Source organism: Heterodontus francisci, chromosome 2, assembly GCF_036365525.1.
Source record: "Heterodontus francisci isolate sHetFra1 chromosome 2, sHetFra1.hap1, whole genome shotgun sequence".
Lineage (NCBI taxonomy): Eukaryota > Metazoa > Chordata > Chondrichthyes > Heterodontiformes > Heterodontidae > Heterodontus > Heterodontus francisci.
Genome location: NC_090372.1, coordinates 31,007,908 through 31,296,265, shown reverse-complemented (window position 1 = coordinate 31,296,265; position 288,358 = coordinate 31,007,908). Strand labels below are relative to the sequence as shown.

Below are 288,358 nucleotides of genomic sequence, written 5' to 3'. Positions count from 1 at the left end.
AAGGTAGACAAAGAAAAGCTGCTCCCATTAGCTGATTGAACAAGGACTAGGGGACATGAACTTAAGATTTTGGGCAAGAGATATAGGGGGATGTGAGGAAGAACTTTTTACGCAGTGAGTGGTAATGACATGGAACCCGCTGCCTATAGGGCTGATGGGAGCGGAGACAATCCATGATTTCAAAAGGAAATTGGATACACACTGGAGGGAAATAAAAGTGCAGGACTGCAAGGATAGAGTGGGGAAATGAGACTAACTGGATTGCTCTACAGAGAGCTAGTATGGACTTGATGGGCCGAATGACCTGTGCTGTTATGACTCTAAGAAAAGGTAATTAGAAAGCTGGAGAGGACAGCCTAGACTAAGGTGCAGTTTTCAGCTCATAGATTATAGTCATAGGAGATTTTGTTGTGCAAAATACATATACATGCATGTTATAAAGGCAATATCTACAGGATCATGAGCTATAGACCACCAGGTCAGCATCAGAAGGAAGACTAATACAAAGGCAAAATACTGCAGATGCTAGAAATCTGAAATAAAAACAAACAATGCTGGAAATACGCAACAGGTCAGGCAGCATCTGTGAAGAGAGAAACAGAGTTAATGTTTCAGATTGACCACCTTTCACCAGAACTGTATGATGTTAGCGATGAACAGCTTTTAAGTGCAGAACCAGGGAAAATGGGGCAGGAAAAGAACACAAGGGAAAAGTCTATGAAGAGCAGGAGTGATTAAATGACAAAAGTCAGGTAAAATGAGGTGATAATGAGACAATAAAGAAACAAAAGATGGGTTTAGAGGAAGTGTAAACGGTTACAGCAGAATAGCAAAGGAGGGAAGCATGAAAATGTGCCAAAGATAGCAAGACTTCTGTGGCGCAGAAATAAGGCAGGCTCACCCCAAGGGTGCAGACCACATCGCCGGCAGGGCACAAATAACAAACTTTCATCCCAAATACAACCCTCCACTTCCAGTAGCTCTGGTACAGCCATCCTTCATTACCTTCTGTCTGAGAAAAAATGTGAGCGATGGTTAAGGTCTATAGTTGTTAAACAGAGTGCTAAGTCCAGAAGGCTGTACAGTGCCGAGTAGAAAGATGTGGTGCTATTCCTTGAGCTTGTGTGATCCTGAGCTTCCAGTTGCTTGCTACTTTAATTCTCCATCCTACTCTCACTCTACCCTCTCCATCCTTGACCTCCTCCACTGTTCCAGTGAAGCTCAATGCAAGCTCAAGGTATAGAATCTCAGTGAAACGTGGGGCCCAATTTTAACTCTGCCAGTGGGTGGGTTTTGAATGGTTTAAAATCAGGCCCCTTAATTCTGTTTCTCTTTCCACAGTTGCTGAATGTTTCCAGCATTTTCTGGTTTAGAGTCATGATTGGTAAATGAAATGCATAACTGCTTCCTGCCCCAGTCCATCATGGTAGTCGTGAGAGGCAATGCTCATTTTGATGATGTATTCAAAAATGACTCAGAAAATATACACAAAATGGAAGTCATAGCAGCCCCTGGAGGACAACAACCTATCTCAAGCTCCAAAGGCCTTGTGGATGGAGCTGCTGTTCAGTGTAGCATAACCCCATACAGAGTAGGTACAAGTACTTGCCTGATAACATCATGATTACTTACCCATTTCCTACACTACCTGAGTGATTACACTTCAAAAATATTTTATTGGCTGTAAAGCACTTTGGATGTCCTGAGGTCATGAAAGTCGCTACAGAAATGCAAGTTTGTTCTTTCCTTTGAGTGGTAAACTAATGACTCTTATGGAAATAAATGTGCATGGTGGATGTCAGGTGAAAATAGGATCAAGCTTCATCCTCCATGATCCAACAGCCTGAAAACCTTTACTCTCTAGGCCAATATGCGATACCAGAGTGCAGCAGACCCTTTTGCTATGAACCAATAGAGTTGAACTAGGGCTATCCAAAGCCGCCATGGCAAAATATCACTAAAAATACCCTCCGCAGGAGGTTGTGATCCACTCAAACTCAAATATCACATATAAAAATAAAGCAAAATCATGATCTGCTTCCATTCATTGATGTCCTGCAATCTCACTGGTCATGGAACGCGTTGAGCATGCCGAGGTCACCCTCTCCAGAGACACCGGGTGGAATTTTATGGGCTGTGCAAGAGCAGATTTGGTGGCATGTGGGGTGATTTAATTAGGCGGAAGATATTTTTTCAGATTCCCAATGACAGGATATTTTAGCGGAATTAAGTCAGTGACATGTTTGCGGCATTCTGGGGATCCTCCCACATGGTGGCAGATTGCAGCTTTGTATTCATTTACATGCCATGAATACTAATTACCCTATGCTTAGTCACAATTCAATCCTACCTGCCAGATTAAGTGAACGGCGAGTGCTATTCCCATCCCACCCGGCTCACGATTGTTTAACTGTGGCGTGCAACAGCCGGATTTGTGCAGTTGAGTCTCAAGTCTGTGTTATTCTCTCTTTAACTCATTGGCAAAATGAATTACAGCATTGGAATGGATGTTTGGCTCCAGGCTCAGCAGCAGCAAGTGTGATTTTTCTCAGGGGATGGTGGAGAAGGCATGGGGAGGAGGGGTCTACATGGAGGAACAGTGGAGGGTACTCATGAAGGGAAGGGTGGGATGATCGAGTGCATGGAGGAGCAGGAGAGAGTGCAGCGAGCATCCAGGGTGTGGAATGGTTGCTATTGATGCTGAAACTGGATGTGGGTGGCTGCAGGGGTGGTGGGTTGATTAGAGCATTACAGTCAGAAGATAATCGGCAATAACCTAAAGGGAGGGATGAATACTGTCAATGTGAGGGAACTGCGGGGCAAATTGAGGGTAGTGGCTAGCAGAGGGAATGGTCACAGTCAATGGGAGCAAATGGATTCTGTAGGGGGGGAAGGTCACGACTTATGGTTGGGTATTCTACAACTTCATAGGGAAGGGAAAGGGACTTGTCAACGATGGGCAGGTCGATTTGAGGAGGATCAAGGGTCAGAATCAGCATGTCGATAGGAAGAGGAGTAGGAACGGCGGAAGGGATGGCATGGATAAATTGATTATTACACTGTGCACAGTAATGGGGCGGGATTCAATGGTCATGAAGGGAAGGGTAACAGTAACATTGGGTGGGTCAAGGGTGATGGGTTCAGACTGGAAGGTTGCAGGAGGAGGTTGGATGATGGGGAGACTTGCCCAGAATTCTACGCACACCATTTCCTCCAATGATAATGCAAACCACGTAGGCACTCAAGGATTGAAAAGAGAGTGGCAGGAGACAAACGATACTGGCTGCTATTTTAAGGCATATATAAGGGATCTGCTCATTGCCTCAATGTTTTAGCTTATTGGCAACAGAGGGCTGAATTGCCATGCTCTGCTTATTTATTTTTCAGGAAAAACCACAGCGACATGAGTCTCATACACCCAATTTGTCTAGTACCACAGGAAGAAGAGCAAAGGGAGTGACTAAGGATGGCGCTTTTCCCTCAACTCATGACGCCTGAGCACCAGCAACAGGCAGAACAGGAAGGTGAGGATGCTGCAAGTGATACCGTCCAGGAACGGCCTTATCGAGGACGGTCACTAGCACAACATCGCATCCTCAGGCAAGGACAAATTACCTTCAAATGTCAGAAAGGCAATGCCAGAGACACCTAAGGGTGTCACGTGAAATGGTCGCAGAAATTTGTAGGATCCTGCGGCATGACCTGCAACCGCTTGGGTTTGGTGGGAATCCCTCAAGGTGACTCTTGCCCTCAAGGTGACTGTCGCACTCAATTTTTTTGCTAGCGGGTCATTCCAGGGATCCACAGGCAACATATGTCACATATCACAGTCTGCAACCCTTAGGTGCATCAAAGAGGTGACCAATACCCTATTTTGATGTGACAGTGATTTCATGTACTTACCTGTAGACGAGGACAGCCAGGCAGCAAGGTCTGCAGTCTTTGAAGCCACGACTGGGTTCCCTAGAGTGAAAAGGGTGATCGACTGTACTCATGTTGCCATTAGAGCTCCGTGGAACCAGTCTGCTGTATTTGTGAATCGCAAAGGCTTCCACTCTTTAGACGTATAACTGGTTTGTGACCACAGGAGAAGAATTATGCATGTTTGCGCACTTTTCCCAGGGAGCTGTCACGACTCATACATTCTGAGGAACTCACAGCTGCCAGCAGTTTTTGAGGAACGAACTGAAGTAGAAGGCTGGATCCTGGTTGACAAGGGTTATCCCTTTTGCACATGGTTGACGACACCAGTGCAGCATCCCCAAAGTGCTGCTGAAGAAAGGTACAATGCTGCTCACGCATCCACTGGTGCCATCATTGAACACACCATTGGCATGCTGAAAATGCGATTTTGTTGCCTTGACCGGTCTGGAGAGGTGCGTCAGTATGTGCCACAAAGGGTGGCATGAGTAGTCGTTGCCTGCTGTGCCTTGCATAACCTTGCAATTAGATGCCGCAACATTCTGCAGGCAGAGGAACAGGAGGAACAGCAGCCCTCCTCAGATGAGGAAGACTCTGAAGTGTGTGAGGAGGAGGACAACTATGTCAAAGATGCCGTTTTAGATATGAGGGCCATGGAGAGACAAGCAAGGGACATCAGGGAGAACTTCATATTTGCACGTTTCAGCCAACAATAAGCCACTTCATCAAGGAATGTTGGGAGGAGAAACATAAAAATTCTCCACATGCATTTCTCATACACTTGAGGTCATAATTATTGCTGCAATCTTAAAGCAGCTTTGGTGCACTTTTATGTGACTGGCAGATGAAATCTTTTATGGGCTATGATGGATGCAAATACACAGCACTGCAAGCAACATTAATTTGTGACCACAGAACCACAAATGTAAGGCATGTTTTAAAAGAGGTGGCTAATGAGGTAGTAGATGCGTTGGTGTTAATTTTTCAAAATTCGCTAGATTCTGGAAAGGTTCCATCAGACTGGAAAGTAGCAAATATAACCTCTCTATTCAAGAAGGGGGCGGGGGAAGCAGAAAACAGGTAACTATAGGCCAGTTAGCTTGCCGTCTGTCATGGGGAAGGTGTTAGAATCAATCATTAAGGAGGTTATAGCTGGGCACTTCGAAAAAACTCAAAGTATTCGGGAACAGTCGGCATGGTTTTGTGAAAGGGAAATCATGTTTAACCAATTATTGGAGTTCTTTGAAGGAGTAACATGCGCTGTGGATAAAGGGGAGCCTGTTTTTGACATACTATACTTGGATTTCCAGAAGGCATTTGACAAGGTGCCACATAAAAGGTTATTGTGCAAAGCAGGAGCTCATGGTGTAAAAAAAATGGCAAATGGTATGTTGGCCTTCATAGCGAGAGGATTTGAGTACAGGAGCAGGGATGTCTTGCTGCAATTATACAGGGCCTTGGTGAGGCCACACCTGGAATATTGTGTACAGTTTTGGTCTCCTTATCTGAGGAAGGATGTTCTTGCTATAGAGGGAGTGCAGCGAAGGTTTACCAGACTGATTCCTGGGAAGGCGGGACTGATGTGTGAGGAGAGATTGAGTTGGTTAGGATTATATTCGCTGGAGTTCAGAAGAGTGAGGGGGGTTCTCATAGAAACCTATAAAATTCTAACAGGACTTGACAGGGTAGATGCTGGAAGGATGTTCCCGATGGTGGGGGAGTCCAGAACCAGGGATCATAGTCTAAGGATACGGGGTAAACCTTTCAGGACTGAGATGAGGAGAAATTTCTTCACCCAAAGAGTGGTGAGCCTGTGGAATTCACTACCACAGAAAGCAGTTGAGGCCAAAACATTGTATGTTTTCAAGAAGGAGTTAGATGTGGCTCTTGGGTCTAAAGGGATCAAAGGGTATGGGGCGAAAGCAGGAACAGGTTACTGAGTTGGATGATCAGCCATGATCATAATGAATGGCAGAACAGGTTCGAAGGGCCGAATGGCCTACTCCTGCTCCTATTTACTATGTTTCTATGTAGGGGATAACATATTAGCATGGATAGAAGATTGGCTGGCTGGCAGAAAACAGAGAGTATGCATAAATGGATCCTTTTCTGAGTGACAGGATGTGATGAGTGGAGTCCCGCAGGGGTCTGTGCTAGGGCCTCAACTTTTTACAATTTATATCAATGACTTAGATGAGGAGAGCGATGGCATGGTAGCTAAATTTACAGATGACACAAACATCCGTAGGAAAGTATGTTGTGAAGAGGACATAAGGAGGTTGCTGACCAATATAGATAGGTTGAGTGAGTGGGCAAAAATCTGGCAGATGGAGTATAATGTGGGAAAATGTGAAGCTGTTCACTTTGGCAGGAAGAATAAAAAAGCAGAGTATTACTTAAATGGAGAACAACTGCAAAATTCCGGGGTGCAGAGGGATCTAGGTGTCACAAAATGTTAGTATGCAGGTACAGGAAGGAATAAGGAAGGCTAATGGAATGTTATCCTTTATTACAAGAGGAATTGATAATAAAAGTAAGGATGTTATGCTTCAGTTATACGGGGCAGTAGTGAGACCACATCTCGAATACTATGTGCAGTTTTGGTCTCCTTATTTAAAGAAGGATGTAAATGCATTGGAGGTGATTCAGAGGAGGTTTACTAGATTGATACCTGGAATGAGTGGGTTGTCTTATGAGGAAAGGTTAGGCAGACTGGGTTTGTTTGGAGTTTAGAAGAGTGAGGGGAGACTCCTTTATGACACGCGCAAAGCCACGCATGACTTCAGGCATCTCTGACATATTTTCCACATGGCTTTGCTGCATATCCAGCAGACTTCTCGTAGCTACAAACAAGATCATCATGAGTGTGGAGCTGAGCAGGGGCCTAGTCCTCAGCAGTCCTCCAATTGTCAAGGGACTCGGTTGGCACAAGCTCCCTCAGCTGCTGTGATGCCTGTATCGTGCACACCAGATTGTGACCCAGATTCTAATCTTAATCCCCCCGCCAACCATGTGGATGTATGCGCTGGCGGATGTGGAAGAAGAAGCAGGTGACGGTGCACCCTCTGGGGCATTATCTTCCTCTTCCTCCCCAGAGGAGGAGTCTTGGACCTAGCAGCTTCCAGACACTTGAGTGTGGGCACCTGCAGTGGAAACACAAACAGAGGCACATTAAGCATCAGCTGCGCATGAGTTCACACACTTTCATTGGATGTGCATGGAGGGCTGCAAGACTGAAGATGACACTTCATCCTTACGCCTTAAGGATCCTGCCTTGCCATCTGATATTGCCCTGCCTCCCTCATTTCTCGCTATTTGTGCAACTTCCTCTTCAACCAGTGTCAAGACTCTAATGTCAGCGACACCTCTTCCTGTCTTGTCTCACTCACGCTGGTTGTGAATGCGTTTGTCTGCAGGAGACAGTATAGAATGAATGAGATTTTTTTAGATGCATCACAGCCATTGTAAACATGCATTGACATCACTCATTCAAGACTGGGTTTCGCACAACACATCCAAGCGCATCAACAGTGCCAATCGTCAACTTTGCGCAAAATCAATTAATGTATGGCACCAAGGCTGCTCGTGCAATCCAGTGCATGTCTTCTTTGCCCTCTATCTTAAAGAAACAGAGCCAGGGTAAAAAACAATGGGGCAGCTTCGCAAAGACCACTTAACCTTGCCGATCTGAGCAAGTCATTGATGCGTTTGCGACACTGTGGCCAGGTTCTACGAGTGATCCCATGGTTCTAGACCTCCTCTGCTACCTCCATCCAGGCCGCCTTGATCAGGTGGGTGGGTCTTTGCACTCCATCTGCAGGGAAGAGGTCCTCCCGCCTTTCCCTGATGGCCTGGATGAGAACCTGCAGGGAAGCATCACTGAACTGTGGGTGGGACGCCACCTGCTGGCTGACATATTCTTTTGTGTTGCTGCAGAAATAAGGTAAATGATGTGAAGTTAGTGCTGGATTATAAAAATTAAGGGAGGCAAAAACATTTTTAATTGATTTCAAGCTTGATTTCAGCCTCCCATGCTGAGACTTACATGATAGGAAGGTTTCTGCTCCTTGAGGCTGCAAGCACGGGATGCTTTATAGCTATGACGTTCATGGTGCTTGGCCCAGTGACGGCAGGTTCCACCAATGAAAGATATCCCTGCTGCTGAATCCTGTGTGCACCCCCCCCCCGTGCCCGTTGCTGCATGGTTCATTTCAATATTAAATTGCATGGGAAACGGAAACTGGCAGAAGCAGAGGTTACACCAACTTTAGTCAAGTAGACCCACCAAGAAGTTACTAATATATATGGAATAGCCCAGGAGAGAAGGGAAAATGTCAGTCTCGCTGCCAGATACAACCAGATACACTCCTCTGGATTTCTATTCTTGGACCCATACCAAAATACAAGGTTAGGCACCAAATTAAAGCTGCCTTGCTCTGGGCTGTCAGGCAAGTACTGTTTAGAGCTTTGGATTAAAGCAAGGAAACAAATTCCCAGTCACGACAGAAAATGTATACGATTTGGCAATGCTAATGCTATATTAATTCTTGAAGGAAATAAATAATGCTTTCCTCTCCTTTCACTTTCTCCAGCCTTAGCACCTATTCTGAAATTGGTTCCTCTATCAGGATTGTCCAATATTTTCGCATGGGGAGCCACATTATAATTTTTGTCTTACATAGGGGACCGGTGAGACAATTTCAGAAAGATAAAGGCATTTAAATTTATCTTACTATTAATCAAAACAAAAACAAATGTGCATTTTTGTGAAGAAGCTTTAAATAAGAAAATTAATTTATTGATTTACTTTCTTGTCACTATGTTGGACACTGATTTAATGATATACCTGGCATTTTTTTGCTTGAAAAAGTAGTCAGTGTTTGCCCGCACACTTCTTGTAGTGATGCAGAGTATTCCGGATTGATGGTCATCTGTCAGCAGTGATCTTGATCACTCTCTCTCCCCCTCTCTCTCTCTCTCTGTCTCTCCATCTCCCTGTGTCCCTCCTCTCTGTGTTCCCCCCTCTCTGTGTCACCCTCTTTCTCTTTGTCTCCCCTCTTTCTCTCTCTATTCCCCTCTCTCTCTCTGCCCTCTCACTCTCTCCCCTACTCTCTCTCCACCCCTCTCTCCCCATCTCTCTCTCTTCCCCCCCCCCGCCCCTCTCTCTCTCTCTGTTTCCCCCCACTCCCTCTCTCTGCCCCCCCTCTCTCTCTCTCTCTGACAGTTGCAGGGAGCAGGAGTGCACAACACAGCAGCTTTGTGGTTGGTCTGTTTTTAAAAAAATGTCGCGCTGTCAGTTTCACAGCTGACAGGTGCTAGCATCGGGAACAGTGGTTTCCCAACTTTGGACAGACTCGGGGTTTTCTGGTGAGCTTTTAAAAAAAAAAACGGAACCCCCTGGAAAACCGCAAATCACACCAAAGTTCAGAAACTGCTGTTTGCAATGTCAGCACCTTTCAGCTGTGAAACTGACTTGCAATTTTTTTTTTAAAAAAGCCAGTCTGAAAGAGGAAAGACAATGGGAAATTTCTCCTCTCTGTAATACATCCGTGGGCCAGATGGAAACTTTTGACAGGCCGGATCCTGGCCCGCGGGCCATATGTGAGACAACCCTGCTCTATCTCAACACAAGAGAGTGCACATCCAAAATTGTTTTGCTGTGATGCAAAATTGTTTAGATTGCTTCCCATTGTTTCCGTTGGCGGAAGAGTGGAGAACTAGAGGTCACAGATTTTAGGTGATTGGAAAAAGAACCAAAAGCGACATGGGGAAAAACTTTTAATGTAGTGAGTTGTTAGGATCTGGAAGACTCTGCCTGGGGTGGTGGGGAGCAGGAGGTGGAGACTGATTCAATAGTTGCTTTCAAAACAGAATTGGATAAGAAAAGAAAAATATCTGCAGGGCTACGAGGAAAAGGTGGGGGAGTGGGACTAGCTAAATTGTCCTTGCAGAGAGCTGGCATAGCTTGATGGGATGAATAGCCTCCTTCAATGTTGTAACAATTCTATGATGAACTGTCAGTAACTGAGCACTTCCACTATGATGTGAAAGTGCATTAAGGCCATACCTGATGATTTACTTTCTCCATGAAAGTAGAATATTTCTCATCAATCAAGCCTGGAAATCTTGGAAGAAAATTTGCAGGAAGCATTTAAAGAAATTGCTTCAAAATGGCTTGCTCAGATAACAGCACACCACTAATATAGCAGAAAAAGGGGTTGAGATTTAAAAGAGCACACACAATGCACAGGAGGATAAAACTGAATGAGTCCTTAAACAGCAGCAGCTGTTAATTTTTTTCCCATAAATTAAGCTCCACAGATCCAGTTGAAGCAAGTAACTGTGACCCACTGCAACTCTGTGTCGCAGCATACGAACATACAAATTAGGAGCAGGAGTAGGCCCATCAGCCACTTGAGCCTGCTCCGCCATTCAATAAGAACATGGCTGATCTGATTGTAACTTCAACTCCACATCCCTGACTACCCCGATAACCTTTCAGTCCCCTTGCTTATCAAGAATCTATCGACCTCTGCCTTAAAAATATTCAAAGATTCTGCTTCCACTGCCTTTTGAGGAACAGAATTCCAAAGACTCATGACCCTCTGAGAGAAACAAATTCTCCTCATCTCTGTCTTAAATAGGCGATCCTTTGTTTTTAAAATGACCCCTAGCATCATTGTTTTGGTGGTCGAGTGCAGAAGTGAGGTCTGAAACCTAGCACTTAGAACATAGTGGACACGATTCTGACTGTACACTGAGTTAATTAGTTTTCAACTCTACTGAATCACATCTTCCTGAAAGAGGCTCCCAAATCCATCTGTTTTGGCTTTGCAAAACCCAACAAATAACTGACCTGATAATTAGGCAACGCAGAATTACAACATATTGGAAGTGGGATTAGCTGTAGCAGTATGATGGGAACGTCTCTTTCTGGAAGGGCACTTGTTTGAAGTAGTACGGTACTGCATATTCATATGGTTAGACTAAAACCAAGCAATTGTGGGTCTTATTTGACCATGAGGCTACTATGTATGTCCTACAGTTGAACTGAGAATAGCTTGATATTAAATTGCTTTTTATCCAGATGGTAGATATTCTAAACTTAAGCCAACAAAAGTTTCAGCTACTTGCACAGTAATCCTGGTACATGAATAAACTCAGAGCCAGTTTGACGTTATGTAGTGGAATCATTTTAAAGAGAAGGTGTACTATAGCCAGCTTACTCCCTGACCCTGGCTCAGTTCTGTTCCAAAATCTGCAGTAGTAGGGGTTGGATGACCTGTGCTTGTCAACTCTCATCAACTTACTGATTAAGAAAATCACAAGTTGTGGTAAAATAGAGGTGAGACCTAACAGGGGCCACCCACCGGGGAAGGACAGTTGAACCTCGAAAGTTGTTAAACTGGTGAGGTAGGACAATGACTGGGATTTTAGTGGCCCCCCAAGGCGGGATCTGAGGTGGGGTGGCATGGAGAGTCATGGTGGGTGGCGGGGAAGCAATGGGACGGAGAGCCCGTCACCTCCCTGTCAGCCAGCGATCTTGCCGGGGACGGGATAGGCCGATGATAGCCTTCCCACTCAAAGGCAAATTGAGGCCCTTTAAGTGGCCTATTAGGGGCCCATTAAGGGCCTCGTTCAGCCACTGCTGGGATATTAACAGCAGTAAATTGAAGTACCCTCTCTGTGGGCGTGGGGGTGGTCCCTTCTTTGTGGACAATTTGTGGTCCACGAAGGACGCCCACCGGGAACCAATTCACTCCCCAGGACCCTCTTCCCCCAGGACCGCACGATCACTCCTCACCCCGCCTCGCCAGGGCCTTCCAGACTGTCCCCGGCGACCCCACCTCACCTACCTTTTCTCTGGGGTTCCAGGGCTGGGCCTGGGTCCGAGACCTCTGCAGTACCAGCAGTGGCTACTGCCCACGGTGGCACTGCTGAAGCTCTTGGAGGTGGGATCGCCTGTCACTTTAAAGTCTTTAAAGGGACTGGGATCCTGCCTCCTAAAATTTTGTCAAAAAAAGACCGGAGGCTTGCTCCTTTTCGGCCTGGCGCCAGAAGCCCCGCCTCCAGCACAAAATCCAGCCCAATGGGTGATCTTTCTAGCAGTATGGCAATTGCAACTTCCTCAGAAAGAAGGGGTAGAAACCTCTCTCCCCCACTTGCCCCTCTCTCTGCCCCCTCTCTCTCTCCCCTCCCCTCTCTCTCCTCCCCTCTCCCACTCTCCCTCTCCCCCCACAACCTCTGCCCCACTATCTCCCTTCCCCCCCCCCCCCCCACCCCCATGCACCAGGAGCGGAAACACATTGCCGCTCTGCAATCTGTGAGAAAGCAGGGTGTTTGGAGAGCTGAGAAAGTGGACTGTGCCTATTAAAAGAAAAGCTTGCTCTGGCTCAAAGAAGTCTTGCCTTTCCAGTTCCAGCATTGCTTTCTTGTGCACTGTCCTATCTGTTCTACTCACAACAATACTCTCCAGGGCTGATTCCGCAGGTCAGACATGGACAGGGAGCAGCTGATTGACAGGTCCACCAGAACCTCTTCTTCTTCTTAGGCAGTCCCTCAGGAACGAGGATGACTCCAGGGTTGTGAGTCCTCAGGTGACTGAATAGTCCAATTCTGAATCCGCACAGTCTGCCACAGGTGGGGTAGGTGGTGTTTGGTGAGGCGCTTGGATGGGATGCTCGAATTTCCGAATGCTTCTTCCACTGTTTGCACTTGATCTCTGCCTGGGCATGAAAACGTTATTCAAACTGACTGGCACCTTTGCAGATGCTTCTTCTCCATTTTGGGCGGTCTCAAGCAAGAGATTCCCACAAATCAGTAGAGATGTTACATTTTTTCAGGGAGGCTTTAAGGACATCCTTGTAGTGTTTCCTCTGCCCTCCTGGTAACCTCTTGCTGTGACGGAGCTCAGAGTAGAAAGCTTGTTTTGGGAGTCTTGTGTCAGGCATGTGGACAATGTGGCCCACCCAGCGTACCTGACGAGCCATGACCAGTGTCTTGATACTGGGGATGTTGGCCTGAGAGAGGACACTGATATTGGAGTGCCTGTCCTGCCACTGAATTTGCAGGATCTTGAGGAGGCACTGCTGGTGATATCTCTCCAGGGCTTTGAGATGTCTGCTGTACAGTGTCCATGTTTCTGACGCATACAGGAGGGCAGGTAACACTGTGGCCCTGTAGACCATGAGCTTGGTGCCAGGTTTGAGGTCTTTGTCGCCAAACACTCTTTTTGCCGGACGCTGAAGGCTGTGCTGGCAACTGGAGGCGATGCTGAGTTTATCATCAATATCTGCCCTTGCTGAGAGGAGGCTCCCAAGGTATGTGATTCACATTGTCCAGTGGTTCGGCATGGATCTGATAGTTGGGGGGCAGTGTTGCTCTGCGGGAGCAGGCTGGTAGAGGATCTTTGTCTTCTGGATGTTTAGCTTAAGGCACATTCTTTATACGTCTCCATGACTGCATCAGCAAGGGTTTGAAGCTCGGCCTCTGAGTATGTGCATACACAAGCATCGTCAGCATACTGCAGCTCGATGACAGAGGTTGGAGTGGCCTTGGTTCTGGACTGGAGGCGGCGTAAGTTAAATAGTTTCCCACTCGTCCTGTAGAGTACATCTACTCCTGCAGGGAGCTTCATGGAGATGAGCTTGAGGTGAGGAAGATGGAAAAGAGCATTGGTGCGATGACAGAGCCTTGCTTGATCCCAGTTTGCACTCGGATTGGGTCAGTGGCAGATCCGTTGGCAAGGATTACAGCTTGCATGTCGTCATGCAGCAACAGAAGATGGTGACGAATTTCTCTGGGCAGCCAAATTTTTTTTTTTTTAAATTCATTCATGGGATGTGGGCGATGCTGGCCAGGCCAGCATTTATTGCCCATCCTTAATTGCCCTTGAGAAGGTGGTGGTGAGCTGCCTTCTTGAACCGCTGCAGTCCATTTGGGGTAGGTATACCCACAGTGCTGTTAGGAAGGGAGTTCCAGGATTTTGACCCAGCGATAGTGAAGGAACAGCGATTGTCGTTTCCGGTGCCTAAGTCGATGCCGGGTGGTCTGTCCGGTTTCATTTCTTTTTATTGACTTCGTAGCGGTTAGGTACAACTGAGTGGCTTGCTAGGCCATTTCAGAGGGCATGTAAGAGTTAACCACATTGCTGTGGGTCTGGAGTCACATGTAGGCCAGATCAGGTAAGGACAGCAGATCTCCTTCCCTAAAGGACATTAGTGAACCAGATGGGTTTTTACAACAATCGACAATGGTTTCATGGTCATCATTAGACTAGCTTTTTAATTCCAGATTTATTAATTAAATTCAAATTCCACCTTCTGCTGTGGTGGGATTCGAACTTAAGTCCCCAGAGAAATACCCTGGGTCTCTGGGTTACTAGTCCAGTGATAATACCACTACGCCACCGCCTACCCCAATTTGAGGAGGATGTACCATAATCCTTCCCCTTTGATAGAATCAAAGGCCTTTGTGAGGTCAAAGAAGGCCATGTATATAGGTTGCTGCTGCTCCCCACAATTTTTTTGGAACCAGAACTGCCCTTGCCCCACTCCCATTGGTCAATGCCCCGATTGACAGCTCCTGTCTTCCCAACGAGTCCTGCCTACCCTGCGCTCCAATTCGGCGGAGATCCACATGCAGGCAAACCATTCGCGCTTTTGATTGGCAGGCCGGATACAAAACTTTGATGGGCTGTAAGAACTTGCCCAATGCCCCGATCCTTTGTAATTACTTTTCCTCCTGATAATTATAAATGTCTTGCTCCAAGCCTTTAAACTTGTGTTTTAACATTTAAAATTACCATGGACCTCAAAATTTTTACCACAGTCAGTGGTGTCCATGTACAAACACATTGCCAACCTCTGTCCACCACCCTCATAGGCAGCGAGTTCCAGGTCATTACCACTTGCTGCATTAAAAAGTTCTTCCTGACATACCCCTGCATTTCTTGGCCAAAATCTTAAATCTGTGTCCGCTAGTCCTTGTATGATCAGCTAATAGAACAGTTTTCTTTTTGTCTATCTTATATAAACCTGTCATCATAATCCTGTACACCTCTATCAAATCTCCCTTCCATCTCCTCTGCACCAAGGAGAACAACCTCAGCTTCTCCAACCTAATCTTGTAGCTAAAATCCCTCATCCCTGGAGCTATCTGGTAAATCTCCTCTGCACCCTGTCAAGAACCCTCACATCCTTCCTAAAGTGTGGTGACCAGAACAGGATGTAATACTTTAGTTGTGGCCTAACCAGAGCTTTATACAGGTTCAGCATAACTTCCCTGCTTTTGTGCTCAATACTTTTATTTATGAAGCCCAAGATCCCATATGCTTTACTAACCACTCTCTCAATGTGTCCTGCTGCCTTCAAAGTTCTATGCACATGAACCGCCATGTCTCTCTGTCCCTGCACCCTCTTTAGAACTATGCCATTAAGTCTATATTGCCTCCCCTTAGCCCTTCTTCCAAAATGCATCACCTCACATTTCTCTGTATTTAATTCCATCTGCCACTTGTCTGCCCATTTGCTTGCCTATCTATGTCCTGTTGCAATCGATTGGTATCACCTCACTGCCTGCCACACCTCCAAGTTTGGTGTCATCAGCAAATTTTGAAAATATGCTCTTGTCCAAGATCTAAGTCGTTTATATATCAAAAAAGGAGTGGTCCCAGCACTGACCCTTTGGGAGCACCACTGTCTATCATCCTCCATTCTGAAAAACTAACATTTATCACGACTTGCTGTTTTCTGTGCAAGCTGACACTGACTCTCCTATTCCATGAGCCTTAATTATGCTAACCAGTCTTTTAGGTGGTACTTTCTCAAACGCTTTCTTAAAATCCATATAGATAGCATCCATTGCATTCCCTTCATCAACTTTCTCTGTTAATTCATCAAAAAATTCACTTAGATTTGTCAAGCATGGTCTGCCTTTTGCAAATCCGTGCTGGTTCTCCTTAATTAACTCAAACCTCTCCAAGCGCCTATTGATTTTTTTCCCCATTGATTATTGTTTCTAAACTCTTGCCCACCACTGATGTTAAACTGACTAGCTTGTAGTTACTAGGAATTCCCTTACACCCTTTCTTAAATATGGATTTCACATTTGGAACTCTCCAACTCTCTGTATCAAGTGAAGATTGGAAGATTATAGCAAGCCCTTCTGCGATCTCCACCCCCACTTCCTTTAGCAACCCGGGATGCAAGCCATCTGGACCAGGCGACTTATCCACTCGAAGCATCGCCAGCCTTTCCAGTACATCCTGCCTATCAATTTCCTCCCCATCCATTACCTCTACCATTTCCCCTTCTATCAATATTCTGTTAGCATCCTCTTCCTTCGTAAACACCAATACAAAGTACTCATTAAGTATTCTAGCCTTCCCCAGTGCCTCTAAGCATATATCACCCTCTTTGTTCCTAATAGGACCCACCCTGCCTCTTACTACTGTTATGACCAGGTGAGAAAGGGGTCTAGGGGTTCCCTCTCAGCCTTTGCCTGGTTTGACCGTAACAGGGTTTAAAAACACGGTGTTTTTAGCTCCCCCTTAGTGAATCCTTGTTCACTAAGAGACAGTGCTTGGAGACAATAGAACTGCTCCCTGATCCAATTAATCCAAGTGGATTTTGTTCCAATTGTAAGGCAAAGAAATCAACCAGACAGGTTTTCTTAGATTTAAACAAGAAAGGTGGAAGTTTATTAACCTTAAAACTCTAATTTGGATAAAATGACTACAAATACATGACACAACCACGCTAGCATGCATACATGATAAACACACATGTAGACAGAGACAGAAAAGTAGAAAGAATTAAGAAGAAAAGTTTGAGGCAATATCTGGGATTTATTCACAGTCCTTTGAGTTCGATATAGTGTATTTGATTGCTGGTAAGTCTTGCCGTTACATTGGACCCCAGTGCATGCTTTAACATTTGTTTTGATGTAGGAGTCTTTTCTCTCTTGAGGTTTAAGTGACTTCATTGGATCCAGAGATTCATGAGAGAGAGAGAGCTAACCAGGAGAGAGGCTCTCTTTATTTATTTATTTAGAGATACAGCACTGAAACAGGCCCTTTGGCCCACTGAGTCTGTGTCAACCATCAACCACCCATTTATACTAATCCTACATTAATCCCATATTCCTACCACATCCCCACCTACCTATACTAGGGGCAATGTATAATGGCCAATTTACCTATCAACCTACAAGTCTTTGGCTGTGGGAGGAAACTGGAGCACCCAGTGAAAACCCACATGGTCACAGGGAGAACTTGCAAACTCCACACAGGCAGTACCCAGAATTGAACCCAGGTTACTGGAGCTGTGAGGCCTTAGCTAACCACTGCACCAGTGTGCCACCCAAGTTCTGTTGCAATCTGACTCAAACTGTTCTGTGAGCAGTTCAAAACCAAACCTGGGCCAGCAGGTTAGTCATATGACTAGTTTTTTTTAAACAAACTCCTGCGTTTTTGTGGATTCTTTATCTTAGCAGACACTCTGGACTACTGGCTTTCTTACACATTCAATGTCTGGTGATCAAAATCCACTTGGATTAATTGGATCAGGGAGCAGTTCTATTGTCTCCAAGCACTGTCTCTTAGTATACAAATATTATCCAGTCACTGCTGATCTCTTTAAACAAGTCATCTCTTCATTCCAGCAACAGTTTAAAATTAATGTTCATATGACAAAATTAATATGCCTAATTCATGGCAGATGGGGTCTTCATGACACTACCTAATTACTATTTACATGCCAGTAGAAGATTTTTGGATTCCCTTTTATGTTAACTGCCATTCTATTCTCATATTCTCTCTTTGCCAGTCTTATTTTCCTCTACACTTTCCCTCTCAATTTATTGTATTTGGCCTAGTTCTTGCTTGAAGAATTCACCTGGCATGCATCATACACCTTATTTTTTTATTTCATCATATTCTCTATCTCCCTTGTCATCAAAGGAGCCCTGGCTTTGGTTCCTTATCTTTCACCCTCATTGGAATGTACCTAGCCTGTACCTGAAACATCTTCTTCTTAAAAATTACCCATTGTTCCGTTACTGTAACGATCACCTATTGTTCCGTTAGAATGACAATGAGTGACAAGAAATGAAAGCTGGACAGAACTAACTGTACCCATTATCAAACATTGTGAAAAACAGGAACACTGCCATCTAGCAGTGACTTGGAGAAATATTTTCATAAATGTGTGACTTTTCTGTGCAAAGCTATTTTTTGTAACTGAAGCAAAATGATGGTGGTAAACCAAGGCCCATTAGTCAAGTTAGACTGTGACCATGGTCCTGGAGAAAGGCAAAGGTCAACCCTTGAACCAAAACGTTTTGGTTGACTGAGGAAAGGACAGTGGGGGCTAAATTTGTTAGTGCACACAAACTGGTGGCACAATGCAATCATGTGCCGGAAGAGGTGGGCTGTGATCTGACCTGAATTGGTCCTTTGTCTTCACTACCTTCAGATCAATGAGCTGTGGGGTGTGAATTAGACACACTGATGCAGCTTGTCAGTCAAGGCCTGCTGAATTTCAGCTGACTTTGACATCAGCTGTGGTGCTCAGGTGAGTCTTAGGTTTGGGGGGTGGTGGTGAGGGAATGTTCGGCAATTGGTGTCCTCCTGACTCCACATTAGGAAACAATAATAGGGAATTCTGGAGAAGCTTCTTTATTCAAAGAGTGGTTAGAATGTGGAAAGTGCTATTACAAGGAGTGTTTGAGGCGAATAGTATAGATGCATTTAACAGGAACCTAGATAAGCACATGAGAGAGAAGAGAAAGGTTTGCTGATAGGGTTAGGTGAAGAGAGGTGGGAGGAGGCGCAAGTGGAAAATATGGGCTGAATGACCTGTTTCTGTGCTGTAAATTCTGTGCAGATATTAATCTGACAATTTCTTTAGCAGCCTTTTAAGAATTGCTGGTTAGGCCTCTGCTGATATGGAAAACCTCTTGATCACTTTGAGAATCATGGACAGTGCACGTTGTACAGAAGATTGAGCTTAGTAGGATGAATGGACTTTCTTATTTCATCTTTTCTGATGTTATGCTGCAGTATGTGCACTGATCCAAATGTTGGAAAATGTATTATTGGCCTGATCTGTCTCATGACGCTTTGCATTTTTCCAACATGACCGAGCTAGCCAAGTCCTAAAGGACATAGCTGCTAGACTGGGTCTTTGACAGGTGGTGAGGGAGCCAATAAGAGGGAAAAACCTATTTGACCTTGTCCTCACCAATCTACCTGTTGCAGATGCATCTGTCCATGACAGTTTTGGTAGGAGTGACCACCACACAGTCCTTGTGGAGACAAAGTTCCATCTTCGCATGGAAGATATCCTCCATCGTGTTGTGTGGCACTACCACTGTGCTAAATGGGATAGATTTCAAACAGATCTAGCAACTCAAAACTGGCCATCCATGAGGCGCAGTGGGCCATCAGCAGCAGCAGAATTGTATTCATCCACAATCTGTAACCTCATGGCCTGGCATACCCCCACTCTACCATTACCATCAAGCCGGGGGATCAACCCTGATTCAATGAAGAGTGCAGGAGCAGCCAGGAGCAGCACCAGGCATACCTAAAAAATGAGATGTCAGCCTGGTGAAGCTACAACACAGGACTACTTGCATACCAAACAGCGGAAGTAGCATGCGATAGACAGAGTTAAGCGATCCCACAACCAATGGATCAGATCTATGCTCTGCATTCCTGCCACTTCCAGTTGTGAATGGTGGTGGACAATTAAAAAACTAACAGGAGGAGGGGGCTCCACAAATATCTCCATTCTCAATGATGGGAGAACCCAGCACATCAGTGCAAAAGACAAGGCTGAAACTTTTGCAGCCATCTTCAGCCAGAAATGCTGAGTGCATGATCCATTTCGGTCTCCTCCTGAAGTCCCCTGCATCACAGATGCCAGTCTTCAGGCAATTCCATTCACTCCACTTGATATCAAGAAATTGCTGAAGGCACTGGATACTGCAAAGGATAGGGGCTCTGACAACATTTGTCAATAGTACTGAAGACCTGTGCTCCAGAACCTGCCGAGCCCCTAGCCAAGCAGTTCCAGTACAGCTACAACACTGGCATCTACCTGACAATGTGGAAAATTGCACAGGTATGTCCTGTGCACAAAATGTAGGACAAATCCAATCTGGTCAATTACTGCCCCATCAGTCTACTCTCGATCATCAGCAAAATGATGGAAGGTGTCGTCAACACTGCTATCAAGCAACACTTGCTTAGCAATAAGTTGCTCAGTGATGCCAGAATGGGTTCTATCAGGACTACCCAGCTCCTGACCTCATTACAGCCTTGGTCCAAACATGGACAAAAGAGTTAAACTCAATAGGTGAAGTGAGAGTGACTGCCCTTGACATCAAGGCAGCATTTGACTGAGTGTGGCATTAGGGAGCACTAGCAAAATTGAAGTGAATAGGAATCGGTGGAAAACTCTTCACTGGTTGGTGTCATACCTAGCACAAAGGAAGATGGTTGTGGTTATTGGAGATCAATCATCTCAGTCCCATGACATCACTGCAGGAGTTCCTCAGGGTAGTGTCCTGGGCCCAACCATCTTCAGCTGCTTTATCAATGACCTTCCTTCCATCATAAGGTTAGAAGTGGGGATATTCACTGATAATTGCACAATGTTCAGCACCATTCACGATTCTTCAGATACTGAAGCATCCGTGTCCATATGCAGAAAGACATGGACAACATTCAGGCTTGGGCTGATAAGTAGCAAGTTACATTCACACCACACAAGTGCCAGGCAATGACCATCTCCAACAAGAGAGAATCCAACCATCTCCCCTTGACATTCAATGGCATTACAATTGCTGAATCCCCCACTATCAACATCCTGGGAGTTACCATTGACCAGAAATTGAACTGGACCAACCATTTAAGTACTCTGGCAGCAAGAGCAGGTCAGAGGCTGGGAATTCTGTGGCAAATAACTCACCTCCTGACTCCCAAAGCCTGTCCACCATCTACAGGGCACAAGTCAGGAGTGTGATGGAATACTCTGTTCTTACCTGGATGAGTGCAGCTCCAACAATACTAAAGAAGCTCAACACCCGTCAAGGCTGAAGCAGCTCGCTTGACTGGCACCCCATCCACCACCTTCAACATTCCCTCCCTCCACCACCGATGCAGCAGTGTATATCATCTACAAGATGCACTGCAGCAACTCACCGAGGCTCCTTCGAGACCACCTTCCAAACCCGCAACCTGTACCACCTAGAAGGACAAGGGCAGCAGATGAATTGCAACACCACCACTTGCAAGTTCCCCTCCAAGCTACACACCATCCTGACTTGGAACTATATCGCCGTTCCTTCACTGTCGCTCGATCAAAATCCTGGAACTCCCTTCCTAATAGCACTGTGGGTGTACCTACACCACATGGATTGCAGCGGTTCAAGAAGGCAGCTCACTATCAGCTTCTGCAGGGCAACTAGGGATGGGCAATAAATGCTAGCCTAGCCAGTGACGCCCACATCCCATGAAAGAATAAAAATACAAATTCAACCATGTCTGGAAGCACCTGGTTTCAACACAAGCCATTAAGTCACCAAAAAAGTACTTCAGCACCAGCCAGACCACTCCCTGTAGACAATTGCAACCTTAGCCAGCAACCAGAAGAAATAATCTAGCATGTAGTTCATGATCCCTCTAAGTAGCGCGAGTGAGGGGCATGTCTTTCATGCCATTTAACTTTGTGTTTCGGTGTTCGAGGTTAAGGTAGGACATAGACTGGAGTGTGGAGCTCTAAAATGGTAGCACTTGCGTAAAATCAGCATTACTGATTGTCATTATAATCTGCCTGCTCTCCATGCTGCCAGCCAATCGTTAGGTACAAACACCTTTTCAAATATGGTATCTGGCCATTTTGGAAGTGTGTGTGCGCATTGTGGATGCCATTTCAAACTTTAGGAGGCCTTGTAGCACCCAAAAAACAGGAGCTACGCAGCCCAATTTCTTCCCCATAGAGTCTATAGTGAACAGAAACAGGCTATGTATACATTGTTGATTTAAAGTATCGATATTCCTACAAGTATTAAAATCATCAACAAAATTCATAGAAAAGCATAAAGGTGACATAAAAGCAATTGGGGCAATGGGTAATGAAACATTTCAAAGCTGTATTTTAGCAAAAATATAATATGGTAGTCCCTTTCAATCATTAACAAACCTGCTTTGGATCATCTCCTAATCCCATGTGATGTAGGAAGAAGCAAAGCCCCTATGTTTGGATCTTTTGTAGACTAAGTGATAAAGATTGATTGCTGTGATCAATCAACAACTCCATTATCATTGTATCATGCGACCATTAGGATGGTAGAAAGAAAACTAGATGAACCAATGTCTTTTTTCATTTAAGCAATTCCTATGTTTCTATCTCAAATGACACTGCACATGCAAGGTCTCCTGCTGTGCCTTCATTTTAATGCCTGAATGCCATTTAGAAAACTGGAGCTGTTTTCTCCATTTTAGAAAAACCTAAGGTTTCTACATAATTTAGTAGGAAATTTATTGGTAGTGTAGAAAATAATTAACATTTTTTAAAAATATCCACTGTGGAGGATTAAGCTTTAATAAATTATTTATGATGCAGGTGAAAATGATGAGTGGTTTCATCCTTTGTTGTTATGGCAACCTGCCATATGTAAACAGTATGACTATGACACTTTGAGATAAGGGATTCATGGACTAATACTTCGGATTAACTTCAGTGAAAGGGTATTGCTCTCATTTTAAAAAGTCACATACATTATGCAGTTTACACCTACAGAGCAGTAATCTGTGACCTTTGTCCATGAGCAAAAATAATTGTTTCTTGTGATACTGGAAATGAGATTTCATGCTGTTTGACATTTTGTTTCTGCTCTTTTAAGAAACAGTGCCATTGTTTCAAGTATTACAGGGAGGAGTAGCTGCAACTCAGTTAAGCTGGAGTTCCTTTGCCATCACTCACCTCCCAGTACGTCACCCAACTGGTTACACCATGTGTGAGCATAAGTATCATCCAATCCTGTCCTCACTTGACATCTGTGGCTCAGTACCACTTGCACCTCTGAGTCAAATAATTGTGGGGTCAAGCTCCACTCCGGGAATTTAAGCACAAATTCTAGGCTGACACTCCAGTACTGAGGAAGTGCTGCAGTGTGAGAGGTGCCATTATTTGTATGAGGTATTAAACCAAAGCCCTGAAGACCTCTCTGGTGGACATAAAATATCCATGGCACTATTTTGAAGAAGAACAGGAAGTTCTGCCCAATAATTATCCCTCAACCAACATCACTAAAACAGATTGGATACTACGAGTGCCACAGCATACACACACATGTGACGAGAAGTGTGCCAGACCCCATCACCTTGTTGCACATGTGACTATTGGCTGGAAGCATGTAGAGCAGGTAGATCATCACATCAATCAACATGCAACACCGATTGATGCCAGTGCTACCATTTTACAGCTCAATGGACCAGCTGATACCCTCTCTTAAGCTTGCACACATAAAGCAGCAGGAAGGACCACCCTCCAACCCGACCGTCACTATTTAAAGGGATCATCAACTTCTTACAGGTTAGTTGCTGTCAGTTGCTTCTGGCTGTTGCTGCAATTCTGTACATTTTTGGCCCTTTCCATTGTTGTTTCTCATTTCAAAAGGGAGTGGTGTGGCAGATGCTGAAATACTTTTTTCTGACTTCAAGGCTTCTGCACAAACTAGTTGCCCCCAACATGGGTGCACTAGTCGACCTTCCTCTTGGAATAAGGCAAGACTGGGAGAGGTCATGCAGAGCAGAACAAGCAGCTAGAAAAGGGAGGAGAAGGAGGGGGATAAGAACTCTCATCAGGAGGCCATATCCACCCAGGGTGTTCAAAGAGCAATTCTACTGTTTGAAACTCAGCGAGGAACAATGTGTGAGATGTTTGTGCTTCACTAAAGAGATCCTCTCTGAAATCCACCAACATTTGCAGCCACAAGTCCAATTTCAGAGCAAGGCAAGGACTGCATTGCCGGTGGCTGTGAAGGTGATGCTGACAATGAACTTTAATGCGTCTGGCTCTTTCCAGGCTGGTGATGGAGATATGAACAACTTCTTGCATTTTGCCATCTATTGTTGCATAAGGGAGATCACTGAATCTCTCTATTCAAAGCGAGTTAACATAATTTCTCCTTTGACTCCACTCGCTTCCTCCAAACAAAAGATGTTGCTATGGGAACCGATTTGGGTCCTAGCCATACTTGCCTTTTCATGGGATATGCAGAACATTACTTGTTCCAATCCTACTTAGGCCCCCTCCCTTACTTCTTTTTCTGGTATCTTGATGACTATATCGGTGATTTTGCTGCAAGCTGGAAACTTTCATCAACTTTGCTTCCAATTTCCACCTTTCCCTCAACTTCACACGATCCATCTTTAACTCTTCGTCGCTTCCTTGACTTCTGTGTCACCAATTTTAGGGATTGGCTATCGACCTCTATCCACTATAAGCCACCTTATTCCCACAGCTACCCTGACTACACAACCTCCCATCCTGCTTTCTGTTCTCTCAGTTTCTCCATCTCTTGTCACATCTGCTCTGACGATGCCACCTTTCATACCATTGCATCCAATATATTTTTCTCAACTGTGGATTCCCCTCTACCATGTTTGACAGGACCCTTGATCGTATCAATTCCATCTCGCACACTTTTCTCTCATCCCTCCCCTCCCTCTGAGAACCGTAATAGGGTTCCCCTTGTCTTCACCTTCCACCTCACCATCCTTCATATTCAACAGATCATCCTCTGCCACTTCTACCACCTCCAGAGTGATGCCACCACAACAGTTTGAAGGGTCATTCCCTCTGTGACATCCTGATCCACTCCTTAGTCACCTTCAATACCCATACCCCTCCTACGTCACCTTTCCATGCAAGCACAGGAGATGTAACACCTGCTTTTTTTACCTCCTCCCTTTCCACAACCCAGGGCCCCAAATACTCCTTCCAGGTGAAACAGCGATTTACATGTACTTTCAATTAAGTATATTGATTCGCTGTTCAGGATGCGGCCTCCTCTACATTGGGGAGACGGAATACAGATTGGCTGACCACTTTATGGAACACCTCCGTTCAGACCGCAAGCATGACTCTGAGCTTCTGGTTGCTTGTCATTTTAATTCTCCATTTCAATCCCATTCTGACCTCCTTCCTTGGCCTCCTACTTTGTTCCAATAAAGCTCGATGTTTCTATTTTTTGTTGTTTTTTTGAGGACTCATATTTAAACAGTGGAGATGGATTCATTGGCAGGTTGAAGATTTCATAAATGGTGTACTTTGTTTTGTTGTTGACAGTTCACTGAAAGGACTCTGAGATGTTGTTTGAAAACAACCTGTGCTGGAAATCATGTGCTTTAAGCTCAGTAAACAACAGAAACATTGGTGACCTGAGGAAGATGTTTACAGAGAAGTCACATGTCCAGGTTTATGGAGGTCAGGAGATTGACTTTCAGTTTTGGGGTTTGAATATTGTTTTCAAGTCATTTGGAGTGTGAAGTGTTTTGAAGACAGTTGGAGATCAACTTGCCAGGGAAAAAAACACCCAGCTCACCTCTTTTTCTACCCCTTTGAAAAAACCCTGCAAAGATCCAGTGTGAAAGAACTAAAGTCCCTGGTGCTGCGTCTCTCCTGAGAAGCTGGAAAAATCTGCCAGAGTCATTCTCAATACTGCCTGAAAAGAACTGCTTTAGAACAGATCCCAGTGACCGAACTCCATATATCCGGACGCCAGACCAAAAGGGACAACTGACTTCCTTCCATATCTTCTCTTTTTTCTTCAAGAATTAGCAAGTATTTGATCAAAGTATTCTTTTTTTGTCTTTTTTTGCAGCAGACCTCTGCAAAGAGAGTTTCTGTATTTTTTTCAGTGTGTATGTGAGTGTTTGTGGGGAATTTTAAAAGGGAACTTTCATATTTCAACCTGTGTGTTAATGCTTTGCTTCATTATTGGATAAGTCTTGTTTGATAATAAACTGATAATTTTGTTGTTTATTAAAGAAACCTTGTTGCTGTATTTTATTCTGGGAGAAAGAGTAGAATATATGATCGAACGCATCGGTAACTGGGTAAACATTTAAATATACGTTGTGACCTGTGGAGATGTAGAACTAGAAAAGACAGTGCACTCCTCCCACCTCGGTCGTAACATATAACTGGAGGCTCTGTGTGGGATAACCCAAAAGCCGACAATGGTAAGTGGGGGATTAATAACTGAAAAGAGGAAAAGTAAAAAAACAAGTTTCTAATGCAGTAGAGTAAAGCTTACACTGCCAGAATGGCTACTTTTGATGCAAGTGCATTTGTGCAGCAGCCTGGAATAGATTATGAGTCTTTAAAGGTATTATCTACTGATGAGCTGTCAAGTGTGGTCGAGTATTTGAAATTAGAGATTAAACTGAAAGTTTGGCAGGCTGAAATTCAGAGACTAGTGGCCAGACAGCTGGAGATTGAAATGAAAGAGCCAGAGGAATGAGTAGAATCGGAAGAAGAGAAGGTAACACTGGCACAGATTCAGTTGAGCATGAAGAAGTTAGAGCTAGAATTTCAGGCAAGGGAAAAGGAAAAAGAAAGGATATTCCGCAGGGAACAAGAAGAGCAGCAGGTGAGAGAAAAGGAAAAAGAGAGAGCATTTTAAAGGGAGCAAGCAGAGTGGCAAGAGAAAGAGAGGAAAAGGAGAGAGAAAGAGATGAGAAAGCTGGAACTAGAGGGGAAAAAAGGATGCTCCTGACCCCAATGAAAATTCAGGTGGGGGGAGACCTGTTTCCAGCCCAGGACCCAGTGGAGAGCTGTTTAAATTTGTGCAAGCCCCCCCCCCCCCCCCCCCCGCCCACAACGTTTGAGGAAAGGGATGTAGAGGCATTTTCCATTTTTTAAAGAAAAGATAGCCAGACAGATGAAGTGGCCAAATGAAATCTGAACACTGCTAATGCAAAGCAGGTTGATGGGCAGAGCTCATGAAGTTTATGCCATGCTTTCTGATGAGGCTTCTGCAGATTATGGGATGGCAAAAAAGGCTATTCTCGCTACTTATGAGTTGGTCCCTGAAGCATACAGGCAGAAATTTTGGAACCTCTGGAGACAGCCTAGACAGACCTATTTGAGAGGGTAAAGCAAATTAATTTTGATCATTGGATGCAGGCACTAAAGGTAGAGGCCGCGTATGAGAATCTTAGAGAAATAATTCTCCTGGAAGAATTTAAAAATTCACTCCCTCCGTTAGTAAGAACCCATGTAGAGAACCAGAAGGTTTCAAAAGCCAGTCAGGCAGTGGAAATTGATTACAAGCTTATTTACAAGCTGAAACCCTTTGTCCATCAACTCCACAAACCTGAGCAGGATAGAAAGTGGGAGGGTGAAAGGAAGGCAAGTAGCCGGGGACAAGAAGGGACAACTGGGAACGCTGCAGGATCCCCTCCTCAGGCCAGAAAGGAAGATGCTGAGGATGGAAGTGAAGTCTGCAAGCTTAAGTGCTAATATTGTCACAAGGAGGGACACGTTCATGCAAAATGCTGGAAGTTACGGGATAAACCTATGGTACTTATTGGGGTACACAAGGCCAGTGCAGAGAAACGGGCCCTGACTGAGTTAGCAAGTGACCGAGAGTACAACAGATCAGGCTGTAGCTCTGACTGCAGCTGTAAGGCCAAATACAAAAACGACTGTGAGTGCAAGTGTTGTGAATAAGATACCTGAGAATTATAGGGAATTCTTGTCAAAAGGAAAAGTAATTCCTTATCCCTCAAATGATGCAGGTAAACCTATAGTTATACTTAGGGATACAGGAGCCACCCAAGCTCTTTTGCTGGGGAAAGGCATTTCCACCAGAGAGTGCACTGAATGCCCAGGTTTTACTGAATGGTATCGGTGGGGAGTATATACCCCTATCTTTGTATTGGGTGCACCTAGAGTGTGACCTAATGGCTGGAACGCTAACTGTAGGAGTTGTCCATAGTTTGCCTGTAGATGGAGTTGACCTACTCTTGGGGAATGATTTGGGCGGAGCAAAGGTAGTAGCTTCTCCAGCAGTCACGGAACGACCAAGAAGTCAAAGACACAGAACAGTTGCAGGAAAAGATTCCAGGAATTTTCCCTTCATGTGCAGTGACCTGAGCAATGGCTAAACAAGTTCCATTGTCGGAGGTCAAATTGGCACCACAGACAGAAAGCTGAATATCTGAAACTTTCTTTGGGGATTTGGATAATCCGAAGGAAATGTAAGCTTTCTCTGATCAAAGCTCAGCAAGCCGATCCAGAGTTAATTAAAGTGGCACAATCGGCTCTAACTGAAACTGAGGCAATGGGAGTTCCAGAAGGTTACTATATTAAAAGTGCAAATCTGATGAGGAAGTGGAGACGTCCTTATAGATCTGCAGACGAAGAATAGATGGTTGTTCATCAGATAGTGGTACCGCCCAAGTATCACCGGGAAATAAGGATAGCCCATGAAATTCCTATAACAGGACATGTGGGGATCTGGAAGACTCTATCACATATAAGTCCACATTTTTACTGGCCAGGTCTTTCCAAGGAGGTGGTGCAATTTTGTAAAACGTGCCAGATTGTGGGGAAACTGAAACCTGCCATAAAACTGGCACCTCTAATTCCCATGCCCGTTTTTAGGAAACCATTTAGTAGGGTGTTGGTAGACTGTGAAGGACCTTTACCGAAAACAAAAACGGGACACCAATATATACTCACTATCATGGATATGGCTACTCGGTTCCCAGAGGCCATTCCTTTGAGAACAATTTCTGCTAAGGCAGTGGTAGAGAAGTTAACCCAGTTCTTCGTTAGATATGGATTACCAATTGAGATTCAGTCGGATCAAGATTCCAATTTTATGTCTAAAATTTTTCCGTAAGTTATGAATAATTTGGGCGTAACACTGTTAAAGTCTTCAGCACACCACCCACAGACACAAGGGGCTTTAGAAAGGTACCATCAGACCCTCAAAACGATGATCAGGGCATACTGTCATGAATATCCCCATGATTGGGATAAAGGGCTAGAATTCCTTTTGTTTGCCACTAGGGATTCACCTAATGAGTCTACCGGTTTTAGTCCTTTTGAATTAATTTATGGACATGAGATAAGAGGTCCTCTGAAACTAATCAAAGAAAAGTTTTTAGAACAGAGGGACAAATTTTCTGTATTAGATTATGTATCCATGTTCTGGGAGTGGCTCACGAGAGCCTGCAAAGTGGCTCAGGAACATATTAAAGCTTCCCAAACAACCATGAAGAAATTGGAAGACAAGCATGCCAAGACCCGAATTTTTCAACCAGGGGATGGGATATTATTATTGCTTTTACAGGGTGAACCACAGAAAGCACAGTTCAGTGGTCCATATAAAGTGGTCAAAAGAATTGGGAAAGTAAATTATTTGATTGACACTCCAGATCATTGGAAAAAGAATCAGCTATGTCATATCAATATGTTGAAGCAATATCATCACCCAGAGGAGGATAAGAAAGCACAGTTATGTCAGGTAGTAGGGACAGTGAAGAATGAAAGGTGTGATGGAAATTCCACATGCCAAATGGAAAATATTAATTTTGTCATATGGAACTTGCCTGAGACTTTTTACTGGACATTATTACAAATAACTTTTAAAAAGCAGAACGGAGCAGTAAAGATGGCCACGTATAATTTGCATATGAGAAGCCAAAGGCCAGCTGGGAGATAGAAGTGATTACCCAGTCTAGCCAGAACAATAGGGGTGCTCCCTGATTCAGTTACCTAAAATAGTTTTGTCAATGTTGGCCATCAAAAGCCATCAACACCCATTGACTTTGAAAGAGCCAAAGCCCGCACCCCCACCCCCACACCGCCCGGACCTACCAAATGCATTTGAACAGCTTGAGGAAAGCCTTGAACATCAAAGAGCATTCCGGAAGACTTTGATTCAAACATAAAGAGGTGGTCACATGACATGCCTGCCTGTGTAGCAGAGTTTGTGAACAGACAGTTTGTGAGCAGACAGTAACTGGACTACAAGGAAGAAAGCACCTCTCTCTTTCTCCTTCTCCAGTAAAGTCCCAGGGGAACCTCGGCTGCAGCTAAACCTCAAATCTACAGATTCTCACAGTCAGCAAAAGAGGACAAATAAAGCCTCTCTTCAGCCTTCTGGAACCAGAGAAGCAAGCCTGAATTGTGCATGTGACCCAGCGAGGACTTTAAGACTTCAATTTCAACTAAGGACACTGGGACTACACTTCTGTATTTAAATTCCATTTCTATTAAGGACTCTACTCCAACCTCCCAACTCTGTTTTTTCCCCTTTGTATTTATGTGTGTGTGTGTGTGTGCCTGTGTGTGCCTCTCGTATAAATGTGAGTGCGGATGCATTGCGTATTTTAGTAATTTTAACCAGTTTAGAGTGATAAGGTTAATAAATTTACATCTTTCTTGTTTAAACTCAAGAAAACTGTCTGATTGGTTCATTTGTAATTATATTTGAGGAGCAGTGAGCAAGTGCTCACTGAGATGGTAAGCTAAATCACTGTGTTAAAAGAATAAACCCTGTTGCAGTCAAACCAGAGAAGGGGCGAAAGTGGAGCCTGAGACCCCTGCCTCACTTTGTCGTAACAAAGGGATAGTGAGGATCAGGCAGAAGGAGACCTAGACAATTCTCAAATTGAACCTCCTGCTATCTGGTTATGGAGATTTTACACTATGCTTTCATATTTAGATGCAGAAGACCTAACAAGGCTACTCACAGCATTTTTTATTTCATTTAGAGATACAGCACTGAAACAGGCCCTTCAGCCCACCGAGTCTGTGCCAACCATCAACCACCCATTTATACTAATCCTACATTAATCCCATTACCTTCTCACATCCCCAGCTTCCCTCAATTCACCTACCACCTACCTATACTAGGGGCAATTTATAATGGCCAATTTACCTATCAACCTGCAAGTCTTTGGCTGTGGGAGGAAACCGGAGCACCCGGCGAAAACCCATGCAGTCACAGGGAGAACTTGCAAACTCTGCACAGGCAGTACCCAGAATTGAACCCGGGTCACTGGAGCTGTGAGGCTGCGGTGCTAACCATTGCGCCACTGTGCCACCTTAAAAGAATCTGTAGGGACAAGCCAGGATATACAACCTTAGCTACACATGATGTGGATGTAGAGGAATCCTTTCTATAGAACAGCATCCTTATCACTTAAGTCCAGAGAAACAGGCCCAGAAAAAAGCAGAAATCCAATACATGTTGGAAAACCACCTAATTGAACCGAGTCAAATCGGCTGTAGTTCCCTGGTGGTGTTAGTGCCTAAACCTGATGGTTCAACTAGATACTGCATAGACTACAGAAAGGTTAATGCAATAGCAAAGGCAGATTCCTACCCAATTCCTCACTTGGAAGATTGTATTGACAGAGTGGGCAGTGCCATGTTACTTACAAAAATAGATTTGTTAAAGGGATACCTGCAGGTTCTTTTAACACCCCAAGCTAAATAAATATTGACCTTTGTCACACCAGATCGTCTTTTCCAATGCCAAATGATGACATTTGGGTTAAAAATATTCCCCAGCCACTTTTCACCAATGAACCAAGTGGTAACCAGTGCTTCTAACTGTGTGGTTTACCTTGATGATGTGCTCGTATACAGTGACACTTGGAAGGACCACTTGGAACAACTAGAAACACTGTTTAGAAAATTACAGTTGGCTGACTCTGTGATAAACCTTGCCAAAAGTGAATTCGCAAAGGCAAGAGTAACCTACCTGGGGCATATAGTAGGGCAAGGACAAGTGTTGCCAATATCAGTGAAAGTACAGGCATTGGTGGAGTTCCCTACCCCTAAGACTAAGCGAGAAATAATGAGGTTCTTGGGATGTGTGGTTTCTACCAAAAGTTTATCCCAAATTTTAGTACTATAACTGCACCACTGACAGATTTGCTACAGAAAAAGAAAACCAAGGTAGTGTGGTCAGGGGAGTGCCAAGTATCTTTTGAGAGGCTGAAAGCCATTTTGATTAATGAACCAATGTTGGCTGCTCCAAAATTCACTAAGCCCTTCAAGGTAGCAACTGATGCTAGTGACCTGGGGGTAGGTGCAGTCCTATTACAAGACAATGAATCAGGCATAGAAAGGCCAGTGGGATACTTTTCTAAAAAGCTAAATCGACACCAAAAAAGATATTCAACAGTGGAAAAAGAAACCCTGGGCTTATTACTAGCTCTTAAGCATTTTTTAAGTGTATGTCCACCACGACTGCAGAAAGACACTGGTATGTACTGATCATAACCCTCCAGCCTTTGTGGAAAAATTTAAAAATTGGAATGCCAGACTACTCTGATGGAGTTTACTATTGCAACTTTATCACTTAAAGATTATCCACATTGCAGGAAAAAAATTATGTAATTGCAGATGTTTTGTCGAGAATATAACTTTGCTTTGAGATATCTAAGAACAAAGATAATACAAAGTCAAACTGTATTAGCTACTGGTAAAGAGTGAATGAGTATGTAAATGTGTTCTAATTTTTTTTCATTTTTTGTTGTTCTTTGTAATGAAACACATTTAAAAATGATGTTTCGTTCCTCCAAAGATGGAGGTGTTGTGAAGATGTTTCTATTTTTTGTTGAGTATTTTTTTTTTGAGGACTGTTATTTCAATTGTGGAGAGGGATTCGATGGAAGGCTGAAGACTTCATAAGTGCTGGACTTTTCTTTGTTGTTGACAGTTCACTGAAAGGACACATATTGTTAGTGCTAGAAATCATGTGCTTTAAGCTCAGTAAACAACAGAAACCTTGGTGACCTGGGGAAGATGTTTACAGAAAAAAATTTTCACCCAGAGGGGGTTGGAATCTGGAACGCACTGTCTGAAGGGGTGGTAGGGGCAGGAACCCTCACAACATTTAAGAAGTATTCTCAAGTGCTAGAAAATGCGATTAGAATAGTTAGGTGCTTGATGGCCAGCACAGACATGATGGGCTGAAGGCCCTGTTTCTGTGCTGTATAACTCTATGACTCTATGGCTGATGGAGGTCAGAAGGTTGACTTTCTGTTTTTGGGGTTTGAACATTGTTTTCATGTCAGTTGGGGTGTGAAGTGTTTTGAAGACAGTTGGAGATCAACTTTCCAAGGGAAAAAACACCCTGCTCACCTCTTTGCCTACCTCTTTGAAGAAACCCTGCAAAGATCCAGTGTAAGAGAGCTAAAATCCCTGGTGCTGCATCTCTCCTGGGAAGCTGGAAAAATCTGCCAGAGTAATTCTCAACACCGCCTGAAAAGAACTGCTTTAGAACGGATCCCAGTGACCTATCTCTTTATACCTGGATGCCAGACCAAAAGGGACAACCGACTTCCTTCTATGTCTTCTCTTTTTTTCTTCAAGAATTATCAAGTATTTGGCCAAAATATTCTCTTTTTGTCTTTTATTGTAACAGACCTCTGCAGAAAGAATTTCTGTATTTTTTTCAGTGTGTGTGTGTGAGTGTGTGTGGGGAATTTTAAAAGGGAACTTTCATATTTCAATCTGTGTGTTAATGCTTTGCTTCATTACTGGATAAGCCTTGTTTGGTAATAAACTGATAATTTTGTTGTTTATTAAAGAAACCTGGTTGGTCTATTTTATTTGTGATAAAGAGTAGAATATATGACTGGTATCGGGTAACTGGATAAACATTTAGATATATGTTGTGACCTGTGGAGAAGTGGAACTAGAAAAGACAGTGCACTCCTCTCACCTTGGTCGTAACAATGTAAGTTTAAGGAACAGCACCTCTTCCTTTGATTAGGCATTTTGCAACTGTCTTAACTCAACACTGAGTGAAACGATTTTAGATCATAACCTCTGCCCCCATTTTTTTGGATGGCAGCTGTTGGTGGTGTTTCAGCTTTCTCATTTATACCTCCTCTAGATGCATCTTTATTTTCATTAATTGTTCCCTTACTAACCCCATTTGCCTTGCACCATTATCCCCTATGTCAGTTAATCTCTCCTGCCTTCCGCTCTATCTCAGACTTTCTCTTCTGTTCTTTCCTGCCTCTGTAATTGCTTAAAACCCATTACGTCTCTAACTTTATCCATTTCCGATGACAGGTCATTGACCTAAAGTGTTCACCCTCTTTTTCTTTCCACAAATGCTGACCTGCTGAGTATTTCCAGCATTTTCTGTTTTTATTCCACCACAGAGAACTCCCTTGCTCTTCTTTGAATAGTGTTATGGGACCTTTTACGCCCACATGAAAGAATAGATGTGGTATCAGTTTACATACGAACATATGAATTAGGAGCAGGAGTAGGCCACTGTACCCCTCGAGCCTGCTCCGCCATTCAATAAGTTCATGGCTGAACTGTCTACTCCACATTTCCACCTACCACCAATAACCTTCCACCACCTTGCTTATCAAGAATCTATCTATCTCTGCCTTAAAAATATTCAAAGACTTTACTTACACTGCCTTTTGAGGAAGAGCATTACAAAGACTCACGACCCTCTGAGAGAAAAAATTTCTCCTCATCTTTGTCTTAAATGGGCGACCCCTTATTTTTAAACAATGACCCCTAGTTCTAGATTCTCCCACAAGGGAAACATCCTTTCCACATCCAATCTGTCAAGGCCTGTCAGGATCTGTTATGTTTCAATCAAGTCGCCGCTTACTCTTCTAAATTCCAGTGGATACAAGCCTAGCCTATCCAATCTTTCCTTGTAAGACAGCCCACCCATTCCAGGCATTAGTGTAGTAAACCTTCTCTGTACTGCCTCCAACGCATTTACCGTACTCCAGATGTGGTCTCACCAATGCCCTGTATAGCTGAAGCATAACCTCCCTACCTTTGTATTCAATTCCCCTCATGATAAACGATAACATTCTATTAGCTTTCCTAATTACGTGCTGTACCTGCATACCAACCTTTTGCGATTCATGCACTAGGACACCCAGATCCCTCTGCATCTCAGAGTTCTGCAATCTCTCACCATTTAGATATAATGCTTCTTTTTTATTCTTCCTGCCAAAGTGGACAATTTCACATATTCCCACATTATACTCCATTTACCAGGTCTTTGCCCACTCACTTAACCTATCTATATCTCTTTGTAGCCCCCTTATGTCCTCTTCACAAGTTACTTTCCTACCTATCTTTGTGTCATCAGCAAATTTAGCAACCATACCTTCAGTCCCTTCATCTAAGTCATTTATATCAATTGTAAAAAGTTGAGGCCCTAGCACAGATCCCTGTGGCACACCACTCGTTATATCTTGGCAACCAGAAAATGACCCATTTATGCCTACTCTCTGTTTCCTGTTAGCTAACCAGTCTTCTATCCATCCCCCTACACCATGAACTTTTATTTTCTACAATAAGCTTTGATGTGGCACCTTATCAAGTGCCTTCTGGAAATCTAAGTACAAAACATCCACCAGTTCCCCTTTATCCACAGCACATGTAACTCCCTCAAAGAACTCCAATAAATTGGTTAAACATGATTTCCCTTTCACAAAACCATGTTGACTCTGCCTGTTCACCTTGAATTTTTCTAAATGCCCCACTGTAACATCTTTAATAATAGCTTCTAACATTTTCCCTACGGCAGAAGTTAAGCTAACATTTCTGTCTCCCTCCCTTTTTGAATAAAAGACTTACATTTACTATTTTCCAACCTAAAGGAACCTTCCCCGAATCTAGGGAACTTTGGAAAATTAAAACGAATGCATCAACTATCTCACTAGCCACTTCTTTTAACATCCTAAGATGAAGTCCATCAGGACCCAGGGACTTGTCAGCCCGCAGCTCCAACAATTTGTTCAGTACCACTTCCCTGGTGATTATAATTTTCTTGAGTCCCTCCCTCCTTTTCATTTCCTGACTTACAGCTAATACTGGGATGTTACTTGTACCCTCAATAGTGAAGACCAATGCAAAATGTCTGTTCAATTAATCTGCCTTCTCCTTATTATCCTTTATTAATTCTCCAGACTCACTTTTTATAGAACCAACGCTCACTTTGCTAACTCTTTTTAAAATATCTATAGAAACTTTTACTATCTGTCTTTATATTTCTAGCTAGCTTTCTCTCATACTCTAATTTTACCTTCCTTATCAATCTTTTAGTCATTCTTTGCTGTTTATTATATTCTGTCCAATCTTCTGACCTGCCTCCCATCTTTGCGCAATTATAGGCTTTTTCTTTAAGTTTGATACTATCTTTAACGGTTTTAGTTAACCACAGATGGCGGGTCCCACCCTTGGAATTTCTTGTTCCCGTTAGAATGTATTTATTCTGTGTATTCTGAAATATTCCCATAAATGTCTGCCACTGCACCTCTATTGACCTATCCCTTAACCTGATTTGCCAGTTCACTTTAGCTAGCTCTGCTTTCATGCCCTCTTAATTGCCCTTATTTAAGTTTAAAATACTAGTCTTGGACCCACTCTTCTCTCCCTCAAACTGAATGCAAAATTCAATCATAGTATGATCGCTGCTACCTAGGGGTGCCATAACTATGAGGTCATTAATTATTCCTATCTTGTTGCACAATACCAGGTTTAGTATAGCCTGCTGTCTGGTTGGCTCAAGAACATATTGTTCCAAGAAATTATCCCAAAAACATTTTATGTATTCCTCATCTAGGCTACCTTTGCCCATCTGATTTTTCTGGTCTATATGTAGTTAAAATCCTCCATAATTATTGCTGTATCTTTCTGACAAGCTGCCATTATTTCTTCCTTTATACCCTGTCCCACAGTGTGGTTAATGTTAGGTGGCCTGTATACCACTCCCACAAATGACTTCTTGCCTTTATGATTTCTCATCTCCACCCAAACTGCTTCTACATCCTGGTCTCCTGAACTTAGGTCATCCCTCTCTATTGCGCTAATACCATCATTAATTAACAGAGCTACCCCTCCACCTTTTCCTAGCTTCCTGTCTTTCCTAAATGCCATGTATCCTTCAATATTCAGGTCCCAATCTATGTCGTCCTGCAGCCATGTCTCTGTAATGGCTATCAGATCATACTTATTTATTTCTATTTGTGCTCTCAATTCATCAGTTCTATTTTGAATGCTATGTGCATTCAGATACAGTACCTTTAGTTGTGTCCTTTTATTATTTTTGTAACCTCTAGCCTTATCTGTGGATTTATTCTTAGATTTATATGCTCTGTCCCTTCCTGTCACAGTCTGTTTATCATTTCCCACATTAATATCTTTCTCTGTTGCCTTGTCTCTACTCCTTGATTTACCATATCTTCCCAAATTTGATCCCTTGCCCCCACTACTCAGTTTTTCTTCTCATCCAAAACTGGGAACTTTGATGGTGCAGTAATCCCTCAGTACTTCACTGAAATGTCAGCCTAGATTATGTGCTTTGTCTGGAGTGGGATTTAACTCAAATCCAGGTAACGCAAGTGCCACTGAGCCATTGCAGATATGTTTTATACAGAACCATGCAAAGTAGCATTGCTATGAACACTCCAGTATATAATTGTTTGTTCCATTGCTTGTTACCACATTCTATTTATTCTTTATCCATGTGACTTTGTCAGTTAGTGGCTGAATTTAGGTCTTGGTTGGTGTCAATGGATTTTGTGCTAAACCAGCAGCAATTTACTGATCTCAAGATATTAATGCTCACAAAATATTTCCAGGGGTAGGGGAATTTGTATATTGAATATATACACTCCAGATGAGGGCTATTAGTGATGGGCAACACTGGAGGAGAAATTGGCTAACCCCCAAAAAAGGGCATGGGGGTTGTGGTACATGATTAACCCGCAGTTGTTCATTGCATTGCAGGCAGCACATTGAATTGGTGCAGTCTGCTTTCCTAAATGATTGCTGCATACAGTCAGCACTCACACACACTGTTCATAGGCTGATTGCTGCATACAGTCAGCACTCACCCACACTGTTCGTAGGCTGCACGCGTCAGCAGGGAACCCAGTATCACCAGTGGCTAACACTACTTAAAGACAACATGATTTTCTTAAATGGGAGGTGCATTGTGGCTGCCAGAAGGAGTGGAAGTTTTTCCAAAAGTCTATATGGGTTGTTTTCAGACAAGACACTGGAGGGCCTGGTGAAATAGATGGAAAGGAGAGGCCCTCTGGACACATGCTCAGGAGCCAGTGGGAACAAGTGACTGCGGTGGTCAATGCCAGGAGTGTTTCTCTGCAGAACATGGATGAAGTGCAGGAAGAACTTTAACAATCTGACGTGAGTTGTCAAGGTAAATGAGCTTATCTTCAAATGGCACATGCTACCAACTGCATCACTATTCTCAGTCACTGCTCAATTCACTACCCTTGTCACGCACATATGCACATCTCTATCAATCACTTATACCTTCAATTCCTATGCTTTACTTCACACCCACATACCTATCACTGTTGCACACCTCATATCCACAACTCACAGCTTGCACACACAGGCAGCTATTCAACCATGAAAGCCATATCACCCAAACATATTGCAGGACACTCACTGACGCACTTCTGTCTTTCTTGCTGGATAAGGTAGTGTATAACAAGAGGTAGCAAGAAGAATTGGAGGAGGACAAACAAGTCTTCTTGTTTTAACTTCCATGGAGGACACAATGCTGGCCATTATGAGAAGAGGTATCTCTGAGGCCATGGCCAATGGTGGGGCTGGAGGGATCAATGGAGAGGGTATCTGCATTCCTATCCCCCTCACCACAATTCAACCCTTGTTCCTTTTTCATTTAAGATATCCGGAACTGGAAATGTCCGTGTCAGTGGTAGAAGAGGATGAAGAAAATGAAGATGAAGGGACACCATCACTCAATCTTACACTTGCAGGCACCACTTGGAGATTGACATTGCGCATATATTACAGGCTAGAATAGAGGAGGGATCTACACATAGTGAGACACTGTGAGCAAATACATAGGAGCCAGCACGAGGAGAAAGGGAAGCCCAGATGCCTGTCTGCCAACACTAGTCACACACTAGTTCTGCTGCAGAACAGTCTGATGTGGACTTCGACGGGCCAGGCTACAGAAGAAGGCCAATGCATGTTCATAGCCAAATGCTTGGTGCACTGGAAAGCCTGGCAGGAAGTCTGCACTCAATGTCGAGCATGGAGGAGTCCAGCATCAACCTGACACATCCTTTCCAACATGCAGCAGGTGGTCACCTCCATCAGCATACCTGTAGAACCCACTGCGATTCAAGCATTTGATGGTGGATGCCACAACTTCCATTGCAGCACAAACAACTCCATCAAAGTTCTGAGTCATGCAGACTGATGCCATCCTGACTCTGGATATCATTGTTCAAAGGGGCTTCCAGGCTGTCACAGCAGTTTATCAATATGCTCTCCAATAGATAACTAGGATTGTTGAGGTGCCACACCGGGAGAGTGGTAGTGACTCCATGGAGTGTGAATCTGCTGTCCCCTCTCAGGGTGGCAACATTTTTGCTTCCACCACGACCACCCTGCTAGTGCCCTTGCTGTTGCCTGCCAGAGAGCCAGCCAAGACTGCTGTAACACTCAAGGTTGCCTTCCAAGACATTCTGTAGTCTCCTCAATTGAAAGTCAGCAACCCTCCACCACCCATACTGCAGCCACCAGGGAAACACCTCGCAGGAACACTAGGATAGGCAAAGTCACACGGAGGACAGGCACGAGCGGAATGAACAAGGGTGTTTTTACATGCATTAGGTCATGATTAAATTTATAAAATTTGATTAGAATGTACATTTTTTGGTCGTTTTTATTTTTGTATTGTGTGGGACTGTTGGTGAATTAGGAGATGTGGTTGAAGTTACTCTTATCATTCATGAATTATCTGATTGTGTAAAGTCCGGGCAGTAAGTGGCTGTCTACATTGTAACTTTCCTTCCTCTTCATGTTCTTTCACTTCCTATTGAAGTTCATCATCCTCCACTTCCTTCACTTCTTCTTCTCTGCCTCCTCTTCCTTGTGCTGCTGATCCTCAGCGTTTCGATTGAAAGGTGATCGCAAGGGCTGTTCTCTCCTAATGGCCAGGTTGTACAGCGTGCAGCAGAGGTCGGCAACATATCCGTACACTGACACCGGGCTCCATGGTAAAAAGTTTTGAGGTCCGTTACTGGTGATTTCAGAGATGAGAAACTTCCTGTCTGTTTTTGAAAAGAATTGCAACCATCAGTTTCACAGCTGACAGGTGCTTAAAGCAGAGACATTCTGCAGTCTGCTCCGTGGGTTTTCCAGCAGGTACCTATTTTCTTTAAACCCCCACGGAAACCATGAGCTTGTCCAAAATTTGGAAGTGCTGTCTCTGCTCTAAGCACCTGTCAGCTTTGAAACTGACGGCTGTGATTTTTTTAAAAAATGGATCAACCACTAAGTTGCTTTTCTGAGAGTTCCCTCTCTCTGCAACTGTCAGAGAGAGAGGGGTGCGACAGGGAGAGAGGGGGCATTAAGAGGGAGACAGGGGGAGAGGGAGAGAGGGGGCAGAGAGAGAGGGAGAGAGAAAGGCAGCAGAAAGAGAGAGGGGGCAGACAGAGAAAGGGAACAGAAAGAGAGAGGGGGCAGACAGAGAAAGGGAACAGAAAGAGAGAGGGGCAGAAAGAGAGAGGGAGAGAGGGGACAGGGAGAAAGAGAGAGGAGGCAGAAAGAGGGGTAAAGAGAGAGAGGGGGTAGAGTGAGGGAGGGAAAGAGAGGGACAGAGAGAGACGGGGCAGAGAGAGAGAGGGGGGGGCAGAGAGAGTGAGAGGGTAGAGAGAGGGTGGACAAAGAGAGAGGGGGCAGAAAGAGGGAGAAACACAGAGAGATAGATGACACAGAGAGGGGGATGACACAGATAGTGGGGACCACAGAGAGGGAGAACATAGAGAGGGGGACACAGAGAGGGAGGGGGAGAGAGAGACAGAGACAGAGAGAGATAGAGACAGGCAGACACAAAGAGAGAGAGATGGGGGAAGAGAATAATCAAGATCACTCCTGACAGATGGTCATTTATCCAGAATACTCTGCACCATTACAACAAGTGTTACAAATCTGTCCCTTCTTTCTGCCCCATCTCTCTCTGTCCCTCTCTTTCCTTCCATCACTCTGCCCCCTCTCTCTCTTTGCACCTCTTTCAGCCACCTCTCTCTTTCTCCCTGTCCCCTCTCTCCCTCTCCCCCTCTCTCTCTCTCCCCTCTCTCTTTCTGCTCCCTTTCTCTTTCTGCCCCCCTCTCTCTTTACTTGTGCAAGCAAAGAAATTCCAGGTAGCTCACTAAATCAGTGTCCAACATAATGATGAGAAAGTAAGTCAAAAAATTAGTCTTCTCATTTAAAGCTTCTTGACAAAAATGCACATTTGTTGTTGTTTTGATTCATAGTAAGATCAATTTTTAATGCCTTTATCTTTCCAAAATTATCTCACCGGCCCCCTATGTAAGACAAAAATTATAATGTGTCCCCTCCACACAAAAAGGTTGGACACCCCTGCTTCAAGTCTTTAACCTTGTGTTTTAAAATAACCTAGCAGCTAGGTTATTTTAAAACATAAGTTTAAAGACTTGCGTTATGTAAACTCATTTTAAAATGGCAAAAGTCACTTAGGGAATGTCTTGATTTCTAAGCTCTGGCACTCATTACTTTCACCTGGGACACAAGCCCAGTGGCATGTTGAAAGTTGCTGGACTTTTACATCTGTATAAATGTTGCAGTTCCTCTGCTATCCATTTGGAATCACATCATTCAAGAACTTGTATTCTCGGGAAAACAGTCAAGAAAATCCAAGGAATCTCCAGAAGTCATCACTGGAATTTCCTCATGAATACAAGAGTACAGTGTAATGCGGCTGAATGATATTGGGGAAAAGAGGATGCTGTTGACCTATATATAATAGTTAGTAAATACAATGTAATGGATAGCTTTAATAAACCTTAACTATGATGAGCTGACTATGATTCCTTAACAAAATCTATGCTGCATTTGTAGTTTTATAAACTGTTAGGGAAGACATAGTAAAATGTATTATGTTTCAATTACCATGTTTGAAACAGTCTTTAACTGATTTTTTGGGTGCAAATTGTATTAAAGGACAAGTTTTACAAGTATGTCAAAGATCAGTAATTGCAATGTGCATCATTTACTATCCAGTTTGAGGGCAGATATCCCGAGTGGCCAATGTCATTTGAAAGTTGTCTGTATCATATAATTACATTACATTAAAAGTGCACCTTTGCTAACAGGTAATAGATTTGGTTTGGACATAAACTGGTTAGTCTGGAGTACAATCTTACAGATAGTTACTAACATTTTGTAACGGAATAATACACATAGAACCAACTGCTGGACTTTTTGCCAAAAACCTTTTTGTTAATAATTATCTTGTCAGAGCTGAATCAGAATTGACAGTGATAGACTGAGATATAGACATAAGTGAACTTAAGAGAAGTGCTTTATTGGAGGAACTGAAAGGCGCTCTTTATTTGTAATTGTGTTTATCTAATTTGTCACTAGCTTTGGTGAGCAAATGACATTTTGTCCATAAGAAATTCTGTTGTTCCTGTATTTTAGAATCTAGGACCTGGTTTAACAGCCTGTCAAAATGAATAAAACTTCCTGTCCTACTCTGCTTTTCTGTTTTACTTGATTCTTCAGAAGTACTATTTGCTTCACCATATAAAATTCTCCTGATTTGGAGATCACTGCCCTTTTGTTGGCTGCCCTGTCTTCAAACACATGCTACAAGCAAATGGAGAAGTTGCACAAACAGAGACCATCCTGGGTTAAGTTATCTTGTGACAACAGCAGTGTGAGAAATGGTCTGCCTTCCTATTGCTGATTTTTCTACTGCCTCACCTCAATGCCCACAATAACAATCCTCTCCTTGAGTTTCATGGTTTATTGGATGAATTTGCACTCCTGACACAGTGTGAATCCACAGAGGTCATCCAATAAGGTCCATCTACACTCCATGACATGCTGTAGCTAGCTGTATTCTGTCAACAAAAGTAATTGGCATTGCATGCTATTTTGCTTACTAGCTAGCTAACACAGTTGTGCTGCTCACCATTGATGTTTGTATGCTTAGCTACTTTATTTATAGGGAGAAATGTGTTTTAAATTGGACTGTGTTTTGATGGCATTAGATTGGCTATACACTTATATACAAATTAATTGCCCCATGTCAGTGGCTGAGTCAATAAATTTATCAAATGTCCATGGTGCAACATGTCAGTGCTTATCCACAGATCTTGATAACTGCTGAGCTGAATACTGTAGGACTCCTCCAGAGTGGTCCAGGCAATGGAAGCGTTGCTTGAGAACCCCAATGGTCTGCTGTATAATGTTCCTTGTGGCAGCATAGCTCTCATTGTAGGTCTGCTGTGCATGGGTTCTGGACCAGAATCATAAGCCTTGAGTGGATAACCCTTGTTGCCCAATAGCCAGCCTTTCACTTTCTGTAGTGGGGCAAATACAGGTAGCATGGAAGATTGCCACAGAATGAAGGCATCATGACTACTGCCAGGATAATGGGCATTCATCTGCATGATGTGCTTTCTGAGGTCACACAGCAGCTGCACATTGAGTGAGTGGAATTCTTTTTGGTTGATGAAAATTGCCAAGTTGACAGGAGGTGCATGCAAGGTAATGTGTGTGCAGTCATTGGCACCCTACCCCATGGAAAAGCCTGTAATCCATGCAAAACCTTGTGCTTGCTCTGTCTGCAAGAGGGAATTGGATGAAGCTCTCCCCTGTCTATAGAGAGCTGGAGTGACCTCCCTTATGCAACGAAGTACTGCAAACTGCAAGATGTTGCTTATGTCTCCAACAGCAACCTGGAAGGAGCAGACGCATAAAGGTTGAGAACCCCAGTCACTTTGACAGCCACAGGCTATGCAGTTCTTGTCCTACTTTGAGGTTGCAGTTGTGGCTGCAGCCATTGGCATATTTCAGTCACAATCACTTTTGTGAAGCAAAAACATCTCAAGGATTTGTCATCTCTGAAACTGGGCTCCTTAAAGACCCTCCACCGATATGGTCTCCTGCTAAGAGCGTTTCTCCCTCTCCTTCCTCTTCTAGCAGCTGTTCTGCTCTGCATGGTGTGATGAAAACCCCACATGCCAAATGGAAATATTAATTTCATCATGTGGAACTTTGCCGGAGACTTTTACTGGACATTGTTACAAATAACTTTTAAAAACAGAGCAGCTAGCAGCCAAGGTAACCACACATAATTTGCATATGAAAAACCCAAAGGATTAGGCTGGAGACAGATGTAATTACTCAGTCTAGCCAGAACAATGGGGGTGCTCTCTGATTCACTTATCTGGGACAACTGTTCAATGTGATTGTCAAAAGCCATTGACACCCATTGACTTTGAAAGAGCCAAACCACCCCACCAAGTATGTCTGAACAGCTTGAGGGGAGAGCCTTTGAACTTCAGAGACCATTCCGGAAGACTCTGATTCAAAGAGGTGGTTGTGTCATGCGACGGCTTGTGCAACCCTGGGAGTTTGTGAATTGTGACTCAGAAGGCAGACAGTAACTGCGATCCAGCAAGGGAACATCTCTCTCTCCTCTCTCCCTCTCCCAACCAGAGATCCAGAAAAGCCTCAAGCTGCAGCTGGTGGAATCCAAGTCTACAGATCCTTATAGTCAGCAACCAGGGAACAAGGATAAACCCCCCTCTCCTACCTTCCAGAATCTGAGAAACAAGCCCGACCCATGCACGTGGGCCAGTGAGGACTTCAGGACTACAACTTCAACTAAGGACTCTGGGACTAAACTTCAGTATTTAAATTCCATTTTTATTACGGACTCTACTCCAACCTCCCAACTCTGTTTTTCCCTCTGTAATCTGTGTGTGTGTGAGGCTCTTGTGTGAATGTGAGCATGGATGCGTAACATATTTTAGTAATTTTAACTGGTTTAGAGTGATAAGGTTAATAAAATTACATCTTTCATGTTTAAACCCAAGAAAATCTGTCTGATTGGTTCATTTGCAATTACGTTAGAGGAATAGGAGCACGTGCTCACTGAGGTGGTGAGTTAAATCATTGTGTTAAAAGGATAAACCCTGTTGCAGTCAAACCAGAGAAAGGGCGAAAGGAGAGCCTGAGACCCCTTCCTCACCTGGTCAAAACAATGGCCTCTCTTCATTCTCCCAGTCATGCTCAATTCCCAGAGGAAGTCCTAACAGTCACCCAGGTCTAGAAGCAACTTATTTTAGCACAAGATTTTCAATAAAAAAGTACTTTTGCACCAGCCAGACAAATCCCTGTAGGCTATTCAAACTTCAGCCAAGTATAGGAAAGCTCCAAAAACACAAATAATTGCACCGGAACAAATAATCTAGCATTGAACCTGTAAGTAATTCATGATCTCTTTAAATAATGTTGGTGAGGGGTTGGGGAGGGTGGTCTTTCACTTCGTTTAACCTGTCTTCAGCTGTGTCATTAAGACAGAGTGTAGGCTGGAACAAGGAAATGGCAGTGCTGGTGCCAAATTAGTATTGCATAATGCCATAACCTGCCTGCTGTGTGTGCTGCCAGCAGTTGTTAGATGTGCGCATGCAAATCCCTTTACCAAGATGGGATCCAGTGATGTGTGCAAGCATTTTGGACACCATTTTTGAGAGTTAGGAAGCCATGTAGCACCTAAAAACAGATACTGCACAACTTAATTTCCCCCCACTTTTTCAAATCAAGCAATCAATGTCAGCATCAAGAGACAAGATAAACAGTTTAAGTGCAAAGTAAATCTTCCTTTTCTGTGCCCTAATAATGTGCCCGAACCCCAATCCCAGAAGAGCACTTCTACTACACCAGTGTATGTTTCTGAGACTATTTTCAAATTCTGTTATTGTGAATGATTTGCTGACTGTATATCAGAAGATAGCAATCCCTGATACATAGCACTGATCCAGGATGCATGCTTCATTGCTGATCAGCACTGCTTAATACTCACCAATGCTTTATACAGCTGCTCAACCTCTGCTCCTCAATCATTGCTCAGAATGTTAATGTTATAAAAGAAATGTTAGTGCTTTTATTTTGTTTCATCCATTACTCTTCACGGAAAGTCGCCATTCTGAATGGAGGCTGCTCAACAGTTTAAAGTTCTGATAAGTTTTGAGAAGCACTGTTCAATGGCACATGCAATCATTGGCATATGCTCAGGATTCTTTACAGTTAACCAGTTAAAGACAATTAAAAATACTATTGCCCATTCATATTGTTCTGTTCTCACCTGGCTGTTTTTTTCAACTGCTGGTTTCTGCTCCCAATTGATTTTCCTTTATTTTGCCCTCAGGACTGTGCCATTCTGTTTAACTGCACTGTGCTCATAGAGTCATAGAGTTATACAGCACAGAAACAGGCTCTTCGGCCCATCGTGTCTGTGCCAGCCATCAAGCACCTATCTACTCGAATCCCATTTTCCAGCACTTGGCCCGTAGCCTTGTATGCTATGGCGTTTCAAGTGCTCATCTAAATATTTCTTAAATGTTGTGAGAGTTCCTGCCTCTACCACCCTTTCAGGCAGTGTGTTCCAGATTCCAACCACCCTCTGGGTGAAATTTTTTTTCCTCAAATCCCCTCTAAACCTCCTGTCCCTTACCTTAAATTTAATCCCCCCTGGTTGTTGACACCCACGCTAAGGGAAAAGGTTTCTTCCTATCTACCCTATCTATGCTCATAATTTTGTAGACCTCAATCAGGTCCTCCCTCAGCCTTATAGTCATAGTCATAGAATCGTACAGCACAGAAACAGGCCCTTCGGCCCACCGCGTCCATGCCGACCATAATGCCTATCTATACTAATCCCACCTGCCTGCATTAATTCCTTATCCCTCTATGCCTTGCTCATTCAAGTACCTGTCCAGATGCCTCTTAAATGTCGCTACTGTTCCTGCCTCCACCACCTCCTCAGGCAGCTCATTCCAGATACCCACTATTCTTTGTGTGAAAAATTTACCCCTTTGATCCCCTTTAAACCTCCTCCCTCTCACCTTAAATCTATGCCCTCTAGTTTTCTCTGCTCTAAGGAAAACAACCCTAGCCTATCCAGTCTGTCTTCATAGCTGAAATGCTCCAGCCCAGGCAATATCCTGGTGAATCTTCTCTGCACCCTCTCCAGTGCAATCACATCCTTCCTATAGTGTGGCGACCAGAACTGTACACAATACTCCAGCTGTGGCCTAACTAGCATTTTATACAGCTCCATCATATCCTCCCTGCTCTTATATTCTATGCCTCGGCTAATAAAGGCAAGTATCCCATATGCCTTCCTAACCACCTTATCTACCCGTGCTGCTGCCTTCAGTGATCAATGGACAAGTACACCAAGGTTCCTCTGACCCTCTGTACTTCCTAGGCTTCTACCATCCATTGTATATTCCCTTGCCTTGTTAGTCCTCCCAAAATACATCACCTCACACTTCTGAGGATTAAATTCCATTTGCCACTGCTCTGCCCATCTTACCAGCCCATCTATATCTCCCTGTAATCTAAGGCTTTTCTCCTCACTATTTACGACACCACCAATTTCCATGTTATCTGCAAAGTTACTGATCATACCTCCTATATTCACGTCTAAATCATTAATTTACACTACAAACAGCAAGGTTCCCAGCACCAATCCCTGCAGTACACCACTGGTCACAGGCTTCCAATCGCAAAAACAACCCTCGACCATCACCCTCTGCCTCCTGCCACGAAGCCAATTTTGGATCCAATTTGTCAAATTGCCCTGGATCCCATGGGCTCTTACCTTCTTGACCAATCTGCCATGCGGGACCTTATCAAAAGCCTTACTGAAGTCCATGTAAACTCCATCAACTGCTTTACCCTCATCTACACACCTAGTCACCTCCTCGAACAAATCAATCAAATTTGTTAGACATGATCTCCCCCTGACAAAGCCATGCTGACTATCCTTGATTAATCCCTGCCTCTCCAAGTGGAGATTAATCCTGTCCTTCAGAAATTTTTCCTGTAGTTTCCTTACCACTGATGTTAGACTCACTGGCCTGTAATTACCTGGTTTATCCCTGCTATCCTTCTTGAATAATGGTACTACATTTGCTGTCCTCCAGTCCTCTGGCACTTCTCCTGTGGCCAGAGAGGATTTGAAAATTTGTGTCAGAGCCCCTGCAATCTCCTCCCTTGCCTCACATAGCAGCCTGGGATACATCTCATCTGGGTCTGGGGATTTATCCACTTTTGAGCCCGCTAAAACCGCTAATACCTCCTCCCTTTTAATGCTAATTTGTTCAAGTACATCACAATTCCCCTCCTTGATCTCTACACCTACATCGTCCTTCTCTAAAGTGAACAGAGATGAAAAATAATCATTTAAAACCTCACCTACGTCCTCCGACTCCACACACATCTTGCCACTTTGATCCCTAATTGGCCCTACTCTTTCCCTAATTATCCTCTTGCCCTTAATATACTTATAAAATGGCTGTTTGGCTATTGATTGTAATTCTTCAAGTTTCAGGCAATCTGCTCATCTCCATTTGCTACTGTTACCTCCTGGTCTCCTGGGCTAAATTTCATTGCTTGACTGTCTTCTCCATGTTACAGCTGTTGGGTCCTGGGCAGAAGTCCACTTTCTTCAGGGCAGAATTCTATTTCACCGCTGGCTTTTGGGCCTTACTGTGACCTCCACTTTGCTGCTGTCTTCTTTAGTTTAGAGATACAGCACTGAAACAGGCCCTTCGGCCCACCGAGTCTGTGCCGACCAACAACCACCCATTTATACTAATCCTACACTAATCCCATATTCCTACCACATCCCCACCTGTCCCTATATATTTCCCTACCACCTACCTATACTAGGGGCAATTTATAATGGGCAATTTACCTACCAACCTGCAAGTCTTTTGGCTGTGGGAGGAAACCGGAGCACCCGGAGAAAACCCACGCAGACACAGGGAGAACTTGCAAACTCCACACAGGCAGTACCCAGAATTGAACCCGGGTTACTGGAGCTGTGAGGCTGCGGTGCTAACCACTGCGCCACTGTGCCGCCCCTTCTGTTGAGACTGTGTTCTGTACTGATCCCTCCTTGAAACCCATCTCATTCCCCTCCTAATGTCTCCTTTGGTTTTGAATTTGTTTTTCCGCGTGCCTCTTGTGAAGTGCCTTGGAATAGTTTAGGAAGTGTTACATAAATAGAAGTTGCTCTCGATCAAGTAGGTTAATGTTACAAATAAGACAGTTATGTAAATTCTTATAACAATGGAGAACTGCCAATATAGTGACCACCATAACTTCACTGCACTGACCACTATGAATGAATGCAGTAGCGTGGGTGGAAACCAGGCAGGGGTGGGGAGTGGGGGTGGGAGTGTCAGTTAAAACAGAATGGAGAGACTTACCCACTCTTCCCACCTTGATCTGGCTGACTGCAATTTTAAATTGCAGGCAATACGGACTCCTGCCCCAAGCTGGTGGGTCCTTTTTAAATATGTATGTTGGACCTGTTCTTCCATTTTAACCTGAGGGCTGAGCAGGGGATCAGTGATGGCTTCCCTGCAAAGCCAAATCTACCACAACAGCAACCAAGGCCAAAAGAGGACCAGCAAGCTCAGGTTCTTTTTAAAAGTTTTACAGTTTTCTTCTGGGCCAGTTTCCTTCAGCCTGCGAAGCGGGTAATGTGATGTCCTCCCTTTGATGGGTATTCCCTTGTGCTTGGGACTGTTCCCGTGTGTCCCTGGCAGCAGCTTCCTGCCACCTAAATTCCTGCTCCCGCCTGCTGAACAGGCAGTGCCTTCTCCTAGATTTGGGCAGGAGTTTGATCATTCATCCGTAAATGAGTCTCGGGAATTAAATTCTCCCTGGGCCTCATCATGCAAGTATGTCTCGTAGGTTGTCCTACATGGAGGCCTCAGTTTCAGAGGGGTTGTGGTTTGTGAAGATTTTGATCATTTTGAGTGACAGATCACCACAGGCAGTGACGAGTATGACAGGATCCACTGCCAAATTATGGGTAGTTTTGCACTAAATTCCCACAGCTAGTGCTGAATTATTTCACATCAGACTCTTAAGGTGTTTTTGTGTGGAGGAGCTGGTCTGATGGCATAAGTGTCGTTCTCTGAATTAGACAAATAAACTTCCCAAATACAAGCACAAAATACTGCAGATGCTGGAAATCTGAAATATAAACAGAAAATTCTGGAAATACTCAACAGACCAGGAGGCATCTGTGGAGGGAGAAATCGTGTTAATGGCACTGATATTATCTCAGAGACAAGTGGGTGGGAGGAACAATTTTGCAGTTGGGAAACCCAGAAGAATGTGTTTCCCTCAGGGGTCCCGCTGAATTTAATAGCAGGGCCTGATTACTATTTTTTGTCTCCGCTCGGATTGAGAGGCTGGCTGGCTGTCGGGTGGGTAAGCCTTCGGCACCAGGCTGCAGACAGGGAGTGGAGAGCAGGAAGGGAGGGATTGGAAAGGGCAGAAAGAGAGGTAAGATTGGAGGCCAGAGGAGAAAGAGAAGAGATCAGGGGTTGGTGGGGTGGGGGCTGCTGTCTTATCATGGGAGGTAGGTGGTGGGTAAACTGGATGCAGCAGGTATGTGGAAAGGCACTTACCTCCTGGATCAAGCTGTCCTCACCTCCCTATTGCTACTGGGTTTCCTGAGGCCCGGGAAAGTCGGCTGGCCAGGGTTAAATTTAAGGCTGCGTTTGCTGACAACTCAACCACTAGGTGGCGGAGTACTAGCACATGTAGCCTCGTCCACTGAAACTGTCTGTTACATTCAGGCAGCTGCCAGGATTAAAGATGGCGCTACTCAATTTATCACAGAAAAATAAATTGAATCCAAAAATCCCCTCAATGGCTGCTGGAGAGCGGGGTTGTGGTGGCGGGGGAGGGAGGTGCGAGAAGATGGCTGCAGGAGGGACTGATAGAGAGAAATGCAATGGCAGGAGGGTACGGGGGACTGTCGGGGTGGCAGCGGGAAACAATAGACCGAGGGGAGTAGGGGGGAGCAGTGGGGAGGTCTGGAGTGAGCAGCTGGAGGTGGGGGAGGGGGGAGGCGGAGAAAGCGTCGACACCTGGAGCGAGTGGCCAAGGCGGGAGAGAGGCCAATGGGGCGGGGGTGAGTAGCTGAGTTGGGGGGGGGGAGCAAGTGGTGGGGATTGAGCTCCAGCCTCAAAGTCAAAGTCTGCGACGACGTTGGTGTTTTGCGATGATGTTTTCCCACGTATGCGCTAATTAGTCCTGGCAAGACGTAGGTTGTGCATGTGCAGCATCTCACTGAGAGCAAGAGACCATTTGTGCATGTGCGCAGCTTGGAGCGCTCTGATGATGTCGGTGGGCCGCTGCGAGATGATTAATTTTGAGGCATGCAGCCTCATTATAATATTTAAATGACCAACCTGTCTCCTGCAAGCAGGTTGGCTGTCTGCCCCCCCCCCGCCCCCCCCACCATCCTGCCTCCGTTAAAACTAGGTTGGAGGTGGGTTAGGGTGAGATTTCAGATTTTTAACATTTTTACATCCCACCTAACCCAATCCCATCCATTTTTAGGGGGTTAAGACTCCCCCACAGTGTTTCAGATTTATGATTTTTCGGCTGACAAAGAAATAAAGTTCCCAAGCTAACTAGATCTGGCAGTAAGCAGAAACCTACTGTTTTGCGGATCTGAGGAATGGCCACTGGATTTGCTAGCTCTGTTTCTGTTCAATGCCTGATGCAGAACAGTGCTGGGAAGAAATGTAATGGAGGGGAGGAAAGGAGTGGTGTCATGTCAGGGGGTATATTGGCACTCTCCCAAAACTGCTGCAGCAACATAAAAGGAACCATTACAGACAATAAGAGTGAGGAGACATTCATCCAATCAGTCTAGGCTGGATTCAAAGTCTAGTCCAAAAGGACACTGTACTATCCAGCTCCTCAGTTGCTGATTGAAGTAATTCCAATGCAAATTGAAGTCATGTAAATCAATCAGTTTAACAGTCTGCAAACCAAGGTGTGACCTTTGAAAATGAGTCTGGTGCTGGGCTAGAGGCAGGAAAATAACAGGGACAAGGACAGAGATTTTAAATGGTGTAATATTTTTTGGTGTGCAAACATGTGTTTTGTCATCAACAAAGCATTGTGCAGCCTGAATAGATGTTACACTTAAAATAAATAGAAAAGGGTGGGATGGGAGATCCCACAGGCGCTTAAATATTATCAAAGGGATACCTGAAAAGACACTGTCCCACAAGAAAGTGGAATTCTCTTCAAAATTGTCTTAAAATCATATGAATTATTTATAAATTTATCGGACAATATAATTGCATCCTCAGAGACTTTGTTGCAGGATAGTACTGATAGTTATTCACATTAACTGAATTTTGTTGTATGATTGCCTTTAAGAGTAATAACCCTTTAAGACCTTAATACGCTAATGAGCTAAGTACCAGGATTTAGTCATGTGACTGAAAGCCAGAGTAACTCTGCAACTGTAACACCCAGAGTACGGTTCTGTAAATAGTTTGTTCTGTACTATATATAATAGTTTGGCTGTAATAAACCTGTTTGAGATCTTCAGCATAACTGGACTCCACACAGCTCATTTATGTTGCATCAGACAACATAAAGACCTCATTACAAATTTAAAATGAGACATTAAACCAAGGCTCCATCCGCCCCCTTAGATGGATATAAAAGATTGCATGGCAATATTTTGAAGAAGAGCAGGGGATTTTCCCCCGATGTCCCAGACGATATTTATCCATCAACTAACATCACTAAAAGCAGTCAGAGCCTTAAAGAAGGCCTGTGTCCCTGGGTTAAGTATGGTACAAATCAGCCAGGATGACTAGAGCAAAATAAACAGAAGAAACAAGAAGTCTTACCCTCAACCTCAATGAGTTAAGGTGAAAGAAACACAGAAGGTGAGATTGATCTTTGGCAGTAGCACAAATTGCATTTGTAGCAAACCAACAATCCATTTTACAACCTGCCTGATTTCCTTATTAAAGATAATGTAAAAGAAAATCAAGTGGGGTGTAAACAGGCCACCGATTCGCTGTCACCTCTTTTGTGCTACCGCCATCCTCCGTAGACTGACATTGTGACAAATTATTAAAAAATATTCTTTAAGGTTCATGAATTGAGACAGTTTTGCACATTGAGCAGAAATGAATCCTACTCCTAAATCAATAATGCAAAAGGAAGACTATTGAATCATAATGCTCTGTTCAGCAGTGTATAGCTCCTCATGGCAGGAATGAATACTAACTATAGGCTGGATTTGGACGCCGTAGAGCCGTCACAATCTTGCGTGCGGTGGCTTATTTGCATCCCCAAGGCGGGCCGCCACGCCCCCCCCGCCCACATCACGTGGCAGCGGCGGGCTGTCCGTCTTCGGCAATGGCATCAGCTGTCTATGCGCAGGTGCTGACGCCATTTTTAAAGGGCGGTCAGCCCAACCAGCTAATTTAAATATTTAGAGGTAAATTGAATTAAAATAAATAAATACATCTCCTTTGCCCCTCTCCCACCCCCCCAATAACAATTAAATTAATGATTTGCCCTTCCCCCACCAAAACACTTACCTTTACCATCTGACCTTCCCCCCACAAACTGCACAAACATTCAACTACAATCCTTCCCACCAACCCCTACACCGATGACGTTAATTTGATCCTGTTTCCCCTCCCTCCCCCCACCCCGCACTGATAAACTTACCTCCCCCCTCTCCCCACCAGTGTTGCTCCTTGTTTGCCCGGATGGGGATCTGAAGGCACGGGAGTGCTGGCCGCTGTGCTGAAGATCGCAGCGGGACATCAGGCGGTGACATAAGCTTCATTAATTCATTCATTTAAATTTATTTAAATATTCAAATTGGGGCCCCTCGCTGAGCGGTGGGGGGTGGGGGGCAGCTGTCAGGTAATTATAGACCTGTGAGCCTGACGTCAGTGGTAGGGAAGCTGCTGGAGAAGATACTGAGGGATAGGATCTATTCCCATTTGGAAGAAAATGGGCTTATCAGTGATAGGCAACATGGTTTTGTGCAGGGAAGGTCATGTCTTACCAACTTAATAGAATTCTTTGAGGAAGTGACAAAGTTGATTGATGAGGGAAGGGCTGTAGATGTCACATACATGGACTTCAGTAAGGCGTTTGATAAGGTTCCCCATGGTAGGTTGATGGAGAAAGTGAAGTCGCATGGGGTCCAGGGTGTGCTAGCTAGATGGATAAAGAACTGGCTGGGCAACAGGAGACAGAGGGTAGCAGTGGAAGGGAGTTTCTCAAAATGGAGACGTGTGACCAGTGGTGTTCCACAGGGATCCGTGCTGGGACCACTGTTGTTTGTGATATACATAAATGATTTGGAGGAAAGTATAGGTGGTCTGATTAGCAAGTTTGCAGACAACACTAAGATTGGTTGAGTAGCAGATAGTGAAGGGGACTGTCAGAGAATACAGCAGAATATAGATAGATTGGAGAGTTGGGCAGAGAAATGGCAGATGGAGTTCAATCCGGGCAAATGCGAGGTGATGCATTTTGGAAGATCCAATTCAAGAGTGAACTATACAGTAAATGGAAAAGTCCTGGGGAAAATTGATGTACAGAGAGATTTGGGTGTTCAGGTCCATTGTTCCCTGAAGGTGGCAATGCAGGTCAATAGAGTGGTCAAGAAGGCATACGGCATGCTTTCCTTCATCAGACGGGGTATTGAGTACAAGAGTTGGCAGGTCATGTTACAGTTGTATAAGACTTTGGTTCGGCCACATTTGGAATACTGCGTGCAGTTCTGGTCGTCACATTACCAAAAGGATGTGGATGCTTTGGAGAGGGTGCAGAGGAGGTTCACCAGGATGTTGCCTGGTATGGAGGGCGCTAGCTATGAAGAGAGGTTGAGTAGATTAGGATTATTTTCATTAGAAAGACGGAGGTTGAGGGGGGACCTGATTGAGGTGTACAAAATCATGAGAGGTATAGACAGGGTGGATAGCAAGAAGCTTTTTCCCAGAGTGGGGGATTCAATTACTAGGGGTCACGAGTTCAAAGTGAGAGGGGAAAAGTTTAGGGGGGATGTGCGTGGAAAGTTCTTTATGCAGAGGGTGGTGGGTGCCTGGAACGCGTTGCCAGCAGAGGTGGTAGACGCGGGCACGATAGCGTCTTTTAAGATGTATCTAGACAGATACATGAATGGGCAGGAAGCAAAGAGATACAGACCCTTAGAAAATAGGCGACAGGTTTAGATAGAGGATCTGGATCGGCACAGGCTTGGAGGGCCGAAGGGCCTGTTCCTGTGCTGTAATTTTCTTTGTTCTTTGTTCTTTGAGGCATCGCCACCGCCGGTAGTATCGGCCCGGGCCCTCTGGGCTTCGGGGTGCATGGCGGCCCTCTCCCAGAGGGAGTTTCTGGCCTCCCCCGCCACGAAACCCGGTGTTGGGGGAGATGGTAAAATCCAGCCCTATGTCTATGACTCAGAATCAGGGGACCTGTAAAGCTGAAGAAACAGTTAACACAAGCAGAGGCCGGGAGAACTGTCTCAGAAGACTTCTAAAAACCAACACCGGGAAGGAAATTCTCTTCCATCCTGCCACCTTTAATACCCTGACTTCCTGAGGAGGGAAGGAATGCTCCGGATAATCTGGAGTTGGGAGCAGGGTTGCCAACCCTCCAGGTTTGTCTGCAATCTCCAGGAATTAAAGGTTGATCTTCTGGACACTGCAGCAAGCAATCCAGGAGGAAAATCATACGGGCATCATAAAAATGTTTTATTTTTCCATTTTCTTTAAACACTTTCACATATAAGTTATGAAGACATTGTAAACGGGGGGAAAATGGCAATTTGATTGGTTGGAGGTAAAAGTTCATGTGATGAAACTTTCAGGAATATGTCCAATCAGAGTTGGCAACCCTAGTTGGGAGAAATAAGGAATGTTTAAATGTTTTCCAAACAGGGCTGGTTGGTTACCTGACCAACCTCTATGCATGTACAAAAACCATCTATAAACAGTTGACTGGACAATCAACAGTTGATTGGCTTGCTGATTATCTTGCTGTTGCCTTTCATTTATTCCATTTTTCATCCATTTTGGATACTGCTAGATGGACCTGCCCTGATGTGTCAAATGTCTGAGCTGTAAGCATCTCATAACATTTTGAGTGCAAGTGTAGCTGATGGATTAAGGGGAGGGGGCATATGTTATTGAGATGGAGATACAAATACCTGATTTCTGCTAGGCTAGTGGGAAGGATTAGATAGCCTTGCTCAGACCTTGAAAATAGGCTGTCTGATGTTGGTGATGTGTCTTGTTGATCCTGTTTGAGCTGCAGTCTATAAGTTTTAAGGTAGCTGAATCTTGCCTCAGTCCATGCAAAACAATCCTATAAAGATTACAAAGTGGTTCCAGCTGCATGGAGTCCTCGACAATTTTCTCCTTTCTTCCTGTGAAGTTGCTGACCTTCATTTACATTCAGGTCCATGGGTTCCAGCAAATCTCAAGTATGTCCCATGTGACCAATTGTCACATGTGAGACTGGAGAGAGAGTCAACAGGTCACTGTATCCTGGAGCTGATCCTGTCGCCTGATCTTGTCTTCTAATCCTGTTTCATCTTCTTGTTGCTTTCTGGTTCCCAGATGTTGGAAATAATCACACTTTAAACATGGAAAGGCTTGAGCTTATTTATTTGTTTTCATTTATTTGTTCAGCGACCATGATGCCTGCTCCAAGACTGCCCAGACTGGTTTCTGTTACATATCACATGACTCTCCAGTTCAGCCGTGAATGCGGTCCCACTGGAACACTTACACATAACAACTATTTCCTAGCTAATTAGTTCCTAACACTTTACAGATAGGATAACAATATATAACATCCCTCTTTCTTTAAAACCTAATGCCCCTATATCAATATGACGAAAGAATATTATCAACCGACTTTTGGAAAATAATCTGAACCCCTTTTTAGAGTCTTTTACAGCATGTATTCTTTTTCTAAAAAATATTATTCACGATATTGCTTGGGTGGTAAGATGTTGTACCTCCTTCCTGTAGATTTGGCACTTGTTGCTCTTAGTGGTGAGTTGGCGATGTTGTGTCACTTGCTGGTGATGTTGTTAATGTTGTCTCTCTGGCTAGTGATGTTTCCAGTGGTGTTCCAGCTCAGGTGTAGGTCCAATATGGATTCTGTTCCTTTTCATTTGCTTACCAGTTTCAGTCTCAATGATGTATGCCTTTCAGGTCTCAGCTTCACCAACAACTTTTGGTGGGCTCCAGGTTTTCATGATTGGATCCTATACGTGTCCAGTTTGTCCTTTCAACAGCTCGGGTGGGGATTTAGCATATTTGTTGAAGTGTTGCTGTCCTCTTACCTGTGCTTTAGTGAGTTGTTGTCTCACTTCCTCCAAGTCACTTGAAGGATGTATTTTGCTTGGCAGAGTAGTCTTATATTTTCTTCCATTCAACAGCTCTGCAGGTGATTTAATGTCAGCCTTGAGAGGTGTCGATCAGAGTGACTATAAGGCCAGGTTTGGATCTTTCTTCATCTCTTGGCATTTCACAAGTGTTCTTTTGACTGTCTGGATGTGTCTTTCTATAAATCCGTGTCCCCATGGGTCGTGTGGTGATGAGGTGTTGGTGTTGAACCCATACTGGTCAGCGAATTCCTTAAATTCTCTGGATGTAAATTGGGTGCCATTGTCACATATTAACCTTTCAGGAATCCCTTGCTCAGCGAACAGGACTCGTATCGCTCTCAAGTCTTTCAACTTCTGGATAAAAGGGAACTTTGAGTAGTAGTCTGCGACTATGAGATACCATTTTTGATTATGTGTGAATAAATTGACTCCTACAGTATGCCATGGTCTGGGTGGTATTTCAGTAGCTATCATCTCCGGTTTTTGCTGTGTGCTTCTGTACTTCTGGTATACATTGCATGTGGACAGCATATTTTCGATATCTTTGTATATGCCTATCCAGTACACAGCTGATCTGGCTCTGAGCTGCATTTTTCAATATGTTACAAAATTGTCAATAGACTCACCTAGTTCCATCTGAGGCCTTGAAATTCCGATAATTTGATTTTGGCTGGAGATGGGTGCTGAATCTTTTAAAAATTTTGTCTGGGTTTCTGCTGTCCTCTTGACTTAGGTCCCAGTTGTTAAATAAATTTAATCCTTTATCTTCTGCCCACAGAAGGATATAGCTGACCCACTCCTCTTCACTAGTGCCTTTTAGGAAACCACTGAATGTCAATCTGCACTTTCGTTAAAACTTCTCAAATGCCTCTACAACATCATCAGCTTCCCAATTCATTATGGGCTGCAGCTGTGCATTCATTCCTGTCCCGGCTGACATTTCATTTTTCGTTTTTGCACAAGTCACTCAGTTTTTCTTTCTCTCTGGCACTAATTTGGGGCAATTTTCCAAATCTAATTCTTTTTAAATGTTCTAGGTTTACTCACAGACACTCGCTGTCACCGTATTACGTATTCTTTAATAAAAGCAAAATACTGCAGATGCTGGAAATCTGAAATAAAAACAAGAAATGCTGGAAATATTCAGCAGGTCTGGCAGCATTTGTGGAGAGAGAAGCAGAGTTAATGTTTCAGGTCAGTGACCCTTCATTACGTCTTCTTGTTGTTTTCTGGTTCCCAGATGTTGGAAATAATCACACTTTAAACTTGGAAAGGCTTGAGCTTTTCATTTATTTGTTCAGCCACCATGCTGCCTGCTCTAGGACTGCCCAGACTGGTTTTCTGTTACATATCACATGACTCTCCAGTGCAGCCATGAATGTGGCCCCACTGGAACATTTACAAAAAACAATTAGTTCCTAGCACTTTACAGATATTATAACAATATATAACAGTTCCTGACCTCCGATTCAGTCCTCCATTTATCCTCTGTTCTTGTCCTCCATTCCTGTCTCTGATACCCACAGGTAGACAATGTTCCAGTGGGGTGGGGACGGTGGGGGAGGGCGGTGTCAATGGGTAAAAATCAAGGCAGGGATTTTAACCTGGTGATGGGGGTCTCGACATCAAAGCAATGCCGAGAACCCTGCGTTACCTCTTCTGTGGAAGGCCAGCTGAATCTAGTGCCCCAGCAATGGAAGTCTCGCCCTCGGGAGCTGCCGGCCAATCAGAGGCTGTCAGCTATTTCACTGAGCAGCGCCACTGCCTCCATGGTGGCTGCTGCTGGTGGAGCACCTACCCGAGGCGCAGGAGCGGCTATAGACCCAGGCCACAAGTAGGTCAGGTTGGGAGGGGTCTTGCGGGGTGGGGGTTGGGGGAGGGGTTTGCAGGGGGGTCATTAGCAAGGGCAGGGGCTGGCTCTCAGCGAGCTCCCCACTTCCCGATGCCGGATCCCTCGTTTAGGCACTAAGTGCCTTTTAACGAGGGACCACCCTCCCCTCCCCCCCCGAGCTGGGAAGCAGCTGCATGGTTTATTGTGCTGTGCTGCCAGTGGGGTGACAGGGCCACCCGCTGCATGGCTAATTGTGGCAGCAGTGGGATGAGGTCCTTAATTGAGCATTAATTTCCCACTTAGGGGCCTCAATTGGCAGTGGGGCGGGAAAGTCATTCACAGGCCTTCGTGCCCCGGACTTAACTTTGGCAGAGGTTGGAAGGTGGTGGGGTCCATCCACCACCTCATCCCACCTGATTTTAAGCTCTCCCCGCCTCCAAACCCCCCGTGGGAGAGATAGCATAAAATTCCCCTCTAAGAGGGGTAGTGCTGGCTAATCTTTTCCCCTTCCTGAACTGAAGAATGCCAAGACCAATTGCAAGGTCAGAACTGCTGCCAATAGCGACAACAATTTGCATTTATACAGAGCCTTTAAGGTAAGCACTTCAAGGGAGTGTTATCAGACAAAAACCCTGTCTGATATCAGCTCACTCAACACAACCTGGAGATTGAATCTGGTACCTTTCATTTTGTGTGACTTACTACTGCATCTCACTGCCCAATAAAGCATTGAGGGAACTGAGCAATGGTTGTAGAACTCTTTCAATGACATTTGGACTTTTACCACATTTGACTTTCTTAGACTTAAGGTACTGGAACTATTTTCACTGGAACAGGGAAGGCTAACAGTAGATTTTATAGAGGTTTTTAAAATTATGAAGGGTTTTGACAGACGAATAAGGAACAATTATTTCTTTTGGTTTGGGAGTCCGTAATGAGGGATTATCAAATAAAATTGACAGTAAGAAAGTGAGGAGTGAGGGTAGGAGAAATTTACATAGGGAGTGTTAGAGCATGAATTGCTTTGCTGCAGAGATGGATTGAGATGTCTTTTAAGAGAAAAATGGATAAACATTTGAAGTGGAGGAAGCTCCAGGATAATGCAGAGAAAACAAGGTAATCAGATTAGTTTTGGATTGTTCCACCAAAGAACTAGCAAGTTTTGGATTGTTCCACCAAAGAACTAGCATATACATAATGGGTTGAATGGCCACTTACTGTGCTGTAAACTTTTATGGTTCTGTGATAACAGCAATAAGTTTCAGCTTGTGCCTTTGGAGAATCACAAATTGAAACTCGGAGTCCAAAGCAACCCAAAATAGTCAGCCAGTACTGCTTTGGAAAGTGTTTTAAATTGACATTTGAAAGTGCCCTTCATTCACAATTGATTTGGTACCAATGTGTGATCTACAGTAACAATAATAACAGCAACTTAAATTTATATAGTGTTATTCACATGGAATATTGCCTGAGGTGTTTCACTGATGGAAACTGGGATTGAACCTGACCAAAGGAGTGAGATTAGGAAATAGGATGGAAAGCTTGGCTGAATAATTAGATTCTGAAAATGTTTTAAAATATGGAGAAAGAGGTAGAGAGTTGAAGAGGTGTAAGGAGAGACTTACAATGAGGAGGACTGTTTTGGCTTAAGGCTCTACCAGCAATGGTGTGGTAAAACAAGGGGAAGATAAATAGGCAGCTAGAATTAGAGGAACAGAGTGTTCTGGTGGGCTTATAGAGCTGGAAGAGGTTAATGCAAGGCTTTGTGGTGGGATTTACAGACAAGAATAGTGATACATTGGAGGACAGCAGTGATGGATGACTGAGACAGTACAGGATACGACATATGTAGCAGAATTTTGGACGTTATGGAGGGAGGCAAATGGGAGGCTGGCAAGAAGGGCATTTTGTGGAAGTACCATTAACTATGTTCCCCTCCAAGTCTCAGACCACTTTGTTTTGTACATCTATTCTCATTCCTTTATTGACACTGAGTCAATATTCTAGAATTCCTACCAAACACCATTCAATCACAATCACTGCGAAAACAGAAGAGGTTCAAGGAGAAGGCCCACCACCATCTTTTAGGGCATTTGGGGATGAGCAATAAATGCAGCCTTTCTAACGTTGCCCACATACCGAAAAGAAATATAGAAAAAAAGGGACTGAGGTACAGATGGAAGCAAGCAGTGCTGCAGATGTGGAAGTAAGCAATTTTGGTGATGGGTATATGTTTCTTAAAGTTCAGGTCGATATCAGAAATTATACCAAGGTTATGACTGTCCAGGTTCAGTTGAGAGAATGGTTGAGGAGGGGGATGAAATCAGTGTCAAGGGAACAAAGTCTGTGGGAGAGGCCCAAAGACAATGGCTTTGGTTTCCCTGATGTTGAGCTGGAGGAAGTTGTGGCTCATCCAGGATTTGATATCAGAAATCTAGTCTTATAGAGGTGGTCGTGAGAAGTGATGTAGAGGTAGAGTTGGGCATTGTTGACATGCATGTGGAAGCTGACCGTGTGTTTGCAGATGATGGGCTGGATTTAGTGAAGCCGGCAGGGCTCCTGGGGCCAGACCAGAAATACAATGGGAACCCCACCTCGATACTCGGAGCCCCTTGGCTCTACTTAAAGGCGCACAGGCAATTAATTTCTTGGCGCCAGAATCTCCGATCCTTTAAAGAAGGGGATCCTGCCTTCAAGAGCTGCCAGCCAATCAGAAGGCCGACAGCTCAGTAGTATCGGCAGCACCATCGGGAGTAGTGGCTACTGCTGGTACAACAGGAAGCCTGGGAACTAGGCTCAGTGCTTGAGACACAAACCTCAGGTAAGTGAGGCAGGGTCGCTGGGGCCAGTCCAGCAGGCCCCGGTGATGGGGTGGGGGGAGGGTGGGCGATGAAAGCAGGTGGTTTTAGGGGGCCCTCTGTGGGCAATCTATGGTCCATGGAGGAGGACCCACCCCACCCCCCCCCCCAAGCCCACAGAGAGGTCACCTCATTTTACTGGGCAACCTCCCCACGTTGCTTTGGCTCCCCCCTGCTGCCGCAGGCTTAATTCCAGCGCAGGTGGGAAGCGACCCTTAAGTGAGTAATAATAGGCCTCTTAAGGGTTTCAATTGGACTCTGGACTGGAAGGCTGTCGTCGGCCTTTCCTACCCCTGACTTAATTGTGGTGTGATGGGAAGGCAATGGGCACTCCGCCCCCCGCCGCAATTCTATGGGTCCCCTTCCTCCTAGTCTGTCTCCGGGGGCCCAGTAAATCCAGCCTGAATGGTTGCCAAAGACCAGCTCGTAGATTAGGAAAAATATCTCAACTTTTGACACATTTGTTTGCAATTTCTGTCTTGCTGCGGTGTCTACATCTCTAAAGCATAACTGAATAACTCAATATGCATACTGAAGTGCCCAGAGGATTGGAAATATGATCCCATGTCCCAGAATTACACTGATGACCCAGGTGCTATGGTGCAATTAGCCTCTGGTTGAAAGACTGAAAGATGCTTTGAAACTACAACAGTGCAATATTATGCATCACCAATAGATGGCCTAGCTGTTTTTAGATAGCTACCAATGATGTTGCTGTGCAATATTTTCAAAGTCAGGCTGTTTGCTTCCATGGCAAGAAGGCAGTCATCTCACCAAGACTTTCAGATAACTTTTGCTTTCATAGATCATAATCATTTTGGTGTTGTTCTTTTTACTTGAGATTTCTAGTGAAACTGTTTAATGGAAAAACCAAGTCTGATGCATTATGCACAGATGTCAAAAAATGTAATAAGCACTGGTAGACAAGGGTAGTGTCTAAGTAGTTTTATTTTACCTGTGCCACTTTTATCAGGACATTTTACAAGTATATATAACTAACATCTAAATTATGATTTAAAATGATATCAACTGCTTATAATTATAAATAACTGAACTATATGCCGCTATATAACCAAACTACAACTATTATACAACTGAACTATAAAACTGTAAATAACTAAGCAATAATAAAGCAAGTAGCTGTAAATAACTATGTAAATAAATAACAGTAAACCATTATATAATTGTAAATGACTATAACTATAAATAATTGTAAACAGCTATATAACTAATGGTTGCAGAAATAACGAACCATAGTCAATTGTAAAACTAACTTTAAGTAACTATAACTCTGTAAATGACCAAACAATTCTAACTATAAATTGTTAAAAAACTGTAAATAACTAAACTACATAACTACACAACTATAGAATTATAAATAACTGTATTTCTGTAAACAATTACCTAACCAGTATGTTAGGCCTCGATGGGGGTGAGGTTGAAGATGGGTGGGCATGAAAACGAGTGCCATTGGCTGTCATGCCGGTTTCATGTTGCTATTCCTGTCGCTGGTGATTTTGCTCAGGATGGGGGAAGCCAGGTCCTGGCAACCCACTCGATTTAAATAAGTGGCTCATTAACCTTGTTATCGAGCCTGTTATCAGCTCATCAAGGGCCAGTTCGGAATTTTGGTGGGGGCGCATGCATTGCACACTGGATCAGGAACAATCCGGGTGCATAGAGGTGGCAACACTGCAGGAAACTAGTCAGGGCCACGCCATGAAATTTGTTGGCCCCATAAAAGGGAGAACGTTTGAGAGGGGCAACCAGCCATTGGCACACAGGTGCCATCAGATGTGCAGAGGTTGCGGAGTGAGTGGTCTGTACATGCCCGCAATGGAAAAGGTTGTGGCCTCCAGGGATTGTGCAGCCATAAGGAGGGGCACGATGGGGTCCAGATATTACTGAGTGCTGCTGAGCATGAGCATGGCAGCAGCTGGACATGGGATTAAAGCTCTTAGATATTAGCAGCAGATGCAGAGCCCTGGGCATGAGGAGGGCACAGGAGAGGAAAGAGTGGCAGGAAGTCTACGGAGGCTATATTCATGGCACCGCCAAAGACAAAGTACCTGGACATGTTGGAGAACCAGTGCCACAGGAGACTGCACCTATCTAGGCAGATGGTCACAAAGATTTGCGCCCTTGCTGCGGATGACCTCACACCACGCAGCATTGCTTGCCCTGCCCTGCCAGTAGCCATCAAAGTCACTGCGGCCTTGAATTTCTTTGCCTCTGGTTCCTTCGAAGGATGAGCAGTGGACCTTGGTGGCATCTCGCAAGTGGCAGCACACCATTGCATCTCGCAGGTCACTGGTGCCCTGTTTGCGAAAGCTGGGCAGTACATACAATTTCAGATAGACACAGAGGCCATTGGCAATCACCTCCATCGCTGTTTTCCCATAGGTGCAGGATTGCACCCATATAGCCATCAAGGCACCGAGTGAGCGGCCAATGAGATTCATCAACAGGAAGGGCTTCCATTCCCTCAACATTCCACCAGTCTGCGACCACAACAAGAGCTTCCTGCATGTGTGCGCTTGCTTTCCTGGCAGCTGCCATGACTCCTTCAAATTTTGGTAGTCCAGGGTGCTGCAGCTCTACATGTCACCACCCAAAATTCGTGGATGGATTCTCGGGCACAAGGGTTGTCTCTTTAAGAGATGGCTACTCACCCCATTACGTGACCCTGAGACAGAACCACAGAGGCATTACAACTGAAGCATCTGCTCACAAGCACCACCACTGAGCAGGCCATTGGGCTTCTGAAGATGCGGTTCTGGTGCCTGGACCAGTTGAGTGGCACACTGCAGTACACTCCTGCAAGGATCTCACACATTGCTGCACTCTCCATGACATGGCCCTACAGAGAGGATGAGGCCCTGGAACAATACAGCCCATTGGAAGAAGAAGAGGAGCAGAAGGTGAAAGAGGAGGAGAAAGAGGAAGATGCAGAGCAGAGAGGTGCCCCGGCTGAGCAGGAAGGTCACCAGGGCCGGCGTAGGACTCAAAGGTCTCATCGGGATGGCATCAACTCCAGGTAACATTTGACCTGGGCACATTTGACTTGGGCGCTTCTAAACCCGCAGGGCTATATGCTCCGGAACTAACATTAAGCTGCCTGTGAGAACACATCCATTGAAGAAGTAACCTTGAATAGATCCACTCTTACTGCCAATGAATGGTACAGATGTCTCACTGTCCCCCTTCAAAGCCCTTTGCTTCCCTTCACCACTTCATCCCTATTTTTGAGTTTTGCCATTAAAGAATGGAAGCTCACATGTCTTGAGTCACGTGTCAATGTTTATTGTACATTCCTGCAAGGGCCTCGTGCATTGTGGTGGTCTGCATCAGATGCATTCTGTGCATGTCTGTGCACTACTACTGTATCCGCTGCATATGGCTCTCCATGAGGTTCACCACTCTCTTAATGAAGAGCTCATGCATTCAAAGTCCTGAGCCATGGTGGTGCACTTGAATGGACTCCTCCATTCTCAGCCCATGACCTCTCAATTTCTCAGGGAACTCTGACATGTGGGTACACATCTCTCGCTGCTGTTCAAAGTAGATCCTCCTTTCCTGTGACTCCAAGGCCCTGCATCTGCGCCCAGCTGAGCATGGCTGTGTCTGTCCTCCATCCTTTGAGAGGGACTTCCCACAGCTGATTCTGCCTCTCTCACCTCTTCCTGCTCACCTATGCCATGCTCTTCATCCAGTGCTGCCCTTTCAAGCTATGCACGAGAACCCACTGATGCGACTGTATCTGTGCTGGTGGAGGGTATACTTGTAGGATGTGACTCTGCTGGGTCTGCTGTCTCATATTCTTGAAATGATTCTGGTGAAGCATGACTGACCATGTGGGAGATATAAGGAGATCATGAGAAACTACCTTTGATAGCAGAATCCTCTGCAGTGCTGAGGCTTCCCAATGCAGCTTAGTTTTTGGCATGCTGTTGGATGGGGAGGAGTGCTCTCCATCCCCTTCATCTACAGATCATAAAATCTTTTCACCCTCTCCTCCAAGTATGTCTATCTCTCCATCTACCACTTGGACCTGAGGGGCCACCCTGGCTATTTCCATTGCTGCCTCATCTATGACAGTCACGATAGAGAGTTGAGGCACTTCTTCTCCATTGTGAGCCCACTCTCTGGAATTATGTCCCCTCTTCTCCTGCAAGGACAAAAGAGGGAGACTTAAGGCACCGCTTGCCTGTCTGACCAATGCCAGTGGCTGATTTACATAAGAAGCTGCATGTATCAGTGCTGCCATGTCCTCAACAGCCCTAGGGCTTTGGGTCTTGTTGAGGGGTCAGTAAGTACCCTGGACACACATTACTCCCATGTTCAGGGGCACCATGCGCCCTCAGGCTCCTCAGCTAGTGTGTCTGATTGAGGTTGTATACCTGGAGGCCTGTCATCAGGGTGTTGTTGAAAAAGTCACTAAACCTCTTGTGGCACTGCACCGAGTTCCTCTGCGCTACACTTTTGCTGCTTACTCTTTCAGCCAACTCCAGCCATGCCTGTTTTGTTTGGCTGGGTGGCCTTCTCCTGCCCCTCTCTGGGAACAGCATCTCCCTCTTCTCCCTCACAGCCTCCAGTAACACCTGAAGATCTGCATCCATAAAGCATTGGGCAACCCTGCCTCAGGTGCCAGGCTTCTGCCTCTCCTTCTGTTGCTCTTGTGCTTGCATCCTGCTTCCAAACGGCTGCCTCAGTAATAGGTGCCGTAATGCCTTTAAATTGAGACTTTAGAAGTCCTGCCTCCATCCTGCTTCTGCCGCTGCTAATTGGCCACCCAATCTGTCCTCCAGCCAATCAGCAACTTTAGAAAGGGGACTGAATTATGGGGATAACATGCATGCTCCAATTATCCCCAACCTCTAAACTCAGTACACCAGAAGACAACACTAAAGATATACAGTACATCCTTATTTGTATAATACTCAACTTTTAACCACATCAGGAGGTCATTATCAGAAATGGTCCCTGATCATATTAAATGTTTGGGCTATGACTGAGCCATCTCATGTTATTCTGATATGCCACAAAGAAACAAAGGTTAACTTGATGAAGCAGCCAAGTCTGAAAGCAGACAGCACAGACACTGCCTGATAACAGGAGATGAAACTGGGAAGGTGCTAACCATGCTAAAAAAGAAAAAGACTTGCATTTATATAGTGCCTTTCATGACCTCAGGATATCCCAAAGCGCTTTACAGCTGCTGAAGTACTTTTGAATTATAGCCACTGTTGTAATGTAGGAAATAGATTTGATGGTTCGTGGGTTGCGTGACGAAAAGGGGTATAAGAACAGAGATGAAGTAGCTTTTAGTTGTGTAGGTTGAGATGTTGCACCAGAAGTGGGCAGCTAGGCTATGTGCTCTACCCAGATGAGGAATGGGGTAATACCATTTTACTTCTCTGTATATTACTGCTTAAGTACTGAAATGTATTAATACATGCTTGTGCTTGTCACTTCACAATCCATTACAGCTTGCAATTGTATATGCAACATATTTACTTCTTGCCTCACCATTTCAGTGAGTGTGTCTTCTGTTATTTACATTTATACAGATATTTCAAGGCTATATACATATGTATATAAATATAAATATACATATATATATATATCATTGTTTACTGATGTTGGGCAGCATTTTGGGTTTTGTGTCAGAACGCCGACATCAAATGGGAATCACAACCCCGCAATGAACAGTCACCCAGCAGTGATTTTCCCTGAATTGGCCAATTAGTGGCCAAAGGATGGGCTTGCCATCCAATTAAGGACAGTGGTGGGCTCTCGAAGCTGGAGGACCAATAGGAGGAATTTGAAAGTGCAGAGTCAAGATCATGGAAATAGAGAGGCCATGTGAAATGGCAAAGTCATGGAATTGGCCATGAACATGGGCCAGAATGTTTGTACAGAGGGAGAGGAAAAGGCAGGGCAGGAGAGCAGTGAATTCAGGGGAGAGAGGGTATGGGGAGCTGAGATAGAGATTGCAATCACCAAGGATGCAGAAGCTGAGAGAGAAAAGGAGTTTGGATATCTTAGCAAGAAGCTTGGGGTGTCCAGTAGAGAATGAGGATTTTAAAGGATAAGTGAAAGCAGTGGCACAAGGTGAGATGCTCAAAGGATTAGAAGTGCCAGAGGAGTAGAGGGAGAGACCATGTTGTGATTTGTTGATAAGGATCACTCTGCCACTGCAGCAGTTTGGGCGGTGCGGGTGGTGGAAAGTATAACTAGGCTAAAAGTTAAAGCCCTTTGTATTAGTGTAAAAGTTAAAGCCTTTGGACTTCCCATAATATACTGCTGTTGTAACTTTCCAGCACCTCTTATACGAACATACGAATTAGGAGCAGGAATAGGTCACGGCCCTTCGAGGCTATATACATATGTATATAAATATATATATATATCATTGTTTACTGACGTTAAACCATGACCCCCTGGCATCATGGGACAGATGTCTGTGTTGCACATTTGCAGGTGCATTCCATATTAAAATTTACCCCACCCCCAGGATCGTCTTGCAGCCAGCAGTCCCAACTCACCACACTTCCAGCGATGAAATGTGATTCCACCAATTTTGGATTCATAGGGCTGAATTTCTGTGCCCCGCTGGGGGCAGGAACGGAGACGGACGGGACCCAAAAATGCCAGCGCTGGCCGGCATGCTGGTTTCCCAACACTGTTCTCAGCATCAAACATGTTCACCAGGGCGGGAAGGGCAGGATCCCTGATTAAGGCCAATTAAGGTGCTTGAGGAGCTCATTGAGAGGCTGTTAATGGGGTGTATTGAGATTTTCACTGGGGTGTAGAGTCTACACATGTTGTCTGGGGCAGACCAGGTCAAGGAAGGTGGGTACAGAGTGGGGAGCCAGTCGTGGCCCTGCTAGGGAATTACCCAGGTCCCATAAAAGTTTTAACAGCACAGAGGGGGCTTCAGCCATTGACAAACAGGTGCCACTGGTGCTGCACAGGTGGTGGGGAGAGTGGGAAGTAAGTGTTAGGGCAGTGCAGAGGGTCGTCGCCCCCCCCCTGGCATCACGGGAGCAGAAGAGCAGGGGGCATGGCTGCTAAGGGCAAGTGGGCAACCAGCTAAGCACAAGGACAGCAGCAGCTGACAATGAGGGCATGACTCTGATTTTGGGCTCAGTGGTGATGAGGAGCCCTCCACAAGACGGGTGGAATCCCGACCATCAGGAAGGCAGAGGAGAGGAATGAGGGGCAAGAAGGACATGGAGGCCATACCCTCCCCATAGGATCTATCACTGCAGCAGGAGCTACCTGCAGATGACTGAGACCCAGTGCCGCAAGAGACTGCATCTCTCCGTGCAGATGGTCACAGACCTTGTTGCCAAAGACTTTGAACCTCGCAGCACTGCTCGCCATGCCCTGCCAGTAGCCGTCAAAGTCACTGTGGTCTTGAAATTCTTCACTTCTGGCTCCTTCCAAGGATCAGCTGCAGAACTTGGTGGCGCCTCACGAACTACAGCACACCACACCACTGTATCTCACAGGTCAGTGATGCCGTTTTTGCGCGAGCCGGACAATACATTCATTTCACAAAAGATGAGACCTCTCAGATACAGAGGGCAGTGGGTTTTGCCACCATCGCTGGATTCCCCCAGGTGCAGGGCTTCTTTGATTGCACCTAGGTGCCCATCAAGGCAGCCAATGACAGGTCAGTGAGGTTCATCAACAGGAAGGGTTTCCACTCCCCCAGTATTCAACTGGTCTGCAACCACAACAAGAGCTTCCTGCATATGTGCGCTTGCTTTCCTGGCACCTGCCCTAACCTTGTCATCCTCCGGCAGTCCAGGCTGCCGCAGATCCTCACTCCAATGGCCAAAGTCCGTGGATGGATCCTCTGTGACAAGGGCTATCCCTTGAAGAGATGGCTACTCACCTCTCTACGAGAGCTCCCGACAGAGGCACAGAGGTGATACAACTGAAGCCATCCACTCGCTAGTGAAATCATTGAGCAAGCCATCGGACTTCTGAAGATGCGACTCTGGTGCCTGGACTGATCAGGTGCTGCCCTGCAGTACACTCCTGCAAGGGTCTCCCTCATTATGATAGTCTGCTGCGCACTCCATGATATGGCCCTCCAGAGTAGTGTGGACCTTGTGGATGGTGATGCCCTGGAGAGAGACAGCTCATCGGAGGAAGAGAAGTAGCAGGAGGTGGGAGAGGAGGACGAAGTGGAAGTGGAGGATGAGGATGCAGAACATCGAGGCGCCCCAGCTGCATAAATAGGTGGCCAGGCACGGCAAGGGCTATGAAGGTCTGATCAAGATGCCATGAATGTCAGAGATCATTTGATTCAGGAACATTTCAACAGAGCCCCGAGGACCCAGGATGTCCGTGAACTGAGGGGCCCCTGCTCCAGGTGCCAGGCCTCCAGCTCTCCTGGAGACAGCAATCCAGGCCAAGGCTCAATGGCAATCTCCTCTGTGCTCCTTCACTGCTCACTCAGCAGCCATTACAAGGAGTTTAAATCAGGCCTGCACTTCATCTAGCCCACCTCCATTCCAGCTCCCGCAGCCGCTAATTAGCCACCAAACCCGCCACCACACCAATTAAGGGGTTGCCCCTGGGAAAATCGTGACTCAATTCTGCTTCCACCCCGGGGGTGGGTTCGGGCCCGGAAACAATCCCAACATCCATTTCCTGTCCCCAGTGCAAAAATTCAGCCCATAGTATTTCAGACTGAATGTTATGGGTTTAAGTCCCACTCCAGAGACCTGATCCCTAACTCTAGTCAGACACTTCAGATGTAAAAGATCCCACAGCACAGTTTGATAACGAGTAGTGGACGTCACTCTGGTATCCTGACCAATGTTTATTCCTCAACTATCATTACTCATAAACAGATGATTTGTAGTAATAAAATTGCTGTTCGTGGGACCTTACAGTATGCAAATTGGCTGCCACATTTCCTACATTACAACAGTGAATGCACTTTAAATGTACGTTAAACTATTGTTCCCATTTTATTTTCTCTGTGTTTTTCTTTCCTGACTGCACAATGATTGCATTTCAGATCGTGCTGTTCAGTCCAGAAAGACATTTCAAAGTGAATTACAGGGTAGAGGGAAAAAATTGTATGGTGGGCAGGAGGGAATAAGGAAAACACTAAAGTTAGCGATCGGGATTAAAAGCACTGTCAAATGGTAGACCTTTCTAGTAGGTTTGAAAAGCTAAGGGAGGTGACAAGACAGAGGACCTTGAGGAAGAAGGTTGCTTTGAGTAAAGGAAAGCACAGCCAACATCAATGCAGAGGGAGAGGGAATACGAAAAAATCTGGTGCCAGAGGAATGGAGGGTGTGGGCAGTGATGTACAGCTGGATGGAATTGCTGAAGGATGGTGCAACAAGGACCTAGAAGCATTTAAAAGTAAGGGTGAGGAACTTAAAATCAACTGTATTTTAGTTTTCTTTTCAGGATGTGGGCATTGCTGGCAAGGCCGACATTTATTGCCCATCTCTAGTTGTCCTGAGAAAGTGATGGTGGACCTTCTCAAACTGCTGCAGTCCGTGCGATGGTGATGTTCCAAAGATGAGTTAGGTAGGGAACTTGGAATATTTGTCCAACAACAGTGAAGGAATGGTGGTAACCTGGAGGGAATCTTCCTCCAAGACAGGGAGCTCTTGATGTGGGCAATTCCAGATGGAATTTAGGCACTCAGCATCTCTCCTCTCCACTGTGCTTGGAGAACAAATGTGTCTCATCAGTTAATTGGCAGAAGTTTTAAAAAAACTCATGTTTGCTAAAATGAGCTACCCATCTGCAAATGCATTTTAAAAAAATAGCAACTGCCTGCTCTTTTCAAGATCTCACCATCCATCCTTGTGGACTCTCTGACTAAGATTACCAACTGAAAGCCAATTATTGCTGAACTATCCCTCCTTTAATGAAGAACATCCATATCTCCTAGTGATTACACTAAGGTGACTAAAATTAATTTTGCATAAGATCTTTAACCAGCATTCCACTTTCAACAGACAGTGCTCCAAATGTCATTATGTATTTTGTTTGCACCATTCATTTCTCTTTCACAGCATCATTTCACACCTCTATCACATTCTGTGAAATCCAGTAAGCACATAATACTGAAGCAAGAAAAGTAGTTTGCAGAATAATGCAATAACTAGGAGGCCCCATGATAGATAAAAAGTAAAAAGTAAAAATTTCAATGCTTAGGGCTGATAAACTTTCTCTTGTGTTTGTCTCTTGAATTACATGTTACCTTCATCGATTTGTATTCACAGCAAGATGGGCTGACCCAGATGCCCCATGATTGGAAATCTCCATCTTTCTACATTGTGTAAATGGAGTATATTTTGCACTGAAGGTTCCACTGGCTACCCAAGGGGTACTCCTGTGCTCTAAAAGGTAGAAAACATTACATTGTCAGACTTTATCATTCAAGCTAAAACTAATAAAGCAGTTTATTTACAAAAATATAATTATACAGAGGCAAAAAAACAGCAGAGCTTGAGTGAGAATGGAACAGGTTCGTGTTGGATGCCCAATTTACACCCTACACAGTTTTATTCTCCATAATATAACATTTTTGGAGCAAGACTAAATTGTGTCTCCATCACACAAATGTAGTCCTCCAAGTCACATGATGCCTGGGCTATGCTGCATAACAGAAAGCAGAAACTTGTGGTGAGGGGTTGTTTTTCAGACTGGATGGAAGTCTACAGTGATATTCCTTAGGGGTTGGTATTATGTACTAGAAATAATTAGTACAGAATCACTAGAAATTACTAATACAGAATCACTGGAAATGACTAATACAAAATCACGAGAAATCAGTAGTACAGAATGACTGGAAATCACTAATAGAAAATCAGTAGTACAGAATGACTGGAAATCACTAATAGAAAATCACGAGAAATCAGTAGTACAAAATCACTGGAAATTACTAATACAAAATCACGAGAAATCAATTGTACAGAATCACTAGAAATCACTGATAGAAAATTACTAGAAATCACTAATACAAAATCATTACTACAGAATTGTTCGAAATTACCGGTACAGAATCAATGGAAATCACTAATACAAAATTACTAGCAATTACAGATACTGTAATGATCCCTGAGGACCACCAACAAAGCAAAAGAATCGAATCCATCAACTGACCCCAATTTAGGAAACCAAAAACCAAATGGACAAGATTTCACTTTTTTTAATTCACAAATTTTACTTTAACACTCAAACTAAAATCAACAGAAATTAAACATGAACTAACAGTTAAGTCACGATCGAGATATATATATCTTAAAGGTTACAAGTTAATTAGCAGATGCATCAAGGAAAGTCCTTACAGTCCACTGATCAATCTTCCCTTTAATAGTTTGGTCTTGCTGCCTCTTGAACCACCTCATCCTTGCCCACAACTATCCTGACGGCGTGGCTCAGCTGATAACTTTTCAGTCACTGAAGACAATGGTAGCAGCTTGTGTCTTCCAAAGGTCAACTACCAGAAAACAGCTTCCAGTTCAAAGAGCTTGCCCTTTTAACTAACAGCTTTCAGCCTTTTCCGGTTCAGCAGCCCTGAGAGACTCTTTTAAAACAACACCCAGCTTTGGAGCTTTTCAGTCTCTTTAAATAACCAACCTCCCAGCTTTTTCAGCTGGCTTCTTGTGCAAACTACACAGCCTTTTTCCCAGCTTAACACACTCTGATGTTTTCTTGACAAACTCACACAGCTTCTTCCTTTGTTGTGTCATGGGAGTGTTTTTTTTCTGTTAAAAACTAAGAGGGGCTGTATGCCTTTAAGACTGAGAGGAGATTTTTTTCTCTCTCTCTCTGGCAACAGTGAGTACGAACTACAAGCCTTTTCCTAGGTAGCTGCAAGAGAGATGAGGTCACATGCTGCATTGTATCAGTTTGACTGTTTGTAAAACTGGCTGGAACCAGTTTGTTCCGGTAGTCCAGAAGAGCTTCTCTCCCTGAAGGAAGGTTTGTCCCTCTCATCAGAAAATCTACATTGGCCTACAGGTTGTGTTTCACCGAAAGAGGAAAAAGACCCCTGGAAAGGAATCTTTGCATTGTTGGAGGTAGCAAATTCCTTTTTACTTCCAGTCTCTGAGAAGTCTCTGCCTCAGGAGTGACTTTCTGTTGCCTTTTGTGTTTCTCAGAGTTCGTGCCCACCTCCCTTATACAGGTAACATTTTCCTATGTTACAATTACACATCATATTTACAAAAATTACAAAATTATAAGGCTTAACAAATAATAACATTAAGATCAAGAAGATTCAAAACTTTCATTGAAGCTTATCCCCTCCCTTAAACTCTGGACAGAGCATCAGCAGTTACATTGCTTTTCCCTGCAACATGTACAATTTTCAGTTAAATGGCTGTAACATTAAACTCCAGTGAAACAACCTGAGGTTCTTTGTTCTGAACCTTTCCAGAAACACAAGTGGATTATGAGGGGCATAAACCAATATCTCTCTCTGGCAACTGGATGCATATACCTTAAATTGTTGTAAAGCCAGTACAAGGCTTAAACCTTCTTTTTCGATGGTTGAGTACTCTGTCTGATGTTTATTAATCTTCCTAGAGAAGTAACTAACAGGCTGTTCCATTCCAGCATCATCACCTTGGTGCAGTACCACTCCTACCCCTACATCACTGGCGTCAATAGCCACATTGAACCTTTTATGAAAATTTGGTGCTTCAAGAACGGGTTCTTTTATTAAAATGGCCTTTAACTTCTTAAATGCTGTTTGGCATGACTCTGATCATTCACACTTCACATTCTTCTTCAACAGGTTTGTCAATGGTGTGACTATTGTGCTGAAATTGGGAAAAATTTCCTGTGGAATCCACACATCAAAACACTTCTTTCTTTGTCTTGGATACAAGAAAATCTATTATCGCCTTAACTTTGGCCTCTTGCTGCAATACTTGACCCTGGCCCATGATATGTCCCAAATAAATGACCTTGGCTCTGATGAACTTGCTTTTTGCCAGGTTTATGACAAGGTTATAAGAGCAAAATACTGCAGAAGGTCATGGACCATTCTCTCTCCACAGATGCTGCCAGAACTGTTGTGTATTTCTGGCACTTTCTGTTCTCATTTATGATAAGGTTAGCTTTGGCCAGTCTGTCAAACAGAGGTCTTAAATGTCAGACATGATCACTCCATGTGTCGCAGTATACCAAACAGTTATCAATGTACACACCATAATTACTCAATTCGGCAATCACTTAATTGGTCAGTTTTTGAAATGTCGCATGACTTTACATTGGAATTGACCATCTGGTGCCACAAAAGCAGATATTTCTTTAGCTTGCTCATATCAGGGGTCTTGCCAGTATCCTTTAAGTAAATCAATCTTGCTAACAAAGGCCGAGTTCTCCACACTATCAATACAATCCCCAAGCCTTGGGATTTGACAGGAGTTCATCTTAGTTACTGCATTAACTTTTCAGTAATCGATTCAGCACCTTTGAGAATCATCTGGTTTTGGTATTAAAACAACAGGAGAACTTCAAGTACTGTAACAATTCTTTGATTCTGTAAACTGTTATCTGAAAAGGAATAATGTGCAGGGTTACTGGAAGAAGGAGGAGGAATGACATTAGGTGAATTGCTCATTCGGAGAGCCAGTGCAGACAAGATGGGCTGAATGGTCTCCTTCTGCGCTGTAACAATTCTGTGATTCTGTGATTCTACTTTGACAAGGTTCAATTATATCATTACTTAACATATACTGAAACTCCTCTCTGACTTCGGCCAATTTACTGGGATTGAGTTTGTAGGGTTTTTGTTTGGTTGGTTTCGCTTCTCCTACATCAACCTCACGAATCACCAGAGAAGTACAACCTGGTTTTTGTACACATACAGGCTTAATAGCTCAGCTATGCCTTTCCTCTGGTGCTAAGGTGGATGTTGTAGCACCTTATCCAGACCGTCTAGCAATTGTATGTTCACCAGCTTCACTGCGGGAGGCCTAATCTGGGAACACTCCGGACTAGATTTTGTGGAGGAGGTGGGTCTCCCAGCGCTGGGCTGAAAAGACGGGAGGAGCACCACCCTTTTATCCACCCTGTTCCCCCCCTCCCACACCACCACCACCCCAGAGCGATCCTCCAGTCTTTTTACATCATAGTTTCATGAACTGCCTCCATGAGCTGCCAGCCAATCAGAGGGCCGGCAGTTCAGCTGTATCAGAAGTGCCACAAGGAGCAGTGGCCACTGCTGGTACTGCACAGGCCTTGGACCCAGGCCCAGTGCTAGAACCCCGGACCAGAGGTAGGTGAGGCAGGATCGCCAGGCTCAGTCTAGAAGGCCCTGGCGAGGGAGGAGGGTGCGAGGGGATGATGGTGCAGTCCAGGGGGAGGGGGGTCCCTGGGGTGAAGTGGTTCCCGGCGGAGTCCTTCGTGGGACACAGATTGCTAACAGTGGAGGGACCCCTCCCACCAAGCTCGAAGGGAGGGCACCACGTTTTACAAGGCACCCTCCCCACATGGCAGAGGTGATCACTACTGCTGTGGAGAACCCAGTGCTGCCAGGAAGAGGCCCTTCATTGGTCGTAAATAGGCCAGTTAATGGACTCAATTGGCTTCTGGCCGAAGGTCATTGTCGGCCTATCCTGCCGCTGGTAAGATTGCTTAGTTATGGGCCCTCTGCCCTCCGCCCCCTGCCACCCATTGCAATTCTCTGTGCCGCCTCCCGCCTCCGGCCCCACCTCTGGGGGCCCACAAAAGCCAGCACTCAGTCTCAGATTCATCCTCTGGGTTATCACGTGCACCAGTATCACCATCTACATTTTCCACCACCTGTGCTACACCTACACAATCCACAAGAATCCTGCTAAACGGTGCATCAAATACATATATCGGTAGACATAGGTATCGGTATTAATGGGACTGGCTTAATCGAAGACTGTGGCTTCATAATCATCTGACATGTGTGACATGTCTTACAGAAGTCAACCACATCCCTGTGCAGCTTCAGCCTGTAAAAATGCATCAATACCCTAGCCTGTGTCTTCCAAATATCCAAATGACCTGCAACTGGAATCCTGTGGGCATTTCTCAAAATTTCACTGTGGTAACAAGGAAGGACAACAATTTGATGGACTACAGCCCAATCCACATCAGTGGGGCTTCTGGGGAGGTCTCCACTTTCTCATCAAAATGTCATTCTTGACATAATAACATTCAGGGACCGTTTCAGCTTCTGCCTCAGAACACACCATTTGGGGCAAGCTTCTTAAGCCAGGGTCTGCCTGTTGTGCCTCAATCAAAGACGACATGCTAAACAATTCACCATTGCTAGCCTTGGAGCCTTTATCACCAACATCCCCATCCAAGTCCTTGAAAAAGGTTTCAGCAACCAAACACCCGAATTGTCCTCCTGTTTTGTTCTCATCTTGTTTAATTCTATGAGCCTGGGATCTTGTTACTACACAATCTGGGAATATTCCGGGAAATTCCTCCTGCAAAACTTCAGTTTCAGCAACCTCAACTGGCTTTTCCAAAACTACTGGAGATACCAATACCTTATCCCCAGCTAAGTCATTTCCTCGCAGAAGATCTACCCACTTAATGGGCAAACTAGGAACGACCTCAATGGTAATAGGACCAGTGACGAGGTCACATTTTAAATCAACCCTATATAAAGGAACTGATAAACGAGTTCTATCTATCCCTTGTAGTAACGTGTTCGCATTCAGCAAACTGCTGGGGAAAAAGGTCATGGCACCTGCCAACATTAGTGACTTGCTGCCCCTGTATCTCTCAAGATAATAACTAGCTTGCCTGCTTCACTAGATGACTGTGAGGATACTTTACCCTCCAACAGAAAACTTCTATAGCCTTCTGCAATTTGATTCACTCTATCAGTGAACGTGGAAGTAACTACCTGCTTGACATGAGCATCATCCGCAAGGACAGTATCGCCTATGGAAACATTCGATTCTACACAAGCAACAGGCTTGTTTTTCCACTTCCAACATTCAGCCTTGTGTGTCTTTGGTTGATGTGGTGCGTCAAGTGTGTTAGCACAGTGGGTGGTGCATAGCAGTTAGTCTGCTTGACACCTCTTGCTTTCAGCTCTCACCGCTGGCTAGCAGTACAAGTATTGTGAAAAAGAGAGACAAGTGTGTAAGCCTCTCCCTGCTAGTACATAGCCTCTCCATCAGCGAGCCCTATATTGTACCTCCGCATGGCGACATACATAAACTGGGTATCCCATGGTCTCAGACTGAACTACAGGAGACTCGAAGGAGGCCTGGCCTCCAGACGCGTGGCATGCAGGCTCACTGGCATGTGGTTCTGCCCTGGTGCCCAGAAGCCAGACTCCCAGCTATGGGCAAATAGCTTCACTGCCTTTCGGATGTCTCGGGAGAAAAGAAGACTAAGGGAGGAAACCCCGACAGAAATTCCAGAGTGGAGTCCCACAGGTAGTTATCTCATTTATCAGCAGGGATAGCACCGACATGTTGCACCCCGGACATTTGACAAAATTAATGACTCAGCCACGGACATGGAGGCAATTAAGCTGTATATAAAGTCTACAGCCAATCTAATGCCATCAAAACACAGTCTGAGTTAAAACACATTTCTCCCTATAAATGAAGTAGCTAAGCATACAAACATCAATGGAGAGCGGCACAACTGTATTAGCTAGCTAGCAAGCAAAATAGCATGCAATGACAATGCAAATTACTTTTGTTGACAGAATACAGCTAGCTACGCCATGTCACGGGGTGGTAGATGGACCTTATTGGATGACCTCTGTGGATTCACACTGTCAGGATTGCAAATTCATCCAATAAACATGAAATTCAAGGAGAGGATTGTTATTGTTGTCATTGAAATGAGGCAGCAGAAAAATGTCCCTCTCTCTCTCTCTCTCTCCCTGTCCCCTCTCTCTCTCTCTCTCTCTCTCCCTGTCCCCCTCTCTCTCTCTCTCCCTATTCCTCTCTTTCTTTCCCCCCTCTCTCTCCCTGTCCCCCTCTCGCTCCCTGTCCCCCTCTCTCTCTCTCCCTCTCTCTCTGTCGTCCCTCTCTTTCTCTCCCCCCTCTCTCTTTCCCTGCTCCCCTCTTTCTTTCCCTGCCCCCCCTCCTTCTCCCTGTCTCCCCCCCACCTCTCCCTGTCCCCCTCTCCCTATGTCTCTCGCTCTTCCTATCCCTCTCTCTTGTCTCTCTCTCTCTCCACCTTTCTCTCCCTCTCCCTGTCTCCCTCTCTCTCTCTATCCCTTTTTGTCTCTCTGTCTCTTTCTCTCTCCCTCTCTCTCTCTCTGACAGTTGCAGAGAGCAGGAACTCTCAGCTTTGTGGTTGGTCCGTTTTTTAAAACTGCGCAGCCATCAGTTTCACAGCTCACAGGTGTTTCAAGCTGGAACAGAGCTTTCAATTTGGACACGTTTGGACTTTTTGGCGGGCTTTTAAAAAAATTGGAACTGACTGAAAAGGCCTGAACTTGTCTGAATTGGAAGCGCTGTTTCTGCTCGATGAACCTGTCAGCTGTGATGGCTGTGATTTTTTAAAAACAGACTGGTCTGGAAGTAGAAGCCTATAGGAAATGTTTCATCCCTGAAATTACCCCCCAAGACAGACATCAAAATCTTTTACCACGGACTCTGGTGTCCATGTACGGACACGTTGCTGATCCTTGTTTATCAGGTAGCTTTTTGGCAATTCCTGCAGTAGAGTTGGTACCAAACAATACTGTTTTTTTCCTTTCCTTGGGACAATACCAGCAATGCTGTGGGGGGTGGGAGTGGGGGTGGGGGGTCCTGATGCTTGGGCATTCCAGGGTCTTCATACTATTTGTCCAGGCCTGTGCTCTGGAGAGGATACTCCAGCTTCATGGTTTACATTGGCACAACAGAGGAAGCAATAGTTACCAGTTATAAGCTCTCATTTAATTGGTATGGAGCATGAGTGCCAGGGGTTACTTCCAACAGTGAGAGAGATCATCACATCTCATTGGATAGCTACTGCCCACCCCAAACTGGGGAACCCCCCTTCAGTTGGGTGTTGTCCCACCACGGCCAGCTCGCTCCAATGGGTGCTTGGAGCTTGGAGGTAGGTTGATAATCTATGCACCAGGCATGACAAACTCAATAAAGAAGCCACCTGTATTTCACATTGCAAGCTGGAATGTAAGGACCATGTGTCCTGGGCTTATTGATGACCTTCTGCAGGTTGATGATGCATGCAAGGCAGCTGTGATCGACAAAGCACTTATACGGCTGAATGTGGACATTGCTGCGCTGCAAGGAACTAGACTCGCTCAAAGTGGATCCCTTAAAGAGAAACATTACACATTCTTCTAGCAGGGGAAAGACCAAGAGGTAACACATGAGCATGGAATGGGTTTTGCAGTAAAAACGTGCTACTTGCAATGATTGAACCCCCCCCACTGAAGGCTCAGAGAGACTTCTTACTCTTCGCTTATCAACAAGCACGGTCCCAATTAACCTCATGCGCATCTATGCCCCGACACTCACCTCCATCCTAGATGTCAAAGATCTAGATACTTGACGCTGCCATCAGCAGAATTCCCAGTACCAAGGGACTGTACCTTCTTGGGGACATCAACACAAGGGTGGGTACCGACTACACAGCTTGGCCAACGTGCATAGGGCACCAGGGAATTTGCAAGATAATGTAAATGGACAGAGGTTGCTGGAGCTATGCTGTTACCATGGACTCTGTGTGATGAACAGCTAATTCCAAATAAAGCTATGCCACAAGGTTTCCTAGAGGCTTCCGAGATCACGCCACTGGCATCAGCTAGACCTCTTCATCAGCAGACGTACCACCCTCAACAGTGTCGTTATCGCTCAGAACTATCACAGCGCTGACTGACATTGACTACTCCCTGGTGTGTAGCAAGGTCAGGCTTCAGGTAAAGAAGCTATAACACTCCAAGAATGGATGGATTGTATCCCAGGTTGTTAAAGGAAGCCAAGGAGGAAATAACGGATGCTCTGATGACCTTCTTCAAATCCTCACAAGATACAGGTGAAGTATCAGAGGATTGGAGGTCTGTGTACATTGTACCATTGTTTAAAAAGGGTGCGAGGGATAGGCCAAATAAGTGTAGGCCAATCAGTTTGACCTCAGTGGTGGGTAAATTATTAAAATCCTAAAATTCTACTGGGTTTATGTCTTTTCACACATATGGACATATGTGTTTATCAGTACTTTTTACAGGGTTTATATCTTTCATGTGTATGGACCTAAGTGTGTATCAGTACTTTTCCACTGGGTTTATATCTTTCCAAGTGTATGGACATAAGTGTGTATCAGTACTTTTCCACTGGGTTTATATCTTTCCAAGTGTATGGACATAAGTGTGTATCAGTACTTTCCCACTGGGTTTATATATTTTCATGTGTATGGACACAAATGTGTATCAGTATTTTTCCACAGGGTTTGTATGTTTTCTTGTGTATGGACACAAGTGTGTGCGAGTACTTTTCCACTGGGTTTGTAGCTTCTCATGTGTATGGACACAAGTCTCTATCAAAACTGTTCCACTGGGTTTATATCTTTTCATGTATATGGACACAAGTTGGTATGCGTGCTTTTCCACTGGGTTTATATCCTTTCATGTGTATGGACACATGTGTGTATATCAGTACTTTTCCACTGGGTTCATATCTTTTCATGTGTATGGACACATGTGTCTATCAGTACTTTTGCATTGGTTTTATATCTTTTCATGTGTGTGGATACAAGTGTGTATCAGTACCTTTCCCCTGGGTTCATCTCAATTTATGAACATGGAGACATGTGTGTATCAGTACTTTTCCACTGGATTTATATCTTTCATGTGCATGGATATATGTGTGTATCTGTATTTTTTCACTGGGTTTATATCTTTCCAGGTGTATAGACACATGTGTATATCAGAACTTTTACACTGGGTTTATAACTTTTCATGTGCATGGACATATGTGTGTAGCAGTACTTTCCCACTGGTTTTATATGTTTTCCTGTGTATAGTCACAAGTGTATATCAGTATTTTTCCACTGGGTTTATATCTTCTCATGTGTGTGGATACAAGTGTGTATCAGTACCTTTCCCTTGGGTTCATCTCAATTTATGAACATGGAGACATGTTTGTATCAGTACTTTTCCACTGGGTTTATATCTTTCATGTGTATGGACATAAGTGTGTATCAGTACTTATCCACTGGGTTTATATCTTTCATGTGTATGGACATAAGTGTGTATGAGTGCTTTTCCACTGGGTTTATGGCTTCTCATATGCATGGACACATGTGTTTATCAGTACTTTTACACTGGGTTTATCTCCTTTCCTGTGTATTGTCACAAGTGTATATCAGTATTTTTCTACTGGGTTTATATCTTCTCATGTGTGTGGATACAAGTTTGTATCAGTACCTTTCCCCTGGGTTCATCTCTTTTTATGACTATGGACACATGTGTCTATCAGTACTTTTCACTGGGTTCATATCCTTTCATGTGTATGGACACACGTGTGTTTCAGTACTTTTCCACTGGGTTTAGATCTTCTCATGAGTATGGACACATGTGTGTATCAGTACTTTTCCACTGGATTTATATCTTTTTATGTGTATGGACCTTAGTCTGTACCAGTACTTTTCACTGGGTTTATACCTTTCATGTGCATGGATACATGTGTGTATCTGTATTTTTTCACTGGGTTTATATCTTTCATGTGTATGGATGTGTGTCTATCAGTACTTTTACACTGGGTTTATAACTTTTCATGTGCATGGACATATGTGTGTAGCAGTACTTTTCTACAGGGTGTATATCTTTCATGTGCATGGATACATGTGTGTATCTGCATTTTTTCACTGGGTTCATATCTTTCCATGTGTGGACGCGTGTCTATCAGATCTATGACACTGGGCTTATAACTTTTCATGTGCATGTACATGTGTGTGTAACAGTATTTTTCCACCGGGTTTATATCTTTTCCTGTGTATAGTCACAAGTGTGTATCAGCACCTTTCCACTGGGTTCATCTCTTTTTATGACTATGGAAACATGTGTGTATCAGTACTTTTCCACTGGATTTATATCTTTTCGTGTGTATGGATACAAGTGTGTATCAGTAGGTTTCCACTTCTTTTTTATCTTTTCCTGTTTTTGGACACATGTGTGTATCAGTACTTTTCCAATGGGTTTATATCTTCTCATGTGTATGGACACAAGTGTGTATCAATACTTTTCCACTGGGTTCATATCTTTTCTGTGTATGGACACATGAGTGTATCAGTACTTTTCCACTGGGTTCATATCTTTTCATGTGTGTGGACACGTGTGTATCAGTACTTTTCCACTGGGTTCATATCTTTTCATGTGTGTGGACAAGTGTGTATCAGTACTTTTCCACTGGGTTCATATCTTTTCATGTGTGTGGACAAGTGTGTATCAGTACTTTTCCACTGGGTTCATATCTTTTCATGTGTGTGGACAAGTGTGTATCAGTACCTTTCCACTGGATTTATATCTTTTCATGTGTATGGACACTTGTGTGTAACAGAACTTTTCCACTGGGTTTATTTCTTTTCCTGATAATGGACACAAGTATGTATGAGTGCTTTTCCACCGGGTTTATAGCTTCTCATGTTTATGGACACAAGTGTGTAACAGAACCTTTCCACTGGGTTTATATCTTTTCATGTATATGGACACAAGTGTGTATCAGTACTTTTCCATTGGCTTTATATCTTTTCATGTGTATGGAAACAATTGTGTATCAGCACTATTCCAGTGGTTTTATATCTTTCCATGTGTACGGACACATGTGTATATCAGTACTTTTCCACTGGGTTTATATATTTTCCTGTGTATAGACACAAGTTGGTATGAGTGCTTTTCCACTGGTTTATTTCTTCTCATGTGTATGGACGCAAGTGTGTAGCAGTACTTTTCCACTGGGTTTTTTCTTTTCCTTTGTATGGACACAAGCAGATATGAGTGCTTTTCCACTGGGTTTATTTCTTCTCATGTGTATGGATGCAAGTGTGTAGCAGTACTTTTCCACTGGGTTTATTTCTTCTTGTGTAGGGACGCAAGTGTGTATCAGTACTTTTCCACTGGGTTTATTTCTTTTCGTGTAGGGACGCAAGTGTGTATCAGTACTTTTCCACTGAGTTTATATACTCACATCTGTATGGACACAAGTGTGTAACAGTACCTTTCCACTGGGTTTATATCTTTTGATGTGTACGGACACATGTGTGTATCAGTACTTTTCCACAGGGTTTATATCTTTCCATGTGTATGGACACGTATCAGTACTTTTCCACTGGGTTTATATCTTTTCATGTATATGGACACAAGTGGGTCAATATTTTTCCACTGGGTTTATATCTTTTCCTGTGCACTGGGCACAAGTGTGTATCAGTACTTTTCCACTGGGTTTATATCTTTCCATGTGTATGGACACATGTGTGTGTATCAGTACTTTTCCGCTGGGTTGATATCTTTTCATGTGTATGGACACGTATCAGTACTTTTCCACTGGGTTTATATCTTTCCATGTGTATGGACACGTATCAGTACTTTTCCACTGGGTTTATATCTTTTCATGTATATGGACATAAGTGTGTCTCAGTACTTTTCCACTGGGTATATATTTTTCCATGCGTATGGACACAAGTGGTTCAATATTTTTCCACTAGGTTTATATCTTTCCATGTGTATGGACACGTATCAGTACTTTTCCACTGGGTTTATATCTTTCCATGTGTATGGACACGTATCAGTACTTTTCCACTGGGTTTATATCTTTTCATGTATATGGACATAAGTGTGTCTCAGTACTTTTCCACTGGGTATATATTTTTCCATGCGTATGGACACAAGTGGTTCAATATTTTTCCACTGGGTTTATATCTTTTCCTGTGCACTGGGCACAAGTGTGCATCAGTACTATTCTACTGGGTTTATATTTTTTCATGAGTATGGACAGAAGTTTAGTTTAGTTTAGAGATACAGCACTGAAACAGGCCCTTCGGCCCACCGAGTCTGTGCCGACCATCAACCACCCATTTATACTAATCCTACACTAATCCCATATTCCTACCACATCCCCACCTGTCCCTATATTTCCCTACCACCTACCTATACTAGGGGCAATTTATAATGGCCAATTTACCTACCAACCTGCAAGTCTTTTGGCTTGTGGGAGGAAACCGGAGCACCCGGAGAAAACCCACGCAGACACAGGGAGAACTTGCAAACTCCACACAGGCAGTACCCAGAATTGAACCCGGGTCGCTGGAGCTGTGAGGCTGCGGTGCTAACCACTGCGCCACTGTGCCGCATGTGTATTCATGTGTATGGACACATGTGTGTGTATCAGTACTTCTCCACTGAGTTTATATCTTTTCCTGTGTATGGACACAAGTCTGTATCAGTACTTTTCCGCTGGGTTGATATCTTTTCATGTGTATGGACAGAAGTGTGTTTCAGTACTCTTTCACAGGTTTTATACCTTCACATGTGTATAGAGACACGTGTGTATCAGTAGTTTTCCACTGGGTTTACATCTGTTCATGTTCATACGTTTGTATCAGTACTTTTCCACTGTCTTTATCTTCTCATGTGTATGGACACATGTGTGTATCAGTACTTTTCCACTGCATTTATATCTCTTCATGTGTATGGATACATATGTGTATCAGTACATTTCGACTGGTTTTATATGCTTTTATGTTTATAGGTAGTTATGTCCTTAAATACATTTCCACAGCTTTCATTTTTTCATGTCAACATGTATAGAATGATACAGTTCGGAAGAAAAGCATTCAGCCCATCATGCCTCTGTCAGCTGTTTGAAAGAGCTCTCTAATTCCTTTGCCATTGCCTTTCCCATAGCTTTGCAAATTTCCCCTCTTCAGGCATTCATTCAAATCCCTTTTGTAAGTTAATATTTATGTGCTTCCATCCGCCCTTTTAGGCAGTGCATTCCAGATCATAACTTGCTCTGTAAATAAATTCTGATCTCTCTTAATGGGGCTACATAATCCACAACACATATGGAAGTTCATAAAGAATATGTTACACAGATGCTGAAAGGATTAACTATCCACAAAACTCATTGGAATATAAGAAAAAAAGAAACAGGAGTAGAACATTCAGCCCCTTGAGCGTGTTCCACCATTCAGTTTGATCATGGCTGATTGTGCCTCAACTTCAAATGATCTATAGCCTTTGCTCCATATCCCTTGACACCCTGATCTTGCAAAAATCCAACATAGTCTTAAAAATTTCAATTGGCTCATTAGTCTGGCACTTTTCCACTAGATTTATGTGTTTTCACATGTAGACACGTGTGTCTCAGTACTTTTTCACATGCTTTATATATACATATGTGCAGATAGTTGTGTACTGGGTTTATATATATCTATATCTAAGTGTGTCCTTTGATTTATACATATCCGTATGTACAGACTCAGATGTGCCTCAGTAATTTTTTATATTTTGTATATATTTGATTTATAGATGAAAAATATGAGTGTGTTCCAGCTCTGTGCCACTGGGTTTGTTTAAATTCATTTTTGTTGTACATACGTCTGTTGACACACATCAATGTGTCAATCTTAGCTCTTTTCCATAGCTTTTTATAGCTACACGTTTGTTTTATATGATCACAGGGTATCCCAGTATTTTTCCATTGGGTTTACATATATGCATTTATGTGCAACATATATAGATAGACCTGTGTCTGGGTTTCGGTATTTTTCCACTGAGTTTATATATATTTACTGTAATGTATATAGGTCTGTGTGTCGCACTCAGTATTTTTCCACTGTGTTTACCTATCTATGTGACAACCTCACACGTGCGCGTGTGTCTCAGTACTTTTCCACTGAGATCCGTTGCTCGCAAAGCTGTACTTTCCAATTCTGACGTCAAGGCTGCTGACAGCCCCTATCTGCCGATTGCTTTGACTCTCCGCCTCCTTATCCCACCTTCCTCCTCTTTGTCTTTCTGTTCCTTCCCCTTTATCCTTTTATTTTCTCTTGTCACCGATTAAGTGACACAGTCGAGAAGGAGACCACAAGCAACCAGCAGCTTCGATGGGCGACACAAACAACAACGCCGAGACAATGGATATTCAGGGATACAACGATTCCAATGCGGGTAACGTTTATTTCCAATGCAGCATCTCGTGTGTGTTACAGGTGTCAGTGCAACACAGCGCAGATGCAAAGCGGGTCCGTTAAAAACTGATTTAAGATCTTTAATGCACAACAACCGAGTTTGCTCGGAGCTCACTGACGATGCGCAGTAACAACGTGGTATCCCAAAGGAGACTTACTGAATTAAAAAGGCGAGAGTTCTCATGAGAACTGAAATTCTTGCTGTATTTTTCTATCTGTTATCAAGTTTCAAGTCTGCTTTCAAAAATGAGAACTAAATGATTTTCGATTAGCGCGCTTGTAAGGAAAAAGTGTTTTTTTAAAAAAATGTTTGAATTTAGCAACAAGAGCTGGTAAGGCAGATGAACCATTGGGGTGATCGATGGGCGGTTGAGGAGGAGCGTCCAGTGTCTTCAAACCTCAGTGCATCTGCTCTCTCACATAGAATGATGCAGCACAGAAGAAGGCTGTTCGGCTCTTTGAGACAGCTATTCCATTAGTTCCACTCCCCTACCTTTTCCCACCTTGCAGTCTCCTCGATGTCCCAGTCGTGCTTTTTGATACCTGTGATCCCTCTAATGAGGGGTGGGTGGAAGTGTGGGTAGGGAGTCATTTATTGATTCCAAAACATCTGAAATTGACAGGGGATTGGAAGCCCCCCTCCTCCCCCTTCGCCATGTTGGTGGCGATCAGCCAAGTTGGGTATAATTCTACTGCGACTGCCTTAGAGCGATTTCAAATGGCCAGGTGGGTCGCTTTCCAGTTGATGCGACGGTCTGGCACATTGCTGCAAATTACCGCGTGGAATTATGATTTTCTTGTTGTGACCTTGCTTTAATCGGGATCATCTCCAAGGCGGCTGTCCTCAGCTATAAATACGCGTTGCTACATTAATCCTGGGCAGGCTTTTAAGAGGATTTGCAATTCTAATTCCTTGTTTGCAAAATACTTAAAGCGACGCATTAAAAAAGATGGCAGTTTTATAGATGTGTTTTAGTGTATTGGTTTCAGCTGGATTATCTCACAGTCCACGTGGTTGTTGACCAATGTCGCAGAATCTCCACTCCCCGCCCCCATCACCAAAAATGGGTAATTTGACTTTGTAGCCCCTTTAGGAGCGTAGACTTCAAAAGATTGCTGCGGCAATGTATTAAAACAAAATAGACATAATAGAGCAAGGCCAGCCCATGTGGTAATTTGATAGATGTTAGAAGTAACGGGGAAATAGGTACCGGTAAATCGGAAATATTTATTTTTGGGATCTCCATGTAGTTTTATGTTCTTAACCAATTTTGCGACCATTCACACTGCAAATTTCTGAGGTGCAGAACTGCAATCAGTTTGATCAAGGCTTTAGGTCTGATAAGCGAAAATAAAAGCCAATTGCTTGCACGTTAGAAATATTACATTGCTTAAAAGGGCACTGTCCTGATGGGGAAAACAATCGGCAACCCGTGGAAGCGCGGGTGGTCACGTTGTCACAAAAGCTTACAGTGCAGAAGGAGGCTATTCGGCCCATCGGGCTTGTGAAAGCAGCTTTGAATTAGCCCCACTCCCCCGGTTTTTGCCCAGAGCCCCGCAATTGTTTTCCCTTTCAAACAGATATCCAATTCTCATTTGAAAACTGCTCTTGAATCTGCTTCCACCGCTCTTTGAGGCAACGCCCTACAGGCTGTCTTTTTACCAGGTATTTAAATAAATGGGAAAGGTTTGTCAAAGGTTCGTGGGGGAATGGGGACTTGGGGACTCGGGGACAGGGTGGGCTTTGAAATTCAAGGTCCAAAGGCTGGCAATTGCTGGAAGGGCATCAATGTCAGGCATTCATTCTAGTTTCCTCTGCTGCCAGCATCTGTAAGCTAAAGATTTATCCTCATTAACTAATAATCATATTAGTGAAAGGGCACAGCTTCATTAAAATATATTTGATGAACCATTTTTGGATTGAGAAAGCTGAAGAGCTATTTATCATTTGCATCACAGTGCCATCATGTAGAACTGATGCACCACGTGGTGAATTAACCCTTACAGTGTCACATGACTCACCTAGTTGATGCCAGACTGTGGGAGACACTGGCAGATTTACTTGTTGGTGGCAAGTGCTTGGTGGTGTTTATGCCAGAGATTGACTTGGTTGCATTTCTGGTGTCAGCATGTCACTTTATAGAATTTGGACTTCTAATCAGTTGCAGAACTGTTCATTAAATGCAGTTTTGAAAAGCGAAAGAGGAAAGGAATTGTTTTTAAAGTTGCAAAAGCAAATTCAAGAAAAAGATTTAACATTTTGGGAAAAATGACAGAATGAGATTGAAGAGGTGAAAAAAATTAAAGCTAAAATTTACAAAAATAGGAGACTGCGATGAAGAAAAGGGATGGCCCGAGTTCAGGTGTTCATGTTTTCATGCAAAACTTGGTTTCAGATGTTTAATTTCTTTAGGGTTAATATTACAATAATAAAGACATTGCTGATGTTTAAATAGCTTTATTACTGTAATAATGTTTATTTGAGCAATATCATGCATGAGGTGCAAACAAATCAAACTGATTGGCTTTGGGATTCAAGTTTTGCACTGACTTTCTCAGCAATGGAAAGAATAGGTTGCCTCATTGTAATTTAGTAAACAAACAAATAGGGCTGAATTTAACCGGCTCCTCGACACCGCGGGTCGCGGCGCGGAGGCCAGTAAAATGCTGCGGGGAGAGGCCCGCCTCGACCCGCGACCTCGAGAAGGGCCCACTGCATATTACCAGCGGCGGCGGGACCTCAGTGCGGCCCAACCCACCCCCCCCCCCCCCCGCCCCACCCCCGCCGCCTGGCAGTGGATCCTTCATCAGCATATTTATATTAACAATTAAAGAATATAAATAAACTTAACTGCAGGCAGCGGCCGTTCCACACCGATTTTACGGCCTCCGTTCGGCCTTCAGAACTCCATACGGAGTTCTGGGCGAGAACCTGGTGGGGAGTGGGGAGTAATATAATTTTCAGGGCGGGAAGGGTGGAGGAGCGAGGAAATCAATTTTTATTGGATGTGGGGATGGTGGGAAGGGGTTGGCGGGGTAAGTTCAGGTTTTAGGTAAATTATTTGTTGGTCATTTCATGGCCTGAAATGGCCATAGTTGGGGGAGGGGGGTGAGTGTGTTGGGGGAAAGGCCTGCATCACCTATTTTTATATGTCCTAAAAATCCTTTACATTGTCCCTTTAAAAATGTTACCTATTTGTAAGGGCTTAAAGCCCTTTAAAAATGGCGCCGGCGCCTGTGCGGTCGTGGAAACCACCCCCTCTGGGGTGGCCGCTCCACCCCCTCTATTTAAATGCGCCCCCGAAAGTAATATCGCGGGGGCTCGGGGACGGCGCATCCGCGTGGGATGCACGCCGTTCTTAGAGTGTGCCGCTGCAAACTGCGGCGGACTCATAAAATCCAGCCTATAAAATCTGCAGAACATTTTCATAGCACTCCTTGGAATTGTACAGGTTAGGAGTGACCTAATTAGGAAACATATTGACTTTCATGGTCAAGGAATTTGATACATGCGATTACAAACTGATAGTGTCCTTTGAAAACTGCGGCAGAATTTCTGCACTCCAGCCTCTTATTAAAAGACCATAAAAAAGGGGAGAAAGGTTTTAACTTTACTTGAAGAACCTTGTGAATTTATACATCATTCTGTTTTACAACATGCATCAGGACAAATTGACCAATATTTGTCTTTACTATTGTGTGAAAGCAAGTACATGGTTTCTAAGCTGAAAAGGGCTAACTGCTTCAAGACAGTGGTGTAATACTTCCACGTTGTAAGAGATCCAGTGTAAAATATTGAAAAGGCAACCTTAAAAGTTTCTGAGCTAGACTTTGTGATCAGTGCATTGTGTGACGTGAGCAATGCACATGCATGGCGACGGGAACATAGGAACAAGAGTAGACCATTCAGCTCCTCAAGTCAGATCATGGCTAATCTGCACCTCAACCCCATTTACCCACCTGTGCTCCACATCCCTTGATACCTAACAAGGAAGAGTCCAGTGATGGAGATGTTTTAAGTTTTTGAAAGGGTGCTGATTTTTTCAGTGGGTAGGGGTGGAGTGCTTCTCAGGTGGATTTCAGTTACTGAAGCAGCTTCTCTGAAAACACCTCCATATTAACTGCCAAATTGGGTGGTACTATGAAGAACAAGCGCTGTAGCTGCTGCTAATGCCAGCTCTTGCAGCACTCAAAAACTTTCATGGTTTTGTTAAAGCTGAAATAAAAGAAATGACATCAGGCCTGTTGGAAGCATTTTGGAGTTGGCACTGCAATATTGTATATTATCGGTCTGGACCATACTTGCCAAAAAAGACAGCCATGAGCAACTAAAGAGGTAAGAAACAAAATTAAACGAAAAGAAAAAACATACAAAAATTATCCCAGATTCTGGTGAATGGGAAAGATACATAGAGCAGCAAACGGTGACAATGAATATAGTAAGAGCTAAAAAAGTGAGTATGAAAAGAAACCTGTGAGGAATATCAAAATCAATACATAAAATTTTTACAATTATATTAGTAAAAAGAGGGTGGTCAGAAGCAATGTGGGCACTTTGAAAACTATTAATGGTGATGTTGTCAGTAAAAGTAAAGAAATGGCAGACATGCTGAATAATTACTTTGTGACAGTATTTGCATTAGAGGAAGAGATCAGCATGCCAGACTTTCCAAGGAAACTATTATTGAGTCAAGGACTGGGACTCAACAAAATTAACATCAGCAAGATAACAGTAATCGATAAATTAATGGCACTAAAGAGTGACAAGCCCCCAGGACCAGATGGTTTCCATCCCAGGGTTTTAAAAGAAGTAGGTGTGAACTTGTCAGAAGCCCCAACTATAATCTTCCCAAGTTTTTTTGATTCGGGAACTTACCTTTAGATTGGAAAATTGCATATGTCACTCAGCTATTTAAGACAGTTGGGAGAGGGAAAGCAGGGAATTATAGACCAGTTAGTTTAACATCTGTTGTCAGGAAATTGCTAAAGTCTATAATTAAGGATAGGGTGACTGATCATTTTGGAAATTTTCAGCTGATCCGTGAGAACCAGCATGCATTTGTAAAGGATAGGTCATGCCTGACAAATCTGATTGAATTTTTTGAAAAGCTGACTAAAGTAGTGGACAGAGGAATATCTGTGGATGTTATTTATATGGACTTTCAGAAGGCATTTGATAAAGTTCTCATAAGAAACTCTTAGCTAATGTAGAAGCTCATGAAATTAGTGGCAAATTATTGACCTAGTTAGGGAATTGGCTGAGCGGAAGTAGACAGAGAGTAGGGATAATGTGTAGGTACTCTAATTGGCAGGATGTGATTAGTGGTGCAAGATCTGTATTGGGGCCTCAACTATTCACTGTACTCATTAATAACTTTGATGATGGGATAGAAAGCCAGATATGCAAATTTGCCATTGTCACAAAGAGAGGTGTCATTGTAAGCAGTGTAAATGGAAGTGTAAAATTGCAATGAGGTATTGATAGATTGTGAATGGGTAAAACTGTGGCAAATGGATTTCAGTATGGGCAACTGTGAGGCCATCCACTTCGGACCTAAAAAGGAAAGAGCAGGGTACATTCTAAATGGTGTAAAAGTAGAAACAGTGGAGGTCCAAAGAGGTTTTGGACGTCCAAGTACATAAATCATTAAAATGTCATGAACAGGTACAGAAAATAATCAAAATGGTTAATGGAATGCTTTCCTTTATATCTAGAGGAATAGAATGCAAGTGGGTAGAAGTCATACTTCAACTATACAAAGCCCTGGTTAGACCACACCTGAAATCCTGGGAGCAGTTCTGGACACCAATAGTAACTTTCAAAAGGGAATTGGATACTTAAAATGGAAAAAAGATACAGAGCTATGTAGAAAGAGTGGAACTAATTTCATAGCTGTTTCAAAGAGCCAACACAAAGCACAATAGGCCAAATCATTCTATGATTCTAGGAATCTATGATGGTATGATTCTTGTAAGACATTATAGAGACACCATCAACTGTACAGTGTTATGTCTTAGTAAAAACTTATATATAGTATTTAGTAAAGTTAGAGTACTTTGTTGCCCTTCAGATGATCAGATTGGCAGACACGTTCCACTGGGGGACAGCAAGATAATAAAAATACGATAAAAGCAAAATACTGCAGATGCTGTAAATCTGAAATAAAAACAAGAAATTCTGGAAATACTCAGCAGGTCTGGCAGCATCTGTGGAGAGAGAAGCAGAGTTAATGTTTCAGGTCAGTGACCCAAGTTCTGATGAAGGGTCACTGACCCGAAATGTTAGCTCTGCTTCTCTCTCCACAGATGTTGCCAGACCTGCTAAGTATTTCCAGCATTTCTTGTTTTTATAATAAAAATATTAATTTGCTACATTTATTTCAAGAATATTTACTTGCGATATGTTCAGTGTCTTTTTCCATTCTGTCTCCAGATCTGCTTGAACAACTACTTTCTGTTTCATTTTCATATTTGACATCATTTAAATGCCCCATTTCTAATGCATTATATTTACCTAACACAATAGAATAAGCAACTGGTGCATTATCGAACAACAATAGCCAATCCCTGAACATTGGCTTGGTGAGTGCTAATTCCAAAATCTTACTAGAACGGGTGTAGAAATCTGGCTTTGCTTGCTTTTAATAGATTCTTAGCTGGATTACCTAATAAAACTTTTAATAGCTGAATGAAAATGACAAAACTGAATTAGAAAAAAAAACATTCATACCTCAGGCCTGTTTCAGTGCTGTATCTCTAAATAAATAAATAAACGTGGACACTTTGAACTATGGGCTGCTTCACACTTGCATTTTCAGCATATATTTTCAATGTAACATTTGCATGGGACACTTCCTATAACAGTAACAATCTTGACATTAATGTGCAGTGCACAGAAAGTCGAAATGCAGATTTGATCCTACCCAGTTGAGTTCCTAATCCTGGCTGTGCAGCTCTAGCAACACACCAGGCAAAGTATGGACAATTCTGTCTTCACTCAGTGTCTGTATAATCTCACTTTGCTAGCAGGGGGTCAGTGACGAGCAATTAAGAGGAGGGACAATGACTGCTTCTGACACAGGAGGATAAAGTCAACTGTTTCAGAAACATAAATTTTTAAAAAATCTGCAAATGCTAGAAATCTGAAATGGAGATGGAAAATTCTGGAAATACACAGTCAGCAGCTATAAAGAGAAAAGATAGGTGTAATATCAGAACTACAATCAAGATGCTACATCTTCCTCAGATGAAGGGTCACTGACCTGAAACGTTGACTCTGCTTCTCTCTCCACAGATGCTGCCAGACCTGCTGAGCATTTCCAGCATTTCTTCTTTTTATTTCAGATTTCCAGCATCCGCAGTATTTTGCTTTTATGTTACATCTTCCTGTTCTCTTTGGAGTTGCCTACTGTCCTGCTCTGTGTTTGCTGTCTTTATTTTGAAAACTTAGCCTGTTCATCCTGGTGTTTTCACCTGGTTTTAGGAGTGTTGATTGCTATATATTTTATCCAGTCCTTATTAATTTCATCAGCTTTTTCCATTTTAGGCCTAATCTACTTCCTCAGCCCAGAAGCCTAAAGCTGCAAATAATCAAATAACTAGAGCTTCCTGTAGTGTGATTCTGCACTCTTTCCAGTAAAATCTAATTATGCAGCGTGTTCTTATCAATAAGAATATTACGATGAGTCAGTGTGAAAACTCATTACTTTGTCAGTAAACGCAAAGTTTCAATATCAGACTCTGCTTGCTGAGCACGACAGTCCAATGACTCAATCTATCATTTGCTGTAACACACAGATCTGCACACTCGTTGATTGCATTGTATCACAGAGTGTCAAGTTTTCATAAGTAATGATCATATAAATTTATAACACAAATATTTAAAAAAGTATGACTTTAAAATGGGGACTGAATTATGTCTGCAGGCCCTTTGTCCAATTATCCTCCACGCTTTAATACTACCTGTTGAAGGCTACACTTGGTCTTGACTCTATATGGTATACCATAGCAGATATATACCCCTGAACAACCTGGAACTGTGATAACCAAAGCTAATGCAGATGAGGGATGAAATATTGGATATGTTTGCATATACATTTTAGTACCACATTATGCAACACTCCTGCTTTAAAACATTGTTACAAGGATTGTGTTTTTTTAATTAAAACTTAAGATGCTATGTTTTTAAAAACTGAAAAAGTATTTTCAGTGGACATTGAGACACCTGCAAACAGTTAAACTCGATGAATGTTTTAAAAGGAAGTTCGAACAAGAACTGAACTTGTAAAATAACAGGAAAGCAGGTAATTTCAAGGAAACCAGTAAAGGGATTTGACCTCAGAGTTACTTTTTGAGTGACAAGAACGACTTTATGACTGGACGTGTGACCTGTTCCAGGAAGGTTGTGGTTTCAGTTTGGAACTTTAAAAGCCAGTGAGTTTGGACAAAAAGCAGGCATTCTGAAATTTGATTCTGACCTGCCTGGAGATCAGCAGAAGACCCAGAAAAAGTATTACCTCTCTGTAAAGGAATCCTGCATCTCTTGAGAAGAAACCCTGTATTTCAAATGTGGCAGATTCCTACTGTGTCCTGTCTCTGAAGAATCCCTGCATCAAGTGTGGTTCCTGTTGCCGCCTGTGTTTTATGAAATCTGGAAATTTGAAGAAACCTTCTGTTGCTATACTGCTGCTGTAAGACCTAAGAAGACCTGTTGCTGGAAGACCTATGTGAAGCCTACTGCAGCTGAATTTCCTTGAATGCCTACTCATCACAGACTGTTCATCAACATCGCCTGGAAGGACTTCGAGTGGCATTCAACTATTCGACTTTGGGGCACCTCACCAAACCGAAAACTTCCTCTCAGATCATGACAGACTAAGTTATTTTATTACTCCTTTCATTCCTATGAAACAGCTGTAAACAAAGATCCTTTTTTTCCCGGTTAACCGTTTTTTTTGGATGTATGTGCGTGTGCATGAGAGCTAGTGAAAATAAGGAGCTTTAATATCTCAATTTGTGGATAAATTTACATCATTATTATAAAACCAAGTTGTAACCAATAAACAGTTAATTTTCATTGTTGATTTAAAAAACCTGGTTGGTGTGCTTTATTCTGGGGACAAATAGAGTATCTAATTGGCTGTTTTCGTAAATGGGAAAATTTTTTCATATGCTGTGACCCATGGAGAAGTGAGACTGAATTAACAGTGCACTCCTCCCTAAAAGCCTGCTCAAGTCACAAAAAAAAACCCGAACCAAACCTGCTGGAACCACATCGGACCTGAGCCCAGCCCGACCCGACCCGACTACCGGAATGTTCCCTTTACTTACCTTCCGACTCCCAATCTTCAGGAAGCTGCAGCATGAGCGTGATGACATCACTGGCTCACTGCACAGACTCAGAGTTTCCTTCTTTGACGTTCCAGACTTGCAGCTCAGGTAAGTTTTTAACTTTTAACACTTAGCTGCAATTCTTGCTGTGTGTGTCCGGACCCGGCCCGACCCGACACGAGCCCAAAGGCTGGACCCGGAAGAGCGGCGCGACCCGACACGAACCTGACACATGTCGTCGGATCCTATCTGGTTCGGGTCAGGTAGCAGGCCTTTACTTCTCCCGCCTCGGTTGTAACAACATCAAAAAGCAATAGATTTAAACAAAGATTTAAAAAATACAACTCTGAACAAACTGGCATGTTCTTTCAATTCCTTGCCAAATGATCCTAATTCCTATACCTTCAGGTTCAAGTGACAGAAACACATCTTCCTCTAAACCAATCTACAGCTGTAAACACAATTAAGAAATTGCCATTTTTGCCAATTTATACGATAACAAACAATCTAACTCAAGACATTTATACTGCAAACTGCGTACAATTATGAAAATTAGATCATTCCTTAACCTTTGACTCACAGGGTACAACTGTAATCATAAGATAAATGTAGTTAAAGACTATTTGGCCCATCTTCATTCATCCACCCAGGAAGACACATTGCAGCCCCTGATTGTTTCTTAAATAATTGCACAATTTTTGTCTCCTCTATACTACCCAGAAGTCCATTCCAAGTATTGATCATTCTTTGTGTGATGAATCTCCTGGTATCAGTCCTAAATTTGTTGTTTTCCAGTTTGAACATGAATCCTTTTGTCCTACTGATGCAACTTAGTCATTTTCCAGGTTTACCTTTTCTGTACTCCTTATTATTCTTCTGTAAGATCATCTCTCAGTCACGTTGTTTCATGTCTGAAAAGCTATATCAGTCTTTCCTCAGTACTCAGACTCTAATACTATGAATCAGGGTCATGGCTCTTCTTGAATTGTTTCCAGTGCTTGATTGTCTCCTTCATTTTTGAATGTCTCCCCTTTGTTTGGATGTCTCACTTATGTTCAAATGTCTCTTCAATGTCTCAGTGATCAGAACTGGACAAAATATTCAAGATATGTCTTGATGCGCAATACAGTTGAGGATGACTTCCTGTGACTTGTGTTTTAGATATATGATTGACAACAACAACTTATATTTATATAGCATCTTTAACATAATAAAGCATCCCAAGGTGCTTTACAGGAGCATTATAAACAAAATTAGACACGAGGCACATAAGGCTATATTAATGCTGATGGCTAAGCTTGGTCAATGAGGTGAGTTTTAAGGAGCATCTTAAAGGAAAAAAAAGAGGTAGAGAGTAGGAGAGGTTTAGGGAGGGAATTCCAGAGCTTTGGGCCGATCACCACCTATGGTGGAGCGATTAAAATCAAGGTGCTCAAGAGGCCAGAATTAGATGAGTACAGATATCTTGGAGGGTTGTCAAACTGGAAGAGGACACAGAGATATGGAAGGGTGAGGCTATGGAGGGATTTGAAAACAAGCATGAGATTTTTAAAATCAAGGCGTTGCTTAACTGGGAACCAGTGTGAGTCAATGAATACAAAGGTGATAGGTAAACGAGACTTGGTGTGAGTAAGGACACGGGCAGTAGAGTTTTGGATGACCGCAAGTTTACGGAGGGTAGAATGTGGGAGACCAGTCATGAGTGCATTGGAATAGTCAAGTCTCAAGGTAACAAAGGCATGACTGAGGGTTTCAGCAGCAAATGAGCTAAGGCAGGGTCAAAGCCGGGCAATGTCACAGAGATGGAAATAGGCAATCTTAGTGATGATGCCTTTATGTGGTGAGAAGCTCATCTTTGGGTAAAATATGACACCAAGGTGCAAACAGATTGAACATTCTGCTGGCTTTGTTGAATCCTGCTCTGCAATGTTTGATTGTTAGCTCTAATATGTTCATCCTTGGCTATTTGAATATCATTCATGAAGTATATGTCACCTGTTTTTCTTCTGCGATGCACTACTTTACACTTATCCATATTAAATTTCATCTGTCATTGTCTGTCCACTTTCAGATTTTGTCTATTCTCAGCTGCCTTATCAAATTAATTGTCTCTCTTGGGTAGTATCATCTGCAAATTTAACTAATTGTTCTTGAGTCCAAGGGGAGGATTTTAACCCCAAAAAGTGGATAGGTTGGGAGTTGGTGAGGGGGGTGGGGGAAGGGTAAAAATAATTGATTTTTAAACCAGGCACGCAACCCTGCTCCTATGCGCCCACTTCCGGCTTTAACGGCACGCATTTGGAAACTTACTTGCCAAAGTTGGAGATTTCCTAATTGGAATGCAGGTGGTTTCTTATTGGCAAAATTAACGTAAGTGGGACGCTCCAAATTTTACTTGAGCAGGACGGATTTTCTGGGGCATAAGAAACTGAGGAGGGAAACAGGCTAGTTTGAGCAGCAGGTTTGGTGGGTATTTAAACTTGTCATTGGCCTATCGAAATAAAAAAAACACTTATTGAGGTTGTTGCCTCACTTCCCTCTGGCATATATCTGGCAGAGAGTGCTTGAGTGGATACAGCTTTTTCTAACCTTGAAGGATTTAAATTGACAGGATAGAAGATACCTTGGATGTGTTTAACACCACATCAGAAGAGGAAGACCACCACCATCCATGACAGCAATGACCTGCTGTGGTGGGATCAGCACACGTGCAGGAGAGAAGTCTGCAGGAGGGAAGCTTGCAGGTTGAGGAGGTCATAATTCATCTTCGGATGAGGAAAACAAAGAGGAGGAGGAGCAGGAGGAAGAAGATGGGGCATCCATTGTGTAATGTAGTGTAATGGTGACGTCACCTTTAAGAAAATTGATCTTTAAGAGACCAGGCCACTGATGAAACTGATGACATCATCATACATATGTAAGGATGAGACACTCAGCAATGGCTTGCAAAGAGCACATACACACCAGTGAGGAAAAGACCTGGATCTGAAATAATATAGTGCAGATAAGTAAGGCAATAAATAGTGTTTGTAATAAAAGCAAAATACTGCAGATGCTGGAAATCTGAAATAAAAACAAGAAATGCTGGAAATACTCAGCAGATCTGGCAGCATCTGTGGAGAGAGAAGCAGAGTTAACATTTCAGGTCAGTGACCTTTCATCAGAACTGGCAAAGGTTAGAAAAGTAATAGGTTTTAAGCAATTAAAGTGGGGTGGAGCACGAGTTAACAAAAGAGGTGTTGATAGGACAGGGTCACAGAGAATAACTGACAAGAAGGTCATGGAGCAAAGGCAAACTGTATGTTAATGGTGTGCTGAAAGACAAAGTGTTAGTGCAGAGAGGGTGTTAATTTTCAGAAAAATGAACAGCCCTGGCCTAAAGCACAAACATGAAAAAAACCAGTGGGCAGGCACATAGTAAAAAAATGAATGATGAAACAAACTAAAATAAAATAAAAAGAAAAAAGAACTAAAAATAAAAAGGGGGCCCAGTCATGCTCTATTGGACTCAAAGTTCTATCCGGCAGGCTGTAGCGTGCCTAATCGGCAAATGAGATGCTGTTCCTCGAGCTTGTGTTGATGTTCACTGGAACACTGTAGCAAGTACAGGACAGATATGTGGGTATGAGAGCAGGTGTGTGTTGAAATGTCCAGCAACCGGAAGCTTGGGGTCATGCTTACGGACTGAGTAAAGCAGTCACCCAATCTATGTTTGGTCTCCCCAATCTGGAGGAGACCACATTGTGAGCAGCGAGTGCAGTATACTACATTGAAAGAAGTACAAGTAAATCGCTGCTTCACCTGAAAGGAGCATTTGAGGCCTTGGATAGTGAAGAGAGAGGAGGTAAAAGGACAGGTAGTACACCTCCTGCGGTTGTGTGAGAAGGTGCTGTGGGAAGGGGGCAAGGTGTTGGTGCTAATGGAGGAGTGGATCAAGGTGTCGTGGAGGGAATGATCCCTTCAGAATGCTGACAGGGGAGGGGAGGGGAAGATGCATTTGGTGGTGGCATCATGCTGGAGGTGGCAGAAATGGCAGAGGATGATTCTTTGGATGTGGAGGCTGGTGGGGTGGAAAGTGAGGACAAGGGGAACCCTGTCACAGTTCTGGGAGGGAGGGGAAAGGGTGAGGGTAGATGTGCGGGAAATGGGCCGGACATGGTTGAGGCCCCTGTCAACCACAGTGGGAGAGGAATCCTTGGATGAGGAAAAGGGAAGACATATCAGAAGCGCGATCGTGGAAGGTAGCATCAACAGAGCAGATGTGTTGGAGACGGAGAAACTGTGAGAATGGAATGGAGTCCTTACAGGAGGCAGGATGTGAAGAAGTGTAGTCGAGGTAGCTGTGGGAGTCAGTGGGATTATAATGAATATTAGTGGACAACCTATCCCCAGAGATGGAGACTGAGAAGTCGAGGAAGGGAAGGGAAGTGTCAGAGATGGACCATGTAAAGGTGAGAGAAGGGTGGAAATTGGAAGCAAAGTTGATTAAGTTTTCCAGTTCGGGGCGGGCACAGGAAATGGCAGCGATACAGTCATCAATGTACCGAAAAAAGAGTTGAGGGAGGGGGCCTGGGTAGGACTGGAACAAGGAATGTGCAACATCACCCACAAAAAAACAGGCATAAGTAGGACCCACTCATTTAACTATTGCACATCCACTCAGTGGACCCCAACATTCATCATGGATCAAGTGAAAGGGCAATCAGGATAAATAATGATGTGCCAGAAGTAGAAGTGCTGTAAATCATTAAATTTTATGTGCCATTATAAAAGGGAACTTAACATAACATTTTGTCAAACACCTATTGTGTTGCCTGTTTCCAGGATGTTATCTGTTTTGAAAAGGAACAAGATGTTGCCTTATTTCCAAAGTACCACAGCCTCTCCAAGAACTCCTGTCTGTGAATGCCTTGTGAATCTTCTCCTTTCTTTCTGTTAGTGCTCTGGGATAAATACCATCTCTTCCTGGGGAATTATTTATTTACAACCCTTTTAGTGTGAGAAGGCTTCCATCTCAATTTAAAAAAACTTCTACTTACATTTATCTCTACTTCTGTTGCTCATATCTTTCCTTGTGAATAATTGGAGGAACTGATCTACTATCTTCTCTATTTCAGTCTTGTTTTCATTTTTTATAGATTTCACCACGGACTGTGCTTTTATTGTTATTTGTACTGAAAGAATTTCTTACTGTTAAACTTCAGAACTGCAGCTTTGTGTTTTTTTCCAGGTCTCTCTTTGCCCTTCTGAACATATTTCTGCATATTACAGCGTTTATCTCAGTGAACTTCTTTTCCCTTCTCTCTGAAGGATTTCACTGCTGATTAATTTGTTATTCCATTAACCGTTATGCTTCATTAGTATACACTTGCTGATCCTCAGTATTTAATTCATAGTGCATCCTCACTCAGCATTTTGATTTTGAAGGTGCACCGCTTGTCCTCTACAGAACTGTAATTAAAAACTACCTTTTCAATTTGTTTAAACCGTTCCCTCATTTCTTTGAAGTTAGCTCTTTTAAAATTAGAATGCTGGCTCCTTGTCCTTGACATTTCAGAATCGCAGATCATGTTGAACATAGTCTTTAGTTGATTCTAGGCAGTATTCCCCAAGAATGACGTAATTCACAATCTCTGCAGGTGAAATTCAATTTTAGCGAGGGTGCAAAATGGGTGGTAATGGATTAGCCATCCATTATACACCATTGAAGGTATCTGCTCCCGTCGGCTTTGTGCCCCTATTGAAGTTGAATTTTACCCCCATTGTTCTTATTTTGTTTTGATGTAGTAGCCTTTCCTATGTTTGAAAATACTCCCATTTATTGTGAAAGTAACTTTGTTATCTTAACATTCAAATACAAATCTAGATTATTTGATATCTGTAACATTATAATAATTTGAAATTTGATGGTTTCAGTTTTCTGAGACATTAGGAAGCTTCACTGGTCGAATGAACTGAGCTGCAAGTTTCAACCTTGTATTCTAATTTCAACTGTGCTGGAACCAACTGTTTAGTTGGATTGTCAAATGCTTTGTATTCAATTGTAACACAGTGATCTTGATATCAGTGCGGTATTGGACTAAGAACAATGGTTTAACTCACTGCTTCTGATTGCCATCGCTATAACTAACTGTTCTTATACATTTAGACATAATTGGGAGACTATTTTAGCCCTGTAGATAAGAGGGAAGATGAGGAGAATTTTCTAATGCAATGAGTTGATATAATTTGGAACACACTGTTTGAAGGGGTGGTGGAAGAGGATTCAGTAGTAACTTTCAAAAGGATATATACTTGAAAAGGAAAGACTTGCACAGCTATTTCAAAAGAGCAGAGAAGTGGGACTAATTGGATAGCTCTTCCAAAGAGCTGGCATAGGCACGATGGGCAGAATGGCCTTCTGTGTTGTATGTTTCTATGACGAGGTCTAACTATTACATATATTAGACTTAACCATATTTATTCACTAACATGGGTCACAAAGGATACATTCAGTGCAATGACTAATGCAGAATTAGAGAGTATTGGACTCACCTGAGATGCCCTAATGCTCCCTACTGCCTCACTCAATCTAATTATCTTTTTTTTTGCCATAAGAAGAATGTTCTCTTGGCTGTCATCCTGAAAGGATGCCAGCACTTGTGTAGCCAAGCACTAATTACCATCATTAAGAGGAGAGAAAATAGGAGGGAAGGGGGAAAAAGTTGCAATAAGCAGATCCCTTCAGTATGCATATTTTACATGCTTTTACCACTTTGATCATCATCTGTCAACCATTCTAATAGTGTGCTTTGTTTTCAGTCTTTGTTAAATGGTGAAGAATTAGAATTTTGGTCATCTGGCTGCGAAAACTAAGTTTAAAAAAAAAAATGGAAATTTTTTAAATCACCACTTGGAGGAATGTTAAGATTAATTATCTTACATATGTGAAACTGGTAATTGATAAACTAAAGCTCATACTGCCTATCTCTCAATCTTATTTCTCAGATTTTTAGATGTAAGTGATTCCCTTCTTTGTTTTGGGTACATTTTATCTCTTGAGTATCAAGACTAGGAAGAAAAAAACCGAAGAAGGGTCACTGACCCGAAACGTTAACTCTGCTTCTCTTTCCACAGATGCTGCCAGACCTGCTGAGTGGTTCCAGCATTTCTTGTTTTTATTTCAGATTTCCAGCATCTGCAGTATTTTGCTTTTAAGAAAAAAACAATTCCTTTCTGGATCACTGAATTAGGCTGTTCGTTCTAAAACCTATTTCACAAAATGATACGATAGACCTTAATTGTCAGGGATCATTATAGCAAGCAGGCTGAATCTGAACAGAAGTTTCAAAGATCTGCAAACACACTCAATTCAAGTCACTTCCCTAAATGTGCTTAATTTACTTTAGCGTTCAGTTTATTACCTTGTTCGTGTGACATTTTTAACACTGATACAGTATTCTTAATTCTGTTAGAAGCTTAATTTTATTTGCATTCATTTACTGTGTGCTTAAAATAAAAGCAACTTGTTTCAGTGAGAGTACTCTGGAGTACATTATTCTGTAGTCTTTAGCCTCTCCATTGATCATTGGCCTATTTCTCTTCTCAACCTGTGTTCAAATTCTTGGTCTATATGCTACCTGGTGTTGCTTATCAAGTTGAGGGTCTCAGCAAGTTCAATCTTCACATGGACAGAAATCCATAACTTTTCTCTGTTCTTGCATACTTTCTATCCATTATTTTCCTTAATTTCTTCTCTTCTTTCTTTGATGCCTTCTGTTTAGCTGACTTCTCTCCTGCTTTTACCGTTCCTTATGTCTGCACAATTCATCTCTGGTATCTGTCACTCTTTCATCCTTACTCATGCAGTTGCTGTTGATGTTCCTTGATGCAGGTAAACCTAATCTAGAAAGCATTTAGCACATATATAAGGCAAATCTGATTTGAATTGGAGCATTACCTGGTCTTGTATACAAAGCCATGCTAACAATTCTTGTGGAGTAAGTTATCTAATGCAAAGAAAGGCCAACAATTACCAGCAATTGAATTCACACTGCTTTACCACGGCTGCAGTGCTGAGCAACTAGGCATAAAAAAGAAATATCGAATGTGATTTGTGTCACAGGTGCATGTGAAAATGACGTATGCATTATTTTTATACATACATTAGTCAATATGTTTGTACAATCATCATAACAGATATTCCAGCTCTCCTTCATTTGAACGCCACTTTTCCTTGCTTAGAGATGAGTTACACATACACAAATGTCACAGGATAATATATCTTACATCAAAATGTGTGGAAGTTATATTCAATAAAGAAAATAAGTCACCATTATTATGTTACTTTGAAGTAATGTAATATTTATTTCATAATCTGCCAGTGACATATCAGGTTGAATTGTCCAGGCTCATTGGCGATGGGCTGGGAGGCAAGAGGGATGGCAAAATGGTGGGGGCAGGCTTCGGGAGGGGAGTCCAACGTCGTCTTGTTGCCATGCCATATTGCCAGCAGCGGAAATGTTGGCGGCTTGGCTGCCCGCCAGGTGGCCAATTGAACCACTTAAGTGGTCAATTAAGGGGCCACTTCTTGCCTCTGTAGGCATTTTGCCCACTTTGGGAGGGCCTGCTGTTGCATTGGAAGACTGCCCAATGAAACCTCCTTTATGGGCACTGCCTGGCCCATGGAGGGACCCCCGCCCCCCTGGCAGCAATGGCCGCCCTTATGGCAACGGCACTGCTGGTGCTCCACAACCACCCCCGCACCAACCTCGATTGTTAGGGCCTGCCTGCCAGGCTCCAGCTGTCCCCAACCTACCTCAGTTTTCTTCGAGGGCTCCCTGCCATTGAGGCGCCCTCTTCTTGGAGCTGCAGTCTGAACAATGACCTTAATTGGATGTTAATTGGCCGGCGGTGGCATTATGCCACCCCACATCCTGCCAGCCACCGAAGTAGGACTTGCTGGTACGTGGCAAAATTCAGCCCGTCTTTTCCATCCTTACTTTATTGTTGTCATGTGACAAATATTGGGAAAATTTGGATTTGAAATAATTAGACTCCACAGACCTCAGACCCTTGAGGCTGGATTTTAAATTCCCTGACCCAGCCCCCCCGCCCCCCCCCAGGCATGGTGGGAGGGAGGCCCGGCTGTGTTGGTAAGGGCAGGAAGTCCGAAAGTTGGAGTTCTGCCACATGCTGTGGAGTTTTAACTCTACATCGAGCCTATGGTGTCACTAAATGGTTCGCCTCCGCACCCCCCCCACCCTCACCGGAAGCCAGCCTTTAATTGGAACTCCTTCCTTTAACAGCTGCACGTCATCAACACGCCTGTGATTGGCCAGGAAACCCAGACAGCAGGATGCTAATGCTATGACTGAGTTAAAGAGCCACGGCAAAGCCTGCTTCAATGACAAAGGGGTTCCCAACCCGCTGCTGGCCTTCCCACTGTGAGCAGGTCTGTTATATTAAAATTCCGCCCATTGTATTTGTGTTAGCTCTTTACTGCAGCAATCCAATACTACTGCCAATTCCTTGCTAGTTTTGTTTATGTTTAAAATCATTTCTTTCAACTGTTCATAAAATTAGCCATGTAAAACACACTTTGGACCATATTCTCAATTCGGAGGCCTTATAGGTTGGATTTTTTGACCTCATTAATGGATTTAATTTGCACTTCACTAAATTCCTGCATCAAATAGAGCTCCTGAAAGCAGTTGTGAAGTCTTCTTAACAACTCTATCCATCTCATCACTAGCAAATTGGAACATTATAATTTTTTTTATTAAGGTTGTGTGTTCATTAGCCAGCACATGTAGAAATTTCTGGGGAGACAACGAACAGAGGCCAGCTGCTTCTGCACAGAGGGACAGGGGAAACAGTCATCCTGTTCAGTCCCTCACAACATCAGTGTTAGTTAATACTAATAATTACACTACAAAAGGCTTGCATTAGATTCTCTGCCTATTTTCTCTATGCAACAGATTTAGATCTGGAAGAAAAATGGAAGTCAGAAATTGGGCAGGGGAGAAGAACAAAAAATTACAACCAAAACAGTTTCAAAATGCACTAAGGACATTTAGTGGGGAAAGGAATTCCAGCTTTTACTTCTTCCAATGAGATCACATGAGAGCAAAATTTGTCTCTTGTCAAAAAGTGAGTTCTTTGGCAATGTCTGTATTCTACAAGACAGTTCTCATGGTAAGTATTAGGTGTAGTAGCCAGATACTAATTGTTAGATTATATGGAATGTAATGTAGAACAGAGAGGATTGTATTGATAACACCTTTGAGTTCTACAATTGAATGATATCTAGAGTAAACATAGTGGCTTTTATAATCCAAATGTACGACAATATGTCATCTTCCTGGGCACTAAAACTGCCCTTTTATTTTTCGATGTAGACGAATTGATGAACGACCACACTCTTAAAAAGGGTGCGATCCTGGTGGATGGGGTGGTCTTGAATGGCCCTCTCTTGGATGCAAAAACAGGAGAGAAGTTTGTTGAGGAGGCATTCCCAATCATCATGGAAGATGCTATAAAGAAAGCTACTGATGTCAATGAGAAGGTACAAATCAAAGGCAATAATCAGCCATTTACTGTTATAGCAGCAATATATTATTAAAATGCATTGGCAAATGCAAGACTTTGGCAACTGAGTGCAACATTACAGGGCCCTGTTCAAGGAATGTCATTTCCCACTGAAAGTCATATGCCTGCATGCCCTTTCTGTGAACTTCTTCCATTATAAATTTCTATGTCCACATTTATAGTGGAAACTACTTATGTAATATGACAATAAGGACAGAGTGTATGACTTTAAAATAACATAAATCAAAATGCTTTTAGAAAAGGAAATAGTGTTGATGCAGTAAGTTACAGGTTTCTCGTTTCACACTTATGCCAGAAAGAAATCTCTCAGTCTTGTCTCTAGGTCTTTGCCTATGCTTAAGGTGCCCCTAACTTTGTCTATACCTTCCAGGTCTGCGAGTGGCAGCCTCCCAAAGAGCTAATGAAACTTCTTGACCTGGAATTGAGGGACACAGGAGAATCCCATCAACATCTGCTACAACGTTGTCGGGATGTTATAAAGTATAGCGTGAAAACAGGTAGGGTAATGCCCAGTGTAGGCAGTTTACAGAAGATTATATCCTTTCTCAATGTTGAAGGAATGAGGTAGATTGCGCCACCCGAGTAAAGATCAGGCCATAAACATCAACTGGGATTGTTATAGGTTTACCAATCCTCCAGAATTGTCTCCAGAAATTTAAGACTAATCTTCAGGACACTGCTGCGAGCAATCTGGAAGAAAAATCATACAGGCATTAAAAATTGTGTCTTTAAGAATGTCCTTCCAACACTTTTGTTTCCTCGATATAAAAATATTTGGCATTGGGAAAACATTTATTTGACTGACAGTCATGAATCATCAGTTTAGCTATTGAAGAATATGTTTGCTTTCCAATTGGCTAAGAAAGTAGTGCACGGTGAGTATGGACAGATTGGGTGACCAATGGCAGGCGTGTGGGGGTGCAAGATGATTGGAGGCAGGAGGTCATATGATGACACCTACAGGAGGAAAATGTCCAACCAGAGTTAGCATAAAGTTCATTACAGACAATTCAAGGGGCTTCAAGAAAATAGTTTTGACTTAAAGCGATTAACAAGCTAAAATCATTGGTAACATTGCCCCCTTACTGATGGGTTCTATTGTTAAATGCATCGCATGGCGGGATTGTCTTATGAGGAGAGATTGCAGAATCTGGACCTGTATTCTCTAAAGTTTTGAAGAATGAGAGGTGATCTCATTGAAACTTAGAACATTCTTAGAGGGTGTGGCAGGCTGGATGTGGATAAGATGTTTCCTCTGGCTGGTGAGTCTAGAACAAGGAGACACAGTCTCAGAATAAGGGGCAGACCATTTAAGACTGAGATGAGATATTTCTTTACTCAGAAGGTGGTGAACCTGTGGAATTCTCTACCCCAGAGGGCTGTGGAAGCTCAATCATTGAGCATGGTCAAGTCAGAAATCGATAGATTTCTGGATACTAATGACATCAAGGGATATGGGGATAGTGGGGAAAAATGGTGTAGCGGTAGATGATCAGCCATGATCTGTTTGAATGGCGGAGCAGGCTCAACAGGCCGAATGGCCTACTGCTGCTCCTATTTCCTATGATCCAGACCAAGTTTAGTCCCTGGTCGCTGCTAAGTTAGCTGATTGTATTGAGATACAAGTGGCGCAGTGCCCTGATTGGGTCCTGGTGGTGGAGGTGGGGGGAGGTGGGCACAGGGAAGGAACAAACCAGCCAGGGACAAAAAGTGGATATGTCTGGGCACTGATGGCCTGACACTTTGTTTTTACTGAAGAATGTTTTTCATCATAATTTAATGCTGCTAATACCTGCTAACAAAAATGTAGAAACATTCACTTCAAAATATGCTTTCTAAGAATGTTGGGAAGGAAAAAATAGTCAGCCATCAAGCTGCAGTTGCAATAATGATCCTTTGATGTTTCTGCAGCAGCTAGTGAGTCACTCTGCCAGTGTAAATATTAAAGGACTAGTTCATTTTGGGATTGAGCAGTTTCAAGAGAAAATGGCAGAAAGACGAGAAAATCCTGAATTATTAATTAGGCCATAGGTGTAATAATGTGATGGAGAAACATCATCAGATTTTTGATGGTTCCAAATGTACAAAGATTGCATCAGCTGGTGGTCATACGTTAATTCAGAGTCAACATGCGCTCAAATGTTCCAAGGACCTGGTTGCACGATTTAAGGAGGAGCATGGAACAAATCACAGCATGATAGGAAGTTATAGCTGCTTTGTTTAGGAAGGGAATCTGGAAATTGTTGGGACCGTAGAGATTAGATGGTGTGTAGAACTACTAGTATACATTACATTATTCGGGATTTGCATAAATACACAGTCGTAACGACAAAGCATTTCAGTACAGTACCCAGATGGATAGGTGTGCCTCTGTACTTATAATGTCCGCTCTACTCGCTTCACTCGTCGGGGAGAATCCAACAGTTTACCAAGCACAGCTGAAAAGCTTAACTTACCTGAGCACTGACTGTCCCTAATTGGTGAGTAAGGGTGGTCAAGGTTGATGAGGGGCTATCCGGTTCAGGGTAGAAGTGGAGCATTTTGAATACCTCTCCTCCGTCTGTGGAGATACAGTTTCACATTACCACATGTGCATAGAAGGGAAAAGTGATCTTAACAAGTCCTCAATACGTAAAACGGTGGTCTTTTTTCCTCACTGTTCGGAAGCCTTTTTTTTGGCTTGATTTTGAAGATATAGGAATTCTCAGGCCAGTCCTGGCCATGCGTGAATAACCCACCAGCGATTTTGATGAACACAACACCATCTTTTATACATGTCTGCTTTCTTTTGCTACAGTTAGCAAAGATAGGCCTGCTGGATCCTGAGGACAATGCCAGGCTTGGTTGTGCTGCTGACCTTGAAGCACACAGCTGTAAATATGATTAGAAAATGTGATGCAAATGCAACTACATTCTTGCCCGTGGGACTGTGCACCTGTGCCCAAGCAATCAAGCATAGTATCATTGAATCATAGTTCAGATAGATGTCGTTCAGCCCATCATGCTGAAGCTGGCTCTTCTGAACAAGCTACCACTTGGTCCTATTCCCTTGTTGTCTCCCCAGGAACTTTATTTTTTTTCTTTTGCATACTACTCTACCTATAAATCTTAAATTAATCTTAAATAACTGGTGCAAATGTCTTCACTGGTTTACTAAGCAAGTCTTTGTGTTTTGTAGTCGATATCTTGACTTTTACAAGTCCATAACTGCTAGTTCATAATGGAGATTGAAAGTGCAAACAGTGAGCAAGTAACACATGAAGGAACAAAGCCTGTTCTTTTTATACTGACCTGAATCTGAAAATGAATATTATTCCCAATAGGCTTCCTCTCCTTTTCCACATTTGTTGGGAGTTCCTTTTCATTCGGTAGAGTTGGGTGATTGTTCCCTCGGTTACAGGAGAATGTAACTGCAGGCTGGCAGTAATGTTGTTCAACAGATGCTGCTGTCATATTATAATGACAAATCTTTTTGCATATCTGATTGAAAAAATATGCTGAACACCAGCTTTATTATACCCTTGGGCACCAACTCTCCTGCTGAATAATGAAAAGAAAAATGAGAGCAATGCAGTGGCACCACTAGCTTATTGATCCTCATGTCAGCTGGTTGCCCTCAAAACCCCTGCCCACGGTGAGCTGAGAGGCTAGGATAAGGTTAAGAAAATCAGAAGGGATTGTGTCATTCCTCTCGGGAGGAGTCATTCAACTGTTTACCTTTTAACTGGAACTTACAGAACAACTGAGACAGAGGCCCAGGAGTGTATAGCTGTTTTCCTGGTTAGTATGGTACAGAGACCCATAGACAAGGGTGAAAATAAAACATCCTACCAAAAAGATAATGATGTCAATGAAGTGTAGGCCTTGAAAGCATATTATGCAATACTCTCCTGTACTAGTATGAAATAACTGGCTTAACACCTCCATCAGAATAGTGGACAGATGACTGTCACGCAGGAGCATTTGTGAACTGATATTGTCCAATGTAATTTTAATGCTCTTGAGAAATAATTCCAGCCATGCAATGCATTTTAATTCTTGGTATTTTGAGTGGGCAAAATGCTTACTTGGGTGTTGAAGTTATCCATAAGTACTCCAAGGGTTAAGTACCAGAAAGCAACAGTCCCAGTTTCATCCTATCTGTGGGTAATAGATGCTTGTTTTACTGAGTGCTGATGCTATTTAAATTGTTTTTACGTTTTACCTGTGAAAGTGTTGATTCCTCCCTAGGATGTGGTGCCTTCCTGAAGTGTTGGTTCTTCCCAGGATGCAGTTCCACACATACTAATGTGTCGTGAGCACATCTTTCCAAATCTGACTTAGCAAATTATTTTAAGTCCCGACACTTTCCTCTTGGTTACTCTGTTCACATTCTCTATTGAGTGCACTGCAATCTGTTTGTATTTTTTTAATGCATCAATATCAATGCTATGGTTGACAAATGAAGTAAAATGGAACTGTCACATTGCACATTGTGTTCTTCTCAAAAAAAGTCTGTTTGCACAGCTGTAGAAAAATAATGGTTTGCACTGAGTTAGCAAATCTCAGTGAGGGTGCCAGTGAAAACTCTCAATTGACCTTAGCGCCCTTTGGAAAGCGAGGAAAAATCCACCACAAAATCATGCTCTTGATCAGAATCCTAGATCCCTCTCATGAGGTGAGGACAGGCTTGGCTGTGATGGTCCTGTAGTGAAATTGCTGTCTGCACTCACACATGAAGAAAAATGACTTAGAGAAGCATTGGAGGGCTACCAACCCATGTAGCAGCTTATCCCAGTGTGAGGCAGCACCTTCAGGAGAAGAAGGGGAAAAGATCGGGGAGTCAGGAGAATCTTCATGGAAGCACCTACGGCAGTGTGGACTGGTACCAAGCAATGGAAAGTAAGCACATTAGTTTTAGGAGTGCTATACAACAGTTGCCATCAGTGGTTCTCACATGTTCCTGCACTCTCATCACATTACCCATGAGATGTGACAGCAACATCTGCTGTCCTGGGAACCAGTGACGTGATGCTATCCACTTGCTAATGTTCACTGAAGAAAGAGAAAGATAAAAATAAACCTAATCCTGCAATCCATGCACAATAATTAAATAATTTCTTGCGCACTGCGACTGAAACATTAAAGGATATTGACCTTTCAGCATGAAGCTGCAGATCCTAGAAGATAATGTTTTAAATTCAATTTATATTTCTACTTGCATTTTCACCCCTTTTGCCAACTAGAAGTGGGACCCCCCCTTACAAGATCATTACAGATGCCATCCATTATTCATCCAGAGATCCTGACATCTCCCCATTGCAACCTCCCCAATTCTATCTCAAAGGATTTGAGGGCTTACTGTGGCATAGGTTTATTCTGCATTTTGTATGAAGAAGAATTTCCTGATATCAGTTCTAACATTAACTTGTACTAGTTTGAACCCCTGCCTCCGAGTTCTACTTTCACAGTTTAATTTAATTTCTAGGTTTACCTTTTCTATACCTGTAACAGTCACCTTTCCAAAACCCAAGTCTCTCAAATCGTTCCTCTGACACTGGAGAATGGCCCCATAGATCTTCCCTGTACTGCATCAAGCTGGGCTACAGGTAATTGGACTCTCCAATACTCCACCAGAATGACCATTCATTGGGCTGAATTTTATGTACCTGCCACCGATTTTGGCGGTGGGCGAAAAATCGGCGGCCTGCCCGTCGGGCAGCTGCCCCCCCACCCCACCCCCCAGTCAGGTGGAGGGGGTAGGCTGTCCGTCCCCAGCAATGGTGTCAACTACCTGTGTGCTCAAGCGCAATTAGGAATGGTGTTAAATGCTGGCCTTGCCAGCGACAGCCTCATCCCATGAATGAATAAAGAAAAACCTATTTTTCCAGCTGTTTCCTCAAGGAGCTTATTGACACAGAATTAAGAACTTTTGTTGGGACCCTATTCTATACATATACTCAAATTTTTGAATTCATTAAACAGTAATACACCACAACCAAATAGTCAGGGAAAATACTATTTAGAAAATAGCAAGCAGGAATGAAAACCATCAGTTGAGAATTTCAAAAGAAGCTATCAGCCAAAACTAGGCAGTCAGGAATAGTTACTCATAGAAAGATGGAAAGAGCCAAAAAACTCATAATAATGTTTGTAAATCCTTTTGGCCGCCATCTCAAACTCTCATTGGCTGAGAAATTTAGCATTGGAAATAAAGTTTGTAACATCATAAAGATATGAAAAATTACAAACATTGCAAGAAACTGATTAAACCCTTCAGTACTATGTGACAATACAGTACCACTTGTATAAACTGTCTTAAGAATGTTTTGTATTGGGGAACTATGCCTCTCTGAGAACTCTAGAGCTTAAATTTATGCTTTTCCAAGAGCTACTTTAAGAGATACTTGACAAAAACAACTGCTCCGAGCAGCAAACTGTAGGCATTTCTAAATCAGTCCCTAAGATATAATTCTGGATATGTCAAAGCTTTCAAAACATTCACAAGTATAGGTCAAAATAACACTGTGTGATGAAAGTCCTACATGCCAAATGGAAAATATTAATTTTGTTGTATGGAACATTGCCTGAGACTTTTTACTGGACATTATTACAAATAACTTTTAAAAAGCAGAACAGAACAGCTAAAGATGGCCATGCACATTTTGCATATGAGAAGCCAAATCCGCACTGGAGACAGAGGTAATTACCCAGTCTGGCCAGAACATTAGGGGCGCAGTCTGATTTAATTACCTCGAATGGTTTTTGTCAATCGTGGTGGTCAAAAGCCATCAACACCCTTTGACTTCAAAAGAGCCAACCCACCCCCCCCCCCCCCCCCACCAAGAACTTTGAATTTCAAAAAAACCTTCCAGAAACTTCTGTTTTCAAACAAAGAGGTGGTCACATAACATACCTGTCTGTGTAACTCTGAGTTTGTGAAATGTGCATCAGAAAGAAAACAGTAACTGAACTCCTAGGAAGAAAACAACACCTCTCTCTCCCTTTCCAGCAAAGTCCCAGGGGAGCCTCAGCTGCTGCTAAACCTCAAATCTACAGACCTTCACAGGCAACAACCAAGAGGACGGATAAAGCCTCTCTTTGGTCTTCCAGAACCAGAGAAGCAAGCCCGAATTGTGCACATGGCCCAACGAGGACTTTAAGACTTTAACTTCAATTAACGACACTGAAACTCAGTCTTTGAATTCCATTTATTACAGATTTTACTTCAACCTCCCAACTCTTTTTCACCTCTGTATCTATTAAGGTTAATAAACATACATCTTTCTTGTTTAAACTCAAGAAAACCTGTCTGATTGGTTCATTTGCAGTTGTAATTAGAGTACCAGGAGCATGTGCTCACTGAGTTGGTGAGTTAAATCACTGTGTTTAAAAGATAAACCCTGTTGCAGTCAAATCAGAGAAGGGGTGATAGGGGAGCCTGAAACCCCTTCTTCACCTGGTCGTAACAACTGCTTAAACTACCTGAAGACAATCTTTATAATAAAATGTTTTGTATCTGTAATTTTCTCTAAGATTGGTTATGAGTCTGTGTTTTTTTGCTTTCCAATTTGTTTTGCACTTGCTCCCAGGTCTTAGCCACAACATTAGAGACATTGTAATGAAAATAACATGCTTTTCTTTCTGTCTTTATGATATTGCCTCAGCTTGATAATATGCTGTCTCAAGAGAGATCAGCACGGGCTCTCGTATGTTTACAGACCTTGGGTACAATGTTAGAGGCACAAATTTTAAAATAACCTGCTATTCTTTTGGCCATGGGGGCAAGAAGCCAATGAGTACAAATTCATGAGCAGCATTCTTTGCTTTGTTTTTTGCAGGCCATCCAAGATTCTATAACCAGCTGTATGCCGGGATGGATCATTATTCTCTTGTCGCCCGCTTTATCACTGAAGCTCTCAATCCCAGCATGTGAGTAGTTTTCTTAATGCTTCTTTATATCACAGTTCATTTTGTGCAGTCATTATTGAATATCATCCTTTTTTTTCTCCCTGTTATATTTTACCTCCTTTTTCTGGCCTCCTCAAACTATTCAGCAACAACAAGAGCATGGGAAGCTTATATTCAGGTTGCCTTCCATGCTTTTCTTAAATTGATAGCTGGGTTATGCACAAGGATTGTATTGTAACAAGCACTCTGCTGACTTCCCCTCTTCTTGCAGAGTGAGAGAGCAGTGAAACAGTAAATTCCTGAGCACAGGGGCAGGATTTTTAGCCCAGATGGGGGCAAGCACAGAGGCGTGTGGGGTGTGAAGATTCATGCTGCCGGCCGGCGTGCTGCTTTGCCGACTCCATCCCGCCCCCAGGCCATTTTCCTGAAGGCAGGATGGGGTCTTTTCCAGTCATCCTCTGGGCCCCATTGGGGACTAGGCCAGCTGTCTGTAGGTGTCCTCCCAGCGGCAGACTACGGCCCAGCACTCCAGGCAGGCTTTGAGGCCCTCCCCGTCTGCCTGGCCACAGCTGCTGCCATTCTATGGAGGGAGTCCCCTTTACAATGGTGGCCCGGCTACTTAGTTTATTTTTTATTTAAAACTTCAATAAGTTGCAGACAGGTGCCTCTATCTTGAGGCTCTTTCTCTCTCTCTTACCTGAAAAGGCAGACTGCTACTTCTTCAGTTCTGGGGGCCTCCTCTTGGCCCTCCAGCTTCAAGACCCTACTCTGTCCTTAAATGGATGGTGAGCCTGCCTCTCTGGGTGGGAAACTGACTGGATCGGGTAGAACATTGATTTTATCCACCACCTGTTATTCCTCATTGACTTCAATGGAGAATAAAATTGTGCAGAGAGTAAAGTCAACATTGCACCTTATTTTGTTGGTTTCCCAACTGCCGGGATAGATTAAAATCACCCCCATTGGGCGGGTATAAAATCAATGTTCCACCTGATCCAGTGGGTTTCCCATCCAGCAATTTAGGTTAAAATTGCCCCCGTAAGTCAAAAAGACAGAAGAATGTAGGAGCTTAAAGATATGCCTGATTGAATTGGGGAGAGTGCACAAAGTCCAAAGGCCAATAAGCACCAAGTGTATTACTTGGCCAATAAATGTGAACTGTAGTACTTTGGGCTGCATTTTATTTTGATGAAGGGGGGTCCCAGTGGCGGGCCAGAAGGCAGGGGAGACCCTGCCTTAGCCCTCCATCAGACCCCCGAAGCCATTGGACAGCGTGCAGGTAATTATCTGCCTACTGTTGGGGACGCCATCCTTTTAAGGCATGAGCTCCCACCTCCAGAACTGCTGGCCAATCGGAGGGACTGCAGCTCTGCAAAACTGGCAGTGCCACTGGGAGCAGTGGCCACTGCTGGTACTGCAGGAGGCCCTGCAGAACCAAAGACTGGAGAATACCCTGGCACAGGTGAGTGGGGTCGGGGTCACTGGAGCCACTCAGGAAGGCCCTGGTGACGGGGTAGTGGGGGAGATGGTGAGGCTGGGAGTGTCTTCCCAGGGTGGGGGTGTGTGGGCGGGGAGGGTGGTGATGGCCGGGGGGCCCTCCAGGGATCCTGATGTTCCTCCAAAGGAGGGGCCCCCCCCCCCCCCCCCCCCGCCGACCCTGCTAGGAGGCCGATAGGCTTGACCTGGCGGCGTCTCCTCGTGGCGGCGGGCCCCATCCGTCTTTCACAAAATTAAGGTGGAGGTGGGAGGCATGGGGTGGAAAGGCCTTCCTTGGCTTTCCCTGTCCCGGAATGAATGGCAGAGGGCCCAGGCAATGTCGGGAACGGCGGCACTGCCATTTTCTTTGCCTCCATGCCCACCTGCAAGGGCAGAGCAGAATTGTGCCCTTTGTATTTTATGCAATCTCAATAAAAGTATGATAGCCGTGTAATTCTTGCATACATACTGGGAATTCTGAGAGCCAGTAGTATAGGTTTATGGTATGCACACTATATCCCATGCCCCAGATTAGCAAAGATATTTCTGTCTTCTGGTTGGAATGCTTCCCAAAATATAGTTGTCATACATCAGCAGTATTGCATAGGTTTCCAGTTCCACTTAAGTACTGTGCTCTCCATTCACAAGCAACTAATAATAGTAGGTCTGACCTCTTGTACAGACTGTACTTTAAATACACTTGTTTATCTAACCCAAAGGCCACCTATTGGATGATAAACTAGTGGGGTAATTCTTCACAGAAATCTCTAGTTAGAAGTTCTGTAATAACAGGACAGTTACAAGGCATATGAATATAATTATTGTTCAAGGGCTGACATATATCACAGAAGGGCGAGTGTATTGGAAATTAAGGAGTCATGGATTCGGTTTGAGGTTGTAAAAAGTAGAGCTTGTTCAGTGTGGCAAGAACAAGATTCCCTACTCTACCCAGTTGAATGTTTTCAGCAACAAGGGGTACCATTCAGGTTTTCTATCCTCACCTCTGCTCTGTGAATTATGGCATAACCTTGTCTAATATTGTTCTGTGGTGCATAACAAGAAGTTTGATTGGAGCCTATTACACCTGGTAGAATGAGTTCCAGTTCTTCCAGTTCTTATGATTCATTGTCACTGCAATCCACGTTACTGGCCTCATGTGGATTTTCCCAGCCAAACTGAATTTATATTAAGCAGGAATGGGAAGCACTGGGCCCAGAATTTTCCATAACAAGAAAACAATACCATATTCCAGCGATCCAATGCAATATCGGGGCCAAACAAGCTCCGCCTCAAGGCTGTTTTTTTGTGGTTCAGCTGAACCACTTTGTCATTGCTCAGTCTTCAGGAAAAAAGTTTTTTTTTTTAATAATGTTTTTAAAGCTTGCGTTCTTTTCCCCTACCTTCATTTTGAATGAGTTGGGTGAAAAATTCCTACAGGGAGGTGATATAATCCTGGTCTTGGGGTTTTAGTTCTTTTGTAGATCTCCTTCTATACATATATATATTTATGCATGGATATTTAATCCCACCCTTGCTCACGTGCCCATTTTTCAAAGGGACCATAGTGAGATAAAGACCAGATTTACAATTTTCCACTTCCCTGATCTTAATTTTGAGGTTGCAGCTGCAGTCTGTGAGTGAAACTACAGTGGTTCGAATTAAGCTGAGTTTATCTGGAAATGTTTCAATATGGCACTTAGCATTGCCATTCTGTTTAGTGATGAATCAGCAATAGGTCCCGTCACAGGTGGGGGTTTTTTTGCCTTTTTTGTTGTTGTTGTTTGTGAGTAGAATCCAATCTGATTTTGTTGGGTTTATGTTTGAAACAGCTGATAACATATAGTCTCACGTTTCCTACATTACAACAGTGATTACGCTTCAAAAATACTTAGTTGACTGTAAAATGCTTTGGGATATCCTGAGGTTGTGAAAGGTGCTAAATAATTGCAAGTCATTTTTCCTTTTACTGCTCTGTTTTATCTTATTATCTTATCTCCACTGCAGCTACACATATGAGGTTGCACCAGTCTTCGTGCTCATGGAGGACGCTGTTTTAAAGAAGATGAGGGAATTTGTAGGCTGGACAGAAGGAGATGGAATCTTCAGCCCTGGTAAGAAACAAATCCTTCCATTATTTCAACTCTGCTGAAGTATGTTCCCTGCCATCAACTTTTCCAAATCATGTGGCCACTATTGTCTGCAGTAACCATTTGGATTTACAGTCTTTAAAATAGATACCAACTTTATTTGTTGTGCTCACTTTATGCACCACAGAAGGGGGCCATTCAGCCCATTGTGCCTGTGCTGGCTCTTTGCATGACTTTTTCTTTAATATAGTGGGATTTTGCATTGAAATTTAGATCATCCTGAGGTAGCCTAATAGCTCTTGAAGCTGTTGAAGCACTAGAGTAATCCATCTGCTGAGTGAGATTAGAAGGAGTGGAAGGAAAATCTGGCTGAATAGTTGGAATTGCAACTATTTACCATATTTATTAACGACATAGATGATGGGATTGAAAGCCACTTATCCAAATCTGACAATGGCACAAAGATAGGTGGCATTGTAAGCAGTGTAGCTCGAAGCATACAATTAGAAAGAGATATTGAAAGATTAGGTGAATGGACAAAACTGTGGTAAACGGATTTCAATGTAGGCAAATGTGAGGCCTTTCTTTTTGGACCTAAAAAGGATAGAACAGCGTACTTTCTAAATGTGAAAAGCTAGAAACAGTGGAAGTCCAAACAGACTTACAATGTCCAAGTACACAGATCATTAAAATGTCATGAATAGATACAGAAAATAATCAAAAGCAAAATATTGCAGATGCTAGAAATCTGATAACAAAAACAGAAAATGCTGGAAATACTCAGCAGGTCAGGCAGCATCTGTAGGGAGAAAAACAGATTTAACATTTCAAATTTGTGACCTTTCATCAGAACAGGTAAAAGTTAGAAATGTAATAAGTTTTGAGCAAGTGAAAGGTGGGGTTGGTGGGGAGAAGAACAGAAGGGTAGGGCTATGATAGCTTGGAGGGCAGGAGAGATTAAGTGACAAAGGTTTCATGGTACAAAGCCAAAGGGAATGGTAATGGGACAAGAAAAGAAACAAAAGATGTGTCTGGATGAGGTGTGAATGCTAGGATAGCAGCCATCCGAACACAAAGTAAAGGGATTAAGAAAGAAACAAGGTTGGGGGGGGTGGGGGGGGAGAGGGAAAAAACAGCAAAAAACATGAAATAAAGAAATAAATGGGGGCAGAGGTTACGATCTAGAATTATTGAACAAAATGTTGAGTCTGGAAGGCTATAAGGTGCCATGTCGAAAGATGAAGAACAGCACCAAAAACAGTTTGTGGAGAAAGAAAAGACCAACAGGATCACCTTATTCGCGGAGGTCCAGGTTGGAACTGCTCAGTGAAGTGAGCAAAGAGGACATTGACTTTGAGAAAGGTTTGGGAGATCCAACCCATTGCACTGGGAGGAGTTTGGGACTTTTAACCGCAAAGATTTTGCCATCAAAGGGGACTGTGTAACGTATAGTGTGATGTGAGGTTTTCAAGTGTTTAATAAGTGAAGAAAATACCTTCTTTTTGTAATCAGCTACTTACAAAGTACTACAAAGTTATGTTAGATTTATACAGAACACTGGTTCGGCCTCAACTGCAGTATTGTGTCCTTAGGAAAGATGTGAAGGTGTTAGAGACAGTGCAGAAAAGATTCAGGAGAATGGTTCCCGGGATGAGGAACTTCAGTTATGTGGATAGATTGGAGCAGTTGGGATTGTTTTCCTTGGAGAAGAGAAGGTTGAGAGGAGATTTGATCAAAGTGTTCAAAATCATGAGGAGTCTGAACTGCAATTACAGAAGCGTGTAATTATAGTGTGACATGTTTACATAGGTAGTTTCAATTATAAATATAGAAATAGGAATATATAATGACACAGTTGACAGGAATTAGATGCAGATGTAAGATTTGTAATTGATTGTCGATATGAAGTTCAGTCTTCTAATGTTATTGGTTGTTTTTTTCTGACTGCAACTAACCAATGTCAAATTTTACCCAATTGGCTATCGAACATATAGAAGAATTTTAGTACTTACAAGAATTTGACTTGACTAAAGTAGTCAATTCAGCTGAAAGCATGAGAATATTTTAATAAAAATAGATGCACTCTTTTCGGGACTTTAACACTGCTATATGTATTAACCATTATTAATAGTAATAATAAATAATACGTTCATTTATGGAACACTTTATTATCAAATTGTCTCAAAGTGCTTCATGTAATGAGTTATTTTTGAAGCTCAGTGACTAATTAAACGGGCAAGTGCCATGGAGAAGCTTATTCAATGGCATCAGCACTTTGGGGATCGGAGGTAATTTTAAAAAAAGATTTGCCTAGTTGCACTAGTCAATTGCATTAATTCTCAGGGCTTTTGATTGTTCTTTAAAGCTAGTTTTCAGCCAATGAAAATACCTTTAATAAAACACACTCTCAATGCCAAAATTGATGCTGAGATCAAACAAACAAAAATGGATCAGACACATTGGTTAGAAAAAAAAGTCAAAATAAGAAGAAAGGACAGAAAAAATAACAACAAAATGCTGAACATAGGTAAAGAGTTTCACTTTTTTACATTTTAGTGTATAATTATGCTACTGTTTTGTGAGCTGAAGAGAAGTAAGATTGATCAGCCCAGAATGACAGAAGCTCCCTGAGCCTTTTACCAACCACAGTATCTGCAAGCATGCTGCTGTGATAGAAACAGTGCTTATTTTTCCTACTTCCTACAATTTTGCAGTCAGTTAATGATTTTTGCATGTTCTGTACCCTAAACAGGAGGCTCTGTTTCCAACATGTATGCTGTAAATCTAGCCCGGTACAAGTGCTGTCCAGAGTTAAAGGAGATTGGGCTTTCAGGTTCACCCCCTATGGCGATGTTCACATCTGAGGAGGTAGGTGACACATACTGGAATTCCCTTGAATGGTCTCTATTAAGAGGCCTTGATGGGTTATGATGTTTAGTGTTTCGGGAAGATTGGAGGCACTTACTGCAGTTCATTGGATTAAGCACACTGGAACGGTGAATGAATTCAAATTTTATTGTGGGGGGGGGGGGGGGGGGGGAGGTGAAGTTGGATCTGAACTAGGAACATTGAAACATTAGGAACAGGAGTAGTCTATTGAGTCCTTCCAGCCTGTTCTATCATTAAATCATGCTGATCTTCAACTCTATTTATCTACCTTTGCTCCATATCACTTGATACCTTTAACAAAAATCTATCTCATATAGAAATGCTCCAAGCATAAAGGAAAAAATAGACAGGGAATCAATACGCAAGTAATGCTGTGCCTGACAGCAGCACAGAAAATTATTTAATCTTCATCACGAGGTAACAATTATTCACAAATGCTGTGCTAACTTTGCCACTCAGTGCAAGGGTCACGCCCATGTATATTAATAAAATTAGAAAAATACACTTTTATTAAGAAACATAGGTAAAGGACCAAGGCCCCAAAAGTATAGTACTTAGAATCATAGAATTTTACAGATCAGAAGGAGGCCATTTGGTCCATTGTGCCTTTGCCAGCTCTCTGAAAGAGTTACTCACTTAGCCTCATTCTTCTGGCTTTTCCACATATGCCCATTTCGATTTTTCTTCTCCAAATATTTATCCACTTCCCTTTTAAAAGCTAAAATGGATTCTGCTTCCACCATTGTTTCTGGTGAGGCTTTCCATCTTTTAACAGCACTCTGTGTAAAAGAAAAAACTTCCTAACCTCTCCCTTCATCCTTTTGATGATGATTCTAAATTTATGCCCTCTTCTTACAACCCACCAACCAGTGGAAATAGTTTTTGCTCCTAATTTGCCTTAAGAAAATCCCTCATAATTTTGAGCATCTCTATTGGATCTGTCGTTAATCTTTCTGTTCCGGTGAATTAGGCCCCAGGTTTTCTAGTAACTCCTAATAACTAAAGCCTTTCATCGCCTGTATCATCTTAGTGAATCACTTCTGTACTGTTTCCATGGCCTTGATGTTACCAAGATTGCAAAGAAGAGGGTAGAGGACAAGATAAATCAAGAAGTATTGTTTGGTGACACTTGGGTTTTAAGAGCCTGTAGTTTGTGGGAGGTCTGGCATACTGAAGGAGATAAGGAATTGCACAGTTCTGAGATCCTGGGAAAGAAGTAGTTAAGAGAAACAGTCTGTGAGAATTTTTCCATGACCTTGTTATTGTGTCCTCCCCTGCATCCTACTGTTATTCCACCCACTACACAAAACAAAACCTAGTTTGCTTCTTGAACTCTTATATGATTATTCTGTACACAATGCTGTTATCGGCTGTGTATTTGCGATTGCTAAACCTATTCCTGTAGAATCCAAAATAAGGACGAGGCATATTATAAATGCACAGTATCTTAGTGAGCATCTGGAAAAAAGAGAGTTCAACATTTCAGGTAAGGGCAGCTCTGACAAAGGACCTTTACTCAAAACATTGGAGGAATAATTTCCTCTGGTGGAGCAATCCAGAATAAGGGGACAGAATCTTAAAATTAGAGCTAGGCCATTCAGGAGTGAAGTCAGGAAGCACTTCTTCATACAAATAGTTATGGAAATCTGGAACACTTTCCCAAATAATGTTGTGGTTGCTGGGACAATCAGAGCTTTCAAGTCTGTGATCAATAGATTTTTTTATTGGGTAAGGATATTGAGGGATTATGGAGTAAAAGGCAGCTAAAGGGAGTTGAGGTACAGATCAGCCATGAACTAATTTAGTGTGTTAAGGGACTAAATGGCCAAATCCTGTTCCTATGCTAACCTGTCTTTTTCTTTTTAAGGAAACTGACAAACTTGCCCACGACATTTTCTTCAGATATTCCGCATTTTTAAAAAATTCGCACCCAAACTTTGTCGCTTTTTTTTATCTGTTGGATAAAACAGGATTTTCCAATAGTAAGAAAGAACAAAACAGTCTAACTCATTCAGCTGTACCTCTAAAAATTGGAACTTTAAGCAATATGATGTAGCCCAGGCTCATCAAAGTTATTTAAGCTGTCTTTTTGTTCTGTAGTGCCACTACTCTGTGAAGAAAGCTGCTGCCTTCCTTGGAATCGGCACCCGCAATGTCTACATGGTGAAAGCTGACAAAAGGTAGGAGAAATGACAGTGTTTAGTCAGAAAGCAGAATGGTTGGGCCAATAAGAGCTGATGGCGCCTGGCATTCTTGCTCCACTCTCTACCAACAAGGCTAATACATGCTAATGAATTTCCTGATTAAACATGAGCGCTCCTAACATCGGCAATACATTCGTTCAAACACTGCATGTGAAAACACTTAGTAAAAAGTTCAACTCCTGCCACACGTTTGAAAATGAAGTGTAGCTCTGTTGCTCCCAGTTTAGACTTAACACAGAATTGTTGGATGAAAGAAGACCAAGGTCCATCTTTTATTTGTTCATGGAATGTGGTGCCTAGATTGATGTCAGGTTCTGACTGGTTTTATTCTTACTTATAGGGGTTTGATACAATTGAGTGGTTTGCAAGGCCATATCAGAGGGCAATTAAGAGTCAACCATATTGCTATGGGTCTGGAGTCATATATAGGCCAGACCGAGTAAGGATGGCAGATTTCCTTCCCTAAAGAACATTAGTGAACTGGATGGGTTATTTGCTTTTCATGGTCACCATTACTGATACTACATTGCCTTCTACCATCCTGGTAGTTGCATGATAAAATAATAATGGAACTATTGACTAACCACGACAATTAATCTCTATCGCTATCTCTTTCTCTAGAAAATCAGTTTGCAATAGACCCAGACAGTAGGGAGGAAAGCCCCCAGTGGTGAAGAGCTTTGGGAACCATAGCTCTAAATACATCTGTTCCTCTCAGGCATACTACACTTGCCATGTGTTTTTGCCAAATGAAAGAACCTAAAAGTTAGCCTGGGCAATTTCATATTTAGGTGTCAGCCATGGCTCAGTGGAACCACTCTCATTTTAAGTCAAAGGCCCTGGGTTCAAGCATCACTCCGGAGACTTGAATGCATAGTCCAGGTTGACACTCCCAATGTAGTTATTGAGATATTAAACCAAGGCCCTGTCTCCTTCCTCAGATGGACATAAAAGATCCATCCATCACACTATTCGAAGAAGAACAGGGGAGTTCCAAGACAATATTTATCCCTTAATCAATGTCACTAAAACAGTTGATCTGCTCATTATCTCATGGCTGTGCCCAAATTGGCTGCCACATTCCCTACGTTACAACAGTACAAAAAGTAACATGGTTTACAACACATGAAAAACGATTGTGTCCGTTAGTAAACTATTGAAGTTACTACTGCCTTCAATATTTTGAGCTCCTCCAAAAAATCTCTTGCAGTCACTCATTGCTCTTTGGCTGCTGATCTAACTACAATTATAGCTGTCTTAACACAGGTTATGAATTAAAAGGCTGAAACCTATTTTGTTAAATGTCTGTGATTTAGAAACCTCCTTAAGGACCCATTCCCCCCAACCCCCATATCTGAAATTACAGCACAACAGAGAATGCTATCCAGAATAGTGAATCTGTTCGCTTCCTTGATTTTACAGTGGCTGCAGGCTTGAACATGCAATTATTTTTGGATTGATGTTGGAATATCTTTTTTTGCTTTGTTAGATAAAAATGATCATATGAATTGTACATTCAATACTCTTATTCAACCTATAAAAATATAAAATGGAACAGTTTGGTAGTTCTACTTAGCCCCAATAGCCTACCACGCTACTCTGGAGCCTGCGATCTATTGATGCACATAGTCACTGCTAATACGCATCAGATATCAATGATTTCATAGACACACAGGGTATTTCTGGTGAGATCATTGCCCGACAGGAGCAGCATCTCCTGTATTCCTTGCTGGGTCTTTGTTTTTGTCTCTTGCATGTGTACAACTCTGAAAGTCAGTCACATGAGAAATGAAATTCACTTTTATCCCCATTGCTTATTTAACCGCAACCATTTCTGACCATCCCTTCAAAACAAATTGAGTGTATTACCAGGCATAAGTGAAGAGCCCTTGCTAAAGTTAGCTCATGCAAATACAGAGAAACATTGCTAAAAGGAGAGAATAAAGTTGTAAATAGGATCATGTACTCCAGAGAAATCTAGTTTTGTCTTTTGGTAATTGCTTGGTCTTGCTGCTAGACTTTCGTTGGAATAATTTAGCAACTATTTGAAGTTTAACATTGGAGAGGCCTCTCAACTGATGTACAGCAGCATTGGGAAGGATATCCAAGTATTCTTGTTAAAGCAACACCTTACATATTATGTAATGAGTGACGAATTAACTTGGGGAGGAGGTGTGTCTGAGAGTAAGCTTTCTTTAAATGGCTAGTATTTAACAGGGAGTCCATTCATATACAGGGCTGGATTTTAAGAGCCTGCTGTTGTTCCCGGCGGCAAGCTCAAAAATGGTGGCCCGCTCGTGAAGAGCTGCTGTGGCTCATTTAAACTGCCGGGGTGGCCCACCCAATCACGTGGCAGGGGCGGGCTGTCTGATGCCAGCAATGGCATCAGCTGCCTATGTGCAGGTGCTGGCGCCATTTTTGAAGAGCAGACAGCCCTGCCGGCACATTTACATTTTTAAGGATACACCCCTCCCAAAATTTATCAAATAAATTTCTAACGCCCCTTTCCCACCCCCCCAATAACAATTACATCAACTATTTGCCCTTCACCCCAAAACACTTACCTTTTAAATCTGACCTTACCCCCACCCCCCAGACTGCACAAACGTTAAATTCCATCCCTTCCCACCATCCCCTATGCTCATTACATTTATTTGACCCTGTTTCGCACCCCCCCACCCCAGCACTGGAATATTAACTCCTCCCCCCTCCCCACCAGTGTTATGCCAGCTTTCCCTTGATGGGGATTTGAAGGCACGGGAGTGCTGTCGGCCGCACTGAGGATGGTGGCGGGCCCTGAAGATTGCGGGTAAGTTCATGTAAATATATTCATTTCATTGATTTAAATATGTAGATGCAGGTCCCGTCGCCCAGCAGCGGGATTGTGTGTGGGGGGGTGGGGAGGTGTTGCTGCCATAGAGCCTCGCCGCCGCCGGAAGGATTGGGCTGGGCCCTCCCGGCATCAAGCTCCATGGCGGGCCTCTGCCCCAACTACCTTCCGGTGCCCCTTGCCACAGAGCCCAACGTCATGAGCTTGGTAAAATCCAGCCCACATAGACTGATTTGGGCTGTATCTCATCACGCATAAGATCGAGAGGCTGCTTGTAACTTCCTCCAGTGCTACAGCCATCCAAAATCTCTGTACCCTTCCAATTTTGGCATCTTGTGCATTCCCAATTTTCATTGATCCATCATTGCTGGCCATGCCTTCAGCTGCCTAAGGCCCTAAGTTCTGGAATTCCCCCCTTAAACCACTCTGCCTCTCAACCTCTCTCTTTTTCAAGATACTACGTTAAACCTGCCTCTTTGATATTTCCTTATGTCTCTTGGTGTCAAATTTTGTTTGATAATGCTCCCTTGAAGTGTCTTGTGAAGTTTTACGATGTTAAAGTCGCAATATAAATACAAGTTGTTGTTGTGTGAAACCCATTTTCACACTGACACTACCATTGCCTGAACCATGTATTCTTTGTTTTTTTCAGAGGGAAGATGATACCAGAAGAGCTGGAGAAAGAAATCCAAAGAGCCAAGAAAGAAGTGAGTGTCTTGGGGATTAAGCAGAAATTAAGCCACTGCTTGCAAAGTGCTGAATATTTCTTTTGAAGGGAAGGATGTTTACAGTGTGTATGTCTGCAGATGCATTCACATTAAAGCAGTCCAGAGTAGTTCTGTAAATCTGGACCTCAGGTTAGCTGCTAACCTTGTATATGCACTGCAATTTAATGCTGGTGCAAAGTGAAATCATTTTGCACTGACACTACTGTTGTAAATGCACCCTGAAAAAAGCCTTTGATAAAGCTGTCTTCACACAGAGGGTAGTGGAAATCTGGAACTTCTCTTACCCAAAAAACTGTTGAGAATTGAAAATTTCAAAAGTGAGATTGCTAGATTTTTGTTAGCTAAGGTCATCACTGTTGATGGAACCAAGGCAGGCAGTTGGAGGTAAGATACAGATCAACGATGATCTAATTGAATGGCAGAATAGATTTGAGGGGCTGTTCTTGTTCCTGTTACATTATGAAGTGCTTGTAAGAAAAATCAACTTGGATATTACCTTTCATGATTGAGTCGTGGAGCTGTATTTTGGAACAGTAGTGAGCCATATGCTGCAATTCCTAATGTCTCCCGGGCCAAACATTGACATTATCACAATGTGAAGGAGGAAATTCTGATTGGGCAGGAGCGGAGATTTCTGCTGGTGCCTTTGATGGTAAAAGCTCTACCATCAAAAGAATGAGAGAGATGAGGAGAGTTTTGTTTAACACAGCAAGTTGTTATCTGGAATGCACTGCCAGAAAGGATGGTGGAAGCAGATTCTGTGGTAACCTTTAAAAGGGAATTGGACAGATACTTGAAAAGCAAACTTTTTTCGGGCTGTTGGGGAAGAGCAGTGGAGTGGAACTAATTGAATAACTCTACCAAAGAGCCAGCACAGGCATGATGGGCCAAATGGCCTCCTTCTGCGCTGAAAGCTTCTATGATTCATCACCTGACATGAGAGTTCAATTCAGAGATGCCTGCCTACCCGTCTCAAACCCAGCCTTGCCTTCTTTTTAAAACAATTGATCATCAGTTCAATTTCCTACATTTAATGTCTTTCCCAAAGCACTGAAACTAGTGCAGATAGATTCAGGCACCGTAACCATTCACTGTGCTGACAGGAGCTGTGTAATGTGTCTCTAAGTGGTCTCATCTGGGTATGTTTCAGTGTTGGGACCTGGGGAGAGAAGGGCTACAGCAATGGCAGTAATTTATGTTTACGAAAAGCATCATGAAAATATTTTTGAAGTGTTTCAGTTGACCAATTAGCTTTTCCATATTCAAACTTCGTGACGTTCTTATGTGACCCGGACATAAACTTAAACAAAAGAGAACTTCATTTTTTTTTAAATTTAAAAGATTAATTTTCGTTTTCAGAATAAAGCTATGAATTTGCACTTCTGGTACGGAGCTCATATGGAGAGTGCGGGTTTGTAAAGTTCAGTCAAATATGCCATTACTGATGATTAGGGTTTACAATTCGCTTCCGGCAAAGTTAGGGCACTGGAGTGGAAGTGCTCTGAGGAAATTCCTGAACCTGGTGGAAAATTGTTATATTTTCCTTCTGACAAGTACCCATTGTTGGCTGGTACAGGTAGCATTATAGTTGCTTACATTGTGATTCATCTCATTGCTGTTTTTTTGGGATCATGCTGGGCACAAAGTTGTTGCTGCCCTTGCCTGCACATGAATCACCAGCTTGAAGTAATTCATTGTATATGAAGTATTTTTGAGACACTGCCAAGAGACATTGGCCCTGACGTTCTGCAAGAGTTCTGCGTACTCCACAACATGATGCCGACAGGAGACAGTGGCACTCTCAAGGAAATAGCAGGGACCTGGTGTAACTTGGTATCCTGCATCTCTGCCTGTCTACTACCGGAGTTATGGTGGGAAACCGTGGAGAATCCTGGTGGAATTTAAGGGCCATTATAAGGCGCCATGTAAATGCAAAGATTTCGTTTCTCTTTGGCCTATCACAGCTAACATCTGAAATGAATGTTCTTTTTCTTGCGGTCATTCCATAGGGGGCTTTGCCTTTTATCGTCATCGCCACTGCAGGAACCACAGTACTAGGAGCGTTTGACCCTCTGAATGAGATTGCCGACATCTGTGAAGCACATGGGATCTGGTTCCACGTTGATGTGAGTGTCCAGTGCATTTGAAGTGATAATTAGGTGATCTACAAATCATATGTGGGCTGTTTTCATATGGATGATAAGGATGCATCATTTCCCCTTATGCTATTCATGGGCTCTCCAAAGTTTAGAACTACAAAATGTGTGAGGCTTTGGGGAAAGGGAGGAATGAAAAGAAGCTGTTCTGCAAGAGGTAGAATCAGTTGAGAAGGAGATTGGGATTGCTCAGTTGTTAATAGCCCTATTTGATTTATTATTTTCGGAGAAGTATGAGCGGGAACTTATTAGTGTTCCTGAAACCTCAGTGAAGAGAATGGGCTTGCTAGACTGGCCTTTTCCAACCCTTATGTACTTATGGAGTTGAACTTGACCCCATAAATTTCCTGCAAAACTGAATTTCTTTGTGAAGAAGTTGGTTATCAGCTACTTTCAGTTATCTATTTTTTCCACTGTCTGTGAAAGCACGACCAGCGTAGAAAATACAGGAATCTTGCAACCCAAAAATGAGTCGGAAAATATATTAGAGTGAAAGAATATGGATAATACATTGTGGATGCCACCATTCGCAGGTAAATTGCTCCAAAGTGTTAATATTCTGAATAAAAGGAATTAACTTTAATAAGAGTTGCAGAACCTTAAATAATAAGAACCTGTCAATAGCTGAAAGTTTTTTCAAAACATTAGAGTATTTTATACCCTTATTATACCCTGAACTCATAAAAACACTAACAGATACATGGGAGCGGGTTCAAGGCTGTGACATCTCTTGATCCCTCTGCACCTTCATCATTATTGTATATGTTATGATGCAGTGTTCATCTTATAACATAGTGTATATTTTATAATGTAGTGTATATCTTATTATGTGGTTTTTATCTTTGTTTTTCTCCAGGCATCATGGGGAGGCAGTGCATTGCTATCCAGAAAACATCGTTCCCTTCTGAATGGTATCCACAGGTAAACGCAACTTAGATATTCACTCACTACTAAATAGAATCATAGAATAGTTACAGCAGAGATGGAGGTCGTTTGGCCCGTCATGGTCCATGCTGGCTCTCTGCAAGAGCAATTTACCTAATCCCACTCAGCTGCCTTTTCCCCGTAGGCCTGCAAATTCTTTCTCTTACGATAATTACCGAGTTCTCCTTTGAAGGTCTTGATTGAATCTGCCTCCACCACACTCTCAGGCAGTGCATTCCAGATCCTAACCACTCGCTGCGTAAAAAAGTTTTTCCTCATGTCGCTGTTGCTTCTTTTGCCAATTACCTTGAATCGGTATCCTCTGGTTCTGGATCCTTTGGCCAATGGCAACAGTTTCTCCCGATCTTCTCTCTACAGAACCCTCATGATTTTGAACATTTTTATCAAATCTCCTCTTGATCTTCTCTTCTTCAAGGAGAACAGACCCAGCTTCTGCAATCTATCCATGTAAATGTTATAACTGATCTCTGTAACATGCACTGGAGGAGTTCTTGCCTTAAAGTGTGTCAATTTATAGCTCTTTGGGGTAAAGGATTTTTAAACATCCCTTGTATTGTTTGCTGCAAATAACACAATAGGAGTCACTCATCATTTCGGGAAGACCCCATCCCCACCTGTACATATACCCAGGCAAATACAGTAATTCTATGACCTGCCTCAGTTTATTCTGACAAGCACTTTGGTAAACCGAGCACAAATTGCTTTTGGAAATTGTGAGGTGACTAGAAGTAACAGATTAAATTTGGCCCTCTTTGCCCTCTAAACTCAACATGTTTACATTCAAGATTAGAAAGGTAATGCACTTTGTATATACTTGTGCATTTGTGATTTCAATATATTTTGTAGTATTAGATTTGTATTAAGATGGGATCCCAGAATCTACCTCCCTGTCTGGCTTCTTTCCATTTCATCTCTACACTCAAGAGTGAGTAGGCAGAAGGATTTTGTGGTTGAAATGTGTCAGGAAAACTCAACAAAAGTTCAGCAGATCAATTCCTGGGTTAAGAGGACTGTCCTATAAGGAGAGATTGAGTGGAATGGGCTTATACTCTCTGGAGTTTAGAAGAATGAGAGGTAGTCTAATTGAAACATATACAATTCTTAGAGGATTTGACAGGCTAGATGCTGAGAAACTGTTGTCCCTGGCTGGTGAGTCACAGAGTTATACAGCACAGAAACAGGCCCTTCGGCCCATCGTGTTTGTGCTGGCCGTCAAGCACCTAACTATTCTAATCCCATTTTCCAGCACTTGGCCCGTAGCCTTGTATGTTATGGCATTTCAAGTGCTCATCTGAATACTTCTTAAATGTTGTGAGGGTTTCTGCCTCTACCACCTCTTCAGGCAGTGCGTTCCAGATTCCAACCACCCTCTGAGTGAAAAAATGTTTCCTCAAATCCCCTCTATACCTCCTGCCCCTTACCTTAAATCTATGCCCCCTGTTTATTGACCCCCTCCATTAAGGGAAAAAGTTTCTTCCTATCTAACCTATCAATGCCCCTCATGATTTTGTATACCTCAGTCATGTCCCCCCTCAGCCTTCTCTGCTCTAAGAAAAACAACCCTAGCCTATCAGGTCTCTCTTCATAGCTGAAATGCTCCAGAACTAGGGATCATAGTCTCAGGATAAAGGGTTGGCCATTTATGTCTGAGATGAGAAATTTCTTAAGTCAGAGGGTTGTGAATCTTTGGTATTCTCTAACCCAGAAGAATGTAGATTCTCAGTTGTTGAGTATATTTAAGACTGAGCTTGATAGATGTTTGAACATTATGGGAATCAAATGATAGGTGGATAGGGTGGGAAAGTGGATTTGAGTTAGAAGATCAGCCGCGATCTTAGTGAATAGTGGATCAGGCTTGAGGGGTCATACGTAATGTTCGCTCTTAATTTTTTTTTGAGTGTGCAGGCGATTTCTTTAAGTGTGGGCCTCCTTTAAATTTTTTTGTGCCGTCATGCTCGAATGACAGGAAAGTAGAATTGAGGCCTCAATCAGATCAGCCATGATTTTATCAAATGGCAGAGCAGGCCCGAAGGGCCGAATGGCCTACTCCTGCTTCTAATATGTAGGTAAGTTCGTATAATTTAAAGGGGCCAACTTGTGCGCAGCCTTTGCGGGGACTTTCAGGTTGTTACGCAGCCATGAGCTTCGAGGGAACTTTGACGATATGGCTTACTCCTGCACCTATTACTTATGTTCTCATTGTCTTTTAAGATCCTCCTAATCTAACCACCTTCCTAGGCACATTCTTCACTGAAATATTTTCCCTCTGGTCCACCGCAGCTTCGACACTAAATGACTCTTCATCCTTAGTGACTTTAATCTCCATTTGTTCATTCTCCCTCACCTCTGTTGACTTGCTTGACCTGCTTTCCTCTCTCAACCTTATCCTCCACAGTGACTGCCCCACCCATACATGACTACCCTTCAATCTCGCGATCACATATGGCTTTGAGACCTTTGACCGAGCTATCTTCAACCCCCTCTTTAAATTCTTATCTCCCTCACATCCTCCTGACAACATTCAGTCCATTCATTGCCACTTTCCACCCACAAACAAAAAACTCCTGCCCACTCATTCACTAGCACCCTTTCTAAATCTGACTGCCTTTTCTTGTGGTCTGCCACTCATGGTGATATTGACACTTCCATTGATCTCTTCTACCACTGTCTCATCTCCAGATTCTGGATGGCCTTCCATCCCCACCACTTTTACTGGTACAACAACCACTTTCTCCACCTCAAATCAGTGGATTTTAAGCTTTAACATACTTGGTGATCTGGCACCCTGTCTGTCTGCTGTGAGATCCGGTGGCAGGCTTTTCTCAAGCCCAATTTGTACCACTGCTGTCTGTTTTTGGCCAAAATTGCTTCCTACTCCAAGATCATCCTGCAGAGCAAAAACAATGCCCTACTCTTTTTTACTACCAGCCTCTCCTCGAACCTCCCTCCTCCTGACCACTCCCCCCACTGGCCACTTCCACACATTATACTTAAATTGTGAGGAACTGGTGATTCTTGTCATGTTCAAAATCAAGGTCATCCACTGCCTCCTCTAAGGAGTAATTCATGGCTCTCCTTTGATATTTGAGCACAACAGAAGCCCATTTAATTATTCATAACTTGACTTCTGGTGTTTAGTTTACACAGGTCTTTTTGAATCTAACATTATCACGGTATGGATGAAAAGCTGAGAACTGTCTCAAAATGGAGTACACCTGCATGAGTCATCTCAGCCACAAAGCTGCTTTATAAAATGTTAATGTAAGAAAACCAGTGGATTGAAATTGTGTCTCGCCATAGTGCAAAATGGATGATATTGATTTGGCAGTCTGTTTTACATGCCACACAATTTTCCTCTCTAGTGGCATAAACAGAAGTGAAAACCAAATGGAGTGTATAGCAAGCTGGGAATTGATTAGTGCATTTTTACGCTATCGCTAAACACCAATTTAACCACCCCCACCCTTCGAAGTCTTATGACATTAACACATTTCAGCTGCCACTTTATCTCATGCAAGTCCACAAACCTAATCTGTTGACTTTAACTAACTACTGCATCATTAGCTTCATGCCCTTTCTCTAAACAAGCTGGAGATATACCTGTAACCTTTGCATGGCACCATGACAAACGTAGCTGTGTTCCATCAAGGAAAGGAAAATAGTTGGTGTGTATAATAGGGAGGGGGGGGGTGCTAATTTGACACCCCCTGTTTTGCACTCTCACCAAAGTGGAAGTTCACCCCCTTTAATTGCTCATATTTTTTATTTTATTAGTTTCTATATTATAATGTAAAGCCTCACCATTGTATTTTAGAGGAGCAATTTACTAGAATCACAGAACTTTACAGCATGTCCCGACTCTCTGAAACAGCTCTCCACCGAGCTGCTGGATCTTCTTAATGACCATATTTTTCAAATATTTATTCACCTGCTTTTTAAAAGCTACTACTTGTCTCCATATATCTGGTAGGGCATTCCATGTCCGAATAATCCTCTGCATGAAAAACATCTAACCTCACCTTTCACCTTTTTGGTCATGATCTTAAATTTATGCCGTCTACTTACTGACTCATTAGCCAGCAGAGATCATTTTTCTCAATTTACTGTATCAAAACTTCTCTAAGTTTAGATTTTCTTTCAACCTACTTACTTCTAAAAAAGCCCCAATTTTTCTTGTTTCTCTTTACGACAAGAACAACTTGCATTTATATAGCACCTTAAATGTAGTAAAATGTCCCTGCATTACAGGAGTATTATCAAGCAGAATTTGACACCGAGATGACTAAATGTTTGGTCAAAGGGGCAGGTTTTAAGGAGTGTCTTAAAAGGAGAGAAAGAGGTGGAGAGGTTAGGGAGAGAATTACAGAGCTTAGGGTTAGACAGCTGAAGGCACAGCTACCACTGGTGGATCTTTGAAAATTGGGGATGCACAAGAGGCCAGAATTGGAGGAGCACAGAGATCTCAGAGGTTTGTAGGCTGGAGGACATTACAGAGATAGGGAAGGGTGAAACCATGGAGGAATTTGAAAACAACAATGAGAATTTTAATACCAAGGTATTGCTTGACTGTGAGCCACTGTCTAACAATGAGGTCGCACCCCATCTATTTAAGATGTCTCTGGCCCTGTCTAGTTATTGCATAGTAAAAGCAGTGTTTTGATTAGTTCCTCTACTTGAATGTTTATTTTTCTTCTTCAGGGCTGACTCGGTTGCCTGGAATCCACACAAGATGCTGATGGCTGGTATCCAATGCTGTGCTTTTCTTCTGAAGGACAACACAGTGAGTATTCATTACTGTTTGCAGTCAATCCGACACCGAGGCTGAGAGCAAACTCTTGGAACTCAATCCAGCTCAAAGGAAATTTTAATGAGCTGAAAAACACCCCCACTTGTTGAATCCTTTGGAAAATGTCAGCTTTCTTTAGCATGGGACATGTGTAGGATTTATGGTACTGTTCTTACTTATTTTTACACTTGTGTGAAGTGACTATTAAACATTTGGTTGCTGGGACTCACGAGAATTATAATTCAACTAACTTTACGGAAAAAGAACTAATGTCAGCATTTGGAGTATTCCCACCAGAGTCAGTCAGTACACACTATTTACATGAAGCCAGGCAATTGAAAAAGTGTTGATTTGTTTGTGCACTAGTTTTGGTACATTAACAGCTAGTTTACTGCATTTCTATGATGCTGAAATGGTGCATTCACTGTTTGGTTACCAAGATTGGAGAATTTATACAGACAAATACAGATTGGTGCTAATTACTGATTGCATTTAACCAGTATTAACAAATCATGGAACCTAATCACTGATCACTAGGTTGTCTTGGGTTCTCCCACTTTGACTTTACTCCAAATGTTGGGAAATTCTGGAACTGGTTACACCAAATTTACTGAAAAACTTGCCCCCACAACAGCTACACGTGAGTCCCATTACACCTTCGATTCAACTGATCAAAGCCATACCGTTGACTTCTTGTAAAGATAGGTCACCTCTTGTGCTAGGAAGGAAAAGATCAAGTTCCTGCTCCTAGTCACTACCCTCTAGAAGATGTGTGTGAAGATACAATCTGGCTCGGTCGCGATGTCCCCCATGGTCAAAGTCTACCAATACTCAGTATTCATGCTCTGCATGAGAAATGGCCGTATAATATAGAATCAATTTACTAATAACCTTCTGCCCTGCCTCACTGATCACATTATTGATGGCTTGTTGCATATATTACAAGGCCCTTTGTCTTGTACTCAGTTGATTTCAATTACATTCAAGAGGATGGGTGAACTTTTTTTGGAGTGAAAGGCAAGACTGTATGTATTATTCAAAACAACAGGATGAGTAGGATTGAGTCAGAGAAGGTGTACACATTAGCTGGATTTAAATTGTAATGTTACTGCTAGACACAAGCCTACCTTTGTCATTTGATAATGGTTCGATGATGAAAGTTTTATTGTGAAACCCAATGCCAGCTTAAATAAGCAGTGCCAGTGAGGAGTGAATTCAGCCAGGCTCCTTTAGCCTCTTCACAGACGATAGGTTGAAGTTTGAACTAAGAGTGCTACAGACATCTTTAACTGGTGTCATCTTTAACTGGTTTGTTCAGCTATCTGCATTCTGTGAATTATGTGAATTCAATAAGAATTTAGCAACATTTTGCAAAAGTCAGTAATGAAAGGAATCATGTATTTCTTTTTATTAAAGCATCTTCTTACTCATTTGTTTTTTTTTCTAATGTTCTTTTCTCTTCCCTTCTCTCTTGAAGCTATCCATTCACGTCCTGGGGCTTTGCATTAGTACCAGCGGTTTGGTAGTATTTCAAGTGGTCTTTTCCAGAAAGGCTAACTGCTCATGATTGGACTGATCCTCTCCTCATACAACACCCAGTAAGCACCACTGAGCTGTGATTGAGAGTGGGATCCCTGACAGAGATTTTGTTTTCTCTGGCCCATATATGCTAAGCACTACTGTAGGGCCCTTCACTACAGCCCCAGCAGAGATTAGTTAGCTCAGCACAGAACAGGACTGCTCCCCTTCACCACCCCTCCCACCCTGCCCCAGTCAGTATTTCACATTGATGTGGTTAGAGAATTGATCCACGTGTACTTACATCAGTTACTGTGCAACATGCTGTCTGATAAATGTATGTGGCAGGGTCATGTGGTTAGAACCTGTTTAGCTTCTGCCCATTGTTAAATGGCAAAGTAAGAAAAAACTGGCATTCTAAAGCATCTTTCAGGACCCCAGAACATCCCAAAGCACTTTGCAGCCAATGAAATGTAGCCACTGTTGTAATGTAGGGAAATGGAGCAGCCAATTTTTACAGCAAGGTCCCAAAAATAACAAAGTGACAATGACCAGAAAATCTATTTTTTAGTGATGTGTAGGTTCAGCATTAAATACTGGTGCTGATATTCCAGATATAGTTTCCAAACTCATGCCATGGGAATCTCTTGCATTAGCAAAGAACACTGATAAGGCCTTGTTTTAAAGTCACATATCAAAGACAGCACCTTTAGCAGTGCAGCACAGCTCCCTTAGTACCAGGAATGCCATCCTTGGCTTCTGTGTTTAAATCTCTAGAGGAGATTTAAACCCACAACTTTCTGGATTTAGATGCAAGAGTTCTACCCATTGAGCTACAGCTGATACCTTCCAGTAATATGGGGAAGAGAGGAGCAGGTTGCAGGGGTGCTACTCTGCCTGAGGTAAAAGAAAGTATAAACAGTTTTTAAAAAATGTGTTTGTATTGGCAGAAAAACACTAGACATTGTATAAATTACAGTGATACCAAATGAAGAATTTCATCTCCCCTCAAATTTTATATTTTGCATTCAGCAAATGGACGCATCCCAGATTTCACCACAATTTAACCCCCAATCTTTGATGAGTGTAACCTTTTAGATCAATTTCACCTTTCCATTCCTACAGTGGGCATACTTGTGTTGTTTGAGTGAGACTGCTCCCTGAATTTTAGAAATAACAACAGAAAGTGTTGGAAATATTCAGCAGGTTTGGCAGCATCTGTGGAGAGAGAAGCAGGGTTAACATTTCAGGTCCTTGACCTTTTATCAGAACGGGCAAAGGTTAGAAATTTATTGGGTTTTAAGCAAGTGAAAGGGGATTGGGGTTGGGAAGAGAACAAAAGGGAGGGTGTGTGATACAGCAGAGGGCAGGAGATATTAAATGACAAAGATGTCATGCGACAAAGGCAAAGGGAGTTTTAATGGTTGTGGTGAAAGTCAAAGCATTGGTCCAGAGAGGGTGTTAATGGCAGAATAATGAGCAGCTCTGTCCAAAAACACAACATGAAAAACCAAGTTTAAGGCAGGCACATGATTTAAAAAGAAAATAAAATAATAAATTTTTTTTTAAAAAAGGCCAGCCATACTCTGAAATAGTTGAACTCAATATTGAGTTCGCAGAGCCGTTGAGTGCCCTATTCAGAAGATGAGGTACTGCTCCTTGATTGCGTTGATGTTCACTGGAACACTGCAGCAAGCCAAGGACAGATATGTGGACATGAGAGCAGGGGTGTGTGTTGAAATGGCAAGCACCCAGAAGCTCAGGGTCATGCTTTCAGACTGAGCGGAGGTGTTCCACAAAACTGTCACCCAATCTGCGTTCGGTCTCCCCAATGTAGAGGTGACCGCATTGTGAGCAGCAAGTACAGTATACTAAATTGAAGGAAGTACAAGTAAATCGCTGCTTCACCTGGAAGGAGTGTTTGGGGCCTTGGATAGTGAGGAGAGAGGAGGTAAAAGGGTATTACTCCTCCTGTGATTTCAGGGGAAGGTGCCGTGGGAAGGGGACGAGGTGTCGGGGGTAATGGAGGAGTGGACCAGGGGTGTTGCGAAGGGGGCAATCCCTTTGGAATTCTGACACGGGAGGGGAAGGGAAGATGTGTTTGGTGGTGGCATCACGCTGGAGGTGGCAGAAATGGTGGAGGACCTGAAATATTAACTCTGTTTCTCTCTTCACAGATGCTGCCTGACCTGCTAAATATTTCCAGCACTTTCTGTTTTTATTTCAGATTTCCAGCATCTGCAGTACTTTACTTTTATTTCCCTGAATTTTAGTGCCATTTTGTGCTATTGATGCGTACCCACTAGGAACTACGGCTTCTTTTAAACTCATTCCATGTTAAGACCTTTAGAACTTAGAGCCATCAAAGTAAGGAAACTTTCTTTCCTGGAGTGGATTCAGTTCCATATCTCAGCAGTGAAGGGACAGTGTGCTAATAAATTGCATCAAACACCATGCAGATCAGTGCACCTCTGACAATAGTTTTGAGACTGTTTTGCAATTATCAGAACTCAGTGTTGTTCTGAGAGTGGTTGTGTGACTTCACAGGGCAACTGCCAACTGTTGGCAATTTTGACTTTGGGTGGCATTGTAAAATGGGCAATATTGGATCCGTGCCCATTATACATCTCTCTCCAATTTCCATTTCCATTGATAAATCAACAATGTTCTCACTGCATGGCTTCATGTAAGTAGTGTCTGCTTGACTTTGGGAAGGATGTACAATGCATGGCTGATTGATATTGTTTGATGTACACTATCGCCCAATGGCAAAATTACCCCTCCCTGTGTGTACTTTTTGTTTGGTAGTTTTAATGGTTTCCCCAGATGAAGCTTCTATTTCTTATAATGAGGTGCATGAATGTACCAAGATGCTATAAGCACCTAGTTCATTAAGTAAAGTGGACTTGTTAACAGCAGTGCAATTTATATGGATCAATCATTTCAACAAGTGGGAAATGTTAGTCCTGGCAATCAGGACCAGTTCTCTACTTTCTAAACCTTTTGTATACATTAAGCACTTGCAGGTACTGGACATGCTAGATGCAGAGGGAAGCTCCGGCTTATTCTGACTGATACTATGCCTTAACTGCACCCTCAGTTGAACATTCTCTACTGCACTAGTGTGACACAGCCATTTCCACACAGCAGTCTTTGTCCTTCCCAATTCGTTGTTATTTAGGGTGAAGTAGGAGCGGGTTTGCGCTTTAGACTTAACGCCTACTTGGATTTTCTGATCATTCCTTTGAAAAGCCTCAGCAGCCAGTGTGTGCTTGATTAAACTGTGGCGATGGTTGAGCTGATTTATAAAACATGGAAGGTGTCGCACCTTCAAATCCAAAAACTGGGACCAATCCCCTATCAGTCTCAGTAATGAGTAAATCCCTCCCTCAATTGAATATTGTAACTTAACATTTGTCACAGAGCTGTGAACTTGCACTTTAAGAATTAAAAACCACTCTTATAATTATCGAGAAACCACATGAGTCAGGGCTGCAAATGTAAACCAGTTTGGTACTGATGTGGAATTGCTGGAATGTAGCAATAGAAGTGAGTGCATTGATGCTAGCCATATGTTTTTAACAGTTAACCTCTTTTTGACAATGCAGGGGAGTTAACAGTCAAGGTGCTAGAAGAATAAACTAGCTTCATGACACATATGTGTTGAGTCCCACACGTAACCCTAATTGCTAATTTACTAAAACCACCATTTGGTAGATTTTCAAGCCAGTTACCTTTGAAGAACAGTGAGAGACAACTCTATTGGGAAGTATTTAATTTAAAGTCTTGAGTTCCATTCTTATTTCCTGTGTATTCGGTGGCATGGGAACTGATACATTCTGCCTCGTAGGGGCCGGAGGTATTTTCTTCATTACTGTGGTCTGTTTATGGGCTGACAAATACTTAGCATCTCATTAACATCCACCATTTCCAATGCAGTCACTCATGACTGCATGGAAATTCTGCAGGGACATTGGGAAGGGTATTATATATTATAATGCAACACAGACACAGAGGTCATTTCTTTCCTCTGGCAGAAATCCAAAGACAGCAACCAATCCCATCAATTTATTGCCTTCCGTGTTGTCAGTCACTCCTGCCAACTCCTATCTCACTCCAGAATAACTTGATATTCTATTTCTTTAGTTGCTCTAGTAATCTTTAGTTGCTCTAGTAATCCATTATTCTTTATATAATCAATCCTAATTGTCTGTTAGTCCCAATTAAACATCCTGTATTTTTAGCCAACAGAAGACTATGGGTAATATTCTCAAAACTAAAGGAATCATAAGAGTGGCAAAGAAATATTGCTTTGGGATTAAAACCTAGTCCAGTCACATTGTTGACCTCATACGCTGCCAGTCTGTATGATTATGTTTAGCCAACTGTTTTCAATATAGATTCTCAGGTCCACATCTCCACCATTTAATGGTTTCTGCACTTTTTCTAAACAGTTGCTTCAAATCCTTGAAACTTCAATGATTGAAAAAGTCATGTGAGTGAACAGTGAGAGTTCTTCTGATTAAAAGAAGCCTTTGTTTTTGAAGGGGACAGGGTGGTGCAGGCATAGCCCCATGAAGAATACTGTTAGGAATATACAGATCTTTCTTGTTAAATCATAATTTATGAAAACTGGTTGGTCTCCCACGGCGTTACATATAGGAAGTCAAGATCAAATTTAGTCTTCAGGTGCAACAGAGTTAGACGGCAGGAGATATCATAAACTCCGCCTTTATTTTTACATTTCCATTCGAAATTCTTATGTCCCCATTTATAATGGAAATTGTCTATGTTTTGCTGGAATTAACGCTACCTTCAGTGGTGGTGCTGTGCCAGGAAGGTGTAATTAGATTTTGACAACTTGACGGAGGCAGTTTCCGTTGTAAGCGTGGACATAGAAATTTATAATGAAATAATTGACCGAAAGTGCCTGCAAATGTAACATTTTTGGTATATAATATATAGATTGGGTCTGGGGCATATTATTTATAAACATCTGATCATAGAATTTGTCTAAATTAGTATATAATATTTTATATGAAGTCATGTTTCTTCTCCCTACTCCCCATGCATGCACATGCACAAATAATACTTTTTATTTCCCACATCTTTGAGGATATAACAAGGAGAGTGGATAAAGGGGAACCAGTAGATGTAGTGTATTTGGATTTCCAAAAGGCATTAGATAAGGTACCACATAAAAGGTTACTGCACAAGGTAGAGCTCATGGTGATGGGGGTAATATATTAGTAAACAGAGAGTCCAGTTAAATGGGTCATTTTCAGGTTGACAAACTGTAACCAGTGGAATGTCACAGGGATCAGTGCAGGGGCCTCAACTATTTACAATGTATATTAATGACTTGGATGAAGGGACCAAGTGTATTGTAGCCAAATTTTCTGACGATACAAAGATAGGTAGCAAAGCAAGTTGTGAGGAGGACACAAAGGGCTGACTTTTATGCCACCCCAGCAGGTCGGTTGGTGGCATGGGGGTGGCGTAAAATTGAGCGGAAGGCTCTGGGAGGCCTACCCACCCCACTTCCGCCTCCGGTCAACTTTACGGCGATCGGGCGGGGTGGGGGGAAACGGCCCGCCCGCCTAAGGCTAATCAAGGCCCTTAAGTGGCCACTTGATGACCACTTAAGGGCCTGTGCCCTCCTCCACGGGTATTTTACCCATGGCATGTGGGTGCACCCAGTGATAGCTGCCGGCCTTTCTGCGCCACGGGGGCGGGGGGTGGGGCGGGGGGAACCATGGCAGAGGGGCACAGGGTACCCAATTGAGGGCTGCCCCCGCCTCCCAACCCACCCCCGGGACCGAAGACGTCCCCCCCTCCCCCAAAACGACTACTCCAGCCTCACCAGGGAAGGACCAATCTGCCTGGTGAGACATGCCCAACTTAGCTTCACTCCTGGATCCATCTGGTCAGCTGGGCTGCAGTCCCAGCAGTGGCCACCACTCCCGGTGATTGGCCGGCAGCTCACTGAGGCAGGACCTCCTCCCTCAAACAGGTAGAAGTCCTGCCTCGGGACAGTTAAAGCCCGGGGACCCGTAAAATGCGGGTTGGATCCCTGGGCTAGGCGGAAGCGGGTTCGCCGGTGGCGAATTCCCGTCCGCCTAAGGTAAAATCCAGCCCAAAGAGTCTGCAAAGGGATACAGATACGTTAAGTGAGTGGGCAAAAATTTGACAGATGGAATTTAATGTGAGAAAATGAGAGGTTGACCACTTTCGTGGAAGAATACAGAAGCAGAATATTATTTAAATAGAGAGAGACTGCAGAATGCTGTGATACGGAGGGATCTGGGTGTCCTCATACATGAATCATAAAAAGTTAGCATGCAGGTACAGCAAGTAATTAGGAAGGCAATGGAATGTTGGCACTTATTGCAAGGGGATGGAATAATAATAGGAGGGAAGTCTTGCTACAACTGTACAGGACATTGGTGAGACCGTACCTAGAATACTACATACAGTTTTGGTCTCCTTATTTAAGGAGGGATATAGTTGCATTGGAAGCAGTTCAGAGAAGTTTCACTGTTGATTCCTGGGATGAATGGGGTTGCCTTATGGGGAAAGGTTGAGCAGGTCGGGCCTATACTGATTGGAGTTTAGAAGAATGAGAGGTGATCTTATTGAAACTTCTAAGATTCTGAGGGGGCTTCACATGGTAGATGCTGAGAGCATGTTTCCCCTCGTAGGGGAATCTAGAATTAGGGGGCACAGTTTCCATAAGGGGTCTCCCATTTAAGATGAAGATGAGGAGGAATTTCTTCTCTGAGGGTTGTTAATCTTTGGAATTCTCTACCCCAGAGAGCAGTGGAGGCTGGATCATTGAATATATTCAAGGCTGAGCTAGACAGGTTTTTGACCTTCAAGGGAGTAAAGGGGGACAAGCAGGAAAGTGGAGTTTAGGCCACAATCAAATTTTTATTTAATCTTACTTAATGGCAGAGCAGGCTTTGAGGGGCCAAATGGCCTACTCCTGCTCCTATTTCTGATGTTTTATGTTCTTAACTAAGAATACTTTTTGGCTTGAGATAACAAGCTTGAAAATATGGATGGAGCATTTGACTTTAAATTGAATTAAAAAAAATTCTAATGTCTCTGCCTACCTTTGATAATGTACTGAGATGAGAGCAGCAAATGTTGGCATCAAAGACAGGACAAGATTCTGTTGTGTTCCTAATCACGCTGTGTTGCTTTAGGAGACGCAGGGCAGAGGCTTCGCATTTGCCTGTATGAATAGTTTAGAACAGTGCTCATAAAGGCTCAGCAGGAAATGATCTGCCCTGTGGTCTGTGAGTGGACCAGGGAAACGAAGAAGGACTGGGGAGAAGCTAGAAGGATTCATACCTAGAAGCAAGCATAGAATTGGGGATTTCGCCAGTGAGAGTTATAAAGGTAGCACCAGTGCTCCCTAGAGTGTCAGGAAAGCACCAAAAAACTCTTGAATTGATGAAAAGCTGGGAGTATTTCAAGGGTGCTGATCTATTCAATAGTGACATCCGTATTTCATATATTTATTCATCTCTGTTTTTTTCCTTTTCAGGGCTTGATAGACAGATGCCACTGTGGTCAGGCTATGTACCTCTTCCAACAGGATAAGTTCTACAATGTTGCTTTAGATAAAGGTGACAAGTCGATTCAGTGCAGCCGGCGGGCTGACTCTTTCAAATTCTGGTTGACATGGAAGGCTGTGGGATCAAGTGGACTGGAGGAGAGAGTCAACCGAGCTTTTGCATCTGCCAGGTAGGACATTAACATGTGTAGCTGAGCCTTGAGCGTAACATGTTTGGCTGAAGTAACATGTTTGGCATTACCGATTCATGTATGTGGTTGTGGTATCTGCTTATACAGTTGATACAGGAAGAACATTTGTACATATTCATACAGTACAGAAGGAAACCATTTGTGCCAGTTTAAATTGGGTGAGGGGGTAGGGAGCATTGGGGTAAAGGGTATCTCAACTGAACCCAGTGGTCTCTAAGTCTGAGTGTGTCCTTTGAACTATACTCGTGGGTAAATGAAGTAAAGTCTAATACATGTGATCTTACTATGCAATTATGATACCTAAACCCATAATTGGAACTGGATTTGAAAATGGAAGAGGCCAGTGCTTTGAAAAACACTCGTGGTTATTTCTGACCAAAGGGTAGAAGTAGACAGTGGTGTTCATGTTAAAGGGAGGAACATGCCTATAATAAGTCAAATATGGATAAGGACAAGATGGTGTAAGATATTTCAATCCTAAGGCAGAAAAAAAGGAATTAAAAACATAAGACAAAAGTGAAGGAGTACCTAATAAAACCAACCAATGAATGGAGGGGACTACTTTCTTTGCATTCAATGTGACAAATCTGTAGCCATTAGATTTCACTAATGTATATATTTGTACTTGCTGCAAGTTCCTGTAGTATTCTGTATGTACAAGAAAGACTTCCATTTATATAGCACCTTTCATGACCACTGGATGTCCCAAAGAATGTTACAGCTAATTAAGTACTTTATTTGAAGTGTAGTCACTGTTGTAATGTAGGAAACGCAAAAGCCAATTTGCTCACAACAAGCTCCTACAAACAGCAATTTGATAATAACCCAGATAATTTGTTCTTTTGTGATGTTAATTGAGGGGTAAATATTGGTCAGGGCACTGGGAATAACTCCCCTGCTCTTCTTCAAAATAGTGCCATGGGATCTTTTACATCCAGACGGGGCCTCGGTTAATGTTTCATCTGAAAGCCGGCCCCTCCAACAGTGCAGCACTCACTCAGTGCTGCACTGGAGTGTCAGCCTTGATTTTTGTCCTCAGGTCCTGGAGTGGGACTTAACTCGCAACCTTCTGACTTGGAGGTGAGAGTGCTACCAACTGAGCTATGCCTGACACCTGTTGCTGTGATTTTGCTGTATTACTGTGGCTCTGCTGTATTACTGAGGTCCTGGAAAATTTCTACAGCCCTGCATAATTACTGTAATCCTGCATTATTATTGTGGTTCTGTATTATTACTGTTGGCCTGGTGTATTACTATGGTTCTGCCTTAAATGTTGCCCTGCAGTACTATTGCTATCCTGCATTATTGCTGTGGTCTTGCAGTATTACTATTATCCTGCAATATTACAGTGGCCCTGCTGTATTACTATTATCCAGCAGTAATACTGTGGCCCTACAGTAATACTGTAGTCCTGCAGTAATACTGTGGCCCTGCAGTATTACAGTGGCCCTGCAGCATTACTTTTGTCCTGCTGTATTACTATTATCGCACATTAATACTGTTGTCCTGCAGCATTGCTATAATCGTACATTATTACTGTTATCCTGCATTATTACTGTAGACCTGCAGTATTACTATAGCCCTGCTGTATTACTATTTTCCTGCATTATTACTGTGGGCCTGCATTATTACTCTGCTCCTGTGGTATTACAGTGGTCCTGTATTGTTACATTGATCCTGCTCTATTACTGTGGTCCTGCATTATTACTGTGGTCCTGCAGTATTACTATTGCCCTTCAGTATTACCGTGGCCCTGCAGTATTGCTGTGGTCCTGCAGAATTACTATTCTCCTGCATTATTACTGTGGCCGTGAAGTATTACTGTGGTCCTGCAGTATTACTGTGGTCCAGCAGTATTACTATTATCCTGCATTATTACTGTGATCCTGCATTTTTAGTATTGCTCTGCAGTATTATTGTGGTCCATGAGTATTACAATTATCCTGCAGTATTACGATTTTCCTGTGGTATTACTGTGGTCCTGCAGTATTACAGTGGTCCAGCAGTATTACTATTATCCTGCATTATTACTGTGATCCTGCATTTTTAGTATTGCTCTGCAGTATTATTGTGGTCCATGAGTATTACAATTATCCTGCAGTACTACGATTGCCGTGCAGTATTCCTGTGGCCCTGCATTATTCCTCTGGTCCTGCATTATTAGTGTTGTCCTGCATTATTACTGTTGTGCTGTATTATTGTGATCTTGCATGATTACTGTTGTCCTGCTGTATTACAGTGGTCCTACATTATTACTGTGGTCCTACTATTTTGCTGTGATCCTGCTGTGTCACTCCTTGGCTGTTACATTCAGTTCCAGAATGTGGTTGCCTATTGGAGCAAATGCTTTGTCAAATTAAAACAGAAGATGATGGAAATATGCAGCAGATTAATCAGCCTCTGTAAAGAAAGAGAAAAAGTTTATCATGTTTTGGGCGTCATTGAACTGAAGGCTAAGATAACAGATGTCAGCTTGATGATGGGTTACACACATAAAGGGCAGAATTCATTTCTCCCAGCACGGAGAAAATGGCAGCCGCATGTGCGGGCTGCGCGTCGCCATGCTGCCGCGATCTAGTGCGCACCGGCTCAAGATAATACTCCAATCGGGCCGACCCGCCCCCCCCCCCCCCCCCCAACCCCACAATCATGTGATGCGGACAGGCTCTGCGATGCCAGCAATGGTGTCAGATACCTCTGCGCAGGCGCTGGTGCCATTTTTAAAAGGCAGCCAGACCTGCCACTAAATTTAAATATTTAAAGCCGTACCATCGCCTCCCAGTACACTGCAAAAGAAAATAATTACCCCTTCTCCCCCAATAAGACTAACATATGATAGTTGCTCTCTCCTCCACACCCACCCCGCCAAAACATTTACCTGGAAGATTTGACCTTCCACCCGCCCAACTGTTCAAAGTGCAGAGGTCACTCCTTCCCCACTCCCCTATACTACACATGCTGATTGGACCCCGTACCCCCCGCCCCAAACTGAAAAACTTAAGTATCCCCACCTTGGTGGCGCCACCTTTCCCTGGATGGGAAAGTGAAGGCGTGTGAGCGCCGGCTGCCTCTTGGAAGATCCCGGGCGGCCGGTAAGATTGGTGTGAATTTAATTTACATATGTAAAGTCAGATCCCGTCGTCCAGTGGCAGGAAGGCCACCACGGAGCGTCACCACTGCTGGGAAGATTGGGCCCAGCACTCCCGGCGTTGGACTCTGTGGCTGGCCGCTGCCATTACGATCTTCCGGCCTCCCCACCATGGATCCCGATGTCGGGACTTCAACAAAATTCAGCCCAATATCACAACTTGTCTTTTCTCTTTACTGATACTGACTCACATGATGCTTCTCTCCAGAACTTTATGTTTTTATTTCAGACTTCCACCATTTGCAAGTCTTACCTGTTTGTTTTGTGTTCTTTTAAATACCTGTCTAGCATGTCTTTTCCTTGCTAACTCCCAGCTCGCTCCTCTTGCTCAAATTGATCAGAAGCTGCAGCCTTGGTGATGAAAGATTTGAGCTTTGAGGCTTGAAGAGGGGAAAGTCTGTGTCTGCAATTTATGCTGTTAATGGATTATTTAATGTGTAAAACCAGGAATACAGCATTGTTCATTTCCATTTCCTAGCCCCTGACTCCATCCCTCTCCTTGGCAACTGTCTGAAGCAGGACCAGATTATTTGCAACCTTGGTGTCATATTTGACCCTGAGATGAGTTTCCGACCACTTTTGCACACCATTGCTAAGACCGCCTATTTCCATCTCCATAACTGCTCAACTCTGCCATTGCCTCAGCTGATCTGCTTTTCAAATCTTCATCCTTTGTTACCTAGACATGATTATTCCTATACACTCCTGGATGGCCTCCCATGTTCCATCCTCCATAAAGGGTCATTCATAGGTCTGCTGCCTGTCTTCTAACTCGCACCAAGACCCATTCGCCCATCACCCCTGTGCTCGCTGGCCTACATTGGCTCCCAGTTAAGCAATGCCTCAGATTTAAAATTCTTATCCTTGTTTTCAAATTCTTCCATGCCTGCAGTCCTCCTATTCTGACTTCTTGAGCACTTCCGAATTTAATCTCTCTACCATTGGCGATCATGCAATCAAATTTTATGTGATAATGCTCCTATGAAGTGTCTTGGCCATTTTTACTACGTTAAAGGCATTATATAAATACAAGTTGTTGTTGTAGACTTGAAAGGGAATGTCCTAAAATGGACATCTTAACTGCAAAACAGAATCTCAGTGTGAGCTTGGCGGAATCCAGCTGGCTGAAGGAACGTGTGAAATATATTGTGTCTTCTGCTTTAAGATTCAGCCAAATGTGCAACCCAGAGAGAATTACACATTGTGCAGAATTTACAGCACAGAATCATGCCATTTGGCCGAACTGGTCTATGCCGGTGTTAATGCTCCACATGAGTCTTCGCCCACGCCTCTTCATCTAACCCTATCAGCATATCCTTCTACTCCTTTCTCCCTCATGAACATGATATTAATATTGACAAACCATCTCCAGTTTATTTGTAAGTATAGCTCACAATGACATAAATCACATTGTCAAAGCACTTCTTGAAACATTGTTACAAAATAAGCACACTTCTTGTCTGATACCATTATCTTCAAACAGCTAAAGCAAAATGGCCATTTTCTTTGTTGTCTTCCCCTTTTACAGTCTGGCTGTTAGTGTTGTATGATCGCTTTAAGAGTGATGCCCCTTTAAAAACTCAGTATGTTAATGAGCTAAGTACCAGGATGTAGTCATGGACTAGAAGCCATATTCACTCTGCACAGCAACACCCTGGACAAAGGTTCTGTATATAGTTTGCTCTGGATTGCATGTATTAGTTTAGCTGTTAATAAACCTTCTAGAGATCTTCAAGGAATTGGAATCCATGTACCTCATTGTGTTGCTTAAGATAACACAAAGAAACCCAAGACAATTAGAAGATCTAATTCTCAAATGTCAGTTCTATCAATCCTTAGGAAAGATGCAGTCAAATAAATTGATTCCCCCCCCCTCCCCCCAACTTCTACCCAATGAACCACTGAAAATAAGATGTTGTGCAGATTGTACTTTGAGGATCTGGGCATTAAACTGCAAAAGTTTGATCAATTTAGTTAATAGCTCATGTTTTTTCTTTTGTTAAGTGGACTCCACAAGCTCTCTGTTGAAACACAAGTGCCATGCATGATTTTCTTGGGGTTCCACTGCATTAGCTGAATTTCTACCTGCTTGTGTTCAAAAATGCAGACCCTCCCCCATCATAAAGTGAGGGATCCAGCATGGTTTCATTCATATTGCACATGGAAGGGTGCTTCAGTCACATTTGGCTTAGACAGCTGGTCAGTGCTGCTCAGATGGTTGGGAGACTGAACCAGATTGTTTGCCTTTGCCTTCCAAAGATTTGGAGCCTTTTCAAATCTCTCAACTAGCTTGAGTTCAGAAGATTCACCCACAGCAACACCTGCCCCCCCCCCACCCACCACTGGAATTCAAAGAGCCCCAAAAAATGGGGTAGAATCCTGAAAGAACCATGATCCATTCCAAATTCTTGCCTTCCCTCTATCCCACAATGGAAATCTTCCATTCCATCCTCCTGGAGCTCAGACATTTCAGGGTCTTTGTCTCGAATTTAAGTGGACTGCACCTTTAAACAGGAGCTGTCTTCAAGGAAGTGTTTAGCAAATATTTTGTGCATTGAACAGTGTGAAGAGCAATGTTCCTTCCAAGCTGCACGACTGAAATTTCAAAAGACCCCCCACAGGCCATGCACGAGGCGGCCTCTCGCACATGTGCGAATGTGTAAAAAAATTTAAAGGGGCTGATTTATTAAGCAAATTGCCCATGCATTCCAAAAAAAAGGTTAGCGAGAACATTGGTAAAGAACCAGAAGGGCTAATTCTCACCTACATTATAACAATATCACATGTAGTCAAAAGATGCTGTGTTTATATCAGAGTTGCACACAATTACAAATAAGCAAAAACAGGTTTGGTCAAACGCTTTTACATGGATAGGATGATCTTTTAAGTCTAGTTGAGGAATATGAAGAATTATAATCTTGTTGCGTTGAATTTTATAAGCGTGCCACACTGCACGGCGACAATATTTCATGCGGGGGCTCATTTAAATAGAGGGGGCGGAGTGGCTGCCCCCTCTGTGTTATCGGGGGCGGCTGCTCCATCCCTGGCAATGGTATCTGGTGAGACCGCGCAGGCACCGGCGCCATTTTTAAAGGGCCTCAAGCCCTTAACAAAAATTTGAGTGTTTAAAGATAAAGTACATTGTTAATTTTTAAAAATAAAAATCACAAGCTGGAGGCCCTTTCCCAACCCCCATAATGGTTGTTTTACATGCCAATATGGCAAGCATTAATTTTATTCCCACCCTGAACTTTCCCCCCCAACCTCATCACTTTTGCCCTTCAACCCCTTCCCGCCATCCCCTCATCCAATAAAAAATGTTTTCCCCGCTCCCCTCCCTCCTGCCCTGGGAATTTTAGTCCTCCCCCCCCCCTTACCCACCAGTGTCTCGCCTCAGAACTCCGTACGGAGTTTACATAATTTTAAGATTTAAATGAAGGCCCCGCTGCTGGGCTGCGGGAGGGCCACACCGAGGCTGGTAAAATTCAGGCCGTTGGTGCAGTCCCCATCATTATCAAAAGATTTGCAGATGAATTTCAGAATGTTCTGGAATTTCCCAATTTGCATAAAACCAGAAAATCTAATGACTGATGTCAACCACAAACATAGTTTGTTGATCTGTTTAGTGATTAGTTTCTCGGATTTGGTGGCACCCACAAACCCCAATCTTGCACTACAAATTTTCAAGAAATACCTTGGCAAGTGGTTTTCCCAGATACAATTGGGAGATGAAGCCTCTTTATGTCATTGTACCATGTAATTAGCACATTCATTTTACATAGAATTTCTAGCACACAAACAGGATTTCAGCCTTACTTCCTATAGTTATAACTTCTAGAAAGAAACATTGTGTTGAATTTTCGTTTTGGGGATGAGAAACAGGAGCTGGGACTGTTTCTGGATCCTGAACCTACCGCTGGCGGGAAACAGTCACTCTTTGGGATTTTGACTGGGGTGCCCCCTTAATTGGCATGGGACAGGTTCCCTGTCCAATTAAGGGTGTTGGTTGGGCTCTCAAAGCTGGCGGGCCAATCAGAGGCCTTCCAGCTTCAGAGAAGCAGCCGGCTGCAATAAATGGTAAGTAACTGAAAGGGAGCTTCAACATGGAAGCGCCTGCTCACCAACTTTTTAAAAAATGGAAATAAAAGCCAGAAAATGCAGCCAGGCACCACTGTGGGGAGGTAGGTAGGGCAATTTCTCTATAGGGTGGCCTTTTCCTGTAACCCAGGCAGGCAGGGAGGGCCTGTAGGCCGGTCTGGAGTGCTGGCACCCCGGCCTGTCACTGCATGCCCAGGTAGTTGAACAGCCCCCCAAAGCATCGGGAAACTGGAAGCCGACTGGAAAATCCCGTTTGGGCTCCATTACCTACCGTTAACAAGGTTCTTAATGAGCCTGATTGGCTGCCTGCTTCATGGGGGTGGCCAGCCTTGCCAGAGCCTGAACCTGCCTCCCCCAAAATGGCCGGAGCTGGGAATGGTGCTGGGAAACTGGCACACTGGTTGGCGCCAGTATTTTCATTTTCTGTTCCTGACCTCGGCGGGACCTGGAATATCCTGCCCATTGTCACTGAATTGTCACAGGATATTTTGCAACTGCAGGGTGACTTGGGTGAATGGGTAGATGAGCCAGATTCCAATCTCTGTGAAGTTGACTGTTCAGAGAGTAAAGTGACCAGTAAATGGTCTCTTATTATTGGAATAACTTTCAATAGAAACAAGCAAAACTGTCAGATAGGAAATGGCCAACGGTCCATTCAGCCAGTCCCCTATAGTTGAGATGCCTTATGCACCATGATATAGATACTTCCCACTCACCTAGAGCCATGCAATCTTTTGAGAGAGCAGAAAACCAGGTAGATATCCAAGCCAATCAGGAAACAAAATCTGGAAAATTCCTCTTCAACCTCTTGTAAGCATATTAATATGATGTACATGACTTGGTTCCTGATTGATAGAGTCTTCTGTACACAAGCTCAGAGGTCATGGCTTGGAATTTGGCTCAGAGATAAATGACAGCAGCAGCACATATTCTTGACAGGTGGCCGCTGTGAGCTGTGAAAGAGCTCCCAGTCCAGAGACCAACAGACACAGATCTTGATTGCATTGGAATTGGGAAGAGCATGGGGTGGTGGAGGGAGCTCTGTGTTTGATTTCAGGCTGCATAGGTAAGGTATATCAACACAGGTTGTTCCTCTAGCATAGGTAGGATAAGTGGCTCAATGGTATTCCTTGCCTTGGAATTAGAAGATTGTGGGTTCAAGCCCCCTCTCCAGAGACTTGGGCTGGAATTTTATGTTGGGCGGGAGACTCCGCCCACCGGCCGAAAAGTCAGGGGCAAGCCTGCCTTTGCCAGGCCTGCAGAACCAAGCTGGGATTTTTCACTCCCTGGGTCCTTAATTGGCCTTGGGTGGGACTTCCATCTCCTTGAGGCAGGAAGTCCTGCCTAATGGAGCTGCTGTCCAATCAGCGGGCTGGCAGCTCTTAGTCCCAGCAGCGCCACCAGGAGTGGTGGCAACTACTGGGACTACACCCAGTCATCGCAAACAAGGTGAAGGATGACCCTGGAACAAAGGTAAGTTTTTGGGACCTCACTGGGGACAATTGGCCGGGCCCCAGCGAGGCAAGGGGTGTCGGTGGGGAGGGCGGGGGGAGTGTTGTGCAGTGGGGCTGGTTAGGGCTTCGGGAGCGACACTCCATGGGGCACAGGGTGCCCGATCAGGAAGGCCACCCCCAGCGAAGCAAGAAGGCTGCCAGCTTTTACCTGGCAGTCTTCTTGAGGCCGTTGCCATCTGCCGAGGGTAAAATACCTGTAGTGGTGGGAGGAGGCCCTTACGTGGAAGTTAATTGGGTACTTAAGGGCCTTGATTGTCCTGGGGCAAGCAGAGTGTTTGCCGCTGCCGCCCTACGTAAAATTGTAGACCGCCACCAGCCCACTCGTTGGGGATCGTAAGATTCCAGCCTTGAACACAAAAGACTGACACCCAATGCGGTACTAAGGGAGTATTGCACTGTTGGAGGTGCTGTCTTTTGGATGAGGCATTAAACCGAGGTGTCTGCCCTCCCAGGTAGACTTAAAAAATTGCATGATCCTATTTCGAAGATGAGCAGGGGAGTTTTCTGTGGGGTTCTGGCCAATATTTATTGCTCAACCAACACCTAAAATAGATTATCTGGTTATTATTGCTGTTGGTGGGACAGTGCTATGTGTAAACTGGCTGCTGTGTTTCATACAACAACTACACTTCAGAACGTACTTCTTTTGGTCATCCTGAGGCCATGAAATTTACTCTATAAATGCAGGTTCTTTCTTTTTTAACAGCAGGCTATCAGCTCTCACCACTGGGCATTATTATATGTGATAAATAGATGCCACTCTCCTGGTTCAGACTTGGTTTGGCAGATCCCTGCTGTGACAGTAAAGTTTTTCCAGCTGCTCTGGTGCCAGCAATAATTTGTGCAGGTTGTTCCCAGGACAGTTTGAAAGGAGCCCTACAAGACCTTACTCCATAGTTTGATACAGAAGTGAATGCAATAATGGAGTTGACATGGCAGAATTCCTTTTACAGACCACATCTATCTGTTCCTTGTCATTTAAAAAAATATTAGCTTTAATAAGCACAGTGGGTATTGGGAATAACACGGTAAGATCTGTGCCAGCATAGTGCTGACAGGTCTATATATCTAAGGTGCATGTCATTTGGCCCTAATTTAATTTAAATGGTAATAGCTCTCACGCTGTTTGCAATAAATTTTCATATACCACTCACCAGCCTGGATTGGAACATGCAGTCTGCCTATAATTCTTAAAGATTATTGCCCTGCAAATCAAGTACAATACATTGATGATTCTACTCAGAGGCAGCATTGGCCCTACTTTTCAAGCTTTCTGTAATTATATGGTTTTGGACAGTGTTATGATCCTGTAGTTTTTTTCTGGGAAAAATGCGGTGTGCCTTTAAGGCTGGAAAAGAGCCATACTGCTTTAAGGCAGCAAGCTCTAAAGACTGAGTCAAAGAGTGCATTCTCGTTGTCTTGGACGCAGCCAGTAGGAGACTGGATGCATTCTTGTTGCCTTGGTTACAGCCACTCGGACTGAGTATTGAGAGATACATCTGTTACAATTCAATTTTGAACTGACTTGTAGTGCAAACAGACTGTTCTAACAGGAGACTCAGTCAGACAGCTGTGTGTTAGCACCTGAAAGGAGAAATAGACCATTTAAACTGAAGGAAGAGAATTTAGTCTGTTTATTTATTATTATCTCTCAAAATTCTACAATCCTCAAGCCAAAACAGAGATCTCTGATAATTTAAACCGAAGGAAGACTATGACAATCTTTTATCCCTCAAAAATTCTAAAGCCAAATTGATTCATTTAAAAAGTGTTTGCAAGTTGTTAATTGTTGAAATTCATCGCTGGAGAAGGAAAGCATCATTTACAGCTGGAATTAGACTGCAGACTGTTCTGCTGTTGAAGAACCTTTTTCTCCCCATTGGACGGCTGTGAGGACTTCAAGCAACCTTGGACTTTTTCACCTCCGGCAGGAGCGTACATTTGCAAGGACTCTAATTTTTTTCAATTTTAAATGTTGTTTATGTCTTAGTAGTGTTTAAGAATGTAGCTCAATGCAACACAGTCTCTGCCAGTCATGGATGAGCTGGACGTACAGCCAACAAAATTGGAACTCAGTGATGCTATTGATTCTCTAGCCAGCGGAAAAGCCCCTGGGAAGGACGGCATTACCCCTGAAATCATCAAGAGTGTCAAGCCTGCTATACTTTCAGCACTGTACGAACTGCTTTGCCTGTGCTGGGAGGAGGGAGCAGTACCACGGGACATGCGCGATGCCAATATCATCGCCCTCTGTAAGAACAAGGGTGACCGCAGTGACTGCAACAACTACTGTGGAATCTCCCTGCTCAGCATAGTGGGGAAAGTCTTCGCTCGAGTCGCTTTAAACAGGCTCCAGAAGCTGGCTGAGCGTGTCTACCCTGAGGCACAGTGTGGCTTTCGAGCAGAGAGATCCACCATTGACATGCTGTTCTCCCTTTGCCAGCTACAGGAGAAATACCGTGAACAACAGATGCCCCTCTACGTTGCTCTCATTGATCTCACCAAAGCCTTTGACCTCGTCAGCAGATGTGGTCTCTTCAGACTACTAGCAAAGATTGGATGCCCACCAAAGCTACTAAGTACCATCACCTCATTCCATGACAATATGAAAGGCACAGTTCAGCATAGCGATGCCTCATCAGACCCTTTCCTATCCTGAGTGGCGTGAAACAGGGCTGTGTTCTTGCACCTACACTGTTTGGGATCTTCTTCTCCCTGCTGCTCTCACATGCGATCAAGTCTTCAGAAGAAGGAATTTTCCTCCACAGAAGATCAGGTGGCAGGTTGTTCAAACTTGCCCGTCTAAGAGCGAAGTCCAAAGTACGGAAAGTCCTCATCAGGGAACTCCTCTTTGCTGACGATGCTGCATTAACATCTCACACTGAAGAGTGTCTGCAGAGACTCATCGACAGGATTGCGGCTGCCTGCACCGAATTTGGCCTAACCATCAGCCTCAAGAAAATGAACATCATGGGACAGGACGTCAGAAATGCCCCATCCGTAAATAGCAGTGACCACACTCTGGAAGTGGTTCAAGAGTTCACCTACCTAGGCTCAACTATCACCAGTAACCTGTCTCTCGATGCAGAATTTAAAAAGCGCATGGGAAAGGCTTCCTCTGCTATGTCCAGACTGGCCAAGAGAGTGTGGGAAAATGGCGCACTGACACAGAACACAAAAGTCCAAGTGTATCAAGCCTGTGTCCTCAGTACCTTGCTCTATGGCAGCGAGACCTGGATAACGTACGTCAGCCAAGAGCGACGCCTCAATTCATTCCATCTTCGTTGCCTCCGGAGAATCCTTGGCATCAGGTGCCGGGACCGTATCTCCAACACAGAAGTCCTCGAGGCAGCCAACATCCCCAGCATATACACCCTACTAAGCCAGCGGCGCCTGAGATGGCTTGGCCATGTGAGCCGCATGGAAGATGGCAGGATCCCCAAGGACACATTGTACAGCGAGCTCGTCACTGGTATCAGACCCACCGGTCGTCCTTGTCTCCGCTTTAAAGACGTCTGCAAACGCGACATGAAGTCCTGTGACATTGATCACAAGTCGTGGGAGTCAGTTGCCAGTGATCGCCAGAGCTGGTGGGCAACCATAAAGGCGGGGCTAAAGCGTGGTGAGTCGAAGAGACTTAGCAGTTGGCAGGAAAAAAGCCAGAAGCGCAAGGAGAGAGCCAACTGTGTAACAGCCCTGACAACCAAATTTCTCTGCAGCACCTGTGGAAGAGTCTGTCACTCTAGAATTGGCCTTTATAGCCACTCCAGGCACTGCTTCACAAACCACTGACCACCTCCAGGCGCTTATCCATTGTCTCCCGAGACAAGGAGGCCAAAGAAGAAAGAAGTGTTTAAGAATTTAGTTTTTCTAATTAAATGGTTAATTTGTTGATTTTAAAGACATCTGGTTTGGTTAGCCTCATTCGGGGGTTAATAGATGGTACAATTTGGCTGGGTCTTTCATTAATTTGGAAACTTTAAAATGACGTGTTAGTCAATCTGTAGAGGGATGGATTGAATTAACAGTGCATTTCTCCTACCACAATCAGAATCATATATTTTGATTGGGGGCTTTGACTGTAATGGACAGTCATAACAACAGTTTTTAAAAGTTTGTTGATGTTTAATCTTGATACCCTACATTTGATTCTAATTGCAGGTATTTGGCTGATGAAATTAAGAAGAAGAAAGAATTCCGGCTGATTCTGGAGGTAAGTATTTTATGCAAATCTTTGACCTTTGACTTACCTATTAATTTGTCCCTATGTTCAGGGAAATAACCCAATTACTAGTTCTAATCTTAAGCAGAGACACCAGCTGCAGACTCTGCTACTAAGATTACTAAAGACTACATGCATTGAATTTTGTTTTACCACCACCTTCTCAAGGGGAATTAGGAATGGGCAGTAAATGCTGGCTTTGCCAGTGATGCCCACCTCCCATGAACGAATAAAAAGAATTCAATTGACGAATAACAATAAACAGTGGCTCTAAATAATACTCAAAACTGGGTACACCATTCAGAACATGGTCTGGCCAGGGGTGGCTATTGTTACGACTAAGGCGGGAGGAGTGCATTGTCTTTTCGAGTTCCACTTCTCCACAGGTCACATCATATATTTAAGTATTTACCTGGTTACTGATACAGCCAATCATATACCCTATTTTTTATATCCCAGAATGAAATACACCAACCAAGTTTCTTTAATAAACAACAAAATTATCACTTTTTTATAAAACAAGACTTAACCAGTAATGAAGCAAAGCATTAACACACAGATTGAAATATGAAAGTTCCCTTTTTAAATTCCCCAAATAACTCACACACACTGGAAAAACAAAATACAGAAATTCTCTCTGCAGAGGTCTGTTACAAAAACAAAAGACAGAAAAAAAACTACTTTGGCCAAATATTCACTAACACTTGACAAAAGAAAGAGAAGATATGGAAGGAAGTCAGTTGTCCCTTTTTTGGTCTGGCATCTGGGTATACGGAGATGGGTCACTGGGATCGTTTTAGAAGCAGTCCGTTCTGGAGATGTCGAAAATTATTCTAGTAGGCTTTCCAGGAGAAATGTGGCATCAGGGTTTTCCATCAGCACACACTTGATTCGCAGGATTTTTTTTCAACTTCCCAGGAGCTATGCAGCACCAGGGATTTTAGCTTTCCCATACTGGATCTTTGCAGGATTCCTTCAAAGAGGTAGAGGAGGAGGTGAGCTGGGTGGTTTCTTCTTTCCTTGGCAGGAAAATACCAACTGTCTTCAAACAGTTCACACCCCAACTACACTGAAAACAATATCCAAACCCCAAAGAGAGATTCGACCTCCTGACCTCAATAAACCATGACATGTGGTTTCTCTGTAACCATTTTTTCCCCCAGGTCACCAATGGTTCTGTTGTTTACTGAGCCAGTAGCACATGACTTCCAGCACAGGTGACTTTCAAACAACATCTCAAATGTCCCTTGGGTGAACTTGGTAAAAAAAAAAAATCACATCCTTGGAATCTTTCCAGTTTTAACGAAGTCCTGAAAAAAATAAAATATTTAAAAGAAAGGAAGCACTTTTGTAACACCACCAAAACAATTCTTCCTAGTTTTCTTTCACATTGTCTCCCCTGCTGAAACATATAAGATTCTGAGGGGTCTTGACAGGGTGGATGTGGAAAGGATGTTTCCTCTTGTGAGAGAATCTAGAACTAGGGGTCACTGTTTAAAATTAAAGGATCGCCCATTTAAGACAGAGATGAGGAGAATTTTTTTCTCTCAGAGGGTTGTGAGTCTTTGGAACTTCCTCAAAAGGCGGTGGAAGCAGAGTCTTTGAGTATTTTTTAAGGCAGAGGTAGATATATTCTTGATAAGCAAGGGGGTGGAAGGTTATTGGGGGTAGGCGGGAATGTGGAGTTGAGGTTACCATCAGTTCAGCCATGATCTTATTGAGTGACCTACTTCTGCTCCTAATTTGTATGTTGGTGTACAATTGTTTTGGTTTTCTTTAGATTTTTGAGGTTTTTTCATCCAGTTTCCATCTCCCACAAAAGAGGCCTCTCATTGTTACTTTTTGTTGCAGTGTCCAAAGTCCTGACCTTTCATAGAAATACATAGAATATACAACACAGAAATAGGCCAACCAGTCCATGCTGGCATTTATGCTCCATTTGAGCTTCCTGCCCTCCCTTTCTCACTTAACTATCAGCATAACCCTCTATGCCCTTCTCCCTCGTATGCTTACTTAACTTCTTCTTAAATGCATCTGTACTATTCATTTCAACGACTCCATGTGGTAGCAAGCTCCACATTCTCACCACTTTCTGGATAACGAAATTTCCTGTTCCATATTTGCTTTTTGCTGATTTCGTATCAGCAGACAAAAGACTGTGGGTTGTTACTGTTCCAGTTTACTTTTTTTCTGTTTTTTGTCTTCATTGGCAGCCTGTTGTTTGTGGTTCACTTACAGGTTGGGTCTTCCATTAACCAAAAAGCCAAAAGTTCATGACATTTAGATAACCTAAAACCCTGCACCCTGTGCCCCCACATCTCCCAGCAATCTCTGGGGTTAGGTATCAACCCTAGTTCCCACCCTCTCAAGTTGTACCTTGTTATATCACCTACTACCATAGAGTCATTTATGGCACATTTATGGCCTTTCGGCCCATCGAGTCCAGGCCGATTCTTCACAGAGCTATGCAGTCAGTCCCACTCCCTGGCTTGATCCCCATATCCCTGCAAGTCTATTTCTCTCAGGTGGCCATCTGACTTCAAAGAACAAAGAACAGTACAGCACAGGAACAGGCCATTCGGCCCTCCAAGCCTGTGCCGATCTTGATGCCTGCCTAAACTAACACCTTCTGCACTTCTGGGGCCATATCCCTCTATTCCCTTCCTATTCATGTATTGTCAAGATGTCTCTCAAACGTCGCTATCGTATCTGCTTCCACCACCTCCCCTGGCAGCAAGTTCCAGGCACTCACCACCCTCTGTGTAAAAAAACTTGCCTCGCACATCCCCTCTAAACTTTGCCCCTCGCACCTTAAACCTATGTCCCCTAGTAACTGACTCTTCCACTTTGGGAAAAAGCTTCTGACTATCCACTCTGTCCATGCCGCTCATAACTTTGTAAACCTCTATCATGTAGCCCCTCCACCTCCGTCGTTCCAGCGAAAACAATCTGAGTTTTTCCAACCTCTCCTCATAGCTAATGCCCTCCAGACCAGGCAACATCCTGGTAAACCTCCTCTGTACCCTCTCCAAAGCCTCCACGTCCTTCTGGTAGTGTGGCGACCAGAATTGCACGCAATATTCCTCTTGCCTTCATTGATCGTCTCCACTTGCACCACCCTGTGGGCAGCGAGTTGCAGGTCATTACCACCCGCTGTGTAAAAAAGTACTTCCTCATATTCCCCCTGCATCTTTTGCCGAAAACTTTCAATCTGTGTCCCCTAGTTCTTGTGCCATTTGTTAACGGGAACAGTTTTTCCTTGTCTAACTTACCTAAGCCTGCCATAATCTTGTACATTTCTATTAAATCTCCCCTCAATCTCCTGTGTTCTAAGGAAAACAAACCCATCTTTTGCAAAAACCTTGTAGCTAAAATTCTCCATCCCAGGAACCATTCTGGTAAATCTCCTCTGTACTATCTCAAGGCCCCTCACATACTTCCTAAAGTGTGGTGAGCAGAACTGAACACAGTACTCCAGTTGGGGCCTAAGCAGAGCTTTATAAAGGTTCAGCATAACTTCCCTGCTTTTGTATTCAATGTCCCTACTTATAAAGCCCAAGATCCCATATGTTTTACAAGCCATTCTCTCAATATGTCCTGCCACCTTCAAAGATCCATGCACATGCGCCTCCAGGTCCCTCTGTCCTGCACACTCTTTAGAATTGTGCCATTTAGTTTATATTGCCTCTCCCTATTCCTTCTGCCAAAATGCATCACTCAGTATTAAATTCCACCTGCCACCTCTCTGCCCATTCTGCCAGCCTATCTATATCTATGTTGCAGGTGGTTCATATTATCCTCATTGTTTGCCGCACTTCCAAGTTTGGTGTAGTCAGTAAATTTTGAAATTCTACTCTGTATTCCAAGATCCGAGTCATTTATATATAGCAAAAAAAGCAGTGGTCCCAGCACTGACCCTTGGGGAACATCACTATCTACCATCCTCCAGTCTGAAAAGCAACCATTTAATACGACTCACTGTTTTCTGTCCTTAAGCCAATTTTTTAGCCAATTGGACACTGACCCTCCTATTCCATGAGCCTCAATTTTGTTAACGAGCCTTTATGTGGTACCTTATCAAAGGCTTTCTTAAAATCCATATAAACAACATCCACTGCATTCCCTTCGTCAACCTTCTCTGTTATTTCATCAAAGAATTGAATTAGATTCGTCAAGCATGATCTACCTTTTTCAAATCCATGCTGGCTATCCTTAATTAACTTGAACCTCTCTAATTGTCCGTTGGTATTTCCCCTGATTATTGTTTCCAAAACCTTACCCACCATTGATATTAAACTAACTAGCCTGCAGTTGCTAGGACTGTCCTTATACCCTTTCTTGAATAAGGGTGTCACATTTGCCAGTCTCCAATCCTTTGGCACCTCCCCCATATCCAGGGAAGATGGGTAGATTATGACAAGCCCTTCTGCTATCTCCATCCCTCCCCAATAGTGATAGCAAATCACCCTGCAAGCAAATTTGTCTCAGCTCTGTTCAGGTGCAACCCATCCAACCTATATAGATCCCACCTTCTCCAGAACTGGTCCCAATGCCCCAGGAATCTAAAGCCCTCCCTCCTGCACCATCTTTCCAGCCAAGCATTCATCTGCACTGACCTCCTATTTCAATATTCACGTGTGCATGGTCCTGGGAGTAATCTGAAGATTACTACTTTTGAGGTCCTTCTTGCTAATTTCTTACCTAGCTGACATATCCCTCTTCCTACCTGTGTTGTTGGTACCAATATGGACCATGACTGCTGGCTGGTCACCCCCCTCAGGGTGCTCTGCAGCCGTTCAGTGACATCTTTGACCTTGGCATCAGAGGGCAGAGAAATTGGGGCGAGTAACTGTCTCGCTAGAGGCTTAAGGAGCTGGGTCTGTTTACTTTGGAGTAGCGTAGTCTTAGAAGTGACCTGCTAGAGGTTTATAAAATAATGAATGGGCTAGATAATATACCTATTGATAGATTATTCCAGTTCAACAGATTGGGAAGGTTCAGAGGACATGAGTTTAAACTATGTAAGAATAGCAATAGACTGGATATTAGGCAATTCTTTTCTCAGAGGGTAGTGAGCCTCTGGAATGCATTGGTGGCTGGTACTGATGGGTGCTGACTCTATATACGTTCAATAGAGAGGTGGACTGGTTCTTTACGGTCACAGATCATATGGAAGATAAATGGCTTTACAGATAACATATGGTCCATGTGAAATCCTGGTTTGGTTTCAATCACCTGAGAGTTGGAGAGGAATTTTCCAGTGAATATTTTCCCTTATTGGCCTTGGGTTTGCCTATCATAGAAGATTATTATACTGCGGAGCTATGGAGTGGATGGGGGTGGTGGGGTGTGTGTATGTGGTGGTTGTTAGGAAGCATCTAGTCCTGATGTTCCAGTCATCATGAGTGTGTTGCAGGCTGGTCTTTTACTTGCCATTTTCTTGTGCTCCTATATGAATTGTCTAAACCTCACTATCTCTGCTCTTTTAATATGCTCCTTAAAAGCTAATGTTTTGGTCACCTGCCCTAATATCTCCTTATGTGGCTCAGTGTCAAATTTTGTCCGATAATGTGCCTGTGCAGCACCTTGGCATATTTTACTATATTAAAATTGCTGTATAAATACTAGTTGCTGTTGCTTTCAATTAGATAAAAAGCTGTTTCCTGCAAGATGTCAGCCATTTGTTTGGCTTTCAAATTCTATTTATCTATTTCTCTTTAATCTGGAACACATCAGGATGAAATTCAAATCTTGAGGCATGTGTGAAAATTACATGACTTCATAAAACAAAATTGTGGCAGTAACCAGGTGTGTCACAAGCATGGGTCTCAATTATCCATCTCGCTTGGAACTACTTTTTTCCCTGAACCCATTGTACAATGGCTTATGAAAATTTTAAGCTTCTCTTTTGTTGGATATAACACTGTGTGATGCTGAGCCATACATCTAGAATTACATAGAATTTACAGCACAGAAACAGACAATTCAGCCCGACTAGTGTGTACCAGTACTTATGCTCCACATGAACCTCCTCCCACCTGTCCTGCTATTCTTCTGTGCCTCTGGTTTCCCCTTAAATGATCGATGTTATTTTCCTTGATTCCTCCTTTTGGTAGTAAGCTCCATGCTTCTCTGAGTAAAGAAATTCATTCTAAATTTCCTATTGGATTTATTAGTAACCAGTTGAAATTTATGGCTCCTAGTTTGGTCACCCCCCACAAGTTAAAACATCTCCTCTATCCAGCTCATTCAAAATTTTAAAGACCTAGAGGAAAGGCCCAGAGTTCAATCGTTGGGCCTGTGGGGAGTTACCTGATCTCACCTGAGGCAGTTGTAAAACATTATTGTCGATTTCAACATCCCCAGTGTGGGGTGAGGATGTTGGGCGGGTTGGGGGGGTCAGGGTTTGTTGGGGTGAGGGGAAACTGACCTGAACCAGCCTCCTGCTTCCATGCACCATCCAGTGACTAATATTGGTGACAAGATTGGGTTTTGGGTATGATCACTGGGCAATGTCAAAGACCCTTGGCCAGACTGTTCAGACTCAGGCATGGTGAGAACTGTGTTTGAGGCTACTTCATACTCTTGGAAGGTGATTTTAAGCTCACCTGCTCGACACAAAACTGGTGGGATCAGATCAACCACCCACCTCATTCTACTTTCCATTGACTCCAAAAGATCAGGTTAAAATGATCCCCTAAGTGTTTGGGTGAATATAAAACACTTGCCCACTTATAATGTTATCCACAGGAAGAGGTATCTTTAACAAGGAGATAAAATGTGACAGGAAACGATGGTTCCTAGCTATGGTTTCCCCCAGGATATAATTTCTGAATCTCCTGAGTACTGAGCTCCATTGCAACTTTCAAAACCTGCATGTATTTTTTATAATTTAACATCTAACAAACTTACCAGCTTTTGCCCATTGAATACTGACGTATTTTTTGTTGGTGAGGGGAATTCCTTTTTTCTCTTTGCTCATAAAACTGCGAAGGAATGAATAGTCTTCCATTTTGGAAACCCTGTGAGAGTATGTAAGCCAGGTTAGAAGCAGAGTAAACCCTGTCTTCTGGTTCAATGATATGCATTAACCCCAGTCTCAAAGGACCATTCCCACCTTGAGAGTGCAGTTTACTTTTACTTCCCTTATCATCTGATGAGGAGTTGAAAAAATTACAGCTGTACTCTTAAGGCACTGGAGCATAGAATCATTAGCTGAGCTTGCTCAACCCTGCCTAACAATTGAACATTGCTGTGCTACTCATTGGGAACTGGCCGGCGGTGCTTTTAACTGTGGACAATGGTGTAAAAACAGGTAGGGTTATCAATCCTGGAGACGACATAAATTAAAGATTGATCTTCTGGAGACTATTGTGACCAAGCAAGGAGAAAAATCATAGCGGGGGGTGGGGGGGGGGGTGCATTAAAAAAATTTGTTTTTTTTTCTTTGAATACTTTCATTTATTGATCACCAAAAGATTAAATTTCGGGAAAAGGCTGACATTCTGGGGCAGGAGATCATCTGCTGAGATCTGCAGGAATATGTCCAAACAAATTGGCAACTCTAAAATCCGGCAACATGAAATTAACTGCCCTTGTCCGATTTTGCTCATTTCACACCATTAACCAAAGTTAAAATGATCCCTGAAGAGGTCAGAGGAATATTCCTGTCCCTTCAGTGACTAATGCATAACATACACCTTACACTGGAATTTCAGAGTCGAATATCTGTTTCTTAAGTGTGGTTTCAGAAACCTCATGAATGATGTGTTCAGTTATTATTGCATTTGTTGCTACATGACATAATAATATTGTATGCATCTTGTTATATCCCTAGCCGGAGTACGCAAACGTCTGCTTTTGGTACATACCACCCAGCCTTAGAGAAGTGCCCGAGGATCAGAATTTCTGGAAGAAACTTCACATGGTGAGTGGCTACGAATCGAAAGGTCTCTGTGGACCTTAGTGATACTTAAAGCTGGTTTTATATATATTTATTAAAAAATCTCAGTTTGGCGTAATCTCACATGAGACTGAACTGTTAAAGGGGCAGTGCCTTCTGAAAAATTGATTGTCAGGGTTGATTTTTAGTTTACTCGCAAAAAGAGCTTTATGGCTTAAATGAGTTCAAAGCTTGTTGCTGAAGTGACTGCATGTGACATCGTTGTGGTGAGAATGGTGCTCGGGGTAATTGAGAAATTGGCTTTCAGTGTCTTTTTCCACAGGGGGTTTCGTTAATCTACGGGGGTAATTTGGACTTTGGGTGATAGTGTAAAACAGATGACATCAGATCAGCTGCCTGGTGAACATCTCTCCTGATTTTATTTCTAATGAAGTTGATGAGAATGAAAATCAGTACAGATGTATAATGTGTGGCTGATCCAATATCGCCTGTTTTATGCTCGCATCTAAAGCCAGCTAAACGCAGGTTAAAGTTATGGTTGCCCACATTCCAGGACTTAAAGACTGGTATACTCAACTCAGAAGAAAAATCAGAGGGGCATTAAAAATATATTATTTTTGTTTTCATTCTCTTACCACTTTTACTTAATATAAAAATATTGGAGATGGGGAAAAAATACTATTTGACTGGGTGAGGCAGTTGGAGACCAGAGGTCATCTAATGAAACCTCCAGGAATACTTGCAACCAGAATTGACAATGCTGGTTAAGGTGTCAAATGCTTTCCCTGGATTCAGCATGGCAATGTAATCAATAAAACAGCGTGATGCATACAAGATGGGCTGGATTTTGTGCTGGAAGTGGGGCTCCTGGTGCTGGGCCGGAAAGACAGGGGGAACCCGGCCTCTGCCTCTTCGTGTCTCCCCGGACCGATCCTCTGGTATTTTTCATTCAAAGTTTTAGGAGGCGGGATCCCCAGCCCATTAAAGTCTTTAAAGGGACAGGGATCCACCTCCAAGAGCTGCCAGCCAATCAGAGGGCCGGTAGCTCAGCATTATCAGAGCACCACTGGCAGCGGTGGCCACTGCCGGTACTGCAGAGGCCTCAGCCACAAATTGCCTACAAAAGAGGGACTTCCAAGCCCACAGGCAGCCGCCTTGTTTTACAAGGCGTCCTCCCCACGTGGCGGAGGCGACCCACCCCCCCCCCCCCCCCCCCCTGCCCCCAGCCACTGGTAATATCCCTGCGGTGGCAGGAAGAGGCCATTAATTGGCTGTTAATAGGCCACTTAAGGGCCTCGATTAGCCTGTGGGTGGGAAGGCTGTCGTTGGCATTTCCCACCCCTGGGAAGATCGCTGGGCTATGGGCTCTCTGCCCCACCCCCACTACCCATTGCGATTCTCCCTGCCCTCCCCCCCCCTCTGATCCCACCTCGGGAGTCCCCGTAAAATCCCACATGTCGGGATTTGCTACTCTCTCAGTCTCATGAGCCATTAACCCTCCCTTTCTCTGCATGTAAAATTCAATTTAAGTTCAAAATTATAAATAAAGGGTCTAGATAAAATAAACCGACTAGGGGCAGCAAACACATTATAGTTCTATTGTATTTATAAAGACCTGCAGATAATATAAAAGATGCAGAGCAAGACTAGCTTTGACTACTGCTTCAGGTCCCTGTTGGCCAAGGTTGATCTCCCAAACTGTTAGCACTTTGATGTATAGATTGGACACTGTGGAGTGACCCATCGGCTGGAATTTTACACCACCCCAGCGAGCTGGATGGTAGTGGGGGGGGGGTGCAGTGACGTAATGTGGAGCGAGAGGCTCTGGGAGGCCTTCCCCACCCACTCCTGCCTCCTTTACGTAGGGCAGGGGGGTAGGCGCAAAACGGGCCGCCCGCCCCAGGCCAATCAAGGTCCTTAAGTTGCCACTTAACGGCTGCTTAAAGGCCTTCGCCCGTCTCCACGGGGATTTTACCCATGGCAAGCAGGCATCCTGGAGCTGGTAAAGACTGCCCGGTGAAAGCTGGCGGCTTCTCAGCACCCTGGGGGTGGGCCCTGACAAACGGGCACAGGGTGCCCAATTCAGGGCCACTCCCGCTTCCCCAACCACCCCCAGGACCCAAGACGCCCCCTTTCCCCCAAACGACCACCCTTGCCTCGTCGGGGCCCGAGAGATTACCCACGGCGAGGCAACCCAAGCTTACCTGCATGCCTGGCTCTTGGTCCTCGGCTGGGCTGCAGTCCCAGCAGTGGCCACCGCTCCCGGTGGCGCTGCTGGGACTAAGAGCTGCCAGCCCGATGATTGGCTGGCAGCTCAATGAGGCGGTACTTCCTCCCTCAAGCGGGCGGACGTCCTGCCTCGGTACAATTAAAGCCTGGAGACCCATAAAATGCGGGATGGATCCCCAGGCTAGACCGAAGCGGGTTCGCCACTGACTTTTACGTCGGTGGCCAGCTCCCGTCCGCCCGATGTAAAATCCAGCCCATGACCTCCACATACCCTTTTCATTTACTTTTCCACCTGTATTATATCAAAACCAGGCCATTCCCACCGCTAATAGGGAAAGAATTGGCCCTGCTTTTAACTGGTGATCAGGCAGCAGCTTGCGGATCCTCTGATACCAATAGCTTTCTGGATTCAGGTCATTATACTACACAATGGTGTCAGGGATGGGATACCATACATCTACCATCTGCTGCACTCCAATATAATACAGTACATAGTAACCAATGGATAGTTTTTAACTAAATTAAGCGGCTTTATTTAAACTAAAATAGAACTAACTAACTAAAGTCCTCCTTTTATACCTTTCTCTGGTTCCTCACTAACTGGAGAAAATATTTCTTCCCCTTTCTCTGGTTCACTAGTTACCTGCAGAGGAAGAGGGTCTTGGCTTCCATGATTGGTCGACTATAGGCTCTTAACTGACTTTATGTCTGGCTGTCTTTTCCTTCAGAAGTTTTCAGTCAACCCTGGGTCATTTGGTAATACCCTTGCCTGACTTAGAGGTTTATGGGTTCAAGCCTCACTCCAGACCTCAGCACAGACTGGGGGAAATTTTATGCTCTTACCCGCGGCTACTTTGGAGGCAGGGAGAGCTTATAATCGGGTGGGATGATGGTGAGGAGGGAACCCTGACACCTTCTTGCTTCCACCCAAATTAAATCCGGGGGCGGGAAGGCCTGTGAAAGGCCCACCGCCCCCACTGCCATTGAGGCCCTCAAGTGGGCAATTAATGCTCAGTTAAGGGCCTCATCCTGCTGCTGCTGCTGGTATTAGCCCAGTGGTGGGCGGACCTGTTGGCGCACGGGGAGCATGTCAAGCAAACTTGTGCAGGTTGCTTGCCGGCTCCCAGCCGGGTTTATGGGGATCCCACGTTAAAAGGAACTTAGAGCCTGATCGAAGGACCTGGCATTGGGAGGGGCCCACTGAGAAACACCCCCCCTTCCCTTGCTGCTGTTCCCCTTACTCGCCCCTCCTCCATGACCCCCATCCCGTGGAAACCCCTCCTGCCCTGACTCACCTGTGGCCTATATCCAGCACCTCCGGTGAATCTAGTACTGGCAGCAGCCCTCCGTGGTGGCGCTGCTCAATTAAAGAACTGCCTGCCTCTGATTGGCCAGCAGCTGTCAGTGGGTGGGGCTTCCATCGCTGGCCTTAATCCCGGGAAGGCCTGCCGCTGTCTACTTAAGTGCCTAATTGGCACATAATGTGGCAGGCCTTCCCCGAGGAGGTGACGCGGGGCTCTTGCCGGCGCTTTAGCCAGTGGCCGTGACCCCCGTTGCCCAGATAAAATCCTGGCTACTGTCTAGGCTGATACTTTAATCCAGTATTGATGGAACTGCTAAACTGTTGACGTCCTGTCCTTCAGTTGTTAAGCCAAGGCACTGTGTGTTTCCAGGTGAATATTAAAGATCCCATGAACTTAGTCAAAGAGGTCCATTGAGTTTTGATCTTTCCTGTAATCAACATCACTAAAAAGGATAGACTGGAATATTCATCTTGTTGCAAAATGGCTGCTGCATTTTAACTGCACAGTGAGAGTAATTTGTGTGAATCGCTTTGGGATGTTTCTAAAAGACTGGATAAGCTGCTATATAATCTTTTCCAGATTCTCTCTTTCTCTGCAGGTTGCTGCCTTAACATTTTTTGATCTTCCAGTTCACTTCATTTAACTTTTTATTTGTCTTCGCTCCTTTCTCAAGAACTCTTAAGACTGTTCAGAATGTCTCCTGCAGTTTATCCTGGCCTTTCTATTTCAGCCAATCCTGTTCCACCTCACCCCCTCTCCACCTCTCCCCCGCTGCACCCCCACCCCAGCTCCACCTCAACCTCACTCCACCTCAACCCTGTTCTACCCACCCCTGCTGCACCTCAACCTCGCTCCACCCCCAACCATGCTCCATCTCGCCCCCGCTGCACCCAGCCCCTCTCCAGCTCACTCCGTCTCAACCTCACCCTGTCTCCACCTCACCTTCACTCCACCTGACCCTCGCTCCATCTCACCCCCATTGCACCCCACCTCCTCTCCACTTCACCCCCTCTCCACCTCACCCTCTTCCACCCCTGCTCCACCTCAGCCCCACTCTACCTACACACTTCTTCCCCTACTGACCAATCTGAACAGCTAACAGCAGGTCACATGATTATAGCTTCAGAACTGAGGGAGTGCTGCTTTGTCGGAGTTGCTGTCTTTCGGATGAGATGTTAAACCATAGTCCTGTCTGGTGTATGTAAAAGATCCCATTCTGCTATTATAAGGCAAGAGCAGGGAAGCTCTGGCCAATATTTATCCATCAACCAACATCACCAAAACAGATTATCACTGTGGTGTTGTGGGACTGTGCTATGTGTAAATTGGCTGCCGCATTATAATGGTAACTGCACTTCAAAAGCACTTCATTGGCTGTGAAGTGCTTTGGGATGAGCTGAGGTCACAAAATGCAGGTTCTTTCTTTTTCCTTTCTTTGAACACCTTTTGCAAAAAAAAATCCCACAAACCTGACCAACAAATTTCAGTTCCCAATTATTGAGCAAGAAGCATTGGACACAATCAGTCCAGTGGCTGGAAAAAAATCGATCCACATGGGAGGGTGGCCTGGTAATTGGAAGGTGGAAGAGAGATGGGAAAATTTGGGGGCATCCCAGAAATTTTGGGAGGATTGGAGGACTTCCAAAGGTGGCTCCATACCCCTTATATATTCCCAGTTGCCTTCTGCTGGTTGCGTTTAGTAGGTTTACAGCTGTACAGTGAGGACCATCCCCTCCCTCTTGAAATGACTAGTTTGATTCCGACAGGCTTTCCTGAGCCAGCAGATGGTGCTAACAGACCTCTGTTGGCACAAAATGAGACAATATAAAATAAAGGAAACAGTTCTAGACAATATAAAATAAATGGTACAATTTTAGACAATATAAAATAAAGGGTACAACTCTAAAGGGGGTGCAGGAGCAGAGAGACCTAGGCGTATATGTGCATAAGTCATTGAAGGTGGCAGGACAGGTTGAGCGAGGGGTTAATAAAGCATACAGTATCCTGGGCTTTATTAATAGGGCATAGAGTACAAGAGCAAGGAAGTTATGTTGAACTTGTATAAGACATTAGTTCGGCCTCAGCTGGAGTATTGCGTCCAATTCTGGGCACTGTACTTGAGGAAGGACATGAGGGCATTGGAGAGAGTACAGAAAAGATTCACGAGAATGGTTCCAGGTTTTGAGGAATTTCAGTTATGAAGATAGATTGGAGAAGTTAGGACTGAAGGCCTGCTACCCGAACCGAACCAGACGGGACCCGACGACATGTGTCGGGTTCGGGTCGGGCCGGGCCTATCTTCCAGATCCGGCTTTCGGGCTCGGGTTGGGTCGGCCGAGACGAGGTCGGGCCGGGTCCGCTGTGGTTTGGTTGGGTTTGGATCGGGGTTTTTATTCCCGACCTGAGCAGGCCTTTAGTTAGGACTGTTTTCCTTGGAGAAGAAAAAGCTGAGAGGTGATTTGATAGAGGTATTCAAAATCATGAGGGGTCTGGACAGAGTAGATAGAGAGAAACTGTTCCCACTCGTGAAAGTATCGAGAACGAGAGGGCACAGATTTAAAGTATTTGGTAAGAGAAGCAAAAGTGACATGAGGAAAAACTTTTTCACGCAGCGGGTGGTTAAGGTCTCTGAGAATGTGGTGGAGGCAGGTTCAATTGAAGCATTCAAAAGGGAATTAGACAGTAAAATGAAAAGGAAGAATGTGCAGCGTTACGGAGAGAAGGCAGGGGAATGGAACTGAGGCAATTGCTCTTTCAGAGAGCCAGTGCTGACACGAGGGGCCAAATGGCCTCCTTCTGCATTGCAATGATTCTGTGGTTCTGCCACTTGAGTCGATGACTAGTAACCCTCCCTATTGTAGGCTTTTCAAAAAAACTTTTATTAAAATTTATTCAGAGAGCCAGGGGAGCTGTGACTGACATTTGTCACATTGATTTTTTTATTCTTTCATGGGATGTGGGCATCGCTGGCATGCCAGCATTTGTTGCCCATCCCTAATTGCCCTTGAACTGAGTGGCTTGCTTGGTCATTTTTGAGCAAAGTTAAGAGTCAACCACATTGCTGTGGGTCTGGAGTCACATGTAGGCCAGACCCTAAAGGACATTCATGAACCAGTTGGGTTTTTATGACAATCGATGATAGTTTCTTGACACCATTGCTGAGAGTAGCTTTCAATTCAGATTTTTATTAATTAATTGAATTTTAAATTCCACCAGCTGCCGTGGTGGGATTTAAACCGTGTCCCTGGAGCACTAGCCTGGAATTCTGGATTACTAGTCCAGTGACAAGCATGGGAGATGCAATACTGCATTTTAATATTCCATACACCATAACTCCATCCAAAATTCTGCTGCCCATATCCTAACATGCACCAAATCCCATTCACCCATCACCCTTGTGCTCTCTGACCTACATTGGTGCCTGGTATGGCAGTGCCTCAATTTTAAACTTCTCATCCTTGTTTTCAAATCCCTCCATGTCCTTTCCCCCCCCCCCCCCCCCCACCCCCCACCCCCCAGCCCCCATCTCTGTAACCTCCTCCAGCTCTATAACACTCTGAGATATCTGTGTACATCCAATGCAGGCCTTTTGCACTTGCTGATTTTAATCGCTGCACCATTGGTGGCTGTGCTTTCAGCTGCCAATGCCCTAAGCTCTGGATTCCCTCCTTAAACCTTTCACCTCTCTATCACTGTCTCCTCCTTTAAGACGATCCTTAAAGCCTACCTGTTTGACCAAGCCTTTGGTTATCTGTCTGAATATTGCCTTATATGACTCAATGCCAAATTTTGTTTGCTATCACTCATGTGAAGCACCACAGGACAGTCAGAGTGGGACAAGAAAAGAGCTGGTGGATAGTTTGTCGAGTTCAATTGATAACATTTCCTTTTAATCCTATATTATTATCAGTGACTACACTTCAAAAGTACATTGGAATGTCCTGAGCTCATGAAAGGCGCTATATAAATGCAAGTTCTTTCTTTCCTTCCCAAGCTGCTGACATGCCAGTCAATCAGTTATTTTGCCATTACCTCGGGAGAGTGGAGGAGATTGGAAATTGTCTTTATTGTGTAACTGAGTATAAGACGTCCATTCTAGACTTCCCGCCATCTAGTTGGGCGGGTAGAACCAAGCAAATATTGGGGGGAGGGGTTGGGAAATGAAACCTCTGAGAAAATAAAGTACTGCCTTAAATGATCTCCCAAAATGCTTTTCATCTGTTCCTTTGAAATATGCAAGTGCCAATTTTAGTTAATAACAGTCCTTTATTTCAAAGTTTAATAAGGATTTTAGCAACAACAAAACTGTTACCGAGCATTCAAATGTCCAGTAATTAACTTAAGCTTTACAACCCCCTACTTAAGACTTGAAAGGCACATTACATCCCAAGGAACATGGTTCAGTAAGCAAGAGGCAACAGTGGGACACAGTGAAGTATATTTGTGCAAACACTACACAGTCAGTGAATTGAACGTGTTTACCTGAAACAAAGCACAAGCGTAATACACTCTCAGACATAAGAGGCTGTTTTAATTGGGAATTGCTAGTTAGGGATTAAAAGATGTTCAGCCCTTCCCACAGTTTGTGCTGAGACATGTCATTCTATTGTAACTCGTAGTTATGCCATTCAGCTATTCTACATCCTTTCCCTGCCTATAATGAAGAGAGTGCCTCTTTTAAAGACTGAGGGAATAGTCTTAACTTTTGGGACGGTTTTAAACCACACTCTTTGAAATGGCAGCAGATTATGCAGCACCACCGCTAGATTTAAAGACTCTTTAATTAGCAACTGAAAATATAATTTTATTTTGAAAAAGCAATTGTTATTTCTTAATGTTTTTAACGTAAGCCAGATAGTTAATAAAGTGCCTCCTCATTTTGTGTTTCACAGACAGAAAGCACTTGTATTTTTTGTATAGTGCCTTTCACAACCTCAGCTAATCTCAAAATACTTTACAGCCAATGAAGTACCTTTGAAGTGTAGTTACTGTAACATTGTAGGAAATCGGCAGCCAATGTGCACACGTAAAGAGTGACGTGGTAACGACCAGATAATCTATTTTTAGGAACATAGGAACAGGAGTAGGCTATTTAGCCCCTCGAGCCTGTTCCACCATTAATGATATCATGGCTGATCAGTGACCTAACTCCATATGCCTGCATTTGCCCCATATCGCTTAATACCTTTTTTTTTGTAATGTTGTTTGAAGGTTAAATATTGACCAGAATACCAGGGAAAACTCCTCTGCATTTCTTTGAATAGTGCTATGGAATCTTTTAGGTCTAGCTCAAAGCGTGGATGGAACCTGGGTTTCACGTCTCATCAGAAAGACAGCACTTCTAACAGTGCAGTGCTCTCTCAGCACTGCACTGGAGTGTCAGCCAACAATAGGTGCTCATGTTTGTAGAGTGGGACTTGAAGCCATTGGGCCGGATTTTATTCTGGCGACGGGGCTCCCGGAGACGGGCCAGAAGGCAGCGGGGAGAACCCACCTCGGCACTCCATCAGACCCCCGTAGCTATTTAATGGCGGGCAGCCAATTAACTGCCCGCCGTCAGGGATGGTGTCCCTTTAAGGGATGGGCTGCTGCCTCCAGAGCTGCCGGCCAATCAGAGGGTTGGCAGCTCTGTAGTACCGGCAGCGCCACTGGGAACGGAGGCCATTGCCAATACTACAGGAGTCCCTGCAGTACAAACAGAGAAGACACTGGGAGACGGGAGTGAGGTCAGTGTTGCTGGTGCCATTCAGGCAGGTCCCGGTGCTGAGGTGGGGGTATGGGTATTGGTCAGGGTGGGAGTTGGGGGGGGCGGTCTTCTCGAGGAATGGCGATTGCTACCAGCGGGGCCCTCCAAAGGTCCTGGATTGCCCCCAAAGGAGGGACCCCCCTCTCAACCCCGCTAGGAGGCAATCAGGCTTTACCTGGCGGCGCCTCCCTGTGGCAGCGGGCCCTTTCGCCTTTGACAAAATTGAGGTGGAAGCAGGAAGATGCTCTTAAGTGGCATTAATTGGCCACTTAAGTGCCTCAAATGGCCTGGAGTGGGAAGACTGTCTTCGGCCTTGCCCGCCCCGGACGAAATGGCAAGGGGCCCAGGCAACATTGGTAATGATGCCCCCTGTCAGTTTGTTTGCTCCCCCAACCTCCGTGCTCGCCTCCAAAGGCTGAACGAAATTCAGCCCATTATCCCCTGACTCAGAGCTTAGAATGCTACCAACTGTGCCACAGCTGACATTTCCTTTATAAATGTGTATATCTCCTACGTGTGAGAAGGAATCCTGAGTTATGGTGCTTTGCCATTTGTAAAGGAAGCCTGACATTTTTAGTCAGGTTGAAATCCTGAGGCGTATTTGATCAACCAAATGGCCTTCCTTGCTCCATGCATTTTAAAAAACATTCTTATGTCCTTTTGTCTTTCTTCTCTGGAGTGAGGCTTGAACTCACAATCTTTTGACTGACCTCTGTGCCGTGGATTGAAGTACTACTCCAGAGATTTGAGCACATAATTCAGGTTGACACTTCAGCGCATCATTGAGGGAATGCAGCACTGTCAGAGGTGCCACCTTTCGAATGAGATGTTAACTGAGGCCTGGTCCGTCTCCTCAATTGGGTGTAAATGATCCCATGGTAGAAGAGTAGGGTAGTTTCTGCATGGGGTCCTAGCCAACATTTATCCCACAAACTAGATCAGTAAAAAAACACATCACTCTGATGTTTGTGCGACCCTGCTTTGTGCACAAAAATTAATAGATTTTAGGATTGTTTTGAAGCAAGTAACTGTATGTTTGACATCTGGACATCTAGCTGTGGATTTCCAATGAGTCTCACTTTGTAATCTGTGAGAACGACATGCTTGGAAGTGAGAATAAACTCAAGGCCCGATAAAAGAATCTTGGTAACTTGAGCAGTTGACCAGGTTTATTATAATGAAGAGAGCGGAAAGACAAGTTTGTTATTGGGGATTGGCAATTATGTGTGCCATTGAAACAATCATTAAAAAGTGTTAACACAAACTTGCCTTGCAAAAATTCACACTGGAGCAGGTTACTTAGTGGGTTACAGTGGGATTTTTGAACATTTTTGATCTATGCTTTAGCTGCTGTTAAGTCTGACAGAAATCAACCCATCAAGGTGTCAGTGGTCTCTTTTAATACTCGGTGTTGCCTGTGTTGAACTATTGGCCCAGAATTTACTGGAAAAATAATGGCGAGTTCACAGACCCCACCGTTATTACTGCGGGAGAAAAACAGCAATTTGTGATGAGGAAGAGATAAGCCGTGAGTTGCAAATCTGCCACAAATTGCTGGATGATTTGTGCCGCTCTGCTGATAGCCATGCAAATTAAACTTGCCACAGAAAGTTAGGGTGGCATTTAATTTCATGAGGACCCTGTTAATGGGGGGATTTACAGCACTCAACCTTGGAGGTCCAGAAAGGGAACATTTAAAACTGTGATGTCTCACTCCTGCAGGTGGTAAATTGTTCCTAAAGGTTTTTAAATGTATTATTTAAAAGAAAATCTTACTTTTCCTTTCTGTCTCTTTTTTTCTCTCAATCCAGACTTTCTTTCCTTTTTCTTTATTTATCTATCTGTATCTAATTGGGCTCTAATTTTCCCTATTTCCTTCTCCATCATTCGGTGTGTTTTTCAATGCATAAATTTCATTGGTTAAGGAGATGGACTGTTGGTCCTGTCGTTCAGGAGGTGCCAGATTCCCCATTGACCATCAGTTTGCATTTCCAGCAAATTGTGGCACAAAGGTAATTGGAGCTGAAGGGTGAAGAAAAGCATCTAACTCATGACGTTCACCACAAGATGTCGAGCTCCAGCAAATACTGAGCCAATGTTTTTTACCCCTTTCTTTCAGTAATTAACAACAAACACATATAGGAAGGCGTAAACTTTACGTTGTCAAACATTCCAAACTTCAGAGACAAATCAAAGAAAATACTGATCAGAAACGAGGAACTGTCCACACAGCCGCGGTTATTCATAACTTTATAAGATCTGGCATATGTATGATACATGTAGATACTTGCATACACATGATCCACCAGTGAATAGTGCAAACCTCAGCGCGTTATTTAATTCTGGGAACCATTCCAGCTTCCCTGGAGTTGTTGGCATAGAAACAGCAGAGACACCAGCCGTGAAGATCTAGCAACTCTCACTTGTGCCTGATTCCAAGGAGGCAATTTCTTGACACGAATGTCATCTGACTTTAATCCACAGACTTTTACATAACATTCTTACCTAGTAAACCAGTTTTCTTACATATCTGCTTATTCAGATTTGTTGTGTACATCTGTTTCAAGGCATTAAATCAGAAATAAACCTGTCAAATGGGAATTGAGGTTATGTTTCAGTAATGCTCAATTAACAGGCACGGTTTTGGTATGTGCCTATTGTAAGTAATAGCCAACCTCTAGCTATGTGGTTTATGTCACATAGATTGGAATACATCATTAGAATTTGTTTTTAGACTTTGAATACTCCTTAATTTAATTTATAGGCCGCAGGCTTTACTATGTTTAATCCCCCTCCTCTCTAACTTCCTTCCTGCTCAGGTCCTGTTCTTTCCCATATCAAATTGTAATGTTGTGGGGTTGGGGGGAAGGAAAAAGGAACAGAGAGTGAAGTGGGGAGGGAGAGACAGATGGAAAGACAGAGAGTGCACATCGTAGTGAGATAGGGAGAGAAATTTTATGGTACCAAAATCTTAAAGTTTAAAGAACATCCCCCAATATCACCTTTAATTGGATATTTCACCACGAGGGGGTCCCTAGCTTTGGCGCCAAGACCCAGAGTGCATTAATTTTCTTTGTACTGGAAACATTCACCTTCCCAGCATTCAGACTGAGCTTCTAATGTGTCCTTTGAGAGGGTTATCTGTGGTGTGAGGTCTCCCCATTTCAAGTGCTTGTGGCATTCTGTTAAGGCTCACTGTATTGGAAGAAAAAGTGTTTGGGAAACCCTTGTGTTTTTCTTTATATATTAACGACCTAGACTTGGGTGTACAGGGCACAATTTCAAAATTTGCAGAATAGTTGGAAGTATTGTGAATTGTGAGGAGGATAGTGATAGAGTTCAAGAGGACAAGCAGGCTGGTGGATTGGGCAAACACGTGGCAGATGAAATTTAATGCAGAGAAGTGTGAAGTGAATACGTTTTAGTAGGAAGAACTAGGAGAGGCAATATAAAATAAAGGTTGCAGTTCTAAAGGGGGTGTAGTAGCAGAGAGGTCTGGGGGTGTATATGTGCAGAAATCATTGAAGATGGCAGGAAAGGTTGAGAAAGTGGTTAAAAATGCATACAGGATCCTGGGCTTTAAAATAGAATCATAGAGTACAAAAGCAAGGAGGTTGTGATGAACCTGTATAAAACACTGGTTCGGTCTCAGCTGGAGTATTGTGTCCAATTCTGGGCACCAGACTTTAGGAAGGATGTGAAGGCTTTAGAGGGCGCAGAAAAGATTTATGAGAATGGTTTCAGGGATGAGGACTTCAGTTACGTGGATAGATTGGAGAAGCTAGGTTTGTTCTCCTTAGAGAAGAGAAGGTTGAGAGGAGATTTGATAGAGGTGTTCAAAATCATGAGGGGTCTAGACATAATAGATAGAGAGAAACTGTTCCCATTGTCGGAAGGGTTGAGAACTGAGGACACCAATGTAAGGTGAATGGCAAAAGAACCAACGGTGATATGAGGAAAACCTTCTTCTGCAGCGAGTGTTTAGGATCTGGAATGTACTGCCTGAGAGTGTGGTGGAGGCAGATCCAATTGTGGCTTTCAAAAGAGAATTGGATAGATATTGAAGAGAAAAAATTTGCAGGGCTATGGGGAAAAGGCCAGGGAATGGGACGAGCTGAGTTGCTCTTGCAGAGAGCTAGCATGGATATAACTGACCAAATGGCCTCCTTCTATGCTGTAACCATTCTATGACTCCCAAGATGGGAGAAAACTGTGCAGCTTGCTCTCTTTTTCAGCATCCATGCCAGAACTGGAGTTCCTTTGGTCTCCAAAATATTTTAAAGAGATTATGCTGTGCACCTCCTTATTGTCATAATGAGTAGTGGCTGTCTAGTTTTTTAGTGGTGTAGAATGACCTATCCATATTTCGATCTGGCCATTACTTTAAAAAGAGATAATTTACTTCTTCCAGTGAACATTACAAGAGCAACTGATTTGGCCATGTCGATCCAAGATACAAATATGGCTCAATTAGGAGTCTGCTTGTCATCTTGTGTTGAGAATGTGAAGATATTTGGGTCAGATTAGGCTTCTGAGCACCTACCATCGTTCACACACCCGTTATATTTGGTTTAGAAGTTTCTGTCAATGTTGTCTTTCCATTCGGATGTAGTGTGGACTTTCAGGAAATTTGGTTCTTGGACGTTCTCTGATATTTTTGTATGGTTGGCAAAATCCCCAGGTTTCCTCTAGGTTCCCTCACCTAGATTTGTTTGCCGTAAATAGTCTTTTCATATAGTGGAATATGAAGTTCCGATTTGGCTTTTCATCCTTCCCTTGATCTCGCTACAGTCTCGAGAAGGCCGGTAGGCAGTGGGCAAAAAATCCTACTCTGAATATTAGCCTGTCCCAAACAATACCTGTTCCTATTATCTTTCAGAGCTTCTTTAGAGACTATCTCAGGAGCAGAACACATATCACAATCTCAAATATTGTCATCCAGATACTGGGAATTACAATTAATTGAACCTTGATGGTGTTGTTTGTTCTTGTTGTTCTTCCAAGGAATTAGGTAGCTCAAATGTTTTGATCAACTGCATCAAGTTGAATCAACTGTTCCTAACTTCTGCCCTTCACCTTGTTGAACACCTTCAATTTCCCTATGGTTCTGGATTGAAAACTACATTTCAAGTCTGATTATCTGCTTTCCATGTTTTTTGAACAAGGCTGCCATTGATCCTAAACTGGAATAATAATTGGAGTCTTCATAATAACACAATACAGGACTTGATAAGAAGTCTTTATTTTCCATTGTCTTTTTAAAAAATTGTATGATTATGACAGTTATTTTAAATTATTGACTTTGATCCCAAATTATTCAAAATCAGGAGTTGCAAGGCTGAAAGTTACATAACAAATTTGAGACCGATAACTGTAGAACATGAAGCACAGCTGACAAAATCAGAATCACATTGAGGGTTATACATGCACTGTGTGCAGACATGCTTATCTGCTTGGGCAGGGTTCTACTTTCCTGGCGATTAGTTTTCAAAGTTAGGTGAGCATGAGCTTTCACTTTCTATTAACAATTAAGAAGTCTCAATACTAAGCTTATACAGTATGCAGGAGATTCACTGAACTATGTGAGAACTTTTTAACTGAGCTTCACATGCAAAGCCCAAGTGAAATAAGGCAGCTTCTTCGATGGGGTCTCATACTACTTGACTTTGCTGCATTTAGGAGTGAAATTGGGACCTAATATTGGACTGATAGCTTCTTGCTAAAGCTAAGTGCTTTAGTTTTTTTTTGATGTGCACCAGAAAATGCTTCACATTGAGACATGGGAGTAGCACAGTATAGTATGGCCAGCATATAAGCTTTAGTATAACTGCAGTCCCAGTCACACAGTATTGAAAGCAGATCATTGGTAAGCTTTGGCTTCCTTTATAATAACTGCTGTAAACTGTTATCGTATTTTTCTTTTACCTTTATATTTATTACTGCTACAGTTCCTCCGATCAGTGGCACATTAATTCATGATTAAGGCTAAGATAACTGTCAGGAAGGCAAATCAGCACCCTCACTCTCTTATTCCCTCTCTTAAAATTCATGTTTCTAAGCCGTATTAGTGTGTACCTTTCTCTTGTATTTTGTTATTCCCATTTCAATATATCCTCCCTATGTCACATCAATGCAGAAGCTGCTCTGTGATATTTATGGGACAGTAATACATGCATGGAAGTGTGACACAGACCAGATGCATTCGTGGTGACTGTGTGGAATGTTCCTGAGTGAAAATTACAATGTTGGAGCCTAATTATATGAAATTAGTAATGCATGCATGCACATACATGTACATGTGCACACAAGCACGCATAAACACGTATAAAAATAATTGAAATTTTTTTAATAGAAACAGATGTAAAGCACAAAGAAGCCTCTCTGACCAGTTATGTTTGACCGTATTCCGTGTTCCAACCCTTCAAGATGAGATCCAAGTCCCCTAAGTGCCTTATTTGCCTGAAGGCACCAAAATTGCTTCATATAGACATCGCCCTTGGGTTAAAGAAACATAATTTATTGCTAACACAGCCTTTTTCACATTTACTGGTAAAATCTCAAGACTATAAAGTCTGCTTGAACACTTCAAACCAATTCTCATTTATTAAAACTCAACCCTATCCAATCATGAGCAGTCATATTTAAGTCTTGGTTTAAGTAAAGAATCCTAGAACAGTTTCTAAACAATAAAAGAAAAACTTGTTTGGGTGTATTTTTTTGCCTGAGAGAGAGCTAGAGAATCTTGGTCATCAGAAGAAAGCTCACATAGTGGTATAAACATCTGGCATTGTTATATGACCCTTTGGGCTGTCATACAATCAGTGGAGCAGTTCAAATCAGCCCAGATGTGGCTTTAATTTGCTACCAGTGACGGATGTTACTGTAAGTTTTGCAACGTATTCTGGAACTAATTTAATGCTAGGCTTCATGTTGGGTTCTAATGATATGGAAAATCTCCATTTCTATCAGGGTTAAATGCTTTAAAAAGACAGAAAGTTGTTAAGTACAGTATGTGGAGTGTTGACGATATGGTGTGACCTTTTAGGTGGTAAAAGGACTGATGATTAATTATGCTTGTTAAATAGTTCTGGGTACTTTGCATGTGGTTTATTTCACTGTTGCATTATGAATGTGAATATTTAGTCAATGTGCAATGGGAATTCTAACCTTTAACTTGGAGGAGTGTTGCAAACTGACATTTTTAAAAGATGCATGTAAATAAAACTGTAGTACAAATTATTGGAAATGTTTACGAGTACTGGAATTTACTATTGCCAAATCACAAAGTTATAAATGTAGACCTTGCGTAAATACCCTTCAATCTTGCTGTGCATAGTTTTTCTAACAAATCAGTTACACAGCATTTGCTAGATAAATTCCATGTACAATTAATCAGATCCCATCCATAAATACCCTCCCACATAACCACTCCATGTACAATTAATCAAATTCCATCCATATATCCCTTCCTGATAACCATTCCATGTACAATTAATTAAATCCCATCCATATACTCTTTCCCTGTTCTTAATGTACTTACCAGTCTGATACTCTGTCCATGCACAGTAAACAACACAATGTTGTCACACTGGGCCATCATTCCACCTGAAAACTACACAGAGGTGTCACCCAATTTTAATAACTGTCACAGTATGAGTTGTTCAAGTTGAAAACAATATGTTAATGCATCACTATGCATGCAAGAAGCATTTTTCACACAAATGTTTTATCTGCAGATCGCAAAAGACAACTATATTATTTAATCTTAGAATGGCATAGTAACCTCATATCAGAACTTGAATACACCTGAGAGGAATAACATAATAATCTTTTGATTTGATTCATTTTACTATGCACTTTTAGCAGGTGGGAAGAGGTACAAGTAATAACCATAAAAAGGAAGTGCAAAAGCTATTGATGGCATCTCTTAAACAAGGATTGACCAATGGGTTTGGATAAGCAAGTACACGATAGTCACTAATAAATCTAGTAAAGAATTTAGCCCGAAATTCTTTATCCAGAGAGTGGTTAGAATATGGAACTCACTGCCATAGGGAATTGTTGAGGAGAATAGCATCGATGCATTTAAGGAGAAGCTAGGTAAGTACATGAAGGAGAAAGAAATAGAATATGCTGATAGGATTAGATGAAGTAGGGTTGGAGGAAATGTGTGTGGAGCATGAGAAAAGTGGGGCAAATGACCTGTTTCTGTGCTGTAAATGTTATGTAACATGTATGGAAAGTCAGCTTCCAATATCTGGCGCCACCCTGAGTTTTTTCTCTAGTCCAAGTATATAACTTGCTATTGGAAATGGGGAACAAATTTTGAAATGCAATCACAGCATTCTGTTTTCTATACAGGTCTATCCGTGCCCCTTGGATTATGAATCCCAGGGATGCTTCTCCCTTGTGTTCATGTGTCTTGAGTTTGCTTAGCAAAGAAACCAAAATAATGGAATTAATGTTTCTCATTTTCAAGAAGTAAAATTACAATTTCTTATTTTTTAAAAGAAGAAGGCAGATCTCAACCATATTGTTTGGCACTTTTATTGAGCTTGTTTTCTTTCAATATTGCAGGTTGCACCGGTAATTAAGGAGAGGATGATGAAGAAAGGCAGTATGATGGTGGGTTACCAGCCTCATCGTGACAAAGTCAACTTCTTCCGTCAAATCATCATCAGCCCCCTGGTCAGCCGTGAGGATATGGACTTTATTCTCAATGAGATTGACAGTCTGGGGAAGGATTTGTAATTTGAATTTAAGGCATAGATGATAAGATATGTTTACAGTTATAGTATCCTTACTAGAAAGAGTTTGAAATTATTCAGGGTTTAGTTTAGAAAACTGAGCAGAACTAACATGTACTGAAATCATTTTAGCATGAACAAAATTAACTTTGATGAAGCAGACTTCACCCTTTAGAACACATATACTTGCTTATTTTACAGAACAAATGATTGGGCTTTGTGGAATCTTACTGAAATATCTTGACTTATATTTATAATCAGTTACTGTTATCTAGTGTTGTAGCATAAATGTCCATGTGGACATAGTGGTGTACATCTTTGCTATCCTATGTGTGCCTGAACTTCAAAAGAAAAACGGACCATCTATTTGCTGCTTATGAAATCACCTCCCTTAAGCTTGATGGCTCCTGCTTTGAATGGCTCCTTTACCAGAAACAATTGTTTGTTGCCAGAGCCACATGACCTAAAAGTAGTCATTTCCAGTGCTGAGTCATGGAGAAAGGATGAGGCCTCAACTCCAAAGTTTGAATTATTAAGCTTTTTCTTTTCCATTTCCCTTTGGACTTCAAATTTTAATTCTGTACTGTGGTCAGGCTCTAATTTAAAATGGCACTTAACTTTCACTTGCTTTTATATTTAGTTGTAAAGCTAAATTTCCATCCTACCTCTGTGACCTGGTAATGAAATAAATTTAATTGTGGGGCCAATTTTGTTCTTCTGCCCAACCTTGGAAATTTTCCAGGTGGTGGCTAGTTTGGGAGAGTGTGGATAAGCAACTCACATAACATACACGGGAGAATTGAACCAAATTATGCTTTATTTTATTTACTGGAAAAACCAGTGTGCAAGGCCAAGGGCCATAATCCAGCAGTAGGAAGGAAAATGTGGCAAATCAGGAAAAGATGTCACCAATATTACCAGCATGGAAAAGAAAATTCATTCGGGTGGAATATCAGTTTAATGTTTGAAAAAAGTCAAAATTATTGCTTAGCATATTGTGTGTTGTCTCTAACAAGAACAATTATAAGCTTGTTCCTTATGTGAAGAGGGCAACTAGTGTTCGCCAATTGTGCAATATTAAATAGGTACAGCTTTGTGTAGTTAATATGACACATGGTATATTGCCAATGCACTGATAGTAGCAGTGAGGTGGTTGTTACATTAGGCAAAATTGCAAGGTCACTTTAGTTGTTACTTGAAGGTATTCCTGCAGTTTACTAGGTCGTTTGCAGAGAAACAATTTTCTTTGCACATGTACATTTTTAAGGAGTGATATATAATATGTCTTAAAGGGACACTTTCTCTTAGAAAGACTGGAATTTCTATTTTTAAACATCCCTTCCTGGGCTGATGGCCATCCAAACATACAGGTATCTATCTAAGTGCCTGCATGAGATTCAATAAGAGTACTTCTGAAGGGTTTGAACTGCATGTTTTTTTACCTAGACTTTTTATTTCAAAGTTTTCAAATGTAGCCTTTTATTGGAAAGGTCATTCCAGACTAAGAGCATTGCTATGCTAGTTTATGCTGTTTCTTATTAGTAAACTGCATTGTCTGTAATAAGGTATCAGTGTATCACGATGTTTCCCTTTCCATAGGATGAAAGAGCTCCTTTAAAATGGCCATTTTATGGGTGTAATATAAAATGTTTTTGTTTGGTCTAATGCTAGACTATACATTATTTACTTTGATCTGCTAAGATCATTGTGGAGGTGTCAGCATAAGACGAAATATTCTGTCAGGACAGCAATGGGGCAGGAGAAAAACGAGGAAATGCTCCCCGCAATCTTACTCCCAAGGTTGGCTTCTGTTACTGGATGAAGTTAAAGTTCTTCCAAGCGACAATCGGGCTGGCTTAGAAAGGACAAAATCTCACATTGCATTTTTGTTATGGTATTTTTTTTAATGAGTTATCTGTTTTATTTAAACAGCACATTGATTTTTCATGTGGGTTGTTCTATTTATTAAAATATATAATGTGAACATGGCTCTTTATTGAAAGATTTTCTGGAGTGGTCAGTTGTTGAATGAACTGTAGTTTGCATTGGAGGTATCTGTTGGTGGCGAGAGGATAGGAAAAGGATTTGTGGTGCAGGTTGGGGGCTGGGCTGGTGTTGGTGGTAGTGAACAAACTAATGTCAAAAAGTTGAGGAATTTATTTACTTGCAGTATGGTAAATTAAGCAATATGCTGACCATGCATGTAATGTGTGTGTGTCTGTGTATTTATATGTGTAATGTGTGACATACTCCTCGCCATTATTATATCAAATTATTTATGAGAACACTATTATAAATGCTGACCCACAGATATTCAATTCCATGCTTCCTTATGGGCTACTCCCTTTAATCTGCAACATTCAGTGCTTTGTAGAAATTACATTTTAAGGATGGAGTGTATATGTGATCCTTCAACACACACAGACACAAATGTTGGTCGCAAATATAAAATTATTATAAAATATAAGTTGCCACATGGTCATTAGATATAAGGACAAGAAGGAGTTCCATTTAAAAGAAAGGAAGGGGAAATCAAGATTTCTTATAGTATATTAACAGGAAAATATAATGGGAATGAATTAGTACAGTTATTGTTTAGAGCTCAAACTGTTCAATCAGTGAAACGAATTTTAGCACAAAACAGCAGAAACACCAGTGGGTGAATTTGGAGGTGGAAGTCCTATAATGTTTGTGTCTAGAGTTTGTCAGAAATTGATTACGGATTTAAAAGCTTCAAACTGCTAATGGGAAAGGGGGAGAATGGAAATTCACCCCAGAAGGGCATTAGGGATTATCCACTAAATTAGAACCTCCTTTACATTGCAAATATTTAACATTTTAGGCTTTTCAGGCCTCTTTAGCACTGGAACATTGGTCAGAATTTTACGTCGTCCCAGTGGACTGGATGGTGGCGTGGGGGGGGGGGGCGGCATAAAATTGAGCGGCAGGCTCCGGGAGGCCTAACCACTCCGATTCCGCCTCCGACTAAGTTTACGGAGGTCCAGCCGGGGGGTGAGAAGCGGCCCGTCCGCCTGAGGCCAATCAGGACCCTTAAGTGGCCACTTAACGGCCACTTAAGGGCCCTTGCCCGCCCCCACGGGTATTTTACCCGTGGCAAGCCGGTGTGCCAGTGACATGAAAGGTCGCCCAGCTATAGCTGCCGGCCTTTCCACACCTCAGGGGGGGGGGGCGGGCCTGGCAATCAGATACAGGGTGCCCGATTGAGGGCTGCCCCCGCCTCCCAACCCATATCTGGGATCCAAGACGCCCAACCCCCCCAAACGACCACCCTAGCCTCACCAGGGCACGACTGATTCCTCTGGTGAGGCTGCCCGAACTTAACTTCTGTCCCGGTTCCATTGCGTCCTTCTCGGTCGGCTGGACTGCAGTCTCAGCAGTGGCCACCGCTCCCAGTGGCGTTGCTGAGACTAAGAGCTGCTGGCCCGCTGATTGGCCGGCAGATCACTGAGGCGGGACCTCCTCTCTCAAGTGGGTGGAAGTCCCGCCTCGGGCCAATTAAAGCCTGGGGATCCGTAAAATACGGGACGGTTCCCCAGGCTGGGCGGGAGCGGGATTGGCACTGACATTTACGTCGGAGTCCGGCTCCCGTCCGCCCAGCGTAAAATTCCGGCCATTAACTGTTCTTGAATAGAAAGACAGTTCCAACTTCTAAAGACATTTGAACAAATCTGCTGATTTAAAAAATTGAAAGGACAGTACCCTATTTATTGGTCTTGATTAGCTGGACCCACAAGCCATCAGAATTCCAAGGTAAAACAACTTCTTTGTTTTTTTTATTATCTCATTAAATATCTCAACCTTGTTCTAATATTCCTATTATTTCTCTCTAAAATTATCGTTCAAGATGATTTGCACTGGAGAGATTAAATTCCATCTCTTCTGACCTTTATGAGAGAAAAAAATCCCTCCTAAAGACTTTTTTTACCCTCTCATCAAAACAAAAATCATATTTCAACAGTGAGAAAGGTGTTTTGCCTGGGGGGAAAGCTGCTGAGATTATAATGGGTGTGGGATATTGATGTCTGGTGTTGTATCGGGCTTCACAGTCCATTTGTTTTTATTCTGACCTTTAACAGTCATCAGTAGTTCTGTTTTCATGAAATTATTTTGTTATAGCTGATTGACAGGCATGTTGAATTGATTTATTGGTAATAAAATGGCTGCCTACATATCTATGTTGATGGGAAAAAAGGAGAAAAATCAATTGGTAAATTTCCAGGTAGAATTTGTTAATGTTTTTGCAGAATTTACTGATAAATCAATTGATTTGGGTTCTTAAGAAGTCTATTCGAGACACCTAGGAGGAGGATTTCCACTGATTCCTGTTTTTAGCTAAAATTTTAAACACAAGTCCAAAGATCACACTTATGATATTGCCACAAACAAAAAAAGTAGAGAAATCTTCCTCCTTGATGCTGAAAAAGGTTTGGAACATATGTCAAAGATTGAATGACATCAGCCAGCATCATATCAATAGAGTCTGTGATTGGTCAGTCCCCTCTAGGGGTTGCCAATCCTCCAGGAATTAAGGACTAATCTCCAGGGCACTGTTGCAACCAAGCCAGGAGAAAAATCATAGTGACAATTTTAAAAAAAAAGGTGTTTTTTTTTAAAGTCCTTTCAACACTTTAGTTTACTAGCTATAAAAAATATTAAACATGGGAGAAGAAGCTGTCAAGAATCATCCAATCACGTCAGAAAGAGTCTATTCACTTTCCAATTTTACTGAACAAATGAGGTCACATGATTTTTTTTCTCTAACACTACAAGTGAGTGTTGTGTAATTTGCTGCTTTTTACACACTTGATTGGTGTCAGTGAAGAAAAAGTTGCCAGTAGACAATACTGCATCTGAAAGTAAAACTGCTTGTTATTTGTGTTGCAGTGCTACTTAACTTCTAGTTACATTGTGCTATTACTAGAGCTATCAATGTTTGATTGTCTGCTATGTGATGCTGGACTCTACTGAACTACTCTAGTGACACATGAAGAGTGAAATCTTATAGTGACTTTCCTACATGCGGTGGAGTTTCAGCATTTATTTACAAAATGCAGCATTGTAGGTGTTTTGGACCATTTAATCTAAAGTAGAACCAAGACATCAAAATGTAACTAATAGTTTTTTTTTTTGAACACAACGTATTGGGCTGAATGTACTCGAATAAGACACGAGGTGATGGGGAGAAAGGAGAAAAATCAATTGGTAAATTTCCAGGTAGAATTTGTTAATTTTTTGACAGAATTTAATGATAAATAAGTATGCTTATTTACTATAAAAGTAAGACTTCTGTATTGAATGGTATGAAATAATAAAAAATCAATCTGATTATTTCACTTGTGTCTTTTGTTTTGTGCAGGGAAATTGTCATGTTTTATATCATTTGGTGTCCGAGAGATGCTTATCGTTTTGAGCTGGGCAACATATCCCCTGCAATAGTTCCTCCTCCCATGTCTGCAGGGTGTGCCCTAAGATTCTGTTCTATTCTCATTCATATGCCAACCCTTGGTGACATTATTTGCAAGCATGGGATCACCTACTTTAAGTCAATAGTTCCCAACTTCACTTCCACCACTACCTTTGATTCCGTGACTAGTGCTGTGATATTTAGACTCCAAGTTGTGGACAAGTCAGAAGAGCTTGTGACTCAGAAGGGGAAAGCCTGAAGAAGCATCCTGTTCACCCCACTGCTAGACTCTGCATGTCCTAGCTCCAAAATTCATCTCCCTTGCCACTCCAGTTCAACCCTGAGCTGAGCTTCAAATTCCATATCCAATCCCTCAGCAAGCCTGTCTCCTTCCAACTCAGGAACATCACCAAACTCTGCCTTACCTCACCCCTATTACTTAAAAACCCTCATTTGCACTTTTTGTTCCAATACCTTCCTGTCTGTTCTCCTGAGCTCTGTCTTACATAATCCAACACTCCATCACCCACTTCCTATACCATACAAAGCACCATCAGTCCCTTGTTCACCAACTTCCGTCGGCTTCCCAATTCTTGTCCTTGATTTCAAATTCCTCCACTATGATCTTGTAGGAGGAATAAACTTGCCTATAGAGTGACTATATCTGGACAAGTGAACTTATATGCCTTGTAGTAGGACATGGGTTTTAAGAAAAAATAGGCACTCCACCTGAATTAACCAAAATTCTTTGAGGAGGTAAATGGAGTATCAAATTAGCTTGCTGGATTGAAAACCTGTGAATAGAAGGTAGGTGATAATAATTGGAAAATGTTATGACAGGGGTGGGAGGAGTGCATCGGAGTCCCACAGTGCTCTGCTGTAGGTCCCTAGCTGCTTACTCAACAACAAGATAGAGAAGGGCTCTTAATATAACACTTGCTGTTGGTACAAAACTATGTGGCCAACGGGTGATTTAAGGGAGATTGATAGCAGTCAAAGCAATCTGGAGCAATTAAGGGGATAGGCTAAAGAGTAGATTTCAATGTGGATAAATGTAACTTAAGTCCATGACCAATTGGCGAAAGTGGAAAATGATAGGATTTGGGAACAAATGTATTGACTATTCACTAGGTGTCCATTTAGTTGAGGATATTATGAAATAATGCAACTCAGTAGCACTGGATCACAATTCTGAACAGATTCTATAAGATCTGTCTCACTGATTGGCACAATGATATGTTGCATGCAGAGTTAGGTGGACAATCATCAAAAGGATGTTGATGCATTGAAGTTTCTGAGAACAATCCCGATAGCTCAAGTCCGTCCTCATTATGTTAATTTCCCAAACCTGGCACCAACCTGGTAAATCTATGCTGTATCGTTACAGCTTTAATTCCTTTCGATAAAAGGAGTGGCTAAACCTGCACACTGGTAACTGTGACCTATTGCCTTGTACACATCTTTACAGAAAGTCAATTCTAACCAGTAAAGACAGGACAAACATCGTGCCTGAGATAGTGAAGCAGGTGGGATTGCTGAAACATTCTCCTCTTTTTTTGGTATATTGAATATTCTTTCCAATGGTGAAGCATAGAGAAACCATTCCCACAACAGCTATTCAGAAATCTGATGAGGCCAAGCCATTGTCTCAGTTAAGGAGAGTGGGTGATAGAAACACAGCAACATAGCAATTGCTGGATGAAAAAAAGACCCAAGGCCCATTAAGTTCACCTTCTACCATCTCAGTAGTTGCATGATACAACAATAATGCTATTGTTGACTAATCATAGTAATCAATCTCTATCAATTCATCTAAAACCCATGCGAGGAAAACCCTAGTGTGGAGAGCTTTATAAACCATAGATCCTAAGTCACCTGTTCCTCCCAAGGATTTTACACTTACCTCAGAGTCATGTCTGAAATTATTCATACTGTATCCCAAAGTTTAAAAAATTCTATCGAGTTTGCATTTGAATGAATAAATACTAACTGTGTCCACAATCTCTCTGGTGGCAACAAGCAACATTGGAAGGGGATGAAAAGCACATTACAAAAAGATAAATTTAGAACTTTTCTTTATTTATACAATGAGATGCAAATAATGTTTAATTTCTTTTTAATATATACAATACACTCTTTACATTGCAAAGATAATTATTTATATATGTGTGTGCATTTACACACGTCCATATAAGATTGGATACTGCTTTAAACGGAGTAAAATATATTGCTAATCATTCAGATAAAGGTTATTTCCCTGCTGTGCCCCAGTTTACATTCATTCCTATTTAATAGACTGAAGTCCCAAGTCATTGATTCTGTAACAATTTGTTACATAATACTTCGTATTTATTACAACATCCAAAAATTAGTTACTCTTCTAAATAAATACAGAAAGATGTAATTTTATTCTGAGCAGAGTTCCTATTTAGAAAAGGAGGTTTTGCTGGATGGCCCAGGATTGATGGGGCAAAGTTACTTGGTAAAGAGTTTCACATTGACTCGTGCACAAGATTGAGGCTCAAAAATGGAAAGATACAGATGCTGTTAGATTAATGAAGTTGCTGGCCAATGTGTACATTCCAAAAAAAAATCACTGTGCATATTTTTTCAATCCATTCCTGCATCACTTTTGAGGTGGTTGAATCATTAAAGATTGGATTCATGAGACACCTGTACCAATGAAAACTTTGGTACAGTATCCTGTCTTGACAACCTTAGACATTAAAAAAAATTGTATAGTACATCAGGCAATGTATCGTGAGCATGCCCTTTAAAGGTCACAGGTCACCCATGACTTTTGTCCTGACATTGCCTGAAAGTCCCTTTAGTATCATCTCTATATAAAAGCTCTTTCAAAAGAACTGTCAGACACATTAATCCTATGAAAAAAAACCTCATGTCTTTTTTGCATAAACGTCAGTCACTTGTATTAAAACAATTACGTAGGCACTTAATATAAGTTGAGCACTCCAGCATTTACAAAAAGATATAAAAAGGATTATATGTATAGAGGAACGATTTCATAAAAATACATTCAAGCAGCTGAGAGTCCTGAACCTTGAGTAATCTCCGAGGCCCACAAAACCAATTAATAAAATGGCGCCAGTTTATATAGTCAGTTTTACATGTGTGTGCAGTTTAGATTTTGCAACATTTAAAAAGAAATCACAGTATGCAGTGAAGAACTCACAATATACTCTTTCAGTTCCAAGCAACATTAACATGTTATATGGATGTGCAAATCCCTGGACTATGGATTAGGCAACCTTGTCCGATCAAATTCTGAATGGCGCCATAGGAACTTCAGAGTTGGTCATTCAGCCCTTCAAACCTGTTCCATCATTCTATTAGACATGGCTGATTTGTATCTTAATTCCATTTATCTGCCTTGATTCTATATTCCTTAATACCATTTTTATTTTATTTTATTTTTATTTTTATTTTAAATAAATAAAAATAAAATAAAAATGGTATTAAGGAGTATAGAATCAAGGCAGATAACCATTGCCTAACAAAAAACAACTATTGAAATTTTCAATTGACCTAACCTCAAGAGCTTTTTGGGGGAAGGTAGTTACTGATTTCCACTAGCCTTTGTGTGAAGAAGTGCTTTCTGACTTAATCCTGAATGGCTTAGCTCTAATTTTAAGGTTATGCCCCCTTGTTCCGGACTCGCGACCAGAGGAAATAGTTTCTCTCTATCTACCCTATTAAACCTTAAAATCATCCAAAACACCTCAATTAGATCATTCCATAATTTTCTATACTCATGAACATAAGCCTAGTCTATGCAACCTATCCTCAAAATGTAACCCTTTTAGCCTCAGTTTCGTTCCGTAACCTTAAGCTATGATGTAGATTTGGCACTACACGATAAGGGCTGAGAATCTCATTCCTTCTTTTGATTTGGTGTTAAGAGTAGCACAATATTTTCCTCTGTTCCTCAGGTTTTAACAATGACCTATTGTTTGTACACTGTCACCAGCTGTGAGTAAAATGCCAAGGATAATTATTTTGTGGGGTAGACTGCACTACCATTGAAGCTATTTGGTTCCGAAACTAGTGGCACCACCCACCTTTGCAGTCAATCACAACTCCTCCTTGAAACTCATGTATTATTACTGGAGGTGGCTTTCTCCATTTAAATGCCCCAGTTTCACTGCTAACTAATGCTTTGACTAGACTGGTTAACAATAGTGATCCCTTGACTGATTCACATCAGACCACCATTACAACAAAGGGAGAGGTCATGGTCACTGAGTGTCTTTGGCTTAGAAGTGAATACCAGCCTGACACTGGGGACTCACTTTAGTGAGTCGAGTCAAAGCCAGACATCCTCAACATAAAAATGTCAAAAAGGAGCATAGGTTCTAACCCTGGCTCTATTTGCTCACCTCAGCCATTTACAATTGGATTCCATGTTGTGCCCACTACTTGGTCCAACAGAATTACTATACATGAGAGATTTAGGCTATGTAACATTTCTTTTTATACTAGCTGAAAAAATGTTTGCGATCATGAAGGTGCGCCTGAGTATAGTTAATATTGCAAATCATTATGCAAACCTCATCCAACCTTACCACTGATCAAGACAAACACAGATTTTGGTACAGATCAGAAAGAATTCAAATGAACCATTGCACCCCTGTTAGACCTTTCCTCACAAACTCTCACTCCCACTGCCCAGAGCACTGCTTTTATAAACCTACTCTATGACCACTGGCCAGTCAATAGAGTCCTCACCAGTCCAGATGCAAAGGACAAAGACTGTGCTTATGTGAGTCACGATATTAGACACAATTCTTAGTTTTTTTCCCCTGCACTACCATGCCCCCTCCTCCCAGCCACACTTCCTGTATGCTCCAGTGTAGCTCCATGCCATTAGCAGTCCTCCGGAACCTCCTATAAATGGCCACCTTTATCCGTGAGCCACTGTAGTGAGTATTGTTGGGGTTAAGTGGGCACTAAAAAGGTCCAAGAAGTTGTTAGATTGTCATAAGTATGCAACTAATGTCCTCTAAGGAAGAAAAACTGCCATTGTTGCTCAATCTGGCCTCATTCATGACTCCGGTTCCACACTAATGTGACTGATGCTGAACTACCCTCTGAAGTGGCCCAGCAAGCTACTCCATTGTATCCAGGCCAACTAGGAATGGGCAATTAATGCCAGCCTAGTGATGCCCATACCTTGAAAATTGTTTTTGTTTTGAGTTGACCAAAGAGGGCATTAAAACCAAGCCTAGTCCTGTCCATTTATGGAATTCCAACCACTTTTTCCCTCCCTAGCATGTGGAGCACTGCAACTGCTGCCTATCTGAGGTCACCTGCCTGAGAGAATCAAGCCTGCCCACCACCTGTTTGTATCTCAAGTGCTGCAATTACCCACTAGGCCACTGGGAGAGCTGATTTATCGCTGCATATTGTTGTTGAAAGTTGGCATCACTTGTAGCGATTTCAGACAAAGCATTAAGCTTAAGCCTGAGCTCTGTCCAATGACTGGCTCACAGACTCCAGATCAGTTGCCCTACCTATTAAATGGGCAGAAGTAGGCTGACCAAAGCATTGCGGTCATTGCTATCATCTGAATGATCATTCCCCTGTCACTTATATAAATCAATATTCCCAGTACACTATCCGGCCAGCATACCAGCTAAACCCATTTTTCCAACAGAATGAACAGATTTGCTTTTACTTCACATTGGCACAGTTTCACGCTCCAGTGAGAGGACAGTGGTGTCCCTTAGGTCAACAACAGGCATTGATCTCCAGCTGTAACATGTCAGACCTGGGTTAGGTTCCTGAAGCTCCCTTCCCTCCTCCCCGATCTCTACATCTTGCTTGAATCCATGCATCTGGTTGCCTTCAATCTTTCAATCTAGCCCACAGTGTTTTGTTCTTATTTCACAATGACAGTGGGATGTGCTAAAGGCACACCAGGTGAATTTGTTCCTATATTATACCAAACAAGTGAGTAAATGAATGAATTTTGGGGAGACAATTTTTAGGCTGCTTGTCACTGCACGCAATTCCTTAACATCATTGAACAGGCAAGCTTGTCTCTATGACTACCCTTCTTTGAATATAGAAAATAAACATTGAAAGCTCCTTGAAGTGTATACCTATATATATACCAATAAAGTGCAAGGATGAGGGTTACATGATGGAATCTTTGGTTTCCTGAGCAGTTGCTGGTCAGAAATTGAAATCCTATGACAAAACAAAATACCCCAGACTTCTTTTGAGTTTCCAGAATTCCACTCTTTTGTGAAGAATGGCCGTTCCTTCGTTAAGTGACACAAGAGTTTCTTCTGTGGGAATGAAGTGAGCGTTCCATCAAACTGCCCCCACCTGTTCACAAGTTGGCCGCTTCTTCCTCTTTGTTCTTTTTTGTCCACTCACTATTCTTTACACCACAGTGACTGCCCTTAGGTTCTGTTTGGTCTCACTGACAGAGCAATCTTCTGAAATCTTCTCCTCGGAGTAGCTCCGGCCAGACAGCTTGTCCATCTGTTCCAGATCATCGAAACGCTCCACCACACACTGTGCAGTGAGACGTGCTTCTGGATCATGGTCCCAGCATTCCACAATGATTTCACATACCTGCTGTATGAGCTGGAAGACAGGGGGAGAGGACATGAAGTTTGGATAAAAATATGCTGACTCTAATAAAGGCACATGCGGATGCAGTGTCAACCAAAAAACAATGATTACTTTCTTCAAGCTAATTACCAAATCTGCCTACAATGGTATATTTTACATCCCTCTAGGCTATTGCACAAAGTAAGTTGTTATGTTGAAGCATGCAAAGGCTGCCTTAGGTTCAGACTCCTGCAGCAGTGTCAGCCGTACCTTATCTGAACTGATGTACATTTGAGTACAAAGCACCAGCCATTGTGGAGAGGTCAGAGCAATGACTGAATCAGCCTCAGTGATATGGTAAGCGATGTGTTCTATTTTGGAAAAAGGGCCCGATTCACTTCACAGAACTAGAGGGGTAAAACATACGTGCACTTCCTGTTCCAGGCACTTCCTGCCCTACAGGAACTCACTCCAGTGCTAAATTATATCACATCTTATGTCCTTTATTAGTTTTATATTCCAATGGGTGCAGGCCAGCAACTGTGCTGATCATACCCTGATCACCAGTGCTGAAGACTGTCATTAACTAAAATTGTAGTAATTCTTACCAAGTATATTCAACTTCGGACTAAACTGCTCATTAAGACAAAAGCTAAATGCAGACTCAAATTTGAAGTATACTAAAATTATTTCCGGGGAGTGGCAAGAGGATTTGGATGGACAGTGGAAAGTAGAGGAAGGGGTAAGGCTCAAATACAAAAAAAAAATTTGACTGCCAACTCTCCCCTCTCTGGTGTCTTCTCTTCCCCACATATCGGCCAGTCCTCAAGATTTGGAACTGCTGTTGGGAATTGAAGTTAATAGGGTGAAATTTTCATCTCATTATTGCCTCTTTATCACTCAAAAACAGAGCGGGTATGGGCTGAAAATAAACTGCTATGCATTCATATATACTCAAGTGCCAGCCATTTGAAATTATATTTAAAGGGGATCCTCGGCAGCTCTCAGGGAACACTGCTTGGACTTTTGGAGACACATTTCTTTCAGTAGATGATGAGTTTTTTTTTCCATCTTAAAAGGATTTTTATGTGCTTATAATTGTTGCTGTAGGTTCTGAACTCATCAGCTGGGATTTTATGCTTGCGATGGAGGTCTCGACATCCGGAGGAAGCGATGCTGAGAACCCCGCATCTCCTCTTCTCGGGAAGGCCTGCCGAATCTAGTGCCAATCAGGCACTTAAGTGGACAGCGGCGGGCCTTCCATGTGATCAAGGACCCCATTGCTGGAAATCCCGCCCTTGGAGAGCTGCTGGCCAATCAGAGGTTGGCAGCTCTTCCACTGAGCAGCACCACCGCGGAGATAGTGGATGCTGCCGGAGCAGCACCTACAGGAGGCCCAGGAGCAGCACTGGACCCAGGCCCCAGGTAGGTCAGGGTCTCATGAGGTGGGTGTTGCGCAGGGGAGGTGGGTGTCCGCAGGTCACTAGCAAAGGCAGCGGGGTAGTTCCCAGTGGCCCTCCCATTCCCAATGCTGGGAACCCCACACGCCACCATCCCACCTGATTTTATGCTCTCCCCACCTCCAAACCCGCCGTGGGTTATAGTATAAAAATACCCCCATCTTGTTTGCTGCTCCACAGAGATGCTTCACTCTGCGACACAGAAAATATTCACGTTCCCTTTAAACTGCTGCAGCTGGCCTTTGAGAAGCTGTGACACCATCCGATTTCCTCCCACCAAATCGGTGAGCTGTCTACTGACAGTGCTACCACATGGTATGCTACAATAGTAACTGCACTTCAAAAAGTACTTCACTGGCCATGAAGTGCTTTGGGACATCCTGAGGATATGCAAGACATTATGTAAATGCAAGCTCTTTCCTTCAAATAAGCTCACCTCATGCTGTCTTGTGAGATCAGCTCATTTTTGCACCTGGACAGTGCCTGCAGTAGGTGGAGTCCCTAATAACCAGCTCCACAATGAAGTGACCGTAATAATTGAGCTGCAGAACATTAACAGGAACAGATAGACCACATACACATGTACTACATAAGCAATTAGAAAAGCAAGTAGCGTCTTTCTCAGATTGTTAAATGGGGTTTAGCTCCAATTTAGAAGGCCTTATCTCATCATACCAGCTATTCGTGGAGGTGGAATAATCAATGAATTCTAGCCTCTAACATCCAAATGACTTGCACCATCTATAGGATAAGAATGCTGCTTGAAAAATGAATGTTTTGCCAAGAGTGCTCACTGTTGTTCCTATAATAAGGTTCAAACACACATTTAAATAGTGGCTTTCACATCCTTAAGCACTTCGAAAGCACTTTTCAACCTTCTGACTCAAAGGCAAGAGTGCTATCACTGAATAAAAAGGAAAGGCCTTGCATTTATATAGTGCCTTTCATGATTTCAGACATCCCCAAACACTTTACACACAATGAAGTACTTTTGAAGTCTATTCACTTTTGTAATGTAGTTAATGTGACAGCCAATTTGCGCAAAGCAAGCTCCCATAAACAGCAGTGAGATGAATGACCACATAATCTGTTTTAGTGATGTTGGCTTGAGGGATAAATACTGGCCAGGACCTCAAAGGAGTTACCCTGCCCCTCTCCAAATAGCGCCGTAGAGACTTTTACGCCAACCTGAGACGGCAGATGGGGACACGGTTTAATGTCTCATCTGAAAGATGTACATCTGACAATGCAGCACTCCTTCAGTACTGCACTGAAGCCTTAGCTGAAATTTTGTGCTCAAGTCTCTGGAATGCAACTTGAGCACGCATCTTTTTGACTCCTAGGCAAGAGTGCCTTGGCTCGAGCACTGAGCCACGGCTGACTCTAACACTGAGGATGTGTGATTTTTGCTAGGTCTGCAGAAGGATTCAGCCTGATAAATTGAGTGGACTCTTTGTGCTACTTGCTTTCTTGCACTCCTTTGTAATTGTTGAGTGCTATCACGACAAAAGCAGGTCCCTGAGAGACTCTAGCTCTGGTGTCTATACCAGGGCTGAGAGGTAAGTCCTGGTTCATGACTCAGAACACAGATGCACTTCTTCTTAGGCAAAAATAAAAGGGATGGTCAACTCCTGAATGACATAAGATTATTTATTGGTAACAATGATGATTAAAGTACCTGGTGATTAAGCCAGCAATTAGGGATCTCAGGCCTTCCCCGATCTCTCAGAACAACATCCTTCATGCTTTCTACACAGGGATGCTCCCGGACCTTGGAACCAAAGGCAGGCTCATAGTCTTTCACTTCTGTGGAGAAAAATTTTAATAATAAATTAGGGTAGATATGGATAAACTATTTTCTCTGTTGGGGGAATCAAGAACAAGGGCACATAATTTTTAAAATTACAGCTAGGCCATTAAGGAGCAGAATCAGGAAAGAGTGGTAGCAATTTGGAACTCTCTCCCCCAAAAGGCTTGGATGCTGGAACAACTGGAGCTTCTAAGACCGAGATAGATTTTTGCTGGGTAAGGATATCAATGGATATGGAGCTAAGGCAGGAAAATGAAGTTGAGGTGCAGATTAGCCATGATCTAATTGAATGGCAGAGCAGGATGACCTACTCCTGTTCCTAATGCCCCCATATTTCTAGGCCAGAAGCTGAAAGGAGTCACAGTGAATCCTGGTATGGGTACACATATATATCTTGTTGGCATCACTTCCCTACTGGCAATTCTGATAGCTATGTAACTTTATAAGTACATTCTTTATAAAAACACATTTCCAATTTCAGTAGAAACAGTGCTCATATGAAATCATCCCACTAGCTTTGCAATTAGTGACATGTAAATTATCTTGCTATGTTTACCACCACAACCTAAGAAGCTATGGAAATCTCCTCCACAATTCCCAACTAGAAAAAAAAAGCTCATGCGAATTTGACCAGGATGCAATAACTTCTAGTATATTCTTGCACAACTATGCCCAATTTCTACACCACTTTCCAAAGCCACTGCTGCCACCCCATATAAACACATAGAAAATGTTTGTGTGATTTTTGAAATATAACTTGGCAGTCACATTCAAAAGGACAGGATTGGATAATATGAGAAATGGAAATTTCCTTGAGGTTCTACACAACTGTGGGTGGGGAGAAATGACACTGACACAGCAATGGTACCCCACTCTTGCGAGGTTGTTCTTATAGTAGAATGGTTAAGCAGCAAGTAATCTAGAGGTCAATACTTGAGCTTATTAAGGGGCAGGATCTCCGTGTTGGAGAACGGGGAACAGTTCTATTTTTTGATAATCAGCACTGACATGGAGCACTCCTAGGTCAGGTGGAGAATGAAGCTCCTCTACTCCATCCTAATAACAATGTAAGCCTAGTCTCAAAGAATACTTCCAAAAGCACAAGTGTGAAACTTTCATTTCTTCCATAGAATGGTACAGCACAAAAGGAGGCTGTTTATGTTAATGGTAGGTTTATTATGTTGTTAAAGATACACAGGTGAAGGGCATTGTCTAAGGACTTAGAGCAGATATAAAGAGAGCCTGCCTGGACATGGGGGTTTGGGGTATGAGGCAGAGATATGTAATGCTGCATTCTGTGAATAAACAGACTATCAAGAAAAGGAACAAAAACAAGAAATGCTGGATTCACTCAGCAGGTCTGGCAGCATCTGTAGAAAGAGAAGCAGAGTTAACGTTTCGGGTCAGTGACCCTTCTTCGGAACTCGGAGTTCCGAAGAAGGGTCACTGACCCGAAACGTTAACTCTGCTTCTCTTTCTACAGATGCTGCCAGACCTGCTGAGTGAATCCAGCATTTCTTGTTTTTGTTTCAGATTTCCAGCATCCGCAGTATTTTGCTTTTATCAAGAAAAGGATCTGTGTTTTGCTTCATTCTTCACCATTTGGCTAGGACCCATTTACCAATTTGGCTGATTGTCCCACTCCCCCTGCTCTTTCCCCATTGCCCTGAAAATGTTTTCTTTTCAAGTGTATATCCAATTCCCAGCCATCCTTTGAAGTAGATAACCAAATTAGTACATCTTGTGCTGCATTATGGGCAGTTTCAGTGATCTGGACTTGCATTTGCAGAAAATTAGTTTGAGACTGCACGAACCCAAAGCAAGAGACTTATCTCATTAGTCTAGGCTGGATTGCAACCCAGTCCCATTAAAGGGAAATGCGCTAACAAGTTGTGTCATTCCGTTCCTATGAGGAGGTAGTTGCTAAGAGCTTGTCTTTCTGCAAATTTAAAGTTTTATTAGCGTATTATCTCATTAATCATCCACTCCACAGCAGCAGACAGAGAGGACTGATATGGAACACAGGGTTCCCATTCAGTGTCTCTGGTCCACCGTGTTAGTCCGTTTCAGTTTCATGTTTACAGACCAACTATGAACTGGTATCTTGGGGTTTGCTAAATAGTTGAGGCAAAAAAAAACACACTCCAGAAAAACACTTTGATCGCAGTCTTGGTCTTTCAGAAGAATATAAGAACACAATAGGAGCAGGAGTAGACCATACGGCCTGTCGAGCCTGCTCCATCATTAAATACGATCATGGCTGATCTTTGACTTCAACTTCACTTTCCCACCCTGTCCCCATATCCCTTAATTCCCTGACCAACCAAAAATCTGTCTATCTCAGCCTTAAATATATTCAATGATGGGGCATCCACAACCCTCTGAGGTAGACAATTCCAAAGATTCACAACCCTTTGAGTGAAGAAATTTCTCCTCATCTCAGTCCTAAATGATCAGCTCATTATCATAAAACTGTGCTCCCGCGTTCTAGATTCCCCAGCCCGGGGACACAACCTCTCAGCATTTACCCTGTCAGAGTGATGTTCCAGTTAAAGTATAATAAAACCCATGTTCACTTTAGATATTACTTGTAGTCCTGTGAGTCTTACAATCGATCACAAACCAAAGGAACAAGTAACATTATACCCAGCGCTGGAACGGAACTCACTTAGGACCATTAATGTCCATCAGAAATGATTAGGCTAATGGTGCTATCTGTTTGGGTTGGATTTGAACCCATTGGCCCAGAGGAGAATGGACAGAGTTCTAATATAAAAGCAAATACTGCTGATGCTTGGAAATTTAAATAAAAACAGAAAATTTTGGAAATAATCAGCAGGCCAGGCAGCATCTGTGGAAAGAAAAACAGTTAACATTTTAGGTCGATGACCTTTCATCAGAACTGGAAAAGGTTAAAAGATGTAACAAGTTTTGGGTAATAGAGAGGCAGGGAAAGGGGAGGAGGGCAAGGAAGAACAAAACAAAAGGTCTATGATAGGAACGAAGGCAGGAGAGGTTAAATTCCCCCCTCCTCTGCCTCTGTACTTGTTTAACACCTGTTATTACATCTCTAACTTCCAGTTCTGAGGAAAGGCCATTGACCTGAAGCATAACTCTGTTGCTCTTTCCATAGATGCTGCCGAACCTGCTGAGCATTTCCAGCAACTTTTGTTTTTTTTTTCCGGACAGGGTCCTAATGCTCACTGAGTTACATAATAACAATTGTAATTTTAAACAATGCTATTATTAAGCAGAAGACACTTTGAACAGGCCTTCCTTGTTGTGCATACGCAAGCACTGAAAGATGGGGGAAAAAATGACATTACCAGATTTTCAGAAACCGATGTCACAGACTAGACCATTAATGGCAGTAAATGCAGAAAAGAAGGACGTTTTCGATAAACATCAATCACATAGACAAAAACGTACACACTATTTTTAACACAAGGCTGAATCTGCCAGGGGTGTCAATACAGGGAGCTTGCATTTCAAATTTTATTTTTTAAGAGAAACTATACAGTCGCGTGGGAATGGTTAAAAATGGTCCTAAGCTTCTTGTCAATAGCACAGCATGCTCAATAAATCTCAACATTTCAGCTTACACTTAGGTAGCTTCTTTAACATAGTAAAAAGTCCCAAGGTGCTTCACAGAATCATTATCAAACAAAATTTGACACCCAGACAGACAGGTAGGTTTTAAAGAGTGTTTTAAAGGAACAGAGAGAGGTAGAGGGGTTTAGGGAGGAAATTCTAGAGTTTAAGGTTAAGGCATTTGAAGGCACGGCGGCCTATGATGCACAATGAAAATCAAGGAGGCTAGAATTGAAGGAGCTCAGAGATCTTGGACAGTAAAACAACAGAAGATCAGTGGGAAGTGTTCAAAAAAAGAGTTTGGGATGCAGAACCAGTTTATACTCTAAAGGAGCAAGAGCTTTACTTGCCAAAAAAGGTAGCCACGGGCAACCAAAGAGGTAAGAGACAACATAAAACTAAAAAAAAGCATAACATTTCAAAAAGTGGCACAGATCTGGTGAATGGGTAAGATATAAAGAACAGCAAAGGGTGACAAAACAGATCTACAAAAAGTGTGTATGAAAAGAAATTTGCAAGGGATATCAAAATCAACATTTTCTTACAATTATGTTAGGAAAGTGAGGGTGGTCAAGAGCAATGTGGGCCTCTTGAAAACTGATAACAATGATATTGTCAATGAAAATAAGGAAATGGTGGAAATGCTGATTACTTTGCGTCAGTATTTATAGTAGAGGAAAAGATCAGCAGATCAAACATCCCAAGGATATACCCTTTTGTCTATGTGACTGATGTTTATTGAATTGGCATCCTGGTTGCCGCATGGGAACCACGGCACGAAAAACTGTGCGGGCTGGTTCCTGGCTTTGGGGGTAGGTAGGTCCCTCATTAAAAGGGACTTAGTGCCTGAATGAGGGACACAACATCAGTAAGGGGGGAGCCCATTGAGGGCCATCACCCTGCCCTTGCTGCTGACCATCACCCCAACAGAACCCCCACCCCCGCACTGACCTAGCTGAGACCTGGTTCTAGCGATGCTCTTTGGCCTGCGGTAGGTGCACCTGCAGCAGCAACCACCACCTCCACAGTGGCGCTTCCTTTGCCAACCTCTGATTGGCCAGCAACTCTGAAAAGGCGGGACTTCTGGCAACAGGGTCCTAGATCCTGTGGAAGGACCGCTGCTGTCCACTTAAGTGCCTGATTGGCACTAAATTTGGCAGGCCTTCCGGAGTAGAGATTTCTCCGATATCAAGACCCCCGTCACCAGGATAAAATTTCCCCAATTTAGTGTCATGGTTCAGCAAATATTAACCTAAAACTTAAACTTTCCAGTGTCACGCATATCTGTGAATCCCAGAGTTCTAGTGCAACACTCAGGCAATATAATTCTAGTCTGTCACTAAATGAAGCATTAAATGCCATATAGAAAAACACAAATGTTGGAAATGGACAAGCAGCTCAGTCATGACCAGAAAAGCGAAAGGACAATTAATGTTTTGAATGGGACCACTCAGGAAAAGCTGAATGAAATGATTCACCAAACCATTAACTTATCTTTGTCTCTCAGACACTGAATGCTGCACCTATCCAAACACTTTCTGCTTTCATCAAATGTTGTCTGTTGTGGGAAAGTGTTTGCGACGTTGAACAGAAACGAAATTGTTTTAAGTGTCCAATTGAACTGCACTGTCAGGAGAAACTCCTTTACGCAGGAGTGGTTAGAATGTGGAACCTGCGACCACATGGAGCAATTGAAGCAAATGGCAAAGATGCCTTTAAGGGGAAGCTACATAAGTTCATGAGGGAGGAAGGAATATAAGGGAGGAGGCTAAAGTGGAGCATGAACACTGGCAGAGACCAGTTGAGCCGAATGATTTATTTCTGTGCTGTAATCTCAATGGGGAGAAGAATTTTATGGTCTCCCTGTGGCGACTTTGGAGGCAGGGAGAGCATTTAATTGTGCCACCTTCCTGCCTCCACCCCAATTGAGTTCATGGCGGGAAGGCCTGTGGACAGCCTTCCTGCCCTGTCCCCAATTGAGGCTCTTAAGGCAATCAATGCCCAGTTAAGGGCTTCATCCTGCCTCCGCCGGTATTAGCGCAGTGTTAGGTGGGCCTGTTACCACTTACGGGTTGCTTGCCAGCTCCGAGGTGGTCCCTTGTTCAAAGGCCCTTAGTGCCTGATCGAGGGACCCGGCTTCAGGAAGCAGGGGGCCCACTGAGAGCCACCCCCTTGCTCTTTTTTCTCTAACCTGTCCTGTACCTGCCCTAGGAGTGTTTAATGTGATAGTGTAGGGGGTGCTTTACCCTTTATCTAACCCATGCTGTACCTGCCCTGGGAGTGTTTGATGGGATAGTGTAGAGGGATCTTTACTCTGCAGCTAACCCATTGTTTTTAAGCCTTTATACCCCAGGCCCCTTTTATTTTTGTTGAGGGTGCCTTTTTCCTCAGGCCCCCTTTATATGAATTTTATATAAGTCACTTACCCACTTGCCCTTGCTGCCAACCCCCCCCACAACCACCTGCTCAGTGAACCCCACCCTGCAAAACCCCTCCCACTATGACTCACCTGTGGCCTGGATCACTCGATGACCCTAGGCCTCCAGTGGGGCCGCTCAGTAAAAGAGCTGCCGACCTCTGATTGACTGGCAGCTCTCAGCAGGCGGGACTTCCGTCATTGGGGTCCTTAATCCCAGGGAAGGCCTGCTGCTGTCCACTTAAGTGCCTAATTGGCATGTAATGCAGAGGGGCTTCCCCAAAGGAGACAACACGGAGCTCTTGCTGGCTCTTCAGCCGGTAGCCGAAACCCCCTCATCTGTATAAAATCCCCTCCATGTAATTCGATGTACCATAGTGTTGACTAGCATTACCTAACTTTTCAAAAACAGCGCCTATTAAACCAAAGAAACCTGCTGTTGTGCCATGAAATTCAGAAAGAAGGCTTCTAATTCATGCAAACCATCTGAAAAACAAATGTCAACATTGAATTGGTCTTAAGTTGGCACTTTCTTGTAAATTGAGCTATTGACATTTCAGAGAGCGAGGACTGAGGCCATTTGTTCTGTGGTGCCCTTCAGTGTCCAGCTGTGACTGGACAGAAGCGCTTTGCCTGGTACTGTGTGTTTTGGTTGTTCTTTATTCCGACATTGAATGTTAGAACCCTCTTAACAGGATCCACCCACCTGCCGAGAGTTAAAATCTTCCCTTAATCCATTCGTTCCTGTTAAGCAGCCTTTATTCACTTAATCTGCCTGTGAACAGTTTCCCGTTTAAAAACAAATATTTCCATTATAATTGGGTTGCTGAATAGTTATCAGCTAACAAAACATGTGCCTGGGCTCACTTTCCAACATTGCTCCGCTTCCAATTGGATTATACTGTAGCTTAGGTGAAGCTTATGTCCAGGGCCTCAAGGAGACATGGAACATTCTGATCTGTTGCAAAGGCAAAGCTAGGCTAAATGCTATGAAAACTAAATCTGGGGGATGAACTTTATGATGGCGGCAGAATTCCCACCGCTGGGATGAAAACGGCTGGCAGCGAGGCCCGGGGAGGCATATTCCTGCCGGTGGCCAATAAAGTGGCCACCGCTGGGGCTGCTGTCCCTATTAAGGAGGGCGGCCCACCCCCAAAAGAGGGGCCAACTTAGTAGTACCATTGCTAGTGGTGGGCATTGCTGGGGCTGCACCTGCAGAATGAGGGCGCATTGATGGCCTTGCGCCCTCAAAGACAGGTAAATGTGGTCTGGGAATGCCAGAGCCAGACAGGTAGGCCCCGGCGAGTGGGGAGTTCGGAGGTGAGGGGGGGGGGAGTCACTGAGGGCAGGTGGTGCCATTACTGGCCTGGGTTGCTACACTCCAAGGGGCTATCTCTCTCCAGCAACAACAACAAAAAAAATCACAAAAATTGTCACTTCCTGTAATTCTGGCATTGGGACAAGTAAACTTCCTTTCCTGCTGTGGTTTTTCTCCCTGCTCCAGTCTTGCTAACATCATCTGATCTCCAGTTACAAATGAATGTGAACCGAAACGTGTGGAAACTTAAGTCTCTATGATCGCTTTCTTTTGGTTCTTTGTGTTTTTCAGATACTGATTCTTTTGAGCATGAGGCAATTTAATTCTTTGATAAATGCTTTTGGCATGCACTGTTGTGTTATTTTTTTAAACAAGCTGCTGGCTTTGGTGCCAAAATTAATAGGGCAGAGTTGGCAATGAAACAAGGAATGACGTGTCACAGAATAATTGGCCACGTAGCTTTAAGTGCTGCAAATCCACAACTCACAGCTATACTTATGTTACAAGATCCTATTACTTTGCTTGCATACGGTGAACTACATTGGCTCCTGGTCTGGTAATGCCTCGATTTAAAAATTCTCATCCTTGTTCAAATCTCTCCCATGGGCTTGCTCCTCCCTAATTCTGTAACCTCCTGCAGGATCATAGGAACAGGAGTAGGTCAGTTAGCCCCTCGAGGCTGTTGCCTCATTTAATGAGTCACCGCTGCTCTGCCCCACATCCCTTAATACATCTGGTTAACAAAAATCTATCGATCACAAATTTAAAATTAACTATTGTTCTGGAATCAAGTGCCATTTACAGAGGAGAGTTCCAAACTTCTACCAGCCTTGGTGTGTAGAAGTGTTTCCAAATTTCACTCCTAAAAGGTCTGGCTCTAATTTTTAGACAATGCTCCCTAGTCCTAGACTTCCCAACCAGCAGAAATAGTTTCTCCCAATCTATCCTATCTATTCCCGTTAATATCTTGAAAACTTCAAATCAAATTACCCCTTAACGCAAGAAGTGTCAGGAATTTTAACACAAGAAATGTCAGGAATAAGGGTGATGAACTTGGAGCATGGATCAGTACTTGGAGCTACGATGTTGTGGCCATTACGGAGACGTGGATATCACAGGGGCAGGAATGGATGTTGGATGTTCCGGGGTTTAGATGTTTCAAAAGGAATAGGGAGGGAGGTAAAAGAGGTGGGGGAGTGGCATTGTTAATCAGGGATAGTATCACAGCTGCAGAAAGGGAGGTCGTCGAGGAGGGTTTGTCTACTGAGTCATTATGGGTGGAAGTCAGAAACAGGAAAGGAGCAGTCACTTTGTTGGGAGTTTTCTATAGACCCCCCAATAGCAACAGAGGCATGGAGGAACAGATTGGGAAGCAGATTTTGGAAAGGTGCAGAAGTAACAGGGTTGTTGTCATGGGTGACTTCAATTTCCCTAATATTGATTGGAACCTCCTTAGTGCAAATAGTTTGGATGGAGCAGTTTTTGTCAGGTGTGTCCAGGAAGGTTTCCTGACTCAATATGTAGATAGGCCGACTAGAGGGGAGACTATGTTGGACTTGGTGCTTGGCAACGAACCAGGTCAGGTGGCAGATCTCTCGGTGGGAGAGCATTTCGGTGATAGTGATCACAACTCCCTGACCTTTACGATAGTCATGGAGAGGGACAGGAGCAGACGGGATGAGAAAATATTTAATTGGGGGAGGGGGAATTACAATGCTATTAGGCAGGAACTGGGGAGCATAAATTGGGAACAGATGTTCTCAGGGAAATGCACGACAGAAATGTGGAGGTTGTTTAGGGAGCACTTGCTGCGACTGCTGGATAGGTTTGTCCCGATGAGGCAGGGAAGGGATGGTAGGGTGAAGGAACCTTGGATGACAAGAGATGTGGAACAGCTAGTCAAGAGGAAGAAGGAAGCTTACTTAAGGTTGAGGAAGCAAGGATCAGACAGGGCTCTAGAGGGTTACAAGGTAGCCAGGAAGGAACTGAAGAATAGACTTAGGAGAGCTAGAAGGGGACATGAAAAAGTCTTGGCGGGTAGGATTAAGGAAAATCCCAAGGCGTTCTACACTTACGTGAGGAACAAGAGGATGGCCAGAGAGAGGGTAGGGCCGATCAGGGATAGTGGAGGGAACTTGTGCCTGGAGTCGGAGGAGGTAGGGGAGGTCCTAAATGAATACTTTGCTTCAGTATTCACTAGTGAGAGGGACCTGGTCGTTTGTGAGGACAGCGTGGAACAGGCTGATATGCTCGAACAGGTTGAGGTTAAGAGGGAGGATGTGCTGGAAATTTTGAATGATATGAGGACAGATAAGTCCCCGGGGCCAGACGGGATATCCCCAAGGATATTAAGGGAAGCGAGGGTAGAGATTGCTGTGCCTTTGGCGATGATCTTTGCGTCTTCACTGTCCACTGGAGTAGTACCGGATGATTGGAGGGTGGCAAATGTTGTTCCCTTGTTCAAGAAAGGGAATAGGGATAACCCTGGGAATTATAGACCAGTCAGTCTTACGTCGGTAGTGGGAAAATTATTGGAGAGGATTCTGAGAGACAGGATTTATGATTATTTGGAAAAGCATGGTTTGATTAGAGACAGTCAGCATGGCTTTGTGAGGGGCAGGTCATGCCTCATTGAATTCTTTGAAGATGTGACAAAACACATTGATGAAGGAAGAGCAGTGGATGTGGTGTATATGGATTTTAGCAAGGCGTTTGATAAGGTTCCCCATGGTAGGCTCATTCAGAAAGTAAGGAGGCATGGGATTCCGGGAAAGTTGGCTGTTTGGATACAGAATTGGCTGGCCCATAGAAGTCAGAGGGTGGTAGTAGATGGAAAGTATTCAGCATGGAGCTCGGTGATCAGTGGTGTTCCACAAGGATCTGTTCTGGGACCTCTGCTCTTTGTGATTTTTATAAATGACTTGGATGAGGAAGTGGAAGGCTGGGTTAGCAAGTTTGCCGATGACACGAAGGTTGCTGGAGCTGTGGATAGTGTGGAAGGCTGTTGTAGGTTGCAACGGGACATTGACAGGATGCAGAGCTGGGCTGAGAAGTGGCAGATGGAGTTCAACCTGGAAAAGTGTGAAGTGATTCATGTTGGAAGGTCGAATTTGAATGCGGAATACAGGCTTAAAGACAGGATTCTTGGTAGTGTGGAGGAACAGAGGGATCTTGGGGTCCATGTCCATAGATCGCTCAAAGTTGCCACCCAAGTTGATAGGGTTGTTAAGGAGGCGTATGGTGTGTTGGCTTTCATTAACAGGGGGATTGAGTTTAAGAGCCGCGAGGTTATGCTGCAGCTCTATAAGGCCCTGGTTCGACCACACTTGGAATATTGTGTTCAGTTCTGGTCGCCTCATTATAGGAAGGATGTGGAAGCTTTAGAGAGGGTGCAGAGGAGATTTACCAGGATGCTGCCTGGACTGGAGGGCATGTCCTACGAAGAAAGATTGAGGGAGCTAGGGCTTTTCTCATTGGAGCGAAGAAGGATGAGAGGTGACTTGATAGAGGGGTACAAGATGATGAGAGGCATAGATAGAGTGGATAGTCAGAGACTTTTTCCCAGGGTGGAAAGTGCTATCACCAGGGGGCATAATTTTAAGGTGATTGGAGGAAGGTTTCGGGGAGATGTCAGAGGTAGGTTCTTTACACAGAGAGTGGTGGGTGCGTGGAATGCGCTGCCAGCGGTGGTAGTAGAAGCAGATACATTAGGGGCATTTAAGCGACTCTTGGATAGGTACATGGATGATAGTAGAATGAAGGGTAGGTAGTTAGTTTGATCTTAGAGCAGGTTAAAGGTTCGGCACATCATCGTGGGCCGAAGGGCCTGTACTGTGCTGTACTGTTCTATGTTCTATGTCTATGTTTTAACCTTCTAAATTCCAGGGAATACAACCCTAGTTTGTTTAATCTTTCCTCGTAGCTTAACTCTTGGAGTCCAGGTATTATCATTCTAGTAAATCTACACTGCACTTGCTCCAAGGCCAATATATCTTTCCTAAGGTGTGGTGCCCAGAACTGCTCATTGTACTCAAAATGAAGCATGACTTCTACCCCCTTGTACTCTATTCCTCTAGATATAAAGACTAGCATTTCATTAGACTTTTTGATAATCTTCTGTTCCTGACATTTAATGATCGATGTACCTGGACCCCCAAGACTCTTTGGACCTCCACTGTTTCTAGCTTTTCATCATTTAGAAAGTACCCTGTTCTATCCTTTTTAGATCCAAGGTGGATGACCTCACATTTGCCTATGTTGAAATCCATCTGCCACAGTTTTGCCCATTTGCTTTTACATGCCACCTATCTTAGTGTCATCAACAAATTCAGATATGTGGCATTTTGTCCCATCATCGGAGTCATTAATAAATACGGTGAATGATTGAGACACCACACAGATCTTTGTGGGTAACCACTGGTCACATCTACCAATTAGAGTACCTGCTCAATATCCCAACTCTATCTCCTGCCACTTAGCCAATTTCCTATCTAGATCAATAATTTGCCTTCAATTCCATGAGCTTCAGCTTTAGCTAACAGTCTCTTACGAAGGACTTTATCAAATGCTTTCTGGAAGTCTTTCTGGCACAGTGGCGCGGTGGTTAGCATCGCAGCCTCACAGCTCCAGCGACCCAGGTTTGATTCTGGGTACTGCCTGTGTGAAGTTTGCAAGTTCTCCCTGTGACCACGTGGGTTTCCTCCGGGTGCTCCGGTTTCCTCCCACAGCCAAAGACTTGCAGGTTGATAGGTAAATTGGCCATTATCAATTGCCCCTAGTATAGGTAGGTGGTAGGGGAATTGAGGCAAGGTGGGGATGTGGTAGGAATATGGGATTAATGTAGGATTAGTATAAATGGGTGGTTGATGGTCGGCACAGACTCGGTGGGCCGAAGGGCCTGTTTCAGTGCTGTATCTCTAAATAAAATAAAAAAATATAAATAACATCCATAGACATTCCTCCGTCCACTACTTTAGTCACCTCTTCAAAAAATTCAACCAGCTTTGTCAGGCATGACCTGCCATTTACAAGTCCACGCAGTTTCTCTCTGAACAGCTGATAATTTTTAAGCTGTTCAGTCACCCTATTATAAACTCTAGCAATTTCCCAACAGCGGGTGTTTGGCTAATTGGTCTATAATTCTCTGAATTCCCTCTGTCTGCTTTCATAAATAGCGGAGTGACATGTGCAATTTTCCCAATTCAAGAGAACTTTGGAAGATTACAGTTCAGACATCTGCAATGTCCTCACCTCCATCCTTTAAAATGCTGGGATGGAAACCATCTGGTCCTGGAAATTTGTCACTTGTTAGAGCCATTATTTTCTTCATTACTATTATTTTGCTTAAATGAATTGTGTTGAATCCCTGTCCCCGATTCAAAAATAGTTTCCTTTTTTTGCTCTTTCATGAGATGTGGGCGTCGCTGGCAGGGCCAACATTTATTTGCTGCCCATCCCTAATTGCCCTTGACAACTGAGTGGCTTGCTGGGCCATTTCAGAGGGCCATTAAGAGTCAAGCACATTGCTGTGGATCTGGAGTCACATGTAGGCCAGACCAGGTAAGGACTGCAGATTTCCTTCCCTAAAGGACTTTAGTGAACCAGATGAGTTTTTTTATGACAATCGATGATAGTAATGGTGCCATGAAACTGAGACCAGCTTTCAATTCCAGATTTTTATGAACTAATTGAATTTATTAATTAATTGAATTTAAATTCCACCAGCTGCCACGGTGGGATTTGAGTCCTTGTCCGCAGGGCATTAGCCTGGGCCTCTCGATTACTAGTTCAGTGACATTACCACTACGCCACCGGACTAAATTTTGGCAGAGGCGGGTTGGTGGCGGGAAACCGTCCCCATCAGCCCACCTCCCCCCGCCTCCGCCACCATCTCACCCAATTTTATGCTCTCCCTGCCTCCAAACCTGCTGCAGGGAAGAGAATAAAATTCCCCCTAATATTTTTAACCAATATAAGGTAACACATGTAGATAGGTTGGACAACTACAGAATACAGTAGTACAAAAGAAAAATATGAGGATGCTGGAAAGCTGAAATATAAACAGAAAGTGGTGTACACACTCAGCAGGTAAGGCAGGATCTGTGGAGAGAGAAACAAAGTTGACATTTCATCAGAACTGGAAAAAATTAGAAATGTACCAGAGGCAGGGAAAGTGGTGGGGGAGGGGAGGAAAGAACAAAAGGGAAGGTCTGTGATCGGGTGGAAGGTAGGAAGGAGTGATTAAATGACAAAAAGCTTGATGGTGCAAGGCACAAGGGGATGGTAATGGGATTCCACAGATGCTGCCTGACCGACTGAGTATTTCTAGCATTTTCTTGCTTTTTTTTTGTAAAACTGCAGAATACATCCTGGGTGACAATGACAACGTCTTTCATAACTGTCTTTTGGTGAATATGCTTCAGCTGTTATGGTGATCAGTTGTTAATAATACCTATATTTATATCACTTTCTTGACAGCACCTGCCCAACCTGCAACCTCCACCATCCAGAAGAACAAGGATAGGAGGCACTTGGAAACACCATCTTCTCCAAGTTCTCATTCAGGTCACACAACATACCAACTTAGGACATACCTGCCATTCCTTGATGGTCGCAAGGTCAAAATCCATAAACTCCCAAACTAACAACATTGTGGCAGCCATCTGTAGGGCAGTGGTTCAAAAAGGCAAATTACCAATTAAGGAAGGTGGGTGGGCTCCTGATGCTGCCAGCCCAATCAGAGGGAGGCAGCTCTGAAGCCTCAGCAGCACCACCCGGGAGGCAGTCATTGCTGAGGCATGCAGAAGACATCGGGAACAGGGCCAGGCAAGTTAAAAAAAAAATGTAGAGGGGTCAACGGTTGGAGGGGAAACCCCTATGGGGAGATCGTGGGGACTGTGGGGGCTGCCATCCATCCCTTTGTCCCCCTCTTTGGGTCAATGAGCCTCTACCTCCAATGGCCCTCGACGCTGCTGCAGGGTGGCCACCTTCATTTAGCTGGCAGCCTCCCCATGCAGTGGTCACCCCGTGGTTAGTAAAATGTTGGCGGCCCCATAAAATGGTCCCCAAATGGGCCTTGAATTATGCTATTTGGCTGCCTTGGAGCAGCCAGCCAATCCGCATCCCGTCCGTGGTAAAATGCCCCAGCGCCGGGAGCCTCCCCGCAATTTTACCGGAGTCTCTGCCTTCGTTCCTGCCACCCGGGGGCCAGTAAAATTCAGGCCATTAACTCTGTTTCTCTCTCCATTGATGCTCCCTGACCTGCTAAGTATTTCCAGCATTTTCTATTTCTATTACAAATAATTCCTGCACTGTCCTGGCTTTCTGCCAGTGTGTTGAATTCCCTTGGTGCACCTTTCTATAAGTGAGTATTGTAAAGGGAAATTTAACCCTTTGCCACAGAATGGCAAATCTCCTCCAACAATGAGTTCCAGTTCCTGTCTGTACTATTCTGATGAGACACTGAACAAGGAGGCTTAAAATAATCATAAGGAGTTGTCTATGGATCTATAAGGGGAGAAAATGGATTGACTTTTGTTGCATGAATCTTGTGCTCATTATGATTAACGATGTTAGTTCTGCAGATTGGAACACATTCTATTTCAGACACACGGGCCAGAATTTTCCATTGGGTGGGAGGCCCTGCACACCAGCCAAAACGTCGGGTGGTGAGCCCGCCTCTGCTGGCCTGGGGAGCCACGCCAGGAATTTACGCTCCCCAGGCCCTTAATTGGCCTCAGCTGGGACTTCTGCCCCTCTGAGGCAGGAAGTCCCACCTCCACAAGCTGCCGGCCAATTAGCGAGCCAGTAGCTCTCAGTCCCAGCAGCTTCACTGGGAACAGTGGCCGCTGCAGGGACTGCACCCAGGTTCAGCAGCAAGAGGGACGCCGGCCCCAGAAACAAGGCAAATGTCTGGGGCCTCACCGGGGACAATTGGCCGGGCCCCAGCGAGGCAAGGGGGTTGGAGCCTGCAAGGAGGGCACCAGATTTTACTTGGTGCCCTTCTGGAGGGCCTCAGCTGCCCGCCTGCCATTGGTATTTTACCAGCGGTGACTGGGCGAGGCCCTTAAGTAGCAGTTAATTGGCCATTTAAGGGCGTTGATTGGCCTGTGGCAGGCAGGCTGTTAGTCGCTGCCGCTGCCCCTCATAAAATTGCAGCGGGGGGGTAAGAAGGCATCCGGAACGGCACCCCCCCACCCCCCCCCGCCTCCTACTCAATTTTATGACCCCCCCCACTGCCACCAGCCTGCTCCTGCAGGGGGGGGGGGAGCGGGGGTGGGGGTGTAAAATTCCAGCCATGGTGCCAATATCATGGACTCCCAGACCAAGTGCAGTGCAGGATTTGTTGTGTGATCACTTTAAGCGTGATGTCCCTTTAGGAACTCAGTATGCTAATGAGCTAAGTACCAGGATGTACTCATGTGACTAGAAACCCTAGACAAAGGTTCTGTAAATAGTTTGCTCAGTATTGTATTCTTGAAGGAGAAAAAAAAACTGCAGGGATAGAGGGAAAGAGCTGGGGAGTGGGACTAACTGGATTGTTATTCAAAACAGCTAGTACAGACTCAATAGGCCAAATGGCCCCCTTTTGTACCATACTATTCTTTTTAGGTTGATTTATAAATATTGGATAGAAACCCCCTGCACATTTTTGAAATAGTGCCGTGGGAGCTTTAATATCCACCTGAGGGGCAGGCGGGGCGGTTTAATGTCTACCAACTGAGCAATGGTTGACACCTATGATAATTTTTTTTTCAGTTCCTCAATCCCCTCCTTCCTGTTGAAATATCCAGATATTGAACATCAACAGGACTAAATATGGTTAAACAACATTATAAAAGACAGCCTGTTGTCGTTTTAAAACATAAAACTTTGATGCCACTTACCGCCAACAGCCGTACAACGCGATGCTATCTCCCACAGAACGAGTGCCATCGAATATACATCGGTCTGTTTAAACGCCTCAATGTCCTCCAAGTTAATTCGTGACTCTAATACCTCAGGCGCCATATACCTGGCTGTGCCGACCTACAGAGTACAAACAAAAAGGGTCAAAACGCATCAGGTACTGTAAAACAAGGAGTATCTGACACAACTTGTAATTAAATCCAACACAACTAATGTGACTCAGATCAAGAGCAACAACAAAAACAACTTGTATTTATATAGTGCCTTTAATGTAATTAAACATCCCAAGGCACTTCACAGGAGCATAATAAAGCAAAATGTGGCACCGAGTTGCTTAAGGAGATATCAGTGCAGATGACCATAAACTTGACGAAAGAGGTAAGTTTTAAGGAGTGTCTTAAAGGATGAAAGAGAGATAGAGTGGTGAAGAGGTTTAGGGAGGGAAATCCAGAGCTTAGGGCTGAGACAGCTGAAACACACAGCCACCAATGACAGAGCAATTAAAATCGGGGATGCTCCAGAGGGCAGAATTTGAGGAACGCAGATATCAGAGGGCTGTAGGATTGAAGGAGATTACAGAGATAGGGAGGGGTCGAGTAATGGAGGGATTTGAAAACAAGGGTGAGAAATTTAAAATCTGCTTAACTAGGAGCCAATGCAGGTCAGTGAGCACAGGGGTGATGGGTGAATGGGATTTGGTATGAGTAAGGACACAGACAGCAGAGTTTTCGATGACCTCAAGGTTACGGAGGGTAGAATGTGAAAGGCTGGTCAGGAGAGTGTTGAAATGGTCAAATCTGGAGGTAACAAAGGAAGGGATGAGCCTTTCAGCAGCAGATAAGTTGAGACAGGGGTGGAGATGGGCAGTGCTATGGAGGTGGAAATAGGCGTTCTTTGTGATGGTGCAGATATGAGGTCAGAGCTTATCTCAGGGTCAAATATGACACCAAGGTTGCAAACAGTTTGCTTGATACTGAGACAGTTGCCAAGTAGAGAAATGGAGTCGGTGGCAAGAGAGCGGGGACCAAAACCCAATAGTTTCCATCTTCCCAATATTTAATTGGAGGAAATTTCAGCTCATCCAGTATTGGATGCTGGACAAGCAGTCTGATAATTTAGAGACAATGGAGGATTCGAGAGAGGTGGTGGTGAAGTAGAGCTGGGCATACATGTGAAAACTGACAGTGTTTTCAGATGATGTCAACAAGGGGCAGCATGTAGTTGAGAAATAGGAGGGGGCCAAGGATAGATCCCTGGGGGACACCAGAGGTAACAGTGCGGGAGCAGGAACAGAAGCCACTACAAGCTATGATTATACAGATAAGAATGGAACCAGGTGAGAGCAGTCCCATCCAGCTGGACAATGCTGAAGAGGTGTTGAAGGAGGGTAGTATGGTCAACTGTGCAAAGGTTGCAGACAGATTGAGAAAGACGAGGATAGTTTACCTTTGTCACAGTCACATAGGATGTCATTTGCGACTTTGATAACAACTGTTTTGGTACTGTGGGAGGAATGGAGATCTGGTTGGGCGGGATTCAAACATGGTGTTTGAGAAAAGATGAGCATAGATTTGGGAGACAACCACATAATCAAGGACTTTGGAGATGATGAGGTTGGAGATCGGGTGGTCATTTGCAAGGATGGTGGGGTCAAGGGTTGTTTTTTGAGGAGAGGGATGATGATGGCAGATTTGAAGGAAAAAGGGACAGTACCTGAAGAGAGAAAACTGTTAACATCAGCTAACATGGGAACCCCCAGGAAGGGAAGTCTGGAGGGCAGCAGTTTAGTGGGAATGGGTTTGAGGGAACAGGAGGTGGGTCACATGGACAAGATGAGCTATCTCCTCTCACGCCCTCTACAAAGAGAGAAACTAGAGAAAGATGTGAGTTAAGGGCTAGCGCAGGGGTATCTTTAAGGAAGTTTGGCCTGGTGGGCTAGGGGAACAGAGTGAATGGCAGAGAAGCTGACTGGATGGTGTCAATCTTAGTAACAAACAAGCCCAATTTTTTTTTTTACAATTTAAAAAAAATACACAGTTGTTGACCTTTAATTTCATTCAATTTTTTTTCTTGCTGGTTTCTCTCCCCCAGGCAGTGAAACTATATGCAGCCAGGCATCCCAATAGACAGCTATTGAGGAAGCTGTGCAAAACCAGCTACCTTTAGCTGATCAGTAGCATTCCCCAGAATGCGCTCTCATTTTCCATTCCTGTGGGTTGGGGTGTGGGTCCAAAAGGAGGATGGCATTCAACCCCTGGAGTGTTTGAGGCTGGCAATTCAGCAATGTCAGGGAGTTAAAATAAACAGTCTTCAAGTCCTTAAGGCGATTAAGAACTTTGAGAAGGAGGCCCATGTTAACTACAGGAGTCTGATACAAGAGTTGCTCATGAAAGCTCTACAAGTCAACAAATCACAGTCTTCATTCAACTGGTCCAAGAGTTCAGCTCGAAAAAACTTCAAAGAGTGATTTGAATAGCAATGAGCAGATTATGGGATTATCCAATAAGATCACAGTTACATCACAAAAGTAAAGTATCACTGGTAAGGGTTGAGTGACGTCTCTATTCTGGAATAAGGGATCTCAAGCTGAAGACGAATAGTGCAATAATTATCTTTCTGAATCTCATATGAGGACCGTGTCTCCTTGACATTGGACCTGGTACCAAATGTGAAATGTTGTCTCTGTTGGGCAATTTTGATGTCACTATGAAGCCACAACATATTAAAATGTAATTTCTTTCTTCCCATGAAGACTGTGGCCTTAAGACAACAGCTGCCTGCATCTGTGCCCACAGACAGTTGGGCAAGGCCACTAGTTATGATGAATTGCAGAATGGATCAGATTCCCTTACATTTCAAACCCTATCTAAAAGGTACCTGGACATGCACCTGAAGTGCTGTAACCTGCGAGGCTATGTACCGGGTGCTGGAAGGTGGGATTACATTGGGCAGCTAGGGTTTTATTCGGCCAGCACGGACACTACGGACTGAATGGCCTCCTTCTGTGCCATAATTTTTCTATGGTTCTATCTTCTTTAAACTCTATTCATTTAAAATGATGTCCTAATTTCACTTACAGTAGGTCCAGCAATCGGAAACTTAAGCAAAGCTCCATGATAAAACTGTGAAAATTATGTTAGCCACAGGTACTTCTAAAGAGAGTTGGGGGTGGTGGGGACGGCGAGGGTAAAGACACCTCATATGTTTTAACAGGGAGTAATAAACAGCTCTTCCCATTGTAGTTAGTTGTCTGAAAAAGATTCAAGCGATATTATAAAGGAATTACTTTGTAAGTATTGTTGTAGTGTTTTCTACATTACAATAGTGACAACACTTCAAAAGTACTTAATTAGTGTAAAGTCCTTTGGGATGTTCTGAGGTCGTGAAAGGCACTATATAAATTAAAGTTCTTCATCTTTTTAAAAACACCTGTGAGAAACACACAGACACACACACACACACACACACACACAGAGTATTTTATGCCTGTTGTGATCAGCACTGACTGCACATCTCTACTACAAGTGTAGGTGCTTTGGCTTCATACCAATGCTAAACTTGTGGACTGCAAGCTGGGTTTGAAGGCCCAAATTGACTTTGAAGCAAAGCAGAGACTATTTCCTTCACAAAGGCTCACTTTGCTTTGCTCTGGTGTCAGGTTAGACCCTGCCTCTAGATTCTGGCTTTTTACATGTTAACTGCAATGTTGGTGTGAAGTGAAATCTCTTTGCACCAATGCTTCAGTCACATTCTGAAAGCATCTTTAGTAGGCTGCACATAGTGACTCGGCCAGAATGGAGAATATTGAGCAATTCCCCCATTGGAATTGATTTTAAGCACAGAAATTTGTATTATGTAACTTCTCAACTCACTGCATTTTTCTGGTGAAATAAAACTGTAGTTCTGGCAAGAGTTTTGTTTGCTATAGTTCATAGAGACGCTTTTTAAACAGACTTTATTTGCTCAGTAAACAGGCTTTATTTCCTATACTTCCTGTCCTGCCTCCAACTAATTGGTTGACACAGTGTTTCCGATAGGCATTTCACCTTTAGTTAGCCCTACTCTTCTCACTGGTTTCCCATGATCATTTTTATCATTGCTTGGCACACATCACACTTAATGCAATTCTTACTTTACAATGTGACCAAACTTTACATATATTTAAGTAGCTGTAAAGTGCTTTTGGGGCACGCGGAGGTTGTGAAAAGGTGTGACAGTAATTCCGTCCTCCCAGCAGTGGTGTCTCAGTGCTGTAAATCTTTGATTCTCCAATCAACTCTGCTCCATCTCTCAAACTGTTTGCTTTGCTATTTTTTAAATAAATAGCAAAGCGAAATTAAATTATACAAAAATTAGTCTAAAATGCAGATGACTTTAAAATGGGGACTGAATTACATCTGCATTGTCAGGTTCACGTATCTTTCACTCGCTAACCTTGCTTCACCTAAATAAGATACTCGGTCTTTACTCCTTATATGCAATGGACAGCAGATCAATTCATACATGTTAAACACATAGACACAGGCACGCACAGGTACACACACACATGCGCAGACACAGACATGCACAGGTACTCAAACATTTTTTCTTCATTCAAAGTTGCTTCGTTGAAATTGGAGTTTCAGCACAGAAAACACTTCGATTATCAGTAAAATAAAAGCAAAATACTGCGGATGCTGGAAATCTGAAATAAAAACAAGAAATGCTGGAAATACTCAGCAGGTCTGGCAGCATCTGTGGAGAGAGAAGCAGAGTTAACGTTTCAGGTTAGTGACCCTTCATCAGAACTCGCAGATATTAGAAAAGTGAAAGGTTTTAAGCAAGAATAAAGTGGGGGTAGGTAAGAGATAACATAGGACAAGGTCACAGAGAATAACCGACCAGAAGGTCATGGAGCAAAGGCAAACAATATGTTAATGGTGTGTTGAAAGACCGCCAAATCAAATGCCAATTCATCACTTAATGCGACAGCCGTGGGTCTTCCATGGGATCAAGGACCATGGTGATGGAGGTCCCGCCCTCTGAGAGCTGCTGGCCACTGATTGGCCAGCAGCTCTGTAACTGAGTGGAGGTGATAGCTGCTGCTGGTGGAGCACCGACCCAAGGCCCAGGAGTCATGCTGGACCAAGGCCACAGGTGGGTCAGGCCAGAAGGGGTCTCGCGGGCTAGGGGGGATCAGCAGCTAAGGCAAGGAGGTTGGCTCTCAGCGGGCCCCCCTTTCCCAATGATGGATCCCTTGTTCAGGCACTAAGTGTTTTTTAAACAAGGGAACCATCCCCCTCCAGAGTCAGCAAGCAGCCCACACGGTTTTTCCTGCCATGCATCCCATGTGGTGACAGGGTCGCCCACCGCTCGGCTAATTGCAGCGGTGGTGGGATGAGGCCCTTAATTGGCCATTAATTGCCCAGTCAAGGGCCTCAATTGATGGCGCGGTGGGAAGAATCCCCTCTCCCACCATTTTACACACTCTCCCTGCCTCCAAACCCGCCGTGGGGGAGAACATAAAATTCTCTCTAAAAGTTAATGGAAATCAAGAACTGTCTTCCCCAGAAGGCTGTGGATGCTGGGACAATTGGAGCTTTGGTTTTGACTGGGTAAGGGCATCAGGTAATATGGAGCAAAGACAGAAATGGAGTTTTCCATGATCTAATTGAATGGCAGAGCAGACCCAAGGACTGAATAGCCTACTCCTGTTCCCATCTTCCTATGATTCAGAGGCTGGAATTTTAGGCCCCTCCCCTCCACAGGAGTGGGCTGGAGGCGGGGTGGAGGGGGGGATAAAATTGAGTAGGAAGCAGGGAGTGCTGTTCCTGATGCCTTCCCAGCCCCGCTGCAATTTTCTGAGTGGCGGCAGTAGCAAGAAACTGCCCGCCTACCACAGGCCAATTATGGTCCTTAAGTGGCCAATTAACTGCCACTTAAGGGCCTGCTCCCACCACCGCTGGTAATATAGGCGGCTCAGGCCACCCAGGAGGCTGCTCAGTAAAACCTGGCAGCCCCCTTGCGGGCTGGGGGGTGGGGGGTGGGCCCTCCTGATCAGGCACGCAGTACCCCATCGAGGGCCCCCCACCAACCAAACCCCCCACTGAACTACATTCTTCCTACCCCCACCCCCAAAACCACAACTAATCCCTCTTGCCCCACCGGGGCCCAGCTGATTATCCCCAGTGAGGATCCACAAATCTCCCTTTTCCCTGGGGCCAGCGTCCCTCTTACTCCTCTCCCTGGCTCGTGGTGGCACTACTTGGGCTGAGAACTGCCAGCCCGCTGCTTGGCCGGCAACTCTTGGAGGTGAAAGGCTTGCCCGAGACCCATTAAGGGCCTGCGCCTCGTAAAATCATAGCATGTCTCCCAGGTGCAGCAGAGGCAGGCTTGCCTCCGACTTTTTGGCTGGTGGGCGGGGCCTCCCGTCCAATGTAAAATTCCAGCCGTAGAATCATAACGAATCAGTAGGAGGCCAGTCAGCCCATTGAGTCCATGCCGGTTCTTCGCACAGCAATCCAATCAGTCCTATTCCCCCGCTCGATCCCTGTACTCTTGCAAGTTTATTTCCCTCAAGAGCCCATCCAATTTCCTTTTGAAATCAGTCATCATCTCCACTTCCACCACCCTCGTAGGCAGCGAGTTCCAGGTCATTACCACTCGCTGTGTAAAAAAGTTCTTCCTCACACCCCTCCTGCATCTCTTGCCCAAAACCTTAAATCTGCCTCCCCTAGTCCTTGTATCATCAGCTAAAGGGAACAATCTTTCTTTGTCTACCTTATCTGAACCTGTCATAATATTGTACACCTCTATCAAATCTCCCATTAATCTCCTTTACTCCAAAGAGAACAACCCCAATTTCTCCAACCTAACCTTGTAACTAAAATCGCTCATCCCTGGAACCATTCTGGTAAATCTCCTCTGCCTGTTCACAAGGACCCTCACATCCTTCCTAAAGTGTGGTGACCAGAACTGGACACAATACACTAATTGTAGCCTAACCAGAACTATATAAAGGTTCAGAATAACCTCCCTGCTTTTGTACTCAATACCTCTATTTATGAAGCCCAAGATCCCATATGCTTTGCTAACCACTCTCTCAATATGTCCTGACACCTTTAAAGATCTAGGCACATGAACCCCCCCAGGTCCCTCTGTCCCTGTACACTCTTTAGAACTGCTCCATTAAGTCTATATTACCTTTTCCTATTCATTTTGCCAAAATGCATCACCTCACACCTGTATTAAATTCCATCTGACACGTGTCTGCCCATTCTGCTAGCCTATCTATGTCCTGTTGCAGTTGATTGGTATCATCCTCAATGTCTACCACACCTCCAAGTTTGGTATTATCAGCAAATTTTGAAATTTTACTCTGTATTTCAATATCCAAGTCATATATGTATATCGAAAAAAGCAGTGGTCCTCGCACTGAACCTTGAGGAACACCACTGTCTACCATCCTTCAGTCTGAAAAACAACCATTTACCGCGATTTGCTGCTTTCAGACCTTAAGCCATTTTTTATCCAAGCTGACAATGACCCTCCTATTCAATGAGCCTTCATTTTGGTAGCCAAGCTTTTATGCAGTACTTTGTCAAAGGGCTTTCTTAAAATCCATATAGACAACATCCATTGAATTCCCCTCATCAACCTTCTCTGTTACTTCATCAAAAAAAGAAATTAGATTAGTCAAGCATGATCTGCCTTTTGCAAATCCATGCTGGCTCTCCCTATTTAACTTAAACCTCTCCAAATGTCCGTTGATTTTTTTCCCCCTGATTTTTGTTTCTAAAACCTTACCCACTACTGATGATAAACCGACCAGCCTGTTGTAGCTAGGACTGTCCTTGCACCCTTCCTTGAATAAGGGTGTCACATTTATCATTCTAATCTAGCAACTTCTTCAGCTTTGTGAACTCGTAGAACTTTGAGTCAATGTTGCACAGTTCACTATCAAAATGATCACTCCGATCAGTCAACATCTTATTTCGCTTCCATTTTTAGTCATTGTTTTGGTTCCCTCTTTAGTTTCCTGTCACTGGACACCTTTTTTCCCCTAACTGAAAGGAGCTGGCAACTTCAGTTGTGTGGAGAGACTAGAGAAGCTGGCATTCCTCTCCTTAGAGCAGAGAAGGTTAAGGGGAGATTTAATGGAGGTGTTCAAAATGATGAGGGCTTTTGGTAAAGCAGATAGGGAGAAATTGTTTCCACTGGGAAGAGGGTCAGTGATTAGAAGACATTGGTTTTAGATATATTGGCAAAAGAAGCAGTGGGGAATTGAGAATTTATTTTTAACTCAGCGAGTTATGATGGCCTGGAATGCTATCTGAAAGGGTGGTGGAAATCAGATTCAACTGCAACTTTCAAAAGGGAATTGGATATATAGCTGAAAAGGAAACAATCTGCAGGGCTATACAGAAAGAGCGGAGGAGTGGGACTAAGTGGATAGTTCTTTCAAAGAGCTGGTACAGACACAATGGGCTGAATGATTTCCTTCTGCGCTGTGACTCTATGAGCTCTTCAAAGTTACATTGATTACTGAAGTGGTAAAACACACATAATAAAAAAAAAACACTATAGCTAAAAGTTGTGCATGTCTAACTGCTATAGTCTGTAACAACTGTCAAAACACAGCTACTTGGAAGATCTCCTGCTTATTTACTTTTGGGTGGATGGTTTAATTTTGAGCTCGTGGTGAGCGCAACAAGAATAATACCAGCGACTCACTCTGTGCTGACAGCAAGCCTATTAAATGGAATTGATCTGCTGGCTGAATGCCCTTTTGCTCTCCATAATTAGCGCAATATAGTAACGTCAACTGGATGTCAAATAACATTCCCTGAATGACAAAGTCAGCTTATTAGCAATGTCAATCCAACATGTTGTGAATAAGGACTTTCAAAAGGCATTTGACAAAGTGCCACATAATAGATTTGTTAAAACTAGAACCCACAGGATTAAAGGGACTGTGGCAGTGTGGATATGAAATTGGTTAAGGAACAGAAAGCAGAGAGGCGTACGCAATGGTTGTTTTTGCAGACTGGCAGGAAAGATACAGTGGTGTTCCTCGGGGGTTCGTATGAGGACCACTGCTCTTTTTGATATATATTAATGACCTGGACTTGAGTATACAGGGCATAATTCCCAAAAGTTTGCAGATGACAACAATTGGAAATGTAGTAAACAGTGAGGAGACTAGTTACAGACTTCAGGAGGACATTGACTGACTGCTGAAATGGGTAGACACACGGTGGATTTAATATAATGCGGAGAAGTGTGAAATTATACATTTTGATAGAAGAATGAAAAGAGGCAATATAAACTAAATGGTACAATTTTAAGGGGGAGGTTCAGGGAAAGAAACCTGGGTCTCGATTTTTAAAAGAGGTCAGGGGCCAGTTTGGAAGCAGGCAGGCCTGCAATTTGGTGCCGCCAGCCTCCGTGCCAGTTCCCCGCCACGATCCTGATCCCAAGCCATTTTGAAGGAGCCCACCGTGGGGTTGCGATCGGCTGCTCACTGGCAAGCGGCAGATAACCAATTTAAGTTAATTAGTTATGATTGAGGGGCCTATTAAGGCCCTGTTACCACACTGACTGTGGTTTCCAGTTGGTAGCCACATTGGCCATCCAGGCCAATGTCGTGGGCTCAGGGCAGGAAGGGCACAATGGGTCAAGCAATGGACGCTGACCCCCACTCCCCCCGACCCCAACCGCACCCCAATGGCCACCTGGATCATGGACAGGCAGCTGCGGCATGTTGAAAAATAAAATAATCTTACCTGCCCTTGTCCCTCGCTGACTGCATCCTCACATTGGAAGTTCCCACCTCGGCTGGTGGGGGTGCTGATCACAGAGTTCTGGAGGGCCTCCCATTGGCCCTCCAGCTTTGGGAGCTCACCTGCCATCCCTGATTAGATGGTGAGCCTGCTCCCTGGCTTTTAATTGGCAGAAGCTTTGAAAATTGTGATAGGTGTGTCTAAATTAGACCGTGCAGGGTCAGGACCCAGAACTAGACCCCACGTCTGGTTTCCAACCCCCAATTTGTATGTACAAATCACATGGGATCCTCAGCTTCATTAGTAGAGGCATACGGTATAAAAGCAAAGAAGTTGTACTAAACCTTTATAATACAAACTGTTAGGCCTCAACTGGTGTACTGTGTTCAATTCTGGGCAATTCTCTTTAGGAAGGATGTTAAGGCCTTAGAGAGGGTGCAGAAGAGGCTTATTAGAATGGTACCAGGGATGAGGGACTTCAGTAATGCAGAGAGACTGGAGAAGTTTGGGGTTGCTGTCCTTACAGCAGAAAATTTGAAAGAGGTGTTCAAAATTATGAACAGGTTTGATAAAGTAGGAGAAAATGTTTCCACTGGCAGAAGGTTGATAACCAGAGGATATAGATTTAAGATGATTAGCAAAAGGAGTAGTGGGAACATGAGGAAACATTGTTTTTTTTTTTACACAGCAAGTTATTGTGATCTGGAATGCGCTGCCTGAAAGGGTGGTGGAAGCAGATTCAATAGTAACGTTCAAAAAGGGAATTGGGTAAATACTTGAGGGGAAAACATTTACAGGGTTGTGGGGAAAAGCAGGAGAATGGGACTAGTTGGCGAGATCTACCAAAGGCCAGCACAGGCAGGCTGGGTTTAACCACCTCCTTCTATTCTGCACGATTCTACCCGCTCACTGGTAGTTATAGTAGAAATGCTATTTTGTATGATGCTCTTTAGTAACATTTTTGAGTAAATATCTACGTATATCTCTTTAAAATATTCCCTATTGAATAATGCATTGATGAGGGGTTAGAGATTTGCCTATGACTGTTTCCAGTTTAAGACTCAGTGCTGATCAGACATTGCAACTGAGAGGCCTAATATCCCCATCCTCAATGATGGGGGAGCCCAGCACATCAGTGCTCAAGATAAGGCTGAAGCATTTGCAACAATCTTCAGCCAGAAGTGCCGAGATCCATCTTGACCTCCTCCTGAAGTCCCCAGCATCACAGATACCAGTCTTCAGCCAATTCAATTCACTCTGCATGATATCAAGAAATGACTGAAGGCACTGGATACTGCAAAGGCTATGGGCCCTGACAACATTCCGGCAATAGTCATGAACCTTTGCTCCAGAACTTGCAGTGTTCCTAGCCAAACTGTTCCAGTATAGCTACAACACTGGCATCTACCTGGCAATGTGGAAAGTTTCCCAGGTGTGTCCTGTCCACAAAAAGCAGGACATGTCCAACTTGGCCAATTACGGCCCCATCAGTCTACTCTCGATCATCAGTAAAGTGATGGAAGGTGTCGGTGACAGTACTATCAAGTGGCACTTGCTTAGCAATAACCTGCTTAGTGACGCTCAGTTTGGTTTCTGCCAGGGCCACTCAGCTCTGACTTCATTACAGCCCTGGTTCAAAAATGAACAAAAGAGCTGAACACAAAAGGTGAGATGAGAGTGACTGCCCTTGACATCAAGGCAGCATTTGACCGCGTCTGACATCAAGGAGCCCTAGAAAAACTGGAGTCAATGGGAATCAGGGGGAAAACTCTCCGCTGGTTGAAGTCGTACCTAGCGCAAAGGAAGATGGCTGTGGTTGTTGGAGGTCAATCATCTGAGCTTCAGGACATCACTGCAGGTGTTTATCAGGGTAGTGTCCTAAGCCCAACCATCTTCAGTTGCTTCAGCAATGACCTTCTGTCAATCATAAGATCAGAAGTGGGGATGTTCTCTGATGGTTGCACAATGTTCAGCACCATTTGCGATTCCTCTGGTACTGATGCAGCCGGTGTAGAAATGCAGCAAGACCTGGACAATATTCAGGCTTGGGCTGATAAGTGGCAAGTAACATTCACGCCATACAAGTGCCAGGCAATGTCCATCTCCAACAAGAGAGAATCTAACTATCTCCCCTTGACATTCAATGGCTGAATCCCCCACTATCAACATCCCGGGGTTATCATTGACCAGAAACTGAACTAGAGTAACCATATAAATACCGTGGCTACAAGAGCAGGTCAAAGCCTAGAATCCTGTGGCGAGTAACTCACCTCCTGACTCCCCAAAGACTGTCCACCATCTACAAAGCACAAGTCAGGAGTGTGATGAAATACTCTCCACTTGCCTGGATGGGTGCAGCTCCAACAACACTCAAGAAGCTCGACACCATCCAGGACAAAGCAGCCCGTTTGATTTTCACCCCATGCACAAACATTCACTCCCTCCACCACCGATGCACAGTGTCAGCAGTGTGTACTTTTTACAAGATGCACTGCAGCAACGCACCAAGGCTCCTAAGACAGCACCTTCCAAACCCGCGACGCCTACCACCTAGAAGGACAAGGGCAGCAAATGCATGGGAACACCACCACCTGCAAGTTCCCCTCCAAGTCACACAACATCCTGACTTGGAACTATATCACCGTTCCTTCACTGTCACTAGGTCAAAATCCTGGAACTCCCTTCCTAACAGCACTGTGGGTGTACCTACCCCACATGGACTGCAGCAGTTCAAGAAGGCAGCTCGCCAGCACCTTCTCAAGGGCAATTAGGGATGGGCAATAAATGCTGGCCTAGTCAGTGACACCCACATCCCATGAATGAATAAAAAAACAGCCTGGAACTGGGCCTCAGGCTTCTTTAAACTTTTAAGTGCAAATGTCAGCAAGTCCCTTGCCAGCAGTGACCTGAAGGAAAGAGTAGTAGCGGGGCGATAGTGATGACTGTGGAGTTAGGGGTCATGTTGCTCCGACTCCTCCCATCTCCATAGGAAAGTTTTAAATTTAATTAATTAATAATTTTAAAACTTACTTTTGTTGGCAGCTGCAGGACTGCTGAAGAATCCTAAACAGGGAAGGCTCGACACCAGCTTCACTCATCAGAAACAGGTTTCCCAACGGGGTCCTTCAACAGGTGTTAGATCCCTAATTAACATATGCAAGGGACATAATACCTGTTTTATGGGGCTAGCAGGACACCAAAACAGATGGGCCTGATGAACACAATAGTGGCACAGATTGAGTGTAGACCATCCCCCACTGCTAAATTGGTCAGTGTAGCGCTCGTTTTACACCTGTAAAACAGGCACAATGCGTATCAATTTCGAAGCCGAGGTGTTGAGAGGATCAAGATATACTGATAGATCCAATCTGACTCAGGGAGTCACAGGGCAGAGGGAAAAAAAACTCCCATAGAGATCTGAAAATTAAAGGTCAGTCGGAATCATTTCCATGCTGCTACCATGCAGCTACTGGTAGCTGGTTTCACAGATGCCGCTACAATGGACCTGGGGATAAATCCCATGATTCCAGGGAATAAAGAAGATCCCACAAAAATAAGTAAAACATTCCATCAACACTGGCAAGAATTATTGCACTGTTTCTCTCATCTCTTTTGGCTTTTTCATTTGTACTCGTTTGAATACACAATCAGTGTGAGATAGACACATGCAGAAATGTCTCCCAACTTTCTGTGTCTCATCTTTGTCTATGTTTTTCCATACTAATAAGGTGAGGCTTCCTCAAAACTGTCATTCTTCTTTCAAAGCTGCCATTACACCATCCTACATGCTCTTTCTCCTCCCTGCATCTTTAGTATAGCGAGCTCAACTTTCAGCAGTTGCCAACTCCTAGGCATTCTTTTCCCAGAGCCTTATAAGTGCAGGACTGCTTACCTTCCTGGACCTTATTTTCCGCCAAAGAGCTCCAGGCTTCAAAAACCCGAGTTTGGCATGACCCAATCGCTACTTCCCTGATCTACCTCATCTTCCCTTTCCAATGCTTGCCCCTTCATCTCGGCTTCTCAGTAAAGAAAACGCATTGATCAAGAATGTCGTTTGATCATTGCAGGAGCTGTGCAGTTGTTGCACTGACGCACATGCTCAGAGTACTCCAAAGAAAAACACACAGGCGCTACCTCACAGGGTATGTTCACATGTTTTTTTTTTTGAGTACAGGCTAGTTAACCACTTCTTATTCTCAAGGTAGTGCGGCAGCCATTAAAATGGTAAATTATGTGCTTGGATAGATAGCACAGAAGGAGGCTATTTGGCTCATGGTGCTTGTGCTGGCTCTTTCAAAGGGCTATCCAATTTGTCCCACACCCCTGCCATTTCCCTATTGCTTTGAAAAGTTTTCTTTCCAAGTATATATCCAATTTTCTTTTGAAAGTCACTATTGAATCTGCTTCCACTACCCTTTCAGACAGTGCATTGCAGATCACAACAGCTCGCTGCTTAAAAAATTTCTTCTCATCTACTCTTTGGTTCTCTTAAATCTGTGTCCTCTGGGTACTGACCCTTCTGCTGGTGGAAACAGTTTCTCCTATTTATTCTTAAAAGCCTTCACAATTTTGTACACCTCCATTAAACCCCTTAACCTTCCCCACTCTAAGGAGAACAATCCCAGCTTCTCTAGTCTATTCACATACCTGAAGTCCCTCATCTCTAGCACCATTCTAGAAAATATCTGTATAGATCAAGAATCCGTGGGAGTTTTTAACAAGAAATTCTCTCAGTATTTCTCCACCACTTAACTAAAAACTTGAGTGTTGTGTAACCAATGTGAGACTGTTGATTAGGGTTTGCTTTTTCTGATTGCGTGGGGATGAGTTCATGCTTGGGTGCAGCAAATGTCAGAGATAGAGTTACAACGATATAGCCCCAATACGCCCAATGTGAACTCCCTGTGAATGTGTGAGATCACTCCGTGTATCATTACAGGGATAGGTTGGGCTCTACACTATAGGGCAGAGAGGAACTCTTTGGAAGTTGACTATTGTTGCATTATTAACTGCAGTCAATGACAACATGCATTTCTATAGAGTCTTTAACATAGTAAAATGTCTCATGGCACTTTGCAGGAGTGTTATCAAGCACAATTTGACACCTAGCCACATAACAAGATATTAGGATAGTTGAACAAAAGCTTGGTCGAAGAGATAGGCTTTAATGAGCGTTTTAGAAGTATAGGCCAGGATTTTCCCCTCAGCAGACGGGAGCCGTCCACCGACCGAAAAGTCGGTGGCGAACCCACCTCCGCCTGGCCTGGGGATCCGATCCTCATGTTGAGGTTCCCGAGCCTTTAATTGGTCTGAAGTGGGACTTCCACCCTAGAGGCAGGAAGTCCGGCCTAATGGAGCTGCCAGCTGATCAGTGGGCCGGCAGCTCTTAGTCCCAGCAGCGCCACTGGGAGCGGTGGCCACTGCTTGGACTGCAACCCAGCCATCAGGAAGAAGCTGTCGGGGTGCCTGGAGAATGAAGCTAAGTTTCTGGTGCCTCACCGGGGGTGAACGGTCGGGCCCAGGCAAGGCAAGAGAGGTCGATTGGGGAAACGGGATTGTGTTGGGGGTGGCTGGGGCAGCGGGGGCAAACCTCCATCAGGCACAGGGTGCCTGATCAGGAGGGCCCATCCCCCACCCCCCACCACCAGGCTTTCAGAGAGCCACCTGCTTTTGTCCGGCAGCTTCTCTCGGGCCTGGGCTGCCCAACCAGCCATGGGTAAAATCCACGTGGAGGCGGGCGAAGGCCTTTAAGTGGCCATTTAAGGGCCTTGATTGGCCCGGGGCATGCGGGCCGTTTTTCGCTGCCGCCGCCCTGCCTAAAGTGGCGGCGGAGGCGTGAGCAGGTAGGGAAGGGTCCCCCGAGCCTCCCGCTCCATTTTACGCACCCCCCCCCCCCCCCCACCACCTTCCTGCTCTTTGTGGGGGGGGGGGACGTAAAATTCTGGCCATAGAGTCACAGTCATAATGGCACAGAAGGAGGCTATTCAAGTCCATGCTGGCTCTCTGTAAAGCAATCCAGTCAGTCCCTGTAGCCCTGCAAGTTTATTTCCCTCCAATACCCATCTAATTTCCTTTTGAAATCATTCATCATCTCCACTCGCACCACCCTCGTAGGCAGCGAGTTCCAGGTCTTTACCACTCGCTGCGTATAAAAGTTCTTCCTCACATCCCCCCTGCGTCTCTTGCCCAAAACCTTAAATCTGTTTTTTTAAAGGAGGAGAGAGTGGTAGAAAGATGGAGAGATTTATGGAGGGAATTACAGAGCTTGGGGAAACAACTATATTTGTTCTCAAACCAAGGAGTTAAAAGACTGACACTCACCTGTCCACTGTTTGCTAAATCATCCACAGAGAGAGATGACTCCAGCCTTAAGGATAATCCAAAGTCACACAGGCAACATGTCAGATCATTTTTCACCAGAATGTTGGAACTTTTCAGGTCCCTGTGGGCAATGGGAATCTTTGGCCTGCCACATGGTGTGTATTCGCTGTGCAAGTGCGCAATCCCTCTGGCTAGTGATCCCCCCAGCAGACACAGGTCCTCCCAGCTCACGACATGCCTCAGAAGGTAGTCTTGCAGGTTGCCTTGGGGGTGATAGGCTGTGATCAGCCAGTACTGCTTGCCCATTTCAGTCTCGCGCTCTTCCGCTGTCAGGAACTGCAACACGTTTTCGTGCTTCAGGTTGACGTCAGAGAAGATCTCCTTCTCATTCTTCCACGACACGTACTCATCAAAATGGAAGATCTTTGCCGCCACTGTCTCAAACTGCTCTGAGGTGCTCTGCCTCAGCTTGGCCTTGTACACCTCGGCAAAGCGGCCCTTGCCCACCACTGTGTCGAGCTCCAGCGGCAGCAGCTCAGTGTTGTGGTTGATGTTGTTGGCACAGGTGGAGCTAATGTCAGATTGGTCATCGTCAAGGTGCATGGCGCTGCCTTCGCTGCGCTCATTCGGAGACCGGCGCCGACGGCCTGGCTTCCTGACCTTCTGATCCTTTGCCCACTCTTTGCTCAGCTTCCTCTGTCGCTGGACCCGATACAAATAGAAAGCGAGGATCACCAGGGTAGTAATGATGAGCAGAGGGACAAGAGCGATGAGGACAACCTCCAATATCTCCTGCTTGTCCTCCTGTTTAACATCTAAAGGAGAGAGGCAACATCAGAGTTGTAGCAAAGTATGTCGACACACACCAGTCAGATAGAGCTTGCAAGGTAAATCGCTTGGCTAAAAGATCAAGCAGGAACACGCCCAAAAAAGCAGTCACCTTACTCGTGTGTCAACTCAGTTATCATTTAGTTCAGTATAAACTCTCCTAAAAAACAACACAACCAGAAAACAAAACAAACGTGAAGTATCCCACGTTTTATGAATCTATTGGAATATGGAACATGGGGTTACCAAAACTGACCAGCACTAGTGCTTGTAGAGTGGAAGAGCTCAGCAGATTTTTGGGGCTTTTCAGGTCCCAGTGAGCAGTGGGGATTTCTGCCCCAGTTGTAGACATGCGAGATGCTGAACACTGCCAGGATGTCTAGGAATGGTAGAGACAGAGAGACCATGCTTTTAGTTCAATGAAGCACAGAGGTGCTTGCACGCTTTTATTTTTCAAAATCGGATCGTGTTTTTGGGATTCTTAAGGGGGAGGGGGAGCAGCCCCAAGTCGTGGTCCACATAGGCACCAACGACATAGGTAGGAAGAGAGATGGGGATTTAAGGCAGAAATTCAGGGAGCTAGGGTGGAAGCTTAGAGCGAGAACAAACAGAGTTGTTATCTCTGGGTTGTTGCCCGTGCCACGTGCTAGCGAAGCGAGGAATAGGGAGAGAGAGAAGTTGAACACGTGACTGCAGGGATGGTGTATGGGGGAGGGTTTTGGTATCCTGGATAATTGGGGCTCTTTCTGGGGTAGGTGGGACCTCTACAAACAGGATGGTCTTCACCTGAACCAGAGGGGTACCAATATCCTGGGGGGGGAGATTTGCTAGTGCTCTTCGGGGGGGTTTAAACTAATTCAGCAGGGGAATGGGAACCTAAATTGTAGTTCCAGTGTACAGGATGTTGAGAGTAGTGAGGTCAAGGATAAGGTTACAAGGACGTAAGAGGGCACTGGCAAGCAAGAACTTGGTTTAAAGTGTGTCTACTTCAACGCCAGGCGCATCCGGAATAAGGTGGGTGAGCTTGCAGCATGGGTTGGTACCTGGGATCTCGATGTTGTGGCCATTTCGGAGACATGGGTAGAGCAGGGGCAGGAATGGATGTTGCAGGTTCCGGGATTTAGATGTTTCAGTAAGAACAGAGAAGATGGTAAAAGAGGGGGGGGTGTGGCATTGTTAATCAAGGAGAGTATTACAGCGGCAGAAAGGACGTTTGAGGACTTGTCTACTGAGGTAGTATGGGCCGAGGTTAGAAACAGGAGAGGAGAGGTCACCCTGTTGGGAGTTTTCCATAGACCTCCGAATAGTTCCAGAGATGTAGAGGAAAGGATAGCGAAGATGATTCTCGACAGGAGCGAGAGTAACAGGGTAGTTGTCATGGGGGACTTTAACTTTCCAAATATTGACTGGAAATACTATAGTTCGAGTACTTTAGATAGGTCAGTTTTTGTCCAGTGTGTGCAGGAGGGTTTTCTGACACAGTATGTAGACAGGCCAACCAGGGGCGATGCCACATTGGATTTGGTACTGGGTAATGAACCCGGCCAGGTGTTAGATTTAGATGGAGGTGAGCACTTTGGTGATAGTGATCACAATTCGGTTAGGTTTACCTTAGCGATGGGCAGGGACAGGTATATACCGCAGGGCAAGAATTATAGCTGGGGGAAAGGAAATTATGATGCGATTAGGCAAGATTTAGGATGCGTAGGATGGGGAAGGAAACTGCAGGGGATGGGCACAATCGAAATGTGGAGCTTATTCAAGGAGCAGCTACTGCGTGTCCTTGATAAGTATGTACCTGTCAGGCAGGGAGGAAGTTGTCGAGCGAGGGAGCCGTGGTTTACTAAAGAAGTTGAAGCGCTTGTCAAGAGGAAGAAGGCGGCTTATGTTAGGATGAGACGTGAAGGCTCAGTTAGGGCACTTGAGAGTTACAAGCTAGCCAGGAAGGATCTAAAGGGAGAGCTAAGAAGAGCAAGGAGAGGACACGAGAAGTCATTGGCGGATAGGATCAAGGAAAACCCTAAGGCTTTCTATAGGGATATCAGGAATAAAAGAATGACTAGAGTTAGATTTGGGCCAATCAAGGACAGTAGTGGGAAGTTGTGTGTGGAATCAGAGGAGATAGGGGAAGCGTTAAATGAATATTTTTCGTCAGTATTTACAGTAGAGAAAGAAAATGTTGTCGAGGAGAATACTGAGATTCAGACTACTAGGCTAGATGGGATTGAGGTTCACAAGGAGGAGGTGTTAGCAATTTTGGAAAGTGTGAAAATAGATAAGTCCCCTGGGCCAGATGGGATTTATCCTAGGATTCTCTGGGAAGCCAGGGAGGAGATTGCAGAGCCTTTGTCCTTGATCTTTATGTCGTCATTGTCGACAGGAATAGTGCCGGAAGACTGGAGGATAGCAAATGTTGTCCCCTTGTTCAAGAAGGATGAGGGTGTAGAAGGGTGGGTTAGTAAATTTGCGGATGACACGAAGGTCGGTGGAGTTGTGGATAGTGCCGAAGGATGTTGTAGGGTACAGAGGGACATAGATAGGCTGCAGAGCTGGGCTGAGAGATGGCAAATGGAGTTTAATGCGGAAAAGTGTGAGGTGATTCACTTTGGAAGGAGTAACAGGAATGCAGAGTACTGGGCTAATGGGAAGATTCTTGGTAGTGTAGACGAGCAGAGAGATCTTTGTGTCCAGGTACATAAATCCCTGAAAGTTGCTACCCAGGTTAATAGGGCTGTTAAGAAGGCATATGGTGTGTTCGCTTTTATTAGTAGGGGGATCGAGTTTCGGAGCCACGAGGTCATGCTGCAGCTGTACAAAACTCTGGTGAGGCCGCACCTGGAGTATTGCGTGCAGTTCTGGTCACCGCATTATAGGAAGGATGTGGAAGCTTTGGAAAGGGTGCAGAGGAGATTTACTAGGATGTTGCCTGGTATGGAGGGAAGGTCTTACGAGGAAAGGCTGAGGGACTTGAGGTTGTTTTCGTTGGAGAGAAGGAGGAGGAGAGGTGACTTAATAGAGACATATAAGATAATCAGAGGGTTAGATAGGGTGGATAGTGAGAGTCTTTTTCCTCGGATGGTGCTGGCAAACACGAGGGGACATAGCTTTAAGTTGAGGGGTGATAGATATAGGACAGATGTTAGAGGTAGTTTCTTTACTCAGAGAGTAGTAGGGGCGTGGAACGCCCTGCCTGCAACAGTAGTAGACTCGCCAACTTTAAGGGCATTTAAGTGGTCATTGGATAGACATATGGATGAAAATGGAATAGTGTAGGTCAGATGGTTTCACAGGTCGGTGCAACATCGAGGGCCGAAGGGCCTGTACTGCGCTGTAATGTTCTAATTCTAATCTAAAAAATGTTTAAATAATTTTAAAGGAATGTCAGCTCAGTCCATAGTTTTTAACTGGTGTCTGAAGCCTTAAATTCTTAATGACCTCTCTTTTACAGCTATTTCTTTGGCTTCACTCCATTGTCAGTCGTAGCTTAGCGGTAGTACATTTGCTCATGAGTCGGAAAGTCTTAGGTTCAAATCCCACTCTATGGGCTTGAGCACATAATCTAGGCTGGCACTATCCAGAGGTGGTGCCTTTTGGCTGAACATAAGAAATAGGAGCAGGAGTAGGCCTTTCAGCCCCTCAAGCCTGCCCCGCCATTCAATAAGATCATGGCTGATCTGCCCCAGACCTCAGCTCCTCATAGCCCTCAATTCCCTGGTATTTCAAAAATCTATCTACCTCCTCTTTAAATACTTTCAGTGATCTATCCTCCACAACTCTCTGGGGTAGGGAATTCCAGACATTCACTACCCTCAGAGAGGAAATTCCTTTGCATCTCAGTTTTAAATGAGTGCCCCCATATTCTGTAACTATGTCCCTTAGTTCAAGATTCCCCCACCACTAGTGGAAACATCTTCTCAACGTCTATCCTGTCAAGCTCCTTCAGAATCTTGTACGTTTCAATATGATCACCCCTCATTCTTCTAAACTCTAATGAATAAAGGTCTAACCTTTATGATAAGATGTTAAACCAAGGCCCCTTCTGCCCTCTCAGGTGAACACAAAAGATCGTGTGGTACTATTTTGAAGAAGAGCAGGGGGGTTCTCCCCAGTACCCTGGCCAATATTTATCCTCAATCAAAATCACTAAAACACATATTATCCAGTGATTTATCTCATTGCCGGTCGTGGGATCATCCTGTCCCCAAATTGGTCATCACATTTCGCTACAACAGTAACTACACTTCAAAAGTGCACCGTTGGCTGTAAAGTGCTTTGGAACGTCCTGAGTTCATGAATAGAACATAGAACATAGAACATAGAAAAATACAGCACAGAACAGGCCCTTCGGCCCACGATGTTGTGCCGATCCTTTGTCCTCTGTCAAGGACAATTTAATCTATACCCCATCATTCTCCTTTATCCATATACCTATCTAAAAGCCGTTTGAAAGTCCCTAAAGTTTCTGACTCAACAACTTCCCCAGGCAAGGCATTCCATGCCCCGACCACTCTCTGGGTAAAGAACCTTCCCCTGACATCCCCCTTGTATCTCCCACCCTTCACCTTAAATTTATGACCCCTTGTAACGCTTTGCTCCACCCGGGGAAAAAGTTTCTGACTGTCTACCCTATCTATTCCCCTGATCATCTTATAAACCTCTATCATGTCACCCCTCATCCTTCTCCGTTCTAATGAGAAGAGGCCTAGAATGTTCAGCCTTTCCTCGTAAGACTTATTCTCCATTCCAGGCAACATCCTGGTAAATCTCCTCTGCACCCTCTCCAAGGCTTCCACATCCTTCCTAAAATGAGGCGACCAGAACTGCACACAGTACTCCAAATGAGGCCTTACCAAGGTCCTGTACAGCTGCATCATCACCTCACGGCTCTTAAATTCAATCCCTCTGCTAATGAACGCTAACACCCCATATGCCTTCTTCACAGCCCTATCCACTTGAGTTGCAACCTTCAACGATCTATGCACATAGACCCCAAGGTCTCTCTGCTCCTCCACATGCCCAAGAACCCTACCGTTAACCCAGTATTTTGCATTCGTGTTTGTCCTTCCAAAATGGACGACCTCACACTTTTCAGGGTTAAACTCCATCTGCCACTTTTCAGCCCAGCACTGCAACCTATCCAAGTCCCTTTGCAGACGACAATAGCCCTCCTCGGTATCCACAACTCCACCAACCTTTGTATCATCTGCAAATTTACTGACCCACCCTTCGACTTCCTCATCTAAGTCGTTAATAAAAATCACAAACAGGAGAGGACCCAGAACTGATCCCTGTGGCACGCCACTGGTAACTGGGCTCCAGGCTGAGTATTTACCATCTAAGACCACTCTCTGCCTTCTATCAGTTAGCCAATTCTTAATCCAACTGGCCACATTCCCCACTATCCCATGCCTCCTGACTTTCTCCATAAGTCTACCATGGGGGACCTTATCAAATGCCTTACTAAAATCCATGTACACCACATCCACTGGTTTACCCTCATCCACTTGCTTGGTCACCTGCTCAAAGAATTCAATCAGGCTTGTGAGGCAAGACCTACCCCTCACAAAACCGTGCTGACTGTCCCGAATCAAGCAGTGTCTTTCCAGATGCTCAGAAATCCTATCCCTCAGCACCTTTTCCATCAACTTGCCTACCACCGAAGTAAGACTAACTGGCCTGTAATTCCCAGGGTTGTCATGATATTATTAAAAGTTTTTCTTTAACAGTATGCAAACAGAAGTCAATGCAATTGTACCAAGCAACTCTCATCAATCTCACTGTTCCAAGCGTTTCTCCTAATGTGCAATGAAGCAGCTCACAATAGGAAGCAAACCTCACCTCAGCCCATGTTAAGCGTGACCATCTTCAGAGGGATTAAAAAGAAAGCATATGGGTAAAACACAGAGATGTTGTCCAGATCGCAAGGGAGTTTCATCGTCACACTTGCTGGGTTCTGCTAACAAATTATAGGGCAGCAGGAGTCATCTCCCCAAACAAGTAGATGCTGGGATTGCTTAGGGGAGCTAATGACATTACAATAGCCCGTGCAGATACCTACAATAAAATTTGCAGAAGGAAGCTGTCATGGAGCACGCTTTGTTGTCATGTCCTTATTGGAACCAAACTCCCACTTATCCCAGCAGTTAAAGTATTTCACATTTTCCATGGTTCATAATTTGCTGGTGAACCGTTACACTTATTTTTTTGTTTAAGTTTAGTATTCAGACTTTAGGGATTAACAGGGATGAATACTGCTGGCAGGTTTACCACAGCAGTGGAAAATAACTGTGTCTGTTGTGAGTTACTTACTGCTGGCAGTGATTCCACACTGGCTGCTAACAGGAATCAGACCTAATTAATTATATCTTTAGGATTAGGAGGCGCTCGACTCACCTGCTGTGAACCAGACATCTCAATCCTCCAAAAAAGCTACTCTACTACTTTAAAAATATGGAAACTTGAAAGCGAGACAATTGGCTAGGCTCGGAGATAAGATTGTCAACTCTAGTTGGGCATATTCCTTGAGGTTTCATCACATGACCTCCCATTTCCAACTGCCCCACTCAGTCAAACAGCCTTGTCCTCCCCATCTCCAATATTTTTATAACTAATAAACAAACATGTTCAAAGAAAATGGAAAAAAAGCACAATTTTTCCTGGGTTGTTCACAACAATGCCCAGGAGATTAATCTTTAATTTCTGGGGACTCCAGGACATACTTGGATGCTTGGCAACCCTAATCAGGGAAACAATTTCTTGAAAAATGAAGCATATCCCACGCATATACTACAACTAACCACCAATATGAAAAAAGGGAGTATGCACCAGGGTTTCCAATTGGTTCAGGCCATTCTTAAACAGCAAGCCCCCTGAGGTGAAAAGGTACAAAAAACAACTTGCAGTTATATGGTGCCTTTAATGTAGTAAAACATTCTAAGGCACTTCCCAAAAGCGTAATCAGATAAAAATTGACACCGAACCGAAGGAGGAGGCATTAGGACAGGCGACCAAAGGCTTGGTCAGAGAGGTGGGTTTTGAGGAACATCTTAAAGGAGGAGAGTTGGGTGGAGAGTTGGAGAGGTTTAGGGAGGGAATTCCAGAGATTAGGGTCTAGACAACTGAAGCTACAGTCACCAAAGGGGAGAAGGGAATGGGGGATGTGCAAGAGGCCAGAATTAGAGGAGTGCAGAGTTCTCGGAGAGTTGTAGGACTAGAGGATGTTACAGAGATAGATAGCAGAAAAGCCACGGAAGGAACTGAAAACAAGAATAAGAATTTTAGAACATAGGCATTGGGGGCTGCGAGCCAATGTAGGTCAGCCAGCACATGGGTGATGGGTGAAAGGGACGTGGTGTGAGTTAGAATTCAGACAGCAGAGTTTTGGCACTGAATTTTCAATTGATGTTAGGATCTGGATCGGAGGCATCTGGGCCCACAATCTGGCACCGCCAGCCATCGTGCCAGTTCCCCACCACGATCCCAACCTCGAGCCATTTTCAAAGAGGTCGGGTTGGGGTCGGATTGGTTGTCAGCCGGCAAGCAGCAGGTAGCCAATTATCTGCAAATTCATTTAATGAAGGTGCCTATTAAATCCCCTATCCCACGCTGACTGGGATTTCCAGTTGGCAATAGGGGCAGCCCACATTGACCTGGACCATGTCCAGGCAATATGGTGGGCTGAGGGCAGGAAGGGGAAGTGGCCAGAATTGTTCACATGGGGGAACAACCCTTCTTGCACCCTGAATGGTCGCTGGGCCACAGCTGCGGCTGCTGGTCATCCCTTGGAGGGGTTGGCCCTTCAGGATCATGCCCAGGCAGTTGTGGCCTTTCTAAAAATCAAAGAAAACTGTACCTGACCTTCTCCCTCTCCCCATTCTCAGCTCAGCAGCTTCCACCTTGGCCGGTGGCTGATCTGTGAGTGCTGGAGGGCAGCCCATTGGCCCTCCAGCATTGGGAGCCTGCCCACCGTCCCATATTGGATGGCGAGCCCACTCCCTGTCCTTTAATTGGCTCCCCATTTCCAAGTAACGGTGGATGTGTCCATAACACGCCAAGCAGGGTCGGGACCTGGAACTAGCTCCCATGTTGGCTTCCTGATCCTTGAATGAAAATTCAGCCCCTGGAGAGGTATCATGTTGAGCAGTATGTTGCGAAGGTATGCCCTTGGGGAGCTGCTGGACATGAAAGCTTTGGATGAGCTCAAGTTAATGGAGGGACAAGAATAGCATCCAAACCCAAAGTGTCCAACTTTAGCTGGATTCAGGTACCTGCTGAATGAACTGACATGGCTCAATATCAAACCAATTGTTCCACTTAAGCAATGATCCACCAGTGGAATTCCTAGCTGAACTAGCCAATTGAGTTGCTCGGAGTTTAACACTACAGCACAACAAGCTGCCACAATTTTAAAGGGATTTCATGAGGTACTTTTTTTCTGTCCATGATCTAATGTGTGAGATGATGACATAAACTGAGTGCAGAGCTATCATGACACTTACAGGTGAAAGTCATGTCATACTGCTCACCCCAAGCCAAACTGCAAAGGTTTGCCCGGCATGCATCTCATGAGTATAGCACTATTTGAAGCAGAGCAGCCTGTACTGGCAACAGAACAGCCAGCTCTCACGTAAAGAATGAAAAGAAAGACTTGTTTTTACATAGCACCTTTCACAACCTCTGGACGTCCCAAAGCAGTTTACAGTCAAAAAATACTTTTGGAAATGTAGTCACTGTTGTAATGTAGGAAACTTGGCAGCCAATTTTAACACAGCAAGATCCCACAAAAAGCAATGCAATAATGACCAGATCATCTGTTTTGTCATGATGTCAGTTGATGGATAAATATTGGCCGGGAGATCGGGGAAACTCTCCTGCTCTTCTTCGAAACAGTGCCATGGGGATGTTTTATGCAGATAGAGCCTCAGCTTAATGTCTTATCTGAAAGATGGCACCTCCAAAACATACGAACTAGGAACAGGAGTAGGCCACTCGGCCCTTCGAGCCTGCTCCGCCATTCAATAAATTCATGGCTGAACTGATTACTCCACATTTTCACCTACCCCCAATACCTTCCACCCCCTTGCTTATCAAGGATCTATCTACCTCTGCCTTAAAAATATTCAAAGATTCTGCTTCCACCGCCTTTTAAGGAAGAGAATTCCAAAGACTCTCGACCCTCAGAGAAAGAATTTCTGCTCATCTCTGTCTTAAAGGGGCGACCCCTTATTTTTAAACAGTCTCTGGGAAAAAGTCCCTCTGACTGCACTGGAATGCCAGCTTAGAACATGTACTGAAGTCTCTGGAGTGGGACTTGAACCCACAACTTTCTGACTCAGAGGTGAGAGTGATACAGCTGAACCACGCCAAAGCTGTGCAATCATCTGGCCGAATGCCAGTGGGAAATAACTTTAGAACTCAATCTGAGCCCATCCATTGCCGACTCCAACATCTGGCCACAATAGATACATAACATGGAATCGTGTTTGAGCAGCTGTATAAATAATGCACACCTCTCACAAAAAAAACCTATGCAGATTCACTGCCAAAAAGGCCAGTTAGGCTTACTGTCAACAGTCAGTAGAAGACAGTGATAGAATAGAGTCAGTTTAAAGCACAGAATAGATTGACTGTAGAAGTTGTCTGAAACAAATACAAGCAAGTTTTTTTAGCCAGCATCTGACTGTTTATTGTTCACTCCACTCAATTTCCAGAAGAGGGGGAAGGTGTCTCGTTAATACATTCCAAAACAGAGAGCTGAGGAATTCATACATAGCACTGCAGACTTTCCAAGGAGTCATTTATTGTTTCTGTCAGACATTCAGAAAGCATGCAAGATATTTACAGTTGCTACATGTGGAATTTGGGCCAAATATTGATGAGACTGTTCCAACTAGACAGGACCCTGGAGAGTGGTGGGGATGGGGTGGGGGGGGGAAGATAAAGAGAGAGGGGCAGCGAGAGAGAGAGAGGCGCAGAGAGAGAGAGAGAGAAGCAGCGAGAGAGAGGCAGAGAGATAGAGAGAGACAGACAGAGACAGAGAGAGAGACAGAGAGAGAGAGGCAGAGAGAGAGAGGCAGAAAAGAGAGCGAGAGAGAGAGAAAGAAAGAAAGAAAGAAAGAAAGAAAGAAAGAGAGAAACAGATAGGCAGAAAAAGAGAGAGAGGGATTGCTGAATTTTTTAATAAGTGACCTCTCAATATCACTTTTATATATGGTGCAGTGCAATCTTTTCTATCCAGCAGTTTAAAATCCATAAGATGCGTTCAGTGAGCACAGATCAGGAATATCTGGGCTACTGTGAAAGTAAATGATTGGAGCTGGGAACAGCTTGCTGAGCTCAGGCCTGGGTATAGCACACAATAAATCGGGATCATCCATCGATGTTTAAATAAAAAATCTCAAGAAAGAACCAACTTTGAGACATTCAACTTACATCAGTCAGTTCACAGTAAATGAGTGCAAGCGTTATCTGCTTGTAAACATGGCTCGGGGAGTAGCAGGCTTTGATGTGCTAGTAAATTTAAACACAGACAGGAAACCGCATGTCTGAGATCAGACACACGATTCACTTCCAACCACAGATACAGTGCACGACGCAAGAGCAGACAATCTGTTTTCAGTTAAAGAGAGAAGGGACAGCTGGAATCTTCAAATGGTGATTAAATAGTGACTTCAATCTCTTTTTTCGGGGCTGTTACAAAAGAATCCAGCCTTTGATGAGTTAAGTTTACACAAGGCAGACTCCTTCCACTTTCTTGGTGGCTTACACTTGACATAAGGGCTTCAGAGGGTTTTCAGACATCAAAGGGCTTTCACATGAGCCACCCATGTCTGTCATCTCCATTGTCTGATCTGTCACGCTGATTGTCCGACAATCAGTATTGGATGAGCAGAAATTTCTTTCATTCAAATATTGGGAAGACCAAAGCCATCTTCTTCAGTCCTAGCCACAAACTTCATTTTCTAGTCACCTACTGCATCCCTCTCCCTAGTAACTGTTTGAGGCTGAACAAGAGTGTCAGTAATCTTGGCATCCCATCTGAACTGCAGTCGAGCTTCCGATCCCCCATTTTCTCGATCACCAGGACAGTCTGTTTCCACCTCTGTAACACCACCCGTCTCCACCCCTGCCTCAGCTCATCCATGTCTTTGTTACCTCTGGACTGGGCTATTCCGATGCCCTTCTAGGCAGCGTCTCACCTTGCACCCTTTGTAAACTACAGTCTGTCCAAAACTTTGTTGCCTGTATCTTAAGTCACGAAGTCGCATCCATCACATCTGTGCTCACTGCCCTACATAGCCTTCCGGTCCAAAAACGCCTCAAATTTAAAAATTCTCATCCTCATTTTCAAATCCCTTATTAGCCTCGCCCCTCCCTATCGTTTGTAACCTGCTCCAATCCTACAACCATTATAGCTCACTGTGTTTCTCTCATTCTGGCCTCTTGTGCGTCTCCGACTTTAATCACTCCACTATTGAAGGCGTGCCTTCAGTTGCCTAGGCTCTAAGCTCTGGAATTTCCTCCTAAACCTCTCTATCTCTCTCTGCCTTGAAGACACTTCTTAAAACCTGCCTCTGTCAAAGTTTTTGATCACCTTTTCTAATATCTCCTTATGTGGCTCGAAGTCAAACTTTGTTTGAAAATTGCTCCTGCAAAGCACTGTGGAGCATTTTACGATACAACAGGCACTGTATAAATGCAAGTTGTTTTTGTTATAACAGTTACCTAGACTGAAGGAATTCTTTTGTTCCTTGCAACATTCTGTCTGCATCAAGAAAGCTCCTTTCAAATAAAAAGCCAATGAATAGAGGGAAAGTTTTCAGCATCAGGAGTTCCTGAGATACAGTCTTCCTGAAATTGGTTTTAGAGAAGCACATGCCAAACAAGATTAGATGGATCAATCACCACGGCATGAAGTTCACTAACTCCGATGACTGAAGTAAGAGCAAGCAGAATTATAGTCAATCATTAACACTGTAAAGACTCAAAAAGTTCAAATACAAGACTTAAATACCAAATAGGTTTAAGCTATTAAACAATTCGTTTGACTTTTCAGGCATTCCTTCTGAATCTGGACATTCTAATTTGGTGCTCATAATCCTAAATTCCTATTCCAAAGGCAATTTAAGCTCAAAAATGATCAAACACCTCCAAACTGCACCAAAATCAGGAGGATAACCAGGGAACAGGATAAGATATGAAAGTAGTCATAACTGGGTGTGCTATAAGACAGCTCACGATTAAATAACATCTGTAGATAAGGAGACTTGCACTTATAATACTCTACATTGTCCACATGTCATTTTTTGAAGTTGTTGTAGTACCTTCACACTGTTCCTTTGCAGAGTAATGTGAAGTAGTGGAAGGATTTTCAGGCTGATTAAAAGTCTGATAGGCTAACACATGTGTGCACGCACGCACACACATACACACACACGTGCACATACATACGCACATACATGGGCACACACACTCACACGCGCATACACACACAAGCGCGCGCACGTGAGCACACACACGTACAGTTATCACAGCAACAAACAAGTTTCATCTTCTCAACCAACTTACCAACATCGTCAGTAAACATCAGACGATCATTGCATTCCTCTGTTTTCGAGCATGAGCAAATGTAGAACATAGACCCCAGAACCTTCTTTTCTTTCATTTTGCATTCTGTATTATTGTAGTCATCTAGTAGGTGTCCATACAGAGGCATTTCTGGATGATGGCATAGTGTTTCTACAGTTACATTGGCATCTTGCTTTCTCCTAAAGTTTAAGATAAAGCAGCAGATGTGCATAAAATTAACAGTGTAAGAGAAAGAGAGAGAGGGACTTATTAGAACTTTGTGATGACTTAACTAGGAATGCACCAGAAGAGGCAAGAGACCCGAAACAACTTCTAGGGTACAGATCTCACATGTCAAAAGTAGGTAAAACTTCAACAAACTCAGCAAATCTCAGCCTGCCCCTTCCCTTTTGTTTAAAATGATAAAAGGATTTGATAGTGTAGGTCCAGATAAACTATTCCCTCTGTTGGATGTATCCAAAACAAAGCAGCAAAAATCTTAAAATTAGAGGTAGGCCATTCAGGAGTAAAACCTGAAGCACTTTTTCAAACATAGGATAGAGAAATCAGGAACTCTATTCCCCAAAAGGCTGTGGATGCTTGGGGTTAATCGAAATTTTCAAGACAGAGAACAACAGATTTTTTTTTGAGTTAAGGCTATCAAGTCATATGGGTCAAAGGGGCACGAGTGGAGTTGAGGTACAGATCAGTCAAAGGATTCCACATTTCCACTATCCTTTGTGTGAAAAGGTGCTTCCTGATTTCACTCCTAAATGGCCTAGCTCTCATTTCATGACTGTGCTCCCTTGTTCTGGATTTCCCTACCAGAGGAAATAGGCTCTCTGCATCTACCCTATTGAATCCTGTTATAATTTTAAACTCCTCAATTAGATTGCTCTTCAACCTAGAGCATGGCTACCCGCACCAAACCCGACGGGACCCAATGACATGTGTCGGGTTCGGTTCGGTTCGGGTCGGACACACTCTATCACCACCTCCAATACGTGGCTCCAATGTTAATGTACTTTTTGGACTTGAAAAGTTGTTCAGTTACAGTTTTCTTAAGCTTGTGCAGATAAGCAACAAAGTGAAAAACAGAAGCTAGGTTAACTGATGGTCGGGTCGGGTCGGGCGTGGGAAAAAATGAAAGGACTCAGGCCGGGTCGGGCTTGGGTTGGATGTGTTTCTGTTGGGCTCGGGCCGGGTTTCCTTTGCAGACCCGAGAAGACCTTTACTTCAACCTTCTAAACTCAAAGGAATACAAGCCATTATGGCATAGCTGACAATTCATTTAACCCCCCGCCCGTAGGGCCTGCAATTTATGAGGTAGGACCTCTTTACTCTGCACAAACCGTCGGCTTTTGACAGGCATCCTCTATATAACTGGGATGTTGGGATGATCTTTTTCAGGACCTTGGATCTACATGGTAGGCCTTGTCCTTTCACCTAGCTTACTCAATCAATAAGCAAACAACCAATAATTCATAAGAAATGTATGGGCCTTCAATTATAGTCTGTCTTGCCCCTTGCCTCAGCCTGACAACACTAGATATAGATACTGAAAATTGTATGACTAGGAGTAGTCAATTATTACCGGTTTCCAGCAACTACTAATGATCCCAATCAAAAAAGAAAGAACTTGCAGTCATATAACACCTTTCATGACCTCAGGATGTCCCAAAGCACTTCAGAGTCATAGAGTCATAGAGCACAGAAACAGGCCCCTCAGCCCATCGTGTCCGTACCAGCCATCAAGCCCCTATCTATTCTAATCCCATTTTCCAGCACTTGGCCCGTAGGTTTGCATGCTATGGCGTTTCAAGTGCTCATCTAAATACTTGTTAAATGTTGTGAAGGTTCTTGCCTCTACCACCCCTTCAGGCAGTGTGTTCCAAATTCCAACCACCCTCTGGGGAAAAAAAAATCCTCAAATCCCCTCTAAACCTCCTGCCCCTTACCTTAAATCTATGCCCCCTGGTTATTGGCACCTCCGCTCAGGGAAAAAGTTTCTTCCTATCCATGCCCCTCATCATTTTTTACACCTCAATCAGGTCCGCCCTCAGCCTTCTCTGCTCTAAGGAAAACAACCCTAGCCTATCCAATCTCTCTTCTTGGCTGAAATGCTCCAGCCTAGGCAACATCCTGGTGAATCTCCTCTGTAGCCTCTCCAGTGCAATCACATCCTTCCTATAGTGTGGTGCCCAGAACTGTACACAGTACTCCAGCTGTGGCCTAACTAGCATTTTATACAGCTCCATCATAACCTCCCTGCTCTTATATTCCTTGCCTCAGCTAATAAAGGCAAGTATCCCATATGCCTTCCTAACCACCTTATCTACCTGTGCTGCTGTCTTTAGTGATCTGTGGACACGTACACCAAGGTCCCTCTGACCCTCTGTATCATCCATTGTATATTCCCTTGCCTTGTTAGTCTCCCAAAATGCATCACCTCACACTTCGCAGGAATAAATTCCATTTGCCACTGTTCTACCCATCTTACCAGCCCATCTATATCATCCTGTAATCTGAGGCTTTCCTCATTATTTATAATACCATCAATTTTCATGTCATCTATGAACTTACTGATCATACCTCCTATATTCACATTTAAATCATCAATGTGCATTACAAACAGCAATGGTCCCAGCACCGATCCCTGCAGTACACCACTGTCACGGGTTTCCACTCACAAAAACAACCCTCGACCATCACCCTCTGCCTCCTGCCACTAAGCCAATTTTGGAACCAATTTGCCAAATTGCCCTGGATCCCATGGACTTTACCTTCTTGACTAATCTTCCATGCAGGACCTTATCAAAAGCCTTACTGAAGTCCATGTAGACGACATCAACTGCTTTACCCTCATCTACACACCGAGTCACCTCCTCAAAAAATTCAATCAAATTTGTTAGACACGATCTCCCCCTGACAAAGCCATGCTGACTATCCTTGATTAATCCCTGCCTCTCTAAGTGGAGATTAATCCTGTCGCTCAGAATTTTTTCCAACAGTTTCACTGGCCTGTAATTACCTGGTTTATCCCTGCTACCCTTTTTGAATAATGGTACCACATTCACTGCCTTCCAGTTCTCTGGCACCTCTCCTGTGGCCAGAGAGGATTACAGCCAATTCAGTACTTTTGAAGTGTAGGAAACATTGCAGCCAATTTGTGCACAGCAAGCTCCCACAAACAGCAATAAGATAAATGGCCAGATCATCTGTTTAAAGTGTTAGTTGAATGATAAATGATGACCAGGACACCAGGGAAAATTCCCCTTCTTTACCTCAAATATCACTCAGATTTTTATGTCCCTCTGAACAGTAGTGTCTAAAAAGAATTCTTAGCGATAGAGACGCTGACTACAGCAAAAATCAGAAAGAATTGTGAAGAGGAGGGGGTCCCTTACCAGATTGAGACACACACTTCTTCATTCTTCTCACAGATGGAAGTCCTGGTGCAGGTGCTGTTGCAGACGCCATTGTTGGTGCAATCGCTGGGCTCGATGTCACAGAACCGGCAAAGATTATTCCCCCAGTATTGTCCACTTTTTGGAATATTGAAGAATTTATTTGTTGCTGGAGATTTAAAAAAAAAGAGAACAAGAAGATTTAAACTGTGATCAAATCAAACCACATACACTTCCTTTCTAAGCAAATATTATTTCAAAAGAACAAACTTTGAGAAAAACTCAATTCAGTTCCAGTATCTGCCAGGAAGAAAAGATTATAACAGTGACTACACTTCAAAAGTACTTCATTTGCTGCAAAGTGCTTTAGGATGTCCTAAGGTGCTAGATAAATGCCAGTCAAATTTTCTTTCTATGATTCCTAAACATATTGTGCTAAGAAATTAAACCCAGGAGAGGGACAGGTGGATCAGAACGGAATATATTCTAACATTAAGTTTTTGATTTCTTTTCTTCCTGTTTGTGTCCTGACCCTTCCTGGAATAGGGCTTTTACAGGCATTTGCAACCATCTGGTTGTTTTACCCTCCAAATGGCAGCTATTCTACCATACAGACATCACAGTCTAAACCCCACACCCCAACCCATTCATTCTGTCCTCGCACAACATCCACACCCACGTTCATTATCCAGAAGGAGGTCAGCAGCAGGTCAGTGGCTAATCTTTTTCACGTCCCTTCAGCTCGAAGGTGCTCAGGCAAACCTTAGCTGCTTTTCAGTTCCCTTGGCTCAGATTAGGTAGCTCATACGGTTCAAAGCATCCTGCATGATCGGCAGCTCATCCATTATCTTTAACATCCTCATCCTCCACCACCGGTGCACCGTCGCTGCTGTGTGTCCTGTCTGCAGGATGCACTGCAGCAACTCATCAAAGTTTCATTAACCGCACCTTCCAAACCTCCAACCTCCATTCCGTAGAAAACCAAAGGCTGCAGATGCATGGGAGCACCCCGACCTCCAAGATTCCCTCCAAGTCACACACCATTTCGACTTCGAAATATGTTAGCCGTTCCTTCTTCATGCTAAAATCTTGGAACTCTATATCTAACAGCAGTATGGGAGTACCTTCCTCGCATGGACTGCAGTGGTTCAAGAAAGCAGCTCACCACCACCTTCTCAAAAGCAACTAATGATGACCAACAAATGCTGGCCTTACCAGCAGTGCCCACATCCTGAGATTGAATATTTTACAAATTCCATCCACCAAATTGGAACCATCCTGATCTGTATGGTTCAGTATTGTGTAGTACATTGACCCACTCTGTTATTGGGAATGGTAAATTTAGAATTTTTGACCTTGGGGGTTAAGGCTCACAAATAGTAGTCTTGTAGACTTTCCTTGGAGTACTCATTCCTTTAAAAATTATGCTTCACAAGTAGGTTAGACCATCATTCAGCAATTCAGGTGCTACTGTGCACTGCCAGAACAGAGCTCAGTTTGCGAATGCTATGTGATCCCTCAGATTGCCTTGAAGTCCAACTCAAAAACTCCTATTCCACAGAAAAAAAGAACTTGCATTATGTAGTGCCTCTTGCATCCTCTTAATGTCCCAAAGCACTCCAGAAGCCAATTTGCACACAGCAAGTTGTCACAAACAAATGATCAGAATGAATACACAAGTCTATAAATTCCCCAGTCCCTGTGCCTGAATGCTGAAATGTGGGACTCTCCATGTACTGAGCCTTGGGCCTTATTTCCATCGAGTGGGTGAGCTGCTCAGAGTAGCAGGCAGCTCACCAGCAAAGCATGATTAAAAATCAGGCCATTGCTAACACTGCAGCAGCTTTCTTCCCCCAAAAATTCATAGTATTTGTAAAAATACATTGCTTAGCAATTCAAATCGGACATTCAGTAAAGTGCAATACAGATCAGTTTCTTTCAATACAGTACATGAGGGCCTCACTACACTTGCCATTTCAAGTTATATTTACAATGTACATTTACATTACACGTCAACCCCATTCTCTGGTGTATACATCCCGAGAGGTTTTACAACAATTCCAGCCCCTCCACATACTACGAAGGAGGTGCCTTAGACAGTGGCCTCTCCCATTGAGCCTTTGTGGCGGCTGCCCCAAACTTTATTGGGTCCTTCAGCACTTAGTCCTGGACCTTGGAATGTGCCAGTCTGCAACACTCAGTTGTGGACAATGCTTTGCACTGGAAGACCAGCAAGTTTCGGGCAGGCTAAAGTGTGTTTTTTACTGAGTTGATGGTCCTCCAGCAGCAGTCGATGTTTATCTTGGTTTGTGTCCCTGGGAACAGCCTGTAGAGCACACTGAGTCCTGTGTTATGGAGCTGCTTGGTATGAATGTGGACAAAAACCACTGCATCTCTTTCCAGACCTGCTTTGCAAAGGCACAAATCCAGCTGGTGCCGGGTGCCTCCGAACAAACCAATGTTGCAGCGGAAGCCCCTTATTTTTATATGCCAATAACCCATCACCTGTTTAAGGCGTGGGCACTGCGCATGATTTTTGTTGCCCTATATCAATATGGCTGGCAGTGTACTTCTGGCTTGTAATGAGCATCTGCTTCCTGCCCTCCAATAAGGAAACTTAGGTGGCTCTTCAGCACCTGAAAAATGGGAAATTATAGGCCGGTGAGCCTTACGTCAGTGGTAGGGAAATTATTAGAGAGGATTCTTCGGGACAGTATTTACTCCCATTTGGAAACAAATGGACTTATTAGCGAGAGGCAGCATGGTTTTGTGAAGGGGAGGTCGTGCCTCACTAATTTGATGGACTTTTTTGAGAAAGTGACAAAGATGATTGATGAAGGAATGGCAGTGGATGTTATCTATATGGACTTCAGTAAAGCCTTTGACAAGGTCCCTCATGGCAGACTGGTACAAAAGGTGAAGTCACATGGGATCAGAGGGGAGCTGGCAAGATGGATACAGAACTGGCTCGGTCATAGAAGACAGAGGGTAGCAGTGGAAGGGTGCTTTTCTGAATGGAGGAATGTGACTAGTGGTGTTCCGCAGGGATCAGTGCTGGGACCTTTGCTGTTTGTAGTATATATAAATGATTTGGAGGAAAATGTAGCTGGTCTGATCAGTAAGTTTGCGGACGACACAAAGGTTGGTGGAGTTGCGGACAGTGATGAGAATTGTCAGAGGATACAGCAGGATATAGATCGGTTGGAGACTTGGGCGGAGAAATGGCAGATGGAGTTTAATTCGGACAAATGTGAGGTAATGCATTTTGGAAGGTCTAATGCAGGTGGGAAGTATACAGTAAATGGCAGAACCCTTAGGAGTATTGACAGGCAAAGAGATCTGGACGTACAGGTCTACAGGTCACTGAAAGTGGCAACGCAGGTGGATAAGGTAGTCAAGAAGGCGTACGGCATACTTGCCTTCATCGGTCGGGGCATAGAGTATAAAAATAGGCAAGTCATGCTGCAGCTGTACAGAACCTTAGTTAGGCCACACTTAGAATATTGCGTGTAATTCTGGTCGCCACACTACCAGAAGGATGTGGAGGCTTTGGAGAGGGTACAGAAGAGGTTTACCAGGATGTTGACTGGTCTGGAGGGCATTAGCTATAAGGAGAGGTTGAATAAACTCGGATTGTTTTCACTGTAACGACGGAGGTGGAGGGGTGACATGATAGAGGTTTACAAAGTTATAAGCGGCATGGACAGAGTGGATAGTCAGAAGCTTTTTCCCAGGGTGGAAGAGTCAGTTACTAGGGGACATAGGTTTAAGGTGCGAGGGGCAAAGCTTAGAGGGGATGTGCGAGGCAAGTTCTTTACACAGAGGGTGGTGAGTGCCTGGAACTTGTTGCCGGGGGAGGTGGTGGAAGCAGGTACCATAGAGACATTTAAGAGGCATCTTGACAAATACATGAATAGGATGGGAATAGAGAGATACGGATCCCGGAAGTGCAGAAGGTGTTAGTTTAGGCAGGCATCAAGATCGGCGCAGGCTTGGAGGGCTGAATGGCCTGTTCCTGTGCTGTACTGTTCTTTGTTCTTGGTTCTTTGTTCTTTGGGTGTAGCGCCATTGAATCTCTAGGCCACAATGCCTGTGTTACCAAAGTATTGACAAGTGTTTATGATGCTAGGATATGAATTGGGACATAGCGTAGGCCAGTATTCAGTTTTCCATTTTTGAGTAGGCCAACACTACTTCACTTCCAGCTAGGATTGGGGAGAGGATGGGATAATGTTTAAAACTAAAGGCCAAGGACTGAATTATATATTTCCATGCATGCATCAGTATTAATGGTGACGCATTGTGTAATTCCAGGGATTGTGAAACAAAGATACAATTTTACCCAGCACCAGACAGCACAGTTTAAACCACCCAGTCTTAGAAAGATTATTTAACCACATTTCTGCCAGACAATCTGCACCATCACATTGAAACTGTGCCAACGCATCAGGGAGGACATGACCTCACATAATCTGAAATTCAAGTAGCCATTTTTTTTGCCTGCTTATGCAAGAACTATTGCTAAGGAGGGCAGTAAAACCTGTTTTTCAGACCTGTTTTCAAGTGAAGTTTTCCCAATAGTAGAAGGCTGGGTAAAATGAAGTGACTGTCACACTCTACCTGCTACCCATCCCTCACCAACAACTTCCACATGTTCAATGGCACAAGTGTGATAATGCCTAACTTGGATTTTATAATATACACACACACATATACTAGAAACTTACAGACAGGATATGCAGCAACGCCTCTGCAGAAAATTCTTCCTTTGCCCTCAAAAGTGAAAGTGCAGCAGTGTGATTCATTAGATAACCTGAACGATGGTGTGAGAACTCAGGAGCAGTTCATTCATCTCTGACACACATGGTGCACCACTAATGGGCTTCAGTCAGTCACTTTCAAGCTACACTTTTGATGACCTTGAAAGCTTTTGAATCCATAATTAACATTCATACAATATATATCTACTGAGAATATGCGGCTGAAAAGCATGGAGCATTGAAAATAACCCATGATGACCTGACTCCAGAACCCCTGAGAAAAGCGGCCAAGGTTGTGTTACATAAGGCCGGATCATGATGAACTAATTTTACTTTCTCGGCTTTACCATTTGCCTCAGGAACTGAAGCAGTGTTTTAACTTTAACCATTCTATGATAAGTACACAAAATATAGTGCCGCATACCTGCCATTGCTATAGTGCATCACAAGGCCACAAGTTCTGAGTGACACACTGAACATTTCCAGGCCTTCCCACAGCCTGATGTCCAGCATTATTTGATAGATGGTATTCAGTATTTCATAGTCAATCTCTATGGTCCACAGTCAACTATCATCAACCAAAACAGACGGGATTTTGTGATACAAAATGACACCAGCTCCATTACCATAACCTTGCTTAAGTGAAGACTAGAATGGTCAAGCAACTAAACTGAAGCATAACCAACCCAGTGACCAGGCAGCCAAATGTGCAGAGTGCCTGAGTGCTAGGAGGAAGCAGTTTATGCTGATTGTGAATAATTACCAGGCCTTTTCCTGCTCATTCATTGAACATACAAGATCTTCTCAGTTCAAAAGCTAAAACAGGACTGAGTCAGTCTCGTGGAATTTTTCTTTAAACAGATGACTACAGACTCTGCATCACTAAAGCTGTAACACTACAAAACACGGTCTTGCTTCAGAGAAAACCCGGATCTAATTTGCCAAAACAGTCTAAACAAAAGTCACAAATCATGGGGGTATTTGAACAGACTTACACAAGTTGTTAAATGCGAGGTGTTACAGTTGCAGATTCGGTGTTAGGATCATGTGTGGGTTTATATTAATTGATTTTCATTCCTTCAGACCCCAGCAGAGATAGTGTGAGAGAAAAAGAAAGCGAATGAGAGAAAGAAATAAAAAAGAAAAGAACTTGCATATTTATTGTGTCTTTCATGACCTAACAATGTCCCAAAGGGCTTTACAGCCAATGAAATACTTTTGATGTTTATTCATTGTTTTAAATGTAGGAAAAGCAGCAGCCGGTTTACGCATAGCAAGGTCCCACAGATAGCAATGTGATAATGACCTTTTAATCTTTTTCCATGTGATATTATTTCAGGGATAAATATTGGCCAGGACACACCTACTATTCTTCAAATAGCACCATGGAATCTTTTACGCCCGCTTGAGTGAGCAGATGGAGCCTTGGTTTAACTTCTGATCTGAAAAAGGCACCTCTGACAGTACAGTACTTCCTCAGTACTAAACTGGAGTGTCAGCCTAGAGAGTGCGTGCAAGTCTCTGGTCTGGGATTTGAACCTATGATCTTCTGACTCAGATATGGAAGTGTTACCACTGAACCAAGGTTGATACCATTGTTTAATTCTATTCCATAATTATGGGGAACATCAAGTTTTATCCCAACCCCCAGTTCTGTCGGATCCTCTGTTCTCTTGATCTGATGAAACCATGGTCTCAATAATATCCTTCACATCGGACACCAAGATACGTGCCTCGAAATAATACAAATATTTTTCATAATGTCCTGACATGCTGAGGTATCCCTTACTGATGATTCCCTCAGGCAAGGTAGTTAACTGTTCTCTTTTACTATCGCATATTTGGTAGGAACACAGGAAAATGATGGGCAGGAAAAGACCTGCTGGTCTAGCCAGGCTGTCCCACACAAATGTAATGCCAGGACTTTAGCACAAAAATTAAGGCTTACACTCCAGTGCAGCACTGAGGGAGTGCTGCACTGTTGGAGGTGCCGCTTTTCAGATGAGACGTTAAACTGAGGCCCCGTCTGCTCTCAGGTGGATGTAAGCGATCCCATGGCACTATTTTGAAGAATAGCAGGGGAGTGGTCCCTGGCTAATAGTTATCCCTCATTCAATCTCACAAAAACAGATTATCTGGTCATTATCACATTGCTGTTTGTGGGAGTTTGCTGTGCACGAACTGACTACCGCATTTCCTACAATAGTGACTATACATCAAAGGTACTTCATTGGCTGTAAAGCAGTATGGGACATCCAGAGGTTATGAAAGGCAGACATAAATGCAAGTCTTTTTTTTGCACATCACAGTACAGAGAGTTCCCACCCACCTGGTGCCCTGAGAGAGACACAAAACCAGATAAAAACCCTGGTCAATTAGGGGGAAGAAAAATCTGCAGAATCACTCTCCGACTCACTTAGGCGATTAAAACTAATCTGGGAGACCACTCCGGCCTTGATTAATGTAATATGGTAGCTACCTCGTGCTGATCAAGGAGTTGAAGGGTTAACTCTTCTAAAGAAACAGATGGTCTGGTTGAAGTTTGTGACATTGCTCAGGTTGCTGTTTGAAAGTGATACCTTTCCCCTTTGATAGATTACTGCTAGTGGAAGCACAAGAGGCCTACCGACCTCAGCTTCTGCCCAACAATTAACATTTTCCTTGAGAAGTCTGTGCGCACGTCTGTGGGGGTGGGGAGGAGGGCTGGGTGGTTGCGGAAAGAAAAGGGCCTGATGTACACACTTTCTTTTGGGTCCTTGGAACATCGGGCAGCGTTGGGACTCCATGGAGCCCAACAAACAAGTCAATTCTGTTTTGCTTGCATTCTTGGTGCCGCTGAAAAGATTACTGCAGCTGTCTCCTGTTTGAACAGAGTCAGCAATCAGCAAACAAGCCAGCACAAGTCCTAGAGGGGAGAGCAGAGCTCCAATGGCTTGCTTCAACACTGCAATGGAATGCCTTGAGCAGCTATATATAAATCCTTGCACTTTGAGATGTGTTCTCTTAAAGCAACCAACAGCCTTAGGTGGAAACAACGCCCTGACTGTGTGCCATGTGACGCGAACTTCAGATCCGAAGCTCTTCTTGTGCAAGTTCTTCTTGACATGTTAGCAAACTAAAAATCAGTAGAATGTAAAATAAAACCCTGATAGTTTGACAAAAAATGCTAATTTCAACCAGCTTTTTGGTCAGACCCCGATCTCCTGTGAGATTCACGGATTTTCAGTTAAAAAGCAACTCTCTATGCAATTCTTAAATTAAAAAGTAGCAGATCTATTCATTTTAATAATATCTCTTGGCCTTGCTGCATTTCCCACATATAAGAAATTTCCTTGAGTTTCACCTCAATTGGGTCTGCTTCAGTAGGTAGGAGATAAATGTGAGCCTGATCCCCCTTATTATTGCCCCCAGCAGAAATCCATTGATGGGGCATACATTTCCAAAGACTAGATACACATTTATCTGTATATTCTTCCAGAGCAGCAAACTGTAGGCAAAAATGAGGTGGAAGCAGAGATTTCATCACCGATGGCTTGGCAGTGATTGCTGTCATCACGTAGCTTTGTGAGGAGCTAGACATTTTTATCCTCTTCAAAATTAAGCCATCACAAGGGCAAACCTCTATGTTTCAGTCAGTAGCAGCCTCTGAACTAGAATGTTATGGGTCCAAGTCCCACTCCAGAGACTAGAGCACAAAATCCATGCTGACATTCCAGTGCAGTTCTGATGGAGCACTGCACTGTTGGAGATGCCGTTTCTTGGATGAGGCAGAGTCCCCATCTGCCTTCTCAAGTTGATATGGTACTATTTCAAAGGAGAGATAGGGAGTTCTCTCTGGTGTCCTAGCTAATATTAATCCCTCAACCAACATCACTAAATTAAATAAAAGCAAAATACTGCGGATGCTGGAAATCTGAAATAAAAACAAGAAATGCTGGAACCACTCAGCAGGTCTGGCAGCATCTGTGGAAAGAGAAGCAGAGTTAACAGAAGAAGGGTCACTGACCCGAAACGTTAACTCTGCTTCTCTTTCCACAGATGCTGCCAGACCTGCTGAGTGGTTCCAGCATTTCTTGTTTTTATCACTAAAGTAAATTATCTGGTCATTAGCACAGTGCTGTTTGTGGACCTTGCTGTACGCAATTTGGCTGCCGCATATCTTACTTTACAACAGACACTACATTTCAAAAGTTCTTCATTGACTTGTAAAAGGTGCTATATAAATGCAAGTTTGTCTTTTTCTTTCTTGTCAAATTTTCTGGACATGATCAAAGCCGGAGGTTAAAAACAAATAAATAGCTGGCAGAAATTAGATTTTGTTACAGATTATAATTTTAACAAAATATAAACCAACGCTAAAATTGTTGTTATCACAGGACAGTCTAATAAGGGAATTACTTTGTAGTTCTAATTTCCAATTGCAAAAGAAATTAAGAGCCTTGTATATTGCTCTATTCATTAATACATTAAAACATCTATGTCTGCTCTCACTTCTTGTCTACTTCTTTCATTATACAAATTCCTTTGTCCAACTTTATAATGGAAGCTGCCCATGTTAACCCACTACACTGTAATGACACCCTCCTGCCTATAGCGGCACTGCAGCATGACGACTGACAAGATGGTGCAGCTACAGCGTAACATGTTTACATGGACAATATCCATTGTAAGCAGGGACATAGGTAGTTATAAGCAAAATATAAAAATAGTAGCAGAATGAATAACATGAAAACAGGGACTAAATTATAACTGACACCGTCGTCCAATAATCCATTGCTACTTAACCCTGCTTCAACTAGAAGGTATTTGTGAGCAGATGCCATGGGAAATTTTACATCTGTGTGCACTTCCTTGAACCTTTCCTATTCCTATGTCTACATTTAAAGGTAGACAGAACATAGACACTAGAACATAGAACAGTACAGCACAGTACAGGCCCTCCGGCCCACGATGTTGTGCCGAACCTTTAACCTACTCTAAGATCAAACTAACTACCTACCCTTCATTCTACTATCGTCCATGTACCTATCCAAGAGTCGCTTAAATGTCCCTAATGTATCTGCTTCTACTACCACCGCTGGCAGCGCATTCCACACACCCACCACTCTCTGTGTAAAGAACCTACCTCTGACATCTCCCCGAAACCTTCCTCCAATCACCTTAAAATTATGCCCCCTGGTGATAGTGATCTACGATTTGCATTGCGTTACTAGTCCTTCATCGTTGTGGAGTCAAAATCCCTACCTAATAGCATGGTGGGAATACCTTCACCACATGGATGGCAGCCATTGAAGAATAAGATCCATCACCACTTCAAGGGCAACAAGGGATGAGCAATAAATGCCAACCTTACCAGCGACACCCACATCCCGAGAATTAATTTAAAAAAAGACAATTTCCTGGCATCTGCTTAACAGATTCTTTAGTTGACAATTGCATTCATCAATATGCTGCCCCATAAAAATTGGCTTGCTCCCTCCACACCCCCGGTCCCAAAAGCTTACTGGGTTTTAGTCTGCGACAAGGAGTGGTTAGAGTGCAAAACTTAACCATCTGCCGTAAGACTATAGGAAGGAAGCAGGGTGGCCAGTACAGCTAGATTAACAGCATCGTTACTCAACATGACACTCACAGAAGTGGAGCAAAGATAAGAAAGAAAATCAACAGCCACTAGACACATTACACTGTGAAGGAGACAACTCAGATGAATTAATTACATAATTGCATCCCTTTTGCCCTCCCCCCACACACACACTCAAACTGTGTGTATTATTGAAAGAGAGAATCCTGTTCAAACTAAGTATTTAAAAGTGGAATTGATATAAACATCATTTCGATCTGTAAAACAACTATATTGAACATTCCCTCCCCCACATCTCCATGACTCTTCCCCTTCATTCAGGAGACTACAATGCTGTTTGGCCGTGTGTTTTCTTGTGGCTCTGACCCACTTCTTCTGCATTGCCAGGTCGATTCGTTAATTTTAAACTGTTAATTTATGAAACATCTCAAAAATGTCTTTTCATTAAATCACAAACTGGATTAAGGAGGAGAAGAAATTCCTTCAACTGTTCCAAAAACGAAAAGGGATGTCAAGCGAATTGAAAACAAACAGAAAAATTAATAATAGTGCCTTTTAGCATCTTTGTTTAACACTTCCTAATTTCTGAAGAGTCAGTAAAACACTGCAGTAAATAGGATTATCAATCCTTCAGGATTGGCCTGGTGTCTCCTGGAATTGGTGAATTTCCAGGATACTGCTACAAGAAACTCTGGAGAAAAATCATTACAACATTAAAAACCATTGGGCGTCTCTTTTCTCATTTTTTGAACATTTATTTATAAAAATATTGGAGACAGGATGAAGGAAGCATCACCCAATCAGGTAATCAAGAGCCTGTTTGCCTTTCAATTGGTGAGAAAAAGTGGTGCACCATGGAGTTGGACAAATGAGTTTGGCGGTAGCTGGTGATGTGATGATGCCTCCAGGAATGCATCCAACTAGCGTCAGAAACCATAGCAATAAGTGATTTACAGTGAAAGACTGATGGGACTATCATCAGCAGCTTGCTCTAGCATTTTCTGACAAACCACTACCCCAGTCTGCTCACTTAGCACAGATCAATTCTGGATCTTCCTGGTTTGCTTGGCTCAGTTGATTAAAAGAGATTACATTTAAAAAACAATTATGAATTTAATTAGAATCAATTTTTAAATGCTAATTGGGCAGTGCACCCTTAATCAAGCTTCCTTCCTGGACAGGTGAAGCAGCAGATCCAATTATGTGCTCCTATCTAACTATCCCCATCCCATACATTGCCTGGGATGCACAGTCATGATCCCCACACCTCATCCATGTTGAAGTAATAGTCAGGACACTTTAGTCAAATAGTACCAGGGATGAGGGACTTCAGTTATGTGGAGGGCCTAGAGAAGATGGGATTATTCTGCTTACAGAAAAGAAGGTTATAGGGAGATTTAGTAGAGGTGTTCAAAATTATGAGTGTTTTTGCTCGTTTCTCTCTATTGTTACGACCCGGTGAGAAAGGGGTCTGGGGCTCCCTCTCAGCCTTCACCTGGTCTTAACAAGGTTTAATTTTAAACACACCATGTTTTTAGCTCCCCCTTGGTGAATCCTTGTTCACTGCTTTCCAATTATAAGACAAAGAAACCAGACAAACAGGTTTTCTTAGGTTTAAAGAAGACAGGTTGCACTTTATTAAACTTAAACTCTAATTCGGTTAACACGTACAGATACGTGACACGCCCATGCTAGCACGCACACGCGATACACACATGCAGATAGAGACAGAAAAGAGCAGAAGAAATAACGTGGAAAAGTTTGAGGCAATATCTGAAGATGGTTTTGGTTACTGTTCTTAAAGCTCGCTCTAGAGTCCTTGATGGTCGGTAGGTCTTGCTTTTCGTTGGGGCCCAGTATTCTACTTGAATCTTGTTCGATGTAGGAGACTTAACTCCCTTGAGGCTCACGTGTCTTCAGTGGATTTAGAGGCTTGTGAGAAAGAGATGGGAGCAGACAGGAGAGGTCTTCTCAGTCCAGGAGCAAACAGTCTTTCTGACTTCAAACACTCGGTGGCTAGTTCAAAAAAAAAAGCCCTGGACCAGCCAGTTAGTCATGTGACCAGCTGGTTTAACCAGTTCTGGCTTTTGTGAATTGTATCACCTTAGCAGTCTCTGGAATGCTCTTCCTCACACCTTCAATGTCTAGTGATCAAAATCCATTGTGGGTTATATGGACCAGGGAATAGCCCTTTGTCTCCACAAGCACTGTCTGTTAGTGTGCAAATGTCCTTCCAGCCAAGTGTCTGGTGATTTTTACAACAAGTCCTTTCTTCACTCCAGCAACAGTTTAAAATCAATGTTCATATGACAAAATTAATATTCCTCATTCTTGGCAGATGGGTTATAACACTAGTGTTATGAAAGTAATTCTGTTTTTGTTAAAAAATATTTTTTGAGGAACTCATAGTCAAACTGAAGAAATGTTGGACCAGTTTTTATCCAAGAGACTCATCAAGAGGACACTGAAAGAATGGGTTTGGCAACAACATTTACTGGTTGTCAGATGACTCAACTTAAAAATAGAACAGAAACCCTGGTAACGGGGGGGAAGATGTGTGCAGAGAAGTGACAAGTCAGAAGGTGTACTTTTGAATTGTTTGAAGCTGGGAATGAACTGTTTAAAAGGGTTTAAAAAAAGAAAACTGAAGGACAGAACCACCACCCCCCCCCCACCCCACCCCCCAGCTCAACCTCAGCCCAGCCTATTCAATCTCTTTAAAAAGCCTGCAGAAGGAGGAGAGAATTCCTAAGAAAGGAGAGAAGACCACAACCCAGCTCAGCTTTCCAGCATCTTTCAAAAAGACCCTGGGCTGAACTTTACAGATGCCCCGACATCTGGGGTCATGGCTGGGGGTGCCAGAAAATGCCTCGGGGAGAGGGCCACCACACACCCTGATGCTGGGAGGGCCTGGCCCGATATTGTCGGAAGCAGCAAGGCCTCATAGTGGACCCACCCCCGTTGCTTGGCAATAGGACCACCATTTAAATATTCAAATAAATTAAAATTATTGAATTAATTATATTCACAGTCCTGCCCTCTGTCCTGGTGCGATCCTCGTGCCATTGGCCGGCAGTCCAATGCCTTTGGTTTCCCGTCTGGGGGACTGAGGTGGAACACTGATGGGGAGGGGGCAGAGGTAAGTTTCTCAGTGCAGGGGCTGGTGGGGGGGGGGGTGGGGAACTGGGGTCAAAGTAATATCATTGGTGTAGGGGATGGTGGGAAGGGTTATAGTTTAAAGTTTATGCACTTGAGATTGGGAAGGTCAGGTGGACAAGGTAAGTGTTTCAGAGGGAGAGAGGGCAGGTAATTAATTCTATGGTTATAGAGGAGGGTGGGAGAGGGGAATAATAAATGTGTTCCCTTTAAAAATGGCATCAGTGCCTGCGCAAAGGCAGCTGACGCGATTGCCGGGGACGGACAGCCCACCCCTCCACATCATCGGGGGGGGGACGGCGGCCTGCCATGGCTATTCAAATCAGCCACCCCGCTTAATATCGCGACGGCTCCGCGACGTGCAGCCCGCCATTGTTTCGCCCGCTGCCGAGAGTATAAATTTCAGCCCCGAGAAGTCCAGTGTATCAACTCATCTCGTGTCCTGTCTTTAGAGAAAAGCCTGCTAAATTAATTCTCAACGCCGCCTGAAAGGAACTGTTCTAAAAGATCCCAGTGACCTGTCTACATGTATTCGGAGGCCAACTATATGCCAGTTTTGGAACAAACGATATCTCACCTGCTGTTTTCTTCAAAAATGGGCAAGTAGTCAGCCCAAGTGTTTTTTTGTCTGCAACAGATCTCTCAACAAAAATCCCTTTTATTTTTCCCATTAACCAGTATATGTGCATGTGTGTGAGTGTGAGGGGCTAAGGTAAAAATGGAACTTTAAAATTTCAATCTGTGTGTTTACATTTTACTTCATTACTGGTTAAGACTTGTTTTTTAATAAACTGATAATTTTGTTGTTCATTAAAGAAACCTGGTTAGTGTGTTTTACTTTGGGAAAAATAGAGTATATGATTGACTGTAAGTGACCTGTGGAGAAGTGGAACTAGAACAAACAACGCACTCCTCCCACCTCGGACGTAACACTATCTACTCTCTTTCCACTGGCAGGAGAGTCAGCACCCAAAGGCCACAGATTTAAACTAATTGGCAAAAAGAACCAGAGGGGAAATGAGACTTGTTTTTTGAGAATGCAGTGAATTATGATGATCTGAAAAGCATTGTACTGAAAACAGATTCAATAGTAACTTCCAGAAGACTTGATAAGAAAGATTTTTCAGGGCTACGAGGAAAGAGCAGGAGAGTGGGATTAATTGGATAGCTCTTTCAGAGTGATTTAGGGTGGAACTTCCAGAGCTTAGGGCCTAACTGGCTGAAGGCATGGTCACTCATGGTTGGGCGAAGGAAGTAAGCAATGTGCAAGAGGCTAGAGTTGGTGGAAGTTAGATATCTCAAGGGATTGTATGGTTGTAGGAGGTTGCACAGATAGGGAGGGGCAAAGCTGTGAAGGAATGGGAGCACAAAGATAAAAATTTTAAAAAAGAGGACCGGGGACCATTGTAGGTCAATGAGCACAGGGATGAACGGTGAAGGGGTATTGGTGTGAATTAGAATACGAGCAGCAAAGTTTTGGATTAGCTCTAATTCATGGATGATGGAAAATGGGATGATAGCCAGGAGAGCACTGGAATAGTTGCGTCTGGTGGTAACAGAAGTATGGATAAGTGTGCAATTCAATAATTTTTATAGGTGTGTGATGGCACACAAGATTAATCTGTAACAAATAACAGGCACAATGGAGCGCCAGCACAAAAACAGGAACAAATAATAAATCTTCACAGTAAATAAATACAGTTTTGCTATTTTAAACGAGCATCTTTCATGAACTAAATGTTTCTCAATACTTTCCCCAGGAGCTTTTATGTTTCTATAGCAACAGGAAGAAATGAGAAATAAAGAAATGTCCAGAGCCAGAAAGGGAGAGCAAATTACAAGAATTTTAAGCTTTGATCGAGGTTGAGTTTGGTGCCTCCATAGCACTGAATATTTTTCACTGTCATTATCATTACTATCCTTTAAAATGTTATTGAAAGTTTTGGGAGAATATATTGAACTTAAAGTATAAACCCACTAAACATGTTAAAAGTCCAATAATGGATTTTGTAGCATCAAACTTTTGCCTTCACTTTTTTTTTGGACTTGTTCACAAACTTACCAGCCATAATGTTTCTGGCATCTGAAGATTCAAATTCTGGCATTAAACTCAACTGGGAAACCTCAGGAGAACCTCCCATCCACCACCACCTCCTCACCAGCACCCGCAAAATTTTCTTCCTCCTTCCCTTAAAGCTGTGGACCCAATGCTATGATATAGTTTCACGGATGCTGTACTAACTTTGTATAAATCCCCATTCCCTGGATATTGAGGATCGGAGGAGAGCCAGCCCACTCCTTGCCCAGCATGCTCATCTTTCACCAGGAGTCACTGGATAACAATCAGGAGCAGGAGCACGAGCACCAGCTAACTTACCCACTCTCCCTTCTTAGATGAGGAAACATAGGAGCGGGAGTGGGCCATTCAGCACTTTGAGCCTGCTCTGCCAGTCAGTCAGATCATGGCTGATCTGTATCTCAACTCATTTTCCCTGCCTTTGGTTCATTAGTAGCACTCACACCTCTAAGTCAGACGATTGTGGGTTCAAATCCCACTTCAGGGATATGAGCATAAAATTGAAGGTGACAATCCAGTGTAGTACTGAGGGAATGCTGTACTGTCAAAGGTACTGTCATTCAGATGACATGTTAAAATGAGGCCCGGTCTGCTTTCTCAAGTGGACATACAAGATCCCTTAACCAACATTACCTGGCGATTAAGAACATCGCTGTTTGTGGTATCTTACTGTGCTTACAAATTGGCTGCCATGTTTCCTACATTACAACAGGGACTATACTTTAAGAGTAATTCATTGAATGTAAAGAGCTTTCGGACATTCTGAGGTTATGAATGGCACTATATAAATGAAAGTCCTTTTAAAGATTTAACGATTGCAGTCTTGGAAAATCTCAAGCTAACTCAGAATGTTAGGACAGCTCAGTACCACAATGAGCAGCGCGTTTATCTTTGGAGCCATCAAGTTCTGAAAGGCTGCACATATTATGAAGAAGAAACTTGTGGGTGTATTCAAGGTTGTAGCAGATTTAAGAAGTTCAGATGTCAGAAACCTCAAGGGGGTGAAAGGACTACATTGAAAAGATCAGCACCCTGAAGGAACATCACAGCCTTTAACATAATCAAAGACACAGATGATTTTGATGTTACAGTTCTGTTTTGGATTGCTCCCGTCTGCATCATATAGAAAGAAGGAAAGAACTTGTACCTCATGACATTCCAAAGTGCTTCACAGTCAAGGATGTACTTTTTGAAGTACAGTCACTGTTGTAATGTCAGAAATGCGGCAGCCAACTTGCGGACAACAAGGTCCTTCAAACAACAATGTGATAATGACCAGATAATTTGCTTTGTTAGTGACGTTGTTTGAGGGATAAATATAGGCCAGGCCATTGAGAACTCCCCTGCTCACCTTCAAAATAGTGCCATAGGATCTTTTATGTCCACCGGAAGGGGCAGTGGAATTAATGTCTCATCTGGCAGATGGTGCCGCCGACAGTGTAGCGTTCCTTCAGTACTGCACTGAGGTGTCAGCCTAGATTTTATGCTCAAGCCTCTGGACTGGGATTCAAATCCACAACCTTCTGCCTCAGAGGCAAGAGCGAGTTACTAACTGAGCCAAGGCTTGGGCCTTTCACAGTTGGCTTGAGATCAGCAGACATGATCGAAGGCCTTACTGAGAGACATGAGATAACACTCCCATGTAGGTTATCAAACTGCAATGTCTCAACTGCTGAAAAAGTTAAGCACATAGAATCATATTCAAAAATAAATGATGCCAGTACATGCAGGAATTGGAACTGTGCTGCAAAATATATAAAATGTACGAATATCATTTCATTAAATTATTGAAATGATTGTGAAATATTTGCAAAACAAATGCATGGTCTCTTCCGTACTGGAAGCTTTGCTAAAATATAACTCATTAAGTTGTTAGTGCAGCCTAGCTGGTTTAGATTAAACACATGTTCGTTATTTATAACAGTGTAAGTACAGTGTTAACAACCAGGACCTGTTATACTGGGAAATATTTTGTTCAATGTTCACCACCCACCCTACACCCCCCCCCCCCCACCCACTTAACCACCCCAATTTATGGAAGCCCCTCCAAACCAAGTATTAACCAGACGGACAGAACAAGGCCCAGTGTTGAAAGTTAAAAGAAAAAAAAGGGAATGTTTCGTCCAACATTTGCAGTAGTCACAGACAGAGTAATAAATAGTGAGCAGAAGTGAGCTTTCAACTGTGAGGATTTAAAAAAAAATATATACTTTATAGCATTTGTAAAGAAAGGGATGAGAAATAAATTTTTCTGAATTGAAAGTTGATCTTTCCTCCCATGTGTCTCTCAGAATTTACAATTTTTGAAAAAAGTTAAATATGACAAAAAGAGTAAGATTTCGTCAATAAATTATATTGTTTTTCAAAATGTATAGCCAGAAAAATAAAGTCTCAACAAAATAAAACACATCAAGGCTTTGAGTCCAGTTCTTAAACTCTGTGCAAAACTGCTGAGAGTGAGCGTGCAGGATACATCTTTATTCTGGCACTCCCCAAACTGCATCAAATGACAGAACTTACAGCACCGAAACAAGCCATTCAGCATAACTGGTCCATGCTAATGTTTATGCTCCACACACGCCTCCTCTCACCCTACTAGCATATCCTTCTATTCCTTTCTCTCCCCGTGCTTAATTAGCTTCCCCTTAAACACATCTAAGCTATTTACCTCAATTACTTCTTGTGACAGCATTCTATTCACTCTCTTGGGTTTATCAGCGATTATCTTATATTTACTTCCTTTAGTTTTAGACTCCCACACAAGTGGCAACATTTTCTCTGTGTCTACTCTACCAAATCCTCTCATAACGCTAAAGACCCCTTATCAGGTCACCCCTCATCCTCTGATCAGAAATGTACATCGCGGCGGAGGCCCGCGCACTGGCTAAAGAGTTGGGACGAGCCCCCCTCCACCTGGCCTAGAAGCCATGTCGAGATTTTACGTGGCCCAGGCCCTTATTTGGCCTCAGGCAGGACTTCTGCCCCTCTGAAGGAAATCCTGCCTCCAAGCAGCGCCACCGTGAGTGAGCAGAGTAGCATTGCAGGAGGCCCTGGAATTGAGGTAAATGCTCACTGTGATACTGAGGGGGAGGGGGGCGGGGTAAAATTTCTTTGTTTTCCAGAGAAAATCCCCAACCTGTTAGGTCTTTCCTGACAGGCAGACGCTCTCAGTTCCAATTTCATCCTCATAAATCTTTGTTTGCACCTTCTCCAGTACCTCTAAATTCTTTTTGTAATATGAAGACTAGAACTGTGCACTATACTCCAAGCATGGTACCAAATCAAAATGGTGTGTATTTCAGACGAGATTCACTCGGCTGATTCCTGGCTTGAAGGGGTTGACTTTTCAAGAACGGCTAAACAGGTTAGGCCTTTATTCATTAGTGTTTAGAAGAATGAGGGGTGATCTTATTGAAACGTACAAGATTCTGAGGAGGCTTGACCGGGTAGATGTTGAGAAGATGTTTCCACTAGCGGGGGAATCTCGAACTAGAGGACATAGTTACAGAATAAGGGGACACTCATTTAAAACTGAGATGCAAAGGAATTTCTTCTCTCAGAGGGTAGTGAATGTCTGGAATTCTCTACCCCAGAGAGCCCCAGTGGAGGCTAGATCACAAAGTATTTAAAGACGAGGTAGATAGATTTTTGAAATATCGGGGAGTTGAGGGCTATGAGGAGCTGACACAAAAGAGGAGTTCAGGTCTGGGGCAGATCAGCCATGATCTTATTGAATGGTGGGGCAGGCTTGAGGGGCCGAATGGCCTACTCCTGCTCCTATTTCTTATGTTCTTATGTTCTAAATGTAGACCTTCAAAAGCAGGATTTACTTTAAAAGGTCTCAATTCACTTCAATGTTGAGGTGCCATCTGCAATAAAAATGGTGCCTGCATTTTATCATAAATGGTTTACATTATGCCAATTGCATGGTGATGCCTATATTTACCAAACCACAGCTGTACGGTCTGGCTGCTGAGGTGTTAATGCTTCTGAAAGAAAATTTCATTTATTAAAACAATAAATTAAATAATGTGTAGGAGGATTAGTCCAGTGGCGGGCAGATCAGACAACACCAACAGTTGTATTGACAACACAAGCTTCAAAGAGGTGGTGTATGGTTTATTGAACAAATTAACCTGCATTCCTATATCACCTTTCTTGGCCTCAGGATGTACTCAAGTGCTTTATAGCCAGTTAAGTACCTTTTAAAGTGCAGTCAATGTTGCCACTCACAGATACTACCACCTGGCCGACAGGTGCTCAAAGTGCTTTATGCATCAGTTCACTGAATGTCTTCTTAAACAGAGGTACGTCTTATTTTTACAACTGTTAATTATTTCTTTAAACAGTTGCGCCAATGAATCCAGCTATCCCAGCTACTATTCCATCCAGAATAACAGACATGTTTGTGGGCCTGTTGTATCTACCATCATCCCAGGGGCTGCCTGGGAAATGGAGTGAAGGGGAGGCTGGCTGTATTTCAGCTGGAACACACAGCTAGTAACCACACAGCAAGGCCAGGTTTAGAATGGCCTTCCGGGGGGCAGTTGCAGTGTTCATATCAAATATATTCCACAGTCAACCACAGCGTGAAGCAATCCTCCACCATCTCTACTTGCAGGGATATTGCTTGATATGATTTGCTGGTGATAGCTGTACCAGGTTGACTAAATGCTAAATTAGAAAGCATGTAATGCCAAATGAATTACCATCTTTTCCTACTGAAAGGGAATATAGGGGGGGGGGGTAGTGGTTATATTACTGGACTAGTAATTCAGAGGATTGGGCTAATAATCCAGTTCAAATCCTACCACAGCATTTTGAGAATTTGAATTCAGTTTTAAAAATAAATGCAGAAATAAAAACCTGATAGCGGGCGAAGGTGAGCACGACGCTTTTGAATTGTTGTAAACCTCCGACTGATTCACTGCTGTCCTTTAGGGAAGGAAATCTGCCAACCTTCTGGCCTATATGTGACTCTTGTCCCACATCAATGTGGTTGACTCTTAACTGCCCTCAGAAGTAGCCTAGCAAGACATCCAGTTGTAACACCATCTTTCCAGGGAAACTAGCGACACTGGCCTGACTGGCAGGGCTAACATCCAGAGCAGTTTTTTTTAAAAAAAAGGAAAATAGTAAATTCCCACAGGATGTCTGTCTTGAGGGGGCACTGCTGTCCTCCTAGGATATCTTCCATCCAGACTTAAAAGCCATTTCAAAATAACTACTTGAATTTATATAGCACCTTTACCACAGTAAAACATCCCAAGGTATTTCACACAAAATTTGACACTGAGCCACGTAAGGAAATATTAAGATGGGTGACCAATAGCCTGGCCATTGAGGTAGGTTTGAAGGAGAGTCTTAAAAGCAGGAGAGAGAAGTAAAGAGGAAGACAGGTTTAGGGAGCGATTTCCAGAGTTTAGGGCCTAGACAGCTGAATCCACAGACACCAATGGTGGAGCAGTGAAAAGCAGGGATGCATAAGAGTCCAGAATTGGAGAGATCTGGGAGTGTTGTGGGGATGGATGAGATTTCAGAGATAGGAATGGGTGAGGTCACAGAGTGATTTGAAAACATGGAAGAGAATTTTTAAACCATGGCTTTGATGGACTGGGAGCCAATGTAAATCAGCTGAGCAATGATAGCTGAGCAGGACTTGGTGCAAGTTAGGATATGGGTGTAAGAGTTTCAAATGAACCCAAGTTTACTTTAGGTACAGAAAAGCTGTACATGGCTCTGGAGAAGTCAACTTACCACCCTTGGTCCATGACACACACATCTGAGGTGCTATAGATACAAGGCACAAACATTACAAATGTTCTCTGATCACACCAAGTGCTTTCACAGGCAAACACAACAAAAGACAATGACTACTGTGTTGTTCAAATGCAGTTTTAGTTTGACTAATTCCTTTCAATTCTCTTAAAATGCAAATAGCCCACTGAAATAGATTGGGCTTTTCATTCTGATTCCACAATAAGTGTTCCACTGCATTTATTTTTAAAAAAATTAATTAAATAAAAGCTGCTCCCCAATCTCCCAAGTATTGAAGTTTCTTTTATTGTATTTCTTATTCTGTCAGAAAGATGGTATGCATTTCTTTCCACCTTAATATCCTTTCTGCTCACTTGCTAATCAAGTGGTTATGCTTTGCAGGTAGCACAAAATGTTTAATTGAAAATGCTGTGTTGCAAATGTCTTCTGAATCAAATAATCCGATCAACGATCATTACACTGTTCTAATGCAACATCTACTCTCAGTGAAGCTGGCAGGCTAACAGAATAAAAAAAACACTACTTTCATTTTTTTCTGTGGAAAAATGAAATACTGGATATTTGCAGGATGGCCACACACCTAAAACTACTTCTGTTTGGGAATAAATCATAAATTTTAGTTTCTTAAGACAGGTCAACAGAAATGCTCGTGGTACCATTCAATTTAATAGCCTCTCGATCTCTGTTGCACACCCATGCACACATCCCTTAGATGCATTTTTCCCTGCTGCAGTTTCAACTCTAAGATCACTATAACCCAGGCACTAGAGGAATGTAAACCCTTGAAGCAGTCACTTACATTAACCTTGTGAAATATTCCAGCAATCTACCTTACCCAATATAGTTCAGCTTTACAACCAGCCTCCCCAGAACACATCTCAACATAAACCTCTGAAATCAGTCACTCCCAGTGAACACAATCCACTTCTGTAAATAAGTTTTCCCCAGTAGCACAGCTCACCTCAGCAAATCAATCACTCAAAATAAATACAGTGATCCTCCACAAGTCACACTCCCAATTATTGCAACCCCCCCTTTATAATAGCGCCAATAAACACAGCTCACTTTTACAATAGCGCCAATAAACACAGCCCACTTTTGCTATAGTCCCAATAAACACAGTCCAAGTTCACCACAGAGCCAATAAACACAGCCCTCCTTTGCTAATAGCGCCAAACAGTGCCCACCTTTGTTACAGTACCAACAAACACTGCCCACCTTTACAATACCCTCTGCACTCAGTCGCCCACCTTCCATGTGCCCAGCCCTAATGTGACAATCCCAGAGTGCAGACAGAAACGGGTTCCTTTCCCTGACCTTGAATGTGCAATTTAAAGGGGCTCCACCCTGCGGTGTTTACAGCCTGTCCCGATCGCTGTCAGCACTGCTCAGTCCAGCTCGGTGCCCTCATCCTTTCCCAAAGCCGTGTGAAGAGCTCTAAGCCCTGGGGTTTGAGCGCTGCGATCCGGCGCTGCACTCAACTAACTTACCGGAAGCCTGGAGGAAGTCTGAAAAACCTGAGGCTGTAAATAAAGTGAAGACCCAAAAGGAATCCATTAGTCCCATAGTTTAAAGGTACCGTCTGGGAGCGGCCAAAGACGATATGGAGTGAAGAAAAAAGTGAAAAAGTTTCTTAGTGGAGGTTTATCCTTGTCACAACTTTGAGGTCGCGCTCTCTCTCTGCTGAGAGTCAAAATGCGCCTATGAGTCATTGGTTTATGTACTTAAGGGGAAACAGGAAACTTCAAATTCAGAAGGAGGGCTGGGCTTCTAGCAAAAGAGAGAAAAAGGCTCCTCTAGCCAATCATCAGCCTGGTTTATGTCTTTCCAGCTGGGCAATGTGCAGTTTCTAAGACAGATAGAGAGAGAGTAAAACCACACCAAGTGTGTACACAGATCAGCACACGGCAGAATCAACAGTTTCTGATCTTAGCAGAGAAGAAGCTGCCTTGCAAATGTCAGATCTGGAAAATTAAAGGGCCAGCTATCCATTTCCCCTCTCCCCTCGCACAAAAAAAAAGGTTTGTCAGGCTTTTGTCTTCTATCTCTGCTCAGTTGGAAAAGTAAGAGTATGACGTGCAGGGGAAATAGGATTCAAGTGGGTACTTAAGATGGGCCGAATGACCTCCTTCTGCACATTGTTCTCTGCAGGGGCCATTTTCCTGCTCCTTTGCTCTTGGACACTGATCGTTCTGCAGGTGCAAAGGCCAGGGAAGAAAGTGGTGGCTGCGCCGGGATTCTTGGGAACATAGGGTCATAGAATTACTTATGGCACAGAAGGAGGGCATTCACCCCATCGAGTCCTTGTCGGCTCTCCACACACCTGCTTAATCTCCGTAGCCCTACAAGTCTATATCTTTCAAGTGCCCATCCAACTTCTTGAAGTCATTGACTTTCTTCACTTCCACACCCTCATGGGCAGCGAGTTCCAGCTCATTACACCAGCTATGTAAGAAGGTTCTTCCTCATATTCCCCCTGCATCTCTTGCCCAGAACTTTCAATCTGTGTCCCCTTGTCCTTGTACTATTTGTTAACGGGAACCATTCTTCCTTCTCTAACTTATCTAAGCCTGTCATAATCTTATACACTTCTATTAAATCTCCCCACAATCTCCTGTGTTCCAAGTAGAACAAATCTTGCAACTAAAATCCTTCATCATTGGAACCATTCTGGTAAATCTCCTCTGCACCCTCTCAAGGACCCTCACATCCTTCCTAAAGTGTGGTGGCCAGAACGGGACTCAATACTCCAGTTGGGGCCTAACCAGAGCTTTATAAAGGTTCTGCATATCTTCCTTGCTTTTGTACTAAATGCCTCTATTTGTGAAGCCAAAGATCCCATATGCTTTCCTAACCACTCTCTCAATATGTCCTACCAACTTCAAAGATTGATGTATTGCACCCCCAGGTCCCTGTGTTCCTGCTTCTCAAGCCCGCTCTGCCATTCAAATAGATCAGGGTTGATCTGTACCTCAACTCCATTTACCCACCTGGGGGTTTCCTGTGGTGGTATGATAGTGGGTGCTGAGCCAATAGAGGCCTGATGGAATTATGCAAATGATGCCTACGGTAGATGAGATGGGGGTGGGTTCTCAGGCTCCAGGGCACCTATTTCTATTTCCGTTTGGAGCACTTGCTGAGGTACCTGGGATCAGTTGGCATTGTGCCTGCTCCAAACTACTGCTATCAGAGGAACTGAAGTGGGAGGCAGGGGGAGGTGGAGAAGGGGAGGAGGTCCTGGGGCAGGCTAAAGAATGGTGGATAGGCCACCTTTTTAATTTTGCAGCACCACCCCCTGCCCCCCACCACCCCCCCCCCATCACTGCCACCCCCTGCCCCTGCCACCCCCCAAGAAATTTGTTCTTTAATATTCATTGGCAACCAGAAAGTTTCAATCACCCAGCAGAAGCTGCAGGTACATCTGAATTTTCTATCCTAACTGCCACTGTCAGTGAATGTGTCTGTGCCAAGGTTGGCATTAGGCCAATTAGATCGCCAGGAACTGGAAGTAGGGATGTTTCCAAGGCTGGACAGCTACAGTGCACTTCGGGTGTGCTGCTCCTGTTTAGTACCTGGATAGAATGGACCCAGTGTGACGGAAATCACACCTGCCAAATGGAAACATATTAAGTTCGTCATATGGGACACTACTTGAACCTATTTTTGCTGGACATTGCAAAGAACTTGTTTTAAAAAACAGAGCTGACCAGCTGAAAACATGGTTGCGCATTTGCTTTCTGAGAAGACAAGGACTAACTGAGAGACAGTTGAATGGAGATACAATGGGAGTGCTCACTGTTTCAAATAGCGCGATGGGTTTTGTCACTAGTGGTGAACTACATCCTTTGACTGTTTAAGAGCCAGAACTCCACCCCCACCGAGTGTGTTGGAAAGCTTTGAAATCAACAACCCTCCCAGAAACTGCTGTTTCAAACAAAGAGAGGGTCACATGACCTACCTGCTAGCCAGACTGAGTCTTTTTGAATTGTGCCACTCAGAAAGAAATCAGACTGCAATTTTGAAGACCAAGGAGAAGGAAAGTCTCTCTCCCTCTGTCTCTCTCTCTCCAGCAAAGTCCCAGGGAAACCATGGTGGCAGCTTAAGCCTTAAGACTATAGACTTTGCTGGTAACCACCAAGAAGACAATTGAAACCTCTCTTCGGCCTTCTGGTATCAGAGAACCAAGTCTGGAATTGTGCACTGGGCCCCAGCGAGAACTCCAAGAACTCAACTTCAATCAAGGACATTACATCAAAGACCCAAAGTACTGTAACTGAATTCCATTTATTACAAACTCTACTTAATCCTCACCTCCCCCCCACCAATTATTTCTTTCCCTCTGTATCTATTTGTGTGTGTGTATGTGTGTCTCGTGTGCATGCTAGCGTGGTTGCATCGTGGATTTTAGTAATTTTAACTGGGTTAGAGTAATAAGGCTAATAAACTTACATCCTGTTTAAATCTAAGAAAACCTGTCAGAGTGGTTCATTTGCAATTACAATTATAGAGTAGTGAGCAAAGACTCACTGAGGTGGTAAGCTAAAATTACTGTGTTTTAAAAGATACACCCTGTTACGGCCAAAGCAGGAAAGGGGCAAGAGGTGCGCCTGAGACCCCTTCCTCACCCGATTGTAACACCAGGAAAATTGGCCCTTATGATGATTATTGTGTTCTATTTTCACTGAATTAATATAAGATGAGACTTGATGTAGTTTACATTATTGCCATTGTGCATTTGTATATTGACTTCATTTCTGACAGTGGAGTATCTTTCATTCGTTCGTTGGTGTCATCTTCTTCCCAGAAGGTTGACTGCCATGGATCTCCATTTCTGTCTGTCCTGTGCTGCCCTGACACATTCTGCATACGTCAACTACATCCAGTCCATTATATCCATCATCCATTTTCTCCTCTGCTTCCCTCTCCAAGTTTTCTGTTGATCTTTCCTTACAATAATTGTCTTTATCTACCTTCTGCTCTAAAGATGTGACTGAAACATTGTATCTTTCTCTCTGTGATGTTATGCACTAATTTCCTCTTTTCTCCAGCTATTTCCAGCACTTCCTCATTAGTCTTTCTGTCTGTGTAGGATATGTGGAACATTCTCCTATATGTCCACATCTCAAATGCATTCAGCTTATCAGTAGTCTCTGTGTTTGTTGTCCATGTCTCCGAGGCATATAACATAGATGACAAAATGTAGCACTTCAGCATTCTTTTCCTAAGGTTCAGGTTCAGTTTCCTTGATGTTTAACACATTCTTCATTCTAATAAAGCTGGTCTTGGCTATCTCAATTCTCCTTTGGATCACAATCACATCTCCCATCATCAGTGATTATCTGCCCAAGCCATGTGGACCTTTGCACTTGTTCCAGGACTTGTCCATTTACTTCAATTTTCACTTCTGGAATTAGGTCTCTGCTTATCACCATTGACTTGGTCATCTTCACTTTCATTCTTAATCCATGTTCCACACTCCTTGCATTCACTTTGTTCACAATTTCCTATAGTGTTTCTTCTGACTCTGCAAACAGTTCAGTGTCATCTGCGTATTTCAAGTTGTTGACGTTCAACCCACGAATATACTTTTATTGCTGTAAAATTAGTGTTCATTTCAATACCTCAATTTCTGAGCTGGTAACTTAAAATCCAGTTGTCTCAAAACATTGCCACAGTTTCAGTCTGTCCCAGACTGTGTGCTAACTTGGGAGTTTGATGCTGTGCTGAGTTTCACATCCCATTTTTCTTTAACACAAAGCAAACTTACTTCTAGCTCTATAATATTTTCCACTTCCACCTTTACCTCAGCCCATCTACCAGGCAGTCCTTCATCCATCCCTTTCTTGTCTCCAGAGGACAGGCAAAAGCACCCACAAGACAGAAACTAAGGGAATACACAAGCGTGAGTTCTTCTGCTTTTTATTACTGGTGGTCACACACTTTAGGAAGGATGTGAGGGCCCTTAAGAGAGTGCAGAGGAGATCTACCAGAATGGTTCCAGGATGAGGGAATTTAGTTACAAGGTTAGGTTGGAGAAGCTGGGGTTGTTCCCTGTGGAGCAAAGGCAACTAAGGGGAGATTTAATAGAGATGTACAAGATTATGACAGGTTCAGATAAAGTAAAAAAAGAAAAGCTGTTCCCATCATCTGAAGGTACACGGACCAGGGGACAAGGAACCAAGACGTACAGAGGGGATGTGAGGAAGTTTTTTTTATGCAGCGAGTGGGAATGACCTGAACCTCACTGCCTGATGGAAGTGGAGATGATTAATGATTCCAAAAGGAAATTGGATAGGCGCTTGTGGGAGATAAACTTGCAGGGCTATGGGGATAGAGTGGGGGAATGCGACTGACTGGATTGATCTACAGAGAGCTGGCATGGACTCGGTGGGCCGAATGGCCTCCTTCTGTGCCGTAATGACTCTATGACTCTTTGACTTTATTATTCCAAATGCTCTCCTTTCCAGTCTACCATCCTTTACCTTTCATAAACTGCTGCTTGTTCAAAGTCCTGCAGCCTTTATTCTCTCCCATATTGATTCCTTGTTGCCCATCACTCCCATCCTTGCTGAAATGCATTAGTTCCTTACATTAAATTTAAAATGCTGCTCTTTGCCTTTAAAACCCTCCCTGGCCTTGCTTTTCTCTATCTCCTTCACCCCTACACTCTCCACTCCAAACACTCTTATCCTTTGACTCGTGCATTCACCCCTCTATTGACAGCTATGCCTTCAGCCGCCTAGGTCACATGCTCTGCAATTCCCCCTCTAAACCGCTTTGCCTCTCCACTTCTTTCTCCTCCTTAAAACCCTCTTCTTCAACCAAGCTTGTGGTCACCCCTCCTAATCTCTCCTTTCTTGACTTGGCATTCAGTTTTCTTATACCTATCTGTAAATTGCCTTGAAATGTTCTTCTGTATTAAAGGTGCTTTACAAATGCAAGTTGGTCCATTAATGCCTTAATAGAAAAGACAATAGGCCAAAAAGTGCACTTTGCAGCAAGTTGTTATGGAGTAATTCAGTTTGTACCAGATTGCAGATATTATGTGTATAAAGATTTCATGGAGAAACAATGAAGTATTTTGCCTTTGTGAACTGCTTAGCTTTCTACCGTGGTGACTCATGAGCAACTTGCAAAGTTTAAATTAATGTTTCCATTAACTTGCACATATCTCAAGCTGCTACATCTAACAGATCTTGATGTTCAGATTTAGACTTTATCCACCAATGAGACAACAGCACTGAGAACAACCCTTTCCAAAACTGCAGGCCCATGATATCCAAACTGGTCAAACTAGCAAATAAATGCAAAAAGAACTGAGTTGCCTGGACTTTATAGGCTCAAAAACTCCATATGATTCACCGGAAGTAGTTTGGGCACTGTGTTGGAGCAAAACTGCCATTATCCATATTCAAATTGTCCATTTTTCCAATTATCCATCAAATTTTATTTCTGGGATAAACTTTTGGTCCACTAATATCAATCTCCTCCTGACATTAGTTAATTAAATTCAATTTACGTTATTTATATTGTACTTTTTTTCAATTCCATAGGGTATGTGGGGAGTCTTAATTGCCCTGTTCCATTATCCACCAGCAGATCCCAACTATTATGACAGATGTCATGCAGGCTCCCACCTGCCAAGAATTAATTTTACCACATGGATATTAAATTTCAAATTATTGCTGGGAAGAAGAGAAGGCCTGTGACAAGGGGTTGCCAGGCCCCTGGCTGGAAAGACATTTTTGCATATTAACAGACAGTGTTTGGAACAAAGGAGCTATCCCCTGCTCCAATATAATCCACAAACAGACATGGTCAAACCAGTTAGTCACATGACTAACCTGCTTGGCAGTCTGGGGTTTTTTCTGAATTGTACGGTTTTGAACTGAGAGCCTGCAAAAAGCTGTTTGCTCCTGGATTGAAAAGACTTCTCCTGGCTGGCTCGCCATAGCCTCCCCTGTCTGCTCCCATCTTTTTCTCACAAGCCTCTGACTCCACTGAAGACACATAAACCCCAAGACAGAAAAGTCTCTACAGCAAACAAGTTTAAGAAGAATACTGGGCCCCAACGAAAAGCAAGATCTATCTACAATCAAGAACTCTACAGTGAGCTCGAAGAACTGTAACAACTCTTCAGATATTGCCTCAAAGCTTTCCACTTTATTTCTTCTGCTCTTTTCTGTCTCTATCTGCATGTGTGTATCGCGTATGCATGCTATCATGGGGCACGGTGTGTATCCGTAGGTATTAACCAAATTAGAGTTTAAGTTTAATAAATTTCAACTTTTAGTGCTGGTTTCTTTGCCTTATAATTGGAAAGTGGTGAACAAGGGTTCACCAAGTGGGAACTAAAAACACGGTGTGTTTGAAAATGAAACCCTGTTACAGTAAGACCAGGTGAAGACTGAAAGGGAACCCTAGACCTCTTTCTCACCTGGTGGTAACAGAAATTTGAGTGCTAATGTCTGGAATTGACCCATAGACAAACGAGAGAAATAGGAAGTGGGAAGCCAAATTGTTCCCAATCAAAAAAGAGCAAGTTTTCAATACTGGTTTTCTTGTGGTTGTGTGTGATTGAATACTAACATGTCTGCAACTGAAGCTAGTAGCTCCCCAAGCCAGGGTGAAGTAACTTGGAGGAGTTAAGGAAGTTGGCTGAGCAGTGTAGGATCACTGTATGTGGCAAGGCTAGGAAGTCTGAACTCCTAAGGCTAGTGGCCAACCATTTTTCCCTTGAATCTGAAGAAGCAGAAACAGGGTTAGAAGCAGACTCTGACAGGATATTGTTAGCAAAGATACAATTGGAACAGATGAAACTTGAATTTGAGGAGAGAGAGAGAGAGAAAGACAGGAGAGAGAGAGAGAAAGAATATTCCAGAAGGAATGCGAAGAGAGAGAGTTGAAGTGGCTTGAGTTAACGAGGGAGTGACAGAGTAACCCCAGTGAAAGCATGGTCAATATGGAGGAGCATAATTCAGAGCTGGGTACAAAATTGTTAAAACTAGCTCAATTAATTCCCAAATTCAATGAGGAAGATGTAGAAACATTTTTTGTATCCTTTGAGAATGTGGCAAGGCAACTAAAATGGCCAGCTGAGACCTGGCCTCTTTTACTACAAAGCAAGCTAACTGGAAAGGCCCATAAGGTTTATCCCTGTTTTCAGATGAGAGTTCAAAAAGTACCATCCTCGGGGCATATGAATTAGTACCCGAAGCCTATCGCCAAAAGTTTAGAACCCTCAAGAAGCAAGCTAATCAAACTTATCTGGAGTTGGCTTTTGACCAGTGGCTGAGGGCTCTTAAAGTACAGCTCAGCTATGGGAATCTCAGAGAAGTAATTCCGTTAGAGGAATTTAAACACCCTCTCCCACTCTCCATAAAGATACGTCGAGGAGCAGTGGGTTCAGAGAGCTCAGCAAGCGGCAGTTCTAGCTGATGAGTTTGCTTTAATTTATAAGTCAGTTTCCCAGGGGGGATTATTTCCTAGTCACCCCCACAAATCCAAAAAGGACAAAGGGTGGGAAGGTTATAGCAGCCCAAGCAGTCCTGGTAGAGAAAGGAAAGCAGAAGACACAGGGGGCTGTCCTCTAGCCAAAAAGGAAGGTGCTGTGAGCAAGAGTGAGACCCAGAGACCTGTGTGCTTCCATTGTAATAAAGCAGGGCATTTAAAAGCTGACTGCTGGAAACTAAAGGGAAAACCTGTGGGGTTAATTAGGGCACATCTGCTCAGTGAAGCCAGGAACCTGATGGAAAGCACAGCAGAGCAAGATGTGGCTTTAAGTGCAGTAAGAGTGAAACCCAGGAAGCTTACTACTGAAAGTGCAGGAAAATTTAATAGGACTTCTGAAGGCTATCAGGGTTTTGTGTGCGAAGAGAAAGTAACCCCACACCCCTCGAGTGGGACAAACATGCCCATAGTAATTCTCAGGGACACAGGGGCCACTAGATCCCTTTTACTGGGACAAGGCCTGGCCTTTCCCCCAGAGAGTGCAGTGAACACCAAAATGGTGGTGAATGGTATTAGAGGGCAGTGTATGCCTGTACTTGTGCATTGGGTGCACCTGGAGTGTGACCTAGTTTCGGGACCGGTGACCGGAGGGATTGTCCCTAGTTTGCCTGTGAACGGGGTTGACCTGCTCCGAGCAATAATCTGGAGGGGGTGAAGGTGGTAGCCCCCCAAATAATGAAAAAAAGACCGCAGGAGGTCAGAGAGACAGGACAGTGGTGGGAGACGGACCCTTGCAGTTTCTTTGAATGTGTAGTTGATCAGGCCATGATCAAACCAGCTCCCCTACAGGAGACTGCATTGGCATTGCAAGAGATGACCATGAGATCTGCCTGTCAAGACTTTCTTTGGAAAGTTAGGAGACCCAGTGAATGAATTAAATGGATTTTCCCTAGCTAAGGCTCAGCGAGTCGACCCAATATTGCAAGAGTTAGCACAGGCTGCCCAGTCTGAAAGTGAGTGAAGCAGAGGGAGTCCCTGATTGCTACTATTTAAAGAATGAGGTACTGATGAGGAAATGGAGTTCTCCTTACAGACCTGAGAGCAAGGAGTGGACAATGGTTCACCAGTTAGTGGTGCCGCAGAGGTGCTGGAGAGAAATATTAAGAAGGGCCCACGATACTACAGTAGCTGTACATGCCGGTATATGAAAGACCAAAGCTCACATAAGACAGCCGTTTGACTGGCCAAACCTCCACAAAGATGTGGCACAGTGGTGCAGTGGTTAGCACCGCAGCCTCACAGCTCCAGTGACCCGGGTTCGATTCTGGGTACTGCCAATGCGGAGTTTGCAAGTTCTCCCTGTGACTGCGTGGGTTTTCGCTGGGTGCTCTGGTTTCCTCCCACAACCAAAGACTTGCAGGTTGATAGGTAAATTGGCCATTATAAAATTGCCCCTAGTATAGGTGGGGATGTGAGATGGGATTAATGTAGGATTAGTATAAATGGGTGGTTGATGGTCGGCACAGACTCGGTGGGCCAAAGGGCCTGTTTCAGTGCTGTATCAATAAATAAATAAATGTGGTGGAGTACTGCAGGAGTTGCCACATGTGCCAGGTTGAGGGGAAACCCCAACCTACAGTGAAAGTTGCACCCCTAAATCCTGTTCCAGTGTTAGGAGGACCCTCCAGCAGAGGGCTGGTGAATTGTCAGGGACCCCCGCTGAGAACAAAAGGGGACAGGCAGGCACATGGCTGGCAAAAGTTTAGAAAGAGAAGGGGAAAAAGTGACCAAGAGGACAGGTTAAAGGAAGTCCGGGAGGAATCCCAGATGAAAATCCTTGCTGTCCAGTCAGACAACTGTGAAAAATTTGAAAAGTTAGACCCCACATCCTACTATGTAAATGCAGACTCTAGAAGCACCCCAGCAGAGTTGCGAACAGCATTTACAGGAACCTGCAGAGACAAAGAAAGACCTCTAAGGGGCAGAGAAAGCGTGAGGGTGATGCCTCACCTAGTCAAAGTGCTGCAGGGGAGTGCAGTAGAGTCTGCACAAATACCTGCAGGCAGGAGTGTCCCAGAGAACAAAGGGGAGATTAACAAAGAATCCTCTCCCACAGTCAGAGAAAAAGGGAACCACCCATCCCCTGAAGTCAAAAACCTTTGCATGACTCAGCAAATCACTGAAAGGGAGTTTAGGATAGACCTGCCCACTCTGAAGAAATTCCAATTTTGGGCTAATTAAATCTAACTCCCCCCCGCCCCCGCCCCCCACTTTGGCAGATTTCAACAGAAACAAAGAACCTAGGCAGTCATGGCGATGGGCAAACTGAAGAAAAACTTCCCCAAAGAACCACATGTTTACTGGGATGCCAAAAAGGGGCAATTAAAGCAGCACTAGCACCAAGAAAAGATAGGCAATTTTAATAAACTTTAGGATTTATGAATGAATGGTAATGAATGAGAGAAATGCATGTTTTTTTTCTGTATCTTATGTATTTTCTCTCAACTCTTTTAATGAAATGCGGTTTTCTCAAATTGCATTTCATTCCCTTGAGTGTGGAGGTGTCATGCAGGCTCCTACCTGCCAAGAATGATTAATTTTGCCACATGGACATTAAATTTGAAATTGTTGCTGGGAAGAAGAGAAGGCCTCTGACAAGGAGTTGCCAGGCCCCTGGTTGGAAAGACATTTTTGCATATTCGCAGACAGTAGTTGGAACAAAGGAGCTATCCGCTCCTCCAATATAATCCACAAACAGACGTGGTCAAACCAGTTAGTCACATGACTAACCTGCTTGGCAGTCTGAGTTTCTTTCTGAATTGTACAGTTTAAACTGAGAGCCTGCAAAAAGCTGTTTGCTCCTGGACTAAAAAGACATCTCCTGGCTGGCTCGCCATAGCCTCTCCTGTCTGCTCCCATCTCTTTCTCACAAGCCTCTGAATCCACTGAAGACACATGAACCCCGAGAGAAAAGTCTTCTACAGCAAACTGGGCCCCATGAAAAGTAAGATCTACCTACAATCAAGGACTCTACAGTGAGCTCGAAGAACCGTAACAACAACTCTTCAGATATTGCCTCAAACCGTTGCACTTTATTTTTCTTTTGCTCTTTTCTGTCTCTATTTGCATGTGTGTATCACATATGCATGCTAGTGTGGGGCACGGCATGTATCTGTAGGCATTAACAGAATTAGAGTTTAAGTTTAATAAATTTCAACTTTTTTGCTTTAAACGTAAGAAAGCCTGTTTGTGTTGGTTTCTTTGCCTTACAATTGGAAAGCAGTGATTCACCAAGGGGGAACTAAAAACACCCTGCATTACAGTAAGATCAGGTGAAGGCTGAAAGGAAACTCTAGACCTCTTCCTCACCTGGTCGTAACACAGACAATGGATGTATTATTATATATTCAGCAATTGATAAACTCTGGCCTGAAGCTTAACAGGATCTAGTAACAGGCACCCCAGTATAACAATACTGTGCTTCAGCAGATCACTGAGTAACGCAAGACAATATCTGTTAAGCAAAGCTCCTACTGTACTCTTGGAAGAACTAGGGCCTATTCTCAATGAGTGGGTCAAGCCTGTGATCTTACAAAGACCCATGCACTTGTCAAACAAATCTTAAATCCTAGTTGAGAACAGGTGTCTTTTTCAGAACTCAATGGCTATCATATGCCTCTTTTACACTCAAAGTTATAAATTATATTAGAACATCAATCAGTTGTCTCCCACTCAGTACCCTGTATCATTTATTGTCTTCTTTTATTCATTCATACGATGTGGGAATTGCTTATTGCCCATCCCTATTGCCCTTGAGAAGGTGAGCCACCTTCTTGAAGTGCTGCACCGTGTGGTAAAGGTACTCCCACAGAGAGTTCCAGGATTTTGACACAGCGACAAGGAAGGAAAGGCAATATATTTCAAAGTCAGGGTGGTGTGTGATTTGGAGGGGAACTTGGAAGTGGTAGTGTTCCCATGCTTCTGCTGCTCTTTCCCTTCTAGGTGGTAGAGGTTGTGGGTTTGGGAGGTGTTGTTGAAGAAGCCTTGCCGAGTTGCTGTGGTGCATCTGGTAGATGGTGCACACTGCAGACAAAAAACTTCCAAAATTTTCATACCTGAAAGCAATGTTTCTGGTTTTTTCACCGTCCTTTGTTATTTACCTTGTTGCCATTGTGATGTCCTCGGGAACTGGAGTGATGTTTAGCCGAGTTTTGTAAGAAATATGAGATCAGAGGGTAACTAGCATTCATGAACCAGAGGACATCTCGGGTTCAGGAAGCAGAGATCAACCAGTGCTCATGGACCAGAGGTCATGGAAGCCATATCCAGTGAAGGAGCCAACACCTTAAGGATTGAGGGGGAAGATCAGTCAATGTGGCCTTGCAAACAGTAAGATAGGTTAATATAGTTTGAAGCATAGTCTACACAAGGCCAAGTTCAGGTTAACATACACAAGGAGCTAAGATTTGCAAAACTACCTTTTTTGCAATAACAGCGAGCAACGATATGTCTGACCACTTTCTTAAGGATGCCCTAAAATATTCTGCATGGTTCCAGATTTGATATGTAAATATGCTGAATTAAGTGACTTCCTGTCAAATTTATAAGGATTTGCTGTCAGGAAATAGTTTCAATAAAGTGTTTTCTGTATGGAGTTTTACTCAGCTCCCTTGCACTGTTACAAAATCGTTATGCTTTCAAAGAAGCCTAAGAAGAGAGTTCAGCAATGTGCCTGGAGGCTAATCATTCACATAACAGAGTGGCTGTGAAGATGACAAGTAGGAAAAATATTGAAGGTTGGTAAGATGATCAAAGAAATGGAAGTGAATGTGTATGGGTCAAGGAGATGGCATGTCTCCAGTGGGGCCACCTGCCAAGTCAGGATCTGAGATTGTTGTAACCTTGAAGTCCTGAGACAGAATGTATAAAATGGTTAGGACAAGTCTGAACTGTTCTGCTCCATACAACATAAACTGTCTCTCGGAAATTTACTTCATGCCATTCCACTCAGCATGGAGTGATTTCCTGAATGGGCTGCTCCTGCATGCTCTCTACTTCCCTACCCCTGTCTTCCATCTGAACAAGCCATGGTGTGCGATCTTGCCACCTGGCAGAGACGGGGAGTGGGTGGAGGGGGGAGGAGGGAGGAGAAGTGTGACCCCAAAGGAGGACTTTCTCCGTGGGATCTCCCGCCCATCTGCACTGTTGGGGATCCAGGGTGGGGAGTGTGTCATGGAATTGTGCCATCTGTTATGATCAGGTGAGGAGGGGTTGAAAGGCTGCCCTCTTGTGCCTTGCCTTGTTTGGACCCTAACAGGGTTTATTTCTTTTAAACAGTGGATATGTTCAGCATTTCAGTGAGTGTTTAATCCTTTATGTGCTATGATCATAAAAGAACCAATTGGGCAGGATTTCTTCAGTGTAGACAAGAAAGAGGTTAGTTTATTGTACTTAAAACCAAAACCCAATCTAAGTAAAATAATAAACTATGCTCCAACTTTCATGCACACACACACACACAAAAACATGGGAATCATGCACACACAAATAGATTACATTGTGATGAAGAATAGATTGGTTGGATTAGAGTCCAGAACAAATAAAAGAATCTGTACAGACTGTAGAGTCTGGTAATGCAGTTGTCTTCCGGCTGAACTCATGGTCCTGAAGTTTCTGGCTGGTCGAGGTGGACACCTGGTTCAGGGTTTTCTTGGAGACGGTGATGTAAATGGTTTTCTCCCCGGGGTCTCTGTCTGCAGCAATGATAGACTTGGATGTTTTGCAGCCAGAAGGCAGGGTTTGAACTTACAGGGTTGCCTGAAAAGAAAGAGAGAGAGAGACTCCCACTTGAGTCCTGCACTGGTCAAACTCAGGTGCTTGTCTGCTGTAGAGAGAAGAAACTGCAAGTTTTCACACTGATGGAGAGTCTGTCACATGATAGCCCAGTGTATTCTCTCTTTTGCATCTTAATTAGTTCAAGTCTAAGAATTCCAATTTCTCTCAGGTCCCATCGTTTCCGTGTTTACCCTTTGAGGTTCATCTCCACCAGTGTTACTGTCCCAAAATAGCTTTGAATGTCTTGTTAATGGAGGTAAGGCAGGTAGCTCATTCAAAATTCATAAGCCATTGTTCTGGTGGGAGATTAACCAGACATTTGTCTCCACCTCGATACCTTGGTATGTGAGGTATATAGATGCAAATTGTGGTGGCCATTTTACCCACTCACAGAGATCCCTTTATTCTTTTATCAGTGTTTTTTGTCTCTTGCTTTCTTTTTAAAGTTTAAAGTTTTTGTGAGTGGAAGCTGATGACCAGTGGTGTACCGTGGGGATCAGTGATGGGACCCTTGCTGTTTGTAGTGTACATTAATGATTTAGATGTAAATATAGGAGGTATGATCAGTAAGTTCACAGATAACATGAAAATTGGTGGTGTTGTAAATAGTGAGCAGGAAAGCCTTAGATTACAGGAAGATATAGATCGGCTGGTAAGATGGGTGGAGCAGTGGCAAATGGAATTTAATCCTGAGAAGTGTGAGATAATGCATTTTGGGAGGACTAACTAGGCAAGGGAATATACAAAGGATGGTAGGACCCTAGGAAATATAGAGGGTCAGAGGGACCTTGGTGTACTTGTCCATAGATCACTGAAGGCAGCAGCACAGGTAGATAAGGTGGTTAGGAAGGCTTATGGGATACTTGCCTTGATTAGCTGAGGCAAGGAATATAAGAGCAGGGAGGTTATGATGGAGCTGTAAAAAACGCTAGTTAGTCCACAGCTGGAGTACTGTGTATCGTTCTGGTCGCCACACTATAGGAAGGATGTGATTGCACTGGAGAAGGTGCAGAGGAGATTCACCAGGATGTTGCCTGGGCTGGAGCATTTCAGCTATGATGAGAGACTGGATAGGCTAGGGTTGTTTTCCTTAGAGCAGAGAAGGCTGAGGGGGGACCTGATTGAGGTATACAAAATGATGAGGGGCATTGATAGGATAGATAGGAAGAAATTTTTTCCCTTAGCGGAGGGATCAATAAGCAGGGGCATAGATTTAAGGTAAGGGGCAGGAGGTTTAGAGGGGATTTGAGGAAAACGTTTTTCACCCAGAGGGTGGTTGGAATCTGGAACACACTGCCTGAAGGGGTGGTAGAGGCAGGAACCCTCACAACATTTAAGAAGTATTTAGATGTACACTTGAAACGCCATAGCATACAAGGTTACTGGCCAAGTGTTGGAAAATGGGAGTAGAATGGATAGGTGCTTGATGCCTGGCACAGACATGATGGGCCAAAGGGCCTGTTTCTGTGCTGTATAACTCTATGACTCTATGACCTAATTCAGGTTTCCAACTGTTGGATTAAAAAAATCATCATTCTGCATAGCATATGTTCATGACACATCCAATCGGTTTTTAAGATATTTTATGGACTCCGAGGCCACCTGTCATCTTTGCAGCCTGACCTAGACTGTTTTCCACATTTTTGTTAATTGTGAGAAGTTGAAGCCCCTGTTTTACCATTTGAAGATTCTGCTCCTCAACCTCTGGCTCCACTTCAGTTCATGCTCCTGATCTTCGTACACCCAGTGCGGAGGAGAATATAGGTGTGGTGGGGAAGTCGGAGAACATCCTTACGGATCTGCTTCTGGGAATGGCCAAGATAATCATCTACATGTCCAAGTGGGCAATAAATAGTCTGTGAAATTGGTGTGGGGGGAAGTGATGGTGGTGTTGTGGCAATATCATTCAACTAGTAATCCAGAGGTCCAGGCTGATACCTTGGGGATACAAGTTCAAATCCGTGACAGCTGGTGGAATTTAATTAATAAAAATCTGGAATTTTAAGCTAGTCTTAGTAATGGTGCCATGAAAATATCATCGATTGTCAAAAAAGCCCATTTAGCTCACTAATGTCCTTTAGGAAACAAAATCTGCCATCCTTACCAGGTCTGGCCGACATATGACTCCAGACCCACAGCAATGTGGTTAACTCTAACTGCCCTCTGAAATGGTTGAGCAAGCCACTCAGTTCTCAAGGGCAATTAGGGATGGGCACCCACATCTCATGAAAAAATAAAAAAAAGATTTATCCGAATTATAACATATCTTATGGCAATTAGTAGAAAGAAAAACAACAGTTTAATATGATCAAAGGAGTCGATTGGGTAGTTAGAGCGAAACTATTTCCTCAGGTGGGGTTGTCCAGAACGAGGGAGCATAACCTTAAAATTAGAGCTAAGTTGTCCAGGGATGATGTCGAGAAGCACTTCTTTTATACAAGGGGCCATGGAAATCTGAAAAACAGTTCCCCAAAAAGCAGTTGAGGCTAGGTCAATTGAAAATTATAAAACTGAGAATGATAGATATTGCTAGTCAAGGTTAGTAAGGCTTTTGGCACTAAGGCAGGTAGATGGAGTTAAGACAAAGATCAGCCATGATCGATTTAAATGGTAGAACAGACTCGAGGGGCTGAATGGCCTACTCCTGTTCCCATATCTGAGATAGCTTTTATGACCATCGAATTTCTGCAGGACAGCTAAGATGTAATGAAAGGGATGATCTAGATCTCTGAAAAAAATAGATTTACAGCTTTTTAAAAATAGATGGGAGTGCAAAATTTGCAACAATAATATCCATTTTGGGGGTAATATGAGTGCCTTTAGAGGTCCAAAAATGGTGTCTGTGGTACACATGCACACTTCTAGTGTGAATCACGCTAATCGTAATAATCGTGAGGATGTCAGCGTGTGCGCAGTAAGCTTCCACTGAAAGTATGCAGAGTCGACAGATCATGATGTCAATCAGCGTGTAACACTGAATTAACGCCACGCTGCCATTTTGAAGCTTAATGTTTCAGTTAATTCACTCTCTTAAACTCACACAGCTGAACAATTGTTCAGCAGCAGGAAGGAAACCCACCAAGGCTATTTAAAGGGATCATTAACTACTTTCAGCTTAGTTGCTGATTGACTTCTACTGGCTGTTGCTACAATTGTGCAAGCGTTTGGTGCTTTCTAGAGTTCCTTCAAGCTGCTAAAGCCCAGAGTGCTGTGGCAGGTGCTGTAGGGCGTTGTCCAGACCTCAAGACTTCTGCACAAATCAGTCGCTCTCAGGCATGGGTACTGTAGTAGGTATTTCCCTTGGAATACAGCATAACTTGGAGAATGAGCAGAGATGATGCACAGCAGGACAAACAGCTAGAAGAGGAAGGAGGAGGAGGGGGAGAAGGGCTCTCAGCAGAAAGCCATATCCACCCCCATTCAACGAGCAAAGAACAGTGGCTGGGATTTTGCCAGTGCCTTGGTGGCCGGCTGGGATGCGGGAGGGGTGGGAAAATAATGGCAAACGGCGTTGGGAGGGAAGTGCGACATGTTTATGCCACTGGGGAATATTCCCTGAGGCTGGCGGGCTGGCGGGAGGAGGCCGCGTTTGAAGGTGGGAAGGTTAATAAGCCTATTAAACAGGTAATTAATAATGATTTGACTATGTTTTGTCCATTTTACATGGGGCACACGAAAACAGCGGAGCTTCAGAGCCTCTCCAGCTAAAAGGAAGCGGAAACTCAGTGGCAGGTCAGTCTTGGCTGCAGTCATCAGCCATTGTGAGAGGTAGCGTGGCTTGGTTGGGAGGGTGAAACTGAGTAGACAGCGGCAGTAGCAATCTGGAGGCAAGCCAAACTTGGCTGGCACAGCAGAGGCACTCTGGTTGAGTGTTCTCTCTGACTTGGCACATATATGTCCAAAGTAATAGGGGAGGGTGTCCATGAGACGGAGTGCAGATGTTTGCTTTGGGCTTATTCAGTTGGGCCTTCAGACCTCTAGTGAGGAGGAGCATCAGAGAGGGAGAGAGCTGCAGCCACCGGGGGTGGGGCAGCAACACCCAGAGGGGCACCAGGATCATGAGCCTGGAAGGGGGCACAGATGAGGAGG

General features: G+C 43.5%; 2 protein-coding genes across 4 annotated transcripts; one reads left to right on the top strand and one right to left on the bottom strand.

The window, feature by feature from the left end:
* Positions 1-86,929: 86,929 nt before the first annotated feature.
* LOC137383486 (acidic amino acid decarboxylase GADL1-like) lies at positions 86,930-188,388 on the top strand. Of its 3 annotated transcripts, none has more exons than XM_068056482.1 (16): positions 86,930-87,106; positions 99,068-99,373; positions 106,836-107,002; positions 107,417-107,543; positions 114,867-114,957; positions 118,417-118,523; positions 121,252-121,367; positions 123,489-123,568; positions 127,075-127,129; positions 129,160-129,276; positions 130,163-130,227; positions 134,950-135,031; positions 144,108-144,307; positions 157,250-157,301; positions 165,148-165,237; positions 183,070-188,388. In XM_068056482.1, exons 2-16 carry the CDS (start codon positions 99,346-99,348, stop codon positions 183,241-183,243), a joined length of 1,551 nt encoding a protein of 516 aa, XP_067912583.1. In that variant the 5' UTR covers positions 86,930-87,106; positions 99,068-99,345; the 3' UTR covers positions 183,244-188,388. The 3 variants fall into 3 exon arrangements, with proteins under 3 accessions (XP_067912583.1, XP_067912593.1, XP_067912578.1); XM_068056492.1 differs by lacking the exon at positions 99,068-99,373 and adding an exon at positions 105,744-105,889 and having other exon boundaries at positions 86,931-87,106; XM_068056477.1 differs by lacking the exon at positions 99,068-99,373 and having other exon boundaries at positions 86,931-87,106.
* Positions 188,389-190,722: 2,334 nt separating this feature from the next.
* tgfbr2b (transforming growth factor beta receptor 2b) lies at positions 190,723-270,695 on the bottom strand. Its single transcript, XM_068056463.1, has 7 exons — positions 270,475-270,695; positions 247,633-247,801; positions 244,226-244,425; positions 230,831-231,645; positions 214,727-214,868; positions 198,385-198,512; positions 190,723-195,279 (listed from the first exon to the last, which is right to left on the bottom strand). Exons 1-7 carry the CDS (start codon positions 270,548-270,550, stop codon positions 195,073-195,075), a joined length of 1,737 nt encoding a protein of 578 aa, XP_067912564.1. The 5' UTR covers positions 270,551-270,695; the 3' UTR covers positions 190,723-195,072.
* Positions 270,696-288,358: the final 17,663 nt, after the last annotated feature.

Excerpts from the sequence above, each read along its gene's own strand:
- LOC137383486 (XM_068056477.1), top strand. The coding sequence starts at position 87,043 with ATGGGCGACACAAACAACAACGCCGAGACAATGGATATTCAGGGATAC. Across the intron at positions 129,277-130,162 it reads GGATCTGGTTCCACGTTGAT|GCATCATGGGGAGGCAGTGC; the intron begins GTGAGTGTCCAG and ends GTTTTTCTCCAG. Across the intron at positions 157,302-165,147 it reads AATTCCGGCTGATTCTGGAG|CCGGAGTACGCAAACGTCTG; the intron begins GTAAGTATTTTA and ends TTATATCCCTAG.
- tgfbr2b (XM_068056463.1), bottom strand. The coding sequence starts at position 270,550 with ATGGGACTAATGGATTCCTTTTGGGTCTTCACTTTATTTACAGCCTCA. Across the intron at positions 247,802-270,474 it reads AGACTTCCTCCAGGCTTCCG|CAACAAATAAATTCTTCAAT; the intron begins GTAAGTTAGTTG and ends TTAAATCTCCAG. Across the intron at positions 198,513-214,726 it reads GCGTTGTACGGCTGTTGGCG|AAGTGAAAGACTATGAGCCT; the intron begins GTAAGTGGCATC and ends TTTTCTCCACAG.